Source organism: Dunckerocampus dactyliophorus, chromosome 8 (genome assembly GCF_027744805.1).
Source record: "Dunckerocampus dactyliophorus isolate RoL2022-P2 chromosome 8, RoL_Ddac_1.1, whole genome shotgun sequence".
NCBI classification, from domain to species: Eukaryota; Metazoa; Chordata; class Actinopteri; order Syngnathiformes; family Syngnathidae; genus Dunckerocampus; species Dunckerocampus dactyliophorus.
Window position 1 is genome coordinate 8,915,633 of NC_072826.1, and position 230,697 is coordinate 9,146,329.

Here is a 230,697-nt window from a genome sequence, read left to right on the forward strand (position 1 = left end):
ATTAATTGAGGATTTTCTAATGCAGCTTTAAGGTCAGGATTCAGGCCACTTTTTTATTGAATTTTGGCTGTCAACAACTACTTTTTGGAGCAACAAGCCTAACACAGTTGTTTGTTTGTCCTGTCTTAAGGTGTTCGTCCTCCAGAGGAGCTCATCTTTGTGACGATTGCTTTTGTGTGTGCCCATCTGTGCATGAAATTATGCATATCAACTATGCCTTTTTTCTTACCAGTGCTCACAGCCTTCTGATAATCAAATGAAGAATATGCTTTTTTTACTGAGTGCATACTGTATTATGGCACCAAGTTGTGATTTAATCATAAGGCTCGGGTATGAGTATCAGCATCTCACCTCTAAGCAAGACAAATAAATATCATGTTTTTGTGTGTTTCTCAGAGATGCACAGCAACTTCATTAAGGGAGTTCACTTATGGAGCTGTCAACCCTTCTTGCTTTGAGAGTGGAACAACAGATCATCTTTGGGATTTGAGGGGAAGATAAAAAACATATAGGCCAAGATTAAATAAATACAAAGTAGAATGTGTGATGTTTTCATCTAAGACAGATAAAAGTGCTTGAACAGGCAACCCAGAGCTTGTTTTTTATGGCTCTCGGCATAAATTAAAGAAACCTCCTGCTCAAAAACAGCAATATACTTTTTTGGGTTTGGGCATTGCTTGGATTTCAACAATTCCGGTTCCAATTCCTGTTTTCATTCCGATTTCTATTATTTTAATAGATAAATATTTATAAATATGTAATAATTAATTACTTTAGGTCATAAAAATTTGCATGGTTTAAATGACGGCCTTAACCAGAGTTGGTTTTGGATGAAACTTTTCCATTCATTTTTTCAATGATATGAACTTCACTATTGGTTTCCAGAAGAGTCGACTTTCACAAAAGATACTTTTAAAAAGCTCATGAAAAAACATTTCCACATATGCTGATGTTTATGTGTCGGTGAGTGTGCAATGCTGCAGTCACATGCACTAACCTGGGTGCAGAATTTCAAACAACTTGTAAAAGGTTTGTCCATGAGCTGCAAGTCTTGAGATACCATATTAGCGCTAGTATACTTTGCTGCCTCAATGTTGATGTAAGCTATTTTTTATTTTTTACCATTATTTTGTTGCCACAAGTAAACAGGATGTGGTGCAAAGCTCTCTTATTTTGAAGACCGTACGTGTGTTGTGTGTGTTGAGAAGGTCTCTTGACTTGATGACTAGTTCCCGTCGTTCATTTACATCGAACTTCCACGACACCAGCGCGCATCCTGAAACCCTCATGAGACAGACGTAACTTATTGTTTGACTTCCGTGATTCTGACTGGCTAGAGGAAGTCCGACGTCGCATGCCAAAGACGGGGCACTGTCTTATTTCTACCCCATGAATCTGGAGGTGTTTAATCATGTTGGTCGTGCCCCCTCCTTTGCAGGACTTTGTGTTGCAAATGTTGCACTGAGCCGACAACTGCTTTTTTTTTTAAGCCAAACTTTTTAGGCGCTTCTTCTACGTTGGTGCTCGCCGGCTTCTCAATTCTTTGTTGTGTTTGTGGCTATTTCTTCTGGTGGGCGGACTGGGCATTGAAACTAGGAATTGAAAAAAAAAAAAAAAATCAATCGATGCTTTAGACTCGATGCCTAACCCTATGCTTTATCACCTCTCACACAAAGTTTACACAAAGCTTTGCTCTTAAATACATAGAAAATTTCCCTTTTTCTTAGCCTTTTTACAAAAAAAATATCAAAATGGCCCCCGCATCTTTCCATATGCGGCCCTCGCTGGAAAAAGTTTGGACACCCCTGGTTTAGAAAGAGTAGAACAACACCTTTGACTCCAGCTAAATACTCTGCGCTTCATACCTGATAGGATATGTAGGATATGATATGTCGGCCAAAACCCTTTCTTATAAGTCAGGGATATGCAACTAAAATCCTAATACGTCCAGATACAAAAAAATGCAAGCTGCAGATCAAAAATGCCACACCAACCGTACTTTGGACACCCCCGGGTTAGGATTGAGAACCACTGATCTACACGACCAGGATTGGGGTGACATCTTTTTTTTTTCTCCGTAACATCTGTATCCTAATTATCACTTGTTGCTATCTTCTTTTATTGTATGTCTCACTTGTTCTTGCGTGTCTTTCCATCCTCCCCCCTTTCGTTTGTCTCTGTTGTATTTAGAGTTGAAACATTCAGCGCCAATGCACAGATTTGATTGGGATGGCTTACCTTGCATGCAATATTTGTTGGTGGATTTCCTGAGCTGATCAACCAGTACCATCCATCCATTCTTTTTCAATGCCGCTTATGCTCACTCGTGTCACAGGGGTATGCTGGAGCCTAGCATCAACCAGTACCGCAAAGCCTAAAAAAGATACGCTGGTCAAAATAGAAGTGCCCCATCAAAACTTCAAATACATAAAGAATTTATTGATTATAGGTCCATATTGTCCGTATTGGACAGCATTTGGGTCCGGACTTGGACCATGGTCCGCCACTTAGTGAGCCCAAATATACTGTAAGTTATCTGCTAGTTAGTACAGTGGAACCTGCTTAGGTCAGCCCCGTGTATGTTGAACAAGTCATTAAGTCCCAGACCACCATGTTATTATTATTATTATTACTATCATTAAAACGTGATGGACATACATGATCGACCGCTTTTCTTGACATGAATTTGAGACCCAAAGGGGTCATTTGCGAATGAAAATTGTTGAAAAAGGCACAGAGGTCAGATGTTTCCTGTAGTTGTTCACCAGGGTTGTTCACATCTCAGGGGAGACCCTTAGCAGAGAAACAGCACCAAAGCAAAATGTTTCCGCCTCCATATTTGACATTCTGTCTCTCTATGTTACAATACACCTACCATAAAAATTCTGGACAGTTCACATCTTTGTAAGGGGGTAAACGTACAGAATCAGAAAATACAATTCTTCCTTTTTTATCCTGGTTAATTGGTTCCAGAACCGACTGTGATAACTGAATTTCCGCAGAAAAATAACAGTATTAGAGCCCTCTAGACATGAAATAACACTTTAGTCACATTTACACTCGTATTACCCAATATGGTAGATATAATCAGAGAAAATAAGCAATTTAAGACATTAATAAAGCTGCTTGTGTGTTTTGCAATAAATGTGTTCTGGATGTGTGGAGGACAGGAAGTGAGGTCAGGGTTTCAGAGTTGAGTTTTAGCTTGGAGTGGGTTACGGCCGCAACAGTAACACATGTTATTATTGTGATTATTATTATTACTGTGCCTGTTGTGGGATAATTCAAACCTGCAATAAAAGCCTGTTGGTGAGGTGATCAAGTCTGTAGCTTATATGGTTCACCGAACATGGCAGTAACATTACTGACACCTAGTGACCAGTGTAGAGTACTACAAAAATATTTATTTTTTAATTTAAATATTATTATTAGCATTAACATTATATACTTATCTTTATTTCATGTTTTGGGCAAAATGTAAAAAAAAATAATGGGTAAATAAAATTGTGACTTGTTTGATTAAATTTAAACTTACATACTCCAACATCTTAGTTACATCTTTTGCTATTAACGAGCATCATTACCTGCCAAAATATACACATTCAACAAATATGCATTCATTTTAACAGAATAATTGTTGCTTAAATCCAGATAGACCTATTTTATGTGTACTACATTAAACTGCTACATTAAACTACATTAAATAACATCTGCTGCAGCACATCATCCAAGTCACATAACATAACAATATGACCAATATAACGCTTAGTAACCAACAACCTTCTCAATTCTACCCACTCCTCTCCAACATGTCACCCTCCAACCTTCTTCTGGAAAAGTTTTTTTTTTTTTAACTTTAATTCAAATTGTCATATTCGCTCGGTCATGACTAAACTGTGGTCCATCAGTTAAAAATTGAAGCCCTCGCAGTCTTATAGAATGCTGACAGTAATGGGAAACTACAGAAGAGCATACGCTCTCCATTGGAGGGTGAATCATGACACCACTCTCAACAAGGCCCTCGTTCGCTCTAAAATACACACCCACACGCACACGCACACACACACACAACAAACATGAGCACAATAGCGCAAGCATGATACTTTTCCTCCATTCATGTCCAAACAATCTGTTGAGACTACCAGAAACCAAATAGGGCATTTGTATGTTTAACCAATTCAAAATGAAAACGTGTTAATTCAGTGGTCACAAGTGCGAGTGCGAGATAACAGTTTGGGTTTCTCACAACTTTCAGTGCCCTCATTACACAGTAATTGTTATGTACTGTGGTGTTAAATTCATTCATTTTTAGTGTCTGATAAGGCATGTGCAGAAACATACATGTCAGCATTTTCATTAGTTCATCTCTTAGTACTCGAGCACTCATCTTTAGCACTCAATGTGGGACAAGTGTCTTAGATAAGCAAGAGTTTTAGTCGAATTAAGACCTGAAACTTTAGACATCATCCACGACGATTAATGGATTAACTGGATGGTACAGTTAATACGAAATATCTTAATTATTAACTGGAAAAATTCCTGTGGATATTTTTGAATGGGCCTGCTGCCTGTTGCGTACCTCTGGCCCAGCATTTGGGATGTACTTGACTTTTGGGCTTTGCCTTTTAAACTACTTTTAAATAGAAATGCAAACAGCTCGCATGCTAGCAAACTTTCTGGATACATTGTGAGTGCTAAAATGCTACATCTTCAGCAATCCATTTGCTTAAATATGCATAATTTTTTACTCATAATAATCCATATTCAACCACAAAACAGCATGATTTATTAATTAATATATGTTTGAAAAACCGTGATAGAGTGAAGCCGTGAAATTCGAATCACAATGTGACGAGGGACGACTGAATACGTAAATCTACGGTAAAACACATTACTGCATTGCAAAATGTCTTACGCATGCTATGATAAAAGGGGCACAAACATTACTTTTAACACAAATGTGAAAAGAAGTTAGCCACTATAAAACGCAAATACCTGCATGGTGAGGCGCCTCATGTATGCAATGTCAAAAAGCCAAAGAAAAGGCAAAAGAAACACCAGAAAAATGTCAGTGGAATTTTTGAATCAGCCTGCCTATTGCTTATCTCTGGCCCAGCATTGTATCCTGGAAGGTTGCTAGCATGTTATATGCATGGTATGGGCTAAAGCAGTGGTCCCCAACCTTTTTTGACCCACGGACCGGCTTGTGTTCCCACAAATCTCCCACGGACCGCTTTTGGGGGGGCGGGGGGCTTTGGGGTTGGGGCATGTACATTATAGCGATCTAATTTATCTTATTAGATTATTACATCGCTGTTTGACGTGTGTGGTAAAGGCTGTGTGCTAGCATGAATTAACTTGAGACAAATGTGCACATTAGCACTCAATAAGTCATCAAAACTTACCTTTATGCATTCCCACATAGTATCATCAGCATTTGAGACCAAATATGAGGTGAAAGAAAAATGGTAAAAATACAGTAGTAGTCTATCTGTGCGGCAGGAGATAAAGTTAGCACACGCACAATGGACATGCGTCAAGTGAGACGGATGTAACAGAGAGAATCCGGACACTTTTCAAAATAAAACATCATGGAAATTATTTTTTCTTTCTGTGCAGCCCAGTACCAAATGACCCACGGACCCCGGGGGTTGGGGATCACTGGGCTAGAGGATGGGTTCCTAATGAAGTGGCTGTTTTCAACTATGTCGTCAATTATGTCACCGTAGTTAGAAAGAATGTCTCCAAACATAAATAGGGCTCTACCCCCATTGAGTTCCTGTGATATAACGTGTTGGGGTTCTTCACATGATATCGGCTGAAGGGATGTTCCTAATCAGGTGGCCCGTTCTTCAGTTACGCAGCCGCTGTTACACAAAATGTTACAAACTATAACTAGCACACTTCCTCACACTGAGCCATATCCAGTGTCCATGGGCTGAAAGGGGGCATTCCTAATCAAGTGGCTCTTTTCAACTTTGCTACTCAGTTACGTTGCCACACCACGGTTACACAACATGTTACATCGTCTAAATAGCACACTACCTACAACCTACATGCCATATTCAATATACAATATATCTTAAAATATAACAATAATAAATAAGTATGAGGAATAATAGAAAGGGCTGCTGCGCTTTGCTTTTCAGGCCTGTAATAATAAAAGCCTTTAAGATTCATCAGCTTCTAACCAAAGTAATTATAGCAGTAGAAAGGAACCTTAAAGGTCAAAGTGGAACTTTGAGATTTTGTGTGACTTTAGAGGCAAATTTGTTCTTGAAAATGACAGTTAACTTCCAAACTATGCAGCTTCTGCTGCGTTCTGCTTCAGAAGTTCCACAGTGTTGTACAGTATTCGATGGACATGTGATCCATTTGCTACTTCAGATGAATTCCGGTGCATCCGTAGACTCAGTGACAATGGGAACTCCAATGTAGGTGTTACATTAATGAATAGGGTGCATTGCCCAGTGCAGCCTTAATGTACAGTAAAGCAGACTGAAGGGCTCCTTCAGGACGTGCTAGAGGAGTATGAAGATGCTGCGAGCTGAGGAGCAGCTGTGTGCCAGACAGGGCAGAGGAGGATGATACTGGAAGAATGGCATGCGGAAGGAAAGGGCAGCAGGTGGGGCCATTGGATTGGAGAGGACGTCTGTCATGGAGGGGGGGGCTTGGCTCGACTTAGAAGACAACAGAAGGAAGAAGGAAAAGTCTCACAGACATTCCTCTTTTCTTTCTGCCCATTCATCAGTGTGTCTTCTCCTCTGTCTATTTTCACACTGCATCTGGACTCACTCTAGCCCGTCTTTTTCTTCAAGACCATATTGTCATCCTCACATCATCCCGTTTCCTGTCCTGTCCAGTGCATCCTTTTCACTTTTCCGCAATCCCTTTCACAGTCGTGTATCTCTCCTCGGCACCTTCTCTTTGCCACTGACTGTCCTCTTTTGGCTCCTCTTTTCACCACAAAGAAACTTGGCATAAAATGCGTGCCAGTGCAGTCTACATTGTGCCATGTTACCGAGAGAGTGGGTGTGAAACACAGACATTGCCACAGTGTGCCAGCAAGATGGCACCGCACTGAAGCCGATGGCTGCACAGAAACATGAATGCATTCCATGTCTGCTCCCACCCACTCATTCCAGCTTGGAATCTCTTTCAGTTCTTTTCAATCTAAAGAAATGAATCTCAAGATTAAATTAAGGAGCCGTGGATATTCTATCTTTATTTTATGGTGATTGAGGCACATCAATGGCCCTTTTTTAATTATCTCTCCGAAGACCTCTTAGTGGAACTATCGTTTTCGCTACATGCTTGCATTTGCATCTTCTACCGATACTCCGGCTTCCTCCCACTGTCCAAAAACATGCATGTTCATGCACTGGTAATTGAATATTATAAATTGTTCATGGGTCTGAATGTGAGTGGACATGGTTGACTTTCTGTCCTGTGATTGGCTGGTGATCAGTCCAGGGTGTTCTGCCTTTACTGTCCATTTATTGGGATAAGTAAAATAGATATGTGCTTTTGTGAGTCTAGCTTCAGTTTTGTCGAAGACAAAATGAATTGATTTTTAGTTCATATGTTGAGAGAGTAAACCGCATCTGGGGTCAACAAAAAATGTGTTTTTCTGGGAGTCGAGGAGGCCCCAAACGTGTTATGCTTTCTGAGGGGAGGCTCACTGTGCCACAATTTGCAGATTTCCAGTGGAACCTCGGTCCACCCCACTTAGCGTGTTTTTTAACGTTAACGTTTGTGTGCATTCTCCGGTTGGCGTGTGTCTACTTTGACACCTATCGGCATCGACCTTTTTAAAAAATCTGACGGCCGATAAGTGATCAATTTAAAACTGGGTTATTTTGGCTCTGATGCAGCCGAGACTCTCTGTCTGCAGTTCTGTCTCCAGCACTGTCCCACCCACAGCACCATCTGATTGGTTACACACAAAGCCGCTGGTAACAGCCAATCAGCGGTGAAAGCTGTGCATGCACTGTGCTCGCAGACATGGTGGAGGGGAAAAAGTGAAATATACATTTGTATCCCAACTCTCTGGCAACACTGCAAACTTCCATCTATCCATCCATCCATTTTCTATGCCGCTTATCCTCATTAGTGCCTATCCCAGATGACTTTGGGCGAGAGGTGGGGTACACCCTGCAACTACATGGAAACAGGTCAGCTAAACTGGCCATCTAGGATGGCATCAGCGGCTGAATCCCAAAAATGTTAACACAAAACACGTTTTCATAGTTTTACATGCATAAAGCAATTCTAAATACATATAAATGATGAATGAAAGGGATAAATGAACACATTAATGACACAATGTGACTGCCTGTGTTGATCTCGCTGCCACATCGTGTCTTTGGGAACAGGTCACGTCAAGGATCACGTATTCTGTGAAAGTAAAAGTAACATTAAATGTTCATTTATTCCTTTCAGTCATCATTTTTATGTATTTATATTCATTTGAAATTGTTTTATGCATGTGAAACAATAATTGTAAAACTATAAAACTATGTTTTGTGTTAACATATTTAGGTTTTTGGAACAGATAAATTGGATTTACATTATTTCTTAGGGAAAAAATGTATTCGGTTAGCATGCGTTTCTGTTAGAGCCGGCCCTTCTGAAACAAATGAATGATGCTAACTGAGGGTCCGCTGTATTCATTAACAGTGGAAGTGTTTCTGCTGCAGTTTACCTAATCAAAATCCATTGACACACTGGAGTGATGACATTTTTGGGTCTGGTCTGGCTCCCTGGTGTGTGTTATGTAGGTTTCCGTTCCCTCCTGGCCAAAATGGGTTCCAAAAATATAAATTTGCAACATCCACAGGCATGAAAAATGTCAGAAGATGGACTTCCAGCAAAAGTTGAATTTGATGCTATTTTGCCTGGTGTGGGTTTTGAAGATTTCCTGGCCTCCCTGCTGCAAATGCCATTGGGTGATAGGTCTTCAGCCACATAGAAGTCAGGTTTCCTTGAATTCAACCTTTGTGGATTACCAAGACCTGTATGACTGATAATCTCCACACACATCACACTCCACATACCTTGAGATGAATGAAAACCTCTTCCCATCCCAACAGTAATTTATGATTTGGAAGTGCACACTCAAAGGATTGCGCCCGACACACACACCAAGCCACCCCCCGACCTCCACAATTCTGGTGGAGGCACCCAAAGATCAGCGGCGTGGCCGTGAGGTGGCGAGTGGCCCGGGCCGCTGTGACGACCCCACTCTGACAGAGTGTCAATACAAAGCAATTTACAAGCGCATGAAAAATCGACCCTTGATAACAGGCAATTTCTCTGCTCTGCTGCCTCGAGAGGCGTGATCCGCTTGGTGAAAGTGAGGAGGGGTGATGACAAGAAGAGGAAGACGAGAAGAGGGGTGATCATGGTCCAATGGACGTGATTACAGCTTACTGTGGGGAAAATAGGAGGGGGGTAAAAACTGAACAGTAATGGGTCTGGAAGCTAAATTGGTACAAGCAAATATAATAGTCATGCCAGAAGCAGAGGAATTGTTGTGATGAGTGTGATGGTTGCCTTCAAATGGTAGGAAGAGTGACAGAAAGAATAAAAGTTCAAACACTCCGAATGTGTGGATGTATATTTTTGTGGGGGATTTTTTTTGTATGTGTGTGTGCCTTGGAGGCCACAGGTGAGGAAAGAGAAAATGACCTCATCCTTCCCTGTGTCCAACATGTGTTCTCTCCAGCTCTCTCCCTATTCATCACACCACCTCCTCATCTTTCTCTTCATTGTAGCCTCTTCAGTCAAAAAGCCAGAGGCCACAGTGTTCTCCGTTGCGACACGGTCACACGGAAAGCAAGAAACTTCGCCACATGTTGTGGTCTTGGAGAGCAGGAAAATGTATCATGGAACCTCTCTTGGCAAACAAAATACAAGCTCAAATACAAGCTCAAATGTTGCAACTAATTTTTCCATAGAAAAAAATGCTTTAATGTTTGCGCTTCACAACAAAGGTTCATTGCCATCCACTGCCCACTACTGTTGTCAGAGCTCACAAAACTAACTTTTGTTAAGTGTTCAACATTGACAGAGGTCTGAGGTCGACTGAGTACTATTCTAGTACCTAATGAAAAAACACAAGAATTTGTTTCATTTAGTGAGAGGTGTTTGAGGGTAGAACAAAGCATCTGCAGCCTAATTAATTATTTCAGACTTACAAAGTTGACTCCTTTTAAGTTTGTTTCTCCAAATAGATCCAACAGATTTTCACTTCGAGAGATGACGTGTCATCATTTTCTTTCTTGTGATAATCAGGAAATTTTGGAATGACTGGTCACACAGTTTTGCCTTCCAACCCCCCCACACGTTTATTATTATTCTTAACTCATTAACCTTTCAAAAAGTCCATCTTGTGTCTTTCTTTTTTTTTTTTTTTAGTATCTTTTTATCTTAGTTCAGATAATTACTGCTTCCTGCTTGGCTTTGCATCTGTGCAGTTCAGCTGTAAATCGGTGTGTCCCACTGGAAGGACATACACTCCTGATCAAAGTTTTAAGACCGGTTGAATAATTGCAAGAATTTACATTTTGCGCTGTTGGATATTAACATGGCCTCAAAGCACTCATGTAACATGCGTCATGGCCAATTATGTAAATGAGAGGATGAGGTCCCAACCCAACACCACACATAGATTGCAGTTCCTTTTGGAAACACAGGATTATAATCAGTTAAGGTTTTGAGTTGTGTTATTTGTGCACTGATATGGTTAAAAACAAAACGTCTGTATTAGTGACAATGCCATTTTCCGAGCCAGTTAGTTATCACTTTTGCCTCAGGACGAGGTGCTTTGTTATGCTGGAAAAAACATTGTCACCAAACTGCTCTTGGACGGTTGGGAGAAGTTGCTCTCATCATGTTTTGGTACCATTCTTTATCTACGGCTGTGTTCTTAGGCAAGAGGCTGAGAACCAACCCCACACATGAATGATTTCAGGATGCTTTAGAGTCAGCATGTCACAGGACTGATGGTAGCGCTCACCTTTTCGTCTCCTTGGCCAGCTTTTTCCAGATGTCCCAAACAATCAGAAAGGGGATTCATAAGAGAAAATGGTTTTACCCCAGGCTTCAGGAGCCCAATACCTGTATCTGTTGCAGAATATGTATTCCTGGAGTGAAGTGGCTTCTTTGCGCCCATCTTGACACCAGGCCATTTTCCAAAAGTCTTTGCCTCACTGTGAGTGCAGGTGCACTCACACCTTCCTTCTGCTATTCCTGAACAAGCGCAGCACTGGTGGTGCCCCGACCCTCCAGCTAAATCAACTTTGCGAGACAGTCCTGACGCTTTCTGGACTTTCTTGGCCACCCTGATGCCTTCTTCTTGACTTTGAACCTCTCTCCTTGAAGTTCTTGATGAAGCAGTCAATGGTTGATTGAAGTGCAATCGTACCAGCAGCAATATCCTTGCCCATGAAGCCCTTTTTGTGCAAAGCAATGAATGTTACCTTGCAGGTAACTTAACAAAACAGGAAAAGAGCAAAATCAACAAAGACACAAAGCACCATCTTCCTTTTAAAGCTTCCAGTCTCTTATTCACACTCAATCAGGATGATGGAGTCATCCCCAGCCTTTGTCCCCAGCCAGACGCTACAGGAGTTTGAAGTCCAGGACCACAAGGCTGGCAAACAGCTTTTACCCACAGGCCATCAGGCTCCTCAACGAAGCACTCGCACACGCCGCACGCACACACTCATAGCACTTTATTTATTTATTTATTTATTTATTTGTTTGTTTGTTTGTATTATTTGCTTGTATTAATGTCTCTTCTGTTGTTGTTGCTTAATTTATTGGTATATATGTTTATGTGTTTATGTTTCTTATGTTCTTATTCTTTCATTTGTTTTATTTCTTTTCTTGGGAGAATGAACAGAATAAGATTTTCATTGCATGGTATAACTGCTGTTTTACTATGCACATGACAATAAAACTCTCTTGTATCTCTTGTATCTCTTGTCCTTGTCAGCACTCTCACCTACGCTGACAAGAGAATCACCAACATGATGTCAGCTGGTCCCGTCGTGGCAGGGCTGAAATGCAGTAGAAATGTTTTCGGGGATTAAGTTCATTTTCATGAAAAAGAGGGACTTTGCAATTAATTGCCATTCATTTTATCACTCTTCATAACATTGCCATGATGAAAACTGAGGCAGCAGACTTTGTAGAAATGAAAAAATCTGCACTGAATCTGATGTTGGCATAAACAGATCAGGGATAAACGAGCAAATCCAATCCTTGACTGCACAAGAATCAAACTGTTTCAAACATATCTGACGGCAAACGAGTCTTCAGTGAACCAATAGCGGACCAACTTGGGGAAAAAAAGCACAACCTGGAGCATGAACAAAGACAACTTCTAACATGCGATTGCACACAGTGAATGCTCAGAAAAAAAGATTTCCAAGGACATTCTGTAAGGACATGACATTCTTTCTCCTGCCTCGGTGGGGGAAAAAACAACGATGTGAAGTAAGATGATTCCAGCTTAACTCCAGTCTCTTCTCAGGTCTGTGAGTTACACTGTGCTGTGCTGCACTGACATAATTGGCTCCAAAGCCGTTGATGTGATGTCACGAGTCATGTTGAAGGGTACACCACACGGTGGATGAGGCGAAAACAACCTTAAAATGTCAAAGTTAGTGTGCTCATCATTCTGCACAGAGATGCTAAGTCAATTGATGGGAAGAAAAAGCAAAAAAGAACTTAGAGCAGAGAGCTGACTTGTACTCGTGACGTGACGTGCGGTGAGATTCATGGCTGATGAAGCACTGACTCCTGAGTTTTTTTCATGTCAATACGAGGAAAAAAAGAAAAAACAAAAAGAGGAGAGTAATTCACATAAAAAAAATTCCAAAATGTTTTTAGATACTTCCCAGACCCAATTATTTTTTTTTATAAACTGAAAAACATTATTTGTATACGAAGCACATGCAGCCTTTCATTGTTACATTGTTGTTGTCATATATGTCATATATGGCATCTATTATGCTGGACGACAGCAGAGTACCATCATTTCTGGTGTATAAGCCGCTACTTTTTTATCACGCTTTGAACCCTGTGGCTAATTTGTGGTCGCCTTCTGGTCTCGCGACATCTTGTGTGCTTCGGAACAGTAATTTTGTGCTTTGTGTGCGCCCTCATCATCAGTGATGTGCAATCTGTTCCGAAGCCTAAAATGAAGGCTATATATAAGGCTATACCAACGTGTTACCGATACTGCATTCAATTTAAAAAAGTAGTGTATTTCAAATCATAGCATTGCTAATCAAGTAAAGAGTATAAGACATCAGAGTAGTGTATTCTTTTACTTTAAAGAACTGCATAACATTTAGACAAGGTCTTAATAATTGAATTACTTTCCACTGTGCTCCTGTTAATGATATGCAAATAACTGAAGTGAAGTATCAAAGTATCTATATTTTTTATTTTAGAGTCCAAAGATCTGGTATCAGAGGTATCGATATTTCAGTATCGAGCCACACATGACTCATCATGGTGAACGCATGGAGAGGTACATGTGATGCGGCTTTCAGGCTGAATGCGATCTATCTAGTGGTTTTTGCTCAGGTCTGCTGTGGATCTTGGTAGCGTGTAGCGGTGTCGGGAGGTCCACGGTTGCCGCCACTGTTTCGGGAGGCTGGACTGCAACATGCTGGAGAGGACAGCACAGGCTTGGGGCAGGGGTGACGTAGGTAGTGACAACAAAAGACGGAGAGAGACCAGCAGCATGCTGAGGGAAATACGGGGCTGTTCAGTCTCAACACTTGAAGAGGACAACTTTAGTGGTTTTAGTTCCCAGCAGGAGGGTGAGGACAGCGATGAATGACGTTTCTGGTAAGCTACTGTTTAACCAGCCGTATTACATGCACTGTTTGGGAAAAAAAAATTAAAAGTAAAAAAAAAATTGTTGTCACAGGTTCACCTGAGATACTTTTGAGATAATGCTAGCTAAGTGATCATTTCAAGCTAGATGTCAGTAGGAGTCTGGTCGGAACTACAGGTGGCTGACACATTGTGTACAACAAGTGATGTGGTTTCAAAGTCTTGTTTTAATGAGCCAAGCAGCTCTCAGAAATATTGCTTTATAACAGCAGGCAACGCGCTGTTTTGGCTTCTTCTGCACTCGTCTCAAAGTTTCCTTGAAGAACATAAGAAGTTTGCAGGCTGACACCATTGTGTTGTGTTGCGTTATGTCGTGCGAGGGGGTGCTTCCCGTCACTGAGCATATGCAGGTTCTTTGCTATGATAATAAGATGCGTGCCTTATAAAGTGGCACTCTGGTCCTGGTGGGAATAGAAAGCTCAGTTTGGGTTTCCTCACCGACCTGTCTTCTTCTTCTGCACACCCACCTGCTGCTGAACAAAGACCTCCCCACAACTCTCTTCTCCTCACCATGCAGCACTCCAGCATCCTCACATAGGAGGGCACCCAAAAGAAAGATGCTTTGGCCCTCAGCGCTCCTCCACCTCCGTGCATCTTGTCATCTCACTCTCGTGTACAAGGACAAACACAACAGGAAGGGAAGCGTACGTGCCTAAAAAAGTGCACAAATGCAGTGAATCTTTTGCAAGAAGACACTTAGTGGAGGACACAGAAGACTTCCAGTCAAGTTCATTTAAAGGTGCACCTTCTCGAGTTGAAGTACTTGTTGTTCTTCAAAAAAAAAAAAAAAAGTCCCAAAAACGACACGCGTAGCACATGATATGAATAATGTGTGAGTAGAGTACAATCCCTTGTCATTACACAGGCTATTGTGTTGAATGATTTAAGATTCTTGTGAGTGTGCTGAATGGCAGCCTGTATGACAACGTGTCCTCTCTCCTCGCCTCTTATCTACCACTCCCCCCTCTTCCCTCCCCACAGGCCTCATTCAATGCTCCTCGCCACCTTGCCACACTCTCATATTCCTGCTTGTCACTTTCCCTCCATGTCAATTACCGTCGCCATCCACTTTGTCTTTACACCTATTACATTTTTAACACATTGTTTTCTCACCCTCATGCACATCCTCTACAACCATTTTTCTTCATATTCACTCCCTTTTCAATTTGTGACAAGTCCTCTCCTCCACTTTTGATGCCCCCCCATCATCTTTACCATTCCTTTTTTAAACAACGTCTGCCGCTTTGCTCTCTTTTTTCATCTTCCTGCAGGACGTTGAGACGCTGATGCTTTCGGTGTCATCCCTCGCCTCCACGCAGCATCCTCTCTCCTTCCGGAATCATCCTCGCACGGAGTGAATGACTGACCTGAATCTGTCTCTTTGCATTATGACACATCCTCCCAACCCCTCCTCCACCCCCTACTGCCTTGCATGCCCTCATTTGTGTGCATGAGTGTAAGTGTGTGTAATTGAACCTGCAACGATAAGGCAGCTGTCTTTTGGACGCCGGTGACACAACTATAGCGCACGTGTGCGTGTGTGTACTTCTTCTATAAAATGTTTATCAGGATGCAGACAGGGATCCTTAAATGGATTTAAGCTGGCATTTATCACCTTTTCCAGAAAGAAACTCGAGATTATCTCGCACCGCCAGTGTCTTGAGTGTGTGTGTGTGTGTGTGTGTGTGTGTGTGTAAATGTTACGTGTCTATAATTGCTTGCACCTTCCTTTCCATCACACGCTTGCTTGCTTTCCTCTGCTCAGTCACAAACTTCTACTCTCTTCCACAGAAAGAAAAACTTTATCAAAATGACTCTGACAAGTGTTTTCTCTCTCTCTCTCGGCACATGAGTGAAAGCATACATAAGAAACTTTCTAGCAAAAGATTGCGTGGGGGTTAGATGGGGAGGAAGAAACATCATATCTGCCAGGCAGGAAACAATCAAGGCGCTGAGCACTGACTTGTCAAAGATTGTGACACCAACAAAACACTGAGGTCCCTGGAAAAATGAAAAACATTGCACTGACACCAAACACAACAATACATCCAAACTTAGTTTCATAATCAGGTTTTTTTTTCTTTCTTCCGCTACATCTAAACCTGAGCTTCTTTTCGTGACACTTCACTCAGCAGCATTAGCTTTGCTTGTAAATTCGCCGGCTGCTTCCAGGCTAATTTATGCGCTTCCATTTTAGTCACGACGTGGAAGGAAGGGAGAGGAAGTCTCAACATGGAGCGTAAGTACGTAAAAACTTGGGAAACTTTGCAATTCAACTGTATCAATGAAAATATGGTGACATGCGGTCAGTGATGTGCGGTGAGGTTTGTGGCTGGTGAGGCACTGACCAGATTTTTCTGTACTTTATTGTCCGATTAGTAAGAATAATGACGTCACACTTAAATTACCGTAAATTCCGGTGTATGAGGCGCAACGGTGTAGAAGCTGCACCCACTAAATTTAGAGGAAAAAACAGATTTGTGTATACATAAGCCGCACTGGACTATAAGCCGCACATGTCCACATCATAAAATTGCATATTGTGGCGCTCACAAGTCTGTGATGACCAGGGAGCTCTTTATTTGACAGGAGCCAATCATGAGCAATGAAAAAACTCATGACACGCTTGTCAACCCATTGGAAATTGCAGGAGGTCATCACTCAATATAACAGTCTGACACACAGTGTCATCTTACAAAGAACACTTACAAATTCATCACACAGCAACTTAACGTTCAAAAGGTATACCTAATAAATATACCATCCATCCATCCATTTTCTATGCCGCTTCTCCTCATCAGGGTCACGGGGGCATATACCAACTTGTATCAATATGAGTTTAAAATAAAAAACAACAACTATTTTGAAGTTTTCCCATAATGCATTTAATCTGAACAACGCATTTAATTGGAGGACAAACAGCATAGAAAATGGATGGAGGGATGGCACTGCAAGGCTGACGTCATTGCAGCGCCTCGACAAGCATCCATTTTTACTTCATAAAATGTACATTTACATTTCAATGGAAAATATTAATATTAATTTTTATGTTATTATTTATTATTATTATTGATTGTTATTATCATTTTTTTCTTTATGACAGCTCAAGCAGAGCACATAACTGGTGACGTGTGCATGACTGTGAAGACAAGTGGAAAAGTGTGATGATGTTCACAGAACTGCAAATGGAACATTGTCGGAAAGCGGTACATGCCTCACGGTCCTGGTTGCTAAGTACAATATTGCAAAAAGGACGATAATAATGAAAGAAGGAAATATCTACCTCAATGAGTATTTAGTCTTTATGTGGAGAGACACACCCCCCAAGCACAATCTGCAATTAACGTTCAACACAAAGTATTCAACTGACAACTGGCGGATAATAGCATGGTATTATGCTAGAAGCTTCTCACAATGAAATGAAATCAGGGGGGCTGGTGTCTCTGGATTCATCTGCATTATTTGTTTTAATGCATTAAGCTTTTGTGATTAACTACATGAATTAATTTGGACAGCCCGACTAAAAATATTAATTATGGATTTCTATCATTGAGCTTCAAAAGCTGCTGTGTTCAGACAATGAAAACACACAAAAAGGTGTGACACTTTTATCATTTTGGACTATTATTTGCATTTGACAGTGAATGCAGCGCTATGTTCAGTCCAGTCTTGGACTTGGCGGACTAGGACCTTGTTTTGACAAGAACTCTGCTGGAAATGTTGAAAAGAGGTACAAATAGGGGATGAGGCCTCATCTTGGCAATCCGAGCATCTCCTTTCACCTGCTTGTACAAATTAGTGGTGTGATGGAGAGCACAGGATCCCAACCATCTCCACCTGGACATGACAAGATGCACCTGCTGCCTCCTTTCCTTCCAACGTTTCTTTGAGGTGCTTCATCCTCATTCAGGACTGGCAATGCATTTCTATTCAATTATAGTCATCATTGTCAAAATCTACAATCAAGGGACGCCTTCATGAAAATACAGACTTCACACCTTAAGTCCGGCACATCTGTGCTCTGATGCAAACTCAAGTTCGGCACATTTCATAAAATAAATAAAGAGAAAGACTTGAAAGTAATCAAGTCATTACCACCTCCATATTTTCTTCCATTTTCACTTCCTACACTTGGCAAGTGTCCAAATGTCCAAACGGTTGACATGTTTTCCCAAAAAACGTTCACCACTGGGAGGAGGAGCAAGCACCTTTGTGTAAAGTGTAAGGTGAAATGTGCTAAAAGACTTGTTACCGTCACTGTCAACGCTCTTCCAGCAATCCCATGATAACGGTGGCCAAAAGGTTACCATGACAACGTGACATCCAAGGCACCTCTCCATTCATCTGTGCTGCACCTTTTGCTTCCTCCCCCCCTCTTTATCTTCTTTTCCTTCCCAGTTCCCCCACAGCAAACTACACTTCACTTGGAGACATTTGGAGAAGGTCCAGATTACAAGCTTTTTGGACATTTCTGGCTTGAACACAACCCAAATGGAGAGGGAGCGACAATACTAAAAAAACAACAGCATTACAGACTATTTGCTGATTGTTTGTGCTCACTTCATTCCTCATATTAATATTCTCTACTTGATTGCTCAGGTTAGTTTTTTTATCGTCAAACCCACTGAGGACAATTGAAAGCGAAGGCAGTCGCTGCTGTGAAAATGGATTCTCAATGAACGTATGCACATGTGATACCACAGTAAAGTGCATGGTGAGATGAAAAGTATTTTATGTCAATATTCACAATTTGTGCTTCAACTACGGGTGCCTTTATTGCATTTTAGTCGCCTGAGCACAGTAGCTATTTTATTTACACACGCTTGTGCTCAAAATGAATGCCAAACATCAAGTGACGGCTGCTGTGAAATGAATCAATTCAGTGTATTCTCTGTGCATACTAAGCTATCCAGGGAATGCATGTTGTAAAATGTAGCGGCGCAGAGCACATAAAAAGACATATTGCAACATTTGTCTGGAGGGCTGTTTGCTACATGAACACAGTTCTGCAGCAGCACAGCAAAACAGCAACCAAGGCAAAAACATCAAGCTCATCGCACATGCTATTGGTCTACGATTCCAGCAGAAGTTGGTAATTGATACACAATTGTGTCGACGTTGGACTACTGTTACAGCGGTGTTTGCTAGTTAATCTTACACGCAAGAGTCGCGTATTAATTGAGCAAAAGCAAGTTACAGTACTTTCAATGTTCATTGCACAATGTCACCTTCAAGCACTTGTTGCAGGGGGCTCAGTCTGCATCCTTTGAGGTGAGGTACAACCAAACTTTCCAGCATTTGGGCCTGAGCATTTGAGCTAGATGCTCACCATCATCTGTCCAGGTGAAAAACGTCGAGCATAACGCCGTCACGAAAGCTGACTAGGTGGTAACTATAGCTCATTTTAGCCTAATGTCAGTGCCACTAAATGAATAGTACTAAACTATTCATTTAGAACCAAAATAATGCAGCAATATCTACTTTCAGTTCTTTCAGTCCGTGTTTCAGTTTGGTTACTACCGCTGTGGAACCATTTAGGTACGTAGTTTCAATACGCATCCCTGTTGGTCATCAGTCAATCATCAGTCAATCATCAGTCAATCACAGGGCACGTAAAGATAACACACATTCATACCGATGCTATACTTAGAGCAGAATGTGGTCTGGGGGCCATTATTTGCCCACAAATCATTTTTTAATTGGCCTAAAAAAAATCCAAATAAAATAAATGCATTACTGATTAAAGATATAAGATAATACACTAATTTACCTTGTCACCTGTAACACAAAGCTAGCTTAGCATATACAGTATTGTAGTAATGGGAATTTTAACTCTTTAAGTCTTTCGGCTCCCAATTAGATTCAGTTTTTTTTGTTGTTGTTGTTGTTGCTTATATTGATTTCTTACCAAAACATGTGTACAGTGTTCCCTCATTTATCGCGGGGGATAGGTTCCCAAAATAGCCCGCAATAAATGAAATCCCAGAAGTAACCAATTGTATTTGTTTGCAATTATTATACATGTTTTAAGACTATAAAACCTTTCACCATACACTTTATACACTTTTCTCAGATAGGCATTAACATTTTCTCACATTTCTCTCTTGTTTAAGCACTCTCAAAGTTTAATTGAATTTTAATGACACAAGAAATTATTAAGCGACCCACGCGTATTTATTCCTCTGACCGTGCTTTGTCCTGGCGCCGTTCGGCTGTAGCATTTTGTATCCTTGTTAAAACATATTGCTCCTGCAGTCGTCCTCCTCCTCGTCCGACTCCTTGAACTGAAGATTCATTTAGCCGGTTAGCTTCTTCGTCTTCTTCTTCTATTGTTTATTGGTGGTTAGCAAGTTTGCTAGCTACTACTGACCACAACAGGAACCGGCACGAAGGAGATTGATCGCCAATGGTCTACAATCAGGCCAATCAGGACATAGAACACAATGGGAGCGTTCTCCCTTAGCCAATAAGGACTGTTGTGGCTCTATAGTTAGCTGGCTACTGTCTACTGTGGGTTTCTAATATGCTCATACAGGCAGTAAACACATACTGAGACAAGTGGAGCTGCACAGGTCTTCAACATGAGTATACAACACCCTCTACTGGTAGCAGCAGTAAATACAATAACGGACACACAACAGAGCACCGACAGATCGCTCAAATACACCACAAGGATGCAGAACACAATGAGCGTTCATACACTGTTAAAAAAATATGCAAAATTGCACTTTAGAAAAATCTGAGAAACAGCAAATCCGCGAAAGGTGAACCGCGATGTAACAAGGGAACACTGTACAGCGAATTTCGAATGTAAAAACATAATGATATCAAATGTTTATCGTTTATACAGCTTTATTTATATGTTCAATGTGTAACCGATTGCAACAACAAAAAAAAAAGACCCATCTCATAGACAAAAGGGCCCAATCTGAGGTATTATTTGTGCATTTCCAACTATCAAGAAGAAAAAGCAGCGTCCAGGCAACTGTTTTTGCTATTCTTTAGCAATTATTGGCAATCAGAAACACAACACAGAACACAGAAACACAGTACCAGTACAGTACACAGTACAGTACCTCAGCTTCTGTTTCCTGCTGCTCATTCTCCTCACCTTTCCACCTTGCTTGTGTGTGTGACCCCAGTGGCCCGAGCAATGGCCCGCCACATCACAATTTTTCTGTTTGCGACCATCTGTAAAAAAGTATGGACACCCCTGATTTAGAGGCATCAATTCAAAACCAGAACTAACCGCATGTACTAACATCTGTCATCAAATATGTCTGACTTATCAAAACAATTCTTGTGATAGCAGGACAGGACGCAGTGTGTTAGCAAATGTCACACATGTATAAACACACAGTGAACCGCAGGGAGTCATTAGATGGGAGCACAGTGCTGTGAGTCCATCACGATGACAACATCATCATGTGACATCTACAATACAGCCGTGACGCCTAAAGGTCACTTACACATACTACCTGTGATATATCTCAGTCCTTATCGCGCTCTATACACACACAGACACACACACACACATGCATGCACGCACGCACGGATGCACACACACACGCATACACACATACACACTGCAGCCTCATCCTTACTGTTAATTAATTAAACTAATTACAGGTCCTTGTGTCAGTTCCATTGCCAGGCGATGTCTCCACCTTATCTCAATCCCACAATGCACTTGATCACAAGCTGCTGTGTTGGAGAAGCAGCTTAATTAGTTCACTATGTCCCTCCGACAACAAAGTGACGGCACCGTACGCCACGCATTAAATGGCGCTCGCATGGAGGCGTAGCAGCGTGTTTGCTGCTGATGCCACATGAGAAGCAGACAGACATACTAAAAGCTCAGGTTGAAGGCCAAAGCTTCGGCAAAATGTTTGAGGGGTTTAGGAGGCATCTGGCATTCTCTGATAGGTTTAAACAGCATGAAACATTCATAATAGAGTCTTTATAAGTGAACATCTGACGAAATATAAACATAATATTTCCATCTTAGCTGTTATCTTTGAAGAACACACGGTGCAAGTTTATGGTTTTGTGCTGCTAATTGGAAAACAGCGACTGAGGAACCTTTTCTTCAAGAGACCCTCAAGTAACTGGAGAAAAATAAGCAAGTGAAAAATATGGACACATCTACAGTGGTGTGAAAAAGTGTTTGCTCCCTTCCTGATTTCTTATTTTTTTGCATGTTTGTTATACTGAGGTGTTTCAGATCATCAAAGAAATTTCAATATTAGTCAATGACAACACAACTGAACACAAAACGCAGTTTTTAAAAGAAACTTTTTCATTATTAAGGGAGAAAAAAATCCAAACCTACATGGCCTTGTGTGAAAAAGTGATTGCCCCTAAATCTAATAACTGCTTGGGCCACACTTAGCAGCAACAACTGCAATCAAGTGTTTGCGATAACTTGCAGTGAGTTTCTTACAGCGCTGTGGAGGAATTCTGACCCACTCATCTTTGTGGAATTGTTGTAATTCAGCCACATTGGAGGGTTTTCCAGAATGAAGCGCATTTTTAAGGTCATGCCACAGCATGTTTGTTTTGGATCCTTGTCCTGCTGCAGAACCCAAGCTGGTTTCAGCTTGAGGTCACAAACAGATGGCCGGACGTTCTCCTTCAGGATTATTTGGAAGACAGTTGATTTCATGGTTCCATTTATCTCAGCAAGTCTTCCAGGTCCTGAAGCAGCAAAACAGCCCCAGACCATCACACTACCACCACCATATTTTACTGTTGGTGTGATGTTCTTTTTCCTGAAATGTGGCGTTACTTTTACACCAGATGTAATGGGACACACACGTTCCAAAAAGTTCAACTTTTGTCTCGTCAGACCAAAGAGTATTTTCCCAAAGGTCTTGGGGATCATCAAACTTGAGACAAGCCTTAATGTTGTTTTTGTTCATCAGTGGTTTTGGTCTTGGAACTCTGCCATGCCGAGTGTCTTTCTTATGGTGGAGTCATGAACACTGACCTTAACTGAGGTAAGTGAGGCCTGCAGTTCTTTGGATGTTGTTGTGGGGGTCTTTTGTGACCTCTTGGATGAGTCGTCGCTGCGTTCTTGGGGTCATTTTGGTTGCCCAGCCACTCCTGGGAAGGTTCATTTGTGGATAATGGCTCTCGCTGTGGTTTGCTGGAGTCCCAACGCTTTAAAAATTGGCTTTATAACCTTTTCCAGACAGATAGATCTCAATTAATCCCAGTTAAGTTATGTGTTAACGGGGGGGGGCAATCACTTTTCCACACAGGGCCGTATACTGTAGGTTTGGATTTGTTTTCTCCCTTAATGATAAAGTGTCATTTAAAACTGCATTTTGTGTTCAGTTGTGTTGTCATTGACTAATATTTTAATTTGTATGATGATCTCAAACATTTAAGTGTGACAAACATGCAAAAAAATAAAAAATCAGTACGGCAGCAAAGACTTTTTCACACCACTGTGTTTGCTGTGTCCCTCCACAAAAGACCTAAACTGATTCATTCTTGTCTCTGAGGGAAAACGCAACCTTTAAAGTTGGCTTCAGTGGAGCTGCAAAACAGAGAGAAAAAAATATTGCAGGCAAAGCCACATATTTGTACATCAAAGTGTGGCATTGTGTGTGTGTGTGTGTGTGTGGACTGCAGGCGGCTATTAGCAACTATTGTACAGCGTTTCATCAATCAGCTGCTTGACTTGTCATCAAATTGACTGACAGTGTCTCGTGTGGGAGGTGTGCAGCCAACCTTTGTGACCTCCACATGTGCACACACCCAACAGTCGATAGTACAAGTGCATGCACGTGAACGCATTCCCGCGCATCTGCGGTGTTGAGTGGAGGCACTCTTTGGACCGACTGAGTAGGGTCCTGGAGGATGTGAGCCATTACTGAAGAGGGGGCGTCCCCAGTCTGACCAAGAAGAGAGTGAAAGCAAACACAAAATACCTTTCAGTCACTAAGTGGAGAAGTCATGTTTGCAGGAGCCGCAAGTGTTTATCTTCATAAGCTTATCTGTGTTGAAGGCAAGACAATAACGACGGCTTGTTCACTTCAAAGAGCCAGCTCGTTCACATTTCAAATCCGGCTCAAATACGTAGCCACCTCTGATTTTGTGTCACTGATGAAATTACCATTCATGTTCTGGACTGTGGGCAGAAGGTGGGATCCCTGGAGTTAAACCACACCAGCACAGGGAGAACACACAAACCCCAAATTCAGTCCAAATTCAAACCCACAACTAACCACATGTACCAACATGTAATAATATCTCTCTGACTCCTCAAAACAATCCTTGTCATAGCAGTACAGGACGCAGTGTGTCAGCAAATGTCACACATGTATAAACACACAGTGAACCGCAGGGAGTCATTAGATGGGAGCACAGTGCTGTGAGTCCATCACGATGACAACATCGAATGTTGATCTTCATACGCTTATCTTTGTTGAAGATGGAACAACATTTTTATGCAATTTGGAAAACTGACCAAGGTTTTCCAGACATACTGTATGTGCCTGATGAAAGAACTTGGAGGCAGTCACTGCATGAACATATAGTACGACATTTCAGCGTAAAGCTCAGTTCATCAATCAATCAACAAAAGGATTGACACTGCATGTGCACGCGTGTTTCATTTTCTTTGACTTTTTGGTGATTATTCTGAAAAAACACCCAACATGGGGAGAATATGACACATTGTTAGATTATTGAGGTATAGTGATGATAGGATAACGTTTGGTGTTTTCTTGATTGATGTTTTAATCCTAAATATTAATCCTGACAGGAATATCATGATTTTATTGATTGGCTCTGATATTAGCTGTAATTGCATCCTTTAAAATGATGTGCAGAGTAAGTCATTGTTGATGTAATGTTTGCAAAGTATGCACACAGTTTCTGCTACAAAGACAATATTGACAAAGTACAGGACCTTTGAAAATCCAGTAACAATTGTTACTTTTTGTGTCCTCTGCCATCACGCGCATTAATTAGCATGGGACACGCCTCGAAGGCCATCTGTTTTGCTCCTAACACACACCAGCTGCAAAGCAAGAAGCTAGGGGGCAAATTGGTCCATGTGAATAAAATGTAAAGTTAATTATGTATTGATATCCAAAAATCACGTGCTGTACAATCACCGCGATCGTTATCAGTAGGCCTGTCAAATTTTGCTGGTTGATAATGGTCCTACAAATTATTGTCGATAGTCGATATTATTGACAACAATTTTTTCGTTAATTATATGGCAAAATAATGAGAGTACATCGTATCAAAAGCAATAAACTTTAATTTCTCAAGAGTATTTAACATTGTAATTGGAATGTCAAGATATTTTAAATAAATCAAACAACATAGAAAGAAAGAAACATTGCAAGAAATAAGAAAGTGTCGAGTGCGCCTCAACTTTAAATTCAAGGTTTTTAGTCAGCAGGTTTAAAGAACACACATTTAGTGCTCAATGATATTTTTACACCTGCATGGCAGTTAAAAATATAAAAATGTTACTTTAAACTTGGTTTATCTTGGTTACAGTTTGAGCCTGGAAATTTATTTCCAAGAGGAAGTTTTTGTTTTAAAGTACAAACAAATCAGAGGTTGACGAATGACCTGGAACAAACAGTGTTTAATAACTTCCATTTTATAAAGTCATGTGTGCTAACATAGCATGAGGAAGTATGACATGGATTATCTGTGTTGATGCTTTTTCTACCTGTGGAGAAATGAAAAAAGCCTTCAGGAAAGCTCAGCCCTGGAATTTTAGTTTAGTTACATCAATACTGAAAACCTCCCACTCATCCTGCAAATAACAGCATTTTTAAAGGTGCTTTAAAAAAAAAAAACAACAAAAAAACCCATCCATTTAAAATTGAGTTTCTAAAGAAGTTGAGAAAGTTTGCTTCTTCCAACTCTTGAGGGAAATATTGAGTAATTTAGCTTGTAAAAGCTCGGCTCACAGTTATTAAAACCTAACTCTTTTTTGTCCCTAAAGAGTCTATCGCAACAGAATGTGTGAGCAGGAAAACACAAGTATGCTAAATCAGCTAATTAAATCAGCTAATTAAAATACTCTTATCAGATATCTGGCCCTTGTCTATTTTGTAGTTTTCTACATTTACCCTCTTGAATGTGTTAAATGTGTTCTAACGTGATTAGGCATAAAAAAAGCGACAATAGCAGTGCTACGTCTGTTTTCCTCTGACAAAATGCTTGAATTCTGATCTGATTCTCGTCATAAAAAATAATGGGGACACTTAAACAAAACATCTTAGGTTTTGATGAATGAAATATTCCAGTTGAAAATCTTCCTTCATTACATACTGGAATGCGTTCAAAACAAAATGATCAAATCCAAATTATGAACCCAACTTTGACTTCATACTAAAGTCAAAGTGTAAAAATCTGATCACAGGCTGATCCAACTTCTGTGGAAATTGCTTAACACAATTCAGAATGAGGCTCAGTGGTGTGTGTGGCTTCCATGTGCCTGTATGCACTCCCTGCAATGTCTGCAAATGCTCCTGATGTTGTCCTGAGGGATCTCCTCCCAGACCAGGATCAGTGCATCAGTCAACTCCTGGACAGTCTGTGGTGCAATGTAATGGCGGTGGACAAAACGAGAAATGATGTCCGGTTGGTTCGATTGGATTCAGGTGTGAGGAACGTGCAGACCAGTCCATAGCATCAATGCCTTCGTCATGCTGACATACTCCAGACACATGAAGCAAAGCATTGCCACTGCACCAGCATAGGGTCTGAGGATCTCATCCTGGTACCTCATGGCAGCCAGGGTACCTCTGGCCAGCACATGGAGTTCTGTGTAGCCCTCCAAGGAGATGCCTCCCTAGACCATCACTGACCTAGCGCCAAACTGGTCACGCTGGAGGATGTTGCAGGGAGCAGAACGTTCTCCACTGAGTCTCCAGACACATCTGTCATGTGCTCAGTGCTTTCATCCGTGAAGAGCACAGGGCGCCAATCTGTTGATCCTGGTGTTTTTTTGGCAAATGCCAACCGGGCTGCACGATGTTGGGCTGCGAGCACGTGGACGTGGGGCCCTCATACCAACCTCATGGAGGCCGTTTCTGATAGCTTGAACAGAATGCACTGTTAAATGTACTTGCATGTAGGCCTCTCTTGGCACAAGTTAGATAGTGTGACCAGAGTAGACAGTCTGATCGCTGTAACCTTCTCTTGCTCGTGGCCTCACATTCTTCTGATTCTTCTATTATCACAAAGCTGTCACGCCTTGCGTAGACACCAGCTTTACGTTTTGGGTTCAGGTTATTATTTGTGGCTTATTTCCTTTCCCTTGTTCATTTTTCTGCTTTTGTCATCACACAGACCCAGGTGATCTCTGGTTGGGCGGAGCTACAGAACAGGCACAGCTGTGCCTCATTGTCACTCCTTTTTAGCTCACCTGAGGCGACTGGATGGCACTCGGTGATTCCTCGTGGCAGAACCGCCAAGCCCAGATCTGTGCTGCTGCCGTCGGCCATCCAGTCCTGCCTGGTTTTTCCCCACGGCTTTGTTCGTAGCTCCGTCTGACCAGCTTTGGTATTTCTTTCTGTTGCATACTTTTCCATTTTTCCGCGATGCCATTTTCTTTCCATGGCATCGTAGTTTTTTGTTTCTGAACTGTCATGCAGTAGTATTAAAAAAGACAATTTCAATCACTACTGGTGTACGCCTCTGCATACTGGGATCCAGACAAGTGTCAGACAAATCCTCACAAAAGCGACTGGTGCCAACCGGCTAAGACCTCTGTGTCGCACATGGAAGGCATGCAGAATGGCCTTCCCCGCCTGCACACGAGGGAGGGCTGAGCCACCTAAAAGGACATCTGACCTGAACTACCTTGGACTTGCTCCTGCGCTTGTGCGGAAGACGAGTCCCCGCAGCTGTGTATCATTCTTCCTGGTACATGAAACTGTCAAAACGGAGCTATCCTTTCCGAGACTTATTTGGAAGCATTAAAGATAAGAACCAAAAAGTGACAAAATCTTTCAGTAGAAAGTTTCATTTAAAAACTGCATGTTGTTTTCGTTTGTGTTATCGATGACTAATATTTATATTTCTTTGATGATTTGAAACATTTCAGTGTGACAAGCGAATAGTGGGCAAAATTCCAACAAAAGTGCAGTTTTCCTTTAAAAGGTTGGTGAAATTTCTCATTAGAAGTGCTTGTATAACACACACACACCTTACTGGAAGCTAGTTGACACTAACCCATCTAGTAGCATCCATCCAAGTAGTCACGGATGTCACCTTCCCCTCAGCAGCAGTAAGTGCCCCCTCACTGGGCCTGTAGACCGGGCCATGCTCCTCACTGAACACACACTGACACACGTCACTCTCAAATAGAATTCTGTTGGCTGTGATAAAATACGGAGCGTCCTACGATTGCGCATAAACAAGATTAAGGAGCGAAAGGGTAGGGGGGTAAGAATATAGATCATAGCTCTACGAAGCATAGCACATCATTGTGCATGCACTGTGAGCTGGAGAAGGAGGAGGGGTGTAACGAGTGCAAACGAGCGTCTTGTGCTTGTGCGAAGGAATTTATCACAATGTTGCTGTGAGATCATTTGCCTCTTGACAGGATCATTACGACATCCAGCGCTCCCACAACCGTTTGAACGCAATTTCAACGTTCCTCCTTGTATGGAATTTTAATTGAATTAGCTCGGCTGGTTACACATGGTGCAGACGATAACATTTTGTGTCTATCTGGCCTCATTGGATTGGGGGGGGGGTTATAAGGGGAGTGCTGACACTTTAAGAAAAAGGCCAGGAAAAAAAAAAAACAAGGTGGTTTAAGCTGATTGCTATGTGCTGGCTTACTTTTTTTTTTTTTTACACTTTGAGCACCACTGGTGGTCTTAAAGAGGCAGAGCCAGCCTTGCATGTAAGTACCCATGTAAGCTGAGGGCACGCCATACACACCATGTATGGTTGGGGGTGGTAAATGTGTCAGTGGTAACACCTTCTTCAGCAGAGTGATGAATGATGCCGGTCATGCTTTGAAAGGCAGCGCAATGGAGGAGGGAAGTGATCATGCTGCAGGCTGACAACAAAGTGTCTCTTCGTTACTTTCACCGAACTCTTTTTTTTCGTAGCGTGCGTCAGCAGCCATTAAGAGCTAAGCTAAGATTAATGCATCTGCAACTTGCTAATGAAATGGCTTCCATATGAACATGAGTCTGAGAGACTGTGAACCTTGTTGCCCCGTTGAGAAAAATGATGACATTTTGGGGCAGTTAGGAAGGAATTGATGCACCGCAATGTGACCATACTGAGAAACAACACTTATTAAGCCAAATATTTGAGCACATTAGCTACAGTAGGTTTTATTGCCTATTTAATTCATGCATTTAACTCAAACTGGTGCTTGCCAGCTTAATATAACATAACGCACTTACTACATAGTAGCAGTTTATAGGGCATTTGGTAACTTCAGGCAACATGATGCAACTTGACGCAATGAAAAAAGGATATATTGATATCATTAGTATGGGCTGCACGGTGGCCACACAGTCATAGAGCCGGAAGATCTAAGTCTTGGGCTCTCTGTGTGGACTTTGCATGTTCTCCCCGTTTCCTCCGGGTACTCTGGTTTCCTGCCACATTCCTAAAACATGCATCTTAGGTTCACTGGAGACCTTAAATAGTCCATAGGTATGAATGTGAACGATTGTTTGTCGATATGTGCCCTGCGTTTGGCTGGCGAGCAATCCATGGTGTACCCCCGCCTCTCCTGTACCCCTGGAGGACAAGCGGCATAGAAAATGGATGGATGGATGGATGGATAATTAGTAGGGGTGTAACGATTCATCGACTACATCAATGTATTGATTTATATTCCTGTGATTCAACTACATCAATCTGTGTCTGGCAATTTTAATTACGGACGACATATATCGATTAAACATGGTTTAAAAAGGTTATCAATCGATTGCATCAATACTAGGAAATAAAGCACTGGGTTTAAGCACGTTAGGCTTTATATGGATGGGCGTTTTTAGCACTTTGAATGATAAAGAGACGTTAAACGCTACTCGATTGAGTCTGCCTGTCTGTTTCTGCGTCATCACCACGCGCCATCTGACAACGAAACGTAACATGGCGGATGGCGGAGGACAAGCTGGCGAGCGAGAAATAATGAAGCCACAATGGCGGTCCAGTGTGTGGGTACACTTTGGCTTTTGTAAAGAAGGAGATGTTCTAAATAAGTTGCTCGCTGTTTGTAGGATATGTAAAGGTCAAGTGAAATACCACGGCAACACAACAAATCTCTCCACCCACCTACTAAGGCGCGATGGGATTTCACACAACGCTGACCGTCCAGGCACCACCCTCGGTGTTCCCGCGGCAGCGTGAGCTAACGTCAGCTCTGCAGAAGCCTCAGGTATCGCAAGCATGTTTAGGCAGAGACTAGGCCAAAACTGTAATTGTTGTTTACTCATTTATACCTGATTTCCTTACAAAAAACAGCAGGAATCTAGAAAACTTCTCCTACACTGTCCAGTATCCAGGTATTTGTTTCAAAGTCCCACCGGTTGAGGCCGCACGGTGACCTAGTGGTTAGCATGTTGGCCACACAGTCAGGAGATCGAGAAGATCTGGGTTCGTTCATGTTTCCTCCGGGTACTCCGGTTTCCTGCCACATTCCAAAAACATGCATGTTAGGTTCATTGGAGACTCTAAATTGTCCATAGGCATGAATGTGAGTGTGAATGGTTGTTTGTCTATATGTGCCCTGTGATTGGCTGGTGACCAGTCCAAGGTGGGGAAAATGGATGGATGGACACTTGTTGAATTTTTGGCTAAAAAGTTACCGAATTGATTTAAAGTTGTTGAATCATTTTGTATCGTATCGTTCTAAATGAACCAATATCGTTCTTGAATGGCATCGTCAACCATGAATCGTGATACCAATCAAATCGTTATAAGGAATCGTTACACCTCTAATGATTAGTGTGAATATAATAGTTAAGCATTTTTCACAAAACCAAAATAAACATTTTCTAATGTTTTACAATAATATCCATCCAGTTTCTATGCCGCTTATCCTCATTCAGGTCGTGGGTATGCTGGAGCCTATCCCAGCTGACTTCGGGCGAGAGGCGGGATACACCCTGGACTGGTCGCCAGCCAATCGCAGGGCACATATAGACAAACAACCATTCACTCTCACATCCATACCTATGGACAATTTAGAGTCTCCAATTAACTTAACATGCATGTTTTTGGAATGTGGGAGGAAACCGGAGTACAGAGAACCCGCACACGCACGGGGAGAACATGCAAATTCCACACAGAGATGCTCAACAGAGATTCGAACCCAGATCTTCCAGATCTCCTGATTGTGTGGCCAACATGCTAACCAGCTACCATATACTGTACGCTATGAATGTATAGAACTTTTTTACAGCAACATTTACAGGGAACTGTTTCTTATATTTCTGTAACCTCATTTATCTGCATCGGAAGTGCAAAATACTGCCACAACAACACAAAATAAACATATAGTACCTTGTCACTGATGTGAGTAAAAGGGAAAATGATGTCAAGTGTGTCCGGATGAATGAGCAGCTTCCATCGTGAACTGGAGGATGAAACACACGTCATGTAGAAGAATATCCCAACAAGCCAATAGCCAAATGGCTCAAAACTTTATGACAGTGTTTTTCACTGCCATCAGATTGTCCAGTGACCCTTAGTGCCCTATGGGTGGGCTTTATGCATGCCAGAGTAGACCCCTGCCATCTGGATAGAGTATTGCATCATGGGATGATCATGGGCAATCACTCAGAACAACTTTGCATTGATTTGCAGTGACCCTTGTGTCCAAAGGGAGAAGTGTCCCATCACAGAGGGCCACCACTTAAAGGGGTCAAGCGTTCAGGCGTGTGCTCTATCTTTTCACTGCCAACGTGTCCATTGGAGCACCTCTTTGCACATCTTGCTTGACCAGCAATTGTAGAGAGTTTGTGAGCTGCAACATCACTGCTGTGTCCTTTCTATAATTCACACGTGTGCACCACGAAGAAAGGGCAAAATCATTTATAAATAGAATTGTGGTTGACATTGTGACTGATTAAGTGTTCCATTTGTTGTTGTTATTTAGCAGCACGCGATTAACGTGCACACGTCGTGTTTGACCCTCGGCCCACACCATAGATTGATTGAAGCGCTAACCACAAGCGGGAACAATTATTGAGCAGAAATTGAGAAAGAAACTGGTATTTTGATTGGTAAATGTAGCTTCAACGCCCTAGCAGATGGCTCTTGCAACAAGATGAAAGTTATTTGTATCTACTGTGCTCTGATTTGAGTTATCACGGATTACGTTGCCTGCCAGAGACTGGAGCAGTGCAGGTCATGTACAGTGGTACCTCCGCATACGAGTGTTCTGTCAACGTGACCACCGTGGCTGAAGTCCAGTGGCTGCAAATAGCATTAGCAGTGCTAGCATTAGCATCGAACGAGCTAGGGAAAGATTTTCAGCACCTCAGTAAACCATACGTACATTATAGCGATCTGATTTCTATTATTTATTACGTATTGTGTCAAACTATGAACAACATCACATTAAAAGGACGAAATGAATACAGAGCCACCATCCGGTCTGGTGGATTTAGTCTTTCGGAGAGGTTGTGTTCCACAAATATGCACATTAGCACTCTGTAAGGTCATTAAATCTTACCTTTATGCATTCCCACATAGTATCGACATTTGAGAGCAAATATGAGGTGAAAGAAAAAGGGGGAAAATACAGCATAGTAGTCCTTCTGTTCATGGGAGAACGTTACAAGGTGCGTTCAAGGACCGTCTAACAAAGTAGGACAAATCTTCGCTGGCATTAAACATTGAAAAACTGGGGGATTTCTCACTTAAGTTTCTGAATTTTAATCGAATGATATTTACTGAAATATAATTATTAATATTTATTTGTTTTAATGATTGTTTTAAAAGAGAAATGAAACCATACTGAGTTTACAATTTTGACTAATGTTACTTGAAAATGTGTTTTAGGTATTTTCATTTGTACATTTCTTGAAGGCAGCGGTTCTCAATTATTTTCTGTCATGCCCCCATGTACCGTACAGACAGAACTTGAAAGTGAAACCAGAAAAATGCAACAAAATGGAGAGCAGTGAAGCATACAAGCGTGTTCAAGAGTCAAATTGCATGCCGAGTACTCCAAATTCATACATGTTGGCAGGTCTGCACTAATATTGAAAGTCCTCCCTGCCTCTCACGACCCCCCAGGGGGTCCCTCCCCACTATTTGAGAAGCACTGGCAAATATTTGATAATAGTAGTTTCTGAATATTCCTAAATAGACTTTTCTACTCTCAAACATTTAGACTTTAAAACTCAAAGAAATCTTACTCTGAGCTGACACTGCAATCACAATAACATGTTTGTGTCAGAGTGAGACATCTCAGTGTGAGAGGTCTCACTCGCTCACATTTTGTATTTGCTGAACCTTTGTGGGAGTGGTTAAGAGCTAACATGCTAATAATAAAATAAAAAAATAATACAAAAAGATATGCTTTCTGTATATTATTTTTTTAAATAATGGCCCGTATTTCCAAAAATTGTCTTAATGATATTAATCAGCGGCTGTCTTTCAACTTCCTTAAACTTAAAGAAAAAAAATATCTTATTTTTGCCAATCCAGCTCTTTTATATGTGGAGAATGCACTTGGCCCATTATCTTCATACTGTCAACCACATGTAAAAAACCTTGGCGTGCTTTTAGATGGTTCTTTTAAACTGTGTAAACAACTGACTACTGTGGTCCAGTCTTGTTATTTCCACCTTAGACAGTTAGCGAAGGTAAAACCTCACCTTCCCGCCGACATCTTTGAGCATGTTGTTCATTTATTTATTACTTGCCGCTTGGACTACGGTAATTCCTTGTACTGTGGCTTGTATCAGTCATCCATACATCGTCTCCAGCTGGTTCAAAATGCAGTTGCCCGCCTGTTAACTGGCACCAAGCGATGGGGACATACAGTATAACCCCAATCCTGGCCTCTTTACACTGGTTACCTGTTGCTTACAGGATCCAGTTCAAAATTCCTCACTTGGTTTTTAAATCACTGGATGGTTTTATCTGACTTAGTTAATGTTCCTGCTAGAACTGTGAAGTCCAGCTCACGGCTCCTTTTCCCCACTCCTAGATCTAACCTTAAATCTTGGGGTGATAAGGCCTTCTCTGTCGCTGGTCAGAGACTTGGAATGGCCTGCCCATAAACATTAGATCTGCACAATCACTGGAGCATTTTACATTTTCTTGAAATGCTACTTTTGCGGAATGGCTTTTAACACAGGTTAACCTGGGAATTTTTTGAAATGTTTTTTACTGTTTGATTAGTGTCATTATTTTTATCCATTGTTTTTACCTTTCGGTTGTACAATTTATTATCAGGTGTCTTGTGTAGTTGTGTTTTATGAATTGTGTTTACAGCACTTTGGCCAGTTAACTGTTGGAAATGTGCTATACAAATACATTTGACCTTGACCTTGACCCCCTTACATAAAATTTGATGTAGTTATCGTTGTAGTTGTGTATCAAATCTTTTACAACAGAGAGATTTCCCCTACTTATTATAGATAAAAACTAATTTCCATCTATGATTAAATGTGATTAATTACAACTTAACTGGACAAAAAAAACGATTAATCATGATTAAATATTTTAATCGAACGACAGCCCGAATATGTACGTTTGCTAATATGTATCCTGTGTGCAGAGAAGCTTGATGCAGTGTAACGCCTCATTGACTGTACATCCAACTGCGCATTTTACTAAAAATAAAGAACCAGAGACATTTTTATTTAGCAAAAAATGTTTAATCTCTCCTTGATGCGTGTTTATTTACAAGTAGTAAATCTGCAAAATAGGAAATAACAGAATATTTACACAATGAATGTTCACCTGCAAACTTGTGTGACGGTCGCTTCAAGTCTGAGCCGCTAAAAATGTTACTGAAGTATTAAAATTCCTTGTTGTCTTGGTTGGTATGTAGCTCACTTTGACGACTGAAAAGAGCGGGAAATAAAAGAGAAAGGTGACAGGACTTTGTGTTGTACTAATGTGTGACTAAACATGTCTGAGGTGCAGAAACCGTACGTCGAACTCCAGCCAGCGTGATTTTCCTGTCTCACACGCACAGACACACACACAGACATGCTTCAGAACACATTTCGAACAAATACGTCCGCCATCGTCACAAACAGTGCAACCATGACCAGTAAAGACGCTTCTGGAAGCACCTGCTTACCGTCAGCTCATCTACACAATATGAAACTGAATAAACACACACGTGAACCTGAGAGAGAATGAATGCGTTTTTTGTTTTTTGTTTTTAAAAAAAAGCTTGACACATCACCGCTTTTTGTCTTGTGTGCTTCTGTTTATCTGCGCTCTACATTGGACTGATCTATACTGTACTAGTCATTCACATTCTGCACTGCAACAACCCCATGCAGTGCAGAGACTGATGGACGCATACAGACAGGACATCATAATGTCATGTGGACATGTTTGCCGTAGAGACAAATGTGTGTGTAAACTCTTAAGTCGTGAAATGGATCCAGTCGAAGCGGGCTCATACACGTCGCACACATGTAAACAAAGTATAGTGTGTGTCAACTTAGAATTAGGGAGGTGCGCTCGCTTAAAAAAATTCCCAAAAACAAACAGCATTTATGATCAGCATTGAATGACAGCCCCATAAAGATTTGATAGAAAAAACAAAGTACAAGAGTTAAAGCAGCAAAGTCACATTTCCATCACAAAGACACAGATGCTCATCATTTGGACCTCCTCAAGGTCCAATCAAGTACTTCAACTTCAGGCAAACTGAAAGAGTTTCTGTTTGTTTCAGCCTTCAGCGTACCGTAAAAATGTACAATTTACATGTTGATTACAAAATGAGGGGAGTGATTTACAAAAGAAAAACAGTACACAGACCACAGTTTGGTTTAGGGCAAGCAGGAAAATCAACAATTCTCACCACCAAGTCCAAAAAAGCTGACTTGAGTGTGTGGGATTAAAAAAAAACAAAAAAAATAGAGAAAAATCCTCAGCTTAAAAGCCACTGGTGGCAATAGAAGAATGATAACCTCCTGTACAAACACATTGTCTAGGTATTGATGAGTTGCTTCAGGCTAAAACGATGAGCCTACTTTTACAGCTAAGCTCCAACTCACTTGTGCCGCACGTCACATGGCGCTCATCAGTCTCGTGTCAGCGGAGGTACTTCATTGGTCCGACTTGTTGAGCCTTAACGGAACAAAACAATCCTGGAGCGTCAATTTGGTGTTCAGGACCAACCGCAGCATGACACAAAAACAAAGACGTCTGCCTGCTGTCATTTCTTCTCCTTCTGACGGATCCTTTCAGTCACGAGGCATATTTAAAAATCATACGGTAGCACATTCCATCTAACGAAATGTCTCTGCACTAAACAACATTCAAAGGAAACATGGCACAGTACAACTTTTTTTCTTGTTTTTTTTTTTTTTTCTTTGTTCGGTGTGTTTTTCTTTGCACTTGAAATATCAAATTGATGGTTGAAAGCAAAAAAAAAAAAAAGTTCTCTCCCTAATCTTTCTTTTAAAAATGTATTTATATATAATATCTATATAGTCTTCCTTTGTAGCGTTCTGTAAATTGTGCAAATTCAGCAGTAATACAAGTGGCGAGAGATCAGAGAGTGGGCAGTTGATAACATTTATACAAAACAGTTAAAAAAAAATAAACAAACAAACTACGATGGGGACACAGAAGCTCTCTCCATTAGCTCCACTGTGCACATGAGGCCCTCCATGGAGTTCTTATTGTCTTTGCTGACCGTCACTCCAACGCAACTAAACAAAAAGCAACATGATGGACACCTTCTCCATGAATGCATGTGTGAAAATATACGCTCTCTCTCTCTCTCACACACACACACGTGCACACACACACTTAGACACACGTAGGCATACACAGACCCGCCCATCTCTGCCGAACCCCCCTCCATTTTGCAGTATACCGCTTCAATGCTTTTGCAGTTTGTTGTATTGTTGGGGGGTGGAGTTGTGTTTGTCGTCTGGAGGGAGAGGAGCGAGGTGGCGTGTGAAGAACGAAGGAGACGCCGCATGATCTTCAGCTCGTCAAGGCCATTGTGTCGATGACCTGCTCCAGCTTGCTCCTCAGTCTCTGTCTCCTCGCCTGCTCGTCCCGCTCCAAAGCCGACAAGATCTGAGGATGGAGAGAGGGGAGAAAGGTCGGCCGCTGTTGCAAACGTGCAAGCTGCTGTGCATCCACGCTGCTGATTCATGTGCGAGACAAACTACTTCCCTTTAGACCATGTCCACAACAACACGTAGTTTCAAAAACACACATTTACCGCGATCTAGAGTTGAAAAAAACAGACCAAAAAAACCCAAAACTCCATCCACATGAGTGGAATTTTAAAGCGTTCACTGGCTGTCGTTGGCATTTTGGCCAATCAGATCCGAAGCCTGACCAAGCAACCCACAGCTGACTTGGCAGCACATGATAATGCCTCTGTTCAGCAATACAGAGCAGTGCTTCTGAAATAGTGGGACGCGCCCCCCCGCCCCCACTTACGGCGAGATGGAAAACCTGAGATAATGTTGGACACTTCTTATGACACGAACCAAAAAAAAAAACAAAAACATCCACACACAAACGCTGAAGCCGGAGTTTTTGATAAACTCCACTCTGGCCGGAGTTTTCCAAAAGCTCCGATTTTAAGGACAAAAACCTCCATTTGTGTGTGGATGAGAGGCCAAAACGCACAGAAAAGATAAGACATTAAGATATCCGTATTGGTGTGGACATAGCCTTCGTCTGTTCTCACATACTGTACATTATGTTGGATTTCATACATAAGTAACGTGCTGCAATGAATCAAACACAACTATGCAGGAATTGAATTGAAATAAGCCTCAACCACTTTAAATATGTCCAAAATATGATGAATTTCCCTGGCATCTTTCTGTGAACATAAACATGTTTGCAAAGGTGCAGCAATGCTCGTATAGCATCATTCATTTCTAAAAATGAATAGGTCAAATAAATGCCTCCATGTGCCTGAGTTAATACCCTCATTCATGACGACGTGGACGTCATTTTAGGCTTAAGGTCTGATTCTATGCTAAATGAAATTCACATGAGATGACATTTGCTCATAGAATGTGCTGCCGTAGTGAAGTGAGATCTCACCTCATCCTTATACTTGACGATGTAGGAGTAGATCTCATGTAGCGCAGACATGCTGTTAAACTGGTTGGCGTGCAGTCGTGACTGCTCTGCCAGGTAGGCACTCATGTCCTGGTCACTGATGGCCGGCATCCTGGAGATATCAGAATAGTACCTGCAAAAACACAAACAATTACTAATTGTCTTCAGAAGACCCGGTGGTCTACTCTGTGTGTGTGTTTGACGTACCTCTCCACCCAGTTCTTGTAGTTGGGGATATCTTTAGCGTAAAGCAGCTTGTTAGACGGAGAGTCCTTTCCTAATTTATGCTCTGATGTAGAACAGGAGTCCATGAAGGTCTGGGCCACCACGGACAAACAGGCATCTGTAATGCTGTTCTTGTGGATGTCGAAGACAAACTGGGGGTTCTTGATCACATTCACCCAGAAGCGCAGCGGAAGGCTACAAGGAGTGAGCAGGAAGAGGGAGAAGGTGGGCTAAGATTTAAAAAAAAAGCTTTACTGTAGGATATAGTCCGTTCCTATCCCTTTAGGGTCAACATCCTCCATTACACCCAATGTTCATTTATATATTTTCTGAGGTTTTATGTTTTTCTGTGAGTGCTGCTCAGCAAACATGTGTATCTGATAATAACAACCATGATAATAACAGCTGTAAAATCCTGCAGGCAGGGAAATGTTGTGACAATTAGAGCCTAAACATTACGCTACACGGCCAATGGAAACATGTTGCATAATCAGCGCTGGTGTCTCATGTTTGGTGGAGCAGCCAGCCAACCTACCAATTAGGCCTCTGCCCTCAGCACACTCAACTCACCAGTTGCTCTTCCACGTGTGCCGCACGTCTGAGTCGGATATGGAGTGTTTGTCAGCCTGCTCGTCCAAGAAGTCAAACATGTACTTGATGGCGAGTGGCAAGGCGCTGCCTCGGTGGGCCGTGCTGAAGATGGTCTCGAATAGGTCATCCACAAACTTCTGGAGTGTACCCTATCAATCACAGCAGGATTGGGTTAGTTGGCAAAAAAAGGTAACTGCCAGAAGGCGAGATGAGACACTTGAAAAAAGGCCCCTGGAGGTGAAAAATGATTGTAATTGTAAATGAAGTGAATTAGGAAGCATGCTGTATCTCCGCTGTTTGTGTGGCTGTAAGCATCTGCTGTCATTTGAGGCGTTTGAGTATGCTCTCCTTGACTATTCCCACTTTGTTTGTGACGGTGCTTAGTGCTCCGTCTGCTTTATGGTATTTCTGATGGGGCCCAATGAGAGTTCAGCCTTAGGGTGTTTTGCAATGCTTTTGCTTTTCTTTGTAATCACATCACACACTGAAGATATTCAGTCCTCAAAAAACACCTTTGTTGCTGAAATGAGTGATATCTTCCTCAAGCCCCCAGTCCACATTTAACAAAACCTTCTTTTTAACCAACCTGCAGTTTTAGGCTCATTCACATGTCTAAAAGAAATCAGCAACCAAAACCCATAAAGCTGTGGGGATGTCATAAATAAGAGCAAACTGCAGTTCCCTAATCGTACTTCCCCTGGCTTGCCTTGTTGTTAATCGTTCCCCGATTGAGGCGTCACTGATAGCGTTCAACGTGGTGCATGAACAATGGGAATCTGGAGCTAATGAGTGGAAACATCAGGGGAGAGGAAGTATCAGGATGAGCTGAGTCACTGAGGAAGGCTTAGCTCATCACTGTTGGCAGCCTGAAGGGAAAGTTGCTGTGTACATGCGTTCTTTTTTCAATGGATATCTTGCATGCTTTTATAAACACATCCAGAATGGTGAATATGGTGCAGTGAACATTTAGGTTCATCATGAGACTGCATTCAATGCGTGTGATTAACTGGTGACCAGTCCAGGGTGTGCTTTGTTCTTGCCCTAAGAATAGGCTCCAGTTTGCGCTTGACACTAAAAAAGAATAAACAGGATAGAAATGGGTTTGAATTTCCGTTAGGCATCTCTGTGTGGAGTTTGCATGTTCTCCCCGTGCGTGTGCGGGTTTCCTCCCACATTCCAAAAACATGCATGTTAGCTTAATTGGCGACTCCAAATTGTCCATAGGTATGAATGTGAGTGTGAACGGTTGTTTGTCTGTATGTGCCCTGTGATTGGCTGGCGACCAGTCCAGTGTGTACCCCGCCTCTTGCCCAAAATGAGCTGGGATAGGCTCCAGCATACCCATATAGTGAGGATAAGCAGCATAGAAAACAGATGGATGGAAGGACAGAAATGGATCGAGGAATAAGTGAATCCTAACATACCAATGTAACATTTAGATTGTAGATTTGCCGCCATTTGATCAGCCTCAACTATATGCGTATGAAATACAATAAACCATTCCAGTGCAGTGAAAACAGTGACAGGTGCCAATCCATCAAAGTGGCAGCTCAGCAACGAAAGGATAAAGCACATCGATGATGATTGATTTGCTCAGCACCGGTAAGCTAAAAATAACAACTCAGCAACCGAGGATGCATGGGTCCATGCTGACAGTACGTCCTAGAAGTCATGGAGGAATTTCGAGAGTTATGATTGAAGGGTAAAGGCCTGGGCCTATAAGCCCTGAGGCCACCAAGAAAGGGCCCAGTAACACCAACAAACAACTCAATAGTCAAAGGTCAACCGACTAATTAAGAAACACACATTTTTTGTGCAAAAGGTTATGAATAACGTTAATGAGCTCAGGGACCACCACAAAAAAAAGGTCAACAGGGGTTGTTGCCTGTGGAAGTGAGCTTTTAGCCCAAGGTGCACACATGCCTCTGCCTCCTCCTCCTCTTACCTTGGTGGCCAGCAGCCTGGTCAGGTAGATCTCAGAGACCATCTTGCTCCCTCTGTCCCCCTCCCTCTGGTCTGAGTGGTCGTGGTTCTTGACCAGGTGCCAAAGTTTGGTGCCGCTCTCCAAGTCAGGCGTGATCATGGGGGTTCGGGAGCGCAGACTGTCTGGACTGCTGGCTGTTCTCAGCATGCTCTCTGCGACGACAACGGGATGCATGACAAATGAGTGACAAAGAGTCAAAACAAAAATATGGGTTTGAGTTACATGGGAGCCAGGTCCCTTTAAAGAATGTGTCAGCTGGGATAGGCTCCAGCATGCCCCCGCAACCCTAATGAGGAAGAAGCGGTATAGAAAATGGATGGATGGATGGAATACAGCATGTTTGTTTCCAAAGGATTATTAATGTTTAGTTACATTTATATTATGTTTTTATCATTTTAATAAAAAATATTACACTTTTTTGGCGTGGCGGCACCTCATGAACAAGCCACCAATTACACGTTAGATAGTAAAACTCCAAATGTAGTCGTTTCAGTGTGAATAGTAGCAGATTTCAACATCACGGAGGCGAAGTGCAAATGAAGCCTGAGGGGAACAGACCTGCAAAGCAGTAAAATGCCGTTTTTTACGTGTACATCTTTTCAAGGTGATGGTCTTCAGCATTCTCTAAAATTGTGGAGACGCCTTTTCAACTCAAGTCAAACCCTCGCTCTCTCATATGAGATCAATGTGCTTCTGGCTCTGACCACTATCGCACTGCCACCATCTGCAGTTTCTCCAAACATCATTTCTTATGTTGTATTTCAGGGAGAAATTAAGATTATCAAGACAGCAGAACAACAGGACGTACTGTACATCTTAATAGATGTAATGCAGCTGCAGAGAGCAAAAATGGAACGGCATTTTTGAAAAGTGACAGCTTCCTCTTCTTGCATGTCACTCCACCACAGAATAAATTTGTCTGTCACTCTCTTGCTCTCTCCCTTCTGTCCTCCTTCACTTTGTTGGACTGTGATCCCCCCACTTTGTGACACAGAGCATTAATGCTTTCCTTCTCAATGCTTGTCATTTCCGTGACAAAGCAGGAAAGGATTGAGTGGTTCAATATGTCAGGAGAGAATCCGGACCAGATCCACGGAGGTAAAGAAAGCTTGTGTGTGTACATCGTGAGTGTTATTGGGTCTGTCATGGTGACTTTGGACCACAGAGAGAATATGTTTTACAGCTGGTATTATAAAGCACTCTTGTAAATTCTCTCTTAAACTCATCTACGGCACGCTCATGAAACGATCTTACAAGTGATTAAAAGCAACCGGAAATCGTCATCTTAAGTAAGACATAAAAATAAAATCACTTTGACATTGTTTGAGTGAATTTGCCCCCCCGCGGTTCGATTAGTTTAATGTAAATACGGAGGTTGGTATGAAGACATGTTGCTTTTAGAGGTAAGTATGAATGCACACTAGCATACACACAAACACACACACCTTCTCTCGTACCGTATCTGCTGAGAGATTTGGTGAATGTGGACGAGTTGGAGATGTTGTATGCTGAGTTCTGTTTGGGGACCAGAGCAATCACTGAGCCATCTGTCACCTGAAACAACATTTTTAAGATGAGTTATAACACTGCAAAAAATGAGCACAATTAAAGGCCGGAAATAGAAAAAACACATCAGGTTCAATGCCCTTTAGGTCAACAGTAGAGAATTTGACAAATATTTCTGGAAAGGTTTTGTTTTATTAGTATGAAAGTTACAAATATTAAGGGCTACAACTCACAATTATTTTCTTAGTCGATTAATGTGAAGCTTTTTGTTTTGGTTAGACCCTAGATGGATCAAATCAATGTGAACCAAATACAAACAGCTAGTTGTTTGGTCAGCAAATAAAAAACAGACAAGAGGCAAAAATTCACTAAACAGAAGACAAAACTGCCAGGAGATATCTTAGCCCTCTAAAACCGCTCTTTTTTAAATTAGTAGCCTGTGTGTGCAGTTGAGAAATAAGACTTCATTTAAAAAATATATATAATGCCATAATTTATAATATGTTTCATAATATATCAAAGATGTTTCATTGTGTGGTTTTTGTTTTTAAGTGTGCAGGAATGGGGGTATAACTTCCAGTCAGGTGTCTGAAGGGGTACGCGACTGTGAAAAGTTTGGGAACCACTGGTCTCAAACACAAAGATAATAGGTCTGCTTTCATGGGTGACTAAGGAAGTCAAAAAATAGTCACATTTGAGAGGCTGAAATCAGAGGATATTTAAATAAAAAAACTTAAATTAAAAAAAAATCGAACGCCAAAATAGTTGTCATCAATTTTTGCCACTGCAAAAATATTGAAAATGTACCTAACATTACCTGTACAGTTAGTAAAAGTTTTATGATGGCAGTTCGACGGATTAACCTAATTTCCATTATTTCCAATGTGATATGCAAAGAAATCGTAGGCCACTGAGCATCATGGAATTGATTGTGTTCAAGCTCAGAGGTTCCACTGTTTTGCAAGTCAAGCCAAAGCAGCATCATACCTGGTAGTGAGCCAGGGTGTTGAGTCTCTTCCAGTCATTGTCGATTTTGGTGGTCACATCTTCATCCTGAAGGATGATGCGAGCCATCCTTCCTTGTCGCCATTCTGATAAACACACACAGATTATTCCCCTCAAGATTTTCTGTGCAATTCGCATAGAACTGTAGTTTGTGTGTTCTGTATGTCTGGTAGCCGCTCCTGTTCTTACCCAGGTCCATATCCGAGGCTTTCGGTCTCTGAGAGTAGGGTGTGCCCTTGTACACGGCATCCAGGAGCTTCTCCTTGACCTGTGTCACTGTGTCACAGTTTAGACTCTTTACAGTCACCTCCGGCGCATTCTCATTCTCTGGGTTCACACAGTGCAGCGTCTATGAATGGGAGATGGTACATCAATTTCTATTAATACACTGACCCAACTAGATGACGTTTTCCCCTCCTGCACCCAACCAAGTGAGTGTGTCAGTAAAGGCACTGACCAAAGTCTTGTAGTCAATCTGCTGTCGGATAAGTTTGTCCTCACTGAGGGAGTAGCGGGCCTCTCCTGTGATCGCATCTATGGGCCCCTTCTCCATTTGCTGCTTCATGGCACAGTACAGCATGAAGAGCGGCTCACCAGCACACTCCTGGAAACGAGAGAAAAAAAATGATAGTGTGGATCATAAATAGAGTGGCTGAGATAATGACATTTTTTCTGAAATATGTGAATCATATGGCAACATTTGGTGTTAGCCTTGGCTGGAGCTCTGTCCCTTATTAACCACAATTGACTGTTTTGTCACACACACCCAATCTCTCCCTTGAGTTTCTTCATTAGAAAAAAACACCCTCCGTTAGTATTTGTGAGGGGGAAAAAAAAAATCCGAGAAAGTGTGAGTGGCAGTTGATGGAGAAGTTAAAAGGTTAATGACTGAGGACTGAAAACGCTTGGTGAAGCACTTTGTTGTGTGAGACATGTCAAACAAGCAACGAGAAATGTAATGCTCGGCCTTCATCTCGCTCTTTCCCACTTGCAATCTCATGTTTTTCACCTCTTTTTCATGTACTCCCTCTGCCAACTAAGCAATGCCCGTCTGTGCAGCTCCCAAATGACCCACCATGCTTTAAAAGAGGGGGTGGAGCCCCCACTCCAATAATAGGGTTCAATACCTATTTTCCTTCTGCAGCACCATACACGTGTGCTAAATTACATCCATACATGCTATAAAAACTAATCACAATAAAATGCATGGTGTAATATAGAAGGCAGAATATATGATGATATCTATATTCATCATCATATCACATATTAAGTATTATACATTTCACATCGAAGTAGGGATGTCCTGATCCACATTTTTTGGCTTCCGATCCAATTTTTTACTTTTTTTTTTTTTAAATAGTCTTTTTTTTTTTTTTTTTTTAAATAGTCTTGCTGATCTGATGCCATCCAATGCAGTACTGATCCGTTTTTGTTACAAACATGAATCTGTGGAATTGAATATGGTTATAAAAATAGCTCTTCAAAGCATTAAAAATAAAGCAAGCAAAGTATTGCGAATGTACTTTTTTTTATTACACAGCATGACCAACAATATTGTTTGGCGTTGTAACAAACCTCTGTGAGTCAGGTCCCTAATCCAATAAAGGATCCAATAAAAGACAAAATTGGAAAAAATGGGCGTGGTTATAACCAATTTGTGGTCTGATTTAGAATAGATCAAAAACATTTTTTAAACAAACTCTTCAGCGCAATACAAATTCAGAGTTACAGCAGCACTTCCAGTGTGAGCAGTGGCGGAGCCAGAAATTTTTCATTTGGGTGGCCAAGGTGAGACCATTACTCACATAGGGGTGGCAATAATGTCTAGATGGTCAGTGCAAGCTCCCCGCAGTGACACAGCAGTCCGGGCACATTGAGGGGAAACTACGGCTGTAGCTACAGAGCCGAATATCCAACGTCCAACGTGAAACTAACTTCACCACGGTACACCGCAGTCATGTCTACATGGTGGTGCTGCATTCTTCTTCTTGCGGGTGGCGGGAGTCAAGTGGCAACCAGCTTTGAGGCGCATTACTGCAACTACCATACTGGCGTGTGGCCCAGAGTTACGAAAGGTATACGGCAACTGGATCGGCCTGATCTTGTGGCAGAAGCCGATATTATCCGATCTTCAAAATACAGCAGATCGGCAGCCGATCCCGATCCTGAAGAAACCCATACTGTATGTCTAGAGTACATTAGTTCACCAAGAAGTGAACTATTTTGTGAGATGGCTATTAGTTGTAAAAAGTCGTTTTACAGTATATTCAACACTTTATATATTGATTCACCATATGGACAAAGTTCTTTGAACCCGACCCCTTAGTCCTCCGATCTGAATTCTTCATTACGCCAAGACAGACTGGACATGTATCATAGTATTGGGAATAAAAACGTTACAAATTCTGTTGAATGTGTGGAATTGATTATCGATAAATCGGCTCTTAAAGCAATCGATGCTAAACGAAGTACGCTACACAGCTGCAGCCAGCAGAGGTGCTGTTGATTCACTTAGCTAGTTTGTGAGCAAAAGAAGAACATGCCAGCTATGGGAAGTTGTGCTAGATCCACACAGACCTTCTTGCTCAACAACACTGACGTCAAAACAGAACTTCAGAACACTCCCCAATATTTGGATGAATTAATAATAGATTGTCTGAATAAATGCACAAGCCATATTACACTGTTTCAAAGGCCTGTGCAAATTGAGCATGTGGTGCGGTCACAGATAGAAGGAGATTTTAAAATGGTTGACTTTAATAAGTAAAAGTGTCTTTCTTTTTGAATACCTGCTTGACCTTTATCTTTTATGTGACCCCTTAAAACTTTCCCAAGCAATTTTATGTGCTATTTTTCATTTAAAACATGTTCACACCAACTTTTTATTATCATTATAAAACCTCTGCTTCATACCTCGATTATGTTATTTTATGCTATACCGTGAATTTGTATGCTTTGGTCTGTGTTGATTTTCGCCCTGTTTTTTGGGTACCCTTGAGGATTTCATTGAGGTGATGTCCACCAGAATGCTAATTTTAAAGCGGAGTGGTTAGCTGCAACAGTATTTGAATGTAGAATATGCATTTGAAAGAATGTAACCAGGGGAAATATGATTTTTAAAGTTTAAGCCTCAATAATTCTCTGACACTATACCAGAAAGCAATTTAAAAGGGGAAAGGCACATATATTCGCTTATGTTTACATATAAGGTATTCATGCAGGTAAACACACACGTTCTGGCTCTATAATAATCAAGTGAGGTACACTGAGAGGATTGGGGAATAAGCTTTGGCAATCACAACAACACGACCAGCTGTGTCTGAACACGGCTTCAGACTGCATAAATTCCTCAATTTGGAAGCGAGAGGAGCATTGACCAAATGAAAGGCAGAGGTAAAAGATAGGTAGCCAGCGGCCTCTGCCTTATCTAACGCTGCAGCTGTGTGGGTTACTGGGGATTTTTCTACTCTATTGCAAGTGGAATCGCTGCAAAACATGTGTGCCTGTGGATTTACCTTGAGGAACTTGTAGAGCAGGAAGGTGAACCAGTTAGTGAGCATCTTCTCGGCCACTGACTCCGTCCTGGGAAAGACAAAGAAACAAAAATGAAATCTCAAGAAGCAAAACACACCTCTAAGCACAATTACAAATCCTTAACTGTACTGTACTACAAAATACGATACAAACTAAAAGGTTAGGTTCATATAGAAAAGAACTCACTCTTTGTAAAGAATCTACACCTTCCCCTCCTCCCAGAAAACCCACTCATCTTCATTAGAAACACAGCAATTAGTACAATTAGAGAACTTCTCTCATTAATCACTATCCTGCCATGTCACGAGGGGAATTTCCTCACATATGCACGCTCTCCAGCAAAATATTGAATGCATCAAAACCAAATCTAGTGTCAATATGCATTATTGGTTTCTTTAATGGCTATTTTTCCACCTTTAACCCTTTGCTGTCTGCCAAACTTGCTTCTCACTGTTGTCGAATGAACCATTGCATGGTTTAATAACTATGTGGAGGTTACAGGGTTGTCTAACTGGGCCATATTCATGACTTCTGTTAAATATTGACTATTTGCTTCGCACAGGCTGCAAAAAGGTGGAGAAAGGCAGAATGATAAAACACAGCACCACTAAAATAGAATTTTAACATTTTTGTGCTGAAGTTGTTTCAAGACTGAGGAAAATAAAAATGAAAAAAAAAAAAACCCAAAACAGGAAACTAGGCCAAAAGAAACCAGCTAGTGAAAGCCCGTAGCAGGAACGAGACGTGAACTCCTACGCTTCCGACAGCCTCCCATTTGACTGTTGAATGTTGTTTGATGTATGTGGAACACTTTCTTTTTCATGGCTGTCAGCAAAATGTAGCAGATGAAAGATGAGGCAACAAGGAATGGCGAGCTGGAGGACGAGGGAGGTGAATACACCTGGACAGAACATGCTCGTGGGCATGTCAGGGCCTGATTGGGGGTGACATGTATCATCCTTTCATTCAGTGCAGCGATGTGCCAGCACCCATTGTCCCAAAGTTCTCAAACATGTACTCAAAAGATACTGTATGTAGCTTCCTGTCCAGAATGAATTCATACCCAGGAAGTTTGACTAAAGTTATGACTCATCTGCTTTCTTGGGTATACCCCCAAATTGGAGAAATGTCTTGTCTTGCGTCTTAGTTAAATCTCCAGAAGCTGGTGGCGTGTTTAGCAAGGACAGCATGTTGTGACCATTTCCCCCTGGAGGGGATAGGAAAAGGCTTCACAAAGGCACACTAGTGGAGAGTCATTTATTTGATTAGATTTTTAATTAAATATCTCTCCAGGGAGAAGGGCAAAATGGGGGAAAAAAAAGAACTTTTATTATTTAATGTCAAATTCCTACTTATTTGGAGACAGGCTATTTCCCTAATTGTGTCTGAACTAGTTTTGTTCTTAATCTTCTCAGTCTTCAGCCTATCAACTGCATTCTTGGGCCATATTGCACCTTCATATAAAACCCACTTTTACACTTCCTTCAAATGTTGCTGTTCTTGATAAATGGCAAGGATATTTTATCGTCAGGGGTAGGTTAAATCAGAGCCGTAACATAGCCTGGATGATAGATGATGAATGACGGGGCAGGTGCCACTTCGCCTTCCCTGTTGTAGTAAAAGCAATGTTGTTGTCTGACAAGTATTGTATTATATACATCACAATAGATGCTGGCGCTGACGTCATTGGGTTCTGTGTAAAAGGCAAAGGCGGCTTATTGTGGGCCCTTCCTAAAGGGGCGTGATGCGGCTGTTTTGTAAGAGCTCTGTGTAAAGGGGGTTTATTATTCAGCAATCAATTTGGTTTTAGCACAAATTTTCCTATAGATATTTTGCTCACTTTCGCTCAAGCCCCCCTTTACACTCCCTGCTAAAGCCTTGACTCTTCCGCCTTTTTTTCCTGTCGGTGTATGAACTGTAATGACATGGATTAACTGCACCTTTGTAGGTAACATCAGAAATATCAGAGAGGCAGGACGATGCCTGTGTAAAAGTAAATCTCGGAAAGCTGGGACGGTTGAGGCAATATCCCGCCTTTGCTGCGTTCTGGGTAAAAAACAAGGGTGACCTAATGCCTGGCCTTCTGAAGCAACTTTGCAAGATCCCTGTGTCAAATAGGTTTCAGTCACCATGTTCCTCTGTCCCTGCACTCCATCCACCAACCTCGCTCTCACTTCTTAGGCCACTCACCCCAAACTCACTCTTGCCCTCTATTTCACTCCTCTTGCACACATTTCCCTTTACTGATCAACTGTCTCCTCTATCCTTTACACACACCCTTGTAAATCCTTCTCCTCTCTCTCCTGACATCTCTTCCATCCTTGTACCCCCAACTACCTGTGTGTGTGTCTGCACGTGCGTGTGTGTGTGTGCATGAGAGAGAGAGGGGTCTGTCTGACTGCGGCTCCATTGGGAATGTGTGTGCTCAGGGGTGTAATCCTTTCTGACAGCGACAGGGTTGACAGAGAGCGGACGAAACGTCACATATGCTTCTAAAAAAGCTCCTGTGCTGTCCTGCTACCCAACAACACACGACAGCTATGCAGTGAAAATATACACTGCACTGATATAAACTCCTCACTTTCATACCTTCGGAGTAAGAGCTTCGGGTGATTCTTGCTCTCCAAGTTCTTGTCGATGAGGTCAGACAGCAGCTGTTTGAGGACACCTGTAGCGTACTCCATCTCCCCCTGTAGCGCAGTCATGATGAGAGAGGCCACATTGCCGCGGTCTCGCATTGAGAAAGATCGCTGTGCTTCAAGGGTGCGGATGAAAGTCAGCAGGAAGTGCTTTTTGGTCAGCATCTGGCCAAACAATGTCAGCGCCTTCTCTACGTTAGCAGGGACCTGGAGGAGAGGTTTTGGAACATTATGATGAGAAGGCGAATAGATGGATGGAGTAAAAAGAATGTGGTTGAGGGATGAGAAGTAGTAAATCATAGGAGAGAAAACAGAACCAAACAAACGCCAGAAAATGTTGGCAGTGGGAGAATACGTAGTGGGACCAGAGAAAGAAATGGAGCATAGGGAATGTGGAAAAAATAATATGTGCTGAATTACACAAGAACACAGTGACAAAGCCACGAGTGCAATGCTTGTCGTCTGATACACTTGTTCTTTGTCTACTTTCATTCAAAGAAATTTGATTCAGTTCCAGCGACATGCATAAAACAATTTATTGTCATCCTCTTTCACTTTTGCCTATTACCCATTATGCTCTCCACAGTTGTTCCCAATGCTCCATCCTTCTCCTTTACTCCTTCCATCCCTCACTACCCTCCCACACGCTCTCCACCGATTCTCTTCCTCCCTTTAAGCAGGCTTGTGAGCTTCATGCTGTAATAAGAAATTGATCTGCCTACTAGCGCACTACTGTGGCCTGTGATTGCCTGGGCCATACAAATGAAAATCCAATGTCGCGCTACACTATCCCTTTGGAATATAGTTGAGAGCATGGTGCTGATACTGAGGATCTTAAATGTATACCTGCCACAGTCCATGCATAACAGCAACAGTGAAATGATGGGAGGTACACAGACTTCCTAGTACAACATCAAAATTAAGTGTATTTGACTTAACGAACTGAAGTTTTGTGGACGATGGAAGCCGGTTTCCATCCATCCATTTTCTATGCTGCTTGTCCTCACTAGGGTCGCGGGAGTATACTGGAGCCTATCCCAGCTGACTGTGGGCGAAAGGCGGGGTACACCCTGGACCGGTCGCCAGCCAATCGCAGGGCATACATAGACAAACAACCATTCACACTCACATTCATAGCTATGGGCAATTTAGAGTCTCCAGTTAACCTAACATGCATGTTTTTGGAATGTGGGAGGAAACCGCAGTACCCGCAGAAAACCCATGCATGCACAGGGAGAGCATGCAAACTCCTGCACACTGTGGCCAGCATGCCAACCACGAGGCCTCCGTGCGGCCCCAGTGAGTGCACTGATAGCTCGTGATTGGCTCCTACCAAAGAAAGAGCTCTCCTTCCTCACTGACTTGTGTGTGGCACAGTATTTAAACAATTAGTAGTTCTGAAGTAAAGGAGATATCACGAGATTAGGAAGCTGGTTTGTAAATTTTTTTTTTTTAATACTGTACAGTATAACTGCAAAAGTAATTTAATTTCATCGTGTGTGTCAACCTACAGTTTGTGTGTAGTGTAGTCTCTGTGCTAACCCATACCTCCATCTCCTTGAGCACAGGATGGTCCTCAATACCAGGGAAGAGGACCCTCATGGCATACGTGCGGTAGTCCAAGAAGGGGATTCCTGCTCCATCTAGCTCCTGAGTGAGTTCATGGATGTCAGTTTGCAGCTCAGCAAATGCTGCGCAAGACAGAAGGTAGAACATGATTATCAAGATTTGATAATGACTATGAATACTTATGAATAATGTCTTTCTGCAACAATATTTTTCATCAATAACATGTAGATGAAGTTTTGTTCAGTTATTTATTTGTTGTATAATATGTCAGCAGAGTTGCATGTTTGAGGGTGTGTCCTACCCAGTCATTTGAAGACACCCACACCCACACCCACAAACAAAGCCACGATAAATTACACTCCAAAGTACAGACTAACAAATGGCTTATGTCACCGTATCCCTCTGATCCTCTCTCTATTTCTTCCTCTTGCTTGACTTCAAAATGACACCTTAGAGGTCACCCGTCTCTTCACCATGGATGCCTGTCCTTGCTTGCATCCATCCATTTATCGCTGGTATCTAATAAGTTCCTTCTTTTCATTCTTTCTTTAAACCGTCTACTGATGACAGTAAATGTATATGTTGGCCTGTCATTTCATACATTGGCTCACTTCACTGTCTTATTCTAATATTGATATATTAATTAGTTAAAACATCGTACACTATTACAAAAGCAAGGAAAGTTGCCCAAGGGATGCCGGTTTTCTCCCTCTGTGATGAGCAAGGCACTAAACTACTTGGGCCCAAAGATCCTTACTGGTGTTTAGCCTCCTCAATGGGGCATCTTTCCCATACTGCACAGGATATGCTGTCTTTTTGATTGTACTTATTTTTATTTCTGGCTTACAGTATGTGTGCGTTTATGTTCTCTTCCCTCCTAAGAAAGGTATGTTGTCGTAAAAATGACTTGAGGTATGAATGGCGGTACGCTCCAAAACACAATAGACTGTGTGGAATTTCTTGCATTACTATGTAAATGGCATTGCCCTTTTTGATAGTTTCTTCTCTGATCTGAAACCTAGCCCGCGAAAAGCTTTGTAGCTATACCACTTTTATATACAAGTACATGACAAAAACTTTCATTTAAAGCAAACCTGCACATCTCTTTTAGTAGGCACAATGCCTGTTTTATTTGATCTTTAGCGGGACAGTATAGCATTGTGCGCTCATGATTATGGTTATCGGTATTCTACTCTTTTATCACGTCTGCCTTCCATACCAGACAAACCAGTTAACAGCATCAATAGGCACTTGCTGAATCCATGCAGTTGCCTGCCAAATTAATTTATGCTAATGTGCTGGTGTGCAAGTCTCTCGCTTTCACAACCTCCCCGCCCCCGCTTAATTTGCTGCCAAGCCCCTCCCTTCTTGCTATCCTCTCACTGTCCCACCTCTGCGTCCCGTGTCTATCTATCCCCCATCTCTGCCTCTCTCTCACTGTGAACGCAAGGAAGACCAGCCAGGCTGCTCTCTCACAGGGTGGAGAGCCAACATCTGGTGGCTGGCTCAGATCAAAGTACTCCTCTGGAAACACACCAACACCCCCGCACACACTTTTTGCTGCTACCTAACAGCGGGGGGACCGTTTGGAAGTGGAGGGAGGAAGAAAGACAGCAAGTGAGGAAGTACAGACTAAAACGGATCGCGCTGTTTAATTGGGGTTGTGCAGTGTTTGAGGTAAGCCGTAGCAAGGGAAAGATTTGCAGAAAGTTATTTTGGGACACAGGAGTTATTCAGAGAGCAAAATGAAGTGCATGAACCAGGAGATTATTATATGCAAATAACTTTTTGCGTGTTATGACATATACGTACCCTCCTTGCACTCGAGGGCCACCCTGGACTCTAGGTTGTCCATCTGCAGTTGTAGCCGTTTGAGGGTGCGGTCCGCATCGCGTGATTTCCTCTTGTAAGCAATGAGTACCACAATAATAACCAGCAGGAGCAGGCCACCTCCTCCTCCAATCCCGATGATGGCAGGCAGGGTGAGAAGGCTGTCTGAGTAGATCTGCAAAGTCCCCGGTGAGTATTCAAAGCCTCCAACACGCACCTAGTGCAGGGATGCAGAGGCAGACTTTTTATTTTCGCAATTAAAGACATGTACTTCATAAAAATAACCAGCCAACAATCAACCAACTACAACAGAATCTAACTCGGGGTTGTGCCTAAATCCACTGTTTGAACAATATAAATGTTATTGAAACTATTGCGGTGACTAAGCTGTTCTCAGCTGAGCCAAGTCCAAACCTGAAATCATTCACATACATACACTCAGTCACGCAACACATTGCAAAAATACTCTTGGCTTGATGAGGCATGGGCACATTAAACATTACAATATTTCTCACCAGTTCCCCCTCTTTTTAATTCTTCAGCTGGCTTATATCTAAGAAATTCCAAATGCAGGAGGAAAAAAAATAGACCCAGGCATCCCCACGCCCACAAGCCATTTGGGTCTCTATTGAATATCAATACTGTTCAAAGCCCCAGGAGTACACCAGCCAGCCAAGACCAATGAAAAGCCTCTAAAACATAAATACATCTGCAAACACCCCAAGCAATATTAGTGCCAGGATGTGTGTTTTTGTGTGTGTTGATATATGAATGGGTGGATAGGAAATCTACAATGACTAAAGAGATTTAGGTTTTATGTTTTGAGGAAAGAAAAGAAATCGTTGAAAGAATGAAAAGGCAGGGAGTGGATTGATGTGCATAAAGAGGATGAACAGCTGAAATGAAATGGCACCAAGAACAGAAGCTATTGAAAAACACTGATTTAGAAAATCATTTAAAAATCCAGACATTCTGGGTTGGAAAAATACAACAAAGGAGTGATGACACAGCATATTGCAACATTATGAAATTGTTACTTCTAGAGTTGCTTTCACACTCGGTAACAAAGCATAACAAATGGCATAACAACAGACCAAATATAAACACACATGAATAAACATTAAATGCAGTTTTATTGACTGACCGTAACTTTGTGCTCTCCTGTCAGGTTGGGCCACTCGCACAGCAGCTGGCTTTCAGACAGGGTGAGGACGCATGGTGTCTCCCCGATCAGCACTGTGTAGTTCAGCTTGGTGTTTCCAGGGGCTGCAGGAATTAGGTTACGGCCCTGAAAAACACACACATGCTTGAGTTAAACATTACATCGATGATGGCCAACGTAAATTGGAAAAGCGCATCTAAGGAGGTTAACTAGCTGCAATTTAAACCTCAGTCAAATATAATTTCTGTTTCATCAGCAATGTGCTGTCAACAGGACAAAAAAAAAACACTTGACAAGGTGTACGTTGTTTGCTGGGTAACCATGGCAACAGCTTTATCATGTCAGACCAAACCCAGCTATTTATTTTACATAAATATATTTGTATCCTAGTTTTCTGTAAATGCAAAGTATCTGGATGTTTTGATTTAAACGGCACCCATGAAGTCTCTTTTGAAAGAAACCTGGTCATTGGACAGTCATTGGAAAGTCACACATATATTGCTATTAACCTTATTTTAAAAGATGCCTTTTCAAAGCACCCATTTCTCCTTCAAAAGTCTGTAGGCAAAGAAATGCGCTTGAAGGATGAGGCATGTATGAAAGAAAGCTGTACTGAAATAAATTAAAAGCAAGAGGATGGAGGTGGATGTGTAAATACAGCTTGGAACCACTCATTTCAAATGACTACAGCATCCTCATCGCTGACCTTAGATGTTGATTGGAAGGCTAATGGAGCTCAAAAAGTAGTACGAGCTTTTAAAATTGTTGACAGTAGGATACACTGACTCACCTTCTTTGAGTCATAGGTAAAGTTTGCCTTTCAAAACTTTTACAGAGAACTTCCAATACAAAAAGCTTTGATGCAAAGCTACAGCAAAGTCCACCATGACATTATTCACTCAGACATAAGGGTCTTCCTTTTCCTCAGAGCAAGTCTGACAGAAGTAATAAACTAGGAAAGGTGATGCAAGAGAGCAGAAAGCCCAAAAGGTTTATTGTATGAGAGATGGCATGAGTCAAATAGAAGCATATTAGGTAAAAGATGTAATGGATGTGAAACACAAGCAGGTACAGAAAATAAAATAAAGCAAAAATGGATCAATGCTTTTAAAAGCACAAGGCAATTTTACCTTAAGTATAAGTGGAGAGCTGGGCTTTAGCTCCAACATGCCATTGGGGCTCAGCGGTTCAAAGACGGGGTCTGGGTGATAGCTGAACGTCTCATTGACCACCAAAACCGAGTGTACATCATCCATGATGAAGCCGATTTCATCTGGACTGCTGCCCACCTCAGAGAAACCTTTGTCAGATCCGGCCACGGAGGGAGCCAGACATACCATCACGGTGTTGTTGACTACTGTGCAATTCTGAAAAGGGAACACAAATCACAGATAAGTAATGCAGGTTAACTGATAATTGGTTTGAGAGAAAAGGTAATCATATCATCTCTCATCTGACTGCTGCACAATAATAGCTCACTAAGTAGTGTATACATAAGAGCTGATACAAGCTTATCTGTTATCAGTGACTACGTCTCTCCATAATTAAGAGTGCTGGATTAATAGCATCAGGTGTGTAAATAGTGAGGAAACCCTTAGGAGTTTAATACTTAAATCAGTCATTGGACAGCAAATAAGAATGTAAGCCTGCCAGCCGCACAGTTTGTCACTAGATGTCACATTTACAAAGAGACAGAAAAAAAAGGTGTGTTACAAAATAACTATGTTCATAGGTCAATCGAAAAATTTACCAAGCAAAACAAAATCGACTGCAGAGAGGGGCGACAAAGGCAAAGTATTTTATTTATTTTTTTACTATGAGCAAAATAGCCGGTGAGGGGTAAAGGTTAGCTAAGCCCCATGGTGCTATAGGTGAAGAGAGGGGGATTTGCTGCAGCCGCTTTATTACTGGTTGACATTTCAAAGGTTAAAGCTGCTAAAAGGAAATTCAACATCAAAAACAAACAGAAAATAGGCCCTTGGCTGCTTGACTGACAGGTCAGGTGAGTGTATGTCCCAAGAATGTGTGGATCATTTGAAAATCAGTATTTCGAGAGATAGAGAGAGTGAGAGAGAGCAAAGAAAAAATATATAGAGATGTCATTGGGAGATACTTGAGAGAATTAACATATTGACCTGAATATAAGACGGTATTTTTTTCTCTAAAAACAGTCTGAAAACGATGGCTCGTCTCATATTCTGGGTCTAGAGATTTATGCAAACCAACAGGTGATACCAAACGACTACTCTCCGTGAGAGTCAATGCTTTTCTTCCTGTCACTCACACACACACACACACACACACACACACACACACACCAGTGACTTGGATAACAACAACACAACACAGAGACGTTACTCATTTTTCTGTTGTCACTTCAAAACTCTGTGAGAGTAACTGGATGCGTCCTTACATTTACTGACTGGGCAGCTCCATACTTGGCTCTCATTTTAGGCTTTTTGATGGTCCGCAGATTGGTTCCCGTAATGGTCAACAGAGTTCCTCCACTGAAAGAGATGATTATACATATGACGCAACAACTTAGAACATGTTTTCTGAACTTCTGAAAGGCATCGCTCTCTTTGTACATATAATTCATAGATTGTTGTGAATAACTCTCTACTGCCTTAAATATGAATTTTCTACCATTCATTTGTGTAAAATACAGTATACCCAAAACAGGCTGACATCACCATGACCTTTGAATGCTTCTCCAAAGCCCCCTCTAAGGCGATATTAAGTTGTATGTACTGAAATTGTACTGTGGTATTTTGTGCATGAGATATACACTCAAAAATGGCCCCCGTTGTCAGTGATCAGACATATTGTGTAACCTTTACACCTGTGACCTATTCAGAGCCCATGTGATGCTGACCAACAGAGACGTTGGCAACACGGGCAAAAGTCCTACTCCTCTTTGCTGCCTTTGACAGCCTCTGTTGGTCTGAGATGCTGATCTTTACCTGATGTGAACCACTCTGACAGCAGCTAAATAAGTTAACACACAACTTAAAAATAGACCCCTAAGCACTGGGAGTCAGTATAGAACAGATGTTGATACATGCTGTATTTCTTAGGCAGGGACACCTTCTGAAGTATATTGTGCTTTTTATTCAATAAACAAGAATAAAAAAAAACAAAACACATCTCTAAGCCAGGGTAGATGGTGATGAGATTGAAGGAGGAGCTAGCAGAAAGGAAATGATTGAGTGCAGAGGAGGCTTAGGGGTTTTGAGTGGCATTAAGGAGACTGGCAGGCGCTCAAGAGGCAATAGAATATGGAGTTAAAACTGAAAAGACAAAAGTATTTTAATAGAGGAACATTTGCAAGGGGAATTAGCAGAACAGCAGCAGTAAGCTAATCTTAAAGACAACAAAATATCTTGTCTACATTTTTTACACTGTAAATTACACAATCCTTGCAATATTGCACCCCTCTTGTGTTAGCCCAAAAATGTCTTCCAATAGGGAGGGCATCTTGGCATTTTGGATGAGGTAAATAGGACATGCACCTTCTCTGAATGAACCACAAACCACAAGACAAGTGGTAAGGTTGTAATAGGTGACAAAACAAAATACTCAAATTATCAAATACGGCAACACGTATCATCATTATGAGCTATTATTTAAACAGTAAGAAAGTATGCAAAGGTACAGTATATTCAGGCCATAGATTGTACATTTTATTTTAGTATCACAATAAATACTGACATTGGTTTTAATCCTTTTTCAGAAAATAAAAAATTGAAGTCACCCATAGTTCAGCACCTATTATTTGAGAAAAATAAGACGGAAAACTCTGGAAATAATTGCACAGACATTTCCTAGAACTACTGTGTACTTTTGAAGTAAATGAGAACCAAGTGAGCTAAAGAATGGAGCAGTTTCTAGGTCATATTAGTGAGCATATTAGCATTTGGTTGCTTCAAGCTTTTTTTTTTTTTTTCTTTTTATTTACTTATTTTTTACACTTCACAACACAGCTTGTGTTTGCGCAAGAAAATCTTCCCATGGCTATGCAGCCTCATTTCAATACGTCAAGTAATATTTACACATAGTGTATATCTCTGCTGCAGCTCATCAAGCAGCAGCACACTGCTGCAGGAGCACTCCTCACAAACCTTTACTTTTCATGCACGACTATAAACAGAATAAATAATATGTCTTTAAAAAGAGAGATGAGGTTGAAAATTGAGAGCGATGTTTGTTTTTCTTTCCACTGAGATCAGGCAGGGAGTATTGATGGAATATTACATCAATGAGCTTATACACCGGAGTCCATATTTCAGTTTAGTTGGTTAGGCCCATAAAAAAACCCAACAAAAAAAAAAACGACATTAATGTACAGCGCAACCACCATGTGGGATTAATAATGCATTGGTGCGTTTGTATCTGCGCTATAGAGGCATCAAGCAGCATTGTAGATCAAACACTGCTGAGGTCAATTATGAATTTTATTATAGCCTATACATATAAAGCGGGCACTCATAATTATTGACTACGTATCACTTTCAGGACTGATCCGGACTATAAATCATTAGTCTGTGTAAGGAAACACCCATATGTTCTTCTTACCTGGCAATGCTCCAGTCTGGTTCAATTTTGAGGATGGTGGGATCATCTGTGTAGTTGAACTTGACCTCTGGGTTCCTCAACTCAGCTGAGTTGATGTCCACCATGACGGGGGTGGTGCCTGGGGCTTGTCCCGCCGGGGTCACACACACTATCTCCTTGCTGCTTCGCCTGGATTAGCAAAAGACAGGAAAGTGCCACTCTTAAAAGGGTTCCACATATTTGATGGTCAAAAATGTAAATTCTAAAAAATTCTACTTGAGTAACTCAAATTATTTAAAATGATTCCAAAAAAATGCACTTAATGTCAGTCCCCAATCAACAACTTTTAGTGTGTGCAGCAGCAGTTTCATGAGCGTGTCAGTCTGTCTGTCCTCCCCCACTGTGCTCTCTCGAGCTGAAAGATCAGATGTGGCAGATGAGGCTGGTCGTCTCTCTGTGTGATGTAACTCGCTTGCGATCAGACAAGCGACCAGCTGTGACCTGCAAGAAAACTTTGAACTCTACTACAGGGCTTTATTTTTCACTGTCCTCCCCTGTCAGGGTGAAACACAAGCAATAGGGGAGTGGCCCTTAGTGAGTCCATCTGTTTGACTATGTTGAAGTGTGTGGAGGTCGGTCGATTTGCATAGAAATATGGTAAATGCCGGTAGAGGCTTTTATCTCCCATGCTATAGCTCCCTGCAAAAGTGAAAGTGAACTAGTTGCTCAAATGCCAGGGTGGCACAGTATGAAATTTTGAATATGAGTTGAACACGCTGATCTGTACACAAATCCTGCTCCGTCATCTGCAGGGAGGGTGATATCCACAGAGAGATAGCAGATGATGGTGAATATGATGAAGTGAAGCTCTCTGCTGACAACTGGCAGTGAGGTGAAGTTAGGTTGGATGGAAATATATATATATATACATACATACATATATGTGTTATATACAGACGTGTGAGATGTGTGAGATGGCAGACATCTGTAATTTCAATCCGAGCATTGTGGGCATTTCTCTGCAATGTTTCTAACTTTCTACGCATCTGACAAATTCTGAGCCTGGTGATGTCATAATATGCACATTAGATGAGTAAATTTACTCCCATCACAAACTTTGGGTCATACTGATATTTGTAATATATTTTATCGCTAACCATTTTCAAGCTACCCATTCATCCATTTTCTATACAGCTTCCCCTCAGCTGACTTCGGGCGACAGGCGGGTACACCCTGGACAATTGCAGCATTTTCAAGCTACAACCTTCTGAAATGGTAATGTCAAAGCTGAAAAAAAACTTCAAAATATCACTTTTTCCACACAGGGCCAAGTAGGTTTGGATTTTTTTTCTCCCTTAATAAAAAAAATCATTGAAAAAATGCATTTTGTGTTTAGTTGTGTTGCCTATATTAATATATATACTAACATACTAACAATCATATACAGTATAATATACTAATATTAGTATATATAATATGCTATAACACACTATATAATATACTAATATTTACATTTGTTTGATGATCAGAAATATTTAAGTGTGACAAAAAAAAAAAGAAATAAAGAAGGGGGCAAACACTTTTTCACACCATTGTACATACGTACACACGCATACACAGAGTATACAGTATGTAAGAACACGGAATGTGCAATTGCCTTTTATGAATATAATCCCTGCTGTCACTCAGGATGCAATTTTAACAGGTTCCTCCATGCATGCTCAAACAGAGGGGGCACTGAAGAGGTGGCTGAACAGAGAAGAAAATGAGGGTGTTTTTTTTAAGATTTTCCACATTCCACTAGTCCTCTGTTTCCATGGCAACTATTTTCACAACACTGTCATCGCTGAGAGTGCCTGTGGTGTCACGTATGTATTTCTGACAAGGTTGTGGCCAACACAAAAGAAAGCCAATGGGGGATACAGAGCGAAAGAAAACGTGAAAGAAGGAAAACGGGTTGCAGGGGGAGATAAGCGGATGAGTGACTCGGGGTAAATAGGTTTTGATTAAAGTTGAGGCCCTGCTGAATACAAAGACACATTAAAAAGACAGACGCATCCAGTTCATTACTTTGGCCATAAAGGTTATTGCTGCTCAGTGAATGAAAGGCCAAGACTATTATGTTCACCTTTCTCAGAGTGTGCTACAGAGCTTTAAATTGGCCTTTGCTATGATATAAAAAGAACTTGATAGGTCCAAGCTCATTAGATCGACCTGTCACTTGTTGCCTTGGAAAAGGAAACCAATCTATGAAAAACAAATGCTTCAAAGAATAAAAATATAATAACTCAACGATGCAGTTATTACCAAGAACGTATCTAATTTGCAACCACTGCAGAGGTCTATTTGGAAACCCAACACCATTTCTGGGACAAATACACCTTAAAAGTTACACAAAAATGACAGTCTAGACCAGGGGTGTCCAAACTTTGCACATTGTAGTGCACTATGATGCGTTCTGTGACATTTTCTTGCAAATACAGAGTGGTCCACACCGTAGTTTGTCAAAAGAATGAAGGAATACTAGAAATCTTGGCTAGTTAATACACAGATTTAAGCTAATCTTAAAACATCAGAAAAATAGTGCAGAAAGCAAAATGTGATGTTTTTTGCAACACTGTTAAATTCCTTGGAAACTAGATGATAATAAGAACAATAATAACAGACAGATATGCAATAGATTTACTCACTTCTCAAAGCGGCAGGCATGGAGTCCTATCTTTACATACACAGCGCTGCCTGCGTTAAGATTACTGCCTTCTATGGTGATCCTTGTTCCTCCAGACAGCGGCCCAGTGGATGGATTGACATGGGCAAAGTATGGAGACTGAGAAGGGACACACACAAGCAGACAATAGGACAGGTCAATCGCGGCTTTGAGACCTAAAGATGTTGACTTTATCCTAAACCAGCAACTCTTACCACAAAAGTAAAGGCCTTGGTGGAGACAGCTTTGTAGTCAGGATGAATGCAGTCCCTCACACACACTTCCACTTGAGCCTCCTGCACCCTGTAACCTGTTGCATCATTCAGTCGACACACAATCCTGGAAAAGACAGCAGAAGGGGACATGTTCATGGTAGTCTGTGGCTTTCATTTTAATATTTGCATTACAATTACAAAGTAGTATTGTGAAGAAACAGGCTGAACAAAGAGCAAGAGAGGGAAAGGAAAAAACCCAGTACAAAATGTAACAGCACTGCTGTCATTTGAAATAAATTGTTTCAATAGCTTTATAAATAAAAACAGACTAAATGTCCTATTAGTGTGAACCGCAGAGCCGTAAGCCTCACATTTGGCCCGTGGCTCTGGCTGGCCAAATGAAAAGCCACTGGAGAAATGACTGAGTGAGGGGAGGAGCTGCAGTGGAGCCCACAGGGCAAACACTTACACACGCACATGCACTAACACACATTTCACCCAATGGAGACACGCTTGACTGTTAATTAGCCAGTGCGAACGAATGACACAGAAAGAAAGGCCAAGAAAGAGGGAAAGAAAGGGTAGGCAAGAACAAAGTACAGAGAGAGAGAGCAAGAGAGAGAGAGAGTAAGCGGTGAGCATCAGGGTTAAAGTGAGCGAGGCTGATTAATTGAACAAGCTCATATCCTACACATCTCCTCGGCTTCCCTCACTCCCTGAGATGAGTTATTAACTCCCCTGTTTCCAGTCTCCCAGCAGGTGGCCATGGCAACTGCAGTGCCACTGCATTTCACATTCTGATGCAGTAGACGTGTACGTTCATTGTTTCTATTTTGCCTTTCATTTATTCCCTTGACTCCCACTAGGAGCTGTGATTAAAATGCTGGACAGCTCTGTTAGAAAGCCAGCTTCACTTGCATCACGTTCACCCAAATGAGATGCGGTTAAATTGGGCTGTTATTAAATGGCTATAAAAGAAAATGTTCATGATGAATTGATGAGAATTTGATGAATTATATCTCACTCAATCAGTGGAATGTAATGGCATGGGACAAGGCACAATCTATCTAGAAAATAAGGAATGCCAATCTTGATATGAAAATAACTAATGATGTCCGTGCTATGCAGTGCCATGTCCATTTAGTAATGCAACAGGTAATGTGTGCATAGTCTGTATGATAATAGTGTCATCAGAAAGGAACATGTAGTGGGTGCTACAGTCAGTTACTTGCTGAATGGGTACATCGGCCAACAAATATAAGTGTTAAATACAGTATATGTGTTAAACAGACTGCATGCAGTGGGTTCCTCCAGGTGCCTAGGGGGCGCCAACATTTGAATCTACTGCAAGCATTATATCCCGCCTTCTCCTGCTTTGAGTATGTAAGCTACAGTATGTCAACGGAACACACGCATGTGCACTTGTTATGTTTGCTGTCAGCTAATGATAGCAATTTGGCGAAGTTTACCTACTTACATTAGCTATCATTGAATGTATCGTGACAACATGATTGCAAATTGTTGATCACCTCTCTGAGACTGCTTGTGTGTGTGTGTGTGTGTGTGTGTGTGTGTGTACGTGCCATGGACATATACGTAAGCAACAAAAGCCATGAGTGACAGCCATGAACGGCAATAATTTTATTCAGGCCAAACAAAAATGTATTAATATTTTTATGCAGTGTAATTCAAAATTGTGAAAAATATGGACAATGTTTTTGTACAGTCTGTTCTTAGCTTTAGTTTTTCTTTACATTTTGATAAAAATCTCCAAAATTATTCATACACTTTATAAATACAAGCATTCTCAATCAGAGGCGTCCAACGTCTGGCTTGGGGGTCATTTGTGACCCACAGTGTTTTTTTGTTTTTTTTTAATTGGCCTGCATCAATTTAAAAAAAACAACATTAAATGCGGCCAGCATCAGAGCATTTTGAAGGATGATTTTTCTATAAACATATGTAACTGCTTAGCGTGTCTGAACTTGTTATTATTTAATAAATTAAAGAGGTGAATATGAAAGTGGAAAAAATTGTGTAGTTGATTACAATGCTCCAGCTCAGTGGTTCTTAACTGGTAGGTCGTGACCCACTCCACCTCAGTGGGCTGGAAGGTCTTTGCCAAAAAAAAAAAAAAAAAAAAACAATGTCCGTGAATGCGCCTCGCATGGTACTTGCTACCACAAGATGTGTGCCACGGTTATGGGTGACTTGGTCAAGCTTGAGCGGGCGGGGAAGGACATCGAGTGTGGACTTAATGCGCCGTCCGTCCGACACACAGCGAGATAGCTAGATACAGTACCTGCTGGAGAAGAACGTGGCATAAAGTGAAAGCTCACATTGCATTGCATGGGGGAATTCCGCCCGCAATGTCGACTACAAGGAATAGCATGTATACTGGGGGGCGTTTCATACTCAGTTCGATCTATTGGCCCAGGCAGAGGTAATGGTTTAATTTACTGTATTTTGAACATGTATACAAGTTACATAGGAATACATCACATAGTACAACTCACAGTTCCACAGCAAAGCAAGCAAAGAAGCAAGGTCCTCCTATTATGTTTAAACGTACCTACTGAGTGTTGAATCAGAGCAAGTGGACTCGCTTGATTTTTCACTTCTCATCCATGTCCACGTGCAAATGCCCAGATTCAACTCCCCAGAAGATATACTTTACAGCCACTTTGTGTTCAGATATTTTTTACATTTGTGGATAAAAACTTGATGATCATGAAACTTGTTTTGTGCCGTGTTATTTTGAAATACTTTAATTCAAACTGCACTTTCACTTTCACTGTCTTTTCATTAAAAGGGACTGCCAGCGCTTAGCAAAGGCGCCTGCGCATCTGTGTGCCACCTGGGGTGAAGCTTACATGCTTGGAGCAGGAAGAGGACGGGATATAATGCTTGCAACGCATTCAAAAGTATGCATCCTCTGTTGCAAACAGACCCAATAATACTTTTAACAGTCCCTGTTTATACTTGCAAAAAACATTGAAACAATTTTTATAAGATTCTCTAACACATCTTTATTTATTTTATATTTTGTCTTTTGCCACTTTCTTTTGTCATTTCCTGCTAGAAGATACCGAGTCAACAAATAAAAATGTACTAACTCTAAATTTGGTCACCATATGATTCCATTAGTACGACTTAATTCTATACGTCTACATTGTGCTTAACAGTGCACCTCATTTTCTGCAGCAGCCGACCTTTGACCTACAGCACCAGTCCCATAATCATGTGTTTCTTGTGTTACAGCTCCGACAGGGTCACAAGAATGAAGAGAGTAACCGTCCACTAAAGGTGCCGCATGGCTAACATCACTTTTAATTAGCAGGACAGCTTGACTGTCAAACCACGCCCTGCCCTGCCTCCTCTGGGTGCTATGGCAACCAGCCAATACAGCATTACACGACAGACAGGGTTAAACACTGACACTCCTGTGGTTTTGGATGCCATCACTAAGACAAAATGAACATGTGGTAAGGAAACATTACAGTTCCACCACACATTGCACGAGGCAGATGTCGATATTCCCTGTGACAACGATAGGATAACTTTATAAATTACAAACAACACAGACGTGTATCCAGCATTATTCCACAGCCATTTCGGGGACAACTGTCATACGCAGCTAGAGCTGTATAGCATTCTGTTGTCCTAACTGTCAAACCATCAAAGTCAAATTTGTGATATTCCCGTCCCCGTGACAGGCACAAATAAGACAAATCTGCTGGGACTCTTGTGCAAAAGTCAGCAAGTCTATGATTTGAGTACAAATGACAGCGACAGAACTGAAAATAGAACATTGAGGACACCACCAGCTGTGACAAGCATCCCCACCTATTTAGTCTTAATATATGCATTTCTTCCCACATCTGAACCACAAGCTTCTGTTTGTCTTTTGATTGGTTTACTAATGCAGCTCAGATAATATTTCTCTAAATAGACGGGTGGAGTATGTGTAAGAAAATTGGACTCCACTCACAATGGCCATCATGGTTCAGAAATTCCCAGAAAACATGACTTAATCAGAGGGAGTGTTCACAGGGCAAAGCTTTCATCTGGGCTTTTATGGAATATATATACACCGCCCAACTCAAATGTCATTACAAATCTGTCAGAGGGGGTTGACTTACTGTGATGAAGGGGGTTAAATGTGGTAATTCAATTCTGATTGGGCTATAATTCTGATTGATAGTTGGGGGGAAATGTTTCATGTTAAATTGGATGCCATTTGTCTTAACATTGACCTGCACTTTAAGTAAGCAAGCACTAGAATGGATTTGATCTGAAGGCAGAGCACAGCATTGAGCCGCTGGAGAGGAACAGTCATAGCACTCAGTGTTACATCAGCATTATCAGAGACAAAGAGTGATGAAGAAAGAGATGATGTCAACATACTGCTCAGCGCTGATGTACTGATCTTCTTGAGGGTTGCAGGCCACTTTTCCAATGCGGACTCCATTCTGGATGTCTTTGAACTGCAGACCCAAATTCTCACCCATGATCGTCAGCATGGTTCCTCCCTGTCTGGGCCCAGTCTCAGGAAACAGCTGCATGGAGAAGCAAAGAAGAAGGAATACTGAGAAGAAAAACTAAAAATCATCCATCGACACAACTTTGAGTTCTACACCCAGTGGTACGTGATTAAGTGAGATGAAAAATGATAGAGGATACATTACTGCAACTTCAGCTCAGTCGAACGTTCACAACCTGCCAACTCGCATACGACTTCCACCCAGCCCTCACTTACAGCTCTCTTTTGACCTCGGGACGATTAATCTAGTGAACACAATTACAGCGCACAGTGACCTATGATCCGCCTATTTCCCCTAGAGTTTTGTGGAAGGTGGGCAGAGGTACTAATGGCTACCCGTGACTAACCATGTCGCTAATCACTGCGTCATTCATCCACAGCACAGACAGACAATAGTCCCTCTGGTAATCAGTCATTACTAGAATAATTAGGGCTAAGGCTAATTGGATTAGAAATTGATGGGGGGTGGGGTCATCTGCCGCAGTAGTCTGGGAGGAGGGTAAAGCACATGCTGGAGGTTCAAGTATTTAAGGTAAGGATTTTGTATTCACCTGTAGACCTTCACAGGAGGTGTACAGAGAGAGTAATTGTATCCCCTCTTTGTTTTTTTCCCCTCATTCAATTTCCCAATTTCCGATACTTACACATAAATTATATATATATATATATATATATATATATATATATATATATATATATATATATATATATATATCTTACTAAAACTGAACTGACGAAAACCGCATCTGGTTTTCATCGACTAAAACTGGGATCAAGTTGTCACATATAGAACTGACTAAAACAAGACGCATTTTCGCCCAAAAGACTAAGACTAAAAATAAAATGGCTGCCAAAAAAAAACACTGATTTGGGAGTTTTATGACTTGTATGGGGAATTTCACACCATGATCAATTTTTTTCCAAAGCACAGGAATATTCCTCAACTTTACCGACTATTGCTCACTGACCTTTGTAGGGAAATGATTAAGAGAAAAGTGATTGAAGTTAATAGGACAGCTGTTCAGGAAAGTGAGCAGAAACACACAACAGGATCAAAGGAAACTTACATGCAGGCCAGAGCTGAAATGCCAAAGTGATATAATGATGAAGTGTTACTCCAACGGCATCTTTGCCTTCTCCCTCTCGCCCTTTCCTTCTTCCTCTCTCTGGTTTTGTGTCTTTTCAATTCGCTCCATCTCTTTTTCAGTGTGCATGAATGCATGTGTTTTAGCAGGAGACAAAAGAATGATTGGCACACAGTGGCGCAGCAGTCAAGAGTCTCCAGATATGGTAATCAAATCTCTTTCTCTATTCGGCTAGGCTTATCAAAACACACATGCAAATACAAAACTTGTCATTTCCACAACCAAACAACACAAACAAAAAGCAGTCTTTGATAAAAGCCACCAGCTCCAACACTCACTCTATTCTCCCCTCGCAGTCACAGCTCTCTACTTCCATTCAAAGTCTCTTTTTCTCTTTCTCATCTACAACTTGTCCCGTTGTGTCAGAGGCTTTACGCCAGATCTATTGTGGCCACCCGAGCGGCAGTGCAGAGATAACATCTACTAGTTAGAAAATGGGGAGAAATTCAGGCGGCAGGGGGCAGAGAGAGAGAGATGGTCTAAAGATTGTGCAAGATGTGCTTCACAAGTTTATCAGCGCAATCACAGCAAAGCAAAAACGATAGACTAGGTGAAGTTTAGTTAAATTTTTTTTTCTTGTAAGGGACAACAAAGAAGAAACAAATGCAATTGTGGCCAACATTCCCTATTTATAAATAAGATGTTCAAGTATTCAATAGGCATCAACTTCTTTTGAGAATCTCTCTCGAGGTAAGTAAAGTGCCATGAAAACTTGACTTGATTTGAAATCTCAGAGGCATTTAAAGACAAAGTCTTGTGTGAAATGTTGGTTAAAGAGGAGTTGAGAGCCTACACAGTGGAAATTTAGGAGGAATTGAATGGAAGAGGATGTGAAAAGTGCAATACAGGAAACAAAAATAAGACATTTTTATAATGTTGAGTAATATGATAAGAAATAAGAGACGTGGAATGATGGTTGAGAATGGCGGTGGCTAAACTACATATGGAGCCTTTCTGCAAAAGCAAAAGACAAGCCAAAGTAAGTGACTTACAGTGGTGTGAAAAAGTGGTTGCCCCCTTCCTGATTTCTTATTTTTTTGCATGTTTATCACACTTAAATGTTTCACATCAAACACATTTAAATATTAGTGAATGGCAACACAACTGAACACAAAATGCAGTCTTTAAATTAAACTTTTTATAATTAAGGGAGAAAAAAAATCCAAACCTACATGGCCCTGTGTGAAAAAGTGATCGTAGTAGACATTCTCCTGATATTTTGTTGTCTTATACGCCATAATGACTTGCAGAAGTGATCCACTTCTCGTAAGCGGAAGACGACGGACTTATGTGCATTCGTTCTTTCTTCTTCTATGGTTAGGGAGTGTCACGTGGTTCCGTCTGCGTGCCTGTTTACAGCGCCACACGCAGGTGTGCCTTCTGTATTGCATCGTTTTCACTCAGTGATGTGTTCCCATGTGGATGCAACTGCAACTGTATATACTAATCCGGCACAGTGTGGATGCAACTTTTTTTTCAACCCGCCAAAGAAAAAATCCCAGGAATGGGCAGAGCGAGTTCCAAGATGAAAACCACTGCTGAACAAAAAGAAAATTAAGCTCGTCTCAATTTTGCCAGAAAACATCTTGATGATCCCCAAGACCTTTGTGAAAAAGGTCACAGGCCGCCGACTCTGTGGTCTGACAAGACAAAAATTGAACTTTTTGGAAGGTGTGTGTCCCCATTACATCTGGCGTAAAAGTAACGCCACATTTCAGAAAAAGAACATCATACCAACAGTAAAATATGGTGGTGGTAGTGTGATGGTCTGGGGCTGTTTTGCTGCTTCAGGACCTGGAAGACTTGCTGTGATAAATGGAACCATGAATTCTGCTGTCTAAAAAAAATCCTGAAGGAGAATGTCCGGCCATCTGTCCGCGACATCAAGCTGAAACCAACTTGGGTTCTGCAGCAGAACAATGATCCAAAACACACCAGCAAGTCCACCTCTGAATGGCTGAAGACAAACAAAATGAAGACTTTGAGGTGGCCTAGTCAAAGTCCTGACCTGAATCCTATTGAGATGCTGTGGTATGACCTTAACCCCCTACAATGTGGCTGAATTACAACAATTCTGCAAAGATGAGTGGGCCAAAATTCCTCCACAGCGCTGTAAGAGACTCATTGCAAGTTATTGCAAACGCTTGATTGCAGTTGTTGCTGATAAGGGTGGCCCAACCAGTTATTAGGTGTAGGGGGCAATCACTTTTTCAGACAGGGCCATGTAGGTTTGGATTTTTTCTCCCTTAATAATAAAAAAGTTTAATTGAATAACTGCATTTTGTGTTCAGTTGTGTTTTCTCTATTAACATATATTTACTAATATTAATAATATATAATATACTAATATTAGTATGTATAATATACTAATATAATATAATAATCAAAATCACTTAAGTTCTTACATGAATAGCTACAGCATTGTACTGCCAAAAAATAACTCTTATGAGCTATTTTTGTTGTCATTGTTATATTTGTACAAACAAAGGTGCATTTAATTGTAAAAGGCATTAAAACAACAAACTCAAGAAGCAAGGGTGGTTTAAGAATTTTTTCATGACTGTAAATCACACTTGCATAAATACATGATCACAAAAAACAGACTGGAAGGCCCATGCAAAAACACTAAGAATACAAACCCCCCACACGTAGGCACAGCCTGGGTTGTTTTAATTGGTTTCTAAGGGCTAACAGTAATGCCTTTCCATTCTCTTGGGGGACAGGAGGCTGTAGATGATGGATGACGGAGGACCAGGCAGCATCCAAGGCCAGTACTAGGACACTGCTGCACTACACTTGGGGACCAGACGTGTGTGTTCGTGTGTTTTAGCTTATTTGATATAAATGTTCCAAAGCTCAACCTTTTCAAACTTTTCTAGACACCTTTCTGAAACAAATGCTGATTCAACTAAGTTCACTCTGGTTATTGGAAACATAATTTGTCCAAAACCAATCACAAGAACCTTTAATCATCATTTGCTGTGTTTGGAGCCTATCATAGGTCCCAATACTATTAGTTGAACCGTACCAAACTTCATATTCTTGAGAAAAAAGCTCAAATGGGCCATGCATACTCATAAATGACACCAGATGGGTTCAGAGCCTGCTGCCGTTGGAGCTATGGATAGTTCCATTAATGTGTGTGTGTGTGTGTGTGTGTGTGTGTTGTTGTTACACTCCCGCTTGTGGTGTTTCCTTCCACATCTGAACAGAAAATTCTCTGGTCCAAATGAAATTAGCAGCTAATCCGCTAGCTAATGGATACAGACCAACTAGCATTCTGTAAAAACGAACAAAGCAGTGTGAATCAAGGAAGAAGACATCAAAAAGGGGGATCAAATATGGAGAGAGGGATTTAAACAAATGGACGGTAAGAAGTGGAGTAATATTCAATTTGTGTGGCGGCTGTGTTGCTGTTCTGGAGAACTAAAGGATGAAATGGCTGCAGAGAGGAGAGACTTTCTTTGTCGCCTGTGGATGTTCTTTAGGCGTTAAATGTCACACTGTAAATGTCAAAGGTGGCGAAAAGAAGTGAGGCTGGCGGGGAGGCTCAGTGATAAAGAATCCTCCAGTGGTTCACCGGTGAATCTCTTCTTCTATTCCTCTTTGTCTGCAAAGTTCCTCTTCCTGCTGTTATTGGTTTTCTACTACACCTGCTTTTTGACTGCCACCAACATCTTGCCCTGAGGCCAGGATTCATGCCTCAATATGCACATGCTTTCGGGAACACATGCAGCAAACACGCCCCCACCACTGCTCTCTCGCATGCACACACACAACCCTTGCCTCTGTGCGCTTGTTTCAAAGAGATAACTGAGGAAGGCGAGAGGGAGAGAGAGACGACGAAGGATTTATCAATGTGCCAGTGCCCCAATTATCCAATACCTTCATTATGTATTCTGAGGAAGGAACCAGTCACACAGGAAATGTACTCAGGGCTCAAGTAAGTGTGCAAGAGTGGAATATGTATGCACACATATTTCACAGTATTTAAATAAAGAAAACTGCCGCTTCTCCCCAAAACGAGATGAGTCTTCATGTTCAAAGCTTCAAAAACATACCAGTGAACTCCAATATGTATGTGTGTGTATGCTGCAGTAAACCAGTCCCTGTGGTGAGCTGTAGGGACAGTGACCCAGGTCACAGTGAGACGCAGGCCACCTCCACGGTTACGGATGGCAACAGATGGGTACGCCATAGTGTTTATACGCCCCAGCCCACCCAGCCTGTCAAGATGTGTGGCACATACACACTCAGCACTCATGGTGGGACACAATTAGCACACTCCCCATTCGGTTTGTTTGTCTCTCTCTTGTTCTATTACACACTCTCCAGACAACCATACTCTGCCTCCTCTGGTGGGAGTGTGTCGGTCTATGTGTAGTCATCATCTCTAATCACATCAGTATGTTCAGTTTCGCTGTGTGTGAATCGCCTCCTCCTGGCCAGCCCATCTGTGTTGTGCTTGCAGTCATGGTAATGTGTCTAAGATGTCGACCCTCCCTGCTGACGCCAACCATGCTCCCTTCCCTCACTAAGGCCAAACAATGATACAGCAAAGGCAAGGAAGTTCAACTTTCTGCCCCATCTAATGGACTGCCTTTGGCGGTCGGTGATTCCTGTCAACCAGGAAACGATGGGTTTGAGTTCTTGAGCAAGAGGCAATCAAATCTCTGTTACAAAGTATATATTGTCATCTGAACCCCACTGGGCCCCTGACCACCCTTACACAAACCTGACATGTTTGTTATTTGGAATGTTGAGTTGCTGGGAAACACACAACATAGGCACGGAAGGAGTACTTGTTCAACTTTGATTTAGTGACTTAAGAAAACATATAATGTTCAATCCAGGTCTAATTTCCTCCTATATAAGCACAAAAAATGTTGAATTCTTGACAATGTGTATGAATCTACAATGCAGCTGGCAAAGTCAAGGTAGTAGCCCTGAAGGTAGTAAAATTTGGGGACGTTTATACCAATGCACATTCTGGTTTAGACTGTTTTGTGGCATGGCTTTGCATTCTCAATAAACTGTATATGATGTGACATTTGACTTCTACTAAATGTGCCCAAAAAGAAGACTGATGTAATTTCTTAGTGTCATCTTTGAATTGCAGTGTATTTCGTACCTGGGCCTTCAGTGGAGACCTAAGTCACCCAATCCACCATTTAATAACACCACACAATGACATCACGTCACAATTATACAAACCATCAATTATATACAAACACACAATCTAACAATACGTGGCATTAAAGATTTGGGAATGAATTTGTTGAATTGCTTCTCATATAGTTAAAGTTAATGGGAACGTACATTGAGAAACAACTGCTCATCATCAGAAAATCCAGGTTAATATATCAAAAAGAAGGCTGGAAGTTGCACGCAAACAAAGTCACTCAAACAAACTACTTCTATATTACGAGTGATATTATGAGTAATATCTATATTACCTCGTATATTACACACATTTAAATGATATGAACTCAATTGACTTGTGTCTATATATTGTGTAAATATAAATATGTTCATTCAGTGTTGCGTGGTTATTGTGACCACGTGTGCGCTGCGCTACTCCACGCATGTCATATGTAAGCATCTGTCATGTCACAAGCATGGCTTACCTTGGTGATCTTGGGGTGCGCACAGCGGCTGTTTCCCGTGGTGGCGTGCATCCAAGTGCTCTCTGTGGGAGTGCACTCCTGCCTCAGGGAGCACTTCTTCTCTTGTACACACCAGCCACACTCAAACCTGGGGTTGGCCTTTAGACACATCCCACAGCTTCCTCTGAGTGCATAGCACTTATACAGGTGAGCTGTGGATCAAAGGTAGAATGGCCTTATTTGCAGGCAAAAACGAGATAAACAACCTGAAGCCTACAACAGATTGAAGATAACAAAAATTGTATTAACTTTCCGTAACCATTTCAAAAACTGGTTCAATGTCACCAACTAAAAGCAATATTCCCTCCAAATGCCCCAGGAATTGTACAGTGAAATCCTCTCTGTCTCTCTCTCTCTCTCTGCTATTCCATCCCCAAATCCCATTGGTCACGGAGCAGCTTTAAAGCAACCCCGTACCAATTACTCCCTGCTAAATGACTCCTTCCTAATTACATTAACATATCAGTATTTTCGAAAATGTCTCATACAACACATGATGATTATCATGATTGAGAAATAGGTTGGGGGCTGACAGTGAAATGGGACAGATGGGATGAAGGAACAGCTTTGGGAAATCGTTTTTGGATGCAAAAACACATCACAAAGATAAAAATAGAAATGTTGTGACCGATTTGAAAGCGTAACAGTTTATAACAGTTGTGAAACATATACAACCGTAATACCTATGTACTGGATTGCTAGCAGGATAAAAACACAACATTAAAAAACTGTGCTTGTGCTCTGAATGACTTTTAGTATGAAATTGCATTACAATGAAATCGCATTACAATGATCGCTGATTCAGAGTAATAAAATATAATACACGTATAAATCATATTACATCCTGGTGTTGTCATCTGCAATCCATATTGAAGGTGGCAATGATTTTACTTTACCTCACAGCACCCTCCCTGCCATGCTGCACGGGCTGGAACAATTATGGAGACAGCACTATAAAGATAGTCCTACCAGCAATTATATCCAGCAGACATGATCTCATTGTCTCCTTCCAAGGTGGTGCATCGAGTATGCCTTTAACCCTAAACATTATCACTCTTTGGTTGACAGGCAAGGAAGGTGTGGTATAATTTTGTTTTAAATTGTACGTGAGTAGGCTTGTAGGCGGATGTACAGTAACTACTGTATAACTGGCTGGCTTCAAAGTGTACAGTATTATGTTTATGGCAGGCCACAAATGTCCAGGAGGGGACACTGTGGTAAGTGAGGGTTTAGCCTTACAAGAATGATTATGTTCATATGGGCAATAAACAAAACATACATTACTACTGCTGCAGTAATACGGAACCATAAGGCACACATCCAAACTCGTTTGAGATGCAACTGTACATTTTTATCAACCACAAGACAGCTGAAACTCAACCATGACCCATAATGACGATGGATTTGTATCCTCAACTTACCTTTTATGTTATAGGGGTTGTCAATGTTAAAGTTTCCATTCCAAACCACAGACAAATCCACTGGCAGGTCACTGATGTCATTGCCCTCGTACGCATACTGCAAAAGTACAAAATAAAAAATAAAAATTCAGTCAAGATAAGCATTCAGATTAGGTCAAATTATGTGAAACAATACTATTAAGAACTTACTATTAAGAAACAATCAGTTCACACATTGCAAAATGAAGACAAAACATGCCAAAATAAAAAAGCCACTTCAGCTGAGCTGGCGGCTGCTAGTACTGTCTGCAATGTCATAACCTGCGCTGCTCCACCAGTTGAAGGGCCATAAAAATGAATGATGAGAGACAGGCTATATTGTGATTTTAACACACCGCACATTCTCACTGCCTGGAAGAGCACGGAGTTGATTAAGAGATGACTCATTCTATTCAGTGATGAATGAAAAGCTTAATATATCTCCCACAATAACATTCCCATCTAATTTCATTTTTGCATCCTGAACTAATAAGAGATGAAATGTAATTGACTCTTTGGCGGCATAATCAGTTTTATGGAATCACTTTAAATGAGACAACAAGATTCCAAAGCAGTGATGTGATAGCAAGGCATTAACTGCAAGAAAAACAGAAATCTGTCTAATGAGACTCTGAAATTATCCATGCCGACTATCAAGGATAAATACAATTGAGTTTAAGAACTTTTACCACATTCCCCGATCTTCCCTCCATGCAATGCGTGTGTTTGATAGCTACCATGGCTGCAGACACAAAACAGTCCATGTTAACCTATTGCCTCTGTCAGTCAAAGGCTATCCTCTCACTCTCACTACCAGTGCTATGGTCACTACCGTCAATGACCCCAGGATGAGCGATAGCAGGACTATTATCCTCTACTATAGCAGTGATAAAATCCTATGTGAAAGCCCTGCGCCTGAAGCTATAGCACAACACAAGCCTATTCTAACAACAACTTCTCCATTCGATATCAGCCACTCCAACGTGATACCAGGAGATTTATCGAGACATCAGTAACAATGGTGAATTGGAATTATTTGAGCGCCCTCAAGTACAAGAAATGTGCATAGAAAAGATAAGAAAATGAGAGTGAGGACAGAGCAATGTCACAATGTGCGAGTGGCTGATTAATTCATTCTTCACGTTTGCGATTGGATGATTTACACTGAGCAAGCTCTTAAGGCATAGAGATATTCAAATTAGGGAGAATGTCTCCATGCATCTCATGGGAACTCTGAGTTTGCTCCTGAAATTTAATTCAAAGGTTTTACATCAGACAATATTTTCATCGTTGTTTGGCAGTGTAGGTTTACACAAAAACGATCCATGGTAAATGATTTCCATAAAACTTTTGGAATGGAGAGGTATGTTTTGGTATAGATCCAGGATTGTACTTTGAGGAACACCGAGGTGTACAATTATGTCGCTCGACTCGGCTCGGCTCAGCTCAACTCTTTTTCATTGCAAAATAGTGTTGCAGGAAACTATGAAAAACATGCCACATTGAACGCATCACCTGGAAGAGACACGAACAAACAACAGCAGCAGGGGAGAATGAACATCTGCTATAGTTACTTCTTGGTGCGTGGCTGTTGGCCACAGTTGGTCAAGAAACAGAGGCCAGTCAGAAGTAAGTAGGCATGTTTTTCAGTTAGGAGCCAGAGCCTTTCAACAGAAAAAAGAAAATTTTTATAGTATAAAAAAGAGAAGGGAAATCTAGCAGACAAATGATGGAAGAAAGCGATAGGTGGTGGTGAAAAAGCCAGACATGATAGAAGACAGAAGTGCAAGAGCAATGGGTTGGTGGGGTGGAAAAGGGTGAAAGGATAATACAACAGCAAGGGTGAAGGAGAAATGGCCAAGGGAAAGATGGATAGAGAGAGGTTATTGTGCGTTATTCTGTGGACACCATTCATTTACACATGGAATAAGAGGCTGCGGCTGGGCTATAAACGGCTGAGCTGGTGGGCTCTAAAGTGAAATTGGCATTTTCAATTTGTTTCCTGACATGTCTGGTTGCTTGGTCTTTTCACACACTCTTCTTTCCATCCACTTTTCTCTCTCTCTTTCTCCCTCCCTCTCATTATTTCCCCCCTCTGCTTTTTTACAAACACATCCCATTCTTTCTCCCCTACCTCCATCTCACAGAAGTCCCGCAAACAAATACGGATTCCTTCATGACAAATACCAAATAAATCTATACTTCGGATATGCATTTTGTGAAAGGGTTTGCAGCATAGCCTTCGAATACTGATCACACAGTCTGACAAATAAAGTGGAATGAGAAATAAAAGCACACACAAACACAGGAAGACACACAACAACAAATACTTGGACATCAGCTGTAATTCCGTCCTTCTAAATTCAGAAAATATAAACTTTTCAAATCATTAATTTGTTCTTCCCTTCTTCCCTCCTCCACATTAGACCACCCAGCCTGCTTGGGAATGGGAATTCTCCTCCCCTCTACATACGACAACATGTAGAAAAAGTACTTTCTATGCATTAGTCAACACAAATTTGTTTTTTGAACACACAGGAAGCACGGCTAAAGTGTGGTTCCTCAGTGCCTTTTCACCAAGGGTCTATCTTCAAGTTCATACTAGCAATAACATTTTTAAACCTATATCACAAAGCTGAGATGCAGTTCTTCTTGATAGCATATCTACATTTGTTGGGTTACAAAATACTTAAGTGGGCCTTGCATCTTTTCATTTATCAGCATGTGGCCCTTGGTGGAAAAAGTTTGGACACCCCTCCTTTACAGGGTAGACATTAAAGATGCCTGCTTGTCAATTTCTACACTGCCTGTGCTCATACACGGGCACATGAACAAAACATGTGACAATAGAACTCGCCCAGTGTGTTATTTTACACATTCATTGATAGTATAAAAAAAGGTGGAACTTCAGTACTGCGCTACTACTACTTCCTAGCCAGTCAGTGAACCTGCCCCTGCTGAAAGATAAATATATGATAGATGCATGTCGACCTTTTCACCCTGGTGTTTTACATCCTGACGAGAGTCCCTGAAAAGCAACACCCCATACAAACATAGCAAGTACTGAGAGCGGAGGTGAACAATATGACTGCCTGCCCCCATGCTCATGTTTTGGCATTGTTACAGGTGTTTATGTTTTGACATCATCCTCAGGGGACACTCTGTGGGGAGAGAGAAGACGCTGGGATTTGTTTGTACATGTACCTTACCCAAGAAAAACAGATCTGTCGGCCAACGGCAGTATGTGCATGCGTGTGTAGGGTTGGCCAGCGAGTCTTGAGCATCGATGGGAACCCCGACTAACATTCTGAATCTCCCGGGATGGTTCAAATTTTTCAATTCGGATTCCTAGTTCTCCGACCGGAAGAAATAGCCACGAACACCAACAAAGAAGAAGTGTCTCAAAAGTATGGCTTAACTTCCTAAGAAAAGAGCATCAGGCTCAATGCAACATTTGCAACACGATATCATGCAAAGGAGGGTTCACGACCAACATGCTACAATACTTCTGGATTCATGGTGTAGGAATAGAATGCTACATACAGTGTGTTGGACCTCTAAGCAGTCAGAATCAGGGAAGTCAAACACTAAATGATGTCTGTCTCACGCCAATGTCATAGTGGGTTTCGGGATGCCTGCGGATGCCGTGAAAGTTTGGTGTAAATGTAAATTTGGATGTGAGCCATGGCTGCAGGATGCAGGTTATTCACGTGCACAGCGTGTCTCTTTTACCGACAGTCAAGAGACCTTCTTAACCAACACAACACAACACAACACACTTCTGGCCTTCAAAATAAGAGCGCTGTGCACCACAACCTGTTTACTTGTTGTAATAAACTAAGGATGTCATAAAAATAGCTTACACCAACACTGAGGCAGCAAGCAAAGTATACTAGTGCTAATACGGTAGCTCAACTCAAATATCCTGCTAACATTAGCCTGTGTACTTTTCCTAAGCGAACCTTTTACAAGTGGTTTGCTTGATATTCTGCACTCAAGTGAGTGCATGTCTAAGTGGCTGCAGCATCACAAACTCGCTAACACATAAAAAAACAGCATACGTGGAAATGTTTTTTCACAAGCTTTTCAAAAGTACACATCTTTTGTGAAAGTGTACTATACAAAAACATTTATATTAAAGTTGAATGGTTTGATATTTGTATAATGGTTGAAAATAGCTCAGTGAGAAATTCCTAGTAAAGTTGCTGAAAAAGTTAATATCAAACAAAAGATTTCAGAACTCTGGTTAGCGCCCTCATTTAAACCATGCAAACTTTTACGATCCTGCCTTAAAAGCATCGGAATCGAGAACTGTTAGTTACCAGCATTGAAACGAGGAATCGGAAGCGGAATCATTCTAATTCAAACGATGCACATACATGTGTGTTTAATGGGCATTGGATGCACCAGAGAGGTGAGAATATTAGGGCCCTATGAAAGCCATTTTATTTTTTCCCAAATTCAGATTTCTTTTTTCTTAATTCAGTTTTTTCCATTTTTATTTTAAGAATTCCCCCCACAAACGTTCCTTCTCCTCACGATTACGGCATTTCATTCACAATATGTCAATTTCCAAGATATTTCACGTTTAACAGTAGATTCTGTTTTCATTGGCCAATTCCTCGATTCTGTCCGCGATTCCGTTCCTCAGAAAATATAGGGCACTAGGATATGATCCAATGCTCAACTTCTCTCATTGTACCATAGGCTTATTCTACTTTTATACCAAATGAGCATTTTGCTCAATACCTGTCTCAGCGAGTATGCATAGTTTACTCGCTGCATAACCAATTTCAATGTGGAAATACAAACTTTACTTCCAAAAGGTCAGTATTTGCATGTGCAAAGAGGACAGAAAAATAATCATGCTACTAAGAAAATATCAAACAGAAACAGTATTATTTAATGGCACAGTGAATGGTTTTAAAAGAAGAAGCAAGCAAAGATGCATAAAAAAGAAAAACTACAACACAAACTACTGCTGTAAAAAGAGGTGGGAGAGGGAAATGTAGATGGATGGTAGGAGGAGACAGGTAAGAAGTAACACTGGGTACATCGGGCACCTTCTGTGAGGGTCACAGCCTGATAATTAGTCATGTTGAAGGTGTGTGTGCGAGCTGGACAGCTAAAAATACGAAACCAGCCCAGGGCAAACTAACACCCAAGATAGAGTTGGTTAGTATCACTCTCTCTCTTCAAGGTGAGGAGAAAAAAGTGTGACCTCCTGTAAACGACAACTCTACACTAATTTAGCCACAAAGGGGATGTGAAAGCAAGCAGACTGGACTGCTGGCCCATGTGTCTTACCAATGGCCTGTTGCAAATACAAATGTACTAGATTGATCCCAATCAAGGATCAAGTGGTAATCTGTCCTATAACTCAGTGTGTGTGTGTGTGTGTGTGTCATATAGAATATGTGGGATCAGACTGCGTGGAATCAGCTCCGGCTCATAATGGAGGCCTGTTCGCCTGTGCTAATCGCTAATGCTAACAGGATTGGAGCATGGCCGGACGCAGTTACTCAGCTTATCTCTTCCGCACACACAAGAGGACCACACACACATGCACGCACGCACACGCACACACCCATACACACACACATTCATTTCATGGATGGAGAATAAAAAAGAGCAGAAGGGGACAAAAGTGCTGGCTTTAGGGGAAAAAAAAATGCTGCCACAGCCTATGCATTAAGATTGTGTAGGATTTCCACAATTTTGGAATTATTTGCAGAAACATCCATTTATTTCAACATCAGCACCATTTTTCCTTCTTGGCTGACTTTAGTCCTTCCTGTACTGGCCAGGCTTAATTGACATTTAACATTTTTATGAAATAGTCATCCCTAACATGCATGACACTATGCAACAAGTGGCTGCATGTCTATATTTCACCACTCCTGCTACCACTGATTGTTGATTAATCATGCCTTGAAGCTGTTGTGGCATGAAAACAGGAACATTCAGAGATTCTCCCATCATTCAACTGAGTGAGTTTATAGCGTTCCCAGTTACGAATATGAGAGATTTTGATGGAATTTACCATCCACCCATCTTCTACGCCACTTATCCTCTCCAGGGTCGCCGGTAAGCTGGAGCCTATCCCAGCTGACTTTGGGCGAGAGGTGGGGTACACCCTGGACTGGTCGCCAGTCAGTCGCACATACAGACAAACAACCATTCACACGCCTTCATACTTATGGACAATTTAGAGTCGGCAATTAACCTAACATGCATGACGCAAAATTATAAAGGTGTGAACTCGCTTGTTTAATTGGCCATCAAACCTTCATATAAAACTGAAGACATGGATGGGTGGGATGCTACTGCAAAAGCATAACCTGAAGTCACGTAAAGGTCAGAGGTTGCAAATAATACAAGGCTCAATATGTTGAAGAAATAGATGATGAAAGTGGAAGATGGGTGGAGATGCTGACATATGCTTGGAGCTAAACAGTCATTAATTCTTATTTATCAAGGGGAAAGTAGGGAGCTCTTCTTCACCTGTCATAAAAGGGGAGTGGCAGTGAGACAATGAACAGCGAGATGAGGATGGATAATGACCAGGGGTAACGGACTGAAAGGACATTCACATAAATGAACAACAAAAGTCAGCACATACAGTATGTTGGATGACTGCTGTGGCATCTCTCGTGTTTATATTGTATTAGGCTGTGCAACATTTTGCTGCATCAACGCTCTACCAACCAGTGCCATGGCTCTCATTGGCCCCATCTCTTTTACCGAGTGTGTACTTGGGAGTTTATGGCTATCTTAAAAAAACCTGACCCAACAATAGTAGGAACACACATACACATACACATACACATGTACACACCCACCCACACACACACACACATACAGACTCACAGACACAGAGACAACGTAGGTGTTTGTGACACCATTAAACCAGTGTGGCTGGTGTTAAAGGTGCTGTTTGCCTTGGTTAGGTAGTGTACCAGGGGTGCAAACTCTCAAATGTGCTGCAAGCATTATAAACCCACCCTCTTCCTGCTCTGACATTGCAAGCCACGCCCCATGTAACACACACGCACGTGCGTTAGTTATGCTTCTTGTCAGCTAATAGCAAATAACGTTAGCTATCATTGAATACCCTGTCATAACCACACACTGACTGCAAATTGTCAGTAGCTTCTCTGAGACTGAATGAACAGTAATGAGCAGTAATCATTTTATTCAGGCCGAACAAAATGTAACCAAGTTTAACTTTGAATTGTGACAAAGAAAGACCATTTTTTGTTCAATCTGCTCTTTTAAACCACTGTTAACGAGCGAGTGGTGGTGTTCTTACATTTTTTGGTTTAAAGAATTGTAATTTGAAGTCAAAGAGGGACAGCACCTTTAACTGCTGTCACTGCAGATATGTTTGGCCTATTCTAGACCTCTATTTACTTCAAGTATCCTGTCTGCCACCCGCCTCTTCAGACAAAAGCAGATTATTTCTCAGCAATGTCCTTACGCTCTCCTCCAAAGGTCTATACCACCACCTTTGTGCCAAACAGGACGGGTTTTTAAGGGTACCAACATAACGGATCTCTATTTATTTTGGGCACCCTTCCGTTTGAGAACCTTGGATGCACCTTGTCCTGTCACATTTTCTGGGCCCAACACTTGTGTATTCAGCCTTTTTTACCCTTTGCTGCCACCATAGTTTTTGTTTGATGTTTGGCACAGCAGACGTCAGCCAAAAAAAGTTGGCATGTGTAATGAGTGATGTGGATCACTGACGTGGATCGCTGACATACTGTGCACACATCTCAGTCATACAAGGAAAGAAAAATAGCACAGTCCCTCTGAGACTTCAAAGGTGGCTGTAATCATGACAAACAGGTGGGGTAGGATGCAGTCAAGAGTCTCAGTGCCACTCTGAAATCATGTTTACATGACCACTACTACAGCTACATTTTTCTCCAAATTTTGCACTCCCTCAACCCCGCATTCTACACCATTATCAGCCACCACTCTCACTCCATCCACGAGCAAGGTGGCAACCTTAACCGGAAACTTTAGAACTTTTTGGAAACGTGGCTTATGATGCTTTTTCCCACCACCAAACTTGCTATCTCTTGCTATCTGTCCTCCCTTTTCTGGTGTGTGAGTGCTTATGCGTGCACAGACAGGAGTGGCTGCCTCCACTGCCCAACTGCAATTCATCATCATTTTATCTCCTTTAATTGGATGCCATCAGGACCCCTGATACTTCCCATCTCTCCTTTACTTAACAGCTGCTCTCGACATACACACACAGACTCACATCCTATCCCAAACTGGATTTTCTCCTCATTCCCGCATCTGTTTTTTTCCTTCTCCTAACTGGTGTCAGAGAAAGAGGGTGATGGAGTGGCCCAATGGCTTATCAGATAGGAGGTAATGGTGTAAGGCCCACACAGATGTTATCTGTCCACTCACTTCCAGCCCTCCAGGGAGAAACCTGAATGAAGAATAAAGAGGTAAAGGGGAAGCATGGAAGACTAAAAAGGAAAAGGAGGAAAAGAGGCAGGTAGGAATAGACAAGAGGAAAAGTCCTGAACTCGTCCAACTTCCCTCGCACACCTTTGACCTTCCAGCAACACCCAGCTGTGGTCCATCAGCCTTTTCTGACCCCGCATTGTGGTCATGTGATCGAACTGCCTCAGAACAGGCATTGTGTGAATCTGTGTTTATTTGCTCCTTTAACCCGCCTGCCACTCTGGGCACAATATCCCTACCCACAGCTCAGACTCTGATTGGCTGTGGCCCCTGAGCCTTGACCTCCTGATTGGCCTACACAGCAGGAAGCTTCCTGGGCTTGGTTGGAAAAGTGGAAGAAGGGGATTTAGGTGGCAGCTTGTTATTTTAGTTGATGCTGACTGGAGCTAACTGCTACCATAAGGGCTGACGGGTGGCTATGCTATCTTTGTAGTGATGAGGGCTTGTTTGGAGGTCTTTTATTTTTGCAACAGAAAAAGAAAAAATCTGCCTTTCTCTGTAATTTACTTCCTATAATACCTCCAATATGCTCTCATTTCATCGTTTTAGAAGTTGCAAAAATGACTACAAGTATTAATACAATATTGTTTGCCAGAAAACCTTTTTTTTCCCTATGGCATTGTCATTCTCATGTCTTATGCGCCACCTCCTCCTTGTATGTACAGTAAACTAAGAAATACCATAAGGATATGGATATTCTCCCACCATAAGCAGTTATAGATTGGTGATACCCAAGCAGATCAGTATGCAGCTGATGTTACACTATCATATATCATGTGTGTCTTGTACATAGTTAGATATTGGCAGTGTCCTGTTAGGGGATACTTCTTAGGGTATTGGGTTATTGCAGTCAGTGGAAGTCAAGCAAAGAATAGAAAAGTAGACTTTAAACATGATCTGACTGTGGTCATCCTGTACATCCTGTTGATAGGTGTATTTTTTTGAAAGAGAAGAGATTGAGTTTTGGCCTCAGGGGAGACTTTTGAGACAATTTTCTTCCTTACATCCTCTCATCTTCTCCCCCCCATGTTCTTTTCAATATCACTCTTCCTCTCACTGTTCTCTATTCATCTATGCTCCAATTTCCCTGCTCTTTCTTGTCTGCGCTCATCTCCATTTTTGCAGTGTCCACTTTTACATCCTTATAAATAAATTCCCTTCCTCACTACTGATTTTATGTTTCACCAGAGATATCCTCCTCTTTGCATCTTGGCTTGCCTCTAACCCCTAATAGGACTACTCTTCAAAAATCCAGTCTTTCCTCTGAGCTTCTATTCCGAGCACGTGTGTGTTTTTCAAACACAAAGCTAAACTGTGGATTAGCATCATCGTGTTTATTGACTAGTGAGCCTCCTCTACTCAGTGTTGTAACAGTGGTACACTGCAACTAGACACACATACAAAGACGTCCTGGGATCCATAGCCTGAGGCATAGAAGAGGGTGTAGTGGAGACACAGGCGGCAAATGAATAACTTGTATCACCTTACCCTTGAGTCAACTGAGGCAAGCGAGTTAATCCAGTAATACAAGTACACTTCCTATTAAAATACCAGTGCAACAATTAAATTATTAAGTGATTAGTTAAATGGATGAATGAACACTCAACATGACTTATCTTTATTGAAGGCTTGTTGTTGAAACGGTGATGACTATCTGTTATGTTAACTAAGGAACCTTTACATTCCAATCCTATTGTAACAGACGATACCGGCGTACTTTGCTAGTTCTTTCTTGAATTCAATCATGTTTCTCACCTTCTTTATCAAAGTTCTGGCACTTGTAACTATTTTTGGAGCTGTATTTAATTAAAAAAAAAAAAAAAAAAAAGCGAAAATGATGTAATATACTGTATAAGGCACACAGACAGACAGCCACGTGACACACCAAAACAAAAATAGAAAAAAAAACAAACACATTCAGACAAAGTCCGTGGTCTTCCCTTTGTCCGGCTTGCCTAGACTTACGATGAAGTAGAATCACTTCTGTGAGTCACTTTGGAATATATAATACAAAAAAAAAATATCGGGAGAGTTGGACTGGGAGTCATGCCAGTTGACATTTTCAGACATTACGTTGTCTTTGCTTCACTTTTGGTCACGTGACGGCGACGGGGCAGTGATCGATCAGAAAATAGCAATTTGCTTGTTCATACAAACGACAAGCCGGCGTTATCAGATTTTAAAAATATACAGTTTCAGGGCACCCAGCCGTTGTTGTGTGAATGAAACGCTGAAACAATAAAATACTTTGCCATTTCAACCTGAAAATGTTCCCGTGTGGACAGCACCTGAGCCATCAAAGCGTGGATGCTTGGTTTGGGCACTCGACGAGTTTGTTAGGCGCACTCTTTGGCCGTATGATAACGGAGACATATTTTTAGCGATAATTTCAAAAACGTACAAAAATCAAGTTTCACAGTATTTTAGAAATGCATATTTTCAATGCTGTTTGGCCTTTTATCCACACACAAACGTGTGCTTTTGCCCTTGTGGAAAACTTCAGTGTTTGTGTGACAGGTAAAACAGAGCATTTTGGCTTATGACTAGTAACTGTGTTTAAGCAAGTTTATACAGCTGGCTTCTTCTTTATTGCATATATTGGATATAGTCTTTTCTTCATCAATACTTGGCCATGAAGTCGACCTGCAGCAGCTAATTGCTAACAAGGGAGAGAAGTGCTGACAACCCAAGGCTAATTACCGCGAGCGGCACATCTACTTTGTGGACATTAAATAGAGAAACTTGGCCAGGGTGAGCTTTTGCTGCTGCTTAACAGCTACTATCAAGAGTTGATGTAGACACAACCCTGTCGGTAACTAATTAGCTCTGCTGTCAACATCTGCCATTAACCAAACCTCAAATCTGTCAACATTCCTTTGTGTGTGTGAAGTTTACTCCGACACACTCACCTACAACATGAACAGCACATCACAAGCTCACACTTAAATGTCAGCATGTGAGACACTAGAAAAGACAGGAAGTTAGAGAAAAGACAGGAAAGTGAAAGTTTGACAGACAGGAAAAAAAGAAGGTAGAAAGAAAGATGGGCTCGCGAGACAGAGCGAGGAAAGGAGAGTGAAGTAGAGTCAATGTGTAAACAAGATCAATCCGCTGCAAACTAGCTTCACAGGCAGACTCGTACCTCGAATTTTCAGCCCCAGTGGAGCGCAACGCTAGCTACCTCTTATCTGTCATACTAGTTTGAGACCCCACCAACACACACACACAGTACATACAGGATTTGAACACAAGTAGAGGCGTTGGTCTACCTGTACATACTGTGGATTCATGTTTCTCTCACTTTTGAAGACAGTACAATGACAGATGGTCATAATAATCAGTTGGTAATTAAATTAACCATTAACAATGTGACTGATTGTGTAGAATTGGTTGTTGATTAATTGTGTCATGAAGCAATTGGGGCAAAATAGAGTGCTACGCTACTACTCGGCTGCAATGTTGATTCAGCTCACAACACGAAGAGACCTGCCCATTAAAAATAATGTTTTTTAAAAAAGATTAATTGAATAATTGAGTTTTAGTTTTTCCCATAGTCGGTCAGTAAATTTATTCTCATCCCTAATTACATAACTACAATGGTTTCAAAAAATGTAAATACCCAAACAGCTAATCAAGACAATACAAGAAACAGACACAAACATGCCTGCTCATCCTGGTGAGCTAAATGTGAATAACGTAAAAATAAGTCATGGTTGTTGCACTACACTGCTGATGGGGATGTCATACAACTTCATGTCAAAAAATACAAAGTATCCCGTGAAATTAACTAAAGCCAAGCTGTTTTTGACCAAGCACCTGTTCAGGTTTGTCATCTTGTGAATCTCATGCACCATCATGAAAAAACCCACTAAATAGTCTGCGAAGGTTTCCCACTCTAGTGAATGAAGCATTATTAAATGTGCATCTAAAGGAATAATGGAAAAATGGAATAATGTTGAATGTCCAAAAGTGGTGACTACTGTAGATGGTGGAGCGATTATCCAAACCTAAACTCAGTCAGTTTAATACAGTAATCCCTTATTTATCACTCGTTAATTGGTTCCAGATCCGACCGTGGTAAGTGAATTTCTTCTATGTAGGATTCCTTATTTATCAATAGAATATTTTTGTAGTTAGAGCACTAAAAAAAATAACTTCTAAATACAGATTTTACCATTATTATTGGAGCCCTGTAGACATGAACTAACACCCCTATAGCCACCTGTACACTCGTATTGCCCAATATAGCAAACGTAAGACTACACAATCAATTTAAGACATAAATAAGACTTGTGCTTGCGTGTGTTGCTATTAATGTGTTCCATAGGGGAGCAGAGTGAGTGGCGGACAGGAAGTGACATCAGGAGTTCAGAGTTGAATTTCAGTTTGCTGTGGGTTAGCCATTTTAAATGCTTGAAAATGCTTAATTTAGGCAAAAAACATGTAAAATTTGCTTATATATGTATATTCTTTAATAGGGCGTATTCAACCACGAAACAGCATAGTTAATTAAAAAAAACTATTTTTGAAAAACTGTGATAGTGTGAAGCTGTGAAATTTGAAGCGCAAAGTGGCAAATATCATATCATGATTAAGATAAAGACCTACGCACAATGATCAAAGTATATTTCATATTTCTAACAATATGGAAGCTCAGCATTTGTCATGCTGTGCTTTAAAAAAAAATTGACATCTTTAGCACTGACTTAGACAAAAGACATTAATCATTTCCTCCTTTGTCTCACTGTCAGATTCTTCAAAACCGAATCCCTATGATTGAGAAACAACAACAAATTCTATGTCAGCCAAGTCATCCATCAAATCTAAGAGGTGATATCGGTAAACACCAACCACCTAAAAACACTTGAGGTCTTCTGTGACTGTTACTCACCGCTGTCTTCTGGCACTGGATGGATGAGCTGTTGAAGCGCAGGGCGGGGACACTGTGCGTCTCCCCCTGGATGTGGAACACGCACTCGTAGTTCCTCTGTCCGGATTGCGGCTGGGGCAGGTTCTTGGCAGCTAGGGTGATAGGCTTGGTCACCCCAACTGGTATGTAGATCTGTGTTGATGGCAGAATCTGGGGACAGTCCTATAAGAGGAGGAGAAAGAAATGAATCAACGCTACAAAAAAAGAGGGATGAAGTCCGGGGACAAGTAGATATCAGAAAATGATATGTTGCATACACAACTCTCCCGCTGGCTTTGCACTAGATTCAAATGCAGAAAAGTTTTCCAGCCAAAGTTCAATATCATCTTTTTCCTAAAATTCCTCTCATCACACATTTCTCCCTGTGTGGATTCGAGAAATGAGCTAATGAACTTGGGCCTGGGAGAACACATCATTCAGTCTTGTTTAGATAATCTCTAAACAGCTCATTATCCGGCTCACTTGAGAGTGCATCTTTACATCTCATCTTTACATTGTCTCTTACTGTAGTTACACGTTGATGAAACGCGCATGCTGAAGTGAATGTGAAAAAGAAGTCATGCTTCACGGGCAGATGTGTGCATGTGTTGGAAGAAATGAAGTCATCGCAGAGTTAATTCAGTGATTTGGCAGCACAGCACATCTTTTCAACATTGAGAAATGCAAGATGGAGAAATAAATGACAGGGGTGGATGACAAATGTTATACAACACGAGTTAAAGATTGGGTGAAACTAATCCACCCTGTACTGCAGAGTTTGATTGCACAGTTTACAATCAGAAGACACTGTTTAGATTTGCATAATAAAAGATGTGGCATAGAGCGAATACACTGCAAAATCAACAGACTCTTTGCTTTTACTATTTACTTTCAGAAAAACTCTGGAATATCTAGAAATTGCATTTGTCTCAGAAGTTGTAAGTGAATGCTGACAAATGCCGTCGTTGAGTTGAAATGAGAAATCGCAATCGTAATCGTAAAATGATGCATGTACGATAACAACTTTCTGGCCAATCACAAATCTTTAAAAACCCAGACCTGCCGATAACGACTTCTCAAAAAATAACTCTGGTGAGCCTTAGCTTTACCTTGATTGGTAGCTGTCACTGGCCGGCTGATCGCCGATCCCCCAAAATTAAGGAAATGACTGCGGTCAAACACAATCCCTTTCTGGATGCTAGCTGACCTCCGAGTTGTTGCACATAGGAAATAATGGAAATACCTTTAGCTCAAGTATCTTAATTTATTCACATTATTGTCACCCACATGTAAAAGGAGTAAAAAGAAAAACTGTACAATAAAACACTCTACCCTAACTATGATCACAAGTAAGACAGTAAACAGCGATGAGTCTTGCTGCTTTGAATGCGAGTCCACTTCACATAAATTCCAGGGTATCTTTTTCCTTTTCTTTATTTACTTCCTTCTACTCTTCATACGCTTTTTGAGGCCGATAAAAGCCAAAAACAATCCCAGAGTTATTCCTTTGATGCACGCTGAACTTTAGAAGTGTAATCTTTCTGAAAATGTTGGTCGAATTGTGGCATGAGGGGCATTTTTGACATTAGAGCATGGGTGGCCAACACAAAACTTTGTCTTTAAATGGTGAATACCTACATATTTGTGATTAAACATTCACAGCCACACAAGTTTGCATTTTTTTTGTCAAAAAATGTTTTGACATAAAACACATATCCACCATAAGTTGGTGGTAATTTATAAATGTGTGATAATACAGATAAAATGTGGAGCATACTGGTAGAAAGCCCTTCGTATATATTTATTATTTATGTCTTTATATTTCACTGCTAATGTTTGGGCGACAGATGACCCCTGAGCCGTACTTTGGGCACCACCACATCACTATTTTTGTGGTTCTTGGTCGGGGTTGTGCTTGTGGCATCAGCGTCATGAGCAAACCACAACTATTTGGCTTGCTGGCTCAGTGTAGTGGGCGAGCGAAGTAGACAGAGAGCGGGGGCTGGTCAAAGTGCTAAAACAGTCAGCCCTTAACGAGCGGCATCGTCACAGCTCAAAGATTTTTTTGGAGGTGCACGTCTATGGAGTTATATTTGTTCCTTAGCTGTGAGGTAGCAAAGGCAGATTTTGAGCCCTATTAACGTGCAAGAATTACAATTATGGAGGTGAGGGCAGGGCACTGATGTGATAATACATTTTTAAAAAATGTTCTCGCTATCGACCGGCAAAGTTCCAAAGATGGATTAGTAGCTCACGATCGACGGGAAGGCGACTCCTGGTCTACTTTGTGACGATTATTCCATCTGTCCATAGACCTTACAATATCGTTCATTAAAATATTAAATGTGTTTAATAAGTGTGTGGGGCATATTTAGGGCTTAAATTGTGTCTCGAGTCAACAATGGCAATTGAAGAGAGATGGGGAGGGTTCTGGAGCTGAATGTAATCTAATAACTACACCTGTCACTTTTTTTTTTAAAAAGTCTGATCCAAATTTGGTGGAGAAGGTCAACATCAAGCATGCATGAGGATATGGAGGCGTAGCGAGTGAGTTGTGTGTCAAAAATAGACAGTCTCATGGACTTATGAATTATTTGTGTTTGTTTTGCCATCAGCTGGTGGTCCTAAAACATACACTGTATATACAGTATGTTTTTAAAACATACATTTAAAACATACATTCAAAAAATATATACAGTATATAAATATCCAAGTGGGCATGTGCGTCCTTTGTACTTTCAACATGGAGCTGTCGATGGAAAAAGTTTGAACACCCTTGCTTTAGAAGTTCTATCAAACATTGGGATGATATCAGAGTAATCTGCATGCTTAGTAACCATCTTAGAGCGATGTCATGGCATCGCCCCAGCATCGTTACTTCTTTTGAAAAATATGTATATTTTCGAACAAACAGAAAACTCCTCCATCAGAAACAACACTGCATGTCATATGACTGAATCTGAATCCACTGATCCACTCATCGAGGTGCAATAAAAACAGCAGACTTCTAATACCTGCAAAACAATTCAGCCACAATGCATTAGTATGCATCTCCCAGGATTCACGATGAAGGATACAGGAACTACAATTCGACCTATATCTAAAACATGTAAATCTCAGGTACACCATAGTGCTGCACCTCCAAGTCAATAGAGAGAAGAGATGAAAACACTAGACATGGAGTAGCTCTGTTTAAAATATTCACTATGCACATCACTGCATTGCCTTTCCTTCACTTCACAGTTTTTTCCTTTAACCAGACAGCTGGCTCACTGTCAGTGAATCTTTCTCCTCTTTTACTCTGAGCTGTAGTACATTAGAGGCTACAGCACATCCCTAGGGCCACAACACAATGCTGGAGTTTGTTCATTACCCTGCTTAACCCAGGCCTTTTGTGTCAGATTACACACAATCGCATGCACAACAGAATAAAGACAGATGAATACAATTGGAAACATGGACGACTGACCACTTGTTGTATAATTTCTGTGAGGAAACGAGAGAGCAAGAAGAATATCTCAGAATGGAGCCAGAGAGACAGGAAGAAATGGTTGGAGAAAGGAAGACGTATGGAGAGAAACATATGTAAGAGAAAGTGGGGGAAAAAAAGAGAAGCGGGGGCAAGTGTAATTGCTAACAGAACAATGAATGTTTAGTCAGTTTATGCAGGGCAGGAAATGGATAGACAGAAAAACAACTGTCATCGAAGAAGTGTAGGGAGATTGAGTCTGTATCTTTTCCATCGTTTGACATTGGACGGTGCAGCCAAAGCTTCAACAGCTTGTGTCCAAGTCAACTGAAAACATCCTCCTTCATTATTGCCCGGAGCCGCAAGACAATGTTAGAACATTTGGAGAGCGTGACGGAGAGTTCTTGATTCTTGATCTTATTTATACAAAGATTGATCAGTTTATTCATTGAGATTGTACAATCAAACAGAGTGATTTGGAGGGTTATAGACTCACAGTACAAACACTGAAAAAAACATTAGTTCTAGAGTGCGGTGCCATCCTGACTTTTTCATCTTAACCAGACTGTTTTGGTTGCCTCAGTGTGCTTGTTTTCTTTGCTGCCATTTATATTAATATTTAACATTAGAAGTTAAATGTGCATCTCATCTTCAATCAGGACTAGAACCCTTAGTTCCATCCAACCCTTCCATTTTATGTGACATGCTTCCAATGTTGTGGGAACAGTCTGGGGAAGACCCTCTTCTGTTCCAGCATGACTGTGCTCTAGTGCAAGCTTAGATGAGGTGGAAGAACCTGCACAAATCCAAAGACCTTTGGGATGAACTAGAACAAATAGTGACTTTTGACTTCACAAAAGCTTCATATTCACTTTCATTTTGGGATCCTGTTGTTATAATAGCCAGATTACCCTTTACTTTCATCTACAGTATATAGTATATTGCGTATATATTATATTAGATGTATTTTACTTGTTCAAACACTTAACACCCTATTTTGTTGCATTTGCAGATTGAGCACTGCCACAATCATTCTAAAAATAAAAGCAGCTGGCATTCAAGTTCTGGGTCAAGTCATTTTCAATATTCCGTCTCTCAGTAAGTGATGTGAATCATCAGCCTACCCTTTTTTATAGCATATGGAGAAAGTAGGGTGGGGAAACCTCAATAGAACAAGTGTTTGCTGAGTAAATGAGATAATCTCCACTTGCAGGTAAGCAAAACACCTTTTAACATCCGCCAAGTGTAGATAATGAGACAGTAGGCTGGCATGTGTGGTTGTGTGTGCGCGCTTGTGGCTGCTTACTGATATGTAAGTGGTGAAATATTCCAATGAAATCAAACAAACAATAACGACTAGATATATTGGAGGGAGGGTGCAGGGTTGCAGGATGGAGACCAAAGCATCAACGGAACACTATATAAATAAATAAATGTATTACACCAAAGGAGTTCTGAAGGCTTTGGCATAGCCTGACAAGATATAAATTAATAAAGCTCCAAAAACACTGCATATGTAATGAGGCTGGTTGTCTAGTCTTTTTTTTTTTTAATCTCCCTCAAACCTCCCTCCCCTTCCCTCCCAAAGTCCATCCATAATTAATTAGCTGCTTCTGTGATGTGGGGACTATAGATCAGGGAGGAGAAAAAAATAACACACTAAATAATGAAGTAAAGCGATATGTGGAGCCCGGGGGGGGGGGGGGGGGGGGGGGGGGGATGAGATGGCACGGATGGTCACAGAGGATCGCAGGGTGGGGGGACACACTGGTACAGATACTGTAAGCAGGTCACGTACACATGTGTATGACAAAGGGTTGTACCGTTTGTGTTGGATGATCTCCTTTCAGCTGTCAACATACCCCCTCCCCAAAAAAAAACATATGAGATGAAGGTCTTGCAGAGAAAATCAAAGAAAGAGCTGGCAGTACTGTACCTCTGTGACTAAAGACACTGTCATCCATGGATAGGTACAATCCGTTATATTTTATTAATACCATATCATTATCCGTGGCATTTGCTGCATGCTTTTACCAAACGTACGACCGAGAGAATGCATGCATGCAAGCCACAAGAAAGCCCAGTGGGTATTCAGCCACTAACCCTTGTAATGACTGGTGTAAGGGTCTCAGAGGACCTAATAAATAAGACTGGGCAGTACAACCATAATGATCTTTTACTAGTTTTCAACATATAAAAATCAATCACACTGCCAAACACACACATACAGTAATGACTAGTAGGGTCACACTAGACGAAAAAGCTACAATTACCTGAAAAACATTTTTAAAGTTACACAAATGAAGTTTTGAATGTAGGAGAAAAATATGAGAATCTTACCAGAATACTTTTATTATTTTCTACAAAAAACTGATACTTATGAAGTGAATGTCCAAACTCCCACCTGAACCTAACTAAATGCAATAATCTGTCAAGAGACCTACCATATATCACTCTGGGAAAATCACAAACTGTTTTTTAAAACCACTTCTGATTGATGGAACATTGACTACATTGTTTGTGGAACTTACCCCAAACATTTAACTTTGTCTTAATGCAGATATATGTTTATGTGCATAATAATAATAATAATAATAATAATAATAATAATAATAATAATAATAATGTACAGATGTTGTTCTATTACAGGTATTTTTATTTTCATATTACACTTTTACTCACCTAAAATAATGACTTTTATATCTTAATATTACAACTCTTTTGTTGTCATTTTACCACATTCTCCAACTGTAAATTACTTAGAATTTGTATATATTATATATAAAGCATATATTATGTATTTTTTCTCATAATATAAAGAAATTTAAATTACATGTTTTTTTTTCTTGTAATAGTATTTTATTATTTCTCATATTTGCTTTTATTGTCATAATATTGTAGTTCTTAATTACAATTTCAATTTTGTGATTTCATGTCTTCATACTATTTGTAGTATTATTTTTTTCTTTTCAGTAAGTCATATATATATATATATATATATTTGGTATACTTACACACTGGTATGGTATGTGTAAAATACAATGCACTGTATAGGAACACTCCATGTAAGAGACAGTAGGTGTCTTGTTCTCAAAAATGAGCCGCAGTGTCTACAGAGATGTGTGTGCCTGCGTGTGCCGAGGTAGTCTCATTAGCAGGCAGAAAGCAGAAAGATGTTCTGTGACCAACTCAACACTTAATGTGGAGAAGGGATGAGAAAGAGAGGGAGGGTGGGTGAGGTAGAAAGAAGAACAACTTAATAAGGCTGCAACATGTAGAGCAGTGCAGGAGCGAGCAGAGCGGAGGAAGAAAGGGGACTTTGAACCTTGAAAGGGACTGAGACTGTCCGCCCACGCCCTTCGCTTGCGAGCAGAACAGAGCAGCGAGAGAGAGTGAGAAAGAGCGAGAGAAATCAGGAGTAAAAGGGAAAACAGACAGAGCGGAGGAATCAGAGAGCTGGGAAGCAGAGTTGGAAATAAGGCAAGATGCAGAAAAAAAACATGTGACATGAATGTTATTTACCAGGGGATTATCAAAGTCTTACAGGAAGGACCATGACTCAATTCAATGGCATATATGTTGGTTCCTCTTATATGTGCATTCCCACATACACTTTCATGTTCATCTTTTATTCTCGACTTACAGGCAAAACCTACACTGTTTATCCTCTTTGACATACATGTAGGGTATGCTTTAAAACAATAACATGCAGAAACATTAATGTTTTTTCTCTTTATTTACTCCTTATGGATTTTTATAACGTGGGCGGGGGGACTGGCACCCTATTATCATGCTAACCCAGATATGTCAGCAGCAATCAGGTTATGTGCATTTCAAAGACAAACTTTGATTTAAGAGGTACCGTGTGACGCCTCCAACCGGCAGCTTTTTCTCAGCTCCAGATTTCAGTTCTAAGGGACATTAGAACAAAAATGTATGATATGGTTTGTACATGACGAGCTCTTTGAACCTGTAGAGCTCTTCAAGGGTCAAGGGTCTTCTATGTACAGTGGTGTGGAAAAGTGTTTGCCCCTTTCTTGATTTCTTTCTCATTTTTTTTGCATGTTTGTCACATTTAAATGTTTCAGATCAAACAAATTTAAATCTTAGTCGATGACAACACAACTGAACACAAAATGTAGTTTTAAAATGAAACATTATTAAGGGAAAAAAAATCCAAACCTATATGGCTCCGTATGAAAAAGTGATTGCCAACCTTGTTAAAACATTACTTAACTGTGGTTTATCACACTTGAGTTCAATTTCTCTAGCCACACTGACACTGGTCTGATGACTGCCACACCTTTTCTCAATCAAGAAGTCATTTAAATAGGAGCTGCCTGACGAAGTGAAGTATGCCGAAAGATCCTCAAAAGCTAGACATGCCAAAATCTAAAGAAATTCAGGAACAAATGACAAAGAAAGTAACTGAGAGCCATCAGTCTGGAAAAGCTTATAAAGCCATTTCTACAGCTTTGGGATGTGAACCACAGTGAGAGCCATAATCCACAAATGGTGAAAACATGCAACAGTGGTGAGAACCTTCCCAGGAATGGCCGGCCAACCAAAAATGATCCCAAGAGCGCAATGATGACTCATCCAAGAGGTCACAAAAGACCCCACAACAACATCCAAAGAACTGCAGGCCTCACTTGCCTCAGTTAAGGTCAGTGTTCATGACTCCACCATAAGAAAGACACTGGGCAAAAACGGCCTGCATGGCAGAGTTCAGAGACGAAAACCACTTTTGAACAAAAAGAACATTGAACAAATTTGAACAAAAGAACAACATACAAAAAAAATCATATAATCTAAATCACGTCACAAATTGATCTATAACCATGTCAAATGATTAGTCCTACCCTAAAAGTATTTTCCATGCCCATTTTCCCCAATTGTATCTTTTATTGGATGGACTTTTATTGGATTAGGGACCTGACTCACAGAGGTTTGTTACAAAAGCCAAACAATATTGTCATGTTGTGTAATAAAGTAAATTCAGCAATAATTTGCATTATTTTTAATACTTTGAAGAGATATTTTCATTACCATATTCAATTCCACAAATTCATGTTTGTAAAAAAAAAAAAAGTATTTTTTTTTTTTTTTTAAAGGCTCGGTATCGGATCGGCAAGACTATTAAAAAAAAATCGTATCGGATCGGATCGGAAGCCGAAAAATGTGAATTGAGACATCCCTACTGGATATTGAACAAAAAAGGACACAAAACCCTGACACGAATAGCAATTATTGTGGCTCTGATATTAACTGTAATTGCATCCTGTAAAATGGTTTGTAGTGCAAGTCATTATTGATGTGCTGTTTGCAAAATACACACAAAATTTCTGCTACACAGATAATATTGACCAAATGCAGGAACTTTGGAAACCCAAGAACAACCGTTACCCTTCGTGTCCCAGCCATCACTCGCCTTAACATGCTTCTAACAGACACCATCTGCAAAGCATGAAGTTGTATTTTTCCATGTTCCCTTGTCAGGTTTTTGTCAGCAGGTTCGGAGAACGTGTCATAGTGCCGTTACATTTCTATTTGTTCACCTAATTTAATAATGCACACAAAATGTAGCATATCACATGCTGGGGGTACAGCGCTGGACTTGCATGTTGCAGGTCATATTTCTTCATATAGCCTCTTGTCGAGACATCTTTTAAACAATGTTCCTGCATGTTCCGTTATTTCAGTCACACATTAATGCTACTTTCAAACGCAACGGCAATATTAATTCTCTGTATGTGTAAACGCTTCAGTGGCACAAGAAGTCATTTTATACAGTATGCACTTGCAGTGTGATTGCAGACTGTAGAAAAGAAGCATGGTGACAACATGGTACAGACAGGTCAAATAGTCTTGGAAGATTGGATGACACATCATGACAGAACAGAGTGTCTATTTCCCCGCCTTCTCCAACTCAGCAGGCGGCGCTGCTACCTATTATCATATTCTTCCTTCCTTTAGAGTTAGCTCTTCCTCCGTCTTGCATTGCTGTATTATTTGCCTGTCTTCCACAAGCATCATGCCTCTTTCTCAGTGACTCTGCAGTTATCTCTTCCTCTCACTCTCTGGGTTCCATGGAAGAAAATGCAAAATTAATCTGTGTTCACATTAAGCAGGCTGCAGAGATGAAGATTTAATACAGCCTGAATAATTAAACCGCAGGGACCTATGACTGACACAAAGATACACTCGCATTAAGACACACTCTCTTATGCGTGTCGTGAACCTATGATGCAACTATATTTGTTTGCCTGCACATTCATGTTTATGTAAAACTACCTTCATTCTGTAAGCTCACAGTATAACAAGGTAGTATTTCGGCGCAGCTCCAGTCGCATGTTTGCATAGCTTGACTGGTAACATTGACACTGACAACATGACATCAGGGCCAATCAATCATTTAGTATCTTCTAATTTTAACTTGCCTCTGGAACAGATTATTTTTATTTCGAATGGAGAAACTGTCATTGGGTCTAACATAACATCATCTGCCTTCCCTATATTATCATTGCTGAGTAATTGTCTATGAATCATTATTTGGGCTATGACAGAGCTGTCTCCCAGCATAGATAACCCACTACCGCAAACAGGTTTGGGACGCACACTGCCAGGTTGTGCATTATGTATGTGTCTTAAATGATATGCTGACCAAATTTAGCAACAACTGCAGAACCCATGAAGACAGTCTGGAAGAGAGGGAAAAAAGAAGGGATGATCTGTGTGACAGTAAAGCTGAAAATAGCCTTTTAGAGAGAGCTAAAACACCTGCATGTGTGTGACAGATCATGAATATACAGTATGTGAAACATCTGTGGGCAAATGCACATGATGACATCCAGGGACAAGAAAATCCAGATCTGAGCACACGCTGCAGGGTTCAAATAGAAATGCACTTAATTCCCCACACAGTCCTGTCTTAATAAATTAGAAGGTCATGTAAGAGTATGCCAGATCTAAGAACATTCTAAGCAGTGGAATTATTGACTCTTGGACAAGTATCCTAAAAAGGCATGAGTGGCTTGACAGCTAAAGGAGGTGCATAGATACCAAACCAAGGGTTAGACACTAGCTAGCTATGGTCCAATGAAGAGCCATCTGGCAAAGAGAGCAAACTGTTACTTCACGCCTTCGCTCCCCCATCGCCCATGCTCTTTCTTGCTCTGTCCCTCTCGCTCCACTACCACATGCAGCATTTGTAAAAATAAATTGCGTCACTCTGAATGTAATCTGCTGCTTGTTAATGCTACAGTTCCTTGACATGCCTTATTTTCTTTCTTTTTGTTTATGCCCATCTGGTCTCAATTATGGTTCCTATGTCGGTTTTGAAGTACATAGCAGGAAGGATTGCACCGTTTTGGCAAACTGCAGTGTGTGTGTGGAGGATATTACACCACACCTCCACTGAACTATCTTCTCTTTTCTGCAGACTTTGTTTATATTTCATAACATATGGCAATTCTTGTCATAATATTTTACACGCATGCAAGAGACAGCCACTTCTAGGTTGGTCTAAACTAATAGAGAAGTTCCAAAACAAGGACATCTGATGTTTTACCATGGTGATAAAGAAGCAGAGTTATGTATAGTAATAAAACAAGGGAAGGAAGCTGGAAAAAGAATGGCGTGAAACGGAAAGATGTGTAGGCAAAGAGCCAGAGAGAGAAATCACTGGAATGGTGGCCAGAGGGTTAAGTGACAGCACCTAAAACATGATATGGGTCTAAGCCATGCACAAAGAGAATGGAAGGAAATGATGAAGAATGAAGAAATATTATATGTTATCAGATAAAGACAAAAGGGCCAGAAAAAATAATGGTTGGCTATCATTCACCCAACATCCCCCAAACCAGTCCACCTTCTTCCTAACCCACAGCCCTTAGCTGCTGGTTGTGCTGTGCCCTGATAAGAACCAGTCACACATGTTTGTGCACATAGTAGCATGTGCACAAACACAGTGAAGCCCCTTAAGTGGCCTTGGTTTAAAATGTGTGTGTGTGTGCGTCCGTGCTATGGTCAGCATGTGCCTACCAGCCAGAGTAAACAGAATATGCCAGAATGTCACGGTCTGGGGCCTTCACACCTCTGTTGCAAATAACCCTGTCAGCCTTCGTGCATATGTGTGTGTGTATGAGAGAGAGAGAGAAGGTAAAAAAGTATTTCTATGGCTGTTCAAGAATGTGTGGGTAGGCTGTGAGCTATAAGTGTATGCGCTTGTTTAAGGGTGTTAGAGATAAAAGATTGAGAGTGAGAAAAAGCGTCCATGTTTTGTGTAGAGAGTAGACTAAATGGAGCCTCTCCTTCATGTAATGTCAAGGAGCAATGAGTCATAAGTCAACATTACGTTGGTGTAATTGGCAACAGATAGGAGCACTTTAGAGTGTAACCATGTGTTTATCAGGACAATTTCAGAGCTGATTTAGTCTTTGTGTGTGGAGTATGTAGTCTAAATGCCTTAGCCAATGTGTAGTGATAAAAGGCAGAAGGTGAAAAAAGGTGGTGTTGAGTTCACAAGAATAAAAGCCCAAAACCCCAAAAATGTACAAATACCCGCTGAGAAAGCTACTGTACCATACCTAATTTCTAAAAATACAATTATGCAAGAAAACAAAAAACTACAACAAAAATGGAAAAAAAAGAGCAGTGATTTTACAAGAATAAAGACAAATTCTTGAGAGTGAATTCATAGTATTAGGAGAAAAAATAGCACAATGTTGAAACATTAAAGGGAAAAAAAAGCCAGAATGAGAAACAAACAAAACAAAGAAAAGGTTGCAATTTTTGGAAAATTAATTTGGGAAAAAGCCCATAATTTACAGTTATAAAGTCAAACTACTATCAATAAAGTCTACGCATAATAAAACATAATACAAAAAGAATGAAGTCATAATATGAGAAAAAAATTTACAATTTTACAATATTTGTAAAAAAAAAAAAAAAAGTGAAATGTAAGGAGAGAATGTTCATACTAATAATATGCTTTTGCAATAGTATGCTTTGTACGCCGCTAACACAAAGCTGAGATGCATGCTGTTTTTATCTTTTAAATAAAAAAGTACTCAGCATATCTACATGGGTTGGTTTGGAAAAGTGCCCCCCGCACCCTTTGATTTTCAGTATGTGGCCCTGGGTGGAAAAAGTTTGGACACCCCTGACCTAAATGGTTGAATAAAAGGAATCCAAGACTATTGATGACAGCAGAGTCTTTGTAAATGCTGCTGCATGACAGAGGTGTGCACACAAACCACTAGCATGAGGGATGTTAAAATGCACTATTATGTGACAGCCAAAATGAATGAAGACATTCATGAGAAAGCAAAAGTTGACAATGCCTTGTTGACTGTGTTGTGGCCAAACAAACACTGAAGCATGTCTTAACGTAGCAAAGCCCAAATACTTAATACTGAGCCTGGCACTCTTCAAGGCTGTGGATTTTCATTCTAGTGGAAGGAAGAAAAGAGAAACGATGAAGGAGAAAGAAGAAAGTGGAATGATAAGAGAAAATATTAACTGTATAAGAGCAAGGAAACCTCACCCTCCTCTTTTTTCTCCTTCTCATAGTAAAGTTTTTCCCCTGTAATTTTCCACCTGGTTGTTTCCTAATTTTCTAAATTTGCTTGTTGTGTCATCAGGGGCATTGTTGATTCATGCAGATTTGATTTGAAAATGCAACTCATTATATTCATTTTCCCTTCACTTTCCCTCTCCTTCCTTCTTTCTTCTCCTGCTGCAGTATTTCCTCCAAAATTAGGCTAGTTTTGCTGCGTTTATCAATACTTTTCAGGTTTGCTCTAATATATCGGCCACGATCAGTATCAGCCGATTTCCATAAAAAAATTGTGTTAATGCCTTTCAACGGCGATCACCTGTGGCTAGCACTATTTCTCGCCGCAGTGACTCTTCTGTGCAGTGTAGTGTCTTGCCTTTACTAACGTCTTGGGCAGCGTCGTCCTCCCACTTTCCTCCCACAAAAGCAATCATGTCTGCCATGTGGAACCTAACTGCTAACACATGCCACAAAAACTATGTTGCGGGGGTAGCATAAAACCCTGATGGGAGCATCCCTCCTTACACCACAGTTCACTCAAACAAAGCTTATTGATAAGATAAATGTGCATCGTGCAAGAATAGATGATACAAGGGGGAAAAGTTTAGGTTGTCATGGTAACACACATGGAGCGCTAAAAGGAAGATATTGGCATCGGAAATAAATGACTATGGAGTGAGTTGAAATGCTGAAAGAACATGTTTGATGTTGTTTTCTATTGTCTTGTTCATTAACTGTTAACTAAGAGAGATGCAATGATTTCCTTTTAACATAAAACATTTCCTGTAAATTTAAAAAAAAAACTGTGTTTAAGACTACTACTTGTGTTGGGATTTAAAGGGAAGGTTAGCATAATGTCAGGTCTAAATTAAAGGTGCATGCATGTGTGGAAAAGCTTACGAGCCCACACACTAACACACGTGCTACTGTTGGAGTGCCAACCTTTCATTTTACCCCTCCCCACACCAACAAATAAGTGCATATTAAATTAATGAAAGTGTGGAAAGTGAACAGGAGGTGAGAGAGAGGGTAGTATTAATGAGCACCAAAGTGGAGAGAGATGGGTTAAGGAAGGATGGGCCATGAAGAGGAAAAGGATAAGTCTAGCCTACAGGAAGAACTGTACCAGTTGGGCCACAGAGAGCGAAACTAATGGATATGGCAGCTAGGAAAAGAATGATGGTTGACTGTGTGTGTGTGTGTGTGTGTGTGTGTGTGTGTGTGTGTGTGTGTGTGTGTGTGTGTGTGGTGTGTGTTTTTAAGCTTTATATTATCAAGGTTTACCTTTGCTTTAAATTGTGAAGAATGTAACAAAATGTGTGAGACTACCATTGCAATGTGCCTTTGTTATAAATGTTTTATTGCCGGTTTGATTGAACAATCACCGAGGCATTAATGACGATCATACGTAATGTACAGACTTGAGCGAGAGTGTCTTTTCTGGAGATCAGCATTCTAATCTCGCGGCTAATCTAGCAGTGTTGTGTGCATACATTTTTATTTAGTTTTGTTTATTAAAAAAATATTATAAAAATAATTCTGCATGGACCAGTCTCCCTCTGTTTTTGTTGCCTCCATTTTTTTCCAATTTTTTTAACCATATTTCAACAAAATTCTGTTTCACTTGACATCTATTGTAATATACTGTTGATATTAATTTAATGAAATATAAATATTTGCAAAAAATATTCCAATAGTATATTCTGATCTGTGCATTGCATATTATTATAAACATGCATTTGCTCGAATTAAGCTCTTCCCCCAATATACTGTATGTATACTCCTGATCACAATTTTAAGACCATTTCAAAAATTGCAAGTATTTACATTTTGCACTGGTGGATCTAAAGAAGGTTCTAAGTAGAGCTTCAAAATGCAAAAAAAAAAAAAAAAAAAAAAAAAAAAAGAAATGGGAGTGAAAAACAAACAAAAAAAAAGATTAAGCAATGCATTACAAACAACCATTAAAATGAAATGTTTATCAGCTCACCACAAGTTTAAGACCATGTTGCAAAAAAACCTGAAACCCCTTTAAAATAGAAATACAATTTTCAAGAAAGTAATGAGTAGCTGCACCATTCTTCCACCTCAAAAATTGGTTTGGGCATACTTGATGCCAGTGTTTCCAGGAGGCTAGTGGCAATGTTGCTCCAAGTGGTGAAGATGGCTTCAGGGAGGGTATCCACTGTCTGGAACTGATTTCCATTTTTGTAAACATTCCTTGCCTTCCATCCCCAAATATTCCAATGGAAGAAGTCCTTTGTCAGGTTTGCATTGTGAACTGCAGCCTTCAGTCATGAGGTATGCTCCCTGCAACATCTCCACATAGCCATCTGCCGTTTGACGCCCCTGCACAACCTGAGGGTCCATTGTTCCATTGAAGGAAAAAGCACCCCAGATGATGATGCCCGCCCCACTCTTTCTGCACCGTTTGGAACACATCTCAGGTGAGATCTCCTTGTCATGCCAGTAACATTGGAAGCCATCAGGACCGTCAAGGTTCCATTTTTTTTTCATTATAGAACAAAACTATCTTGCACCTTTTGATGTCCCATGTTTGGTGCTCCTGTGCAAATTCCAAACAGGCAATTTTGTGCGCTGAAGCAGACGAAGGCTTTGAAAACATTTTTGTTCTTAAAACTCTTCTCTCGCAGATCTCATCTGATGGTTATTGGACTGCACTCGGCACCAGTAACAACCTTCATTTGAACAGAAGATGCCTCATGTCTTGACGGAAAGCCAATTGGATCCTCCGGCTCAGGGCTGGTGACATTTTCTTGGGTCAACCACTTGACATTTTTGCTCCATAACCCTCAGGATCTTTAAAGAAGTTTCAAATGACTGTCTTACTGCGTCCGACCTCAGCAGCAATGGCGTGCTGTTAGAGGCCTTGCTTATGCAGCTCAACAATCCAAACACGTTCAAAGAGAAAAAGCTTTTTTGCCTTTGCCATCAAGAAATCATGACTGTGTGAGCACCTGCACAGAAAATGACAATGAAGCTACATTTTTGCCAAAATTTTGGCTTTTAAAGGCTGCGCTCTTAAACTTTTGATCAGAATAGGCTGTGTGGAGTTTACATGCCCCCCCCTTGCGTGTGTAGGTTTTCTCCGGGTCCAAAAACATGCATGTTAGGTTAATTGGTGACTCTAAATTGTCCGTAGGTATGAATGTGAGTGTGAATGGTTGTTTGTCTATATGTGCTCTGCGACTGGCTGGCGACCAGTCCAGGTTGTCCCCCCCTCTCGCCTGAAGTCAGCTAGGATAGGCTCCAGCATGCCCACGACGTTAGTGAGGATAAGCGGCATAGAAGATGGATGGATGCTTACTCAAATTTTGTTGTGTCACTCCCATTTCTTCTTTTTGCATTTTGAAGCTCTACTTAAAGCTCCTTCAGAGCCAACAGTGCAAAATATAAATTCTTTCAATTTTTCAACTGCTCTTAAAATTTTGATCAGGAGTGTATTAGCCCTAACAGATACCTGGTCCTCTCTGCAGTTGAGTACGGTAAATGAATGCACTCCAGCCACTCTGTAGGGAAATACTGAACATATACACTTTCAGCGTGGCATGCACCAATAACCCAGTTTGTATGTTTACAGGCCATCGAATCCTGCTTCCTCTCTTTCTCCCATCATCACTGCAGGCCTTTCCTGTTTATCCAGCCTTTGCCCCTCTGGCCTCTCTGAGCTTAGAGTGCGCTAGCCAACCCTCTCCTCATGTCTTGCAGATGGGTGCACTAATCCGCTAACGTCGGCTCCATGAGGCATGAAGGCTAGGCCTGTATGCTGTTTCGGATAACGGCTGATGCTCTGCTTGAGTAGCTAGTGTGTGAGATTCCATGCAGCCCTGAGTTGAGAAAGTAGATAAAGGGGGACGTAATTGGATAAAGGTTGACCAATTAATAAAGGCCAGTGTAACAGGCTGGCCAACAAGGGAGGCTTTAATCAGCGTAGAGATAACAGGCAGAGTCAGACCACAAACATGAGGAGATAGCGTCTGTATGTGCAGCATCAATCAGATAAGGTGAAGGCATGGCTGTCAGTCAGTCGGAAGCGAGATGTATTTACATCCAGAAGTTGACTGAGAAGATATGAATTTGAATGCATTATTTCTGTGCCTATATTCAGCACAGTGTGTGTATGAAAAGAAAAACAGGCTTTGTGTACATTGCTAATATCTGTATACATTTGAGCAGTTGTTTCACATTTGTTATGCTTTCCATGTCGCCTGCCAGAGCGACCATTCAGCACGACTGATATTAGCTTTTATGCTAATGAAGCATTTGGTTATGTAAACCATAGCAGTATTTTCATGGGCATTCATTTATCCCCAGCCTTCTTAAGGCTTTATGGGCTGCAACTGAATTATTACTGCACGGTATACAGTACAAGCTGTTCTGTTACAGCCACTGCAGATAGCATCTACTGTAGCAGAGTGATGTCCAGAAACCTGATGCGAGAAGAAACAAGGGCTAAAGTATCTGTGTGTGCATCGGAAAACAATTTCTGCTAATATACCCACATATTAAATTAACAAGCGGGAAAAGATCATTAAGTGTTCCCTACGGGATAAAAGCAAAAGTTTCACTAGCTCATGAGGGAATATCCTGCCTGTGCTCAAAAGTGATGAGAAATAAATTATTTCCACACGCTTGGGTCAAAGAGGTAACACATATAACCGTAAACTGTCATAATTCGCGTAAAACTTACCTCTGAAATGTTAACACGGCCCTCTTGGAAGGAGCAGTCATTTGCGTTCTGGGTACACATGTGGCGGTACTTGCACCAATAGCATGGGAAGGAGCCATTGACACAGGAGAGGCAGCTGGAAGAGAGACAGGGGAGAGAGGATGGCGCAATTGTTAGACAGGTTGTTTGCTTTACACTTGAACAAGAAAGCAAAACTGACTAGAATAGGTTTTGCATGTACTGTAGTTCGAGATATATCTGGTACAGTGGAACTGCTCGAGTTGAACTCCCCTAAAAACGTAAAATCAGAAATTTGGTTTCTGGAAAAACATTGCACAAAAAATGTCAAGCAAGGTGTCAGCTTACCAAGTAAGATATCAACATGCCCCACGAGAGCTCAGCTTAGTGGGGCATCAAAGCATTAACTCCATTTCTTTCTTTTTGGCTTAACGTGGCCATTGTTTTATCACTTATCTTAAATAGAAGGAGCAGCCTCAACACGGGAGGGATTATACATGGGAGGCTAAATGATGTCAGGCGACGGAGGACGTCCTAAACACTAGGACATTCGTACGCATTTCGGACTTGGGTTCCCAAGGATTCCATCTACTTCTTAAAACTCAGATGTGGGATTGCGCATTTGTCATTTGTTATTAAAGTTAAGACTGAGTGTTTGATTGTTTTCATGTCTTTATAGTAACCGTGGTTATTTAATAGTGATTTGCAGTTCATAAAAGGTTTTATGAAGGAAAAACAATAACTTGCATTGAACGTCAACATCCTCGAGAGCTTTGTGTTCGACAGTAAGTACAGTAAATCAGAAATAATATTCAGGTAAGGTAAATAAAGAGTAGGCAATACAAATGTTTTGGCTTTTAAGGAAAATAGCAAATAAATGTGTGCAGAATGGGGCAGACAACTATATACTGAAATGTTAAACTGCCCTACTGAGTTGACTGTATTTTTCCAGATCCTTTAATGTCCTGATATCTTTTTATCACTCACTGTCAAACATGAACTTTCTCTAACCACGTCTGAAATCCTCCTCCGCACACCTTTCACCTCCCTCTGCTTCCATTCTGTCGATCATCTTTATCCTACTGTGGCCCTTATTTATCATTCCCTGCTCTCTAACTGCTCAGTGATTTTCACACATGTCCGCTCTGTTGTCTAATTCTGCGCATCCATTCAAGCCATTTTTTTTTCTTTTTGTGCTTCCACCGCTTCATGCCTCTCTTGAGCCCAACATCCCTTTCATTTGCCCATTTTTAAAAGCTCTGCTCATATTCTTTGTCTAAAGCTTCCTTTCATCCATGGAGCTATAGTGCCTCCATCATTTTTAATTCACCTTCTCTTCTAAGCAGAGGTGAGGTGCAGATAGACAGTCTGAAAGGACATGATGGGAGAAAAAGAGGGAGAAACGGAGCAGAGATCAAAAGCAGGTGGTTTTCCCTGATAGACGTGGAGACGCCAGGTATCGTGGGAGAGGAAAAACACAGAGGGGGTATGTAGCCTGCGGGGCTTCGTGTGGGAGTCTGGTGGGAGAGGGAGGAAATATTGGCCTAGAAGCTGCTGTTCACATGTGAGGGGACACTAAGAGCAGAGCGTGACAGCTTCAAGTACACAGTTCAACACAGCTTCAGGTTATTGGCCTTTCTCTGCCCTCGAAACACATTATAAGATATAGAATCTCATTTACATGCAAACCCAGAATATAATGTAACCAGTATGAGTCTACAAATACCGCTGTTTCATTTTATTACCAAGCTCCATAAAGCCTTCTGTCTGTAAAGCAGTGTTTCAAAATCATTTCCGTGTGATTTATTTTGTATTCAAGAAACTAAGTGAGCATATGGTTTCTTGCAAATGTAATAAAATGCAGGATTTAATACAAAATGTGCATTCATCTGAATTTAAAACAATAAAGTGACAGAAATGTTTAACCTGATCCTGATTTGTACTGCAGCGCAACTGCCGGGTGTACGCATGAAGTCTTGTGAGCAGCCGACAAGCTCTCGAGCATTTTTAACCCCTTCCACTGATACATATGAAAAATGAGGGCTTTAACTCTCCAGCTCGTAGATGGAGCCCATATACAAATCAATCAAACCCTGACATGGATTCATTTGGATCAATTAGGGCCGCTCGTTTGTGAGGTGCACACTTTAAGCGATCGTTTCCAGCCCAGACCCCTCCTTTTGAGCAAGATCAGAAGCCGGGGCTTAATTCAATCCCACTGCCGCTTTAATTGACCAATTTAGCATTGTGCTGAGAGAAGCTGTCCATTTACAATGAGGGATGAACGGCTCAGGAAATAACAGGCTTCTTAATACCACACAAGAGCAAATAGGAAATTTATCAATGTTACCAACTAATGGAGGGAAATGAGTAGGCCTTGCTAAGTTAGCTTAGCATAAAGTCTTTAGACAAGAAGAAATAACAAAAAATAGTAGTCAAGACATTGGTTTGTCAATCAAGACTCTGCATGGGCATAACAATCAATTAATCAATGAATGTATGGCATTGATTTTTTTATTCTGTCTTCTGGCTGCAAATAGTGCTGTTGATTCAGTGTCAACTACTTTGCTGCAGAAGAAGTAAGATGTTCGGAGTTCATAGATGGACGGAAGGATGGATGGATGGATAATTGATCGTTAATTTTCCCCATGGTTGATCAATTCTTACCCCTCATCAATACAAAGCAATGCAAATGCTGTGATGTTACTGGTGTAAAACAACTCAAGTTATCTGCATATGTAGCTTGTTCAATCAGTAACAATTATTTACCTGCACTTTTTTGTTAGGACCCAACAATAGATCAGGGCTCATTGAAATTCTACAGATCACCAGCTTAACACAGCAGGTAACCAGGAAAAAAAAAATCTGCCCTATCAGCAAGCAAGAACAACACATGTTAGTCCACATCTGTCACAAGGTACATATAATATTTCACTTTCATCTTTTATTCAAGTCAAATCAACCTTGTTCATGTAGAAGCAACTGAAATAACGAGCAAAATGTCAGCAGGTCGCCAATGCCAACTTTGTCTGACTTTTATGATTGTGCTCTTTGAAATAGGAGCTGTGTCATTACGGGTGCCACCCAAGGCCAGCAGTCAGTCTTGTTTGACAACCCCCTACTGCTCGCTCTTTCGTCCCTTCAAGTGACCAGGGTCCCCTGTCTTAGGATTTAAAAAGCTGTCTTTCACCCTGGGTGCAAATACGTCCGAAAACCTACCAAGACACATTAGGAAATATTTATGGATCACAGGTGGACTCATTCTTTCTGACCCCCAAGCATCGCCTTATTTTCTTTACCCCTTCAATGGCCATTGGCTGTTATTACTCAGAGGATTTGGGAAGCGGCAGACAGGCTCCATGCTCATAATGCTAATTCCTATTCAGATGCTAATTTGGAAACGCTGCCTCTAGAGTGGCTGTATTATTTCAGGCACACAATAAGAAAAGCTGTGAGTTCCTAATCATTCTTCCACCCTTGGTCAGTTTGGAGTGTTATATACAAACCAACCAGCCTCATGAGATATAGTTAGCATCACCATTCTCACCAAAATTAGTTGTTTATTGGCTAATATTAATTTAAAAAAATGTGGAGTTTAAGGTTTAAGGCTTTACAGGTTGATACCCCCCCTCCCCCCATGACAGGATCCCTTTGTCTAGGAAAGAGTAAATGAATGGATGGTGGACATTTTGTACGGTGTTCAAACAAATACTGTCTGTCATTTCAGGAATTATCTAATAATCTATGGGGTACAATTTTAAGGATGGCCATAAAAATTGAGAAACTGATTATTAACTTTGTTGATTGCGATGGTTTGTTGATTAATCATGTCTGGATGGAACTGAGGCAAAATGGAGTGCACTACTTGGCGGAATCCAGAAGAGGTGGTGTTGATTCAGTCCTGCCTCGCTTGCCGTCTAAAGAAGGTCAACATGATGTAACCGAAGCCTACATCCACTCACACCTACAGGCAGCATTATTTTTGTTCAATACTACACTGGCATTGAAAGAGGAGGTGAGTGTTTTCGGCTATATAAGAGTAATAACAGTAATAGTAATCCCTCGCTTATCGCTGTTAATTGGTCCAGACCCAACCGTGATAAGTGAATGTCCGCAAAGTAGGATTCCCTATTTAGAAATCTAAAATTTTCATAGTTAGAGCATAGAAAACCTGTTTACAATCTTCTAAATACGGTTTTAACATTACTAGAGCCCTCTAGACATTAAATAACACACCTATACTAACCTTTACACTCGTATTACCCAATAAAGTAGACATAATAAGAGTAAAGAAGCCATTTAAGACATACATAAGACTCATGCTTGTGTGTGTCACTGTAAATGTGTTCCCTACGGGAGCTGACTGAGGGGAGGACAGGAAGTGACGCCGGAGGTTCAGAGTTCTGTTTCAGCTTTGTGTGGGCAACGGCCACAATAGTAGTCCGGGTTTTAATTAGGGATTGTTGCACCTGTTTTGAAATAATTCAAACATGCAAACATTACTGACACCTGGTGACCACTCTTTGAATGAGTCTTTAGAATGTCTTATGTTTGGGTATTTTTGTTCATTTAGCCATTTTTATGCTTGAAAATGCTTAATTTAAGAAGAAAATACATAACATATGCTTAAATATGCATATTTCTTGACTAATAATAGGCTGTATTCAAACACAAAACAGCATGATTTATTAATGACTATAGTTCAGACCTGTAATAGGGTGACACCGCTAAATTTGAAGCGGAACGTGCTGAGGGACGACTGCATAAAATAATATTTTTAAAAACTGTAGATCCACAAAATTTACTCAAATGCTCATCCCTAATTCTAAATGAAAAAACACTGGATTTGACTCTTCAAATGATAGATTTAAAACATTATTTCCTGAAAAATGTGATTAATGCTGGCTGTCGTATCTTTATGAAACAAAGAGGTGCACCATTCACATTTAACCTTAACTCCCAATCTAACTCCCAACTAAAACGAAGCACGCAGAAATTTGAAAAAAGCTTATGGAAATATTTAATTACGGGGCAATCATGGCCGTGGGTGATTTTCTATTTCAATCTCAGCAACCCCTTAAACTGAAACAGTGGGAATTCTAATTAGATTAATAGCACTATGCAAATTTATGGCATTTTTGAAAAGGCAAGGGTTACAACGTAATCAGTTGTGTAAATAAGCAGGAGGGGTTTGTGGGTTTTTGTGATGGGAGGTTGTGCGGCAGCATGTGAGTATAAATTATTAAGGAATATAATAGGATAACTTGATAAATAGGATAATAATGAATGCAGAATGCAAACAATTCATGAAATAAAAGAAATAATGCTTCTGGTTGCAAATGCTTCAGTGTTTTTGGATTATTTTGGGGAGAACCTGGCGATATCCGGAATGGCCGCTCATTCTGGACACACAAGACTTGCATATTTGTGCATGGGCCTGAAGTCATTATACAAACATCACCTTATGCCGGGGGAGGGGAGCACAGCGGCTGTATGCGACAGAGTGCCAGCTTCAAATGGGATTCTTATCTCTGCATCGTCATAAAAGTCAGTGGCGAAGATGCAGCATGCCATATCTGTAACTTAATTAAACGTGTCCATTACATCGCTCACAGGCCGTATTAGATCGGCCCTGGGAGCAGATTTAATCAGCTCATTGGGGTAATACCATCAAATGGGGGACTCTCTTGTCTGTGTCGCTTCTTGTTTGAGATCACTTCCATACAAGGAGGAATGCCATAAAGTTTAATGTGATTTCATGTTGCAATGAATCCATTATGGCTCTTTGTGCCACCTTCTCTTTTAATTGAGTGTTTTTCTGAGAACATAAAGCATTTTGTACTCACAAGATAGATACCCTGGGTATTAAAAGGCACACAGAGTTAAAGCAAATATCACCGGGTCCTTCTGGGAGATGAATTAAGCACGATTAGACATTGTAAACCACCACACCCTTAACCAGCTGGGCTAATCATTGCTGTTGCGGCAGGGGATTTGGTAATGCGGGAGGCGAGCGGAGGAGCCAGGTTAAAGGTCACAGCAACAGATTAGGTGTCCAAGACAGTCAGACTTAAATGAGCAATAAGTGGCAGAGCACAGAGAGGTGTGCTTGTACATGCTCATGTGAATGTACCAGAGTGTTTGTGGACAATCCTCAAAGGAGGTTCATCTAACATCCAAAGCGAAGCTAGAATGGAGCCCTGTGCTACCCTGGAGGGCTACGTGCCATCTGCTGCCCTGAGGCTAATACCCCACCAGACGTTTTAGCCTCCATGGATCAGCCATGGATGGACAGAGGGAGAGGGTAGGGGATAAAGGCGGGGTGATCGGGGTCAGAGTGGAAGAGCCGGTGGATTCTTTTACCCGAGCATCAGACACGGGCCTGAACACTGAGGTAGAGATGTAACTGCGTGGGAAAAAAAAAAATGCAGGCTTCCTAAAGGTGAGGAGGCTCATTCTGCAAATTGTACGACACTGCATTGTAGTACAGTATTTGGCTTTGCCTTTCTTGTGTAAATAAGTACCAGATGGAGCATCTGACTGCTCTTTTTATCATGACAGAACTCGAGGTTAAAGTCCAAAAGACGTTATCACAGATCATCCGGTAATGAATTAATAATTAAACATTTATTAGTGTGTGTCACGACTTATGATAATACGACTAGAATTACCATCTCGTATTGCAATCATTGCATATCTACATCATGTTCGATTTTCCCACTCTAAAAGTAACGTGAAACCCCACGTGGATGTAAAAAGGAGATGGGTGTTTATTGTGTGTGTCATTCCTTGGGGACAGTGACCAGAGACATGTAACATGTAAGAGAGAGGGGAAGAGCCACATGAAACCTAATGAGGTAATCATTATTAAACACATGGTGGTTTAACAAATTGGAGCAACTTACGAATGGTGGACACTGCAGTTGTAGAAGACAAAGTCCACACTGGCAAACTTCCTTCCTGTTTCCTTGGATTTCAGATAAAGCTTCACCACCCGCTTGTCACCTGAATGAAAGCAGAACAAGAACAGGCGTCAAGACTACACTCACTGCTAAAATGTGTATTGAGCAGATTGGTTGAATTACAAATTTCATTCATCAACCACTTGTACGGCCTTAACACTGAGGAACACTGTCAATTGTCACATCAGGCAGACGTGTGTCATTAAAAACAGAATAAAGGAATCAGTGTGTGATTGCCACAGCTGGGGAGAACTCACAATGGGTGCAGTTAGTGTTACAGAAGTGTCACTTTAGAGAAAACTCGAAGCCGAGTATTTGACGAGCCTTTGTTGCTTTGACTACGGATGGCAAAACTTGTTTTTATCATGTCCTTTGCAAAGTAAAAACACCTGACATGAAACAGGTGTACCAGCTTGGCTAAAACAAGAGGAAGCGGCTTTAACATTTCTAAATATAGTAATAATCACACTCATTTCCGCCTTTGAAAAGAAGTTAGAGACAAAAGCAGTGTGGTTTGGAAAGGAAGAAAAAAATCTATAAGTGAAACTGACAACAGTGCATAATGCTTGATAATGGGAATTCAATAACAGTGCTATTTTCAGTAGAAATGCAAACTTGAGGGGCGTTGAAATGAATAAGGCACGCATTATCGGTGGTGACAGGCTATTCTGGATATAGTCACACAAAGCAAAGTCTTTTTCTGGTGGTTGCGCAGCTGCAAACTTCTCAAATTGCACAGCAAAAAAAAAACCCTCAGGAGGAGACATCAGCCCATGTTGATAAATTAATAGCACTGCGTGAATAGAAAGGCACAAGGCAGTTGACACAGACCTAGAAGTCAAATAGTTCAAGTTCCTTTGATTCACACCACCCCTAAATAACTTCATGACTTTTCTGTTCATGCCCTACCTTTGTTCCGTGTGATGGGGATGACATCACGAGCGGAGGGAGACAGGCAGTAAATGTATCCGCCTTGGATTATTCCCTCCGTTTCTACATAGTCCTCGAAGGAGCAGTTGACCCCCGCTACCAAATCAGGCACATTACGAGCCTGAAGGACTAGCTACGGAGAGAAGGAGAGGCAATCAGTACAAGATCAATGGAAGGACACGGTATACATGGATTGTTATAAGATATGACATGAGGGTTAATGGGTGCTGGGGGGGAGTGAAGTCTGGCTACATGTGGGTGTGTGATGGAGCCAGAAATAAGAAAGGCTAACACTTGTGTGTGCAGCTATTACAATTATAGCAAGGTTAATGCGAATGTGGTCATGTACAGAAGTAAAAGCTACGGTGGGCAGCACAACGGTGTATGTGGTTAGCACATGGTTGCAGGTTCTAATGTCTAATCTCGGCCTGGACGTATATGTGTGCAATTTGCATGTTCTCCCCTACCTTGCTTTGCATGTTTATTTAAAGAAAAGTCAAGAATAAAATGGACATACAGTATGCATACTATATTCTGGTTTCGTCCCACAGTCCAAAACATGCATTTCATCTTAATCGGAGATTGTAAAATGTGCATGTGAGTGTGAATGGTTGGTCTGTATGTGCCGCGTGCGTAGGTGTTGCCTGCACATTGGTACCTAAAAGGTGGAGCTAGACAAAAAGGTTGACAAAGAATCCTTAAGTCATCCTTAATTCAATGTAATCAATCAAATCAAATGCAATCGAATGAGCAGAACAAAAACACCAAAGCTTGTCTTGTAATAAATCGCCACATGTCAATTACAAAGAAGACAAAATGGAAGTCCACCAATGTCCTCCTTTGTTTACCGTGTTATTTTTGTCATTGGTGGATTTTTATGATGTCACACTATTCATGCAGCTGACGCAGCAATCGTCACCCTGACAACACACAGCAAACTGAACTGAACTGAACTGCTTGGCGAACCATGGCTAAACAGAACCATCGGTGAAAGGAATATGCATCCCTTTAAATGCCTAAATGCTTGCACACTATAGATGTTTAATGAAATAAAAAAAACAAAAAACAATCCCATTTAAAATGCATTCTAAAACAATGTTACCATCTATGCAAAGCTCAGAATGGGTGAATTGAAAATATATATTGGCATTCAAAAGTTTGGACTTGGCTTCTGAACTATAGCAAGTGTGTCCAAACTTTGGACTGATACTCATTACATTCATTGGCTTGTCTCTGTCTTATAAGCCTTGGTTGTCTCCGTTATAAAATTAATAGGAAGGTGTGGACTAACGCACGAGTATGCATGTTTTGAATTAGAATTCTGGTGACAAATGGAGATATTTGTTAAAACGTGGCATCATTGCTTATTCAGTTAGACATTTTTAAAAGTACATGCAAATGAAAGTAGATTGTGTCATCGGGGAGTGATGATATGCTTGATATACAGTACCTTTGGAGAATGTCAACAGTGATGGTGTGGGAAAAGTAACCTAACCAAAAACACTGCAATATGGACAGATATGAGAAAACATACCTGTACTTCAGACATGGTGACGGAAATATTTTTAGGCTGAACTGTGAGCTCCACACACTGCCTCTGGTCTGTAGCAAACCTCTGAGGTTCTCCTGCTCGTTCACAACGGTCCTTTCGAGAGCAACTTAAGAAGCAAAGGAGAGGGAGATGGAGATGAGTTTTGTGTACTATTGACGTTATATGACAATCATTTAAAAAAAATTATATAAAGATGCTGAACAATCACTTTCACACAGAAAATGGGAACAATAATAGACGACAAATGATCTAATAGCTTGCCACAACCATTAGTGTAAGCCTAAACATCATTACTGGCCTTAATGTTTGTGCAAGTAACACTTAGCTGTGTGTACATCCCCATAGTTCCTCATCTGTTCACGTTACCGTCCCACCCAATTTAAACGTTTCAGGAGATATATAGGCAACCATTAAAGTTTCACAGAGCTGTAAAAATGATACAATTCAAACCCGCCACATATCAAAAGGGGTCAGCAATTCCCCCGCTTATTACAAGCCAGCTGATGACGACAAAAAAAGCATCGTGGCACAGCACTTTTACTATTAGCTATTCATAATGCATTAGCTATCACTTCACCTCGGCACTAACAACAACTGGTCCCAGTGGTGAAGGGAAAGTGCTGATGTGGCATTCTGTGAAGGACTGACAATAAGAGGGAGGCGGGAAAACATGCTAACTGGTTCCTCTGTGAGAAGCCCCTATCCTCTCATTTAGTTAGTCTAGCAGTGGTGCTCATTTGCTGTGCAGGATCTCCCCTGACAACGACGAACACACAAAGGCACACACAGTACAGGCATGCGCGTGCACAAAGGTATGCCTACATTTTCCTATAATGGAGCTCCTTTTTCTTTGCTGCTACTGCTCGGGTGTGCTAGTGTGTGCGGACTGCCACCGCAAGTTTGTGTGTATCCCCAGCTCAATTCTACTGTTGATTGAAAGTACCGTGGCTCTTAATAAGATGTGGCTAAAGGCACCAGAGGCCTGAAACGAGGCTTATAAATAATTTGCCTATTAATATTTTCCCCTTTTGTCTGCAGGGTCTTTGCCAGATTTGGCAACACAATCAGCTAGGAAATGAGCAAGCTGTGCACATGACACACAGTCAAGATTTGGCCAAATGGCGGGTTATCACTGGTTCAGGCCCGTCATGATTTTGTCATTTTAATGATGGAGAGGTGGCACATGTGTCATTGTGTGTGCCTGAAGGGAAGACAGCTTGGTGATAAGTCTTCTAGGTTTAATTAACACGCCCAGAGACGGTATTACACCGAATGCTTGAGGTGTTCTGAATGTGGTTTAACTTCCTGTCACCTTCCAATAACGTTTAATTGTTCCTGACACTCCTGTGTGTGCACACTCACTATAACCGATATAAGGTGTGAGTAGGTAATTTTGTAAGCCTTGCCACAAGCCATCATTGTTGGAAAATTTTATGAAAAAAACATCACTGAAATAAAGCATAATTAACAATCAAATAAGCTCGCAATACAATCTTAAAATGTACTGAACATTTCCAATACATTTTTGTAAAATGTGGATTGTTACCATTTCAAATGTGTATATGCTTAATCATGTTCCATCATTGTTTTCCTTATTTAAAAAAGAAAATTGCACTTTTTTTAATGTTTTTTTTTCCCATCATACACAATCCTTGTATGAGAAATGAACACAAAAGAGTATCCCAATACTGCACATAATGGGACACACCTATGCCACCTTCAAAGGCCGCTATTAAAACACCTCCAAAAACCTCCAACAAGGTTTTATGGTTTTATATACATGCTGTAACATGCTGTATGTAGTAACAGGTACATTCATGATAGGAGGTGATAAAAAGGTGATATACTGCAGTTGTGCAATTTGAAGCACAACTGTAATCCCATACATGGTTAAATCCAAAATACTGAAAATCCTGGCCAAATTTAAAGTGAGTTTTTAGTTAGTGAATGGGTATCTTCTAGCTGGAAATTATACAAGAAAGTTGTAAAAGACGCTGCCACGTTCTATTTTCATCATATTCACATTTTGACAAAAGGTTCCATATCTAATTACACATACGATTTCTCAGTATGGGTAGATTCAAAGTTACAACTGTATAGGTGATTAGAATCACCTAGAAACATATGGAAATAATGTAATCACCCGATGTTCGTGAATGCACCTCATGTTCGTGTCTGCGCTATTCGCTTGCTACTCCGCCACAACGTGTGCGTCATGTTTCTGGACGACTTTGTCAAGCTTGAGCGGGAAGGGAAGGGAAGGACATCAAGTGGGGACTTAATGTGCCGTCTGTGGCTCAGGAAATGGTGGGGGTGCCGAGAGCAGAAGAGTGCGCCATAGAGAGAGACAGCGTCTCACCGTGGCAGCTCATGTTGTGTTGCGTGGAATGAAAACTCCCAGGTATGACTCCCAGCTAGACGATATTTATTCAACAGATACAAACTTAGTTTGACTAAAAATTTGACCACTCTATGAATATTTTTGGCCTTAATCGTGCAAGTGTAAGTCGGTGTACTTCAAATGAAACAATTTGACCGCTTACTGCCGTTTATGCAGTAATTATCATTGGCTGCGCATCAATGTGTATGCACAAGTGTGTGGTACTTACATATTGTGAAGGACACACCAACCACAGTGAGGGTCTCTGGAGCCTAAACACTCCCCACATGTAGTGTACTGTTCACAGCTCTCCACTGGAACTCTCACAACCTAGATGGAAATTGAGAGGGACAGCAACAGAGAGAGAAAGCAGGGACATTATTAGAGAAATTATACTTTCATTAAAGTGGATGATGATGAGTAATTGCCAGAAAATAAGCCAGACTGTGTTTTTGTTTGCGGGATTCCCCTGAGAGAAATGCATGTACTGGTGAGGGATTACGCTCCAGTGGGTGTGTGACAGCTTGCAGTCAAGCGAACACAGGTGATGCCCTGCATTGCATGCTGGGACACATGACAGGTGGTCATAGCAACAGTGGTTGGATTGACAGGTGACCTCAAGAAAACATTGGGAAGCAGAGAAGCAGACCTCGGTGTGAGTTTGTGTAAATGTGTGCACATGTTGCAATACAGAGAGTGAACTGAAGTGTTTGAACAAAGTCGGTGTAACAAGGTCCTCTGTGACCAAGACTGTGTGTGTTTGTGTTGTGTCACTCATTCAGAGGCACACTGGGGGTGTGGGCTTGCTGAGAGGCTACAGATGTTGTTCAAGTTGGCCCTTCACTCCACTTAGAGGTGATAAGAGATGTTTCGCAACATGTCCCCAGGAGATCTGAAAGTATGGCTATTTAAAGGTGTTTGCAAGAGACTTGACAGAAATATTACTAGCATATGCACAGATTGCCAGTGTGTGTAGTCTATGCATTACAGTTTACTTCCAAATATTTTGTCAGAGCGAGCCGTTGTGTCAGGGCCTATATGTTGTGAACAAAGGCTCTATAGTATTCCAACAATATTCACTTAATTCAGTCTCACTGTGGTCATTTCGAAAAGACAATAAAGGAACATTTGTTGAATTCAAGTAGAACTGAAAGTAAATAAATATCTCATATATAGGAAATAGTAATAAAAAAAAAACAACAATGAAAAATGGTTTCAGTGTGAGCATTTACAGTTCCTGAATTATTTCTCAATTAGTTACATTCAAAAATATATTTTTGATAAACAATTTGTACAATACTAGTAACAAAACAGCTTTCTTGCTTGGGTTGTGAACGATAAACTGATGCGACCGGATATCCACTTTGACAAGAGAGAGATACAGCTGCATTGGTAGCAGCCGTGGATTGATAAGAATCAGCCATAAATCCTTAGATTGAACAATTGCAGACACATGCACCGGGTATCGCAAGACTAGGAATCACTTGACAGACTGCCTCTTAAACGATGCGAGAGCCTGAGCTGCCAACGAAAGGACTGTCGCGCATGCTCTGTAGCTGAGCAGCTGCATGTACATTATAGCGATCTAATTTATCGTATTTATTATGCATTGTGTAAAACTAAAGCTCTAAAAGAATACAAACCCACCATCCACCAGTACAAGCCTGGAGTATGTTTTTCAGAAAGAAGATTATACATCGCTGTTTGATGTGTGTGCTAGCATGAATTAACTTCAGGTTGTGGACCGAACAAATATGCTTAACTGCTTGCTTGCCTTGCACAGATCACTATGTAAACAATTTGATTGGTTAAGTCATGTCAAATGGGAGTAGTTACAATACATACAAAAGTCTTGGCATTTCCTGTGCAGTTCAGGTGCTGCCCTTAAGACTGGAAACACTGTGCAGGTTAAAACAGGACCATGATTGCCAAAAAGACAGTGTTTAAATTACAAGAAGTGGTCAAAATAATGTAATAATAGGTTTATGTCCATATATAAAAATGACTTGGTCTGCATCTAGACCGCCATCCACCAATTGAAGACCTATTTATGGCATACAAACAATGTCAGCGCCATTCACTAGCTTTTCCTCACCTACAGGTGCCAAGTCTCTTTACCATGTGTGTATGCACATGTATCAAGTTGCCACTTCAGGCTACTTTAAATCTAGCAGCATATAATGGTAAGAAACATCTAACAAACATCCCCCGGCTAACTATCATAGTGCGGTCACACATGGATGTTATTATGAGAACCAAGTTGGAATGGTATTTGGGGACAAACGGGGGTTTGGCTTCTTGTTATGAAGTGGTATTAGAGTGTATGGAAGGATATAAGAAACCATATCGTGGAACAAAAAAGTAGCATAAAGAGTTAAAGCTAGATTGCTGCAGGAAAGAAACCAGGAGGACAAAGGAACAGAGCAATGAAATATTAAACTTGAGGCCAAGAGTCCCCCGTGAGCTCTTAAGTACAACAGATATGTAGGACAGATGTGACATAATGGAACTCATTTATGTGCTCAAAAGTCCTATACAGGCCTGGCTACAATGATTTTAAAGGAACAATATGGCGCAGAGGGAAGGCAAACAAAAATACAAAGGTGCCACTAGGTCCAAAGAGAGAAAGGTAGATGACATGATACAACCTAGCAAAGGTATGGAACAGAGAAGATGAGGGAGGGGAGGCTGGCTGGATGAATGAAGATGTAATGGAAGACACACACAGGGGGAATCTGTGAGGACACTGTGCTTAGTAGATGGGATATGGTAGCAGAAGCTTGCTATGTGTCATTGTCAGAACGAGTGTGAGGCCAGATTCCATTTGAAAGGAGAGCTGAGAGCTGGGTAAGAGAACAGCAGTGCGAAAGAATAAGAAGATAATGGGCAGAGAGATGAGGCTAAGATGGCTACAGCTGGGGAGAAAATGGAGAGAAGGAGCTAGTTTTCCACATATCATCCCAGACGTCAACCAATACCAATCCTCTTCTTCATATATCATTATGATGGTGACTGAAGACAATGGATCACACAAATCATGCTTACAGTATGCTCCCTTGGTGAGCTTGCATAACCTTATCATTACCCTGTGTGATGATAGATATGGCCTATTGTGCACAATTGTCCGTGCACCTAACAAAGTGATGACACTAAGTGCTTTATTCAGTGGGAGTGGGGGAAAAAAAGGTTGATGCACATAGAATGCTATCATGGTTAACTAGCCTGATGGGCATTGTGTAGCTGCAGAAAGGTGCTTGTATACTTGTATGTGAATCCAGATAATCTGCATGCATGTTGGTGGTAATATACTGTATGAGCTGCCTGGGTGACATACACTCCCTCTTACCGTCTCTCGTTTGATCGCTCTTTTAATGAAAGCCAATTCCAAACAGCGCACCACATTACTCCTTTAAATAACCTCATAAACCAAGGCTGGATGCTCTTCTCTCTTGCCATCTCCTCTTATTTACAATGGCATCTGCACTGTAACTCAAATCCCCTTTTCTTGGCCTTCTTCTACTGTCCTAGCCTGGCCATACTGAAGTGTCTTGACATTTCCTTTTAGCTGTAAACTTTCCACCTTTCCTCTCCAATCTGTTTTTACAGTGTGCCATCACCTGCCTCTAAAAGTCTAGCTAACAGGCTTTGTGACGGTCACCCCAAAACCCTAAGGGTGTGTAAAGCTTTTAACGCAGCTTTTCATTGGTTATTAAATCCAAACACATAAAAGGACCTGCCTTGTTGAGGCTACTTTTTATACAGTACATTCAAAAGCAAACAGCTTAAGGTAGAAGTAATGGAGGAGGGGCTGCTGACTCACACAAGGGAACGATTTAGCACAACTTTTCCCAAACTTAGATTTAGGACTTGGTTGCTGTCAAAGACATCAAAGACTTGGATAAAAACTAAAGATCACATCACCATGACAACAAGGAAAATGGAGAACACAACTCACAAGAACGATGCAGATGGAAGGATTGCATTTATTAACATGGCCAGCACGTTGCAAGGGAGTGCTCAACATGAAGTACTGGAATTAGGTACCCATTTATGTACATTCAATGACACTTACTATACAACACAGAGTTTGCAGTACAACAAGACCTGGAATTGGAAACCTTTTGCTTCCCAGAACACAAACAAATGGACTTGGACAAAAGGTATAGATCCAGACACAATCTTTTGTCAAATTTTACAAACAATTGCTGTTACTACACAAGACAAGGAACTATACAACAATAGTATTAAACAAGTTACCAATTATTCACATCAAAAGCAGATGGATGGATGGATGGATGGATGGATAGATACTGTGGATGGATACTGTGGATGGATGGATGGATGGATAGCCCATGTAGGTTTGTTTTTTTTCCGCCCTTAAAAATGTTTCATTTAAAAACTGCATTTTGTGTTCAGTTGTGTTGTCACTAATACTTACATTTGGTGGATGATCTGAAACATTTAAGTGGGACAAACATGCAAGAAACTAAGAAATCAGGAAAGGAGCAAACAGTTTTTCACACCACTGTAGATTGCCAAACAAAATGAAAATAGCTAAATCTGTGCCAATCTTCAAAACTGAAGACAAACATCAATTTACTAACTACCGACCAGTTTTTTTATTGCCACAATTTTTGCAGACAGCGTGCGGCGTGCATTTATATATTTATATCTGTAAAGTTATGAAAGATTTAAAGCTCGTACTATTTGTAGACGATACTACTGCATTTTGTTCTGGAGAAAGTGTGCAAGAGCTAATACAAGAAGTCACACATGAAATGACTTTAGTAAAAAGATGGTTTGGAAAAAAAAAACAGACCATCCCTGAACCTACGTAAAACTAAAATAATGCTATTTGATAATAGCAGAAAGGACCTTTATGAGCAAATACAAATAAACGGCATAGACATTGACAGGGTGAGCAAAAATACATTTGTAGGCATTACAGTTGGAAATCCCACATTAAAAATATATAACACCAAGTGGCAAGAAACACTTCAATACTGAATGAAGCAAAATTAGTTGTGGAACAAAATTCATTTATTTTGTGATTCATTAACTGATTGATTATCATCCCAGGCCTCGTGCCCACGAGACATTTTTTTATGAACAAGAAATTGTCACATTTTAATCTTGCGAGATCTTGTGACACTTCTAATATTTATTATTATTTATTAGGAATGTTACTTAATTTATAAATAACTCATTATGATACCGCTTTATCATTATTTATGTTATTTCAATTGTTTTTAGTTCAAAATTGGTAAATGGTACATGTTGAATACAGGAAGTGTACAAACAAATATTAGCACTTGATGTGAAACGCAAAGGAAGTAGGATTAAATAAGATTTGATACTTCCTGCTCCTTTCCAGACATGTAGAATTGTGAATTGTACGATGTGATGTATTCCAATGTAACGTGTATGCATGTTCAAAATAAAATTAAACCATAACCATAACCAGGACCAAAATGTGACCATGTAGTCTAGTCTTATTAAGTCTTATTTCTGGCTTATGAACATAATGACGATGTACTGAAAACAAGTGTGCAAAAAAATGTTAAGGTTATGAGCAAAGGCAGAAAAAGGGTATTTTGTCGAATAGAAATGCAGGACCCCTCTAGTCTGTCTAGTCTAGTATTTCCAATGCGTGAATACCAGTTTGAGGTTGCAAGCGAATTGGGCTATCAAATGTTGGGGTAAGCATGTCTGCATTGCAGTGGTTTGTAAGGGACTGGCTTAGTGCGTCGACTGATAAGCAGCAAACTGGGGAATTATAAGGGAATCGCAACAAAAAAACAGATAAATGTTGAGGAAATAAACATTACAAAACAAAAGGATAAATGAAATAAAGGACGGCAGTGTGCAAAACATATTGTAAAAAGTTAACTGTTTGTTTTTTTACATTTGGGACATCTACATACAGAAAGGCAAGGCCTGAAACACAATATATGTATTCTCATCACTTATTATTGCCACCCTTCATACAAATAATCTTGATATCAAATACCCTTGATATAATAATCTCACTCACTAGGTCACTTTACTCTCCAATCCTTAGTATTGCCAGGTCGTACACAAGATATGGAATAATAAAGTGGAGAGAGCAAAACAGCAACCCAAGACAAGGGCTGAAGACGGAGATTGAAAAAGCACCCAAAAACAAAGAAGTGGAAAAGAGACAACAGTGACAGAGTGAGGTAAATGTGCCCGGCTAAGGTAGAGGAGTCTGGAGGTCTTCTAATTAAGTGAGGATGGGAGAGACCGGCTGCCTGGTAAATGACTCTGTCACTTTAGTAAATGGACTTTGTGAGGAGTGAGGAGCCACACAGCTGGCATTTCCATTAGCAGTGCCAAGCAACCCACCGCCATGTACACAGGTCGCCAACAGAATAGCGGGTGGAAGAGAACGCTGCTATTCTTTAAAGATGCATGGCTGAATCGTAAGAAGCTGGAAAGATTTTAATCTCAAAAAGTATATTTTGGTGTGATAATAAATGGTAAAAGGACTTTCACTTGCATAACGCTTTTCTTTAGGTTGAGAGACCAGCACTTTACCACCGGAGACATGCCCCCACCAGTTGGATAAAGTGGATAAACTGCTTTACTCGGGGTATGTTTTACAATGCATTCATCAAAAGAACGGCAAAAGTTTTTCTTTCCTACTTTTGTGTACATAGCAACTGTAGAAAACTGCATATATGCCATCCCAATAGCTGGCAGTATGACTTGGCACCAACTGCTGGTCCCTTACGGTGTGTTCCAAAAAGCATTTTTCTGCAAATCTGTGGGTTAACATTTGCGGTTTGTAAGTAATGCAAATACGCCGGGAATTGTAGCAGCGTACTAAATGTAGACTTTTCTGAAGAAGTGTTATCAAAGTCACTATCGAGGGGAAAAAGCCTACACCACCATGCTCATCAGTCATTGTTGTTTTGCTTGGAAGGTATTCTTGCACTTTGAGACCCCTTGCCAATGGTTTGTGTTTTCAGGTTGTCGTTGTGTAAATGTTGTTCCCCATCAGCAGTCCTTTTCCACGGCGTGAAACAGATCTACTCGCTGTTGATGCTTTTCCATTGGTAAACCAGGTACTATGAGGGACTATTCCTACTACCTGCTCAGCCGGGATTCTGAGCATGCTGAGTCGACGACAGATGAGGGTAAGCCATTGCTGATTTGCAGATTTGTCAGTGAAACATTTAAAGACCAACGGCTAGAAATGACAGAAAGTTGTGTCTTAGATAAGGTGAGTTTATGGAGTATTTTACACCACAGTCTTTCGTTTGTCGCAGCGGTTTGGTTTCTTGTTGCCCTCAGTCTCCTCTTAAATAATACTTGTGCCCTTATCAACTGGCCAACAGCCAGATGCTGTTATATTCTCTATTGTTGTTTGATAGTGTGTCTCATTCCAACCGATGCAGTCAATGCAATGTAATTTTACGCCTTTCTATTCTGAAGTAGAAAATCGGTCACCCTAAACCAAAGTACTCCTAAGGTGATACTCTCAAAGCAGGCTTGAGTGGGCATGTTATGTTTAAAAAAAAATGATTGGAGTCACAATCCCAGGCTTTAATGACTGAGCAATATATTACTGTTCTCGTCACTGCCGACACCAGGCTCAAAGTTGTGATGTGTCACAATGTACTGCGCTTAGGGCCATGCCAACTTTTGGTTGGCTTCATTCCATGACAATCAGTCAGTGGCACATCCTTCTACCCTAATCAACATCAAGCCACAGGAGACCCAATTGTATGTCCGATTGATAGCGATTGAAGAGGAGGGTGAGATGGAGGGTAAGAGAAACTATTAACCTCCCTATCTGTCTTACGGTCTTTTCTAACCCTATCTGTCTGTACGATCGAGCCAGTCTTGGAAACGGCGGTGGAGTAAAAACAACAAGAGATGATAGAAAGACAGAGCTATCTAGTGACAGCTAAAGTTCCATTAGAACTGATAGCATCATGCACAAGACAAGTATACACACACTTTTTCAGCAGGGCAAACACACAACAATACACACGTTTCTGGGAAGTCGAAAAAAAGAGAAAATCCCACACGGACACAATGGGAAAGTGGAATATGAGAGAAGTGGCAGGAGACAATTAGCCTGTGATAGATGGAAGCAATCCCACTCTGTTTGATCAATGTCCTCAAATGTGGGATGCCGTAGAAAAATACTCATTTGTTCCTTATCCCGTTTTAATCATACTATAGACATAGACACCGGCAGAGACCTCCTCCAAGGCTTCACAATCTATTTGGATCAGCACCAAATGCTTACACCTCAGCTTTGTCATGATGTATTATTTATGCTAAAATAGGATACACTCTTGGCCTTTACCCCTTAGTGTACATAAACAGACTTGATAGACTTGTAACTTAACTTTGAGATAATTAATTGAATGTGACTAAATGCAATGATGTTTGTTTAGCAGAGATAAACCTTCTTTTGGCCTGTCACTTCACTAATCCCTTTTACTGAACATTTTTGTTTTACATATAAATATACCAAGAACATGTATATATCTCATAAAACACAAGCATGTGGTAAAAATGGATGTTATTATCCATGTGAGAGTGCACACATATTAGATTAGCACTGAGCACTGAATATGTGTTTAATCTCTGCCTTGTCCAGAGTAAAGTGCAATAATGGTTGGACACCTGTAATTGAGTGACATGGTTATACTTTTTCCTTCCTGCTTGCCACGACTGTCTTCGCCTCGCTATACCAAGTACAGTGGAACCTTTTTGTTACCAATATGTTCCAAAAGGTCAGACGAAAACCGAAACGTACGAAAACCAAATCAATCTTTCCCATAACAAATAATGTAAATTCAATTAATCCGTTCCAGACACCCAAAAATATGAACAAAAAACATTTTACAGAGGATAATTAAAATTGCATGCAGAAGACAATGCGAAATAATTATAAATGCCAAATTAAATGCATTTATCCATTTAATTCGGCATTTATAATTATTTCGCATTGTCTTTGACATTGACATTTAACATCACTTTTACCTTTACTGAAGACTTGTTGGTGAACATGGTGATGAGTTAGCTGAGGGACGAGGGTAGGGATGGGAAGAGCCACGCAGATAATGTTTCACTGTAGTCAGTTACAAACTAAAGGGGGAGTTACATCCCGATGCACGTGCTCCTACGTGCTGGCTGTGTGCAAAAATGGGAAAAATCGCAAGAGACATGCAAGTGGCCCGCACGGATTTTCAAACCCACACACATCAAGCAAAGCCCGTAGGAAGAAATTGCGATGCAAATTATTTTCTGCGTGCACGTAGGAAAACCTTGCACGCAGCCAGGTCGCAAAGGCAAGGCAGAGGACGAGTGTGTGACCCTTGCGTGGGTCGCAAGTTTTAAAGTATATTGTGTGCATTGCCCGGCCACGGCAGTGGCTCCTACAGCTGCAGACTTTGGTTCTCTTGACCTCCGTGGAAGCACGGCGGCTGCTCACATAGCATATCCGACATTAATGCACCTTTCCAGCCAAGGCGGGCGGCTCTTCCCGCTGTACACTCCGGTTCTCCTGGTCACAATACCAGTAGGTGCCGTAGGAAGCCAGTACGCCCATATTGCAATCGAAGTGAGTGGGCTGCTTAAGCCTCGTACGATGACCACACACGTACGTCCCCAGTGAGTTAAACATACGAAAGCCTTACATGAAGCGCACCTAGCACGCAAAAGTCGCATGCCGCACACACAATCTAAAAGCTACAGCAAGCACATGAGTGTCACAAATCACGTGATCCATTAGTATGACACACTTCAGCGGTTTGGTTTGTAAGTACAAGACATGCTTAAGAACTAGTTATGTGAGCCCGGCGCATACTGTAGTTGTACTGAGTAAACATTGCTGTTTTCAGCGTGCAAACCAACCACAGGCTTACAGATAAGACATTTTTTCTCTCCTTTTTATTAGTTTCAATCAATTATTGTATTTATTTTATTACTGTGTTTTATATATCCATGTTTTCTGTGCACAGTGTGCGTGACATAGATGTCAATATAGGTATAAATTTAAGTATAACTTCTGACTTAGAATAAAAATCAACTTATGAACGGAACTCGTTCTATAAACTGAGGACCTCCTGGATTTGTGTAATTGCATGTGTGGCACAGTACATAGGATAATTCATTCAAGCCATGTACTGACAGGCCAATGAGTGGAAATAAGAAATTTAAGTTGTACCCTAAATGAATACTTATACTGCATTTGCATTTTTTAGGAAAATGATTCACCCTGTCCTGAATTTTTTAAAGCATTTGAGCACATCTAATTGCTGTTTCACTTGTTAACTACGACGATGGTTCCTCATTTTGATAAATTGAGTAAATTCATCTTGGAGCTACTTAAAACTGACTGATTAGCTGTATCGAGTTCACTAAGTGTCAAGTCTTGATTGATACAACCGGCTGCCTTATTATGTGTGTTGATGTCAGCCTGTGCTAATGCGTGTACTAACGAGATTGGCAGCGGACCAGTAATATGTGGATGTAAACAGATCGACGGGCAGAACACACACACACACTCCTACCACGGACTGATGTGTGATGAAACCATATGTGGGAGACATTGCATAATTAGGCCTTCATGTGGCAAATCAGTCACACAATACAAACCATTGTTTGTCATTTTAGACTGAGACTCTAAAGACATACAGATGTGGTCAAACACATGAATTAGTGCCAAAAGTAACTGAAATGTATGTTAAATGTTTACAATATAAATACATACACTGATTCTCACGCTATTTCTCTCTTTCTTCGTTTATAAACACAAACATTAAACATACACTCAGTGTGTGTTTAAAGCAAAGTCTCACCGGGACATCTTCATCTGTTTACAGGATGCTTGAAACCATTCCAATACAGTTCCTCCATCAACAATACAATAGCTTCGTTACACAATCTTTCCAAGACGGAAATGGTTCGCCTTCTCCCCTGTTTGAGGTTCTGTAAAAACGACACTTACATCAAATGAGAGGACCAAGTTGTCCTGTCAGCATAGAGGCCCGACACACCTGTGTAAAAGGCAATGCAGGGACATAACATGTAACATTTTCACTCTCAACGGTCATTTCTCCCAGCATTATGTTGAAAACAACGTAGAAGACTATATTATTCCTCAAACCAAGCTTTGGCGTGAAGCAGGGGTCTCAAACTCAATTTACTTCGGGGGAGTATTGGGAGTAGGGCAAGGAATCTCACGGTACCTCACAGTACGATAAGATATGTGATACATAGCTCACGATAAGGATAATATATTAATACAGTGATAGGGTGAAACAAAAAATAAATAATTTCATAATCTGTATTTTGCTGCAGTCAGATGGGATAGGCTCCATCTTAGCCGTGACCCTAACAAGGGGACAAGTGGTATAAAAAATCTATGGAATTTTTGCAGCATGCTTTAACCACGCAACAATGATGCAAAAAGAATGAAACAAGTGTCAACAGGATTTCAGTTTAGGAGTCTGACAAACTATAAACCCATTTTGATCTCATTAAGACAACACAACATCTTATGTCTCTCAAGCAGATCAAATCTATAAAGTAGAAGCATAACAAAAATAAATACCGTAAAGCACCGTGTATAAACCGCACCCGTGTATTAACCGCACCCCCATTTTCAGGCTCATGGCGGGGGAAAACAATTTTTTAGTTCATAAATGCTTGCCAACTCTTTCATCTCAAATCAACATGCGTAAAGGTACTAAGCAATTTCAAAAAGAAGAAGAAAGGAGAAATCTGAACTTCAGCATCTAGATCATTAATATAATAATAATAATAATAATAATAATAATCATATGGCTAAGCACAGATTAATAATAATAATAATAAAAATCTAAATAAAGAAATTTGCAATTTTCAGAGATGTTTTGATATCTTATCTTTCACTGCTTCTCTTTTTCTCTAGAAGCCAAAGAAGTCTTCCTCATCAGATGAATCTTCGAATACTGCACGTAGCTCGTCGTCTGAGTCGGTCAATGTTTTAATGGAAGCTTAGGTTAGCTTCAGTGAATATAGAGATCGTTTCACTGTGTGAAAATACAGACAGCCGTCAGATAAGTTAGTTGCATACACAAGCATTTTCAGCAACTGTACAGCAGAGGGCGGTAAAGTCAAAGCAACTGTCTGACCCACAGACGGCTATTCTAAAATGGGCTTCTCGTCAATTTCTGCATCTGGTCACAGACCTGTCATTGTGTATAAACCGCAACCCCGATTTTTTGCTTCTTACCAGTGGAAAAAAAAGTGCGATTTATACACGGTGCTTTACGGTATTTAATGTAGTATAGTAGCAGTGATGTATTCAGCGGAAAGAGACAGAGAATGACCAGATAAGGTTGAACAGCATGACAATGTAAAGCATAAACGAAACACACGTCTCTTGATTGAACAACACAACATTTAACATTTGAATAGAAAAATCAAAATTTCTCTCCCTAGGCACACTTAGTAACACGCGAGCATGGTGAAGAACGAGGGGCATGTCTGTCGGCCGCCCGTGTTGTATTTTCGTCAGACACATCTTCCATGCTAGAAAGTCAGCGTTGTCTCCACGCTAGAAAGGCCAAAGTGAGTCCACACTTTTGAATTTAACTATGCTAGCAGATCTTTCCATGTAACTTCACCGTCCGAGTCCGCTATTACGCATGCTTTTTTTTTTCTTCTTCTTTCATTTTGACGACGTCATCACCAGACAGCGAAATCCTTTAATAAATTAAAAAGCATGACAGCACAATGTTAACGGCCCAAAACTGCACACAACGAGCACAAGTCATTTTATGGGCACAAAGCAGCACAAAACGAGCACAAACGATTGAATAATTTTGTTTAATTTGGAGAAAATGGGGGGCTGGGTGGACTTTGACCTACAAAATAAACTGTAATAACTCAAAAACAAAAACACTACGAACAACTATTTTAACAGCACAAACAAAGCACAAACAATTGTGACTATTTTACTCGAGCATGGCTGGCTGGCCATGTAAAAATACATGCAGACTTTTCTGGGTTCTGCGTAAAGAACCAATGGCAACTTAATGCTAATCTAATTGTCACAGCTCTGATGTGGCTATTTTGATTGATCGCTGTAAAAGAGGCTAATGTCAACATGTAACTGTGGTTTCGACAGTATGTACAGTAAGTATACACACAATATATACACAAAGACAGCCAGAAAAAAGAGCCTTGGCACTATATCTGTCACTTACAGTATATCTACAAAACCCACATATTTAAAACCACATCTGATAGACAAATAGAAAATTAAACAATTAAAACTTGTAAGTTATCTCATCAAGTACCGGTAAATGGAGTGAAAAGTGACACGAACAAACAGTGCACAAAATCAAAACCAATAAACGTCAGCTACTTCACTAAACTAATAACTCATTTGACTTTCTTGTATTAGCATCCTGTCCCATCAAGCTCACACACGCACGCACACACACACACACACACACACACACACACACACACACGCATGCACACACACACGCATGCACACACACACAGCCGGCTGTCCTCTCCTGCTGTCATATCTTCTATTGATAATAATGACAGTGATGAATATAGCTGGACGCGAGCGAGTCATAAATCACAGAGCCTCGCCCCTAACTCTGACTCACCGCATGGACCTTGTTTATGGGTGTATGGTGTGTGTGCGTGTGTGTGTGTGTGTGTGTGTGTGTGCATGTGTATGTGCGTGCTTTTGTGAGTGAGCGAGGGATGGAGAGCAGGGAGGACTTGTCGTGGGCTACGCATGGGTGGATATGTCCAGTGACACCTTAATGTGCTTGGCTTGTCTGAGGAGCCCCTGCAGGCAACCAGCTACACATGCGCACGCGCACATACACACATGCGCAGGAAAAAAGGAGCACAGAGCTACTGTGTGTGCGTGTGTGTGTCTATGTCATGAGGAGATGCATCAAGAGGAGCATGGCTGCATGCAAGTAAGGTGGAGGTTTCAGTTGGGATGCATGCGTGTGTCAGAGTTGTAGACAAATTCAGCCAAGCTTTGGCTCGCCATCCCTCAACTGCTGTACTGTACCTTAATTCCTCCAATCACTCTCCTTCTCTTCTCTGCCTTCTATTCACAAAGTGTGCACGTGTGTGTGTGTGTGTGTGTGTGTGTGTGTGTGTGTGTGTGTGTGTGTGTGCGTGTGTGTGTTTGAGAGAGGAGCAAAGGTGGCATTGCAGCAATAGTGAGAGATCATTAAAAACATGGGAATGGGATCAGTATAAGGCAGTTAAGAGGGAAGGACTCAATTTGGGCTTAGATGGAAACGTGCGTGTGTTGGGGGATTGAGGGGTGGAGGGGAGTGCGTGCGTGTGGCAGTGGAGATTTGTACAAGTACGATGGGGGCCATTTTGGAAGAGATGGAGGACAGAGGATAAAGATGAGGATAGGGTGGAGGGCAAGATAGAGAATTGCCCCCTAAGGTCATTAGTGCTAAAGGGGGTTTAAAAAGCAGGCCTGGCAACCTGATCCCCTGCTCTGCTTAACTCAGCCCTGCTCACCATTAATGGTGCTCTAACGTAAAGCAATAGGTGCTCGTGCGTGTGTGTGCGTAAATGAAATTTTCTCCCCCCCAATAATTTAAATAAGATGCTGTTTAAATTTATTAAATGCATGTTTTATTCATATTTGTTTTTATGTATTTTCCAAATGTTAAGTCACACTGGCATGCTGCAATTAACAGCAGCATCCCACTTTTGCTGACTGGATGTGCTTTTACATACCTTGAGTAACCACAATTGGGTAAAAGTTTCACAACCATGTGCATAGCTTCGAGGAAAAGGCTTCTTGAGACGTCATCTGTACTTCTGTGTAGAAGGTGTCGGACGTTTCGCTCCTCATCCGAAGAGCTTCGTCAGCAAACTAATAAGTGCTGGTAGCTTAGGCCTTAAATACAGTAAGAGTGGGCGGAATTGGTGTGCCAACACCCTCCTCCTATTGGTTCGTTACACTAAGCCTGCATTCCTCATCTTTACAGTGGTATAATCCTATCCTGTTATTCACACCTACGATAAAAGGGAAGTGTCGCTCCCTGAATTGGGTATGAACGACTCTGATACTGGCTTGTTAGCATCTATTGTTCTGGCTCGGCCCTGCCTTCACCTCATTTGCAAGACTAAGAGCTGTGGGTTTTGGTCTCAGTAACCTGCTGAACACAGGGTCCAAATTGAACCTCAAACCACCATTCCGATTCAATGATGGGTTCTGTTGTTTGACAAAAATAGCTTCCTTTACTCCTCTTTCAAACCAGTTTAGAGGGAAATTCTACAGACAAATTCATGGTTGTGCTATGGGCTCACCAGTCTCACCCATAGTGGCGAATCTGTACATGGAAGAGATGGAGAAACAGGCTCTCACATCCTTCTCAGGGACAAAACCAAGGCACTGGTTTAGATACGTGGATGACACCTTTGTCATAATCAAAAAACAAGAAATTCAGTCTTTCACAGATCACATCAATGCGGTGGACACCAATATCAAATTTACTCGCGAGGACACTAAAGAAAACCAACTAGCCTTCTTAGACTGCAAGGTAATTATAGGAAAGGACAGACAGCTACTTACAGAGGTCTTTAGAAAGGCCACACACACTGACCAATACCTGCTTTTTGAATCAAACCATCCACTACAACATAAACTAGGGGTTATTAGGACCCTCCAACATAGAGCGGAACAAATACCAACTAGTGCTGAGGGAAAGAAAAAGGAGACACAACATGTCCAGAGAGCGCTCTCAACCTGTGGGTACCCACGGTGGGCTTTTAACAAATGTCAAAAGAAGAGAGTAGGGAAAGAAACCCAAAAGCCCACAGAAGCTAAAAGGAGAGGAGTGGTAGTCCCTTATGTAGCGGGGGTCTCCGAAAAACTCCAGAGGATCTTATGGCAACACAAAATTCCTACCTATTTCAAACCAGTAAATACCCTGAGACAAAAATTAGTGCATCCTAAAGACAAGGCTCCAAACCAGAAACAGAGCAATGTGGTCTATTCCATCCACTGTAAAGATGAGGAATGCAAAGAGCACTACATTGGGGAAACTAAGCAAATGCTCCAAAAAAGGCTTTATCAACATCGCAGGGACAATGCTAGTGGTCCTCAATCAGCAGTACATCTACACCTGAAAGCTACCAATCACTCTTTTCAGGACAGCGAGGTAAAGATTTTGGCCAAAGAAAACAGATGGTTTGAAAGAGGAGTAAAGGAAGCTATTTTTGTCAAACAACAGAACCCATCATTGAATCGGAATGGTGGTTTGAGGTTCAATTTGGACCCTGTGTTCAGCAGGTTACTGAGACCAAAACCCACAGCTCTTAGTCTTGCAAATGAGGTGAAGGCAGGGCCGAGCCAGAACAATAGATGCTAACAAGCCAGTATCAGAGTCGTTCATACCCAATTCAGGGAGCGACACTTCCCTTTTATCGTAGGTGTGAATAACAGGATAGGATTATACCACTGTAAAGATGAGGAATGCAGGCTTAGTGTAACGAACCAATAGGAGGAGGGTGTTGGCACACCAATTCCGCCCACTCTTACTGTATTTAAGGCCTAAGCTACCAGCACTTATTAGTTTGCTGACGAAGCTCTTCGGATGAGGAGCGAAACGTCCGACACCTTCTACACAGAAGTACAGATGACGTCTCAAGAAGCCTTTTCCTCGATGGACAACTCCTGTACGACTGAGAGCCTACACAGACGCATGTGCATAGCTTGTTCAAGTTTGTACACCATAAAAAAGTTTTTACCACAAATTACTAGGTCAGATATTTAAAAGCCCTTGCCCACTGGTCTTTAACTAAGAAATATGATTGCATTTAATAGCCAGGCTTTGGTTTGGCTCTCTGCAGAAGTGACTTGCCAAGTCTCCAACACCTTCCATAAAAGCAGCCCTCAGACTCATATCTCACCCGTTTTAATCAGACAGCCGCTTTAGACCCATTAAAAATGGCCATCTTTTGCATCATGCGAGCACCGGCTTGGCTTCCTTCACTCACTACACTAATGACAGAAAAATGAGGGGAGCAGCTGGACCTGGGGAGCTACAGAGCTGTGACACGTTCACCTCCACCCCATCCCCCAGTCTCTTTGCTCTCAGTCCCACCATCAGAGTAGACATGGACCTCACCAGCGGTGGGGCTGGTAATGACCATGGGTACATAGACACACACACTGCATGTGACCAGTAACACACTGTATGTCTATGTGGGTGTAATGTCTTCATTATTAGTGGTCATGTTGCCTAGTGTATGTCATATAGCTGGGAGGTGATTATCCGAGGAGAATTTAAATCTATAGCAGTTTATGTTTAATGAGACAATGGTTGATCGCAGAGACAGACAAAATGCCATGTCTGTATGTAGCCCTATAGGTCCACATACAATAAAGTATGCAGCAGGAGGTGTATGTATAAAAGAGGCATTGTTATTGCCAGCAAAAATTGGCATATTCAAGCTTGATGGACACGGATTTAAATTATGCTACTCACGTTTTCTTACCCTTACAACGCCTGTGAATATTCTCATTCATCCAGGTCATTGTATTCTCAGGGCATTACATCAATTGCAACAGTATTAGAAGATGTTTTGCCTCTCATCTGAGCAGGCTTCGTCAGTTCATGCTCAATGACTCCGTAGGACAGCTGTGGTCTGAGGGGTTGGTGCAGGTTCTAAAGTATTTATGCCCAGGCAAGAATGGATTCACTCTTTTGTGGTGCAAAACAACAGTCATGAAGATACAATGGAGTGGGGCCTCTGCAAGTCGTTTGGGTGGAACCACGTCATTAGCATCCCATTCCTCTGTAACGATGGTCATGAATGGTCCTACAGCCAAACTCTTATAAAGTTGTCAACACTGTTTTTTGTGTTTAAATTCATTAATTTCTATGCATCTAGGTTCTTTCACTGCTCCGAAAAATTATTAGGTGTAATTTAAAAAAATGTTTTCTGTCTTAGATCATGTCCACACAAATGCAGGTTTTTACAAAAATGTAGGCGACTAAAGAACTGACTATTTAGAAAACTCTTTATGTAATCATAACTTGTGTCTTTGTATGGCAAAGCTACACACTATGCATCTTATGTGAGCCATTTATTGATCATTTTTGTTGTTTTTGTTGTGTTGTATATGTAAATATGATATTTAGAAGTATCACTTACTTTATTTAGCCTTGAATATTGAATATGTTTTCTAAATATGTTAATATTTGCTTTGGCATGTTTCTGACAGGCTGATAATGCATTTTTTTGGTGAATTTTTTAATGCAATCTGTATGGATCGAACAAAATATCTTTGTATGTGTGCGTGTAGTACTGCTTTGCTGCCACAAACTCACCTGTCTGTCAGTCAGTATGTAGAGGTTCTGCTGGTCTGGGCTAAAGAGCATGTCCCTCAGCAAGGGACTCCCCCCTTCACTTAAGGTCACCTTCTCGTAGAGTACCGCTGGACGGTTCACCAAGATCTACAACGGGAAAAACACAAAAGGAGAAACATTAATGATCACATTCAAATAGTTTGACAAATAGCATTGCAAAAACACGTTACTTCATCTTATATCCCATGTTCCATGTGTTAAAAGAACTGTACTTTAAACGTACTTCAACCTGCTGTAGATTGGTCAGCGTGAAATGCACAAAATTAACGGTGCACACATGCACAAACTGGCCGTTGAATTGCACAAAGCAGATTCCGCAAAGTAAATCATGTAATGCAGTTGTCCTTCTCCACATCGCAGTTTGAATTTCCCAGCTTCACTCTATCACAGTTTTTCTAAAAATGTATTAATTAATAAATCATGCTGTTTATTAGTTCTATTAGTTTAAACATATGCATATTTAAGTAAACTCTACATATTTTTTGTCTAAATGAGGCATTTTCAAGCATCAAAATGGCTAAATGAACTAAAATACAAATATAAGGCATTACGAAGACGTGCTCATATTGTGATATGCAGTATTCCACACTGGCCACTAGGTGTCGGTAGGTGAAAGGCGCCAGACTCGATCGGCGGGAAAAACAGGCTTTTATTGCCGGTGTGAATTATCTCACTATATATTGTATTACTATAATAATCATCATAATAATAACAAAGGCTACTGTTGCGGCCGTAAGACTTTAGCGTACAACATAACCACATGGCTGACATCTCTCCTCCTCCTTGCTAAACACACTAGCACACGCTGTTGTTATGATCACATGGCTTCTGCATGCTGAATAGAAGGGCTGCTGCTGGATACAAGTGTTGGTGCAGAGTATGGAATGGACTGCTTGTATCAAAGTGCCAATATCAAAGATTTTAGAAGCAGCACATTCACAGAAATGTACTTATCATGGTTAGGCCTGGAACCAATTAAACACGATCAACGAGGAATTATTGTGAAGTTCTCCAACTGCGCAAATGGTTGCAATCACTTCCGTAGTAAGCGGTAGTTTTTATTATAGGGTTGGATGAAGTGGAATTTAAAGTAATGCGAACATAGGTTGAAAAGGGGCAGAGCCAAGTAATCGCTTAATTGGTAAATCTTTGCCAATAGTGTCTTGATTGTAGTGTTGCTGATCATAGTATTGGAGACATGATTACACAAGTGGATGAATTGAAAAAAAAAAGAGTGAATGGATTAAAGAGAGCACATTAAAACAAATGATACAATGCCTATGAAACCCTAAAATGTTCACAATAATCTCTGAATATACCTATACGAAAGAACGACCATTTGTAGCACCCTGTAGGTAGAAGTGTTCTTTGTGATCTTTGCTGAATGGCTTACCAAGACCTGAACAGTAATGGTGAAGATCAAGGATAGGTGATTGTCTGGCTATGGCGCCTGTGAGCAAAGTCATCTCAGCAGCAAATGAACAGCACAAAGCAACGAGGTGGGGGGCAGCAAGTATCATGTCTCCATTATTGTCAATTTGCACTGCTATCAGCTCACAGTGACAAGGAAGGGACAGCCACCAACGACTCGTTAGAAAATCATACTTAAAGACACACACAAGCACAAAGACACACAAATAAACTGAAATGGAAGAAACCTACATGCAACGTGCGTACAGCCACATAAGTAACTGATAAAGATGTGCATGGACATACTGTATAAATAAGAAGAGTATTTGGGTGGAAACCAGAACGCAAACATTAGCAATTGAATTATTTATTTACAATTTCATCATGGGGTGGTGGGGGGCTGGGGGGGAAGACACGCGACAATCCCATCATCTCCATAGAAAAAGATATGAGGAAATATGGATGTTAAAAAATGGGCCGGTAAACAAAAGATGGGTTACATTCACAGATGGATTGCACCAAAGAGTTAAGAGTTAAATCTAACCAGGTTAACAGGGTAGTCAATTTGCATGCAGCCTTCAAAATGTGTGTGTTGGTTCCATCAATCTACAAGCAGTTTTAGTACGTCTTTAGTAAGTCTAGTTTGTTTTCCATGTACACTTCAATCTATCACGGTTTTCAAAACATATGTTAATTAACACTGTAAACCATGCTGTTTTGTGATTTAATATGGCCTTAGTTAAAAAATATATCTATTGAAGCAAACGTTACGTGTGTTTTTTTTGGCATTGTCAAATGTAGAAATGGCTAAATGTACTAAAATACAAATATAAACCATCAAAAAGACGTAACTGTGAATGTCCTATTGTACATTGGTCACTAGGTGTCAGTAATTGTTCGGTGAGACAAGCACCAGACTTGATCGCCAGAACAACAGGCTTTTATAGCAGGTTTAAATGATCTCACAACAGGCACAATAATATCGTAATAATACGAACAAATGTTGTGTCCATAATCCAGCTGGAACTCAATTCTGAACCCTTCTCCACACGTCCAGAACACATTTATTGCAACACAACACACAGTCTTATTTATGTCTTAAATGGTTTATTTTCCCTGGTTAGATCTACTACATTGAATAATTTCATGTCTATAGCAATCTAATAATGTTAAAAACCGTTATTTCAAAAATCATAAATGGTTTTCTATGTCATAACTACAAAAATATTCCATTTATAAAGAAGGAATCCAACAATGCGGAAATTCATTTATCATGGCCTTGTCTGGAACCAATTAACCAGAATAAACGAGGGATTACTGTGTATAGGATTACAGAGCATTCATGATGTGACAATGCATGTTTATCAAGTTGGGAAATCAATGCACCGTTCACTGACATTGGGAGAAAAGGCTAATCAGTCATTGTCTCCCCTCTATTGCTTAGTTTTCCAGTCAATACTTGATGGATGGTTTCCCAAAATGATACTGTGCATTTGTTTTCAGCCATTCATTTTATTGCCATCATATTGTTATAGTGCTGTGCTTCTCAAATACTGAGGTATGGGCGGTGCGAGGTGTCAGGAGGTGTGCAAGGGGCAGAGGGGACTTTCACAATCAGTGTTGTTCTGCTCCCGCTAACGTTTGGCCTCTACTTGCTGACTCAGCAAACAGAGGTTCTCTGTAAAGTCCAGTTTACTTCCATTTCAGAGCTTTTACTTTGAAGCGCTATAAAACTGAACATGGAGAAATAAAGCGTGTCAATTATGGGTTGCATATAATAAAAATATTTTTTCTTTGACATTCAACATAAACATTACGCATTAAAACAAATGCGCTAGCTTGATCATTTACATTGGAATTCCCAAGCAGTGATCCTTTGCCACTTTACGCTTGGAATTTTGCTGCTTCACTCACGGTCTTTCAAAAATATATTAATTAATAAATAAAATAAATAAATACATTTTGTAGTTGAATGCAGCCAATTACTACTTTAAAAAAGATGCATATTTAAGCAAAGTTCTGCATATTTTTGGCATAAACTAAGCAATTTCAAGCACAAAAAAGGCTGAATTAACTAATGCATTCAAAGATGTTGTGATGATATGTAGTATTCTACTGTGGTCACTAGGTGTCAGTAATGTTATTGTAATGTTCGGTACAACACACACACACACACACACTTGACTTGATCACCGGAACAATAGGCTTTTTTGGCAAGTTTGTATTATCTCACAACTGGCGCAATAATCCCTAACACAGGCTACTGTGGTGGCTGTAACCCACGCCAAGCTAAAACACAACTCTGAACCCCCTAGGTCACTTCCTGTCCGCCCTTCACTCAGCTTCCCTAGCACAGGAGCGCATTTACAGCTACACACAAAATCACAAGTCGTCTTAAATGGCTTAAATGGCTACGAGTATAAAGGTGACTAAAGGGGCGTTATATCACTTATTATGGTTGGGTCTGGAAGCAATTAAATTGTACGGTGTACTGCATGGCCATCACATTTTCATGTACCATTCCTTGGTGGCATCATGAAAAATACAAACAAAAAAAACAAAGAAAAGGGAAACGCATTTGCACAGGTAATATTTTGTATAATAACTCATCTAAAGACAACATTTGCAAGTCCCATCAGACATCACGGCATGACAGCATGCTGACCTCTGGAGTTTTCTCTATTATGTGAGTGGAATTCCAAATTGTACAATTTCAGGGGCATTTGACGGATAGTTCCGCTGCAATTATTCTTTGGACAAGGTACAAGTATTTTCTATGCACTCAGCAACACCTTTCTCATTCCCACAAAAGCCCCTGTGCCACAAGGTCTGGTTAGCTCTGATAGACACAGATGATAGCTAGCTAGTGATAGGGAGGCTGGGGTATGACAGGGAGAGAGCAGGATGATAAGACAGTAGCATGCCAATGAGAAAGATGCCTGTCAGTGCCACAAGTGACAAGTGATGGACCTTGTATAACTGAAAGTGAGAGAGAAGGAGGCTCATTGAGATTCTTTGGGGATACACTGAGGGAAGGGAAATAGATGATGGCACATTTGATACAGTAGACGAAATTTAAAACAGTTAACGCCATAAATCTAAACAGTGAAAGAGAGAAAAACTGTGAAAAGACAGAACTCTAAAACTCTCAAAAGACCATAAATTTGCATGGAGCAGTACCGAAATGACATGGTCCAAGTGTTCTCAGGTCTGTTTGAGATCTTCAACAGATCATTACCCCTTACTCATGCATGTAAATTGAGGAATGGCTTTGACATTGTAAAGCAGATTTACAAAATGCATGTGAACGTAAAGCATATTTTGCACACCAAAATGTACGCACACACACATCTTTAAAACCTTTATAGCAGGGCAACTTGACATTAGTACATCTAGCCATGCATAAAGGCACAAAGCCCCCACATTCCTGACTTTGATGTGGAGGAGGCCCCATGTGTAATATAGTGTGTGCACGTTTGTGTTTAGGGGGGCCTTCTGGAGCGGCAAATTCAATGTGGCCCTTAGCAGAACAAAGGGGAAAATGAGGGAAAACAGCACGATGGTGATGGACAGAGAAAAGAAAAGCGTCAGGGTTCTATGGGGCCTGCACTATGTGTGTGTGGGAGGCGGGGGTGGGCAGGATGAAAGCACCAACAACGGATGGAAACACTTAAAAATGGGACTCACTTCATATACCTTTTCCAAGGTCAAAGTCAAACACGTCGTTATCAATTTTAAAGCATTTCTATCATTCAACAGCTGTGACCACTGTCTGATGAAAACTCGGTATGTACGATTTTATGTTTTTTTTTTTTTTTTGAAGAGAAATTAAAAACATTTACCGCAATGTATTTCACTATAATATACCACAAAGGGCTGACTTCAGACAGATTTAGCACCAGAAACAGATCTATATTTGTACAGTCATTTGCATTTTAATATTTTAAAGCAGACATCTCTCTGACAAACTGATATTTATAAGTTAGTTTACATTCCTCTCAGTTTGTAATGGTGTGTCATAAGGTAAAACGACAAAACGTCAGAGTTCAGGTCTTTTTCTTTTCACAGCTTAACTTCTTTCTACCCTTGTGTGACAAAAAGACTGTTATGATGTGAAGGGTGTTGTATATCTCTCTTAATAGTACTTAGTATTACGGAAGTCCGATAATATTGGCATAAAAATGAGATATTGGTTCATATAGGTATGGGTTTTTCTGCCGATAATGATATCGGCATACAAGGATGACATGGCAACAAGCTTGCTGGCTCAGCATGTCCGCAGTCTAGAATGCCTTTGGATGGTAAATATGCAATTTGCAAATGCTGTAAAGGAGGGTAAGTAGTTAGCTCGTTAGCTTGCTATGATTACAGCGGCGGCCATCTTGTGTCCCGACAGCGACTCTGTAGCCTGCGCATTAGAGTTGCGCAATGTGGTGTAAACAAAGAATACTACGAGTGGAAAGGTGACTATAGGGATGTTATTTCATGTATTTAGAAGGTCATAAACAGGTTTTCTATGCTCCAACTACAACAATATTCCATTTATTAATATTAAATCCTACTTTGAGGAAATTCACGTAATGGTCAGGTCTGGAACCAATTAACCGCTATAAACTAGGGACGATTGTACTGCACTTTTTAGATTTTTATATATATTGTGCAAAAGCAAACAATAGCTAATTCAGGTGGCCCTGCTTATGAGAGATCAAAATTAGTCGAATCAAATGGTTCCCTGCTGCTCAGAAAGAGTATAATGAGTGGCAAAAAGATGGGAAAAAAATACACTTTATGTATTTAAAAGAAAAACAAAAGCAGAGAGAGCACGCATGGCTGGAAACCTTACTGCTCTGTTCTCCGGCAGTTTAAGAATCGTGTCGAGCCAGCTCATAAATCACAAGTGCTCTAGTAAGCCTAGTGATTTACCTAGAACACAATGAGTCATCCAGCCACACGTACCATTCTCCTGAGTTGAGGTTTTCTAGCAAGTTGATTATTGGCACAAGGGTTGCTAGCCCTTGTACTGAGCGCGCACTTGAGCAGTGCGGTAGAGGTATGTGATATAGATGACCTAGTCTGAAAGCATCAAGAAGACTCGTAACACACCGTGTTCCAGGAGGAACCGCTTGGCCAAGGATGGGGTGATCAGCACTGATGAAATACCTCTGCTACTCATTAATGTGGTGTTGCACTTATGTTGCATATTGCACTATTTGTCTTACTTTGCACAAACAGTGTTTATTTGCACGTAGTGGCATCACAGGAAACAAAGCATACAGTAATGTGTATGTCATAACATGACGCTAGTTTGAGGGAAGAGCTTCTGCCAATATCGGTATCCGTTGATATCCACATCGGTAATGAAGCGCTGGACAATATTGGTATATTGGATATCGATGAATGCCAACATAGAGCATCTCTACTTAGTCGTGCTCTGGCCCTCTTTACTCTCAATGCATCTCAAAGCATGTTTACACCAATGCTCCTTCCTTCTATGTCCCAAAGTCACTCAACAAGGTTATTTCACATACACACACACACACACACACAACAACAACAAATGCACAAAACACACCTCTAAATGACTCCTTAATGGCAGCTTCATGTCTATCCTCTTACTCCCTCTATATGCTGTGTTGTCCTCAGCAGGCCTTCAGATAAAAGAAAGAGATCACTCATGTCCTATCGCATTGTGAGCTTGACAGGACTTGAGCACAGCAAGATGCAAGACAAATAATACCCCAGTTTCCACATGAAGCATGAGAATACACCACCTCCTTCTGTTTGTATGTTTAACTCAGTGTGCAGGTAAGGTCAATGCTGTGTCTTGCCAGCACACGCGAACATGCAACCCCTCAATGGTTTTAAAAAATGTTAGGACACGATATTTATTTTACATGGCACACATATGGGGTTTCTGTGTTTACGTTTGAGTGGTGAAAAGCTGAGGGCAGATGGAGCATCACACATGAGTGACTGCTCAATCTTACACCTCTATTGGGCAAATCCCTCATCACTGCACCCCACAAAGACACACACGCACCATTATAGCATATACAGCCAACTCGGAAGAACTGAGAGTGAATGCGCACCATATGTGGGTCAGACAGACCAAGCAGCCTTTACTTTAACAGCATCATGAAACACAAAGAGCTACAGTGACTATGATGGAGGAGGTGTGTATTCACATATAAACACACAGACACACAGTGGAATGTCAAGTGTGACAGCTATCATAACAGTGTGTGTCTGTGTCAGGTTATTTTAAGGTCTGGGAAAGGGAACAGATGCAAACATGATAGTTACTCTTCATCCTTGTTGCAGAATGTAAGTTAGGTTCTTTGCATACGGTGGGACCTAAAGCATAAGTTGGAAAACCATCCGTTGTTTTTTTCCATTCATCATTACGAAGTAAAAACAAGAAAACGATTCAAAAGCCACCTTGACACTTGCACAAATTTTGACCCCGCAGGGGTACGCACTTTTGCATGCCATTGAGCAAATTTGTCGTAAACAGGTGTGAAGTATGTGTAAACTGTGAAAAGTTCAAAATTTCTGGCATGCGTAATCTCTGTGCCACTTGCGTGAACGAGTCGTAAACGCAAAGCAACCTATGTGCAAACAATGCGGGCAGTGCATATCAAAACGTGTGTCATTCTTAAGAATGGGTTAACTTTTCCACAACCTCTTGGAACAAGTGGGAGGAAACTGAAGTAATTTATATAGGCTCTTGGATCTTTCTTGTGAAGCTCTGTTCATAACTGATCATAACACCCAAAATGATGTATTCTAGTCAGCCATTCACTCACCCACACCGTCGGTGCTTTTCTTTTTCTAGTTAGGGTTACACCTTCTTCCTTCTCTTTCTGCATTCTCTTTCTGCAGCTGCAAGATATTACAGACTCCTTTTCTTTTCTGCAATGAGAGCTTCTTCTCTGGAGTTCAACATCTCGCTGGCCCCTTGCAAACAGAGGAATTAATGAAGCTAGGGGTGATAAGCCCGCTATAGTGTGGCATCACCCGGGACAAAGCTAGAGTAAATAATGCCATGACAGCTTCACGGATGTGGGAAGTTGTGGTGACAACGCATACAAGATTGTACACTAGACATAAACAGTACTTGACTTAGGTGTAAATAAGCGTGGCATTTTGTGCTAATGCGTGCAATTTTTGATCATGAATTGCATGCAAAGTGCAGAACTTATGTGTAAATAGAATGCAAACAGTGCGCAAACTAGTCTTCACGCTTTTCAGGCGTACTACCTAAATAACATGTATCGCCACGGCAAAATGTGGGACAATGCGAAGACGAAATTTGTGGAAGTGTCAAGGTTACATAACTTGATGAAGGCACACGTGTAGTTGAAGCTTGTCGCAGATGTGTCTGACATTGTTTCTTACATTCTTACTTGTCACACAAGTGTAAAAAGAAGTTAAACCTTGTAAAAAAAAAAAAAAAAAAGTTCAGATTCTGGCTTAACTTTGATAGCAAGAATGTTCACACTGTCACACTGGACAAAAGATCATGTTTGACAGTGATTTGATATCCAAAACCTGCAATTTTAGAGGGTTATTTTCACAAAAAATTAAATACCCCAGCTGGAGAAATGAAGATCAACATCTTTCCTTCTTTGTCAAAACCAGCCCAATCTTTAAGACGAACAAACCTGCTGCACACCATGACTGTAATTCTCGCACACATGGCTGCACTTTGCTGACACTAATGCCCGTGCATTCAAGCCTCTTGCCCTTTAAAAGCACAAATCTTGACAAATGCAACAGAGTGAAGTAAAGATTAAACAGCTTCATTTGACAACACAGGTGACAAAACAAAACATATGTTAACACTGCCCCAGTTAAGTTCCGCCAAAGTTCACCACTATTAAGGCGTCGACAGCCAGTCCAATTTTAATCCTTTGGTCGTCCCTTGTTTACTTGCGATGCCAACTCAAACTGACAGGCTTTGATATTCACCTGCCAGTCTGCACTGTAGTTATTCATGTGTGAGACTGTGACCTTTTAGCGCTGGAGCTAGCAAAAGGTCACAGACTCACACACACCAATACACACAAACACACACGCACCTGAATACAGACGTAGAAACAGTAGCAACAGGTCATGAGTGCTATATATGAGTGGCTTTGATTCTAATTTAAAAGGTATTCATCGCTGTTCAAGATAAAATGGTTCAAATGACGCATTTTAGATTGGTGAAATACATAAATGGACAAAGACCATACAAGTGGATAATATGAGAGCAGAGTGCCGGCATTGCTCAGTAGAGATAGGAACAGGGTTACAAGCTGGGAACTGTTAATGCTACACTTCATGCAAAAAGGAATGTTCATTTACTAAAAATAAAACAACAATTCAATTCAGTTACTGTTGCACTTATCTGCGTTATTGCACTGCCCTAAAAAGAACCTTTGTAAACCAGGATTGTCTAAAGTGCATTGCAGAGGCCATTTTCGGTTCGCAGCTCATTTTTATACATTAGCTATTACACTGATTTGCTTTGTCACCTACAACACGAAGCAAAGATGTCAATGTTTTGTTCAGATAGCGTAGCATATATTGACATACATTGGATTGGTTTTAGCATCTTTAGTGCACAAAATGTATGTAGGCGACCCCTCGCATCATTCAACTTTGTATGCGGCCCACTGTGGAAAATGTTTGGTCAACCATGTTGTAAACTATGATACACTCGAGAGCCTGACCGACCGATTTATCAAGGGCCTGATTAATGACGCATCACCGATTAATCAACATCAGTCAATATGTAACTGATATATTAACTTTTTTTGCTGTGCGGAAATTCTGTTGCTCCATTCCTGAGCTGCCCCCTGCCTGAGTACCTGGCCCCTAACACAAAGACCAGCGAGGTGGTGCGCTTCCTGCTCCGCTGCAACAGAGAAGGACAAAGACAAAGACAAAACTGATTTTTTTTTTTTTATACCATGGTAAAGTGTCACTTTGTAAAACAATAACGCTACACTTCAGTGCTACGCTAGTCCATTGTTCCACTGAAGGAAAAGGCACCCCAGATCATGATGGCGACCCCTTCACTGTGCAGGTGGGATCTCCTTGTCACACCAGTAACGTTGGAAGCCTTCAGGACCATCAAGGTTAGGTTTTTCTCATTAGAGAATAAAACTTTCTTCCACCTTTCAATGTCCCATGTTTTGTGCTCTTGTGCAAATTTGTGGCGTTAAAGAAGACAAGGCCATTGAAGACGTCTTTTGTTGTTAAAACCCTTGTCTTGCAGATGCATTCTTATGGTTATTGGACTGCACTCAGGACCAGTAACAACCTTCAGTCTTTTATTTTTCACAATTTAAAAACAAACAAAACTTACACAGCAGGCCATACGGCACACCTGATTTGAAACTCTTACCAAAAATAATGTACAGCGGGCGAAAATGGCTGGTCATCCAATGCCATGAACTGTTTCATAAGTGCTAACAGCGAGCCTGGCTCTACAAAAGCTATCCTCAAACTTACCCTCTCCGTATATAGACAAATTCTGGACAAATATGCGGTATTTCTGCAACCTTCAAACACGGTGGATGAAGAGGAAACGCAGAAGGTAGCCATTTTTTTTTTCTTTCGGCGTATGTCATTGTTTACAGAAAGTATCAAAGGACGCAACTGCATTTGTTGCCCTCTCTCTTTGTTTGTGTGTGTTTGCCTCGCAACCTCTTTCTTTCTTGGGTTAGTCTTAAAATGTTATTGTGTCATATCCTTTACTTCAGTTTACTTCCATAGCATCTACAAGCCAAATCAGGGGTAGTGAGGTTTCTCTGTCTTTCCGAGTAGGAAATCTGACCCAGCCTTAGCTTGATTGATAGCTGTCAATCTGGCACAGCAAAAGGGGACACTGGATGACTTTCAGAGCTGTGGGGAGGTAGATAAGATCAGTGGATAAGACTGATTTCATATGTAAGGATCGTGCAATCCCCGATCAATCAGTTTATCAGCATCCGGTGTAAAAATGAACCTTAAAAAATCCTCAATCATGTTCTCCCTCCGCCTCATTTCTCTCTTAAGTATTGCTACCTCTGTCCATTCCTACCTCTCCCCCTTCAAATTAAGTGTCTTTAGCTAGCAGTTGTCAGATAAAGTGTGTGCAGCGAGTTGCTATAGACACGGCGTGGCGGCAGCATTTCATCTTCCAACCACTACTAAATCACACTAACTCAATCATCTGTGGCAAATTACACGCCTAGACACACACACATATACACGCACACGCCTCGAGAGCGGTGCCTTACTCTAACTGATTTTATCTGCTGTCTTGCAAACAGGGGAAAGAAATTGCACCACAACATTATCATATACAATAAGATGAGACCGAGCGTCCCAATTGAATGCCTTTTTAGTGTCGCCATTCAAATGAGAAAAGACTTGCTCTTACTGGGAGGCGGAACACAAATCCCTTATGGAATATCTCAGCTGAAACAATATTACACATTTACATCAATGACTGCCGAGAGAATATCAATGTAAAGGACACTGCATGCATACATTTAAGGGCTGTCTTTTCTATTTATGAAGCGGCGGTATGTGATTATGAGAATAGAATTGTTAAACAATCTGAACGGTCGCTACGGCAGAGCAAAGGCGGGAAGAAAGAGCGAGCAACACTAATCACCTGTTAGCTTTACCAGTCATGGGAAGGTGCAATTTTCAAGAAAGACTGGGCAGCCTATTGAATGCCAGAGACGGATGCTATCATCTACATATGGATTGTGTATGTGGCCTTGAAAAGAAAAGTGGAGCACATACAAACACAGCACAGGGTGAAGGCAGCTGGGGAGTACAGTGTTTGTATTGAGTGTGTAGGAGTGAGGGTGTTTGTATGAGAGGGAGTGTGTTCCAACAGACCGCGTGACACAGTTGATTGTCTATCAAGATGCTTGTGCCCAAATGACCGTGCCGAGTTACATCAATTAATAGCTTGAAGACATTAAGAGCGTAAAACAAACATATAATCCCACAACTGATGGGGAACCACGCACCATAACTTGACCCACCATTTACAGACTAGATGCTCCATTCTCTGAGATTACAGCAACTAGGACCTCATCTTCAGTGGTAATTACCAGGGAAGGTGTGTGCGTATTGTGTGTGTCTTCCTGTGGGAGTACCACAGTGATTACATGGCCACTGGTGCCTCTAATAGCATCTTTTAGAGAAAGGGAGGAGGGGCAGATGAGTGATTTCCATCGTTCTTGGGAAGGACCAAACTTAATGGTGGAGGAGTTTTATGGTGATTAAGATGTGGCTCTGTTTTGACTGTGCCATCACATACAGTGTGTGAGTGTGTGTTTCTGTGCAGATGTCTGGATGTAATTCAAGACGCAAATGGGAGTGAGGCCAAAACCAAACATGTGCCAAACCACGCTTGGACAAAAATGCCTCTTTTCTGTATTCTCCCTTTTGTTTCATTTCACTTCACCAGTCATGAGATAACACCGATTTTCAACTCGTTCACCTTCTTTTTTTTTTTTTTTTACATTCCTCTTTATCTATACTTCAACACTCATTCAACGCCTAAATCCTCAAGTTTTTCTACACTGTTACCTTTTTGTTCAACAACTTTTTCCGCTTTGCAAGCAAAAAAAAAAACTTTAAAATCCCCACTCAGCTCCTACTCAAACCACAAACACCCATGGAAAAAAATGACAACAGAATAACGCTGGTGGCTGCAATAAACACATTCAACATGGGCTGAAACTAGCAAACAAGCCTTCATGAGTTGAACAAGTCATGAGTTGAAGATGCTCCAAATTAAGAGTAAGGTTAGTGGTAAACAATGAGCAGCTGTAAGAGATGAGATTTAAGGGGTAGGGGTAAGGAGAGAACACAGGCAGACATAGCATAGACACAGACACAAATATCAGTCTGTAAAGAAATGCAGATGGTGTTTAAAATGAGCTTTATAGCTTGGATTAGAGCAATTTATAGCAATGGTGGGCTGGCAGTCATTGGCTCTAAATGTGTGTGTGTGTAGTGTTTCCCCTATAGTTGACAGCTTTTTTTTTTTTGCACACAAAAAATAATATGCACACACACACACACACACACCCATCCATGCGCACAGCATAGCCGACTGTATTGCAATATCCTCCATAGTAACATTTCCCAATCTTTTGTAACAGAAAGCACTCTAAACACTCCACATTATTCCAAAAAGTCAGAACTAAGACTTGCTATTTAATGCGACCACTCCTCCGTAAGAGATAGAGAGCAGATGAGATGTCTTTCTATTATAAAACAATGTGAAATGTAACTGTGGAGTAGAGATTGTAGTACAGCCGGTGTACTCCCCCCACCTAAATAGGAGAAAGACTGTACTGTATGTGTATGTTGTGCCGCTCCTGGTTACTACAGCAGAGAGGCACAGGCACATTCCTAACATGAGTGGTTTACAAGCCTACTACCATTTACTACCTTATCAACACAATTGTCTGTGTGTCTGTTTAGATGGCAATTTAAAAGACACACAGTTTCAACAACAACACACTCCGTATGTTCCAGGGGTAAGAGACGTTGGCGTAGCAATCAACAGATGACGATATGGAGGATTGCATGTGTGTTTGTGCATGTCCTGTGTCAGTCCCACATTGCATGACTCTGAAAGTGGCATGGAGAAAAAATAACTCTGGGTTTGAGTCAAAAACACCATGACCTGTAACTTAGTGTTGTGTTAAATGGTAATGTGTGGTATGCGATTTGTACATCTGGTGGGGTCTGAGTTGTTTGCTTAACAGTCGGACCGTATTTGTGTTTCTCTGTCAGGCAGAACTGCTTTTCTTGGCATGGGACTAAATGTAAGGCCTTCTGCTGAGCGTTGGACAGAAATCTCCTGATGAATAAGGTTAGAATTACTGATGCTCCAAATCTGGACAGGGACATTGGGTGGGTGGAAATATGCTGAAATATCTGTTGGGCATTGAGCTTGGAAAACTGTAGAAAAAGGACAGCGGTGCTTCTAACTTTGAATGAGGATGTTCAAAAATTAAGAATTCTAATAAATTAAAAGGAAAAGCAAAAATAGGACACAACACTTCAGAGTTACATATACACTATATTAGACACAAAACACACAGACACAAAAGGTGCAGGTCTCAAACTAAAGTCCTGAGTCTTCTCCTCATGCAGGTTCCAGCCCAGGTGAGGAACATGATGAGGTCTAGCGTGTTGAGGCCTATTTAGAAATATTTTACTGAAACTACAAGTAAGAGAACAAAACAAGCACTGGGATGTCAGCCACAGGCGGGAAGTAAAAGTCGGAGAAGTGTGGTAACACTGCTGCTTCCTTTCCATGCATGGTTTATTTAAAAGCGTTCTTTACATTAATATACCTGATTCCTTCAACTGTTTCCCTCCCTCACATGGCTCTCCAAGTGTGCTGTAATGGTCCGAAGGGACAATCTTGGCAGACCTCCACTAAATACAACAAGCATGACTCAACCATAAGCTAAAAGAGTGGGGAGGAGGTTACTTTTAGTTGTGCTTGTTTGTTTGGTATTGTTAGCAAGAGACAGAGCAAGTCAAAGTAACAGCGACTGCGAGAAAAAGAATGAGCAGCTATTGCTATCCAAAAAGGACAACTGAGAAGAACAGACCATGTGGACTGAACCCCAAGGACTCCCTACCAAGTCATTTTTTGGTCAATTCTATGCTTTCAATTTTGTGGAAACAGCTTGGGAAAAGCCATGTTCTGCTCCACCATTACGGTGCCCCAGTGGTTGGATGAGTATGAAAGAACCTGCAAGCCTGGGCCTCAACTCAATCAAATAAGTTTTGGATGAACTGGAACAGAATCTGTGGGCCAGAATCTCAACGGTATCTAGGCCTGTCACAATAATCGATGAATCAATGAATCTCATGATAAATAAAAAGGAACTTTGCCGGCCTCGATATATTGACGTGTGCATGCGTGTTGGGTTTCCTCCTCTCGCTCTACCACACAGGCTGGATGACGAGAGAGTTCACCCTGTGCATCTGTCTCAACACCTGGGCGCGTTGGTTTCCAAGCCAAATGTCACAGCCCCGGTGTGGGAATATTTCAGTTTTAAACAAAATGAACAAGGTGAGCCCACAAACACTGACAAGACGATATGTCACAATTGTTGGAAAATAGTGTTGATGAAGAAGGGGAATAGACCAACTTGCATGTGCACCTCAAACACAACCATCCTGTCCAGTTTTCCCAAATGAGAAAAAAAAAACGCCACTCGAGGTGGAATTTGATCGGCAAAGTAAATGGAAACAAAACAGCGCAAAATGGTGCACGCTCACAGACAGTGTTGTTCGCTACGTGTTAAGTCTTCCTGATAAGGGATACTATCCAATGTTCATTATTTATTCAAGTGCAACTTTGTTTACAGAGACATGATCATTGGAGCTTTGTTTTCTTAACAGAGACAGGGTCTATTTTTTATTGTTTTTGGCTATGATTTTTATTTAAATACAATTTTTGCTAAAAGAGTCCACTGTTTTTGTCTTTTGTTTTTTAAATGTATTATGCTGTTTGTTTTATTTAAAATCTCTTGACATTCCAATTACAAAGTTAAATATGAAAAATGGTCTCAAAATAATGTTGACAATAATACCGTTTATGGGCAATAATTTATAGGACAATTATTGTCTATCAAAATTGATCATGACAAGTGTATCAGTGGCACATGACCTCTGAATAAACGCATAAAAAACACACATTCTAGTAAAGGCATCATCTAGTCACTCCTCAAATAAAATGCTATAATGATGCCTTTGCTCAGTACCTTCCTGTTTCAAGAAATGTGGTCTTTTCTCAAAATGACCCCCAAATGCATAACGTACTTTGGAGTTTGTCTACCAATTCATCTTGCTCACCAATCTGCATTCCGCTTTCAATAGCCCTGTCTTTTATGAATGCACCACCACAGATTGCAATAATCACTGCATTTCATCCGTTAACAGACAGTGATCGAGATAGGAATGCGAGGAATGATCTGATCCCCACCCAGTACACACACTATACGCAAATCAAGATGAGGAACATGTGAGACCGATCGTTTCACAAGCTGCGATTATCCAAAATCACAAATGTTAAATGTCTACCAGCACTTTTTGAAAGTACAGCGCCAGTTTGTGTTCAGTCTCATGATGAAAATCTGCAGGGCTGTTCACTAAAGAAGTAGATTTCCATCCTCAAGACGGCTGAGTTGGTAACATACAGAATGCTTATTCTATTTGCAGCCTGTAAACCTGCTGTGCTACACTACAACACGTCTAATAATACGACACAATGACATATCACCACTTTACGTAACTGAGGGGTCACGGGAAGCGATGATTGGGACAGATTTAGGCTGAGGTTGTGTAGGAAATACCATTGACAACCCTGTGCTCTCACTGGGGGTGGCATGCACACAAACACACAAGTGAAGACACACACATATTCCTGTCATGCCAGAGCAGAAGTGCATGAGCAGCTGGTATGACCAGGTGGTGACGGACGCCCCGCCTCTGATTTTGGCCTGTAGCCATGGAGACACAATGGGGTTCGTCCAATGGCAGTGGTCTCTGGAGACTACTGGGGATGGATTTAGGAGATGATGCAGATGATGCAGCTTGCCCAAATTCAAACACATCCATGCCAAATTATTACAATAAGAAGCTGTAAGCAACTTGCTGTATAGCGGCACCTGATGTCATCAAGGGGCTGCATGCATACAATTAGCATGAACTAATTTGGCAATGATTGAATCAGCGGGGAACATGGCTGGAAAACATGAATGTGATTGCTTTCAAACATTTAATACCATGATCATATCGCCCACAGAAGGGGAAAAAAAAAACCCAACCACAACCACCATATCTGACATGCTGTGCACTATTGTGCTGGAAACTACTAACTTTGAGTAGTTGCAGGAGCCAAACAGAAATGTTAACTGTACAAAGAATGACAAATAAACCTAGGAGAAACTCATGAAAACTGAAGACACACTGATTCACAGGTGTGTTTTTATTTATTTTTCTGCTGCAGGCCACCAATTAGCAGGAGTGTCTCGATACAACTTTTTCACTTCCGACACGATACAGATATTGCCGCATTGAATATCATCCGATACGGATATTGAGTCGATATCAACACAAACCATACATATTTGTATTACTTTTGTAGTGTGCAATGTTAGAAAAGGCTTAATCATGTGATATTACTCAAACAGAGAATAGTCTGCAACAGTAGGTATGAGAAAAACTCACCCATTTACTTCTTTATGCATGTGGGGTATAGCTTTATCCACAGTGTAGTGGCAGCTAGGCATGACATAGCGAGGTTCGAGGTGCTCAATGAAGCGTATAAACCCGACATTACTCAACATCGACAGGGGCTCGCTGTTTTCTTTTTAGATCATGATTTGTGCTGTCCCGTGGGAGTTTCCCCATATGATGCCGCTTCATATGCGCGACGAGGTTCATCCTATTTAACTTCCCCAGTTTTGTGTTGCCCACAGGTGTCAGTGTTGAGTGTGAATGCTTGTTTGTGTAAACATGCCCTTTCATGGACTGGCGACCTGTCCAAAGTGTCCCCCACTTCTCGCCCAAACTCAGGTGGGATAGGCTCCAGCTCACCTGGGACACTAATGAGGACAAGCAGTATAAAAGATCGATCGATGGATAGATGGTCAACATATAAAGCAATTCCAAGAGTGTCCTTATACCTCAGTGCTGGGACTCTAATTAACATGAAGCTTATAGCTTAATATTGAAAATGTATTTAGTTACTTAAAGTATTTCTTTTTTTCCCCATTCACCCCAGCAGTCCATGTAGCAGTCTTGTATGACCTAAATGGAGCTACTCAACTATTAACACCTTAAATGGAATATATATTTTCTGACTAAAGTAACGTGGCCTAATAAGAAATGGCACAGGCAACGGGGTACTGTGTCCCACCATCAAGAGCTAAGATAAGAGCTCTTGTGTATGTGTGTTAATGTACGTGTGTTCCTTACAGACTCCTAACACATGTCACTAAGCATTACATCCATTGCTTATCGCCTGTAGTGCAGTTTGCTTTCAAACAGGCTCTCACAGTGCCTTTCTGCAGGCCATTGACTTCAAAATACAGCAAAGTAGTTTACCTACATCAGTCTTCCACATACACTTAAAATGCTAAAATCGTCTTCCCTGCGGTGAAATGAAAGGAATGTACACCTAAGTTTCCAGACAGTCAGCTGAGTGTATTGGATTGTTTTTATAGAAGTGCTACTTACAGTATTGTGTCGCTCACATACACACATACATGCACGCGCGCGCACACACACTCAATCTTACCTAACCTTGTCACTTCCTATAGCTTTTTTCCCCACTGTTCCACAGAAAGCAACAGGAAGTGTTTATGAGCAAGAGAAGTTGTCCATAGAGAAGGCTACAGGAAATCCTTTACCCTGGAGTACTTTCTCTCACACACGCATGGAGCACCCCGCACACACAATGAAACCAAGATGCAATCAAAGCAATAAGACCTGACTGGATGCAGTGGTAATTAGACAAGGCCACACAAACACAGCGATTACTATCTAGCTGCACTGACCAATGTTGAAGTCAATTAATTCAATAATAAATACAAAAATAATAATACAAATTCATATGAGAGACACACTGAAAAGGAAAGAAATAAGTTTAATTCTTTGTTTTTTAAAAAAGGATATTTTTCATAATAAAAACGTTTCATCTTATTAGATTAAAGTAATTTTAGGAAACTGAAGCTGTTTTGTATCATGCATGTATACCAATGTTACAACAACCAAGGCTCTTTTCAACTGCCCGTGTTTCATCACATCATCAGCAGACAGAACAGAAGGAAATGGATCAACAATATTAATAATTTGACTTTCTACACAATGACACAGCAGATGCTGTATGTCATAAAGTGATTTTTCATTATTGTGAAAAATATTTCAAATGAAACTGCTACCTTGGAAACCACACGTCCGCACACAAATCTAGGTTCGAATTGGCTTTAAACAGAACCCGGACAACGCACCAAACAAAGCATGAATGGCTTGGGAGTTTCCTGTTTGCCTGTTTCCCGTTTCCTGACTCATACAGACACCAACAAGGACTGACATAGGAACCATTCACATAGAAACCAACTGAACAGATGCAAAACACACATACACACAAACATAACATATACAATTACGCCTCAGCATGGATGCTCAGCAGGATTTAGGAGACAATTAAAAAGCCCAGTTAGGCTCAGGAGGTAAAGCAGGTTGTGCAGAAATGGGAAGGATGGTAGTTCCATCACCGCTTCCTCCATCCCAAGCACTGTTATTGCGTCTTTGGGCAAGACACTTCACCCCGGTTGCTTGCAGTGCTGCCCACACTGGTGCATGAATGTGAATGAATGTTTAGTGGTGGTCGGAGAGGCTGCAGGCACGAACTGGCAGCCATCAGTCCACACTAGGGCAGCTCTGGATACAGATTTAGCTTACCACCACCAGTGTGAGACTGAGGAGTGAATGAAGAATGGGTTCCCTGTGAAGCACTTTGGGTACCCTGAAAAGGCACTATATACATCTAATCCAGTATTATTATTATTATTATTATTACATCATGATTTTATTTTTTTAAGAGCGCATTACCAATGGTATGACTCACTCCTTGCATCAAAAAACATACACTTCCTCTGGGGACACAGCATAGGGGAGATGTAGCGGGTAGGGAGGGATTACATGAAAACATGTCTAATGGTGCTGTGTCGGTCAGGCTGTTGAGATAAGTGCCTTACACATCTCACATCCCAACAACAATCCCAACAACACATCCTGCAAATACAAAAATGTATTGCATTATTTTGCTTTAAACCTTTTTGGTTGCTTGCTCACTTTCCGGCCGCTATAGAATAGCTTGGACAAAATGGTAAGAGGCTATTTTCCCATTCCACTTAATTCCCACCAGCAGTCCCAAAACTATTTACAATCAGATCTTTCAAAAACATATCCACTCACTCTCATTGTGTACCTCTTCCTGTAAACTGTGTCATTTCCTGTAAAAAATAAAGATCACATTCACATTGTCTTCCTCTCCTGCATCCTACAAGTTTGGTGATGCCAAGTTTGTTGAGTCAACCGCTGCATAAATATACTGTTTGTGTGTTTGCTTAAATTGCTTTTGGCCAGAGCACATACTCTTTACTGATAATACCTCTCCATTCAGAACACACACACACACACACACACACACACACACACACACACACACACACACACACACACACGAAAAAGAGGCAGATGGTGCAACCTGTAGATTTTTCATGGCCCATTTGTGGACTGGAAATGCTTCACTGTCCGCCCTAACTGGGTAAGCACGCACAGAAAAACAGGGAGGGCAATAAATTCAGTCCGGCACAATACGACCCCCGCAACGGACCTGGTGGGAGTGACGGCTTGTGCCAGAGCACAGAGCACATTGCAGAGTTCAACTGGAGTTAAAGATGAAAAACGTTCACAAGAAAAGCATGTGATGCTATTCTTCAGTTAAATTATGATGGGAATCTGGGAGTTTATCAGTTAGGTTAACTTGAAAGTGGGATTAATCCAATTCAGGGATGCTTTTAATGACCTGAAATTTCAAATGTGTCCAAAGACAGACTATCCAAGACTTCTGGAGGATATAGACAGTTCTTATATATAAAACATTTTATTTACTGCATAACACAGGCTGAAAATACACGTTTTAATGCAATACTGTACTAATACTGCAACATACAATACACTCCTAAAAAAGCAGTCTATAACCTTGTCTGTATGGGCCTTTAGCATCAATATCTTTACCTTTCTTCTAGTCCGTCTCCTTTACGGTCGAGTGAGTGCTAACGCAGAGCTGGAGTGGATGTGTCCCGGTGGGAAAAGCCACTTTCCGGAACATTTTACCCAATTTGCATTGCTCCTGGCATCCTCGTTCTCCCCGAGGAGGGGAGATGTGAATGAAGACGTAGCCACAGTGTGTGTGTGTTTTCAAGTGAACATATAAGGATGTCTCGACTAAGGCGGGAGCCAAAGAATGTTTGTCATTTAAATAAGCACAGAGAAATATGGCTTTGGCAGGACAACAATATGCATCCTGTTCATGTGTAACATCTAAGCACGTGTTTCATGTATCCATCCATTCAGTTGTGCAGGGCTATGGCCACAAATATATGGGTATTGGAAAAAACTAAACAAAAAAAACAATATTTACAGTATATAATGTCAAGAGTATGCCAAAGCAACAGGGGGAACCATAACCATCAACAAAGGCCATTTTAGTCCAATAGAAGCCTGAGGAAATGCATTTGGGGAAAAGCACAATAACAGCTGTGAATCAAAGAAAATAATCACAAATACCTGGACTTAATCTTACACAAATTAAAAATATATGGGGAAAAAACCCAGAAATAAAGCAATGTGGTCACGCAGCTTGATAATGGTTTACACCACGTGTCAAACTCGTGCCCTGGAGGGCCGAGACGCTGCAGGTTTTGTCTCCAACAAGTTTCTTCAGCAGGTGATTTAATTGATGAGCTCCTTCCCTCAAACTGAAGGTGTTGATCATTAAAATCACCTGCTTTAGTGACTGGCTGGAAAGAAAACCTGCAGTGTCTCGGCCCTCCATGGCACGAGTTTGACACCCCTGGTTTACACTGTAACCCAGACAAAACTGAAAATATTTGAGAAAACCCCTATCCAAGTGACCAAAACCCCATGCAAGGGCTACCACTCCTTAAGTGAGTCGCCACTACGAAAGTCACTTCTAGCGATTTTTTTATAATCAGCAAATAATAGGGGTGCAACGATACACAAAATTCACGGTTCGGTTCCGTTCGATACGTTTGTGTTACGGTTCGATATTTTTTCGATACAAAAAAAATTACCTTGCCTTTTTTAAAATTTTAATTTTATTGAAATTGCCAACATTTTCTACATTTTTCAACATTTTCAGCATGGTAATTTGGGAAGCAGAGCTCAGTGGCTCTGTGCCTGACAATGCAACCTAAGACAGAGTAGTTGATTGCTGAGCTTTCACCACAAAGTGGCGTCAGAAGTTGCTAAAATGAATATGCGGATTGTTCGATACAGGGTCACGGTTCGGTATGCGTGTCTACTGAACAGTTCGATACAGATACAGTACATTTCTTGTTACACCCCTAGCAAATAAATACACGTTTTAGTCAAGAGGTGATGTTTCACAACATCAGAACTTCCCCCTGTGGCATTTGACAGTCTCCTGGAGACCCTGCTTGTTTTTGAATTGCCAAACACACATACACACACACACACACACACACACACACACACACACACACACACACACACACACACACACACAGGGGAGAAAGAGTGATGTAGGACAAATGCATTAGAGAGATGATGCAGCGAGAGGGGTTACAAGCAATCAGACTGATTAAGAGTGTGTGTATGCCTGCTGCCTCATCTCCTACTTGGTCCACTTGAGTTCTCCACTTTGATTCCCTCCTTTGACTGTGTTGTGAGGTTTGACACGATATCACCTGGTAAGCAAGAGTAAGAAAAATACAATGCTGGAGAGTTCTAGTAGAGGTTCGCTAGATTGATATTCCACTATCGGATAAACCTGACATAAGAAGCACAAACAAAAGTGTGTTGTTTACAAACACATTTAACAATCAAATTCAAAGTGAGTCACTGGTGAGAGACTTTGAGAGGAGATTGCAAATACTTTGCAGTATGTGGCCTAAACACCAAATAAACATTTTCTAATCAATCCACATTACTTTGTACAATAGGTCTTATTTGATCTTTACTCTGTAGTCCTCAGGGTCACTAACGATTACAAGCCCAACCTCTTTATCAGTAGGTCCAATCGAAAGCTAATTTCCCTTAAAGCCTGCCTCTAAACTCTAATCACCTAGAGGAACAAACAATAGCCTAGAGCTCCTGAGTGCCACCTTTTCTCAGATTAACTCACCTAAGGCCCATTTCAATATCCCTTAATAGCTTTGTGCTTTTAATATGCTCATTAAATGTGTTTGTGCGTCTTGTTGTGTGTGGTAGGTTATTGTGATATGCAGATTCCCATATTATGTCACAAACTAACTAAAGCCTGAAGGTCAGAAAGAACTCCGAACAACATTATACATTACAAAATTTGTACTATCAAGGATATAGTTTAGCATGTTCCTTTGCAAGGCTCGCTCTCTCTCCCTCTCAATACAGTGTTTCCCCAACCTCGCCCACTCAAGAAGCAAGTTCACTTTATTTAATTTTTATTTTATTTTCTTAAAAACCCTAGATCACAACAGAAGATCTCTTGCTCTCTCGAAGGTTGCGGTTATAAAATGTAACTTTCGAGGAGCGATCGCAATGCAGTCGGCTCACTGCGCGTCCGTGTGTGCGCGTTTGTGTCAGCGTTCGTCAGCCAAAAACGCCCACCCACATAAACAAACACGCACGCTTTGCAAGTGCACCTGTGCGGTCCAAATATAACTGCGGAGGAGCGATCACATTACAGTTGGCATGTGTTTATGTTGGTGTTCGTATACCACCCATGATGTCGCGACAAACGTGTACGAACCATGGATATTATAGAGGCATTATAGAGGTTAAACACTTTTTTTTACTGAAATAGAAAGCTGCATTGAATGAATGCATTTGTGGGGGGGGGGCTCAGCTACAGTGTGGCAGAAGGTAGGCAAGTTGCGGTTGAAGCAGTGCCTGTCACTGCACGTGAACTTTATGTGGAGGCTTCCTTCTGTCTCTCCGACGCACTTCATTCCCAGCAGCAGCCTTGACCCCGATGCCTCCTCTGCACTTCACTGCATCACTAAATGCAGCCATTTGGGCTCCCGTAGGGCCCATGATGGAGCCTTGGTCGCCTCCCAGCCACATTCATACCACTGAGCCTGTAATGAAACTATGGATTTTCCATCAAGAGTCCCGACACTAACTGCCTGTTTTCCGTGCATCCAGTCTCTGCCGCACTATTCTGTACTGTATATGGAGAGGAGATTTCCACAGTGCTTCTGTAATTCGTTTCACATCCTTCTGCCAGTGGCAATAGTTTGTCAGCTTGATAGCAATAACCATATACTATATATTGATTTGCAGTCAAGTGGGAGATGGCATTTAAAAAAAACATCAACACACAGGGAAATCTCTAGTCTATAAGTGAATGATACTGAACGGCATGTAGCATTACAGAGCATTTACATTTTATCTACTTAATGCAACATTTTAATGTATATTTCCATCATGTGGCTCTAATTGCAAGCACTATCAAAGTTGTATAGAGGGTGAACTGGATCCTGTTCACAACCACTGTGTTGTGCATGGATGAGCACAAAGGCAGAGCTCATCTGCGTGCGCAAAAAACATGGAGACAAACATGCCGAGGGACTTAATGAGCGAGTGTGCAGTCTCTGCAGTTTCATCTCTCTATGTACTGTTGAACACGCACACACATGCGCACATAGGGGTAAACATGACCTACAAGCCCACTTACTTCCAACCCCAGCTGAAGCTCTACTCCCAGCACTGCGTCGGGTGTACTATAACCTAGTAACGTTTCGATCAGCCCAGTTTTAATGTTGTCACTGTGCTCCAATCCCCCTGCCTGCACCACAAACATCAAGGGTTTTTCTCTCTCCTTGTTCCTCTTCCTCGATATCTGTATCTATGGCTGCGCCGACTACAGTTGTCATAGCAACCAAGGAACAGGCCTGCCACAATGGGATTTAGAGGCAACTTGGAGTAAAGATCCCTATGCTATTGGGGGTGTGCTAGTATGTGCTTGGGTGTGGCTTGTGTTTACTGTGTTGATACCTTCTCCACAATAATGACGCAGGTCTCTCAGGAGAAGGTCTTACCTTCATCATTGCATGTGCACAGTTTAGTAGAAGCACGGCGAGTCACATTATCTACGATCACCTGTCAACTAAAAGCCAATTCATAAAGTGACTGTAAATGTGAAAATGGAGAAAAGACAAGGCAAACATGACAAAACTTAAACTCATCACTTTCTAGCCCATAACAGACGTGCATGTACACACACACCATATGTGCTGGCCCTATCCATTCCAAGGTTATCAGTAATCCAATAGGTTTCCCTGCAAGCTGGCATGTTTCCAGAGACGCAGCCAATATCCTGTAAGGGGAAGCATCCGGAAGGACTCTTTTCTAAGTGCCATCGCGTTTGCTCTCTTCCTGTTCATCGACAGTCATGGAAAAAATGATTAGACCACCCTTGTTTCTGCAGTTTATTGATCCATTTTAATTCCTGGTACAACTAAAAGGTACATTATAGCTCATAAGAGTTTAATTTAAGAGTTGATATCCAGCAATGCCCATGGTTTTCTTGATAACCAAAATCACCGAAGTTCTTACATGAATAGCATTGTACTGCAAAAAATGTAACTCTTATGAGCTGTTTTTGTTGTCATTGTTATATTTGTCCAAACAAAAGGTAACTTTAGTTGTATCAGGCATTAAAATGAACAAAAACTGAAGAAACAAGAGTGGTCTAATCATTTTTTCCATGACTGACAGGATCAAATAGTTTGTGCTGTCTTTCATTTTTTCCACTCATTTCTTGTTGGCCCTGATGACAAACTGACTTGTGAAGTGGGACATTTAAATGCAGTAGGGGTCAGTTTGGTGTAAATTTGGGTATAGCTGCATTGAAAGGAGGCATAGTAACACAGTAAAGATGCTATAATAGGGTTAAACATACATGTACCACATTGGTGAGATGAGAATGTGTCCAATACATACCACCTATGAACAAAAAAATACCTGAATTATTATATGGTGTGTTGTTTTCTCAAAACTGGGCACACAGACCCTGCACACATTATTTTTGAAGAAAGTGGGTCTAATGTTATTTCTAGGCCAGCAATTCACTGCCAGTGACCCACAAATTTGCACCACAAGGTTGTTATGGGTGGTAACACATAGTTGAGAGGCCTTGGGCTCAGCTTGGAGCAAGCACGCGCTGAGCATCGGCTTTGAAAAGTAGTGCAACATGATGTTTTACAGATTTAAAGCAGTGTCCGTGGAATGAAAATGTTGAAATCTTGGTTCAGTCATTGAAATGTCTCAGCTCTTAAGCAAACACTGTGTTCATGTGACATGCATCACATCACTGTATGCAGGCAAGCTTGTTTTCATGTTTCCTCCCTGTTTATCCTATTGTGTGCGCCTATGTACTTGCTGTCATTAATGAGCGTGTGTGTGTGTGTGTGTGTGTGTCTGTTTGTGTGTAGCCTCTCCCTTGGGACGCAGTCTGCAGTGCTTTAATTAGCTTAATCCACCAGCAGCACATGGATGGAGGAGCTGTGAATGAGAGGGGTTTGATGATGGGTGGAAGGCGAGGTGACTGAGGATACACAGAGGAGAATATCTCTCCTTCCACCATTTGTTTCTCCCCCAATACACCACACACACACACACACAACACTCCTCATTCTTGGCAGTGTCAGGAGTTGGCCAAGCCATTGTGAAACCTGTGGGGAGGTGGAAACAGTCTCTGAAATGACCACATGTGCTGTAGAAGGCCAGCAAAACCATTTCCAGGGAGACTGTGCATTCAAAGAGAAGCCAAGCTAAATGACCAATTAAATATAATAGTGAGGGCTTAATTGGTGTTGACCAATTTAAGATGACACCATACAATGCATGCTATGGAGAATATATGGGGAAAAATAGGGGTGTGGAGTGCAAAGAGGCTCAAAGGCCAGCATAGAATCGGGGGTTGGGGGGGTGCGTACGCATGGCGAGAGTGGAAAGAAAGACGATGCACAAGCAAATACTAGTCTTGGGAACAGATGCAATCAGCTCAGTCAGTCAGCTAATGACTAATTCCACGGAGAAAAGAGCAGTACAGAAAGTAGATACGATTGTGTATGAGTCAAAGAAGAAAACAGGGTCTGGGTCAAAGAGATGAGAAGTGATTGAGGAAAAGTGAAACAAAGGCACGGAGAACAAAGATATCACGCATAATCAAGGAATTTGAACCAAGTGAGTGGAAGGATGAGTATTTCATTGAATACTGAAGACAGATTTTAAGAAATTTGGCTGAAGGTGAGTACAAAACTTCAAAAAGGTGAAAGAAAAAAACACCCTCTGCATGACATTGAATAACAGTGAGCCTCTTTAATTACTAACAGCTTAATGGAAGAAAATCAGGACTCTACAAAGTCAGCTATACAAATAATAATGCCATAATCTGTTTTTTTGTGGTCCACTAATGCTTTAATAAAGCCCTAAGCTGCTGGAAATAATTAGTCCAATTTAAGCTCCAAGACCCAAAATCCAAGAGGACATTCCTGACACAGGGCTAACTGGAACCAAATATCTGCCCTATAGTATGTGGACATATACAGTTTACATTTACTGTCCCCTAGCTTAGCCTATAGCAACAGCCTGCATGGTGCAAAAAGTAAAAGATATGCTCCTGATTTCTCATCCATAATCTCCTTGAGTAGTTTTAATTATTAAAATGAAAAGAATCGTGGATAGGTTTTTGCCTGAATAAGTTCTAGAGCAGGGGTCACCAACGTGGTGGCCGTCATGTAAAGACAACAACGGCAAAATCCATTGGGACCTGGAAAAACACATGCCAGACCCATGGCGATGATACTTTGCGGTGCAGTAAATGTACTGTATACTTTGCTGAAAGACAACATTGTTGTTTGGCTGTGACCAATTTATGCACGCCTCGATTAAAGTCTTGCGTCCACCATTTTCAGCGTTTACACAAAAATGTAACTTCCAGATAAGATCCGTTTTTAAGGATTTTCTTTTTCAGGCTCAAAAACATCGTCGTGGGAACAAATGGCCATTTTTTTCCAATACATTTTCAGATTGTGTGAAATCCCTGGAAAGTCTCTCGAAGCCAGCAACTACAGATAATGTATGTGTTGTGTATTCTTGGTTTCATTTTTTGGGGCAAAATGTAGACAGCAAAAGAGGCGAGTCGACTTAAAAAAGCACTTTGTGTGAGAAAACCACATGTTGGACTTGGTATTCCGTATAAAATGACCTGAAAAATCTAAGGTCATAACCAGAGGTAAAAATGCCCATAATATGGTGGAATTTCTGCATATCAGTTCGAGATAGGCTTAAGGCAAAAAATATTCCATTGAGGGGATGTGGGGAAGATGGGTAATTAGTTTAACAGCATGAAAGTCAACTATTCTGTGTGAGAATGAGGAATGTTGTGCTCCTTAGTGCATGCGATATTGTGCACACAGTGGCCTTCCCAGTCCCAAAGCATATGTCTTCCCGTTAAACACTCAAATCAAAATCAACCATGCCATTGCAAATGTAAAATACTAACGTGTATGTATGCAAATGTGCATATATTCCAACACAAGCACACAAACCTTAATCAGCTTGACACCACGAATTCGGAAGAACTAATCAAAGGGATCTACTGTAAATCTATTAGCCAGGCAAAACGTAATAAGAAAAGCCTGCTTCCCTACGAGTGTCTGCCTGTTTGCATCCTTCACACTAGATTAACTAATTTGATAGCAACATATTTACACTCATTTACACTCCGTATTTGGCGTAATAGCTGTAAGAGAGTTTAAGTCTTTCATTCCCATAGGTCCTACCTCTGTCTTAAGAAGCGTCTTATTTGACTAAATACTAAAAAGCTGATGTAGCTTCAATATATAGTAGTTAAGAGCTGATGGGTGTGGATAGCCAAGATAGACCCTCCTAAGCCAAAGCATACATGGGAGGATGCTGGGTTTAATTGCAAGGAAATGAGTGTGAGACATTTAGTTAGAGTGTGGGCCAAAGCCAATGTAGGCCCACTGTGCTACTTGTGCCTGACCCTCTGGACACTGTGCGAGTGTCCAACTTCCCCACTGTGAATCTGTGTTTGTACATACCTGTGGGAAGGTACTCCTTTGGATCATAAGGTTTATAGTATGAATGTGTGTTTGAACTATGTACTGTAATGTACGCGCTGGGGTTGGGTCAAAATATTGCTACAGTAATCAATACACAAGCACCAGATATTGATATGGTTGTTGTCCAATGTCCAAGCACCGTAATTTCCTGTGTATAAGCCTGTACTTCTTTCTCATGCTTTGAACTCTGCAGCTTATTCGGTGTGGTCACATTCTGGTCTCTCGGCATCTCGTGTGCGTCCAAGCTGCACCCTCATCATGGAACGACTGGAAAGGTGTCAGGAGGTCCATGCAGTAAACTGTAACACCAAATGTGACCAGTAGATGTAGTTATATCCTGAGTAATGTTGAGCAAATGTCTGAAGAAGAGACACTTGCTTCCGTATTCTGGCATGAGAACATGACACATGAGCATGAGAACAAGTAAATTTCCCCGCTGTGGGATAAATAAAGTACATATATACAATACAATGACGGCACACCGGGGCTGCTCGTAGAGTGTGTCTGACCACAGTGCACCTTGCTGGAGGTGATGAGGAATCCTACTTGGCGGAACTTCACTTATCACGGTCACGTCTGGAATTAACCGCAATAAACAAGGGGATGATGTACTTTTGAGGACAGTGGCATTATGCTGCATTACTCTCACGACTAGTAGTCACCATCTCAAAGCGCAGTCATATATGTGCTGGTATGTTGATTTATAGTAATAAGTCCCTACTCTATTATCAATTATTAAAATGAAAAAAAAATCTCATGAATGCACTGCAATCAAGTACAGCAACAGCTCACACGAGCCTCAGAATATGCTGTCTTAACATTCAACACAAACAAACAATGCATGGGCCCAAGTGTATCGCACATAAGGTCTCGGTTGATTCTGCACCTGAGCAAAAGCATGCTCTTCACACAATGGATGCAGCTAGAAAGGTAAAGCATGAACATGCACGTGTTGTTTAATACCATGTTTCCTCCATGGATTTTACAGCCCAAGATGTCTGATGGAGATGACCTAGAAACATGCTGTCCAGGTCCTCGCTGGGATCATGCAAGCATCCCAGCTTGTATATGCGCTCGTGTGATCTCCCTTTAAAATTGGATTCTGTCCTGCCACATTTATTATTCATCTCCTCGTTTCTAAAAGATTTTTTTTTTTCTCAGGCTCCATCTCTCATGGACTCATCATTTTGCCTCATTAACCCTTGAAAGTGGTGAATTACAGCAGGCATTCAAAAGTAGTGAATAAGAAGTGTGCAGTGACACAGTGCAGAAGTGAATAACAGTGCAATAACAAGGATGGGTTTAGGGAATAAACTGTACCTGGAAGTAATTACAATTGTATGGGTGAAACGGGTAGGTAATGAATGGCACTCAACTCAGAAGCTATATGTGAAAATTTGATAAAGGGACAATTAACTTGCAGCAATTAATGGTGCCCCTCAAAGTAACCAAAACTCAATTAGAAATATGGATCATTATAGCAAATGGACCTTTTCAGGATAAAGGTACAGTTAGAGAAAACATTTTAATGAGACTGGGAGCGCCATAGTAGATCCCTTATTAATGAATTACATCTAATTATTTGAAATGTACCGTATTTTCCACACATAAAGCACACCGGATAATGTGCAGTCTCAGTTACAGGGTCTATTTCTGTACTTAACCCATACATAAGGCACACCGTATTATAAGGCGCATGCTAAAACATATGGTCTACAAAAAAAAGGCAAAAGCAAAACAGTGAGTTTATTTGTTCTATTTAACAATACACTCACCATATTTTTAATCAATCTTCTACCATAAATTCATCAAAGTCCTCATCTTCTATATCTAAATTGAACAGCTGGGCAATTTCACCATCAAACATGCCGGGTTCCCTCTCATCATTGTCGGAGTCAGTCTCGTTGTCAGGTGGCTGTTCAGCAATGCTGCCGGCTTTCGAGAAAGCTTGGACAACAGTTAAAGCAGATACCTTAGCCCAGGCATCCACAATACATTCACATATGGTGGCGTAACTCAGCCAGCGCTGTCTTAGTAAAGGTGTGTTCGCCGTCTCTCATCCATCGCTCCCACACCGCTCGCAACTTCTCTTTGAACGCCCTGTTTACACCAATGTCCAGCGGTTGGTGTTCTTTTGTTAATCCTTCCGGAATGATGGCAAGCTCCGAATTCATTTGCTTCACTTCACAAATGTTGTTTTGCAGCGTACCGGTAGTATACGTACCGGAGGCGTGGCGGAGGTAAGCGTACGTACTGTACGTATTACGTAATGTTCTCTGATTGGTTTATCAATTGGCAGCGTACGTAGTGTACATATTACGTCCCTGTGTCAGCGGGAAATGGTCCAACAGTCAATCAAGCGGAGCCCTTACTAAAACAACATTTTTACACATTCTGGAAGTTCCAAAATGTGTAAAAATTATAAGGTGCACCGTCGATTTTTGAGAAAGTTAAAGGCTTTTAAGTGCGCCTTATAGTACGGAAAATAAGGTTTGTGTATTCAAGGATAGCAGCCTCTCATCTTTACTGTATGTACTGTAGCGTTCTCCTCACATCTGTACTAGCATATGTGCTGTCAGCCCTTCTCAATTGGAGAGAATAATTATAACGAACGATTATGGGAGGAAAAATAATATCAGTGCATGTCACCTCCATGCATATGTAACACTTATCAGGAAAAGAATCATTGATCACGAGTGGAGCATGGAGAGAGAATATCATTTCCCGCAGGAGTTTTTTGTGATTGTTGCGGTCTACAATGCCTGATTTCGCGGCAGCTTTTTCACAAAGTTGCAGTAAAAATTACAATGTTTTGGCTTGTTTTTCAATAACATTGCATCTGCTTGTGATTTAACACATTTGTTTTCATGGTTTAAGCGTTCTTTGTTATCTTAACCACAAAAAGTACAGGATTGCAACAAATCTAACAAAACATGCTTTAATTACATATTTAACTACAGTGCCAAGCACATTTTTAAAGACTAACAGCAATTTACCAGTGCCCCCAGGACCTTGCGGGCCTTTTTTGAGATGCTTGAAGGAGGTTTTCCCCAAAATTCGAATGGAAGTCGTAGTGCTTTTTAAGCTGTTTACTTTTTTATTACACAGTATGACCACCAATATTGTTTGGCTTTTATAACACAATTCTGTGAGTCAGGTCCCTAATCTAATAAAAGACCCAATAAAAGTCCAGCCAATAAAAGATCAAATTTGAAAAAATGGGCGGGCAAAATACTTTTTAGGGAAGGACTAATCATTTGACAATTTTGTAATATGCATTTCGTAATTTAGTAACGGTCCCTAGTATAAACAACCAGCGGTTACAGCGGCACTTCCGTATAAGCTCCCAACACCATGGCACAGCGGTCCGGGCACAGTGAGGGGGTGTAGTACCAGTGTAGCTACAAAGTGGAATAGCCAATGTCCAACGTGAAACTAACTTCACCAAGGTACACTGCAGACATGTCTGCATGCCGGTGTTGCGTTTTCTTCTTCTTGTGGGCGGCGGGAGTCGAGCAGCAACCAGCTATGAGGTGCATTACCGCACACACCATGTTGGAGTGTGGCCCGGAGTTACGAATGTTATACGGTAACCGGATCGGCTCGATCTCGTGGCAGATGCCGATTTTATCCGATCTTCAAAATACAGTGGATTGGCAGCCAATCCCGATCCTAAAAGATCGGATTGGGACGTCCCTAGTTTAGTTTAAAAAATTGAGGGTTTTTGGGGTTTTTTTTTTAAAAAAAGGTGCTTGAAAGTGCCTGTCGATTGTAAACATTTGTTTACGTTCCAACACATTGCACAGTTTATCCCCACTTTCGTTGAGAACATTGAGGAAGTGCTGAGCACGATCTATAGCGGCCATACGTCCACTTCTCTGGCAAAGTAAACAAACAAGTGAAGACGTGGGTGGGTGAGGCAGAGACACGTTTGACTGGTTAGACAGTTGACATCAGAGACAAATTTGAGTGTGTTACGAAGTCATACCTGTGGCAACACATCGGTCATTTAAGTTAGAATGAAACTGCCCTTGAGTCGAGCTCAAGATTATAATATCCAACTATATTATTAATAACAATCTATATTATTGTTGAACACATGGTAACAACAGCTGAAGCACCTGAGCCCTGACAACATCAAGTCATACATCATGTATATGTGGACTATGATGGGTTCTTCTGCAAACTGCAAAGACTTACAACTGAATCAATAGCGCTTCTTCTGGTCGCAGCCAAGTAGTGCACTCCATCACACCTCAACTGCTTCAAGAAATGATCAGACAATCAATGCCACAGAGCCAACAGAATTCTTAACAATCAATTAACTGTATAATCAATGACTATACCACCCCTAATGTTGATACACAAAATGGAATTCCTGAGAACAGCTAGTATGAATGAGTGCGTGCGTGCGCCTGTCCTTGCTTGGCCTGTAAATAGCTAGCTTTGGAGAAGACGGCAAGCTTGTGACTTCATGTGATTGAGTTGATTTGATTCTAGATAGGATGCCAAGAGAGAACTCTTGTTTGAGTGGGAGGGAGAGAGAGGAGGAGAGAGAAAAATAGTGTGCAAGAGAGGGAGATAGAGACAGACATACTGTACATGCTTGACTTGTCACACTCACATTATGGCTTAACTGGGCTGTATCTAATAAGAAAATGCCATTCAGACGCTGCGCTGTCAAGAGGACGAAAAAATAACTGCAGAAAATGACACAGTTTTCTGTTAATTTGGGAACATCCTGATAAGACTGGATGACTGATGGCGCTTTGGGAAGGAGTTAAATTAAGTGGAAAAAGATGTACTTACGCAAAGTGTAAATTATCTGTTTTGTCTTGAGCAGACACTATCTGATCCCTTTCATCACTCTCTACATTTCCCGCCAGTCTTTCATCTGTTCCGTGTGTGTGTGTGTGTGTGTGTGTGTGTGTGTGTGTGTGTGTGTGTGTGCGTGCACGTGTGTGTTACCACTTGCATTTGTGTGAACTAATGACCGAGGGCCAACAAACGCCTGCACAAAGCCAACCTCTGTGCTGCTGCCCGGGTCAAACAACTCGTGGAACGGTCGCTGAAGCCAAAAGATGACACATGCACTCTCCCACACACGGGCTCCTTCAAGTCTCTGTACAAGCCCTTTTGTTTGGGAAATTTTATTCACAACATTAAAAAGAAGGACATTAAAATGGGAGTCAAGCAAATACACACGTACAGTATCCTTCAGTCCATAACTATATATGTATTTATTACTTGTATCTTCCTATGCTTTTTTTTTTTTTGAATGGCCGTCATAAGAGTTGCAACACAAGCATAGGAGAGTGAAACAGCTCAGCACAATGTGGCAGCACAATAATATCCGTCAATTAGGCCATGACACAATAGTGACAAAAGCGACCCCAGTAGGATTCACAAATTTGCTTTACACAGCATTATTCACTACCAAGGGAAAATTCTTGATTAACCCCAAAAGTAACATTTGCATACTCACACTGGGCATTCACCATGTCAGACTTGGCCGCGACTCCCCCTACCAGTCATGTACTCACTGGTTTGCACACATTCAAGCTCTGTTAATTTATATTGTACAAAGAGGTGGGAGGAGCAATTGAAGAGAGAGGGTTCTGGATCTGAATCCATTCTAATAATCTAATAGTCACTTTTATTGCAAATGTTAATACGAAATCAGAGCGGAACATCAACGTCAAACTAGCAGGAGGATTTGGAGGAGTAGGAGCGAGCCATTTTTATGGGCATATGAAGGCGTGGTAGGCATGGAACATAACTCTCGCCAGAAGTGGGACCACTGTACCATACTTGAGTAACGGATCAGAGCATCCACACTAGTCAAATGGACCAGACTTTAGGTGTCAAGTGTTCTCAAGCACAGCACAGATTGCCTTCTGTGAGAGCACCCTAATTACATAGTTAGCAACCATTTTTGTCTCTGGCTATGTTTGCCAAAAACATAAAGAGGACTGTTGGGCAGACCTTCACTCTGCCTGTAACAGCACCACACAGAATGGAATATTGTGTCTCTCCTCCTCATGTATATTAACTCATGAGAGGTTTGAGGAAAACAGAGAGGTTTCACTGATTCACAAAATGCGTCTGCAAGATTGAGGCTGAAGTATGCTGCTACGGAATAACTGTCAAATCAAAGGTGAATAACAGGCTAATACTATCTACTATATGATATGTGTGAGGGGAAAAAAACAAATTCCCAGTTTAAATGCATTTTCATCTCTACTTTTCCGTGTTAACCTCAGCACCAACCCACCTGAGCCTGGCACAGCCACTTGGAGTACACAGTGGGCAATGGGAGCTCCCGCCAAGTGGCACACGGGCCACATACACACAGCAGATGGCTCTCATTGAACCCTTCCCAATGAATGTAGCACAGGAATCTGACATACAGTGCAACCCTGAGGGTAGAACAAAATCTGGTCCAGGAACATCCGTTTTGTTTGTATTCAAGTTGTTGTATTGAAGTTTTTCCAAAAGAAAATCATAGAAACAGAAGTAACACTCAATTTTCAATTTACAAGTACAAAAATAAGTTAATCGTGATGTAAAAACTACAGCTATGGCACACTTAACTTTGATGACAAAGGCATCGTGCAAAGCTGATAGCGCTGCAGATGTGCCTAATGAATCCAATCCAACACTCTTAAATGTCACACAAGTGTAAAATGAAGTTACATGCTTTTAAGCAAACAAAAAAATATCTAGGGCTGCTTCTACAAAAAACGAGATAGTAATTTTTTCCGATTTTTTCCCCCCAGTCCTAACTCTACCTTAACTTGGTAGCACTGTTAAGCACTTGAATCGTACTTCTTTCAATGGGAGTCCACTTCACATAACTTACAGTCAGTGTGTTTCCATGCAGTAAATTAGTCATATTAATGAAATAATTCAGTTTCTCCATTTTTCGCAATTCAGCGTGATGTCCCTGTTTATATGCACTCTCCATACGGCGATTATTGGCCATACGCTGTGTGCCTCCCAAAACGCTAGATGGAGCTTATACGCCTTTCAGGGTGGGTAAAAAAATTGTGGCTTTTCCGGTTAACCTGTCATGTCACATATAAACAAAGCATTTCGGCCACCGTTGCTAGATTGAACTATTAAAACATTCACAAGCTACCCGGGAACAATTTAAATTGTAGGTAAGGTTACATCCACTGAACATTGACACATATTAGCTTGAACAGCTACTAGCAATGTGCATACAGCGAACTTTTAGCAATTTCTACACAATCATGACCCACTTGGCCACAAATAATTCTGGGTTACATCCCGTTGTGGAGACTTGTGCATGCGCAGAAGGCAAGCTCCGTTCCAGGAGCACACATGCAAGAGAGAGAGCACTAGTTCCCAATTGCATGTTAATCTGACTTTTAAAAAGCCAAACACGATCTAATTAAGGTGTTTACATGCGTGTTTAAAAGCTAGTTTTACATCAATTCATGCAATAATTTCTTTTTTGTGCATGTAAATGTACTAAGTGATAGCCACAAAAAGCCAACTTTATCCTTCGTGCAACAAGTGAGTCATGTGTTATTACAGTGGTTCAATGTTTTTTGTGATATTTTGAAGGTACAGAACAAAATTGTTCACATTCTTCACTGCATAACCCCTGGTGTATTCAACTTTAGGAGGTGCCACCGTATGTCAATTTGTGATATACGTATACAGGTATTTCAGGCCATTGCCTTGTGTGTCCCCATCTCTGTGCCTTAGTGAATGTGTTGACATTTTGAAAAATTAACCGCTCGGAAGCTCTATCAAGATGGCTAAACCCAGCGGGATCTGCGAGTTAGATGGTATATGTAAGCTAGGCGCTGACAGATCAACACAGACACACGCTGGCCAATGTCTGGGCCAAGCCAAACAGTTCCAGATAATGAAACGTCCACATGGATTGGAGACTTTTAAGCCGAAATATTAAATGCGGTGGCTGGCTGACCACTGCTGTGTCCTTGACCACAGCAGTATCCAGATGACAGATGGAATTAGTTAAGCACACCGGTGGACACCGCCTTCATCTCTTCCATCCCTCATCTTGTTGTGCTTCTCTGTCACTCTTCCAAGCAAAATGACAAAAGACATCACCGGTAAAATAATCTTTTGATCAAAAGATGTACGCAATTGTTTCTAAATGTTTGTACCTGCAGTGTGAGTGAAATGGTGTTCAATCTTTCATTGCCCTTTCTCTAAAACGGTGACTGTACAAAGCACCCAAAAATTGCCCGCTGGAAAGACTATTCATCCATTCTACAGATATTCTTACTCCTCCCTCTCTAGAAGCCCTCAGGCATGGCTATACACACATGGCTGTACAGCAGCGCTCTCCAGGGGAAAGCATAATGAACAGGGGCAGTCTATGTACTTTCTGCATGGTCTGCATGCACCCCCACAAAACTGTCAGCAGCTAAAATCACTGTGCGGTATTTTACTGATGACATCATTAAAATACACAAAATCAATGGCAGAAACTATGCCCAAACACTGGATCATCTGGGATAGCAAGGGAGCTGAATGCATCATTATAAGAAAATTCATCAACGGCTCTTTTCACTGTTCAGCCAGCTCCTGCCCATTGTTATAAAGTCTTAACATTATGAAGAAACACTAGTCGGATCGCTGCATGAATGTGCATGTGCCTACATCAATACAGCCTACCTTGCTTACCATCGTGAGGTTTCGCACACATCTATCATGCAGAGCACAATCACAGACAAGAAAGGCCACAAGAATAGCAAAGTAAAGACGGTGAATGGCTGTCATTTTGACAAATGCACAACACTGAATCTTAGTCCAACCTGCATTGTTCCCCTCCTTCAATCCCTCCTGAACACCACATGGCGAATATCAATATGCACAGCGTGAGTGACAAACACTGTGTGCATGCACAAATGAGCATTAGAAAGTGCTCAAACAAATAAGTGGATAATATATTCATAATATTGAATAGTTGACAGGTCTTGAACAGAGAGAGACTGAAGTGAATTCTAATGAGTAACCATTATCCCCAAGAGGGCGGTCATTCATAGACCACTGTTGTTATGTACTTATATCATTTCTTATTCATCCTCTTAACTGATCAAAGAGCTGACGAGAGCAAAGAGCAGCTCATCATCACTGCCAACAAAATGACTGAAAGCGAGTTTTTAAAATTAGAGGCGAGCCTGACTGTGGTAACAGTAACGTTTTGCATCTGGTGTGACTTACATGACAATCAATGAGGGCAAAAGCCACAAGCTTGCAGCAAATGGCATGTTAAACTAACAGGCTTCAAATCGGGACAGAAATCTCGTGAGGAAAAGGAATCTGACGTTTCCTAATCTTGGCATTGAGGTGTATATGTGGACAAGCACTATTGGAGAAGTTACACGCAGGAAAAACTTCCCTACCTTTTTCAGTTTGCCATTGCGTGTGCCGACAAAAGCCACAGTGTTGCCGCGGTAGTCGTACGCTGCCACCGATGTCATGCCGTCTTCTTTGTCGATGAAGAGGGGGATGCCCTCTATGGTGCTGGTTCCGCCCAGAGGCTGGTTGAAGTCCTGGCCACAGAAGTTGTCATCTATCTGCAAAGGCTTGAAAAGGAAGACGAGAAAAAAAATACATCATAATCTTATAATACTGTTTATTAGGGGTGTAATCATATGCCATCATCACAATTTGTTATATACCTCGGTTTTAAGGTCATTTTCAAGAGGGCTTTTTGACAGCCTGGAGAGGCTCGCACACGCACACACAAATGCACACTGCCAAATGTACTGCAAACCAAGGGTCCATACAGGCGGATTGTCCCATGCAGGCTGTAGCTATATTGTAATTATAATACTGCACCTGCTCTATAGAGAAGCGCTTTCTATTGGGTGCTGCAGGGTGTTAACGATAAAAGAGATGAGCAGGATTTACCGCACTGAAGACTGGTTGAACAAACCCCTCTGAGTCCCATTATTGTATTACACTTTGCATTCTACTAATTCAAAAAAGTTTGTCTCCACTGGTCGTCAATGTGCAAGAAACCAGAGAACAGAATGGGCCGACGGTGCATCATTCAAAAAAAAAAAAAAAAAAGGCAAAAAATTTGAACACACTTTCTCATTCAACATGTTTTCTTTATTTTCAAGACCATTTATATTGCATATTCTCAAAACTATGAATGGACACGTGGAATTACGTACTTAACAAAAAAGTGTGCAGTAACTCTAAATATGTCTTATATTTTAGACATATATTTTATGTCCTATATTTTGGTGTTCTCTCAATGAGCTTCATGAAGTAGTCACCTGAAATGGTTTTCACATCGCAGGTGTGCCTTGTCGGGGTTCCTTATTGGAATTTCTTGCCTTATGAATGGTGTTTGGGACCATTCAGTATTGTGTGTGTCCAAACTTCTGACCTGTACTGTACTGTACTGATTCCGTGACTATGCTGCACATTAAGTGTCCCACATATTGCTCCCCTGTACTTCTTTATATGGGGTTATGTTAAAGATATTGTGTATTGAACACGGATACGGGACATCAACGACCTGAAGCAAAAAATCACTGATGCCATTACCACCATTGATGAGGCTATGCTATGCTCAAGAAATTGATTACAGTCTCGATGTGCTTCTTGTAACTAATGGTGCCCATATAATGTAGAGGTGTATTAAATGAGGCAAAAAACCCCTCTATATCTACTTCTCATTTGCAATAAATCGTTAGCCTCCACCAAGGCTGCCCCTTGTCACAGATTCTGTTAATAATTTTTATAGACAGAATTTCTAGGCGCAGCCAAGGCATTGAGGGAGTCCAGTTTGGGGGCCTTAGGATCATCACTAGCACTTTCAGATTATGTGGTCCCGATGGCCTCATCAAGTTGTGACCTTCAGCATTCACTGTAGCTGTTTGCAGCTGAGTGTGAAGCTTCTGGGGTGAGACTTAGCACCCTCAAATATGATGCCATTGTTCTCAGCCGGAAAAGGGTAGATTTCACCCTTGGGGTTGGGAGTGAGGGCTTGCCCCAGGTGTAGGAGTTCAAGTCTCTCGAGGTCTTGTTCACAAATGAGGGTTGGCGGAGCTTCTGCATTAATGCCTTCTCTGTACGGGCTGTCGTGGTGAAGACTCGAGTTACTGGTCGATCTATGTTCCTACCCTCACCTATGGATTGAGCTTTGGGTCATGGCTGAAAGAACAACATAGCTGATACAAGCAGCCGAAATGACTTTCCTCCGCAGGGGGGCTGGACTCACCCTCAGAGATAGGGTGAGGAGCTCGGTCATCTGGGAGGAGCTCAGAGTAGAGCAGCTGCTGCTTTACATTTAGAGGAGTCAGTTGAGTTGGCTCAGGCATCTAGTCCGGATACCTCCTAGCGAGGTGTTCCGGGCATGCCCAGCCTGTAGGAAGTCTCGCGGACTGGAACTGGAAGAGGGCGCGAGGATCGGAAGGTCTTGTATACCCTACTGAGTCTGCTGCGCCCATGACCAAGGTATGGGACGAAAAATGGATGGATTTGTAATCATTTTCTAATAAATGTGTTAATATTGCAAAGAGCAGAAAACAAGAAGGAAAGTGCAATTTTCAAAAAAATCTACTTTTAACAATAATCTTTAAAAAAAAAAATGTTTTACTCCATTTCTTCAAGACAATTAATCAACAATCAATTCCACAAAATTGACAGAAGCCTTAATGAATTTATTGACTAATTAATTATTATGTCCGTCTCTAATAGAAATGATGATAATAACACTACTTGTCATAGTTCAGGCCAAATGCAATGCATGAAGAAAATACAAGAACTCCATGCTTCTCTATAAAAAAGTATAAGTGAATGAAAGTGAGTAATTAGACGAGGGGTTTTGATTGACTGAGATGAACTCAAGCTGTCAGTGCGCCTTAGTGAAAGTCTACAATGGATGCTGGTAAGAACACACACTTCTCTTACACATTACACACTTGGGCAGTGTGTAAATGACAGTGTAATCCACAGTCTATCACTACATCATCTGATTGATCCACAAAGGAAAAAAGATAACACACCCCCAGCCCCAACCCCAATCTCACCCAATCTACCTAAAAAGCCTGCAGCAAAAAGCACACATCAATAAGTTGCTATTCAGGTTTTTTTCTCCTACTTTCTCTTTTTCAGTCACCTTCAAGCGACTAAAGTAAGCGAGCAAGCATCAATACCTCAGCTCGTTCTACCTTTGTCCATTCCATCCGTCTGTAAAATGCTTTTCATCCAGACCTTCTTGCCAAATTCCCATCAATCACTCATCCACACTGGAGCCAAAGTGTGAAAATGTGTGTGTGGGACAGTCAATTATCTTTAAGAAAAGGCAACAAAGAGCTTGATTTCCCTCTCTGTGTTCTGTTTCACAGTGCAAGGGAATACAAGACATACACGACAGGCTATTTATGACTGTGTGTTCAAGAAAGTGAAACCCCTACCTCAAACAACTTTCTGTTGTGGCCACTAATGGCAATGGGGCAACTCTTTCAACCAAACAAAGACAACAGTCAGACAGCACACACACACAAATACACGTCTGGACTTGTCAGGCGCAAAACCAACTCGACCAGGGCACCCCAGTGTGCTACTCGTGTGTGTAGAGACAATTTGCTTCAAGCTATGCCGTCAGTATCTGTGCACGCCATATGACATACAACTGTCTGCAACCATTTTAAACCATACACTAGCAGTCACGGAAAAGCAATCCATCAGTCTGGATTACAATCAATGCCATGAAAAACATTCACGTGCACACATACACACATAAGCGTTGCCATGACGTCACAGCCTAAGGGAAGACATTAAAAGGGTTAATCCGTTTTCTGTAGAGGAGAATAAATGTCAGAAAACACTGCAGACAGTATACCCTGGAGTCCATGAGGCTTACCATACACAAACACGCATTCAGTATACACATTTTTCTGTGGGGCCCTGAAGTGTAAAGGTCCGAGAACCTTTCTGCACATGTGTAAGGCTTAACAGCACAGATCAGCACAGAATCAAAAGTATTTTCCCTGTACGAGAAAAGCATTTTGAAAGCTACATTTTAATGTGCCTCCTGCAGTTTGGGTCCCTGAAACATTCCAATGTGAATTTAAGATGACTTACATTATGGAAAGAATATTATTACCCGCTGTGGTCTCTTATTTGACAGGAGATGGTATTTAAAGTGCTCATGACACCAAAACACATGCTAATCTAGTTATTTCCGCCATGAAAAATAACATTAAAAAGCATATTTACATTTCCCCGTTGTTGGATAAATGAAGTACTATCTACTCTAATATTTCCTGTGTTAGATGTGTACTGGAATATTGAAATATTTGCCATTAAAAAAAATTGGCAGTTCTTCTGGTTCTGGAGGCCGACACCAAGCAGTCCTACCCGGAACTGCTGATTCACTCCAATGCTTTGTCAACTCTTCTGGTCCAGTTCTGTATGAATGGCTGTTGCTTGTTATATATTTGTTATATTTTGCCAGCTTGTTGTGTTGAAGGCTTTTGCTGGAACACTCGAGGAGACGGAATAAGTTTGTTCACATTTCTAAAAGACATCAATCGCCTCGTCAGATGTGTTGGCAAACTTCGTGGGACAAATGTTACTGCCTCACAGATGGAGATAAAAAGCCATAATTTTCTAATTACTTTTTTGGTGTAATGAGCACTTTAAGATTCCACTGTGTTTTCAAGGATGTTCAACTCTACCAGGGATGAAAGAGTTAAGTCAACAATAGTCCGCTGAGTTTAACAGTGGGGTCTTACAAATACTGGAAGGGAATATTCTAGGGATGTATTCTCACAGTGAAAAGGAACAACCAGAACAATGGGTTGCACCATTCTGCTTGTAATCTACTGTACTACCTGAAATAGTGGCCTGGGATGTTCATTTATTCAACTGCAGAAAATACCAGGCATCTATTAGGAGTCAGATATTAAGTATGGAAGTTTGTTCATTTTATTTTAATAAAGTGATATTTATTTTGGATTAATGTTATAATGCAGCTTTGCTCCAGAACGCCCTGCACTGTAGAACTGTTGTAAACTCCAGCCTTGCAGAGGCCATGTTTTCTATGCAGGCTGAGTGTATTGTGGAAATGATATCTATCGGAAAAAATGGGGGTTCCAGTCATTAGAAGATAAATTACAGTCACCTATTGATACCACCCATTTCATTTGTTTTGTTTTGTTTTGTTTTGTTTTTGCTAAGGTTAAAAAGTGGTGTCTGTTTGAGGTATAGCATTTATTTATTCAAGTGGACAGCACACCCCGCAATTAAATGTAGCACGCCCCTTCTTTTAGTACACCCAACAGAGGAGAGAGTCATTATGTGTGGTGCCCACAAACAGCTTGGGTTAGCGGGGAAAGTAAGCAGAGTTTCAAGTAGCTATCAAACTACTGTGATTTCTCTTGTAAGAAGCCGTTTCTTCTCAGGCTTCTTCACTTCACATTGCAAACCAATGGAATGCAGTATTCATATGGAACCAACCACGTGTACATATGAATAAACCTGCAATAACACTGACTGATTACCGATGCACACAGGCTGCCCCATGCCGAAGGAGACGCGGCTACTTCTTTAACATTTTATGTCAAGAAAATATGTGTATGCAAACATTACGCTGGCCTCAAGTGGAATTCATCTATAGCCACCTCCTTTTGGGGAAACAGCATTGGACTTGTGCACGGCAACATGTGAGTGCTGCTGTGAATGACTGCGATTACGCTTAAAGAAAAACACAGATGGCAAATAAAAATGTTCATTGGGCAATGGGGTGATAGACACCTGGTTTATGAAGAAAAACAGATCCTTCTGGAGAAATTGCACACAAAATATTTTTTTAAACCACGAAATTAGAACATACAGAAGAGTAGTTGACAGTGTTTGTGCACATATTAGTGTCTGAATGTGTGACACAGAAAAAAAAATGTTTAAAAGAAAAGAATTGCTGACCCAAGATCATATAACAATCATAGCACGCATAGCACGCATCCGTGTTGTATGATAATTGTAGATAAGGAAGCTACGTACACAAAATAATCATCTTCAGTGGGGGGCAAAGGGCGTGCGTGCATTTGTGCGAGGGAGAAAAAAGAAGACTTATCTCGCAACAAACACAGGGACAGTTCCTCTGCAGCCTCTCATATTGTTTTCTTATCCAATGATAAAAGTTTTCACAGTAAAAAGGCACAACACACACAGAGCACTAGTGTAGCTTGGGAGATGCAGGTGCTTTCACCTGTATGTGCAAAGCAGAGTGAAGGATTGTGGGAGAGGCCAGCTCATAAATTACACAGTACTCTTGGCGGGGGGGGGGGCCTTGAACTTGCAGAGAAACTGCTAGTGTTTTTGCAAGCGGTGCTGCAATGTTTGTGTGTACTTGTAAGTTTGCAGCACAAGCCCTCCCGGTGATTTATTGTGCAGCGAAACCACTGCTCATCTAATGGTACAGTCTTACATATTCATAATGCAAAGTTTAAGTCCTTGTGTGCAAATCTGTTTAGTCAGCCAATACCACGAAGTTCAATGTGTTCAATGGAGCTTCATTCGAACTATATTTGATGGAAAAACGTGACCTATTGACATGTCGGGTAGTATTGTGGCTTCCTTATGGTAGCTTGCTCTAAACTCTACAATATATTGCACTAGTCTAATCTTGTTTTCTAAAAGACATTCATTGAACCTCACCAAGCACTCGTTCAATTGTGTACCAATTACACAGTCATGCATATGATGACTTCAGGTTACTGCAACACCAAAACTTTGCTTCCGCCTGCTAAACTTTGGTTTCGACTTGGAGAAAAAAAAGGAGGGATCTCACGCCTCCCCCAGAAAGTCTCCACGCCCCACAGTTTGAGAAACACTGGTTTAGGCTATGTCCACAGGAATACAGACTTTTTAAAAATGCACATTTTTCTAAGCGTTTTTGCTTTTTGTCCACACGCAAAGAATAGACAGAAAAAAATTGAGAACCACTGCCTTAAAAAGATAGTTTTGGGGTTTTTTTTCCATGAAGGTGTATGACATCCCCATCAGAAGTGTAGTGCGCCAACAGTGACTTATGAGCTATTTTTGTTGTAATTGTTATATTTGTCCAAACAAATGTACCTCGTCGGATGCGTCGCCACACTTCGTGGGACAAATGTTACTGCCTCGCAGATGGTAAGTCAACAACAGTCCACTGAGTTTAACAGTGGGGTCTTACAAATACTGGAAAGGAATATTCTAGGGATGTATTCTAACAGTGAAAAGGAACAACCAGAACAATGGATTGCAACATTTTGCTTGTAATCTACTCTACTACCTGAAATAGTGGCCAGGGATGTTCATTTATTCTATTTTTGTTGTAACTGTTATATATGTCCAAACAAATGTACCTTTGGTTGTATCAGGTATTAAAATGAACACAAAACAAGACGAAAACGAGGGTGGTCCAGCACCAATAAGTATTGGTAAGTGTGAGTGCAGGGGATGGAGGGTGAACCTTGTTTCATGTTACAGGGCAACGAGTGCACCATAAAAAAATTGTTTTAATTACTTTATTTTAATTGATGCCCAACCCTAGTATATTTTGTCAATGAAAACCACAAAAAATTGCATTTATGTGAAAAAGTAATGAGCTTTCCAGTCACCCAGTAATCCAATGATCACTCACAGACACTCATGTTACCAGGGTGACACGCACAGATACGTGCCATTTTATTCATCTGTCAATCAACTGTATTCTTATACTGTTTTGGAAGCCACCTCGCTTGGGCCACAAAAAGTCTGCTTATTAGTCACTCTGTCACATCATTTTATTAACACTATTTTGGCCTCATCACCACATTAGGGTTTGCTATCGAGGATGGGACACAGTCTTGTGCCTGCTACTGTAAATACGCGTAAATCCAAAAATGAAATAAAGATCATAGTGTCAAAGAGGTCTGCAGACGCTTGACCATGTTGGCATTGCAGGCGCATTGTCTGGCCCGCATTTTCTAATTACTCCTGATAATGATGTAAGCAACACAACACCCACACACAAACCACAGATCAATACACAATTACATTGACAATTAGTATCATTAAGAGTGTGGCTAGAGAGGGGGATTTGTTGAGCTAAATTCTCCTCTGAGAGAAACACAAAGGTCAAACAACATGAAGAACTGAGTGGCTCACACACACTCGCCCGTTGCATGATGTCTCTTCCAAAAGCTTTTCTAAGGTCTTCTAATAATGAGATGAAAGCAAGGCATGCGCACAAAGAGTGGGTTCGACATTGTTGGCTGGCACTCACTCGCTCATTTACACGTGTGCTCTCACGCAGGCACACGTCCACTCGCACACATAAATCATTCAATCTTGCTGGAAAATTAACAAATTCCAGATTCAGCAAATATTAACCTGAATGGTGACCTAATGGGAGCAGTAACATAAACCAGCACCTGTCCAATCAGTGTTCTCCTCACTCACCTCATTTAGACTGCCGATTAACTCTGCTCATCAACTCCGGCTCAATTAATCAAGGCAAATTACCAAAACACATTTGCCCACACTTCCCTTCCACAGGAATAGGACGGTGTTTTACAAGGTCCACAAGTGAGTTACATCCATTAAATGATATTCATCATGATGGATTTAATAAGGTTAAGGGAGCTGGTCACCGAGTCAGTTGTCTTTTATTTTGCCTAGAACAACATTAGGAAAATCTTTCTGGCTTCCTCAAACTGGTCTCATGACATCCAATATTACGTGTTCACATAACCAGTTGACCAGAAACAGAAAGAATCACATTTAACAACATAATATAATGTGCTTCTTGTAATGAAGCTGTTCTTAATCAGCACCTAACATAAAAAGAAACATGTGACACACACACCTTCCTGGCACCACAGTTAGACAAATGATTATTTGAATTGATTTCACCTTTGACACTGCCACTGAACAGCTGGCTCGCTCAGTGTCAAGAAATGAACATGTGAAATAAGGGCCTTCTTACGACGATTGATTGATCTATGAACTTGTGACAGCGACCAACACTCCATCATCCTTCTAGAATCACAGCTGCATTGAGTTGACATTTGAAACGTAGTTGTAGGTCATAGTAACTTAATCAGGGATTAATACACACCATAATGAATGACATAATGCTAAAAATGTTATGACAGACCACCTCAAAAAATCGAATTTTACAGGTTTTTACTGAAAAAGACTCCCAAGTATGTACATGGATAACAGATTGGAGATTTTCAATATCAACTATGAACAATGAACGTCCCTCTTTTTTTTTCTTTTACTTCCCAGACGACTTCTGCCTGCTCTGTACGCACACACACCCACATACACACACTGCTTTGTAGGAGTTGCTGTGACATCATCCCTACGATTACAGTAAAAGCCGGTATATCACCAGAAAGTGCAGAATCTGTCGCTTGAGAAACCTTAGAATTATTTTCATAGTTTAAAGGAAAAATGCAGTTTTTCTGGAATTTTGCCCATCATCCACAATCCTTATGTGAAACATGAACACACATTTATTTCCTTTTTCTGTGCGTTTTAACTAGAGAAAACAAGTTAGTATGAGCCAGTGAACAATGCACGTCATGGGGAGGTACCTATTTTGACTATGAAACCCTGTAAAAAACTCCTCTAACAATGTTTTATTGTTTTATATAAATGCTATTATCATGCTTTAACAAGTACTTTGCTGATAACATGTAATACTTACAGTATCTTGCTATATTTCGATGACTTAAAACAATACCAAAACTTCTTTCCTAGGCGCATTGATTTCACATAGCCCATATAGCTAACGCTACTTTCGTCAACAACAGCAGCATAGAAACAGCGACGACACTTACAATGTCCGCTCTCATTGGGATGGCTGTGTCTTCCAGCACAAAACTTATGCTCCAGTCCTCAGGTAAACGGAAGCATGAAGACAGCAAACGAGCGTCTTGTTGAGTCTTCAAAGCAAAATTGAGAGCCAGTAGTATCCACTCTTCCGTCTGTCCCGTTGCAGCAGCTTTAGGCATTGTGAGTGACACTGAGACAAGCCAGGCGTCGTGTTACTCCACCAGATAAATATTGTTTTTCGTGTTTGCTGCTACAATAACAATATCGCTGTAGCTTGGTTAATATACTGTACAAGTCAGTTATGTAAATGGAACACTGTTGGCGTTTTTTTGAGGGGTTTTTTTGTTAGGATTTTAGCATCAAAATAGGTACCTCCCTAACGTGCATTGTTAGCTGGCTCATACTAACTTGTTTTCTCTCGTTAGAATGCACAGAAAAGGGATTGACATATTGAACATAAAGATTGTGAATAATGGGCAACATTCCAAAAAAAGTGCAGTTTTCCTTTAAGACTTATGGTAATTTAAAAATAGCATTGCCAACGCTAATGCCGGCTACAGCTTCGATGTTAAAGGTTTAAAAAATAATAATCTGGAAAAGTCCGGCGGGATGGAAGCCTAGAGGTTAGCATGTTGGCCACACAGTCGGGAGATCCGGGCGATCTGGGTTTGAATCTCCGTTTGGGCATCTCTGTGTGGAGTTTGCATGTTCTCCCCGCGCATGCGTGGGTTTTCTTCGGGTACTACGGTTTCCTCCCACATTCCAAAAATATGCATGTTAGGTTACTTGGACTCTAAATTCTCCATAGGTATGAATGTGAGTGTGAATGGTTGTCTATATGTGCCCTGTGATTGGCTGGCGACCAGTCCAGGGTGTACCACACCTCTCACCCAAAGGCAGCTGGGATAGGCTCTAGCATACGTACGACCCTACTGAAGACAAGCGGCATAGAAAATGGATGGATGGAAGTCAGGCAGGATATGGCCCACTGGCCGTCTTTTGCCCAGGTATGCACTAGACCACCTTGTCTTTTCTCTCTCCTGTGTGATTCTAAATCTTCTCTCCAACTACTCAATGCTCTCTCTCTCCCTTTATGGCCGCCCACATCTTGCACCTCATTGTCATTTACAACCCACAACTTTGCTTCTTTTCTTTGCTAACCTCAAGAACTGTTTGGTTTTCTTTCTTTCTAGCTATATCTTTGTCAACTTTTTTATTTTTGCATCCATTTCCAAGTCCAATCCCACACTAACTTTGTAACACTCTTGTTCTCATGTGCTCTGCCTCTCTAGAAATGGCTTGTATTGATCCACTTTCAAACAAAGGAGAAGGTCAGGGGTTCGCTAATAAAGCTCAGGGACACAAACACAACTGCACACATACAAAGCAGACAAATATAACTAGGTAGCTGCATTAAGGTGGTGTGTGTGTGTGTGTGTGTGTGTGTGTGTGTGTGTATGCCTCTGTAAGCTGTTTCTGATAAAATGAAAGATTTCAGTTAACAGAAAATAGCTATGATATGGCCAAACATTTACGCTTAAAGGAAACAGCCACAATCTCACTGTGCCCTTAAACATATCATCCTAATGTTTGCCAGAGGCAAAAAATTATGATGCAGCACAAATAGGAAGTCCACACTGGGACTAGTGGAGCTCGAGGGTCATTGATCATGGCTGTGCGACTAACAGCTGTGCAGGCCTCCCACTTTCCTCCCTGGTGTGCCCTCTACACCGCTGTAACGCAGGGTCAAGCTTTCCCACACCGCTCAGTCAAATGTAGCTGTGTGCAAGGCATTTAGGCGGTTGCAGCATATTTGAAGCTGTGGGTTAGGTGAATGAAACACCACTAGCTTAAGAGTTCAAGAGCTGTAAGAACGGAGATTGGGTGTTCACACCCAGATCAGCTGCAGGAGTAGGGATGGAAAAGTACTTCCCACTTGGTCAGATTTGAGGTTCACTGACTATTATGGTCAGTGATGTGCAGCTGACATTAGGTCACCGCTTGAAGGCAATCTAGCCAACATCATTAACCTGAAGCTGACCCTCAGGCCTCACTGCTGTTACTGGGGTCGGTCAATCAGCTCGTCTTGGCCGCTATTACATCATGATTGCTGACAGCTCGTATGGAGTATTCATTCTTGGGGAGTATGTTGAAATTATGATAACTCATGAGTGAACATAAACCTGAGCCGGTAACCATGGTAACAAGTCTGAGTGGCAGAATGGGCGGGGAGCATATGATGGGGATAGAGTAAAGCAGTTCACGATATTATAAATGTAAAATACCTTGATTAAAGAAGATTAGGTAGATTAATACAGATAATAGTTTAAAGTCATTATAGCTTAAGCGTGGACAAGAGGGTGGACAAATCTCCAAATCAAGTAAATGAATTTGATGCAAAACTCACTGGACACATGAATAAAGGTAAGACTAATCAGCCTCATGGAACACGATGGGCGAGCCTCCCGCACAGCACTATGGTTTTTATAGCTGAATTTCATTGGATGCCCTAGGTGCAGGACCTCAATGTTTCTCCAACCATGATATTAGATGGATGCGGCGCTTCCTCAACGGCACCTATCGCCCTCTTAAGAAGGTCAAGATATTTTCATTTATTTTTATTTTCTATATAGTGCCAGATCACAACAGAAGTTGTGCTGGGGAAATATATAATTTACTTTTGCTATGTAATTCATTGCATGTGATGGAGATATACATTTTTTTTGTCAGAAAGCCATTCTTGGCCAGGTATCTGCAGACCGCTATGCATGCTGTATGTTAATTGACTCCTTTATGAAGGTGATAAACTGGGTTTCAGGCATTCTTTTTTTTTTTTTTTTAAGTTAGGATAAAAATATTTCCACAACAAAGTCATTTTAATTTGTTCTTGTATGAAACTAAGTAAATAGTAAGGGGGTCACGATGCGAGACGATACATGAAATTGGGCCAACAAGACGAGGCGAGATTTTGATTTTAAGTAAAAGGCAAAATGAAAAAATACATATGAGAATATATTGCAATCTACTAATTTCTACTACGTTACACTTTTTCTGCTATCTGTGTGTATACTACCGGCCTCGCCTCCACCCACCGAGACAAAGAGACTGTATGACTGGTAAAAGGGCTCGTTCCGTTCACACCATTATCTGTGGAACAAACGCGCCAAGGTAATGACAGCAATGCACAGAGTGAACTCTCTTCCTGCCTGTTTGGAGGCGAGAGACAAGAAAACGGACATACATGCACAAGGCAACAAATTGAGGCTGGCAAAATTATCCATTTCATTTTCATTTATTATGTGATTCATTTATTTATTATCGACCCAGGCCTAGTACCCGCGGGATAGTATTTTTCTGACCGAGACTTCTTGTCACATTTTAATTTCACAAGATCTTGTGACACCCCTAGTAAATAGCCTTCTGTAACTTATCCTATTCAGACGACAGCATGTCATTTCTGTCTCTCCATGGTCATGCAGCTACAATTTCTCATCTGCGCTCTATCTCACGTGCAGAGGACGTAGGAAGTCTTTACTCTACTTTGGTTTGGTTTAATTTTATTTGAACATGCATAAAGATTACAATGGAATACATCTCATGAATCACCATTTCACAGTTCCACATGTCCAAAAGGAGTAGGAAGAAGCAAAGCTTATTTAATCCTACCCCCCACCCATTTCACATCTTGTGCAGTACATGTTGTTCACGTCCTGCATTCCATGTAATAAATAAAAACAATCATGACAAAACAATAAGTATGATGATCAAGACTGTTCTGCCTTATATTTAGCAAACATCAACTGCTTGTAATGTTTTTTGAATTTGCTCATCTCGGTACATTGTTTGAGTTCCTTACTCAATCCGTTCCATAATTTCATTCCGCATACTGAAATGCTGTGGGATTTCAGCGTAGTTCTCGCTTATAAGTGTTTTAAGTTGAATTTTCCTCCAAGATCATATTTCTCCTCTCTTATAGAGAAATACTGTATGACGTTTTTGGGTAACAAGTGATTGTTAACGCTATGCATTATTTTAGCTGTTTGAAAATGTACTAAATCAGCAAATTTTAATATCTGTGATTTTAAAAATAAAGGATTTGTATGTTCTCTATACACGGCATTATGAATTATCCTCACCAATCTTTTTTGCAGTACAGTGAGTGAGTGAGTGAACATTCCTTTTGTAATTATTACCCCATATCTCCACACAATACGTTAAATATGGTAACACCAAAGAACAGTAAAGAGTGTGGAGTGACTTTTGATGAACAAATTTTGCTTTATTCAATATTGAAGTATTTCCGCCACCTTTTGTTGTATATTTTTGATATGACATTTCCAACTCATTTTTTCGTCTATTATGATCCCCAGAAATTTATTTTGTTTCACTCTTTCAATGTCCACTCTGTTTATTTGTATCTCACTGACCTTACTGCTATTTGCAAATAGCATTATTTTAGTTTTACTTAAATTCAAGGATAATCTGTTTTTATCAAACCATGACTTGAATATGACAAGTTCATCCTTGACCTTTTTAATTAGTTCTTGTGTGTTTTCCCCAGAACAGAAGGCAGTGGTATCATCCGCAAATAATACCAACTTTAACTCCTTTGTCACTTCACAAATGTCGTTGATATACAAATTGAACAGTTTTGGTCCCAATATTGACCCGTGGGGTACTCCACACGTAATATTTAAAGTCGCAGATGTGTATTCTACTAGCTTTACAAATTGCTTCCTGTTTGCTAGGTAACATTTAACCTTACTTTGGAGTTTTTCTATTGCTTTCTACTACTAAAGTTTGTGAAATGTAACTGTGGTGGAGTAACTGCAATACTGTTGGCTGTGCTTCGCGTGTGTGTGTGTGTGTGTGTGTGTGTTTGTCTTGGTGTTCATTAGCCCAAAGCTGTAAACCTAGGAAAACTCTGGGACCTGATCAACTTATATTCTGCGTTAAATGGAAACACCAATTAAATTACTAAATGCGGCACATTTAACTCTCTTTTTATGCTGTGTACACAGAGTTTCTTTTGCACTAGTGCAAAGGTCTAAGTCAAATATATGAGATCTTGTTTTCTAAATCAGAGCTATTGTCTATGTGACAGGCCATAAGAAAGTCCACAAAAAAATAATGAGATAACCAGTGGAGTGGAAAGATACTACATTTACAGAGAGTGCCGAAGAAGAGGGAGCAAAGGGCGGTGAAAGAGGCCTTGGCTACGTCCTTCACATCACTTACACCACCACACAAAACACACCTGGGCACTCAGGCAAATGAACGCTCATAAAGAGAAGGGTTACCATAGAATAAACTCCTCCTTTAGACAACATATTGGATGTTGAAAACACCAGTATAAAACAGGTAACAGCTGAATTTGCATAAAAAAAGCTTTTAAAAAGTATTTTGATTAAAATCCACTGAAAGAACTGTACTGAACATCATGGTGAGGATGAAAGCGATGGAAAGGGTTTAAAAAAAAAAAGCACAATGGATGGTGAATCAAAACAGGTGGATGGAACAAGGATATGAGAGGATGGAAGCAGCTGTATCTTGAGGGGTGTGGGAGCACACAAGTACAAAATGTATGTATGTTTACTAGGGATGGGCATAATAATTCATCAATAGTGAAAAATTCTGCCAGTTGTGTGTTAATCTATGACATCTTTGCAGAAACTGAAGCAAAATGGAGGGCACTACTTGCAACCAGTCGAGGCACTGTTGATTCATTCTCAACTAGTTTGTAGTCTAAAGCAGTGGTCCTCAACATTTTTTGACCCACGGACCGGCTTGTGTTCCCACAAACCTCCCGCGGACCGGGGCGAGGTGGGGTAGCGGTTCGTACATTATAGCGATCTAATTTATTTATTATGTATTGTGTTAAACTAAGACATGAATAACATCAAATTAAAAGCACAAAATGAATGCCGACCCACCATCCACCAGTTAAAGCCTGGAGTCTTTCCAGAGAGATTATTATATCCGTGTGTGTGGTAAAAGGCTGTGTGCTAGCATGAAATAACTTGACAAATGTGTACATTAGCACTCAAGAAGTGATCAAAGCGTACCTTTATGCATTCCCACATAGTATCAGCATTTGACACCAAATATGAGGTGAAAGAAAAATGGTAAAAATACAGTAGTAGTCTATCTGTGCGGCATGAGATAAAGTTAGCACACGCACAATGGACATGCATCAAGTGAGACGGATGTAACAGAGAATCCGGACGCTTTTCAAAATAAAACATAAAAAATATGAAAAAAATAATGGAGATTATTTTTTCTTTCTGTGCGGCTCGGTACCAAATGACCCACGGCCCGGCACTGGTCTAAAGGATAACATGACGACAGCGAAGGGAAGTTGAGCCGTACACAGACAATGGCCTGCGCTATGGCAACTCCCTGGAACAGCACAATTCTGTTCAACACAACCTAGGCATTCAAACAGGGGTTCATGACATTCAGAAAGATTACCCCAACCCTCAAAGATACTTGATGTTAATTTTCCTGTCGTCGATCAAAGAAATGCCATAAAATGCTCATCCCTAATATACAGAATATACCTAATATATCTCTGTATGTCATCCAGTAAAAGACAAACGATGCAAAAGTGTTCTTCGAATGTTTTAACAATCAAATGCACAACACTTATGGAGTTCAACCAGTTTTCCAAATGATGAAATGGTGAAAAATAATGAATAAGCATGCTTCAAATATTTAAAAAAAAACAGGTAGAGTTTGTCACTTACAGAGTTGATGCAGGCCAGTTCCTTGTTGAGAAGCCATGGTAAGGAGAGCTTCCCATCTCCCTTGTAACAAGACTGAATCCTCTCTTTGATTTTCTCCTTTATCCTTCTCAGGGTGAATAAGCACAAAGCTGACTCTTTGGGTGGTTTGGCACGATTCTTCTGACCCTGTGAGAAAACTGTGAAAAGGATGTCTTCATTCTCGGAAATCCCCAAAGATCTGGCCAGTTCGCGGCCTGGCCGGGCCAAGTAGGCATCCTGAACCAGGCGGTACTCGACGCCGTCTTTAGTGCAGCCAATTGGGAACTCGACATAGGAGTAAAATTTCGGGTCATCTACGCAGAGGCGTACAATTTTGGAGGTGAAAAACTGCTCACCACTGGCATCAGGAGAAGTGAGCTGAGTATCCAGCTGCATTGTAAGATAATAAACAAACTGTTCACTGCTGAAGCTGTAAACATAGTATATATCAAAGGCAGGAAACTTGGACAAAGTATCAGATGGAATCTTAAGCTGAGAGGAGACAAACTCGTCTTGATACACAAAGCTGAACATGTCTGCATTTTCTTCGTTCTCCATCAACTTTCGGCTGGAAAGAGTCGGGAAATACTCTGACTTGCCATCAATGGGCGTTCCAATGAACAACTTGCTTGTTGGACTGTGAGGGGAACTTATGATGACTCCTGACATGGTCCCTGACTCAGCTACACTGGACAGGTAGTGCTCCTTGCGATGGTGAGGCTCACCCAGCTTGAACAGGTCATCCAGACGGAGAAATTGACAAATGCCCTGCGAAGTACTACCACAAGCAATGAGGCGATTCTGGGCATAGTCAATAAGTAAAAGCTTGTTCACATTCGGTGTCTGGGCCAGGTCATGGGGGCACGACTGGACACTGGGTGGAGGGTAACACTTTTCGTTGTCTACAACTGGTCCAGTCATGTGGCTGCGCAGTTTAGTTAAGTTGCTAGACAGTTTGAAAATCCAGTTGACAGCTCCGACGTAGACTTCCCCAGTTTTGTTGTGAATGGCCAAATGTGTCAGCCCCCACTCTGCAGGTGTGAACCGTTTGAAAGTTGGCGGCTGGCCTCCACAAACAGATGAGGTCATGATAAGCAAAAGCCCAAACACAAGAAACAGGTTCCCCACAACAGGGTAAGCTGTTGATCGAGCTTGGGAGAACATATTTGGGCAGTCCTGTGCAAAGGCTTGGGGGGAAGGGGAAGAAGAAGAGGAGGTGTGCAAGCTCTGGTACAGAGATCCAAGTCAGGATTTTGAGTCTTTTTTACTCAACTGTCAAGAAACAATGTGATGAGGACAGAGGAGGATGAAGAAGGCAATACAACTTCTATTGAGCCACTGTCCTGTTCACAGCGTTGCACACCATCGTGAGGAACTTCATCCACAGAGGAATGTTGTGGGAGCCCTAGACAGACAAAGAGAAAAACACTGTTAGTGTCCGAGTTAGATTTTCTATTGATTATGCATCAAGCATGAAAGGGCCTTAAAGGCTCACAAATTAAACAGACAAAATTTGGAAAAAAAAAAGTTGACATTTGCCACTGTGATGAATTAATGATATCAAATCAAGTCTAGAAGGCAAATGTGTGTTGGCATTTAATTATGAGCGAAGATAGCAGGGGAGGCATGAGCCAATTATTAAAGGCTCTGTATACATAATATAAGACTTGCTGGAATGAGTAATGGACACAACATTAAACTCAGTAATATTTTATAACTTCAATCACGGTGGCTTTCGAGGACTCAAATGTATGAGAAAGTGCTAGTGGGCATTGCCACATTGGAAAACTAGTCATAGCCACATTTTGTCAGTTGCAATGGGGGTCAACACACTACCCAGTAACTCATACAGTAATAATGATTGAACCACTTGTTATAATAGCTAATCTCCCATCAAGCAACAGATACTTTTCATATACAGTTGTCCCTTGCCACGTCACACTTCAAATTTACAGATGTTTTGCCTAAATTAAGCATGTTTGTACATATAAATGGCTAAATAAAGTAGAATACAAATAAAAGGCATTTAGAAGACGTATGACACGCATGCACATGGCAATATATTGAGGCCAGCAAAATTATCGAGTTAATTTTCATTGTGTGATTAATTAATTTATTATCATCCCACGTCTACTACCTGCGAGACTGTTTGTTTCTGAATGAGAAATCTTGTCACATTTTAATCCCACAAGAGCTTGTGACACGAGATCAAAATAGCCTTCTCTAACGTATCATATTCATACGACAGAAGGTCCTTTCTGTCTCTCCATGGTCGTGCATTTACAATTTCTCATGGGCTCTCTGTATCGCATGCGGAGGACGGAGGAAGTCTTTACTCTGGCTTTGTGAGTTACATTTTTTTTTCTGAACGAGAAATCTTGTCACGTTTTAATCTTGTGAGATCTTGTGACACGATATCTTGTGGCATCCCTGCTATGTAGTATTCTACACTGGTCACTAGGTGTCAGTAATGTTACTTTAATGTTGGGTGAGGCACACACACACACACACACACACACACACACACACACACACACACCAGACTTGATCGCCCTTTATTGCAGGTTTAAATTACTGAATCTCACAACAGTCACAATAATACCTAATAAAAACACAGTCAAATGTTATAGCTAAGGTAAAACTTAACTCTGAATCCCAATGTCACTTCCTGCCCGCCTGCTGTCTTTTTATGTCTACTATATTGAGTAATAAGACTGTAAAGATGACTATGGGTGTGTGAGTTAATGTATAGAGGGCTCTAATAAAGTAAAAAAAAATGTAACATTTGATTTACTTGTAGAAATAAGGAATTCTACTTAGCGGAAATTCACTTATCACGTCTGGAACCAATTAACCGCGATAAACCAGGGATTACGGTACATACACATTTGAGCTACATTACTCCATAGATGGGTGCTGCCAACACAAGTCAAGTTAGCCAAACATTATTTCTGAGCGGGAGGTCCATCTGTTCCACAAAGTTACAGCTCAGCCCGCCCCATACTCCAGTTCCAGGTCTTTCGTTTAGCATGATTGCACCCATATGTGTTTATCCACACAACGCATGCTGTATTGAGCACTCCTTGGACAACTGACGGGGCATCAGAGACAGAGAGTGATATGTTCTAACTTAGAGGTAGGGGTGGTTGCTGCTACTTTGACAGACCAATCATGTTCCTGATCTGTAAATACTTGTTATGCTAAACTGAACCCTACAGTCCCAGGGAAGCCATGCTTCAATTTCACCTTGACCATCAAAGTGTCTGCACAGTGTTTTATGACCGCACCAAATCGGAAAAGATGAGACACCAGTGTGCGTGTAAGAGCGTGAGATGAGGTAGAAGGGGAAAGCTGTGACATAGGGGATAATCAAATGGAGCCCTGGTGTCCGCCTCCTGCCCAAAGTCTGGTGGGACAGTCAGGGGCAAGGCTAACCATCTATCAATCAAGTTCTGAAAAGGAAGGTCAGTGCTGTCAGTTAAGCTCAGGAGGATAAATGTGTGTTTTCAAATCTGAATTCCTTATACTCCATGGATTGTGAGTGACTGAAAGATAGGACACATTGGGAAAGATACAGCGCCTTCTTTACAAGCATCCCATAGGAGAAGGATGTGGGAGAAGGTATGTACAGTATTTAAGTTGAAAAACACCCAACATCTTCAATTGATACAGAATGTGTACTACTGTAATGTTGAAAAAAACCTAACTCCATAAAATAGGTAATAAAGGATGTGACTATATGGCCTTTGTTGGTGTGGTGCTTCATAGCAGACTGTAATGCACCTGCAGTGGCATCAATGCCCTATTCAAAAATGCCCTGCAACTTAGGGTGTAGTCAGGCACTCATCCTAGGTCAGGTGGGTAGGCTCAAGCCTCTGCTGAGGATAAGTGGTCTAGAAAATGGATGGATGGAGGGACAGATGGGCTCTCCAAGGCTGTCACCGTAGGCAGAGAGGGCATAAAATCAAGTTTTACAAACTAAGTATTTAAACAGTAAATGTCTCTCTAAGATTCAGTGGCTTGCACATCATTTTTATCCCGCATTCCCTGCAAGCAATGTGCAAAAAAAGAGCGAGAGCGAGAGCGAGAGCGAGAGCAAGAGAAATACTGGTCTCGTTCGTGGAATAGCAAACCATCGCTCAGCTGAGACAAAGTTGGCCAAGTTCAGGGAGAGAAAGTATCAACCAATTTCCACAAATGAAAGGCCAAGGAAGACAGATGTTTAGTAGAACCCCCCAAAAAAACTCGTTTCAATCAAGTTTTTATGGCCCAAATCTTACTACACCTTTCTTGTCAGTAACAAATCTAATCTGATATAGTCATATTTCCATGCAATTTATACAGTTTAAATCAAACCCCCGTGGATTGACTCACATCAGTATGAATCGTTGTCAACATAACCAAAAAAATCGATTGCACATTTACTTGTGAGTTTTGCCAGAGACAAAAAGAATGGGTGATAATCCAGGATTTCTGTTTATATCATTTTCCTTTGACTTTTACTTCAGTTTTCATATTATCAAACAGAGCTGATGTGGTAATTTCATTGTATGTCTTGACTACAATTACAATAAAACTTCAGTATGTAGCTTGGTCGACATACTGCAGATGTCAACATACCCAGAGCCAATTTAACTGGTTTGACTGAAGTGTATGAAATCCTCAAATTTACATATATGCCACAGAAACGTTAATAACAGTGGTAATGCAGTGAACCGTTGTGGCATTGGTACATTTTATAGAAATACACTGCTCTTTAAAAACTTAATCAACCATAATACTTCCATGCCATAAGGGACCATGTATGTGAATGTGAGAGGTTGTCTCTATTTATTTAGCATTTATTTAACCAAGTTAGTCCCATTGAGATCAAAGATCTCCTTTACAAGGGAGACCTGGCCAAGAGGGCAGCAGCATAGTCACATTAAAAACAATAAACAACACACCATTAAAAAACATTAAAAACAAAACATTAAACATAAAAAACTTGCTCACATAAAACACTTGCACACAGACAAGGTAGACTGCAATGATTTCACCAGAGCTTTAAAGTCATTCAGTGTAACAAGGGCTTGAAATCGAAGTTCAGATTGTAAATTATTACAAGCATTTGGTGCTGAAAACCTAAATGCTTTCTTGCCCAGTTCAGATCGTACTCTGGGGACGACAAATTGCAGAATATCCATAGATCGGAGATAGTGACTTCCGTGTTTCCTTGTTAAAAGACAAGACAAATAGGAAGGAGTAATGCCCAGAATGCTTCTGTAAATACGTAAACACATGCCAATGACTGAGGCGCCGGGCACATAAAGATGTCCAGTTAACTTTGGAATAGAGTACACAATGGTGAGTAAGGGGACCACATTTGGTGATGAACCTCAGTGCCCCGTGGTACACACTATCCAGACTATGTCCCTATCCCTCTGTGTGCCCTGTGATTGACGCATGACCAGTCCTGTGTCTAGTTTGCTTTTCACCCAAAGTCAGTTGGGGAGGTTCCAGTTTCCCGCAACTGTTAACAGGATAAGTGGAACAAAATGAATGGGGGGAAGACAAACAAGATTAAAAAAAAGAGATACAAAAAAGGCAGTCAGGTGTTGGAGAGACAAAAAGACATAGGAAGAAAAAGAGTAGAAGGTTTAGTAAGGGCAAACAGGAGTCAAACAAAAAGTCACTCCTGCATTTTAATTAGTGCACTACACTTACAGCTGACCGGGTATGTTGACACAGTGCCAATAGAACGAAGGTTCTGAGCTCACGTTGTCAAGAACTCTGAAATGTGTAAAATGACCAAATTTTGTTGGTGTAAGTTTGATCTATTATTATTTCACTGTTAAGAGATCCAAAAATGAAGAATCGGTGAACGAGCAAAAGACCAAATAAGAAAGCCTCGTCTTTAAAGCTATACCAGGCTCACATTGCTATAAGAGAGGTTGAATGGCAATATAAATGGTATCTGGGGATCTTCATTTGCTTCTTGTTTCCACAGTAGAAAGATGCTCACATCACATATCACACAAATATCTTTAAGAAGATTTCACGTTAAAAGTCAGAAGTACTGCACTTGGCAATGAAGGGCCTCTTGACCGACTCCCTCTGCTCTTATTACCCGCTTTGCAGAGGTGCCCCACTTCTGTCACTTTTTATCCTATTTTCTCAAATTTCTTTCACTTTCAGTTTCAATCCCCACTTTATTTGAAGTGAAACAAAGGTAGGGACACAAGGACAAGCTGTGAGCCACATCTGGCACCATTAAGAGAACAACATGTCAATCACTTCGAGGCATCTTTCGCTTTGGGAGTGTGCAGCCACCACGTCAGCGACACTGTGGGTGTTACCACGTCAGGGAAAAGCATTAGAGTGAGCGGACAGTAAGAGGTCAGGTTGATTGGATTTGATATCAGGATACCCTTTGCATTGACAGAAGATCCCAGTATGTAACTATGGTCTGGGAATAGTGATGAGGGATGGAAGGCAAGGTGAGGAAAAACTGGAGAAAAGCATGGAAGGGTCATTGCCTTGACCCGAAATAATTTTGTTTGGTTTGACGGTCGTGAAAATCCCGTGAGGGGATGAGGGTGGTGTTTTAGGTCAAGTGATGGAGGCACTGGTGCCTCTTGTTGAGTTAAGCGGGGGTCATCGCTCTCTCTCTCACGTTTCCTCAGACCTGTCCACTCAGATAATGGTCGTTGCTCACCCTAGTGCAGTACTGATTTATTGCCAGTGGCATATCAATTACAGCACTCACAACTACAGGGGGAAAAAAGAGGAGGAGAAGGTTGCGCTGGAGCGATGATGATGAGGACGGATGTGGAGCAGCGCTCAGACAAATTATCTGCCCTCTGCACTGCATCACAGCATGTGGATCACATCTACTGTATTGCAGGAGAACAGCAAGTGCCACAGTTGGGAAAAAATATATAGAGTGCAAGAGAGCAACTCGACTTGGACGCTAAACTGGTACTAGTGTCTTCCGGTGTTGGACAATTTTTTTATTCTAGGTTTACTACTATAAATTGAACATTATTAAGTTTGTAAAGGAACATATTAGATTATGCACTTGCGTTCAGTGAGCATGTGTTTCAAAAAGAAGTTGCAGTATTTGTAAAAATTATCCGAAAATGTATACAAACTCTAAACATGCATACAGTCACATGCAGAAGTATGTTAGTTATGTTATGTAGCCCTACCATAGCATAACTGGAGAGGCGACTGCAAATAATATGACTTAAAAGAGACACACTGCACACACGCCAACCCACGCACACCCTCAGAACATTGCATGTGTGTTGTGTAGATACTATTCATGATCATGTGTATATGAAATGCACATATGAATCAGCACACAAAAACTATATACTTCTCTATTTTAATCTGCTCTCCACCTCTTCACTTAGCAACCTAAACACTCCAGACTAGAGATTTACCCACAGGAAAAAAGGGGGACGAATAAGGGACTGAACAGCAGTAGGGGTGGAGGTGAGGCGAGTTGGGGGTTGCATGGTAAGAGAGGAGGTGAGATAGTAGGGGAGCCAAGTCCTGGGGCCATAATCCTCTCCCAGGGTCTGCCTAATCTCACATCCACTATGTGCATATGGAAAGGATGGATTACCATCCCCCAAGACAATGATGGGTGGATGACTGAGGGATTGTAATCCCCAAACAAACAAATCATATCAAATATTATTTTTAAAATATAAAAACCCAACATAAGTTGTTAGGCAGTGGGGCTGGCTGACTTTATCTTCCTTTTAACATGTCACTAGTGAAATTTGCCAGGTTTAGACCATTTTAACATATGTCTTATTAAGAGGCACAACAGGTCAGTGTCAGAGATAGAGGGCAAGGTCAAGGCTGGAGAGCTACAACAGTTTGCATGCAATAAAATAATACCTAAAAACTGTGACAAAGCCATTACTCTGGCAGAATGGGATTACCACAGAATGTCAACATAATTGCAAAGGATCACTGGAATACTACCAAAAAAACGTCCAAGGCCATCTGTCATTGTGCAAGCAAGTTTTTCCATCATGATCCAAACATCAAGTGTTTTAATAATTGTGTGAGGACAGTATGTATTGTACCTCCTTCCAAAGGAAAGTGTACATTTCTGATTCATTTTTTCCCAAAAGGAAATAACCGAAAGGTAAATATAGTAAAATATATATATATGTTTGCCTAAATTAAGCATTTTCAAGCATAAAATTGCTGAATGGACTAAAATATAAATATGAGGCATTCAGAAAATGTATTCAAAGTCATTGTGATTATGTAATATTAGGTGTAAGTATTGTCACCATAATGTTCAGTGAGAGACACAATCACCAGACTTGATCGCCGGAACAACAGGTTCTTATGGCTGCTTTGAAGTATCTCACAACGCTACTGTTGCAGCCGTATCCCACTCCGAGCTAAAACTCAACTCTGGAACCCTGACGTTAGTTCCTGACCGCCCCTCCATTCAGCTCCCAGCACCGGAACACATTTAAAGCAACACACATGAGCATGAGCTCCATCAATAACCATCTTAAATTGGTTATTTCTGTTATCATGCATAGTATATTGGATAGTACGAGTGTAAAGGTGACATCCCTCGCCACGTCGTGGTTCAAACATTGCTCCCTCACCATCGCTGTTTTTCAAATATGTATAAATCATCGCTGTTTTGTGGTTGACTATGGCCTATTATTAATCAAAAATACTGAATGACAAGTCATGTGTAGTATTCTACACTGGTCACTATATCAGCAATGTTACATTGATGAGACATTACCTTTAATTACATTACTTTAACTTGCACTGCGTGGAGTCAGCCATGTAACTTCAAATGACATAACAGAGAACAAAAACATTCTGTGTGGAAGAGGTGCGCTTTTGGCTTCTTACTTCATCCTTCCCCACTCAGTTTCCTAAATAAATTGGAGGCTAACTAGTTAACTTGGTAGCTTAATATGCTTAAAGTGGTGGCTGTCTCTGCAGAGATCCCGCAGCCTGTGCGTAAAAGTTGAGCAATGTGGTGTAAACAAAAATAGCAGTAGTGCAACAGCATAGATTTTTTTACAGATGTACGTGTATGCCAGATGCATGTCAGACTGGCTGCTCTGTATATCAATCAAGTGATCTTTTTGTTAATGTCATGCAATCGAGCCACATTATGTTTGAGATACTACAACAATTAACTTTCCCAATGCTAACGTGTGCGTTATTATGTTTTACTATTGCTTATCATATCTACTATACTAGGTAATACAAGTGCATAGGTGGTTTTAGGGGTGTTATTTAATGGCTACATGGATCTAGTAATGGTAAAACAAACATTTAGAAAGTCATAAACAAGTTTCTATGCTTTAACTACAGAAATAGTCAGTGTATTAATATTGAATCCTACTTGGCAGAACTTTAATTAGGAAAATTGTCAGGTTCATTTCATCCCCTCCCAATTTAATGTTAGTCCCATTCACACAGTGCAGTGTAAAAAAAGGTTTTGATAAACAAGTACCCACAATTATGATGTCAGTCTGCAAAACCTTGAGTTAATGATGTCTTGCGAGCTTTGCTAAAGTTTTGCATGATGTCACATCCAAATTTTATGTGTGACTTTTGAGGAATACTAAACATTTGTCATTTTTCTCCAAATCTACAACCATTTTAAGGTCCTGCATTGCCTTTTTATTGTCATGACTACATTTTGACAGAGCACACCCAAAACCAGCTGTCCCTGTGTTATACTCTAATTATCCAACAACATGAGTCACAGTTCAGTGGAGATATAAAAGGTATTGTATTTTGTGGTATCATGTATCATTTCCTTCCTGCATTGGCTGGGGAAAACATTGCCTGGTAAGTCTTGAGGCATATCCCAGCATGCATAGGGACAAGCAGGGCAGAGACTGTAGGACAATGTACTTGCACAGTAGCTGAAGCAGCAAAGCAATAAGTGGGTAGACAATTGCTTCTTTTGTGTGTGTGTGTGTGTGTGCGTGTGTGTGACAGCTGCCACACCAAGACCATAGACAGACTGTGGGCACTACATCACACAAATTCCTCTTGCCCTCATTCTGTGCAACACATACAAATACACACACACACACACACACTTTACAGCACACTAGATGTACACAGTCTTGCAATTATCAGAGGTAAACAAGATTAAATGCCAGCACAACCTACCTACTGCATAAAATGATATACAAAGGCGCAGTTGTATATGCATTCGTATTGGCAGTTCCATGTGTGCCTGAGGGAACAGCACAGAATTGTCCCGGCTGCCAGCATATGTCAGATGTAGGACAAAGACAGCTAAACACAAGTTTAACACTGTGGTAACACTTAAGTCAGCTCCTGCAAGCTCGCTTAATATGACCGCTGACCCCACATCAGCCCCAACCAGGAATGCAGGGGAAATGTGTTGCGGACACACCTTCATGTGGAAATCATCACCTAAAACATATTCACAGTTGATGACAAGATGTGAAAGATAATACAGGTGACAGGTGTCTCCCCTTTGGAATTAAGTGCACAGTGGAACCTGTTCAGGTTGACCCCCCCTCGAACTGGCTGACTCACGCACGGTTGTCGACAGAACCGAAAACAGCCATTGCTTACAAATTTTGACTTTAAATGACGTTACCAAAGACATAAGGATAATGGATGATAAAAGATTTTTCATCCTATGGCAGACAATGTTCATTTCTCCACTTCACCACTGAGTACGTTGCTGTACGCTGCCTAATTACACTTTTCACTTTCCTTTTCTTTTATGCACTGCCACCTGAAGAGTCTGCCTCATCCTTGGAAGACAATAGAGGTTAAAGTGAAGTAACGTTGACTAAAAAGGACAAAAGCGATGTTGTCCGTCCTCCGTGTAGCGACTAGTGACAATGTATCACTCTCTACATATTACTTTGCCTACGTATTGTTCCGCCACACGTACAGTATTAAAGTATTAAATGTCCGTGGGTCTGCGTTAGTAAAATGAAACACCATAAAACATCACTGTGTTTTCCTACATATTTTTTTGAATAGCTCATACCTGATTTGGCTAGTGAACACAAGAGCTGAGTATCCATGCATCCATTTTCTATACCACTTGTCCTTATAATGGTCACAGGTATGCAGGAGCCTATCTCATCTGTCTTCGAGTGAGAGGTGGGTTCACCCTGGACTGGTTGCCAGCCAATCGCAGGGCACAATCTGAGTATCACCAAGGCCTATAGCTGTTGTTATGGCTGGACAATTAATGATAAATAACCAAAACTGATATTTAGAGTTTCTGATCGATGTAAAACTGCTGTGTCGGTTATTCCAGTCTGACTGCTCCACTACAAAGAAACGCACAGAAAGAATCAGACCGCAGCCCATTCGTAAAGTCTATAGCGTCGACAGTACAAAGCGAGCAGCGTTTCCCAAAAGGAATTCCGTCTCAGTTGTTTGGACACAATTTGGCTTTGAAGGGGATGACGTCGACCAAAAAGTAATGAGTCACTTGTTTCAAAATTATACAAATATTTACAGAATAAATAGTTAAGAGTGGGATAATCGTACATTAACTGAAATCGCGGTTGGAGGTTCAATTAATTGTGATTTTTATTTTATCCAAAATTGCCCAGCCCTAGCTGTTGTGGTTACAATAACACATGGTGAGCACACAGGCTGTTTTCATCTCCATCTTTATATGGACTTCTATCCCCTCCGGCCATCTCTTCATTGAATTCTCTTATTCTCATATATCTTCATTCTCTCAGCCCTGCCACACATATTTCTCTGCATTCCCTCTATCTTGTTCTCCTCCTCTTTATTCCTAGTCATGCAGGGACCAAAATGAAATGAAATATGTCGTTAGATGACCGTAAATCTGAAGTAATCATCTAATCAAGAAATGTTGGTCAACAGTTTGGGACAGGCCTTCTTGGTCCAGCATGACTGCCCCTGTGCACAAAGCAAGGACCATAAAGGCAAACCCAACAAAAATCACATTTACACACACAAAAAAAATCACAAATATGGCAATTTGGAGTGGCTAATTAACAATTCCTTGAGTGGGAACAAAGTCAATATTTTCGTCGATTTCTAGTATCACAGCAAAGCCGAGATGAGTAAAAAAAATTTATAAATGTTTGAACTGCTGTTCCCCATCTTCCCTATTAAAGGGATAGTCTGGATTTTTTGACATGAAGTTGTATGACATCCCCATCAGCAGTGTAGTGTACCAACAGTGACCCGTCACTTTGTTCCGTGAGCGGAGTTACGGTCGGATTTCTGTGAGGAGGAACGTAGTTTCCAGTTAGTTGCTGGGTCTCATAAGTAAAGAGTTTGGCTTCCCAGAACTATATGCTTGCAAAAGAGTAATACATGCATTAGGGTTGTAACGGAACACTAAAATGTAATTTCGGTTCGGTTCAGTTTCTTGAAGTGCTCGGTTTGGTTAATTTTCAGTACAAAAAAGGAAGAAAAAAGACTTAATACGCTTTTATTTAAAAAAAATGCAAACAGAACTTTTTTAAAAAAAAATAAAATCGACCAATTTAGGTGACATTTCAAATAAATTAGAGTTTTTTTAAATAGAATAATAAAATAATAATACACAATAAAAACTGCTGTATTTAAACAATTGTTTAAACATTGTGACGAAATGTAATGGACTGTTACAGTTAAACTGCTCTCAGCTGTTGACGGCATCACTTTTAGCTTTTTCATAAAGTGCTGGTATAACTTTCTGGCTAAAGTGAGGACGTAATGGTATTTCGTAGCGACGTTCAAGAACTTTAATCATATACAGTCGTTGAAGAAATGATTAGACCACCCTTGTTTATCCAGTTTATTGATCCATTTTAATGCCTCGTACAACTAAAGGTACATTTCTTTGGACAAACATAATGATGATAACAAATATAGCTCATAAGAGTTTCACTTAAGAGCAACTAAGAGCAACATATGGCAACTTCCATTGTTTTCTTGCTAATAACCAAAATTGCTTAAATTCTTAAATTCTAAGCTACAGCATTGTACTGACAAAAAAATGTAACTCTCATTAGCTATTTTTGTTGTCATTGTTATATTTGTCCAAACAAAGGTATCTTTAGTTGTATCGGACATTAAAATGAACAAGAAACTGAAGAAACAAGGGTGGACTGCATGCGACTAGCGTTGCTGCCCTTCAGTCAGTAGTGTCCGACACTCAGAGGCGTCCGTGTGGAAACTCGCCCAGGACTTTAGGTGTGCGTGAAGCGCTTAAATCACTCTAGTAATAAATTTGATGAGAAAAATAGCATAAAATAAAACCGAAACAGTATGCAAGCGGACCAAACCGAACATGCAGAACATGCAGGGTAAGTCACTGAAACACTACACTGCTGAGGGGGATGTCATACAACTTCATGTCAAAAAATCTGAACTATACCTTTTATGTCATGGAAGAAGGTGCTTCACTTTAGAACTGCAACAATTAATCGAGGATTAATTGATTATCCAAATGTGAATATTGTTTTTATTTCCTTAGTCATCCATGAAAGCATACCTTTTATCTTTGTGTTTTAGGCAAAACAAGATATTCACACACATCACCTTGAACTTTGGAAAACAGTGATCAATATTTTTGCCTCTTTTCTGATATGTTGTGGACCAAACCACTGTTTGTGTTTGGTTCATATTGACTTGGACCATCTAGGGCACATGTGTCAAACTCGTGCCATGGAGGGCCGAAACGCTGCAGGTTTTCTCTCCAATCAGTTTCTTCAGCAGGTGGTTTAATTGGTGAGCTCCTTCCCTCAAACGGAAGGTGTTGATCATTAAAATCACCTGCTTTAGTGACTGGCTGGAAAGAAAACCTGCAGTGTCTCGGCCCTCCATGGCACGAGTTTGACACCCCTGATCTAAGGCCTGACCGAATACTCGATTAATTGAAACAACAAGCTTCAGATTAAATTGACTACGAAAATAATCGTTAGTTGCAGCCATACTCTGCTTTCTGTGTCTCCCATATTTCCATGCAATGCCTGCTAGAACACATTAGTAGTCATTACTATTTTACCATCAAAACATACACTAGTTTGTAAAGTAGTAACTGTTACCAGGACTTAAAAGCATTGCAGTGTCAAAGAGAAAGACATCACCAGAGTGAGCACATGAAATTAAAATGGTTTCTGCCACATAGAAACAGCATACCAACAGCGTACATTCCACACAGCAAGACAACCATAGCAGCAACCGCAAAAACCATACCCACGTTTAGCAGACACACAAAACGATAAATGCACCGTCAGATTAGTGATTTACGCTTTAATCTCTCGACTGGGTCTTTCTCTCCATGACAAATCCTCTGTCTGTGTGAATGTGTGTGTCTGTGTCAGTGTGTGAAGGTGGCAAAAATGTAGGTCAAGGCCGGACTGTGTGTGTAGTGTAGTGCCTTTAGTTCTTTCTGATTAGAAAAAGCTTGCTAAAAAGCTTTTATGCAAAAAAAAAAAAAATAAAAAGACTGACTTTGTTTTCGATCACGCAAGTCAAACCTGTTGTAGTTGAGCTCCTAAAAGAGATTAGTTAGATGCGGAGTGTGGAAGCTTCATGTACACTTTCTGAAACAAACACTGACGTAGTGTGAAAGGCAGGAAGCAGTTGTTTAACTCCCAGCATGCATCTACATGCCCGCTGATTACTTATATCAACATTCAAGAATTCTAGCCACAATTAAAGTCAACCACAAACCGTGTAGCTTTTCAAAACCTATTTATACCTCTCACAATGATGCTTCCCAAGCTGGTTGGACAGGTGTTGAAGTCAGGAAAATGTGTTATAAGAGGTTTACTATAGTCACCATAACATTTTATATAAATATATTAAGTAAACATAAATCATGCAATGACTAACAGCAGAATTATTTATGCCAAGACAAACCCTGGCTATCCCATAAATAGATTAAAATGAATGCTGCGCAAAGCTGATGATTGCAGCTCTGTGGTAAAGATAAGCAATGCATTCATTGGTAACACCGCTTGACTGTTTGAACAAGTGTATGTCATGGTAAACGCTCTCTTTACAAATGTGAGTGTTGGCAACGAGGGTGACATTGGCGAGAAATAGGGGCCACTTCAAGGAGAAAGGCATTAAACAGAATCCTTGTGTCCTGATATGTTTTAATGGGGCCATAAACATCACCTCCCCCTTTTCAGACTGAATGCTTCTACAGTGAGCAACTTGAGCCAAAAGTCATCAGTAGCAGTTGCATGGTCAACGTGCCCTCGGACTGCACTAAAGTTGTAACTCAATGCCTTTTATGGTGTATCGAGCTATTAATACTTGACCTACACATTCCAAAGAAGGGTTAAGGCCATGCCTGGTCCAGATCTCCACTAATTGTTCAGATAAACAATCACCAGTGATGTGTCTGTTTTTATTAAGCAAATTTAAAAGGGACAGCCACCATACCACGTGACAGCCCATTTCCTATGGAATGAAAAACATCCTTAATTTGGTTTATTTCTATAAATACTCTGCAATGACAGCCTACAAGTAAAAGTGCATATGTGCAGACTCCGTATCTGGAATGGCTCCCTATTGACTGAGGCAGCATTCATCTATGTCTATTAAAGGGTACACTGTGCCGGGTCTGTACTCGTGTAGTCATAATCATATCATCGCCCACGTGCACATGGCTCTACATTGTGCTCTAAATGATTTAGAACAGCGGTGTGGCCTTTGTCACATGATAGTAAAACAATTCACGTCTTCAGATCATGTCACAGAACACGATGGTTGGTGCAGACATACTGTAGGTAAATGAACTTTCACTTATATAGCGCTTTTCTACCTTTAAGGTACTCAAAGCGCTTTGACACGGTTACCACATTTAACCACTGATGACGCAGCATTAACTGGGAGTACTTTGATATGATCATGGGAGGACGGACGATATAAACTGACAACTCTTTTCTTTTCTTATCTGAAACTTCTTATTGCTAGGCCTGTCACGTTAACAAATTTTGCTGGACGATAATTGTCCTACAAATTATTGTCGATAATGGATATAATTGACAACACTTTTGAGACAATTTTTTCATTAATTATATGGCAAAATAGTGAGAGTACATTGTAGCAATAAACTTTAATTTCTCAAGAGTATTTAACATTGTAATTGGAATGTCTAGATCTTTTAATTAAATTAAACAAAATAATAAATTAAACAAAAAAACTCAATGAAAATAAAATTGACTTTGTTTTAGCAGAAACTGCACTTAAATAAAAATCACAATAATATCCCAAAATAATACAAAATAGAACCCCCCCCCCCCCACACACACACACACACACACACAGTTATGTAGTGTATTTTTAAACTAACGTATGGGGTCACATTTGAGCTGGACCACATATCTGTAGTGGCGGAGTAAAATGCATAATATTTTTCATAATATTTTGACTTTGTTCCTATATTAAATTTTCTCAAACCTAATTTTCCAAAAATTACAACTTTGTTTTGTTTGTTTGTCATAACATTACGACTTTAAAAAAACAACATATTTTTTCTTTAATATTAAATCTCAATGCTACTAAAATGGCATTATCTTTCCTCATAATATTACGTTATTCTCGTAAAATTGCAACTGTTTTTCTTGTTATTATAAAACTTTTCTCTCAATATTTTTACTTTTTTCTTGTAAAATTACAGCAACTTTTTCCATTTCCGCCGTGTTTGTTTCCAAGCTAGTTCGACTTTCTTCTTGTAAATTTTCTTCTTGTCATATTATGACTTTATTCCCATAATATAATAACTTTTTCCCCAACTTAATTTTCCATTTTTCCCATTACAATTTTATTTTGTTTCTCACAATATTAGATTTTTTAAAAATAACCTATATTCTAATTATTTATTATTATTATTTAATTAATGCTATTAAAAATATTATTTCTTATAACATTACGATGCTATTTTCATAAAATTAAAACTTTTTCTCTCAATATTTTGACTTTATTCTTTATTCTAATTCCTGCTGATTTTTCCATTTCTGTTGTTTCTTCGATTTTCTTGTTAAATTATAATTTAAGAATGTACCGTGGGCCAATAAAAAAACAGCCATGGGCCTTGAATGACCCCGAGGCCGCACTTTGGACACCCCTGGTTTAACCAAAAGCAGGCTGATCCACTATACTTATTATGTTGGCTCACAAGTCCAACTTTAACCCACTGACCATTCTAGCCAACATTATGTATGCATGATGGGCGTCTGTGGGAAAGAAACAACAGTATTTGTCTTACATTACAAGCATAACATACACTGCCTAGCCAAAAAACAGGGCACACGTACCATTTCATTGGACTGCCACGCATTCACTGCAGCATCGTTTCCACAAGCTTCTGCAATGTCACATTTATTTCTGTCCAAAGTTGTATTAATTTTCTCTGTCATCTCCTGCATGTACAGTTAATAGTAAATGGCTATTAACAATTGAAAACAACAATTGATGTATTCATAAGTGCATAGGAACAACATTGGAATGTGTGTGTATGCTTGTGCAGCATTACTCGTAACGAATGCAACTGCAAAACATTAGCACCTCTGAGGACTAGCATTTACTCTTGTTTTGAAGTGGTGAAAAAGACTCCTCAAAAGCACGTTAGATTACTACAAAGACAAAAGTTATAACAGAGAAGAGGCACAAGAGGAAAAATGACGCAACTAGAAAGGCAAAATAATGGAAAATGAAAGAAGAGAGGAGAAGAGCCAACGATACCTTTTTAGATAGCCAGCCAGGCAGAACGGGGAGGAATGAAGAGAGATAAGAGAAGAACATTCTGTGCGTGTTTAGCTTATTCCTCCATAGCAAATGGGAAACTGGGTGCATGTCACATAGCTACACCACTTCAAGTATTTTTGCTGCATTAGTCCGTGATATAGACAGTTTTTATCTTGTCAGTCACAAACAGCACACGCACCCAAATTTATGAAGTCTTATACTGTCATACTGTTATTCTCCACACTGAAAAAAAACATTTTAACGTCTGGAACGGCAACCCTATTAAGCAAATTAGGTCACTATCAACTCACTGAGCCAGACAAAGCCAAAAGTGGCCAAAGCTAGCAACAAAAGCAGTTTTTGTTATTGGAGTGGATCCCAAAAGGAAGGGAGCAGACCTACTGGTCAGTCCAGAAAGACAAGTAACATCATCATCATTGTGAGTCACATACAGGGTGAGGGAAGATTGATTCAATAGGTTTAACAGAAGATGAAACATACAGCAAACGCAGGCTTATTAGGTCATATTACAGATAATTGCCTTATACAACAAACAGCACAATTAACAAAGCTAAAAACATGTAAACAGCGCCTGTCTAAATGTAGTGGATGGCAATGCTCGGAACGGGACAGGAGAAACACAAGAGTATGAGTAAACCAAAACAGTCTCCAAGCTTGTCAGTATCACCACAGCAATGGACACCACAGCAACTTTGTGTGGGAGACCATTGTGTAGGAGGACAGCGAACGGGCGCATAAGAAAGAAAAACAGAGGGAGACATGTAGGAAGGAGTAATGTGAGCACAGTTGGAGAGAGATAAGAACAGACTGGTAAGAGCTGAGGAAGATGGGAGTGAGGAGTAAGTGAGAGGAATTCCAGACAAAAACAAGGGGAGGAGGAGAAAGGAAAGGGACATAACAGTGAGCTTGATGAACGGTCTCAGACATAGCTATGGCTTTTTGGTTTACCACGATCTCAAGTTGAACACAGGCAGTTTTACTTGCAGACAACAGAATTCATAACAAACAGAAACTTCTCTCTCCAACCGCCTACGAAAGGTATTGATTGAGGAACATTTGATCTGATTGCTGTACGTCAAAGAAACAGGCAAAATGGATCATGCCAAATTTTAAATACTCTGTTCCCAGCAGATTTCAAGATTTTCAATTTTCCCTGGTTTGATTAGTTCATGTGTGTGGACCTGTTTGTCCTCTCTCCATTCTTGCCCAGCCACCAGGATGTACTGTGGAGATGTATTATCAACACAAACCATACAAACGAACTGCGATATTCATCTGTTCCCTTAGAGACCATTGCCAATTCCACAATTTATTTATTTCATCCACTCTCAAAGCAGATGTCACAAATATTGGTGTAACTGCATTATTGTATACCGGATGGCATTTAAATGCCAGCTTCAAACATGTTTATTTTGAACAAATTCTGTTTTACAAATATTTCATAGACCATAGAAATACATTCCATCTTTAATCAAGAACATTTTGCTCTTTAGTGAATCAGTTTGCAAGAAAACAATCAGCTGTACATAGAGGGAATTAAACCAAAACTAAAAGTGCCATTGGTACAAGTGGGCCTCGACCTATTATTTGACAGCCACTGTTTGATAATGGGATTGAACGCTAAGCCGGTCTCCATTGCCCCAGAGCAATCCACTTTCCTCAGCAGGTCACCAGACCCTTCCCTTGATGTTTTCAAGAATGGCTTGCATGGTCTGATCTGCGTTGTTAAAACTCATGTGATTTCTCAAGGGGGAAAGGTTACACTTTCCCCGCCAACAAGATACAACCACACGCCATCCCTAGTCCTCATTTTTGCATAAATTATGAATTTGAATCATCCTGTGAGATGATTTGACCTTTCAAAAGGGGAGAAAGGAAAGATTTTTGTTTCCTGTGTTTGTATGAGGTACAAGGTAGCAATTATTAAAGCCGAGTGAATAACTGGGACGGAACAAAGCAACAGCAGATTCTGAAGACATTTGTGTTCACCCAAAAGGCAACATTAGCATCTTAAATGCAAATCAACCTCTGTGTGTCTGAGGGAACATTCCATTTCCCTATCTGGGAGACTGCATACTCCTGAATGAGAAGGATGGTATCCGAACAGATGTCAGCATTAAGCATGTACCGCTCAATCATCAAAATTTTTAAACTTTTTATTTATATTCGAGAGCACTACCTCATGTGCAGTTAAAACAACTCTGTATTGTTTCACGAATATTGTTGAATGTTTTTCAATAAAAAATTGGAACATTGAAGGTGTATGCTGTCAGTTACTTTAAACATTTGGTATCAGACAGATCGGAATCGGCAGGTGCGAGCTTTTAAAAATTGGTGATCACCAGTGATCGGCCAGAAAATTCGGTGCAATTCTAGTCAGTATGGCATGTGAACTGTTGTCATTCTTGAATAGAAGCTATGTGGTTGTTACAGCTATGAGGCTAGATGTTGCGGTTAAGCAGATTCAATTCAGTTTTGTCATCCTTGAAGAGTCAAATGTGAATTTGAAGATGGGATATGGTGCAGTTAAGCTTGCTTTATTGGTGCACTTGAAAATGAAGCTCCTCTATAAGCTGATTTATTAGGGGGAGGAGGGAGGAGGGATAAGGAAAGGAGACTCAGACTAAAAGAGATCAACAGATTATACATCACAACCACAACTGCTATGACCATCACCAAAAAAACCTCTCGATGTCGTTACCACGCCAGATAAATCTTGGTAAGTCGCAATTCCAAAGCTGTTCTAAGAATATTTATTTTACAGTCATCTGGCTACGCACACAAACCAAATCCCTTTCTTCAATCTCAACACCAGTGGTCATCCATCACTGCATGCACGGTTGTGATGGTTGCTGCTCCAGGTGTCTCCTCCAGCAAGTGTGACTCCATGTGGCCTAAATCGAGCCTCACAGTGAAAGGTGGTGGCTAATTTGAGGTCTCTGTAATCTACAAGTATGTGAAAGCGTGCATGCATGCAGCGCTGTTTCAATTGAATCATGTCTGTTCTCCAGCTGCATGTGTTTTCTGAGCAGAGCTTTGCCGAGAATTACTTTCTTACTCTCGCTTGTGTTTCAAACATGGTTGTGATTAACAGGCCAGTGACTGTGGCGGTCTGTTGGTGAAGTTATTGAAGCCATGATTAGCAGATCAGTGGCTGCGGTGGTCTGGCAGTAGAGTTAGTCAGGTTCTGACTGGCAGATCCGTGGCTGTGGTGGTCTGGCAGTGGCGTTATTTGAACTACAGTATGTATTTGAACTGAGGGGGTCCTCTGGGAGAAATGTGTCAGTCTGATACACAGCTTGGTTAAGACCCTTACTGCCACCTCATACCGTGAACATGAGAGGGCGTGATGGGAAGCATGGGGTATGGAATGCGTTATATTATGTCTCCTGGGGTCGTTGAGGTATGGCCAGCAGTTTAAGCAGCAAATATACATATACACAGGTGCACGCAAAATGCACAAACCACAGTAACAACAGTGAAACATGAGCCCCAACCCATCTGCTGAAACCGTGAAGCCAAAAGGCTGTTACTGAAGTGCTCCCAGAAGATCTGAATCTGCGGGAAAATAGATTTCCTCCACACACTTTGAATGAGTTAAACTCCATGAACGCAGAGAATGTGTGCCAATGTGCACGGTGGTGATGACACACGTAATGCAATATCATATTCCTACTCCGCCTGGAACATTAACATGCACATGCTCATTGTGCTGAAGGAGAAAAAAAAAACTGCTCCCCCCCCCCCCCATTAAGCATGTACAGACTACTATGTAAAGCTTGCACAAAAAGGTAACATTGACACTGGTGCAGAGCGTAAACAAGCTTCACATCCCACTCAGACACGGGGCTGGGTCTTTACCACAGTGGCGCCGGAGCAGGGCCGGCGGCAGCAACAGCTACTAATTAAGAGTGGTTGGCTGAGCAGCTATAGTTAGTGCTAGAGCTGGAGGGCTGAGTAGAATAGGGCAACATGTCTGACACCATGCCTGTATGTGCGCTTGTGACTGGCGGCCCTCGAGCAACAGACCAGGGCCCCAGTTCAAGTCTTGCTGACTCAGACTCAACACAGCCCGTCTGGCTGCAACATTGCTGGGGCAGCAGGCGGAGGGCTGTGTGACATTCTTCTCATCACCCATACAGTATTCTACTTCGTCACTCCCTTCTTCCCTCGATCCCACTGCACACAGTCGATGGGATTCAATAAGCTTTATTGGCAACCAACGCAGACATGGAGATTAGAATGGGGATGAAAACAGGAAATACATTTGTTAAATGTTGCACAATGGATAAACACTTCCTCACCAAATATACTCCAGATCAATGCCTGTCTCTCTCTTACTCCAACTATGGCTTTGTTCCTACTCTTGGAAAGTAAATATTCCTGTTCTGCTACTGCAGCTGCAGCCAATCAAACTTGGGAAACACTGGGAATTAACGGCTCCTCTGGCTCAGTGCAGCGAAACAAAGACAAGACAAAGATAGAACACACCCATGTCCTCATATATCCTCCACGACACACTTAAACACTCTTCTTTTGAATTATAAATAGCAGCAATAGCTTTATAATTCATGAAAATTGTTTCATGTTTACAGTGAAACCTTAGTTAGTGTCTGCCACGGTTAGCTTGTTTTTCAGTTAACATCGAAAATTTACGCCACAATTTTGCCTCGCTTTGCGTGCATTCTCCGGTTTGCATACAATATGGCGTGCATCTTGTCGTGTCGTTAATACACTGTGTGAGTCCAACTATGTTCTTCATGTATTTTTTTTTATCATAAAACATCCTCCCTTGTTAGCATCCTATTAGCAAGCTTAACAAAATGGCAATCAACCAAATATAAACCAAAAGTTGCTATGTTTTGATGTCATCAGTGGTTGACTCATAAACATTGACACAAAACACATTTTAGTGTTACACTTTTTACATGCATAAAGAAATCCTAAATGCATATAAATGAAAAGAATAAATGAACATTTAAGATTACTTTTACCTTCATTGAAGACGTGACTGTTCCCAAAGACCGGATGTGGCAGTGAGATCAACCACCACCACCTTCCTGTTTGGCTTTCTAGAACGGATGAATTGGATTTACATTATTTCTATGGATTGATTCAGTTAACGTCTGCTCGTCGGTTCGAGTTGGACCTTCTGGAACGAATAAATGATGCTAACCAAGGGTTCACTGTATTTATTTGACCATACTAGCTGATGTTTCTTCCATTATCTGAAAAGCCCTCTGAAGGGAACCCACACTGAAATCACAGGTGACCACATTAAAATACATTAAATGTGCCTTGTGACAGTGTAAGAGGCTTGGCCCTGGCCCTTCGTATTTAGCGTGCCAGCTAATCCTATTGTTGTTGTCTTAAAACCAAAGTAGCAAGCTTGATGTTAAATCCTTGCTCTTGTCTCCTTCAGCCACAATTCTCCTTCTTATTTAAAATTATACCAATAAAATAAAGGTCCCTTTTAAATGTAAATAGCTTGATTAATTGATTAGCTTTTAAATAGCGCTGATGGTAACATTTACAATCTCAGAAATTTTCTTTAAACAAAATATTCTGCGCACTGACAGCATTTGGATGACAAGTTTCATAACTTAATAATATACAGCTCATGTACTTTTGCTTCATCATCCATCTCTGTGTTTCAAAACTGCAGGCCGATGTGATGTTGAATGCATACAAAACACAATTGGTCCCTTATAGTCTAAATACAGAGTGTGTCATTTTCTTGTTTGTCTGTTCTTTTCAGCGTCCCCAAATGTTTACCTCTGCTGACAATGGACTAGCCTGGGAGAATCGGAACAATGAAGGTCTGATCCTCTGTCTTTTGTGTTTTTTTCTGTCCTGCTATAATTTAGATTGCAGTTTTAGGACCATTTCATTCTAAACGTTTTTAAACATCACTCTAAAACAATAAAATACTGTGCTCCCCCAAAGTGACTTACACAAATAGCCTTGCCAGCAGCCGCAATTGGACATCCATCGAAAGCCTTTCCGAAGGCACTTCAAAAGCTCATAAACGGGTTGATTTTTCTTAGAAATGACCCTTTTGGATCTCAAATTTAATGTCGACATCGGCTTAAAGGGACTGTTTGCAACTGGCTCAAGATTGCATTTTTTTTAATATAGGAATTTAATATAAAATACGAAGAACACCACCGGCTACTACGGTAAGTATAGGTTGCCATTAATGGTTAAAAAAAATGTTTAGAAGAAAAATGTGAACATTTTTCACAATTACAAATTAAATTGGGTGTAAATTGCTGTTCCGGCCCAAGTGGGATGACTGGCATTCATGGCTGTCACTCACGGCTGTCTCGAAAACGTGTGCATGTCCGTGGCACGTGCACATGCACAGTAGAAGTCTCAAAGTTGTTACAATAGCTATCATTGAATGTATAGCCTAAAGTTAGTAGCTAAACATTGCCGGGTCGCTGTCATTAGCTGACATTGGCTTTACATACTCTGAGCAGGAAAAGGGTGAGATTTGGTGCTTGCCGCACGTTCAAAGCTCCAGTGTTCGGTTTCACTGTAAATGGCCAATTGTATTCTTAAATGGATAGAAACACCGCCATTTAACATAGTTCGAAGGGCATTAACTATACTTACACGCTCTTAATACGAATAAGTATGCGTGCATGAATGACATCTGGGCTTCTAGCCAAACAAGTCAGTCCTACAGTTCCATCTCAGCTCATAGCAGATGGTAAAAGTGATATAGCTACTGTAGCTAGAGGACTGCACCTTAAATAGACCATAGCTTAAATTGGACAACCGCTGCAGGTCTGTTCACTACACCACGCCTCTGCATTTTACAACTAATAACAGGAAGTGTTAAGGTTCATAAATTTTGCATCATTCATTGCACGGACTGCTTGACTGGAAGAAGATCAAACTTTCTGACCAGTCTAAAAATCAGTCCAGCAAAGAGGGAACTCATTGTGTTTTATGAGATGAAATGTTGTATCAAAGAATGTCAGCACGTGAGGTAAGTGATGATGCGTAAAAGCTTTGCAGCTTTTCATTACAGGCGCTCAACAGCCAGACAGTGGGAGCAGATGAGTGCCCCGTGCACCATCCTCATATTGGCACGGTGCCAGGCCTGCTCTAAAAGAGGAACACAGAGAAATGGAGAGTGCTTTGAACATATCTGTGTGCGAGGGGCACACATTCCCCTGGCAGGATCCCTGGGACACGGCGGAGGGCAGGGTTCAGCCACTGAAGGAGAGGCTGCGTGCCTGGCAGTCAATTAGCGGCTCACATTTACACAACAAATGGAGTGCCCACGTTTTTCCAGCTCCCACATGGGTGCGCACATACACCACTCACAAGTGTATCCACTCAGCGCTCATCAGCACACGCCGACGCAAGGTCAGAGAGACGGAGGGGGGGGGGAGACAGTAAGAGAGACAGAGCAAGAGGCCAGCTATCTATTGGAGTGGTACTCCACTAATACTAACTCTGTGGTTGTATCAGACACAAAAGCAGAACCACAGTGACGACAACCCATTTAAACTGATGTAATTTTAAACTCTATCCAAATGACCCACTTTCATGGGTCTATTGAGCTGCTATGTGTCCAGCAAATGTCCAACATCCTGTCTTCCATAATAGAAAACCAAAGGACACAAGGTGTTGGTGTGAATGGGTACACATGGGGTATTGGTTGTGCATGTGACCAGGGGTCAAGTTGACACCCAGTCATTTTGGTGTTACACGGAGGCCAACTGAAAAAAAGACTTACGCAAGTAGACAGCGTGGTGCTTAGTTCATATAACTGGAGCCAAACGTTAATGCACATTTTGCCATATCCATTTGAAGGGACAGCAGAGGTAATGTCAACGACAACATGTGATAAATCATAAACTGCACATAGGGGGTTGTATGAAAAATCATAATCTCTGTCCGTCCTTACCACCCCTGCTCCTCCTCACCATCTGTCATTCGCGCCCATTGCCATTCAGGTGAGAATTGTCTTGTCCGTAAAGGGATAGCTATGTGCGCAGGTGTGTGTATGTGCAATTTAGGTAGAAAACCTGTCGAAATGAATAGGAAGAGCGCTGTTGATGAGGTCGCACAAAAGGCACCGTGTATGCACGTCCGACCACCAGCCGGTTGTTTTGCTACTTTGGGTGTCAATCCGCTCTCGACTCCCTCTGTCTAACCATCTGTCTGTCTAAATATCAATCCATCAAGGGCAATTATTGGTGAAACAAGACCAGTGCTAAGTGGATGAGAGGCGACCTGCGCCATACAGCAATCACAACCCCAACCCTCATCACCCTCCCTTTCCCTATTCCTCCAGCTGTGCTCTGAATAGGCCCTTAAATCACTCGGCCGGGCCCTTTGATTGGTTGACCTCTCTGCATGATTAAACAGCCATTTTCATCACGTCCTCCACAGTAGAGTGACAGCATGAGAGAGTTGGAGGGAGCGAGAGAACGGGTAGAGACAGGCTCACTGATAAGGGAGGTGAACGAGTCCAACCAAACGGACTTCTCAATGTTAATGACAGCAGCCTTTTCGTGAAGTGTGAGTCAAACAAACTGCAAGATATATAGTAAATTTTTAAAAAGTCAACACCCTTGTTAAAAAAAAATCTCATGTAGAAAATGAAAGCATCTGTAGGTTTAGCCCAGGCACCTCTGGTGTACAGCCCCCTTCGTGTCACCTCACAGATTTCAATGGCGTTAGACGTGAGCTCTTGCAAAATGCATTTTTTCATCTGGCCATTCTTTTTTATGGTTATGGGTCATTGTCATAATGGGAACTGAAACGTACTGTATTTAGCCTTAGCTTTCCAGCAGACACTTGCCACATGCGGCCGTGCATTATGCAACATGAGATGATGTCATGGAAGAATGGCACAATAATGGGCCTCAGGATCTCGTTGCGGTATGTCTGTGCATTCAAAATGCCGTCAATAAAACGCACCTGTGTTCGTTGTCCATTAGATATGCCTGCCGATAGCATTACGCCACCGCCACCGTGGGCCACTCGAGCTGCAACACAGGTGATGATAATGCACAGCCCCATGTTGCAAGGCTCTGTACAGAACAAACATCGCAGTTCTTGCATGGCCCACGTACTTACTGGTCCTGTTACCCATTGAGCATATTTGGGGTGCAGTTAAACTGTCCATCCGAAGGCACACCTCTTCATTTAGCTTTATAATTATGCATTACGAATACTCGCTAACAGATTTGTGAACAATATTTAAGAGGCCTTTTATATGCATAGAAAAAGTTTGGGATCTTTGAGTTCAGCACATTCACTCGGAAAAGGGTGGAGTGCCATCTCCGAGTCGGGGATGAGATCCTGCCCCAAGCGGAGGAGTTTAAGCACCTCGGGGTCTTGTTCACGAGTGAGGGAAGGATGGGACGCAAGATCGACAGGCTGATTGGTGCAGCGTCTGCAGTGATGCAGACTCTGCATCGGTCCGTTGTGGTGAAGAGGGAGCTGAGCCGAAAGGCAAAGCTCTCAATTTACCTGTTGATCTATGTTCCTAACCTCACCTATGGTCATGAGCTTTGGGTAGTGACCGAAAGGACAAGATTGCGGGTACAAGCGGCTGAAATGAGTTTTCTCCGTAGGGTGGTTGGGCTCTCCCTTAGAGATCAGGTGAGAAGACATGTCATCCGGGAGAATCTCGAAGTACAACCGCTGCTCCTCCGCATTGAGATGAGCCAGATGAGGTGGCTTGAGCATCTGGTCAGGATGCCTCCCGGACGCTACACAGGGGAGGTGTTCTGGTCACGTCTAACCGGTAGTAGGCCTCAGGGAAGACCCTGGACACGTTGGAGCGACTATGTCTGTCAACTGGCCTGAGAACTCCTTGGAATCCGCCGAGAGGAGCTGGACAAAGTAGCTGGGGAGAGGGAAGTCTGGCCTTCCTTGCTTACGCTGCTGCCCCCGCGACCCGACCTTGGCTAAGCGGATAGATGGACGGATGAGTTCAGCACATTAAAAAAATCTGAGCAAAAACAAAGTGTTGCTTTTATATTTTTGTTGAGAGATTGGATAAAAAACATGTTAAATGAAAGGCATATACGTAACATTGGCTGACTGACAATTTCTCATCACATCACGTTAACTAGGGGTGTCCCGATCTCATATTAATATTGGATATCGGTATGATATCAGCAAAAAAACAGTATCAAATTATGTTGTCCTGCATCTAAAATATCCAATATTGGCACTCTGGGACAAGCGGTCCATTTCAGACTCCGCCACCAGCGCCGTCAACACTATTCAGCATGCAGATCCACATGATCACAACAACAGCGCATGCTAGCGTGTTTAGCAAGCAGTAGGAGTGATGCCAGCCTGAGTTGCACAAGTTTCCCATGGTGGTACGGAACCGCAGGAGTTTAATACGAACAACCTCATCACACATTTGAAAAATGTCATGACGATTTTCACAACACCACAGCTTTCTGAAACATCCACTACTGTTTCAAACATTTGCAAAGTGTGAGAAACTCCCATGAATCGGCAAAAAGTCATTGGTGACAACAGAAAAAAGCCATGGCCCATCGAAGGTGAGTAATGTAGGGTTTAAATGCTTCATTGAGCACCTCACGCCTAAATGCCTAGCATCCACTACATTGTCGATAAAAATATACACCAGATGCATAACAAAAATACATGGGGCCGTTCTTGCATACCTACTATTGCTGACTATTCTGAGTAATATAACTTGGTCAAGCCTTTTCTAACATTCCACGCTACTACACAAGTAATACAAGTATGTATGATTCTTGCTGATATTGGATTGATATCAATAACGACTGATATTCAAGGCTGCAGAATTGGAATCGTATCGGAAGTGAAAAAGTTGTATTGGGACACCCCTAACATTAACCACCGGTACTTCACATGCACTGCAGGCAATCATTTACATTTTGAGTCTAAAAAGTTATTTAATTTCCGGCCCTTCTGTGAAACTAAATTGGATTCTGACAAAATTGCCACCCCTTCATAACATCTGCTTGGCCTTCACACAATAAAAAAAGCCAATGTGACTGGGTGGTGAAAGTATGTGTTTCAATGCTGTTTGGAATCCTTAATAAATGTTTCAATTTGCTTCTGATTTCTTGGCCATCTTTCTTGGCCATCTTTTCCCTCATGCCTGCCTGAGTTTTCCCCCAACCTACCTTCCATACATGTGTGTCTCCCCACAACATTATCATTGGCTTGTTGCTCAAACTCTTGAGTGTGCTCATTCTGCCAGACTCCCTCCCTCACTTCTCTGTTGTCTGTTTTCCCACAGCTGTGTCTGGTCGAGGTGCAGTCTCAGTCATCATTTTGTTCACTTTTCTCCAATCCCGCCCTTCCGCAAATACAAAAATGCTCAAGGCTTTCATGTTGATGCAGATACAGGCAGACTGGGAGATGGGCTAGTTGTTAAAAACAGGCCTGTGCCGTGGCCAAGTTTGACTGCAGCGCAAATTGTACAGAGGGCAGGATGAGGTGTGCCTCTTGGATTGTAAAAGCACATCGCTGAGTGTTTCGTAAGAGAATGGCTTCTGAAACATGAGATTTTCGGTTTGTGACTTTAACTAGCAAACGGGTGTGTTCAAAACATAATACCACTGAATTGTCATTTCTCCAACAAATATTTAGTGGTGCCTCAAGAGTCAGCTGGAGCACTAACATTTGTCAAATGTCAGAGGGAAGGCAGTTGGTGCACCGTGTCATTGGTTTTAGGAGCCAAATGAGGTCAGACTGGGGTAAAGCGAAAGAGCCAGGTCACATTCCTTCAACGCAATGGAAACAAGGGAATAGATCTTGGTGATGCAAGAAGGGAGGTCAGCCCCAAGAGAAAGATGTGTGGAGAAAAAGAAGGAAACTCCTCCCAGCCGCTACGCATCAGCACATCACACTAGTCACAAGTTACACACCCCATTTCATTTGGAATGCAGTGGCCCGGCAAGAGCCCAATAGCAGCTGCATTCCTCCGTGCTTGCTGGCTGCGTTGTCACATGTTCAAATCTCCTTATCTGCCTCGGAAAATATACCAGACAAGGACGCGGTGGCATACACTTAAGTAAGTGCTGAGAAACACTTGAATATTCCCTAACCAGCCTCAAATACGTAGAAATATATGGCGGCCTGTAGGACACGGATGACTGTAGTGTAGGGAAGGCCAGGTGACAGGCCACCAAACCCCGATGACATAATCATGCACGAGCAGTGCATGTCTCATTAACACCAACCTAAATGCCATACACTCATAATGCATCTCAGTGGTTAAGCCATGGCTGGTCAAAAAGCAACAACAGGCCGTGCCAATAAACATTTTCAGTTTGAATTCCACCTTTAAACTAAGGATCAGTCTCACCTTTGGCCCCGTCTATCTCTATCCTCTTCATAGCTCTGTGACATCCTTCTCCTATTCTCCATTTTAAAATCCACACTCCACCCCTCACCCCAGACTACCATTGTCTGGCCTGGAGTACTTATTCCCAGAGCCGCCTCCTCTGCATGCCTTGCCTCAGCAGGGGGTCAGGGAGGGATAGAGGACTTAAAAGCCCCCCCGGGACTTGTGCTGTTGTGGAACACCACAGCAACTCAGGTCTGCTGGAAGAATCAGGCTTGAACAGTCACCAACATTTTGAACAACATGGCGCTGTGTGGTTTTCTTAACAAGCCATTGAAGGAAGGAAAGGGAGGGAAACAGGTTTTATGGTCCTACAGCACATGTTTCCACTGAAGCAGGAGAAAGTTGGAGCTGTTGAGAAATACAGCTTTTAAGCCAAGGGAACACTGGTGCTAATTGAAAGAGCATTGGGTTATCAATACCTCTTGATAAAATTTTGGATATTTGCACTGATTAGCAGGCCATTGTAACAGAACTGGGTAGCTCTTTGGTATAGTGACAAGTTCTTGTAGTTGTATATATGGTCGTCATGCATCGCAGTGGCACAATGCCACCACACAATGGAGGCCCGACTTGGCAGGCTACTCATCACTTCTCCCTCTTTAACCCTTTCAGAGGAGCACAAAAGAAGTAGCCGTAGAAATAAAAGATGGGGGAGGAGGTGTAAGATGGTGCTTCTCTAACATCTGGAGGCCAGTTTTGAACTAATGTCTATGCTGACTGACTTAAGTTTGGCCTTAACATAACCTCAGTATTTTACAGTGACATCCAGAACACAGTGATTATGTGGGCAAGTGGGCCCTGTTCCCAGAATGGTGGATCTTCAAGACATCTCTCACTAACAGCAGTCATTTGTCATCCAGGTAGAAAAAATTTTGAGCCGAGACCTGACAGGCCCCACACACAGCCTTGTGTGGCAATGTGGCTAATGAGGGTTTAACGTGGGGAGTTAAGTGGCTGGGAAGTATTCCAAAGTGATTTAGAACGAGAGCTACTCAAGTTCTACACTTCTTTTTGGCAGTCTTAAGTGGGGTCTCACAGCGGGTTTTAGAATGTGAACCACCTGTTGCATTACACTGAAAGTGAAACATGCTGTTTTAAGTTTTTCTACAAGTTTCTACATGCTGTAAATAAATATACACTAGAAGCAATGACCCACTACAGTGTTAGTACACAAAATAAATACCATGAGCCCTTGTGTCCATCTAGTAAACCCACAGCAGGTCTTCAAGCATCATTTATTTATCAGTATGCGTCTTCGGGAATACGGTTATGGAAAATCAGTGACTTTTCCCAGACAAAAAAAGGCAAATTTGACAGGTTTAGATGGCTATTTCTCATAACGTCAATGTCATAGTAAAGTTGTCCGACAACCACTACCTTTCTCACTTATAGGCTAGCCCACAGCAATACTTTCCATGGCCAAGTGTAGGGCTACACGATTCTGCAAAAAATGTGAATTGCCATATTTTTGCTAAGAATTTACATTGCATGTGGGTATGCCTGTCACGACAATCAATAAATCAATTAATCGCACGATAAATAAAAACGATGCCGATAATTTTGCGGGCCTCAACTGTCATGTTCATGTGTGTTTGTTTTCCTCTCTGTACCAAACAGGCTGGATGACAAGAGGTTTCACTCTGTGCCTCTGTCTCAACACCAGGGCGTGTTGGTTCTACAGCGGAATGAACAGAGTGAGTGAACTCTCCTGTTAGTCACTCAGTCTCTTTGTCTCGGTGACGAGAGGCGGGGCTGCAAGTGAGCGCACACACACACACACACACACACACACACACACACACTTAACAGCAGCACTCCGTGTGCACTCGCTGGCTATGGCTATGTGTGAATACTTTCTTCATGCCTGTTGTATATTAAACGCGATCTGATGTCAATTTCAGCCCGTTTGTGCATCATTATTTCATAACATGAAAAACCTGTGACAAAGACAAATACGTAAATAATTCAAAACGATGGAACTTACGTTTAAGCTAACTCCCGAAGTATAACATCTCATTGTGCACCAAATGCATTTTGCTGCATCCAAAACATGTACTTTGACCAACAAGTACATGTCAAAATAGTCAAAATAATTAATGGGATCGTTCCTCCCGCAAGCTGATGAATGATAGTCAGGGAACCTCGCAAGTTGTCGGTCATCAGTGGGTAGAATCAGGGCAGTGGAGCTAACTCTCCCTGGCCGGCGAGTCCCGCTGGGGAAGGAGGCGAACAAGTGTCGGCCGACATGCCAACCGATGCAGCTCGTTTAGAATTTTTTGGTCATCTTTTAGAAATTACATCTGATATTAGTGTGAATTTTTTTTGATGCAACCGTAGGTCCACCTCTTATCAGTCTTTTTTACAAAGGCTGGGGTGTACCGAGTAGCTGGATTATTTAAGCTTTCCCTTGGTAAACACCTTATAAACCAGCAGGCTGTGTGTGCAGTGAGGAAGGGTGATGGATAATCAAAAGAAATTGAGTGTAAAGCTACAGAGACTGAGAAAAAGAGCAAAAAAAGGAGTGAGCAATTATGAGTTGCTGCTGGTGATTAACATTAATTGCAACAATAAATAACTGCACCTGATTCCCTTTTCATCTCCTTCACTATGAGAGTTCCCTTACGTTAGACACGGGTCCCCACGTATGTTCAGATAGCATCCTGTATATTTTCCTCCTGTGCACATCAATGAGCGCACACCGACAACGTGCTGCTTATCTCAATGCAAATACATGCACAAGTGCACACACCCACATTTCACTGCCTTCACTCTCACACAGTGCTTCTCATTAACAAGCCAAACATGCCTGAAGAGGCAGACAGACTCTAGTGAGCATGGTAAACAACCAGTAGGCCTCCCTCAGCTGAACGTTAAGAATATCTCAGCATCAGCAACAACCACTTTCTGCAGATGATACTGACAGGCGGGGCCAGACATCCATTGAGAAGATAAACTGTTCCCCTATTGCAGCAGAATTTGGTGTGCTTGGCAAGGACAACCAGGAAAGTCAGACTGTGGCTTTAACTGATGAAGTTTTGTACATATCTAACACCAGGGAATTATAATATTGTGCTGTGACACTTAATTGTGTAAGTGAAGGTTTTAGTGCACTGCTATCACTGACTCGTTAAAAGGTCGTCATTTAGACGTGTTTCATCACCAAAAGGGTACACTGTGAAATAATAGCTTCAATTTAATGCACAATGTTTTGACTGTAACAAAATACGAAGCAGTTGCACTTCATATGCTAGACCTCTTTCTATTTAACTAATGAGGTAATTAAATATCACCTGAGACTGCTTATGATATCTATGGACATCTACAAAACCAAGAAGAAATGATACAGTGATGCCCAAAAAACAGTACAACAACAAACAAAATTGTGGACAATACAGAGAATGGTGTTTGTAATGGGAAGTGGTAAAGACTTCATGATCAGTGGGAAAGTCCCAGCTCTTCTGCGCTGGAGGAAATTGGACATTTTTATGTGGCTGCAAACGGAGGACCCAAGCGGCCTGCCTGACTCAGAGTTTGAGGAGATGGACAGAATGCTGACAAGAGCGTTAGCATGCAAGTGAGGGAGCCTCATGCACTGAGCCTGTGCCCACAAGCTGCAGGAGGCGGTAGGATTGCTACATGAGGCCAACGGGTCAGAAGAGGAAACAGAGTCAAAACTGACTCTTTGCACCTTCAGGCAGAACCGTCAGAATGACTGTGACTAGATCTCAGAGTTGGCAGGCCGGGGAATGAGAGTGTAACATGCCCAATGGCAATGTGGTTCTTCAGTTTGGATGGCAACCCAGTTTAACGAGAGCATGGAGCCACCAAATTTGGATGAACCCAAGGATCAAAAATTTGGAATCCGACCAAAATAAAGTAAGCCTCTAAACACTTGAGGTCAAACTCTTACCATGTGCAACGTCATGGCAGACATCAGCATATGGTGCAACACTTCAGCAACAAGAATATAAACAGAAAGTTACTTGAAGTAAGTTGACTCACATCCAGTGCAGCAGGAAAGCAAATACAAATGGAGTGTCTAGCATTACCAAGTATTTCCATGCCATGCCAGCCAGAGATGATGCGACATTATGCCAGTAGTTAACATTTAGTAACCACAGGGATGAGTGAGCACAGTGAACATGTACAGGCTGAAAATACAGTGAAAGTCCAGACTTTTAAAAATGGGCAACTAGTGTAAGCTACAAGTGCAAGCTACTTTGATTCCCATTGCTATCTTCTGTTAGGGATGGGTATTTGACAAAATGTACATGACAGACAAGGGATCCTCAACTACATTTGTCCAAGGGCCAGAATTTTTCTCAGCAGACATTGAGGGCCAGATGGTTTCATTAAAAAATGTATAATTAAAAAAAATGGAGATAGTATACAGTATATACAGTATTATATGTAAAGTATTTTTTAGCCTTTGTCAGTAGTAACAGACACATTTTACCGGTAATGCATCGAGTCACTTAAGTCCAGAGGCTTTCACAGGTCCAAATGTAAAAATCCAGAACCGCCCCACCTATCAATAGTTAGGCAGTATGGGGAATGGACAGCATCAAAGTTGTGACATTTCGTCTAGAAGTGCCTCCGTAGGTTATACAGTATTCCTTTGAAACAGCGTTGACTTCATTACAAAGTAAACACAACGGCTTCCCCACTGCATTTTTGGTGACAAACTTAAACATATTCACAACAGCTTTTCTCATCTGTTGCGGACCAAACCACAAGCTATTTGTGTTTGGTTCATATTGATTTGGTCCGTCCAAGGCCTAACCCATTATTCAATTAATCGAAATCAGTAGTTTCAGATTTATTGACTAAGAAAATAATAGTTACATGCAGCTCTAATATTTAGTAGTCTGGTCGCTGTTAAAACCACAATGTTCAGTGTGTACTTTTATAGCAGTGTATTCATTTAAATGCAAACCATCTTCTTTATTGCTGCTTCATTGAGACGCATATATTGCTATGGCCCCCTGCAGAACGGCAGAAGTACTGCATGAACGAGCATTCCGCTAGTTAGATTGAATGATTTACATAATTTGGCTGTTTGGCAGCCCAAATGAAAAGCTTTGGCGAGCAGTATGTGGCCCGCGGGCCGCCTATTGGGTTCGCTGTGACAGACTACAGTGAAATCTAATCAATTAATTCCATTTTTGTGGCGTGAGAATGTGCCATAAGCGAGGTCTGCATGGATGTGCCTCAACTTCCCATAAAAATGTCATGTTTTCTTCAGAACACAAACAAGTTGAGACTGAATCAACAGGACCTCTGGTGTTTGCAGACAAGCAGTGCAATTGCATTCATACATGATTAATCAATAAATAATTTCACACAATCGACTGAATTCTTAAGGATAAATGGCTCCATTAATTAATATGCCCATCTCTAACCTATGAGTAAAATTTGAAACCCTTCTGGAGGCGTTACTGTATTAGTTGGCATCAATATCTGACTACAAAGATGTGATACCAATACCGTACTTACCAGTAAAAACTTTCAGCCAAACAAATCAACAGCCATTTGAAGAAAATGAAACGTGTAAATTCTATTTCCCAACATAGACTTGAGCGGAGGTGGATCCTATTTTCAATTTGCAGCCAGATTAGCAGGCACCTTTTTGATACTGTCAGCACGGTGGCGAGAGAGACATTTCTGTTCCAAATCATCATGAGTGAGGGACCTTTCTACTGCTTGCTTCAAACAGCGTCCCCCTTAGCTGAGCAGCTGTCACTTTCAGCAGGCACTGTGGAGGACGGAAGCGGGGAAGGGGTCCTTTGAAGGAATGGTTAAAAGTGGGCGATAAAAATAAACCAGGAAAGAGGAGAGAAAATTAATTATACATAACAGACAGTTCACTTGGCTGAGCAAGACGCAGACAGGAGAAAAAAAAAAAAACTATGACTGCTTTCCTCAAAAGGACAAAAAAATGGATGCAGATTTTTCAGCTGTGCCCCAAAACTGGTCACACTTGTTTGCCTGAAGTGAGGAACTGAAAAAGGGGTCTTTTAAAAGAAGGTCAAGGAATCAAACAATACAAACTTGGCTTTCATTTCAAATTCTCCACACTGGCACTCGCATCATGCTTGCTCTCTAATTCATGTATTTTCTGGGGACCAAAATAAACTACCAGGCTTGAGCAGACCCTTCTCTTTTCGTAAAATGTGAAGAAACTCACAGGCGGCTTCAGTAGCCTTTAAATTTGCTTCTGATTGGCACTGATGAGGGTTTATGCAGCAAGCCCACCTGCACACTTACCCTGAGATATGATTCGTAATGCACCAGTACTTCGCAGTTCAGCGCCACCCACCGACTCTCAATTCTCAATCCCAGCTCTTTATTTGATCCAAATGGAGGTCATTCCTATTTGAACAGTCCAGGCAAGCCCGCAAGGTATTGGCGAGTGAGTTTATTTCATATTAGGATGTGTCGACTGGAGAGGTGTTAGCACCAAGAGAGCTGTGTGGTCTGTCTTTGGCATGTTGTCATATTAATGGATGGTTCCTTGCCTCTGGGCGGTGCAAAAACCCTATGGACACTTACATAAAACACCAGTGGTGACAATGCCAAGACACAAAAATTGAGGATGTTCAAGACTGATCCAGCACTTGAAGGTAGAACTGACCTCATCGGAAAGGCAACACAAATGAAGGCATGGCATAGCATTATCTCTTTGATATGAGATGACTTTATGACTTAATCTTCATGCACTGAGGGCAACAAGAGCATACGCTCGTAAATTCATAATAAAAATGGAAAAGCAGTGCAGGAGATACGGTGGATTTTTTAAGACAGGTCAGGAAACGGCAAGCGCAAGCTTGATGCAGCAAGACTGAGTCTCACATACGCTCTGAGAAAGAGGGTGGAGGGATTACGCACGTAAATTGACAGAGTGAAAACGGCACAAACGAAAGGAGCGGGGGAGAGCGCAAAAGGAAGAAAAAGGCAGAGAGTCACGTGAAAGGAGGGTGCTAGACACTCCTGACAGAAACGCAAGGAGAGAAAACAAGATCGTGAGGCGAAGAAGACTGGAAGAAATCCTGAGTGGCAGCATGAGGTCGGAAGAACAGCACAGGATAGGAGGTTGAGAGAAGGATGAGATTGTCACACGGATCTGAAATGTCGTACAGTCAGGCAAAAATGGAAAAGGAGGTGGCTTTTACAGGCTTGTAACAGTGTGATCACAGTACATATATTGGCCTTCTACATGAAAGCAATGAATCACAGCACAGCAAAAACATAAATTATTTCTCATTCACGCCGATTGCTCATTTCTCACTTTAGCACAGTTCCTCTGCTTTGTCATCCATCTACAATCTAATTAGACCTTAAATATCCTGCTCATTGAATACTCCAGAGGAATGCATTGAGAGAGGAGAAGTGAGAGGAGGGAAGGGGGTCGACAACCACACAAAAGCCCAAAACAGAAGGGTGAAAAGTGCTCATGTCAGCAAGAATTCCAAAGTTTGGACATCATACATCCAGCAGACGGGCTGGATGGACGGGGCAGGCTTTTCAAAATTCATGACGCTGCTGCTCTATTGTGGGTTGATCTGTATCATAATTAGGCAAGATTGGGGTAAATTGCTTGTCACTTTGTGGCTGGGATGCAAGAACCATGTAAATGTCATGCAAGTTTGCAGATTTAGGTTAAGATTTTAGATTGCATTGGTCTGCAATCAATGGACAAACCTGAACGTTTTCATCATCCATTGACAAACCATTGAACCTTCAGCTTGCTGTTGCTGTTCTCTGTATATAATGCAATACCGATTTAAAAGGTTAAGTAGACTGGTGATGGGTGGATGCCATCACTTAAATAAACACTAATGTCATGCTTGAATACCCCCTGCATTTGCTTGTGAATGCTTGGTGGCACATGACTGTCAATAAGGTGATACTGCTTGACTGAGCAAAGGCAGAACTGGGCCACGTCACTTATAATAAGTAACTCAAGTGTGGAGAGAGATTCTTCACACTTGCTTTATTTTAAACATATTGGTGTGCTAGAGGTTGATAATGTTGAGTTAAAGGAGCCATATTCAGTTATATTGCACGGACACTGCAGTCATTTCCTGCTCCTGTTAAGCTTCCCTCTGTGATTCCTCTATAGACATATCATTTCCAACAGGTTCCAAATAAGTCACGAAGCGGAAACGGCCAGAGTGCAAAGAGTAATTTGGCGTTGTATTGAAAGAAAACGGCAGTGAAGACTGACTGGAATCGAATAGAGCAGCGAGTCTTTGCAATGCGCACTTCACACACCCACAGACTCCACTCGGTGCCTACTCGATTGCTGTCGAACAACAAAGCTTACAAATTGCTCTCATTCGAGAGCGCATAAACGCCACACCAACACAATTTCTAATTATTTCACAGCTAATAAGGGCATCGATTTTTTTCCATCATTATTTAGGGCGAGCACCAGCACGTCCCTCTGGAGAAATCCTACACGAGGCATTCCCCTCAGGAGCATTTAAGAGAGTGGTATGTTTCAAATGTAAAGAAATAAACAGTTAAACGCTGACGGTGTCATCTGCGTGAATACCTGTAATTATGCGTGGAAGTGGAGCTGGTGGCATTCCAACAGCCAGGGAGGCTGCTAGCTGCTCCGTGTCAACAAACATCACTCTGGAAGGCGTTTTGGTGTCCCTTACGCCAACATTTTACACACCGCAAAAGTCAACAATGACTCCGACTCACCATAAAGTCGCCTAACATTGCACCAAAATGTAAATTTACACTTAAAAGGGAGCTTTTAGGTGCCGGATTGTCAACGAACTTTCCTGGTTCCACTTCTTCTGCTTGCGTTCATCTAACTCAGGCCTAAGAAGGCTAAACCTCTTGTCCATGTTCACGCCTTTCCACGAGTGTCTCCGTCAGGAGCCTCCAGCTCGTCCAGCAGGCGCCAAGGGGAGAAGCAGGGTGTGGGGGATATAACCAAATCACCGCGCGCGTAAGAGCAGCAGAAATGCCTTATAACCTCAATACGTGAGCCGGTCCACGAAAAACACGCGTCTTAATCACGAACTCGACCCAAGCTTGAGTTTACACACTACTTACCGGTCAAGTGATCCGTGGCGAAGAAATCCTCGCCATGGTTTAAATTCCAAAACTTGGGCACATTTCCACTCTGTTCACGGAGTGGCGGTGCTCTCTCTCCGGCGGCTCCCCTGCGTGTGAATGGAGGGAAGAGGAATGCAGCTCCGGATCCACGCGGAGGAGGAGGGGGAGGGGGAGGGGGAGGAGAAGAAGGTGATCTGCCCCTGTAGCGTGCCTTTTCAGCCCATAGAGGGCGCCCCTGGTTGTCTGTGTGGTTGATTTGAAATGTCAGGTAGAGACACCCACCCTTATCCACACTTCACACTCACGCTGTGTGTAGTTCTATGTATTTCCATATGACAGTCATTTTAAATTCAATTAACTGTTAGTTCATGTTCTCTGTTTTCCTGAGTAATTTGTATTGTAAATAATTAATTCTATGTGGCGTCTGTCTGAATATCTAACAAATCCCAGCATTCCACAGATTACTAGCACTAGCACATTGCTATACATATTCCACAAATTAAAACATGCTAAATATAAGCGGGGGAATGAATCTGGTTGTTTGTTTTGAAGCTAATTTCCCTCTGTGTCTAGTTTACATAGAACAACTGATATTCCAAAGTCAATGCTAAAATGCTCCTTGAGGCAATCATTTGACTTTACAGGAAAATCATTCCCCAGA

At 41.1% G+C, this 230,697-nt stretch overlaps 1 protein-coding gene across 2 annotated transcripts; it reads right to left on the bottom strand.

The window, feature by feature from the left end:
- Positions 1-34,771: 34,771 nt before the first annotated feature.
- Positions 34,772-230,145, bottom strand: LOC129186620 (plexin-A1-like). 2 transcript variants are annotated; one of them, XM_054785046.1, is made up of 32 exons: positions 230,034-230,145; positions 190,802-192,224; positions 174,626-174,808; positions 135,826-135,951; positions 117,681-117,781; positions 115,054-115,177; positions 113,499-113,652; positions 112,533-112,632; positions 105,631-105,745; positions 87,874-88,074; positions 74,475-74,571; positions 73,015-73,205; positions 66,107-66,258; positions 61,700-61,823; positions 61,468-61,604; positions 58,799-58,966; positions 56,637-56,730; positions 55,354-55,590; positions 54,206-54,349; positions 53,044-53,278; positions 51,211-51,353; positions 49,613-49,869; positions 47,005-47,071; positions 43,947-44,093; positions 43,679-43,838; positions 43,472-43,575; positions 42,436-42,532; positions 40,940-41,130; positions 38,974-39,143; positions 38,386-38,598; positions 38,161-38,311; positions 34,772-37,170 (listed from the first exon to the last, which is right to left on the bottom strand). In XM_054785046.1, exons 2-32 carry the CDS (start codon positions 191,981-191,983, stop codon positions 37,075-37,077), a joined length of 5,661 nt encoding a protein of 1,886 aa, XP_054641021.1. In that variant the 5' UTR covers positions 191,984-192,224; positions 230,034-230,145; the 3' UTR covers positions 34,772-37,074. The 2 variants fall into 2 exon arrangements, with proteins under 2 accessions (XP_054641021.1, XP_054641020.1); XM_054785045.1 differs by having other exon boundaries at positions 42,424-42,532.
- Positions 230,146-230,697: the final 552 nt, after the last annotated feature.

Coding starts and splice junctions, on each gene's coding strand:
- LOC129186620 (XM_054785045.1), bottom strand. CDS start 191,983: ATGTTCTCCCAAGCTCGATCAACAGCTTACCCTGTTGTGGGGAACCTG. Junction 55,591..56,636: donor GAGCTGCCCAGTCAGTAAAT/GTAAGGACGCAT, acceptor TTCCCTTTTCAG/AATTGCACAGTAGTCAACAA. Junction 43,839..43,946: donor AGATTGACTACAAGACTTTG/GTCAGTGCCTTT, acceptor TCCCATTCATAG/ACGCTGCACTGTGTGAACCC.